This window comes from Schistocerca piceifrons, chromosome X, assembly GCF_021461385.2.
Source record: "Schistocerca piceifrons isolate TAMUIC-IGC-003096 chromosome X, iqSchPice1.1, whole genome shotgun sequence".
NCBI classification, from domain to species: Eukaryota; Metazoa; Arthropoda; class Insecta; order Orthoptera; family Acrididae; genus Schistocerca; species Schistocerca piceifrons.
Window position 1 is genome coordinate 27,390,511 of NC_060149.1, and position 288,358 is coordinate 27,678,868.

A 288,358-nucleotide genomic window follows, 5' to 3' on the forward strand; every position below is an offset into this window, starting at 1 on the left:
ATGGATAATCTCATATCTAACCAAAAGAATGTAGGAAGTTGTACTTAGCAATTCAAGCAATATAGTTCAGGACCATAATTCTGACTGGGAAGAAATAATGTATGGGATTCCCCAAGGTTCACTCTTAGATATGCTATTGCTCCTCATATATATAAAAGATCTTCCATCCAATACATCATGCAGAATTAGTTCTTTTTTGCAGACGACACTAGAATTGTAATCAGTCCAAGCGTACATACAAAAACAGAAGAAATGGTAAACACTGTTCTTAAAACTATCATTGACTCGTTTAAAAAGATACAACATATTCATTTCTGCATATCTAGGGGTACAACGCCAATGATAAGTGTCACAAATGGGGAGGAAATAATAAACAGGGTGGAGTGTCCTTACTGATGAGAATTTACTCCACATAAAGGTTGTCTTTAACACAAAAATGGGCACACAATGCTTCAACGAAAATTTTTGGTCAGTTATCTAGTGACATAAAATGTCTGACAGACAGTAAGTAAAATTTAAAAAAAAAAACTGAAAAAGTTTCTCCTTTAGAATTACTTTTATTCCGTAGAAGAATTTCTATAATACTAATATGTAAAAGGTGGTGGACAGGAATTACTAACTCACATCTGTATGCTTAAAAAAATTGCCTCGAAATGTTCAGCACGTAACCATATCGACAAATTAATTTGCAATGTGAGTGTGTACTGACTCCTTCCATATTATTATGATTTATCTTGCAAAATGATCCATAGAATATGAAACTAACTAAGTAAGTAAGTAAGTAATTCCCAGTACATGCGCAAACGATGGACCCTCTGGTCGTCAAAAAACAGAAGCGACACGAATTTTGCTGCAACAGGTTTCATCTTCAAATCTTCAGTCAAAATTCGTTGGCATGAATTCCAGGAGATTCCAATCTTTTCTACCAAATCACCGATTGTTCTACGACGATCAAACATGATTGCAACACGGATTTTTTTCCCTATTCCTTATACATGTGAATGACCTTCCACATAACTTACATCAAGCCGAATTCATACTTCTTACAGTAGATACTAGTCTTATAACAAAGCGCTTTAGAGAGAAATCGACCGAAAAGATTGTTAATGATGTTGCACAAAGAATTAAGTGGTCCTCTCAAAATTAACTTCCTATATTTTGAGAAAACACGCTATATTCAGTTCTGTACAACATATAGTCATACTAACAACTGGTATAGCATATGAACAACAGTCGTTAAACAGGGTAGAATGTTCCAAATTGTTGGGTGAACGTATTGATGAAAACTTTAACTTGAAGAGGGATATTACTGAACTGCTCAAACAATTAAGTTCAGCTACTTTTGCTCTTCGTATAACTGCTAGTCTTGGAAACAAATGAATCAACCTCTTGAAGTATTTTGCGCCACGGTAATGTATCATGGAATTCGTTTCTGGGGTAACTCACCACTTAGAAAAAGATATTGATTCCACAAAAGCAAGCAGTAAGAATAATATCTGGTGTGCACCTGCAGACGTCATGTAGGTATGTCTCCAAGGAGCCATGTATTTTAACTGTGTCATAACAATACATATATTCGCTAATGAAACTCGAGAAGAATAATGATGTTCATACATACAACACTACACGAAAATGACCCTTATGACCCATTATTAAAGCTGTCAGTGGCCCAACTGCCCTATTTTACAGGCGACAATAGTGTTATAATTGTGTGTAATGAAATCTGGTATGATAAACATCTAAAAGTGCTGTGTGTTGGGTAACATTTCTGGACCAGTATCCGTGACTGTAGAATAGTAAAGTGTAACCATTAATAGCGGAAAGTGATGTTAAGTAAGGGAATATGTTGGGTGTGGAGGGTTACCAAACAGTAAATGTAAGTAGTACAGAATCTGTGTGAGCAGACAAGACAATGAATAGAACCTTGGGAAATGCAGCTACGCCACAAAACATAAGGCGAGAAGATATAGAGGCAAGGTAGGATGGCAACAAGGTCATGTCTGCAGAATAGCCAAAGACAGGACTAGCAGCTAGATTTTAATTAATAAGTGCGATAGCAGAGCTTATAGAAAGGAAAATGAACAAACTGAAATCAAAAATTAACAGGCAATAAAGTAGCACAAGGAAAACTGAAACAAAGATAAAATTATCAAACAACAGACAAGAGGACTCTTCAAAAGCTGAGAGCACATTTCTAATCAGAAATTCAAGCTGGAAGAGATAGTCAGAAAAAAAGGATAATCTTTGGCAAAATTTTAAAAACGTGGAATATAGAAACAGATATCACGCAAAATAAACAAATTCATTGCAAAGAAAGCGGAGAAAGTTAGTGTGAGCCAGTGTCAGTAAAGTAATAAAGGAAGAAGGGACTACTAAAGACATACAGACCCACAGTGAAAATGAGAAAGCCGGACAGTGTGACCGAGCGGTTCTAGGCGCTTCAGTCTGGAACCGCGCGACCGCTACGGTCGCAGGTTCCAATCCTGCCTCGGGCATGGATGTATGTGATGTCCTTGGGTTAGTTAGGTCTAAGTAGTTCTAAGTTCTAGGGGACTGATGACCTCAGAAGTTAAGTCCCATAGTGCTCAGAGCCATTTGAACCATATGAAAATGAGAAAGACAAAGATACAGATATTTAATCAGCAATAATGGGGCTGCCCACTAATAGTTGGAACCTCTTTTGAGAAAGAGTTGGTTGAAGAAACTGAGGAGAATGAGGAAGAAATCAAATCTTTTTGACGCAGAAGAAAGATGTTAATTACGATGTGGAAAAGCTTCGGAATCCTCAAGATTGAATAATAATTCTAAAAAGAAAAGTGCAGTGACGAAAGAAAACAAAATAAAAGAAATTGTGATAAATATTGGTGACTTAGTCATAGTAAAGACCCACAAATATTCAAAAGAGATTAACTCAGACATCTCAAATATTTTTGTGACATTTGGAGGACTGTTTAAGGTGGCACGCAAGGTACATCCAAATGCCTTTTACCTAGCGTACCCAAAGTTAAAGAGAAAAATTCGTAATAAGGAATATTGGCGATCTGAAACATTATAAAATGAGAATGAACGAAGATAAAACTGACTGTATTAAAAGTGCAGGATGATGAAAATTGCGTATGGGATCCTGAAACACAAAAAAATTAAACTTACAATGTAAGATCGTGAACACATACAAAAAATAAAAAAGTGTTACACGAAATAGACGACTATAAGAAGAAAGTGATAAAAACAATATAGACTAAGTGGTTATAGATTTAGAACAATGAGGAAGTGTTTTATTTTTCTTGTGTTCGCATTGATTGTCATTATTTTATGAACAGTATATTAACGTGAAATGCTTTTATGTGTATTTTCATTACTGTTGTATTAGTGTCATGTTTAATATGTCGCAACTCGTTAAAGGCTGTCACATCAGAGAGCAGAGCTTATTATTTACATATCGATATGACGGAGCACTTGAAAAACCTCACATTTAGACATGGAGGATAGTAGGTATTAGTTACTGCAGTGACACTAGTACCACGGGAATGAGTCGTCCAGTAATGCTGTCTACAAACAATCCGATGTTAAATCACTACGACAGAAAACAACAGCTCGAACATCTTACGGAACAAATGAATAGTGCAATGAAATCATCAAACGATTAGGAAACTTACAGTTCTACGACCTCTGCAGTGACAGTTCGGCTGTTATATATCTATCAACAATAATATTGGTGCACCCAACGACGCCACTGGACACAAAGAGTAGCACCTCTACATCCATTCGATACACAAACTGATTGTTGTTGTCAACTCCTTAATACCGAGGTTGAGAATTCGCGCCATACCAATGCTGTGCCAATAATTGGAAGGTTAACCGTTTTTGAGAGCCAGTGCAGGTACCTGCTGATTCTGCATGACGCTACCAACGCTTCTGACAAGTGCTGTATTCTCCTGAGTGTTTCGGATGCTTCTAAATCGCCACAGTTTTTGATTTTTATCTCTCATCGAGAAATTTATTCAGCGATTAAGGGATTAATTTCAATTGTAGAGCAAGTGGAACTTGAAGTGAAGGAAAGCGGGAGAACGGTGTTTCCTTATACGTGGAATAATAAATTATAATAGCATTGGAATGAGGGTAAAGTAAAATTATATCCACTTACATGCACTTAGCCGAAACCTTAGTGACAAAATCTGAAAGAAACCGAAACATACGTAAAGAGAGCAATTCGAGAAGCATTCAATGAATTTGAAAGTGTACAGAGCTCAGAAATGGAACCTGGTCAATGATTGTTGGGGATGGGCGTCGGAATGGAGTGTCGAAATAAAAAAGTGAAATCAGCTGAACTTCTGAATATGGCAGTAAGAACGACAGAGGTGCTAACCCAGGTCAAGAATGAGAGCTCGCCGGCCAGTCTCCGTGCTGCGTGGAACAGAGGAACAGGAAACGGGAGAGGAGGAGGTTCACGTCAATTTTGGCTGGTGGTCGGTCTTGAAGTGCAGAAATAGATGGAAAGCCGTCTGCTCGGTATGAAGGCTGGATTACAAACGAGAGCCTCGACTGTGCTGTGTTCTCCGGCGCGGCCAGCAACACGCACGTGACTCCGTTCTCGTGCCCTCTGCTGGTTTGCTATGGTGGCGCATGTGGCGAATTTATTCAGCAAAATACAGGAATTGAAGGCGTGATGCCTCTGTCACAGATCTTCCAGGTTCGTAAGAATTGTGGAAACTCGTTGCAGCTTCAAATGTGGCAGGAAACTTTAGATTCTGAAAGTATTAATGGATTACTTCTGTTAATGCAGACCGGCAAGGCGTCCTCTACGAAAATGAAACATTGTTTTCAGATCTGACGAATAATTTAAGACGTTTTGGTCTTATGTGAAGTAAGTAAATGCGTTCAGTGACCATAGTGGCACCGGAAAGGAGGCCGACACACAGAGGGCCGAAATACTGAATACGATCTTCAGAAATTGTTTCGCTGTGGAAGGTCTTTATACGATTCCGGCTTTCATTCATCGCACGAATGCAGAAATGCCAGATACTGAAATAAATGGGAGAGAGAAAGGGAATCAGCGATAAGCACCCACCAGAGGAAAGGCATCAGGACATGGCGAGATACTTGTATAATTCTACACAGATTATGCGAAGGAATCCACCAATAGCTTCTCGTAGGTTCCTGTGACAATCAAGCGTTCCAAGAGACCGGAAAAAGGTACACGTCATTTCAGTTTTCAGAATGAGTTGTGACAACAGACTTTCATAATTATAGGCCTATATCACTGCTCAATCTGTTGCAGAATACATTTTATGCCCGCATATTATGACGTTTTTGGGGCCGTAAATTTCGTCTACAGGAATCAACATAGATTCCGTAAACAGCGACCCTGTGAAACTCAGGTCTTTCTGTTCTTCCGTGAGATCCAGAAGCCGCCCATGCTGATACCGTTTCTTGCCTTCTGCAAGACGTTCGATACAGTTCTGCTCTGTCGCGTACTGAACAAAATACAAGCTTAAGGAATATCGGAACTGCTTTGTCACTTCCTAGCAGATAGAATGTCCGTAGCAGGGCGTAACTATCAGTTGTGAAAGTAGCTTCGGTAATCTTACGGAGACCTTATTATTCACGCGATGTACCAAAGATGCGATAGACAACGTGCAAGCTCTATGAGGTTGTTCGTGCACGATGCCGTTTTACTTAGGAAAATAGCAACGCCAGAAGACCTGCAGAGGATCGATGCTTGGTGTTGCTACAGTGTTGTTACAGTACAGTACATAAATGTGACGCACTGAGCACAAACAAGCGGGAAGGCCCGTTGCCATTCAATTACACGATTGGCGACCAACTACTGGATACAATCGTTAAAAAATACAGACTCTAAAATGTAAGTCATGCACGGAAGAGATGGCTTACAGAAGCCATGTTCGCGCGCTTCTCGAGTCCTGCTCTTCAGTCTGGGATAGTTTAATAGAACAGGTAGGAAAGATCCCAAATTATATATGTAAAAAGTACCGTCAGACAGAAAGTGTCTGACTCTATGCTATTGATAGAGAGGTCGTTTCCTTTCGTTGCAGAGATACAGGTCATAAAGGTGAATTTACCGAGATCGGGTGGAACGTGCGACAACAGCTGTAAAAAGCAGAGGGACGAGTTTAGAAGGTAGAAACACTGACCAACCTCACATAAACTGGAGTCTAAAAGCAATTTCCCTTCTTCCCTTCTGGGTGCAGGGTCTCTATACGCTGGCGACCATCATGTAGTATTCTTCTTTGTTCTCGCCTGTTCTGATGAATGTTGCAATATCGTTGACGTCGATCCGCCCTCGGAGATTCGGCGACGATAAACTCTTTTCCGATCAAGGTCACGATTTCCATCTACTTTTCTTCAGTGTTCAGTTGCACGGAACTTGGAAGGTTTGTCCAAAATACGCTGATTTCCTGCGTTTGATGGTGGTTATGAATTAAAGATGTGTACTAGCACGGTGTAGGAGTGCTTCATTGGTCATATGATCTACCCATAAAATCTTTAGCATGTTGTGATACGTCAATATTCCAAAGTCCCTCCGTCTTTTCATGAATGAAATTTTAATTGGGCAAGATTCTGCTCCAGACAGAAGTAACACCAACAAACAGATTTACAAGTTGCTCTACTGTACTCTGTACCGATTTCTTGTGTGTGGTGTAAAGTACTGAACAGCTGTTGTTTGCTGTGTTTTTTTACACTGTTCTGCACTTTGTCGTCTGGAGCAATAAGAAAACGAAAAAATTGTGTAGTATATAAGTAAACTTTCCAGATAGTGAAGAAAAACAATAGATTATAAACTATTTTCTGTCTGGTTATGGTTTTAATTATTTAACTCTAAATTATGTGGTAATTATTAGTATGGACTCCAACAAACACGACAGTAGTAGTATAAGTAAGTGTTATGTTAAACCTGATGAAACATTTTTTCCCTGTGCAGGACATTGTTATCCACGGTATCATTATATATATTGCTGGATTACGATTGGTTCCCATGGGTAATGTTACCTGCATCTGTAGCGATACTCAGCAATCCACCTTATGGTGCGTGGCGGAGGGTACCCCGTACCTCTACTAGTCATCTCCTTTCCTGCTCCACTTGCAGATAGTACGAGGGGAAGACGACTGTCTGTATGCCTCCGTATGAGCCCTGATTGATCGTGATCCTTACGCGCAATATATGTTGGAGGTAACAGAATCCTTCTGCAGTCAGCTTCAAATGCTCCTTCTCCAAATTTTCTAAATAGTGTACCTCGAAAAGAATGTCACCCTCCCTCTAGGGATTCCCATTTGAGTTTCCGAAGAACCTACGCAACACTTGCGTCTTGTTCGAACCTACCAGCAAAAAATGTAGCAGCCCGCCTCTGAATTGCTTCGATGTCTTCCTCTAATCCGACTTGGTACGGGTCCCAAGCACTCGAGGAGTACTCAAGAATAGGTCGCAACAGCGTCCTGTATGCGGTCTCCTCTACAGATGAACCACACTTTCTTAGAATTCGTCTTTCCTACCACAATCCACACAAGTTAGTTCCATTTCATACCGCTTTGCAACGCTATGCCCAGCTATTTAAACGACGTGACTGTATCGAGCGGGACACTACTAATGGTGTATCCGAATATTACGGGATTGTTTTTCGTACTCATCCAAATTAACTACCATTTTTCTACATTTAGAGCTAGCTGCCATTCATCACACCAACTAGAAATGTTGTCTAAGTCATCCTGTAACCTCCTCCAGTCACTCAACTTCGACATCTTACCGTACACCACAGCATCATCAGCAGACAACCGCAGATTGCTGGACACCCTGCCAGCTAAATCATTTATGTATATAGAAATTAATAGCAGTCCTATCACACTTCCCTGGGGCATTCCTGACGGTAGTCTTTTCTCTGATGAACATTCGACGTCAAGGACAACATACTGCAATCTATAACTTAACAAGTCCTCGAGCCATTCACATATCAGTGAACCTATTCCATGTGCTCGTACCTTTGAAACGTCCCCTTACAAAAATTATAAATGACTGTGCTTAAACTGACACACAATATTTTTAGCGCAACGCAGTCTGACTTTCAATAATCCCTACAAAAGAATGGCCCTGACTAACATTAACCTATACGTTTCACAAATCACTTACCTCACAAAAATCTTCGTTACTCGAACTACTGCAATACAGCGAGCGCCACTGCTGCCAGCTAAATGAAAGATTCAAACTACTGAAGGCACTAACTACTGACAGGCGTAGTTAGCAAATGAAAGATTTTGATAGAGAACAAGCAATGTATTTACCTTAATAGTGTTCAAAAGTCATAATATATATATATATCAGTCCATGATATCCAATATTACAAATTTACTCTTTCTGATGGACACACGTCCAGATCGCCCGCTCTCAAAATTCCGCCATCTCTCTCGCCACATCCACCACTGCTGGCGGCTCACCTCCAACTGCGCAACGCTACGCGCTGTTAACAGCCAACTGCCCAACACAATAGCGAATATTACAACCATGCCAACCAGCCACAGACTGTATACAGCACATCCAGTGATTTTCATACAGAGCGCTAAGTGGCGTTACCAATATAAAAACTTAAACAGCCTACTTACGCCTTCTTTAACAGCCTGCAGTGGGCACCGTGTCAAAAGCTTTCCGGAAATCTAGAAATATGGAATCTACCTGTTGCCTTTCATTCATAGTTTGCAGTATACCATCAGGCAAATGGGCAAGCTCGGTTTCATACGAGCGATGCTTTCTAAAACCATGCTGATTCGTGGACATAAACTACTCGGTCTCAAGAAAATTTATTATATGCGAACTGAGAATATGTTAAAGGTTTCCGCAGCAAACCGATGTTAGGGATATTAGCCTGTAATTTTGTGGGTCCTTTCTTTTCCCTTGTACACAGGAGTCACTTGTACATTTTTATTGTCGCTTGGGACTTTGCGCTGGGCCAGAGATTCGCGATAAACGCAACCTAAGTAAGGGCCCAATGCTACAGAGTACTCTTTGGAAAACCGAAGTGGGATTTTATCTTGACCTGATGACTTGTTCGTTTCCAACCCCTTCAGTTGTTTCTCTACGCCAAGGTTGTTTATTATTATATCGTCCATACTGGAATCTGTTCGAGAGCCAAAGGACGGTATGTTTGTACAATTCTCCTGTGTGAACGATTTCTTAAACGTGAAATTTAAAACTGCGGCTTTCGTTTTGCTATCGTCAACTGCCACACCAGATTGGTCAACAAGTGACTGACTGGAAGCCTTAGACCCACTTAGCGATTTTACATAGAGCCAGAATTTTCTCGGGTTAACGAGCATTTCGCTCTCATTTAAATATATGGCCGAAAGAGTCAACCTTCAGGAATTGTGAAACGGACCCTGTCGTCCAGGACCGGATGCCACAAAGGGTAACGAACTCTGTCGTCCAGGACATGTTGCCACAAAGGGTGCAGATTTACCGCGAGATGGGGAAACTCAGAGGCGTCTATTGAGACCTAAGCGCTGTAGTGTGCGAGTGAGGCAGACGAGAACCTATGTCATAGGGAAACCCAGCAGAAGGCTCTTGTGGCCAAGGAAACGCAGCAGTGTTAAATATGTCGGACCCAAGATCGGCCATAAAGGGAAACATTTATGAGAACTATATAATTCTGTAGTAATGCACGGAATCAAGCCACAGTAATTTTAATCTGCGATCCTCCATAAATTTTCATGGTGATCCCAATAAAACTTGAATGTTGGTCATATCTATAATAGTTTAGGATTTACTGTTAAAGTGAAATTCACAAGTTTTGTAACAAAGACCTGAATGCTAAAGTCTGAACGCTTTGGTCGATCTAAACGATCGATATTTCACATAAAAGAGCGTCATTAAAATGACAAACGTTGTAAATATCTACAATGTGATTTTATTTGTTTAAAAGACATAGTAAATTTAAATAATCAGTATTTTTAGTTAAGCATCAGATCATCATTTCCTCCACACAAAACACATTGAACGATAACAGCACGACTCCTTATTAAATCACTGGGTAATAGAATATTTGATGATTAAATCAAGACCCTAAGCTGCCGACAGGCGTTGATATACATCAACGGGGACAGAATATTTGTTGTAATAGAATATTTGTTGTAAAGTTTAGTGCATAATAGTTACTTTTGTTCTTTACTTATTTATCAGAAAGCACATCGGGGCAAGGCTACTAGCCATGACATTCCAAGTTAAGAAGAAAATTGTATTGGTTTTATGTAAAAAATTTAACGTTTATTATGTAATGGATATTATTGTTGTTTTATTTAGAACGTGAAAGTGCTCAAGCTTTGATTATTCAAATATGTTAAAATGTAAAATAATGTAGAATAAGCTGTAGTCAATCAGACAGATGGCTTCAGGAAAGGGAACTGCCCTAGTCAGTTGAGCGAGGATATTCGGCGCGCGGGAAACGCTGCCGGGAACGGGCAGAGGGATAGTGCTGGAGGAGACGCGAAAGCGGACGGTCGGTCTTTAGGTAGCTAGGAAGTGAAACGACTTAGAAAAATTCGCGTTGTGTGGTATCGTGGGGCTTGGTCTTTCAGCTGTGAGCAGCCGCGCACCTGGTGTGAACTCTTAACTTTTCGTGTCGTTTAGGAGGCGGAATATTGGACTTGTGTTTAGCGATGTGATTGTAAATGATCGAACCGTATCAAATAGAATGCGCTCGGGTGTAACAGTAACTCTAAATACGATCACTTTCGCTATTAGTTTGCTTTCTGAATAAACATTATTCTAACCAAATCCCAACTACAGGGTGTTTCAAAAATGGCCGGTATATTTGAAACGGCAATAAAAACCAAACGAGCAGCGATAGAAATACACCGTTTGTTGCAATATGCTTGGGACAACAGTACATTTTCAGGCGGACAAACTTTCGAAATTACAGTAGTTACAATTTTCAACAACAGATGGCGCTGCAAGTGATGTGAAAGATATAGAAGACAACGCAGTCTGTGGGTGCGCCATTCTGTACGTCGTCTTTCTGCTGTAAGCGTGTGCTGTTCACAACGTGCAAGTGTGCTGTAGACAACATGGTTTATTCCTTACAACAGAGGATTCTTCTGGTGTTGGAATTCCACCGCCTAGAACACAGTGTTGTTGCAACAAGACGAAGTTTTCAACGGAGGTTTAATGTAACCAAAGGACCGAAAAGCGATACAATAAAGGATCTGTTTGAAAAATTTCAACGGACTGGGAACGTGACGGATGAACGTGCTGGAAAGGTAGGCCGACCGCGTACGGCAACCACAGAGGGCAACGCACAGCTAGTGCAGCAGGTGATCCAACAGCGGCCTCGGATTTCCGTTCGCCGTGTTGCAGCTGCGGTCCAAATGACGCCAACGTCCACGTATCGTCTCATGCTCCAGAGTTTACACCTCTATCCATACAAAATTCAAACGCGGCAACCCCTCAGCGCCGCTACCATTGCTGCACGAGAGACATTCGCTAACGATATAGTGCACAGGATTGATGACGGCGATATGCATGTGGGCAGCATTTGGTTTACTGACGAAGCTTATTTTTACCTGGACGGCTTCGTCAATAAACAGAACTGGCGCATATGGGGAACCGAAAAGCCCCATGTTGCAGTCCCATCGTCCCTGCATCCTCAAAAAGTACTGGTCTGGGCCGCCATTTCTTCCAAAGGAATCATTGGCCCATCTTTCAGATCCGAAGCGATTACTGCATCACGCTATCTGGACATTCTTCGTGAATTTGTGGCGATACAAACTGCCTTAGACGACACTGCGAACACCTCGTGGTTTATGCAAGATGGTGCCCGGCCACATCGCACGGCCGACGTCTTTAATTTCCTGAATGAATATTTCGATGATCGTGTGATTGCTTTGGGCTATCCGAAACATACAGGAGGCGGCGTGGATTGGCCTCCCTACTCGCCAGACATGAACCCCTGTGACTTCTTTCTGTGGGGACACTTGAAAGACCAGGTGTACCGCCAGAATCCAGAAACAATTGAACAGCTGAAGCAGTACATCTCATCTGCATGTGAAGCCATTCCGCCAGACACGTTGTCAAAGGTTTCGGGTAATTTCATTCAGAGACTACGCCATATTATTGCTACGCATGGTGGATATGTGGAAAATATCGTACTATAGAGTTTCCCAGACCGCAGCGCCATCTGTTGTTGAAAATTGTAACTACTGTAATTTCGAAAGTTTGTCTGCCTGAAAATGTAATGTTGTCCCAAGCATATTGCAACAAACGGTGTATTTCTATCGCTGCTCGTTTAGTTTTTATTGCCGTTTCAAATATACCGGTCATTTTTGAAACACCCTGTATGTGGCCTACATCATTTATGGGTCGTTAATTTAGCTCCCGATATTATGATTACTGTTATTATACGTTATATTAACTTTGCATTTCATAAACTTGCCATCAGACCGACAATTTAACCAAAGGGTCACAAGTGTCTAATTTAGGGCGTGTAATGTGACACATGCGGTTCAACCCTTAGACAAGTTTGAGCCAAGACATTTCAACGAAGAGGAACCGCATGTGAGCCCAAACATCTTTGGGATGTTAGCTCGCAGTTGAGCGTGGAAGTTGTATATCTTTTCATAGACGCCCGAATCTCTGCTAACCTTCTGTTGTCGTTATTTGCGCATTCTCTTTTGAACTGAGAGTGCAACTGCCTCAGCTTCGTAAGCATTTTTCGAAACTCATTATCAAGCCATGGTGGGTGTTTTCGGTCCTTAATCCACTTACAAGGCAGATGATTCTACACACCACGATTTAAAATCTGCTTAAACTTTTCCCATAATTCCTCTACGTCCATCTTACTGGAACTGAGCGATGTCATGTACTGTTGTTGCTATAGCTTCGCCATTCTGCAGCTCTGAACTTCCACAGTCTAAATAAGATGCTGACAACTGCTTATCTACTCTTTCTAGCAGAAATACTCCCATAGCCTTTCTTAACTGATTTATTAACTTTCATAACCATAGTTGCTATAATGGCTACATGATCGTGAATCCTCGTTTCTGTACTGGCGTTGTCGATAACGTCCGGCCTATTTATAGCTACAAGATCTAACGTATTTCCATTGCTTGCGGGCTGCCGAACTAGCTGCTCAAGACAGTTTTCAGCAAACGTGTTCTGAAGTATTTCGCATGACTGTCTGTCTGCACCCTCAGCGATGAATCCATAGTCATGTCAGCCTATGCCCGGTAGGTTAAGGTCACGTCCAACTAGCAATGCATGAGTTAAGCTACTGACCATAGATATTCCTTGAATCATTCTGGAACTGTCACAGCAGAATCGTGTTGTCGTTAAAAACATCCAGAAATTAACTTGGTCTCACGTAGACATGTTATATGCGACCAGATAACTTCAGAATCACATTCAACTTCGGCCTCAATAGGGCAAATATTTTTTGAGCTGCAATGAACACTCCTCCACCTATGGCCTCTTATCTGTCTTTCCGATAAATGTACGATGAATCGCTAAATATCGCAGCCGTTTCCACTTCGAATTTCAGCCAGCTCTCAGTCCCAAGATTAATTTGAGCGAGAGAACTTTCCTGGAGGGCAGTAAATTCAGGAACTTTGTTACGAATACTTCGACAAGTTACTGATAAAATTTTGACAGTCGAAGTGTCTTTACTCTGAACGTGGTCTGACTTCTCTTGCTGCGTCTCGACTGGCGAGTGTCTGTCAGAGCACTTAAAACTACCGCCCAGCCTAAAAAATCCCCACATGCACACCACAAGTAGCCTGCTGCCCAAGTAGCTGCTTCCTTTGTGTAGTGCAGCCCTGACCTATAAACTGGATGCCTACAAATCCCCAGCCGATTACGCAAATCTAGAAATCTGCAGCCATGACGAATCCTTTGGTTGAGACCCTCCACTTGGCTGCAAACCAAAGGACCTTGATCAGTTCTGGGAACAATGCTGCAAACTGCGGGCTCTGCTTGGACCCTACGTGTGAGGCCAGCAGCTCTGGCCACTTCAGCCAGCTACCTGTATGAACTGAGGTTGGCCACAGAGCCCGTGCGACAGACGTCGTTGATGTCAAAGTGAGTCACGGCTTGCAGATGACTGCACCCTACACGCTCGCTAGTCACAGCCAACGTCGACTCCACATTTTGGATGAGGCACACTGACAGACATACCGAGTGCACAATGGCTTTCTTTCCAGTCCTGAATACTACCTGCCCAAGGGACTCCATAACGCGCCCCATGTGCCCTCTCATAACCTTCTGAAGGAGCGGGCACCTGTCCACTCTCATGGTGAATGGGTGAGGCCAGACGACCAGCCTCTGCACTGGACCTCCACCACTAGCGACGCGAACGCGTTACCACCCACCAGTCACTCTGCTCTGAGGGCGAAACCATCGCGTCGGGTATACTAGGAGGTGCCTCGGTAGCAAGAGCCATTGGGGAAACAAGCGACGCCTGAAGTATCCTAATGCTATGTGCCAGATTCAACGCCACCGCTACACCCTGAAGCAGCAGCCTGAATGTGACTGACCGTAGCCACAAGCGCATTCAGCTGTTTGCAAATTGTAGCCAGATCCTCCTGGGTCTGCACATAGCATGCACACATCCTACCCATCCTAGCAAGACTAACTGAGAAAGCAAACTGTAAAACGAGAAAAATCCTAGATATGCAACTTACTACCCTCCTGATGTGTCACCAGCGGACGCTGATGGCTCTGTGAGCTATGTAGTTAGCTGTTCAAAAGAAACGAAAACTGTCCTACAGACAGTCCGAATTTACACTTACAAAATGCGTGTTTACACCTCTTAAACGGAAATATACAAGAAATTTTAGCAATAGACTACGAGGAAAAGATTGCAAACCACGCATGTATTAAGTAAAAGAACCAATGCATCAAATAGGTTTCAGTCATTCCCTGTTAAGGAAATTACTCCTTTAAACGCAGTTAATGTATTACGTGTTGTTGTTGTGGTCTTAAGTCCAAAGATTGGTTTGATGTAGTTTTCCATGCTACTTTATCCCGTGCAACCTACATCCTTCTGAATCTGCTTTCTGTATTCATCTCTTGATCTGTCTCTACGACTTTTAACCTCCACACTTCCCACCAATACTAGATTGATGATTCCTTGACGTCTCAGAATACGTCCTACCAACCGTTCCCTTATTCTAGTCAGGTTGTGCCACAAATTTCTTTGCTCCCCAGTTCTATTCAGTACCTCCTCGTTAGTTACGTGATCTAGCCATCTAAACTTCAGGATTCTTCTATACCACCAAATTTCAAAAGCTCCTATTCTCTTCATATCGAAGCTGTTTATTGCCCATGTTTCACTTCCACACATGGCTACACTCCATACAAAAACTTTCAGAAAAGACTTCCTGACACACAGATCTATACTCGATGTTAACAAATTTCTCTCCTTCGGAAATTATTTTGGTTACATTGATAATCTACATTTAATATCTTCTTTACTTAGGTCATCATCATTTATTTTGCTGCCCAAATAACAAAACTCATCTACTACTTTAAGTATCTCATTTCTGAAAATAAAAGAGACCCAAGTTAAAAAACGAAAACTGGAGTATTTGGCGAAAACAATTGCCGTGAAGGAAGAATACTGGAAAAAGAACAAGCCATTGCAGATGTGCAGGCAATACTCACAAAATACATTAAACACAGTATATGGACAAACCTAGATACTCCTTTCTTCCAGGAGCGGTAATTCTGCAAGGTTCGCAGGGGAGCTTCTGCGAAGTGTGGAAGGTAGGAGACGAGGCACTGGCAGAAGTAAAGCTGTGAGGAAGGGTCGTGACTCGTGCTTGGGTAGCTCAGTTGGTAGGGCACTTTCCCGCGAAAGGCAAAGGTCCCGAGTTCGAGTATCGGTCCGGCACACACTTTTAATCTGCCAGGAAGTTTCACTACTGAGAAATACAAAATATCTGCATCAACTGTAAATACAAATTGAAAATGGCTATAAATTGGAGTACCTGAAGAAAATTATGGATTCATGGACTATACAGCATTAAAGGCTACACGAAAATGTGATAATAAATATCCACTCCCATTTCGATCTGCCTAAAGAGGGTAGTTACATTGTATCTACACATTGTGGATGGGACAATGTGTATCTGGCAACAGAAAACCGCCGGCCGCGGTGGTCTAGCGGTTCTAGGCGCTCAGTCAGGAACCACGCGACTGCTACGGTCGCAGGTTCGAATCCTGCCTCGGGCATGGATGTGTGTGATGTCCTTAGGTTAGTTAGGTTTAAGTAGTTCTAAGTTCTAGGGGACTGATGACCACAGTAGTTAAGTCCCATAGTGCTCAGAGCCATTTGAACCATTTTGAACAGAAAACCATTTTCAGATTTTAAAACTGATGGAATAACTACATTTAACAGCCCTTTGTTTGCTACAGTTGTAAACTTGAAGTTATAGACAGAAATTCCACAGGAATGTGGAAGAGAAGAGTTGGTAATACGCATTGAAAATGATGTGTTATGCTTTGACAATAGTATAAGGCAGGAAATAATAGGCAAAATTAAAGTCCCCAAGTGTTCTCAGCTAAAAATTTGTAAGAAGGAATGGAGCTAATTATTAAAGCCATAGAGGAAAGAAATGAGATATGTAATAGAATTCAACAACATACCTTCTTTGTACTCGCTGAATTACTGGCTGCAGGAAGAATTACATGATTGAGATTTAGATTTAAATTCTAAGTTAAAAATGAAGCTGAATACTACTGAAACTTCACAAACAGACTTGTGCATCACCATATTATAGCAAAATTGTAACAGTTTACCCGATATATCGTTATGTTACAGAATACTATGACAAATTGCCCTATACAACGGTATGTTACTGGATAATTACCCTATACATCATGTTACAGAAAAATTGTAAGAAAATGCTAGCATTAGAATTTTAAAAACCTGTGTAGTAGTCCTCGGCATCTGCAGGTAGGAAACTGGCATAGCAGATGTGCCAAGAGGCCCCCAGCCTGCAGCTGACTAAGGCTACATTCTCAATAAATATAGGTGGGTGCCATTGAGGATACTGCTTACAATTACCCTTTGCCATTGTATTCATACATGTGTCAATGTGTTACCCCTCCACGATCACGCCACAGCAGGGTGTGAAACAGGAGGGATAAAAAACCATATGCACTCTTTGATGCTTCGGATCACGTTCAAATTTCGTCGAATAGTTTTGAAAAGACTGTAGTGGTTTCACCGAAGCAAAAACTGCGGTCGCACTACCCTCACATTCGGCGATATTGCTAACGCACTACGTCCTTAGAGAAGGACTGGAACGTCAGGGGGCGCCAAGAACGTCTTCCTGTTTCTCAGACTGTCGTTTTAAGGGGGCAGGCCATTAAACGGGCCGGCTTGGAGCAGGAGAGGCACCACTGAACATTTTGATTTCCACTGTCTATACTTTTACAAATAAATTCATCAAACTTTGTCAGCATGACCAGGAAGGATTCAGAATTCACACTCTTAGCAGTGGAAGTTCGAAAACATATGAAATAATTTTTTTTACATGTGAAATTTCTTCAATTTTTCCTTATTGAAACGTCCCCTTAGAAAACTTAATGAATTACTGTGCTGATAAACCTCCTACATTATTTGATTTTCAAACAGCTGAGCAGAACTGAACGTACTCAGACATTTCGCTCTTTACCTGTTCTGATCAACACTAAAGTGACACACAATATTTTTAGCGCAACGCAATCTGACTTTGAAAAATCCCTACAAAAGAATGGCCCTGACTAACAATAACCTATACATTTCATGAATCACTTACCTCACAAAAATCTTCGTTACTCGGACTACTGCAATACAGCGAGCGCCACTACTGCCAGCTAAATAAAAGATTCTAACTACTGAAGGGATTAACTACTGATAGCCTTAGTTAGCAAAAGAAAGATTTTGATAAAGAACAAACAATGTATTTACCTTAATAGTGTTCAAAAGTCATAATATATATATATCAGTTCATGACATCCAGTCTTACAAATTTACTGTCTCTGATGGACACACGTCCAGATCATCCGCTCTCAAAACTCCGCCATCTCTCTCCCCACATCCACCACTGCTGGCGGCTCACCTCCAACTGCGCAACGCTACGCGCTGTTAACAGCCAACTGCCCAACACTGCAATAGCAAATTCCAACAATGCCACCCAGCCACAGACTGTACACAGCACAGACAGTGATTTTCATACAGAGCGCTACGTGGCGCTTAACAGCCTACTTACATTACTAATGGCAGCATTTGTTGCTGTAGGTACACTTTTCTTCATAAGTAAGAGAAATTCTTCGATGAATTTTGCACAGCATACAAACCATACTTAAAGGTGTACGAAACTCTAGAATTTTCCAAATCTGTTAGAAACTGTGGTAAAAATTGAGGTAATTAACTATAAAATGTGTGTTTTTTCTAAACATGAAGTTTAAAATATAACAGTTCATTCGTTTTTTCATAAATTAAATAAATTCTAGAGTTTCATACACCTGTGTGTATGGTATGCATGCTGTGCAGAATCTCTCTAACTTATGAAGAAAAGTGTACCAATAGCAACAAATGCAGCCATTAGTTAGTGAAAAAATGATGAAATTTTGCACGTAAAAAATTTAATTTGTTATGTTTTCGAACTTCCACTGCAATGGGTGTGAATCCTGAATCCTTCCTGGTGATGGTGACAAAGTTTGATGAATTTATTTGTAAAAGTGTAGACAGTGGAAATTAAAACGTCCTGCGATGCCTCTCCTGCTCCAAGTCGGCCCGTTTGACGTCCTACCCCCTCCCCCCTCCTCCGCCCCTTAAACCGCGGAATGTGTGCGAATCAACGTCCCACATTGACGCCCCTTGTGCCACTCCTTGAGGCCTTTCCGAGTCGATCCTGAGAGGGGTATGTTTGTTATGTTTTCCTCGGCCACTCACCAGAAATCCGCGTGATTTCAGTGCTGATCGTGCAGTTCTGACCTCCATCGCAGGGGCGTCAAAAGAAGGGTTGAAGTGTGGATGTTGCGGCCTTCTCATGGCGTGACACGTTCAGAATGTGACACCACTACTCGTCACATGAACTTGTGAAGTTTTTTCGCAGGTGTCGCTCGTCCAGCCCTAGAGTGACGTCCACGGCACCACGCTGTTGCACCTTTACAGAGAAAGGTTGTAGGCGTCTTTGAGCCAAATTTAAAACTTATGCGTCGCAGTGGGAGACAATTACGGGGTTTCGAAAAAACATTCTTTCATTCTGTCGCACAGGGTGTTAATATTAATGAAACGCCGATGATTTTGTGAAAAAGACGTATTTTACAGGGGAAAACTATTTTACTAAGACACGGAAAGTCGACCTAAAACGAGCCGATAAATATAAGCCTGTGACGTTTTCACCCTTCACTCAGACTTGGACAACTCAAGCAACTTCTACAAATGTTCTCAAAAACCACGGACTGTCGAGCTAAACGTCGAGAGTGTTGCCTTCTTACCTCAGTGGGGAACACATGTGCATAACTTCATCCAAGTCACAACTACAGACTTCCCACTGAGAGTACACTGTTTATATAAGTGAAATAAAATTCTGGTCTCTTACTTGAAATATTAATGACTCCACGGTAGTTTCGCTATTGTCCGAATTCATTACAAGGGTGAATGTAATAGCTCACATAGGACTGTACGCATATATCACCGTTTTCTGTCTACGATCAGTTGCTTTCTGTTTTAATCAGCAATCAGATGAACCATTTTTAAGAAGTGATACTAAAACCCAAATTTCGCCCAAAAAATTTTCGCTGGACGGAGATTCTGGCTTGCACGTCCAGCTATTGGGATAGTGTTATTAAGGAAGGTGTTGAAATCAGACTATCAAGTAACCTTATTAACAGAGATGGTGGATTTTGTTTAAATGCTGCTTGGAATCCGGCTCTGTCTCTCATCAAAAAACAGAGGGACAGAATTAGTGATACCTCACCTGTTGATTAATAGTAACTATCGATATTTCTGATGTTGGTTGTCTTTGGTTGTGTTGACATTTGTTCAGTGTGTGGTGTCTTCCTTGTTTCTCCTCTGTGAACCAAGGTATTAAATTTGCTTGCACATTTTTTCTTCCTTGCATTTGTGCCTTGAGAATGGCAGGGTGTGCTCCTGTCGAAATATCGGCGGTGTTCGACGACGTCTCCCGGCAGCAAACCCGTAAGTTATTTGAACTCCCTGGAGTAGTGTCTTCAAAAACTGGGTATTTTGACAACTGCTTCACAATACATATATTTATTAACCTCCTTTGTTATTACGAACCGTTCTCTTTCCTCAAGAAATAGTGAAGTGCATGAATGCGATACTAGTACCAAAAACAAACTCTACAAAGATTTCAAACGGAATACATGTATTCAGCAATCTGCCAAAGTATATTAAATGTATTATGAGTAATGTATTATATTAGCACTGTAATACAACAACAGTTCATAATGCTAATGTATTGCTTTTAAATAAAATGTACATAAGTGACTTTTGTCCACGTTCCAGAGACCCCTCCCCGTTGTCTAATTATTCGTGTGTTGCAGATGGCGTGATGTGTTTGGTTTAAATGTCTGACTGAGACTGACAGTCACAGGAAATGAAGCATGTAATATAAGGTAAGGTATGATTCAAGTATAATGTAAGCAATAGTGATAAATTTAGTTTCCTTATCTCCGCTTGTCGCAATAAACAATCTGTCTCCTGGAAAATGTGTGTTTCCGATGTACGTTCCACATTTTGTAAATTTTCCTTCTTTTCTGTGAACACTTCGTGAGCTAACTACTGTTTAAATATTCTCACTTTACATATTTTATATGTGATTGGTCTTAGTAATTAATTTATCAGATGGTGGGTTTACGCAGGTTGATCTCGGAGTTTCGTATAAATACTCTAAATAACAGAGAAAATGAAAGGGGAAATCCCACATTTACATCCTTACTCTGGCATTCTACGTGCCATTTCCGCTGTAATGTCCAAACTTCACCTATACAGCTTGACCCCACTTCTTACCACAGTTCGAAAAATCTACAGCAGACCCGATAAAGCCTCTGGTATAGACACTTCATTCGTTTCCCAACAAAAGGATCGATATCTGTCTTCGAAACGATATTAGAGATCTACCTCGAAATTGAAAAGTCGCGGGATCGAGTCCTGGTGGGAAAACAGAATATTTCAGTCTGTCTTTGACATAGCCTCCACCTCTCAGTGATGTGAAATTTCACCAGAAACGACATGTGGTTCGGATTCCACGTTAAACTGTAGGCTCCCTTTTCCCAGTAGCGTTACTGATTACTGGGATAGATTAAGGACTCGTAAGTCGCAGAAGTGGCACCCAATTGAAAGACTTGCGCCAGGCTGTTGAGCCACATGGAATTATTATTACAGATCTACAGCTGTGCTGAGACCTTACGAGACAGGAGATGTGTCTTCACCACTCGCGCCAGTCTCAGGAAAGAACCAATACGATAGGTCTCAAATTTCAGGCTACAGTCACGTTCGGGCCAAATCAATGACCTGGACTTGCTGCTTAGATGGCCTCTTTCACCTGGCGGACAATTACTCCTGGGATACACACAGAATTACGTCAGTTCCTTTACCCCCTTGTCGTTATTGTTCTAAGAGTGGCCATCACGTCCCCCAACGTTCGTGCTACTCACAACTTGGAACCTAATGTTTCTTCCTTGTGGCTGCCCAAAGCAGAGGCCCTTCCTGATGTACTATAGCCTAGTCGTGCTGGCTGTCTCAGCATCAGCAGGAGACAATGCTTCAAAGTATTCGTTACAAGCGTGGGTATAGCCTTTCGGTCATCTGCCACACACATGTGTTCTCCGAAAACTGCTCCTGTGCTTCGCCCGCCCTGTCAACAACGTCCAGATGATTGCTTGGCGCTGGATCACGATCTCTCGGACCACACCGGCAGCAGTAGCTGCCCCAAGTGGAGTGGGGCTACATATCTGGACTCGTAGGCTACTCATGAACAATTAAATGACATCCCATAAATTATGGGAAAGTATCTGGACTCGGGTGTTCAATTTTTTGTTGTTGTAATTGTGATTCCGAAAACTGGTTTGATACAGCTCCCCGTGCATGCATATCTTGTGCAAGGCTTTCCATATTTTCGTTAACACTGGACCTTGCACCTGTTTGAACCTGACTGCTTTACTTTCTGTACAGTTTTTGACACGCCCACACTCACCTAAATCGCCAAAGTAACTACTCTTTGGTGTCTCAGTACCTGTTTATTACTCACTCTACCTACCCACCTAATCTTCCGTATTCTTTTGTGGCTCTTAATTTCAAACGCTTCTATTCCCTTCTTGTCGGAGCCGCCTACCGTCCACGTTTCATTTCCATACAGAGACGCACTCCAGACAAATACATTCACAAAAGACTTCCTAAAACTTAAATGCACATTCAGTGCCTACGTAATCTCCTGTTCAGTGAAGCTTTTCTCCCTATTGCCACTCTTCTTTACATCTGCATTCGAGAGTTATTTCGCTGCGTAAACAATAAAACTCGCCTGCTGCTTTCAGCGTCTCATTTCCTAAACTACTTTCCTGAGCATCACTTGACTTCATTTCATTACACTCCACTGTTCTTATAACCTGTTTTCAAGACACTATCAATAGCGTTCAACTGAACTTTCAAGTCCAAAGCCGTCACTGGCTGCATTACAGTATCATCGACACTCCTTAAAGTTCTCATTTCTTTTTCCTGAACTTTAGTTCCCTTTCCGAATAGCTCCTAGTGTTCTTTAATGCATACTCAATGTGCAGATTGAGTCACATGGGGCATACGCTGCAACAACGTCTCAGTTCTCAATTGCTTAATTTTGTCAGAGACGGCAAAGGACTTCGAACAGCAGTTTAACGGAATCGATAGTGTCTTCAAAAAATTTTATAAGATGAACTTCAGCAAAGGTAAAACAAGGCTCATGGAATGCAGTCGAGTTAAATCAGGCGATGCTGAAAGAACTGGTATACGAAATGAGACACTAAACGTAATAGACAGGTTTAGTTGTTTTAGCAGCAAAATAACTACCGATGGCAAAGGCAGAGGGAACATAAAAAACAGATTGGTAATATGAAGAAAAGCACTTCTGAAAAAGATGTTATTTGTTAACATCGAATATAAATTTAAGTGTTAGGAAGTATTTGCTGAAGGTAACCTAGTACGGAAGTGAAACGTGAAAATACACAGTAAAGAAAACAAGGGAATAGAGGCTTATGAAATATGCTCCTACAGGAGAATGCTGAAGATTAGAGGGAGAGATCAAATAACTAAAATAGACGTAGTGAATCGAATTCGATAAAAAAGAAATTTATGACTCTACCTGATTAAAAGAAGGGATCGATTGATAAAAGGCATCAAGGAAGAGTCAGTTTGATAACAGAGGGAAGTGTGGGAGGTAGAAATTACAGAGGAAGAACACAGCCTGATTACGGCAAGCGGGTTCTAATGGATGTAGGCTGCAATAGTTATGCAGAAATTAGGAGTCTTGCCCGGGATACAGTACTAAGGAGGCTGTATCAAACTAGTCTTCAGGCCGAAGACGATAACAACAAGTAACACTTAGGCTCAGTAAGTGTGACCATTTATCAGCAGTGGAAGGCCACGTCCACTACAGTTCTGGTAGGCATGTCTCAGCTTATAGAGCGTGGGAGTATCATGTGTATAGCCGACTCCGTTTTGGAAAGGTTTAAGTTGTTTTCCGTGAAGAAAATCGCCTCTGTCATATGACGATAATTGTCGCATATAAACATGTTAAATTCTCTATTTTTCCATGTGTGATCAGTTTTTCTGATAAATATTATGAAACATTGTAGCCTACACAAAGCGATGCTTTAAAGAGCTCGGAAAACTGTATTTTATAAGTCTTACGTTATATTGCCTCCTACGTCAGAGGTTAGATTTTGAGTACCGCTGTACGCCATTTGCAATCCGACATCTTCAAATTTAGAACTTATTTCAGAAATATTGGTGAATCAAAAATCATTCACAAATACCATCAACCATTTTCTTTACTTAAATCTCTCTAGAATGGCTCTAAATTCTGTGTTGCTAACATTGTTCAAGAGAAGGAAATGTTACCACACTGCAGTCATGGGTCAAATGATTTGATTCCTTCAAAAAACATGTAGCTTATACTCAAGGGTTTGTATATTTATCACGAAGGTGTGTGACGAAAGTAATTCTGTAAGATCTATCGAATCCCCACGTCCCCGTTCATTTCGCGAATGGTGCGTGAGAAGGACGACTGTCGAATAGCCTCCTTTTGAGCTCCAACTTCTCTGGTTTTCTCGTCGTGGTTGTTTCCCGAGACGTATGTGCGAGGAAGAACGTGGCTTCTGCCACTGTTATTTGCTGAGCATCTCTCCTGCTTACTAAACGATCCCACGACAAAACGTGCTGCTCGTCGCTCGATCTTTTTATACCACACTAGCTGCGTACCAGACGTTGCCTGGGTATGTATTTAGTCCACTCTGTTAGCCAATCACCTCCTTCCCCCTTTCTCTGTCCATCTCCCCTTTCTCCCCTCTCTGTCCATCACCTCCTCTGCCCTCTCTCTGTCCATTTCTTCTTCTTTGCTTTCTCTGTCTATCTGCTCTACCCCCTCTGTCCATCTCCTCCTCTGCCCTCTCTCTGTCCATTTCTTCTTCTTTACTTTCTCTATCTGCTCTACCCCCTCTGTCCATCTCCTCCTCCGCCCTCTCTCTGTCCATTTCTTCTTCTTTGCTTTCTCTGTCTATCTGCTCTACCACCTCTGTCCATCTCCTCCTCCGCCCTCTCTCTGTCCATTTCTTCTTCTTTGCTTTCTCTGTCTATCTACTATACCCACTCTGTTCATCTTCTCCTCCGCCCTCTCTCTGTCCATTTCTTCTTCTTTGCTTTCCCTGTCTATCTGTTCTACTCCATCTGTCCATCTCCTCCTCGTCCTCTCTCTGTCCATCTCTTCCTGCCCCTCTGTCCATCACTCGCTCCCTCCCTCTTCCATACCTCTGTCCCTCTCTTTCTTTCCCATCTCTCTGTCCATCCTTACCCTCCCCTATCTGTATCCCTCTCTTCCTTTCTCCTTGAATTCTGTCCATCTCCTCCTACCTCTTCTCTCTCAATTTTATCACCCTACCCCAGTAGGAAGTTGCTGGTTCTTAGCCCCACAGTTTTTCTTTCCAGGTTGCAAGTAGTACGTGTACCAACATTGGCTAAAATTGATCCAGCGTTTAGGAGTAGATTTTTGCTCGTGGCTTTGCCTCTGTACACACGTATCACATCTATTTAACATATCACATACATCTGTACACATAATTCACTTGTATCTCTAGAGAATTTCGCTCGGCAATTTCGTTTTCACGAAGCTTAATGTCAATTACGTCATATCTGCTGAACTATGTGCAGTGCAACGATATAATTTTGCTGGTATATGTGAACGCCATCTGCAAAATGTGTCGCGAATACAGTTAGTACTATAGAAGTAATAAATTAAAACTTCATGTTTGATGCAGTAATTTTACTTGTTTGAACAGCGAAAATGTAGTAACAGATAAACGTTTTCCCTTCCAGCATTTTATGGGGTCAGAAAAAGTTTCGTAAAGGTCACAAATTAGGTGTAAAATTTGTTGCAAGTGGTTATGCTTCCTCATTCTCAACTACTGGATGAATAAAGTCTGGGTATTCGCCGACTGTGGGCTACACCTCTTTTCCACCCCCCGCCTCCCCCTCCCCCCCCCCTTTGAGTCATAGATGGTTCTTACCCCCAAAGCGATCATTTCCAGACAGTAAATACTAAGTTTGGTTGAAATCGATCCGGTGATTTAGGAGATGTGGAACGTATATACATAGATCCCTTTTTATAGTATGTGTGGGTTAATCCAGTCGGGTTAGCAACTGACGAGAAACACTCCAGAATTATGCACTTCCTAAGACATTTCCAATGATTCTCACACTAGCATCTGCTTTTCCTACAAGACGTTTTTGTTTGTGAACTCTCCACTTCAGGTCTCTACGAGCGAATACTTCTATTTTTCCGTTGTTGCTGCATCCAATGGTTTATCACCAATAGAGTAATCGAGCAGTAACCAATCTCATTCTTTAATTATGAGCAATACGCGACATGCAATTAACTTGAGGGTGAACTTGTTCTATATTTTGCTACAGCCTTGTGGACTGAAAATTTCGTGTAAACAACGACGTCATTCGCGAACAGCCTCAAGGAACTTCCGACGCTATCCGCTAGGTCATTTACATATCTTGTAAGCGGTATCGTTCCTATAACATTTCCTTGCGAAACTCCCGAAATTAGTGTTGCATGTGTCAGTTTTAAATCGTAAAAATGTGTTGAGATCATAGCTCCAAATTCAGCACGAACCAGTTTAGTGTAACGAATTCTAACTGAAGCTGCTTAATACTCGATTTCCCACGAGCGTATTTCGTGTGGGCATCACTTTGCAGATTAATATATGGAAACTCATTCATATAAGGCTACAAATACAGTTCTGGGCAAAACTTAAGGATGGAAGTAACTTTCGCATGGTGTGTCACTGCCAAGTAACATATCTCGATGAAACCTGGACCATACATAGAAAAAACTATAACAGTGTAGTAGAGAAGGTGACAAACAAATACGCTATGTGAAAAACAGAAATGACACATTTTCGGGGGACATGGGTGTTAGTAGTGTGTGTGACCACCACTGACAGCAATGCATGCTCTCCCTACTGGTCACAAGGCTGCTCATGAGTTCTTGCGGTAGTGCGTTCCATTCTTCCACCAGTGCAGCTGACAAACTTTGGATGGCCGTTCCTGCAATAAGTCTGCCGAACGTGTTCCACACGTGCTCGATGGAATTTTTAAGTCGGGGGAACAGACAGACGACTGGCTGAATATTCTCTCGTTCCGAGAGCTCTTGCACCCACGCCGATCGATGCCGTAGCGCGTTGTCATTCGTAAAAGTGAAGTGAGAGCCGAATGCATCCTTGAAAAGACGCACATTGGGCAGGAATACAATAAAACGATCATGTCCGACAATATTCCTGGGCGCATTACGTGTTCCTGCCCCTTGCCATATGAGGGTACGTCCAGAATCACTAATCAGGCTGAATCTGTTCTCGCCCGAGATGAGCTCGCGATCCCACTAGTCGTTGATCCAGTCAATATGCTCCTGCCACCGTAACAAAAAAAAGGCTCTGAGCACTATGGGACTTAACTACTGAGGTCATCAGTCCCCTAGAACTTAGAACTACTTAAACCTAACTAATCTAAGGACATCACACACATTCATGCCCGAGGCAGGATTCGAACCTGCGACCGTAGTGGTCACGCGGTTCCAAACTGACGGGCTTAGAACCGCACGGCCACACCGGCCGGCTCCACCGTAACAAACGGTGCCGCTGATGTGTTGGTCTCAGCAGAAGACAACGTACTGGTCGTCGGTCAGAGAGAACACTGCCACGCCCAGTAGCCGTGCCACTGTGGATCGTGAGATTGTGTGCCTTACAGTCCTGTTAAATGTTGCACTTGCTGTCTGACGTGGGTCTCCCCTTGCCTGTTGCACAATGTAGCTGTCATCTGCTGCCGCAGTTGACCGCTGTCGATCACCTATTCTCCTTCGCGCAGCAGCGCGTGTGGTTCGCAACGTTCCCCATGCACCTGAAACAATGCTGTGAGCAGTACCAAACTTCTGGTCTACTCCCTTCACACTTCGTCCTTCTTCGAGTTTCACTATGATTCTTCCCTGTGTGAAATCATCCAGATACTGTCTACGGGCCGTGCTGTAATAAGAACACGACCACAGTGCACGCCGATTGACAACACGTTCCTTCAACGGCGGGGCCAGCCCCATTTGGCGCTGACACAATCGCCATGTGGCGTCCAGGTTTCTGTGCACGACTGGGAGAAGTCTAGCAACATGCTCCCGCACTTTGGTTTACTTCCAGCGGTTAGTTAATTATTTTATGTTACTTTATCTATCAAGTTCCTAAGTTCTGCGGAGCAGTGTACAGACGTTACCATACGGCAGAGGTTCCCAAACGTTTCCTCTGATGGGACACTTTGAGAATCTGGTACTTTTGGTACAACACCTCGCTTATTATGAAGGTTAATAAAATTTTAAAACATACGAAAAACTTTTTTTATTCAGCGATTACCTCAGTTTTAAATCATAATTAATTACACAGAAATCATAATAAGATTTTTTAAAAATCAATAGTGTCGTCAAAATTTTTAAAAAAGTCATGTTATTAACAGTTTTTCGCGGAACACTAGTGTTCCACGAAACACAGTTTGGAAAACCCTGCCATAGAAATAGCTCTGGTTCAAATGGTTCAAATGGCTCTGAGCACTATGGGACGTAACAGCTGTGGTCATCAGTCCCCTAGAACTTAGAACTACTTAAACCTAACTAACCTAAGGACATCACACACATCCATGCCCGAGGCAGGATTCGAACCTGCGACTGTAGCAGTCGCACGGTTCCGGACTGCGCGCCTAGAACCGCGAGACCACCGCGGCCGGCAAATAGCTCTGGGAAAAAACACAAAAAAACAGGTATTACGAGCCTAGAGAAATACATGATTCGTGATCATTTAAACGGTCAATTTTCCATCCAAGTGCGCTGTTGTTTTTTAGCATGTCATCACTCTACGTTTGTATGCTGATACTGCCACACAAGGAATGCAGCAGACACCTTCAGTTATTCTCCGCATTTTGTTAACAACCATTGCTGCAACTGTCGCACCAAATAACATCGGCGGCTAGAAAGGACACATTGTCTTATCTGGATCGACAAATATTTCACTGGCAATAAGACAGAAAAGATTAAGCATAAAGTAAAGAATTTTGAATAATCCTAGTACTGGAAAGATAGCGTCGTCTTACATAAAAAGTGCTGTCTCTACTCTCGTGAACAATAAATTGTCGATAAAGAAATCGATAAGCAAATGTCGTCCTGCTTAGTTCTTTTGATATTCAGTACCACATAGAACAGCTAGCTCGCGCTCTAATGTTACTTGTTTCGCACGACTGAAGCAGATCCAGAGCATAATTTTATGCCACATTTGAATATTCTATCATGACGAATTGCATCCTTAAAGTGCATTTCGATAAAATTGTTCTCAACATCGCTATAGTGATTTGCTGTTTCCAGGAGGCTCGGCTGTAGGCTGCATAAAAAGTCGGTTAGTCACACCGGGTAGGCGTACGTGCTGAACGAATCGGACTCGATTTTGTTTGCCACGAAAACTTTCCGATGGACGAGTTCAGTGCTACATTCATCAGAGCGTCTCGAAAATCGTGGCACCCACACGTGAAACGTATTCAAAATAAGAACAATTATTACTGAACTTAAATTTAAGCAGATCGTGAGACGCTAAATGTAAAAAGACGCAGGTAATTTAAAATGATACTGGCATATGTTGCTCACTTTCGTCACAGTGTGCCCGTATCATCTTTTTGGGTATCTCAACAATCCACGCTTAAGTTTTCCGAATCAAAAAGGGTGTAAAACCAATTATTCCTGATGTGAATTCAAGATCATCCCGGAGAAACCTCTTCAGAGAACTGAGTGTTCTAACTAATGCTTATTCCTTAGTGAGATTTGTCACAAGTAAAATATCTCTCACGCAAACCAACATCTCAGTTCAGGAAATCGTTACTAGGAATAATGACACGCAGGATAGGGATTGAAAATCAGTTTTCGTAATCATTTTAGTGCTCATTACACTAAGACAAGAAAATGACGCACAAAGAGGAATTATCCGAATGAGACGGAAGTCTGTAGATGTGACGTACATGAACAGACTAACGAATGATTACAATTTCAGAATGCATCGCTCCTGCGAAACGCAACTCGCCCCTTTTTTCACATGATATCTTGCGAACCATGGATGAAGGGTATCAGACGGATGCCATATTCCTTGACTTCCGGAAAGTGTTTGAATCGGTGCCCCACTGCAGACTCCTAACTAAGGTACGAGCATATGGGATTGGTTCCCAAATATGTGAGTGGCTCGAAGACTTCTTAGGTAATAGAACCCAGTACGTTGTCCTCGATGGTGAGTGTTCATCGGAGGTGAGGGTATCATCTGGAGTGCCCCAGGGAAGTGTGGTAGGTCCGCTTTTGTTTTCTATCTACATAAATGATCTTTTGGATAGGGTGGATAGCAATGTGCGGCTGTTTGCTGATGATGCTGTGGTGTACGGGAAGGTGTCGTCGTTGAGTGACTGTAGGAGGATACAAGATGACCTGGACAGGATTTGTGATTGGTGTAAAGAATGGCAGCTAACTCTAAATATAGATAAATGTAAATTAATGCAGATGAATAAGAAAAAGAATCCCGTAATGTTTGAATACTCCATTAGTGGTGTAGCGCTTGACACAGTCCCGTCGATTAAATATTTGGGCGTAACATTGCAGAGCGATATGAAGTGGGACAAGCATGTAATGGCAGTTATGGGGAAGGCGGATAGTCGTCTTCGGTTCATTGGTAGAATTTTGGGAAGATGTGGTTCATCTGTAAAGGAGACCGCTTATAAAACGCTGGCGCGACCTGTTCTTGAGTACTGCCCGAGCGTTTGGGATCCCTATGAGGTCGGATTGAGGGAGGACAGAAGCAATTCAGAGGCGGGCTGCTGGATTTGTTACTGGTAGGTTTGATCATCACGCGAGTGTTACGGAAATGCTTCAGGAACTCGGATGGGAGTCCACAGAGGAAAGGAGGCGTTCTTTTCGCGAATCGCCACTGAGGAAATTTAGAGAACCAGCATTTGAGGCTGACTGCAGCACAATTTTACCGCCGCCAACTTACATTTCGCAGAAAGACCACAAAGATAAGAGAGATAAGGGCTCGCACAGAGGAATATAGGAAGTCATTTTTCCCTCGTTCCGTTTGGGAGTGGAACAGGGAGAGAAGATGCTAGTTGTGGTACGAGGTACCCTCCGCCACGCACCGTATGGTGGATTGCGGAGTATGTATGTAGATTTAGATGTACCACACGTTCTGAATTGGGGAGAGATTCGGCGATCTTGCTGGCCAAGATAACTTCATAGTTACACACACTTAATTACGCTATACTAACTACTCATAATCGACAATGGTATTCAAATGGTTCAAATGGCTCAGAGCACTATGGGACTTAACTTCTGAGGTCATCAGTCCCCTAGAACTTAGAACTACTTAAACCTAACTAACCTAAGGACATCACACACATCCATGCCCGAGGCAGGATTCGAACCTGCGACCGTAGCAGTCTCGCGGTTCCGGACTGCGCGCCTAGAACCGCTAGACCACCGCGGACCGCCGACAATGGTATTACACACTAACAAAGATAAATAAATGTGAGAACAGGAACTGTTCAGGCTTAACAGTTTGGCTTTGTATTAGCACCTTTTCCGCTGTGTTTAGTAATTTTTTTTTCCGTGGTGTACCCTCGGAGTCTTCAGCAAATGTACGGTTATGAGAACGCTCGGGACGGTCGAGTCTTCGGCGCTCACCTGTGCTGTGGCATGGAATAGTGCGCCGAGTGGCTAATTCGTGGTCCCGGTGGTAGGAGTCTGCTACCCTCTTAGGATTTCTTTTGTGGTGTGAATCGGGAAACCGTGCAGCGGTCCGGCGCGCCGCTTTCACCGCGGAGTGGGGGCGTCCTTGGCTGCGGCGCGGCGCGGCTGAGCCCGCCAGTGCAGTGCAGTCGCCCGCGGGCTCCCAGCCTGCCACGACCGCGGCCCCGGCGCACCACCACCAGGTATCGCAGCTCTCCCTTCCCCTTCACAGCTCCACATTTAACAAGTCTCTCTCTGAGTCCACCTGCAGACAGCATTGCTAACTTACTGCCATCTTCTGGGGGAACGAGGTTAAGGCCAAAAATTATTTATCCTACAGGAGCACGCAATAAGATTATTTTATACAATTGGTGACCGAACATATTGCTGAAACTTCTCCGGGGACCCACGGATTCTTAGACTTACGTTTCAATACTTTAACTCTCGAATAGTATTTGTGGTTCATAACCAGAGAGAATTTAGGCTGAACTCTGCAACTGAGAACCACAATACTAGAAGCAAAATTAATTTCCATGTAGAAGCATTCCTATTTAGAATTCGGAACTCTATACTAGTTTGCCGATAGATAAGAGGCAGAAAATGAAAATTCTCATATATTTAGAAACAAATTAAAGAAATACCTCATTAGCCACATCTATAATTTATCCAAATATTTGGTCTCAAGTATGTAAATTTCGAACAGCTGTAGTGGTTGAACTCAACAGAGTTTGACTTTGCCAGCATATAGCCAACTGATAGTCATCTGTTAAAAGCAAATACTTTCAAGTATTTGATAAAAACAGCAAATGAATAACATACGAGAAGGAGCAACGCTTTTTTTAATTTTTTAAAAATAGTTCCTTTCTCATAACATACCCTCCAGGGTATCCTGATCCACGTCTAGGAGAAATTCTTATCAATACGAGTGTGAACAGATTAGCGCTAGTCATAATTCGTTCCCAGTGTTTCTGTCTGTTAATGTATAACTTGACCCTTTCCACATCTCTGAAGTTCTACTTCATGTGGAGGTCTGCAGAACACGTTGGGTATCTACAGACAACTACAGCCTTATTCTTGATTCGGTCTTCGTTGGGAAGAACATAACACAAAAGGCTTTTAGTGTAACCATTGCGAATTAAAGTCGTCGTTCATGGGTTGAACTGAAATACATTCTTCTTCCAGACAGTTTACTAGTATGATGAAATTATTTTCATGTGTTTGATATATTGCTATACCTGCATGTTACTTTCCTTGTCTGCCCTTGGTGTCCAACCAAATGAATCTTGGAGATCACCTGCTACAGGGACTACGTGCAGTACCAGCCATACAATGGCCATCTGATGTCACCACAATGCGTTGCCAAATACCGCGTGATTTCTATGATTTTATTCTATTGGACACTAGGACTTTTTTCTGTGCTTTGTAAGTAATTTTCATCACACTGGATCCATTTGGGTGGTCATTGTTTGTTTTTCATTAACGTCTACTGCAGATTAACGAGACACACGCTAGTGTAACAGAGCAAAAATTTCTGGTAATGATTATTCAGGTAAATAAAGTCAGATGTGTTCCGACATCTTTGATTAATTGTACATATTTTCTTTAGGTTTTGATGTAACAGTCAATTGGACACTCCTTCAAAGCGTTCAAACCGACATTAGTTACAGTTCAACAACAGATTCTGTTTCCCATCTTTCGAACTTCGTGAATCAATTACCGTGAGAGATGAGAAGTAAGTAGAAGAGTTTCATTGTGATTGTTTAATTCTTAATAGTGAGATTTCTAGCCCTTCCCTTATTACACAGTATCCCTGTTTTGTTCAACAAACTAACAATAGCGATCACTATTATATGGTCTTTTGTATATAGGTTTGACGAAGTTATTGTTTGCATAAATTGAAAGTAATACTTGACAGAAAAATTCCCGGATCAATGATTAAGAAACGTTTTATCAGCACCCAGCGTCTGTCGTCGTCTGTTCGTCTCACTCCTATTTCAAAGAACACTATCTTGTGGTCCTACTTTGCGTTAAGCGTTTCGATTGTAGTGAGACAATCAGGTACTCTTCACAGGTTATTTTTCGATGCCATTTCTTAACATACACACACAAAGCTAGGCAGCCGTTATCACCACCCTCGGAATCCCGTTTCTGACCATTTTTCTTCTGCGACCGAGAATACGTTAATTTCGATTGTTGGTTCGTATTTTCTTGTTATTTTAAGTATGTATTACACGTTGCAGGAACAGTTCAGAGAACAATGAATAAATACCTGTAATTACTGAGAAATATAGGAAAAATTAACACACAATACATTCTGTAATCTGTATCATACATTTGATACAATTCTAAATGAGCCATTCTTTCTAGCACTGCGAAATATAATCTATCGCCTTGTGTTACTCAAAAATTTGATATCAGTTTCTTCGTCGTGGAATGCAACAATCACACAAACGATCTGCTAATGCAGTGGCTTGAACAAGCGTACTCTCTCTCAACGCTGGCCAAATAAAAGGTGTTTTTACAATAGCATTATGATATAAGGTGGGTCACACGAGTGTTTTCTATGTAAGCTCCTTTGCAGATTGGTTGCATTTCCCTAGTATTCCACAAACAAACCGCAGGCTGCCACCGGCTTTACGTACATCTAAGACTATGTGATCGTTCCATTTCATATACCTATAAATTCGTGCAACAAGGTACTCATTGTTGTTGTAATCATAGGATACTATGTTTTTACTTATATTGAAGTTCACAATTTTACATTTCTGGGCATTTAAATTGATTTGCTAGTCTTTGCACCGCTTTGTAATATTATCAATATCTGATTTAATATTTGTGCCGCTTTGCTAAGATATTACTTTATTATAGATAATTGAATCGTCTGCGAAAGATCTGTGGTTGTTATTAATATTGACGGTAGAGTCATCATCAGCAAGGGTCCCAGTACACTTCCCTGGGTCACACCTGCAGTTACGTCTGCATCTGTCGACGACTCTCCATCCAAGATAATATACTGTGTCGTCCCCACCAATAAATCCCCAGTCCAGTCAGAAATTTCGCTAGATACGTCATATTATAGTACGTACGCTAATAAGGGTATGTGTGGCACTGAGGCAAATGCTTTTCGGAAGTCAAGAAACATTGCATGTGTCTGACAGCCTTGATCCATGGCTTTCAGGATGCCATGTGAGTAAAGCGCGAGTTGGGCTTCGCGTGATCGATGTTTTTGAAATCTGTGCTGGTTCGCAGGTTAACTCATTGCATTTGAGCTCAGAATATTTTCTGAGATACTGCAACGTATAGAGTTAAGGATACTGGAGGACTTCTACTGCCCTTCTTGTAGATGGGTGCGACCTGCGCTGTCTTCCAACCTCTGGCACAGCCTTTTCTAAGACGAATCTTCTGTATATTATGGTTAAAGGAGGAGTTAGTACTGCCTGCAAATTCAGTTTAGAATCTCATCAGGATTCCATCAGGCTCTGGGGCATTATTCGATTTTAAGCATAAGACCCGTTTCTCGACACCATTGACACTAACATCTATTTCAATAATTTTTAAAGTGGTACAAGAATTAAATTTGGACAATACCCCTTAGTTTGACTTTGTAAAGAAACAATTGAAACAGAATTAGGCATTTATTCTTTTGCTTTGCTACCCTTAATTTCAGTCCTGTCTCATCCATGAGTGTGAGGAGCCTAACTTTGGTGTCAATAACAGCCTTCCTTCGGGTTTTGTGAAACATCTTTCGATAATATTCTGCTACGGTAGTCACTGAAGGCTTCACGCATTCCCCTCTTGACACTCAAACGCATTTCATTCATCATCTGTGTATCTACAGCCCTATGTTTTGTTTTACTCCTGTTATGCAATAGAATGTTTCTTTAGAAGTTCCTTTACAGTGAACGTATACTATGCAGCGTCCTTTACATCATAAACTGTTCTAGTAGATACATATCTATCCAGTCCACGGTTCACTAGTCTTGCAAACATGAGCCATAGTTCCTATTCGTGCACCTGTCCTGAATTAAAGTTTCGAATTCCTCAGTGAAATATGATACCAATGCTTCTTCATCTAGTTTACTGATCATATAAATATTTCTACTTGTTTTAATTGACCTTTGTACTTTGGTAATCATTCTTGTTACAACTCTCTCATCGTCACTGACACCAGTTTCAATGTGGACATCCTCAATCGGGATCAGTCCATTTGTTGCCATTAGGTCCAGTTTATTTCCATCATGAATGGAGTTCCCAGCTATCTGTCGTAGGCAGTTTTCAGAGAATGCATTTAGTAATGTGTCGCACGGTGTCTTGTGACGCCCACTACTAACAAAACTGTAATTATATCAATGCAATGACTTCTGTATGATTAGGGAACACAAGTACAAGCTGACGTAAACTGAGGTTTTCTCTGAAGTTTCCAGTTAATGAGGGGTTGAGTCTGGTGATCGATAGAAGTATCCAATTATAATTTGCTGCACATTCTTGATAGTGAGTCTTGCCCAAACATTCTGGCTTTCTGCTTCAGTTTCTATCTCTGGGTGAATTTGTTTCTTGTCTACTGCGACAAATACACAACCTCCATTTGCCATTAGCCTATACCTTCAACATATACCTAAATCTCCCCCAAAAATTTTACTGCTGTCAATTTCGGGTTTTAACCAGATTTCTGCGCCTATTATAATGTGAGCTCCTCTGCTTTTTATGAGCACTTCAGATTATGGCATTTTGTTGTGAATGCTTTGGCAGTTAACCACTTGGATTTTAGTACTCGTTCCTGTAGAGGGACATTTCTTTGGATCTTACAGTGATAATTCCAGGTCTCCTAGAGGTACATAGTACCCTAATCTAAAAAGTGTACACTGCACACCCAATCATCTAGCAGTCTCTGACGTGTCGGTTTTGTTATGGAGTGGTCCACCTTCGTCACTCACCTTTCTTCATCATTACATTATTTTGCGCCAGAACAGTAAAACGATTAATATCGATTTTCGTCTTTCATTTGTCCCTATCTTACGAAACTCTGTTCGGTTTGGAGTATCTTGACAGTTTTAGATTCTTGTGTTGCTCGCTTGATTTACTGAAGTCTTAGTCTTGCTAACATTTTTGGTTCTTAAAAGACATCATAGGCGCCGTTGACTGTTTAAAATATTTATTATCACGATTGCAATTTCGGCCTTATGGTCATTTTCAAGTAACACTGCAAAAGTTACCTAAACAGAAAAATACAAAAGTGAAGCACAGGGTGTTATATACATAATTAAGCAAACATTTCAATAAGAAAATAGCTCAATTATAAAAATTGGTGTAAGTAATGTCAGCCATGAGAAGTTAATTTTTGGTTCTGCTGGATTTGTTATGCGTATACAATTGGCCACTATCCTCCAGCGATTATTCCCTGTCTTATGATACTGAAGACTTCTTCAGAAGTTTTTCTTTCTATTCGTAATATGTTTAAATGTTCGTACTCTTTGCTAGTGGGCTAAGGATTACAAGTCTCATATAATATTTTTAAATTTAGGCTGCATTCCATATGGTTTATAATGATTTTTCACGTCTATCGCTGTTTTTGTCGCGATACAAAAACAGTTGCTTAAACACAACTGGAGCTTTAAGTCAACGGCGTAGTGTGTGTGGGTGGGTGGGTGCGCACGCAATTCAGTTTGTGTACTTCTTGGACTCACGGTATATTATACAAAAATAATAGATTATCTCGTTATAAACGGCCCCATTTTCGCCACCGGAATCTTCAGCAAAAGCATGATTCTATTTTCGCTAGCCATAGAATTAACATCTTTATTCAGCTGAGTGCAAATAATTTTCATTTGTGATATAATTTGGATCTTTTCTGTATCTGCTTCCACCAGAATACACACACACACACACACACACACACACACACACACACACACAGAGTCGCAACTATGTCATTTCAAGCCCCTCGCCGGCCGGAGTGGCCATGCGATTCTAACAAGGGAACCTCCCCATCGCAACCCCCTCAGATTTAGTTATACGTTGGCACAGTGGATAGGCCTTTAAAAACTGAACACAAATCAATCGAGAAAACAGGAAGAAGTTGTGTGGAACTATGAAAAAATAAGCAAAATATACAAACTGAGTAGTCTATGTGCTACATAATCAACATTAAGGACAATGTTATCCAAGGAGCGCAGTAGTCCCGTGGTTAGTGTGATCAACTGGGGAACGGAAGGTCCTTGGTTCAAGTCTTCCCTCAAGTGAAAATTTTAATTTTTTATTTTCAGTTTATGTGACAAACTCTTATGTTTTCATCACTTTTTTGGGAGTGATTATCACATCCACAAGAAAACCTAAATCGGGCAAGGTAGAAGAATCTTTTTACCCATTCGCCAAGTGTATAAGTTAGGTGGGTCGACAACATATTCCTGTCATGTGACGCACATGCCGTCACCAATGTCGTATAGAATATATCAGACATGTTTTCCCGTGGAGGAATCGGTTGACCTATGACCTTGCGATCAAATGATTTCGGTTCCCATTGGAGAGGCACGTCCTTTCTTCTACTAATCGCACGGTTTTGCGGTGCGGTCGCAAAACACAGACACTAAACTTATTGCAGTGAACAGAGACGTCAATGAACGAACGGACAGATCATAACTTTGCGAAAATAAAGAAAATAATATTTTTAGTTGAAGAAGGACTTGAACCAAGTACCTCTCGTTCAGTAGCTACTCACGCTAACCACGGGATCACGGCGCTCCTTACCTCACAGCTGCCTTGATGTTGCCTATCTTGAGCATGGACTACTCAGTTTGTATATTTTACTAATTTTTTTCACGGTTCCACACAACTTCTTCCTGTTTTCTCGATTGATCTGTGTTCAGTTTTTCAAGGCCTATCCACTGAGCCAACTTATAACTAACTCTGAGGGGGTTGCGATGGGGAGGTTCCCTTGTAAGCGCTGCAGTCTGGAACTGAGCGACCGCTACGGTCACAGGTTCGAATCCTGCCTCGGGCATGGATGTGTGTGATGTCCTTAGGTTAGTTAGGTTTAATTAGTTCTAAGCGACTGATGACCTTAGAAGTTAAGTCGCATAGTGCACAGAGCCATTTTTCAAGCCCCTCAGTTCCTTTGCACTCACCGAACACTTCTGGCGGCTTACGGACAAAGTATAATTCTCCTATAAGAGCTTCCCTGCTTCGTAAAGTAAGGTTGCGCAAAAACTGAGCAGAATTCTTATGCAACCGAAGAACATCTATTTCCATGCTCGTGTTGCTCTGTTTGATGTTTCTTTTTCCGCCTTCGAAACTTATACTAACTGTATTAGTTGCTGTAATCTGAGCATGGAATGGAAAGTAATATTTCTTTATCCATGACAGAGTACAGCGTGAAGCTTCAGCTACTCCTTCTCCTCACACCATTCACCTACAAGCTCGCAAAAACAAGCCCATCTCAAGAATAAGTTAACTGTTATTAATTGAGAACGGTACGTGCTCCGGTGTTGAAATGATGGCCTACACAAAAGCAACGTCTCGCTTCTAGGTATGCATATATGCCTGTAGAATCTGAATAAAACAGATGCTTCTTAAAACGGCAGCTATATCGATCAGTTTATAGTGCATACACGATGACTGCATCAGAAATGGAGCAGAAGATCCCTTTGAAAATAATGGAGGAGGTATTGGTCATTGCCTTGGAATAAACAGTCAGAACACTCACGTAAAATGATTTGTTATTGAGACAGGCAACGTATATTAAGAGGTCCCCAACTGGCTAAGAACACAGCTTCCAGTGACACACTGCGCAACACCCGTCACTTCTTGCATCAGTATTACTTTCTCACGCTTATCATTATTTTAAGAGAAATTATCTTTTGCAGCCTACACAAGATGTAATGTCGATGAATCAGATTGAAAATTACAGCTACTAAGCGAAAGGTTGGTTTATACATTTGCAGTGCACCAGTGGTCAGGCCTCAATGCGAGCTAACGCGCAGTTATATTCTCCAGATTTATGAACGAGCTCGCTCAAACAACCTGCAGTATAACGTGGGATCTGACACCGAACTAGGCAAGTCGCCGACGATTACTGCACTTTATTTGCACGCTCGACAGTTGTTAGTAAAATGCAATTCATTTATTCTGATTTCTTATATCGTTCCGTGGAAACCATTACGAAGATAATTGTCCATGCCTATGCTCCCTTATGCATGTATTCTTACGTATGTGACTGCAATCAACGCAAATACAAAAACTTGACAATGTACTTTTAATTACAGTTAGCTACATCGAACAAGTGACATATAGGAATTATTGCTCTTTGTTCCCAATTTTTCGTCGTGAAGGTCCCATCACATGCTAAAAACTGTTAGGTTTTAAAAGGGATTGTTGCACTAATTGCCTTCTCTCGCGAATCGCTTGACGTGAAACAAAACAACAGTTGTTAAAGAGTAACTGTGCTTATATTTACCTAACGCTATGGATAAATCTGTATGAAACGGTGTGGTTTCCTTTTTTAGTGAAGATTACTAGAATGTCCTCCTTCGTTCTTTATTGTTGATTCGTTATTTTATTTCCTCTTTCGGGTACATACTGGCAGCAACTGTATTACTGCTTTTGAGCAGTGCAGAAGAATGCACATACACTGGTCAGCCAGAACATTATGATCGCCTACCTAATAGCCGGTATGTCCACCTTTAGCACGGATAACAGCGGCGACGCGTCGTGGCGTGGAAGCAATAACGCGTTGGTAGGTCTCTGGTGGGAGTTGGCACCACTTCTGCACACACAAGTCACCTAATTAGGGGGCCGGCACATCAATCGGAACTCGCTACTGCCTTTCTCGAACCACTCCCATCATACTACTGCGCTTGTGACATATTGCATTATCTTGTTGAAAATGCCACAGCCTTCGGGAAACGTGACTGTCATGAAGGGGTGTACGTGGTCTGCAACCAGTGTACGATACTCTTTGGCCGTTGGCCGTCATAGTGCATTGCACGAGTTCTACTGGACCCATCGATTTCCACGTGACTGTTCTCCAGAACATAATAGAGCCACAGCCAGCATATCTCCGTCCTGCAGTACATGTTTGAAGGTGCTGTTCCCCTGGAACTCTACGGATTCGCGTTCTCCCATTGGCACGATTAAGAAGGTCTCGGGATTCGTCAGACCATGCAACGCTCTGCCACTGCGCCAACGTCCGGTGCCGATGATCACGTGTGCATTTCAGCTGCAACTGCCGATGTCGTGGTGTTAACATTGGCACATCGTGGGTCGTCGGCTGCGAGGCCCATCGTTAGGAGTGTTCGGTACACTGTTCAGACACACTTGTACTCTGCCCAGCATTAAAGTCAGATGTTAGTTTCGCCACAGTTCGCCGCCTGTCCAGTTTTACCAGTCAGCCCAGCCTAAAACGTCCGATATCCGTAATGAGGGGTGAACGCCCAACCGCACGACGTCCGGACAAAGTTTCACCTTGGTTTTGGCACGTGTTAAACTCACTCACCACAGCACTATTCGAACACCCGGCAAGTCCTGCAGTTTCCAAAATGCTCTTGCCGAGCCTCCACACCATCACCATCTGGCCACGGTCAAACTTAGAAAAATTGCGCGCCTTCCCCATTCTACACACGGACAATACGCTCATTGATACCACATTCGCCGTGCGGGTGTCTGACTAGCAGTCATGCCTCGCCAGGAAACGCTTCTATCGCCCAGAGGGGTTTATATCGATAGCGGGTCAATGGTCATAATCTTCTGGCTGATCAGTGTGTACTATCCACTGTTATGCAATTTAAAATGGCGAAGAAAGTATTAAATATACAAAAACCTGTAATTTCCGTGCGACAATTTAGTTCAGCGAGACGATGTTGAAATCGGTGTGTGTGTGTGTGTGTGTGTGTGTGTGTGTGTGTGTGTGTGCGTGCGTGCGCGTATAGGTGACTTGCCTGACTTGTGAGACAGCTGATGATGGTATCTAGAGTATGTGGTTAGGAAGTAAGAGCTTTAAATGCGATAGGATTGTTGATGTGTATGGTAGGCATGGGATCGTGCCAGAAAATGATGTGCTCGAGACGGTTTTATTAGGAGCAAAACGAGGAGATTTTGGAAGAGGATATTTACTGCTCGAGCATCAGACGTGGGGTTTGGTGACGATTTTAAGTCGTATGTCTAGGTGACTGAATAGAAAGTGGGCTAAATTTTAACAAGGTACTTTGGACGTTCACCTGGAATTCTGAGTGGGGACTAATGTGTTACGAACCACTGTGCAGGGCTGCACTGAAGGACGCACGTCACGTACCGGGTGATATCTCCTGCGGTTGGGATAGGAATAAGTAGTCGTTAAGGGTCATACGTAAACATGCTTCTACGTATCTGAATATCGTTGATACTGAGCAATGACGCCAGTTTCCTTCTGTGGTACGGCTCGTTTTAGCGGCGTACGTATTGAGTTGAGATACAATTATTGTTACAAAATTAGACGAACATTTTTTAAATAATAGTTTTATTCAGACTGCAGATGCTTAGTCCTTGTCGCCTTTAAAGCACTCCCCTCTTCTATTTAAACACTTATCCCACTTTTATTTCCAACTTGCTTTGCAGTCATGGAAAGTTCCATTATAATGACATGTAGAAGAAGGTGTAATTAGATAAATGACGAACACTAACTTCACTGAACGAAGGTTTATTCAGCACTTGCACATACAAGAGCGAGTAGCGAACTGCTTCCGGCCAGGACACACACGGTATACAGGGTGGTCAGAAAATGTGTGAAATGCTTGTAGGGATGTTACAGGGCAAGTTGTACTGAGACATAAATGTTAAGAAAGAAATTCGATACGTTGCGCCGTTTCCGAGTTATTTAGCATTGAAGTTGACCAATCAGATCGTTGCGCGCGTAAATTCAAGTTTAGCTAACGAGACAGCCGGCCGAAGTGGCCGTGCGGTTAAAGGCGCTGCAGTCTGGAACCGCAAGACCGCTACGGTCGCAGGTTCGAATCCTGCCTCTGGCATGGATGTTTGTGATGTCCTTAGGTTAGTTAGGTTTAACTAGTTCTAAGTTCTAGGGGAGTAATGACTTCAGCAGTTGAGTCCCATAGTGCTCAGAGCCATTTGAACCATTTTTGAGCTAACGAGACAAATAAAAGCACTCGTTGGGCAACACCGCCCCTGGCAGGCCGCTTGAATGCGAGCGCGCGACGCCCCGATTGGCTAAATTCTATGCTAAATAACTCGGAAACGGAGCAACGTATCGAATTTCTTTCTTAACATTTATGTCTCAGTACAACCTGCCCTGTAACATCCCTACAAGCATTTTACACATTTTCTGACCACCCTGTATATGCAGCTACAGAACATTCCAGTACAATGATTCTTGCCATTTGTGGATACTTCTGAAATGTACTCGAGCCGAACATAGAAATTAAAATTTTGCAATTGAGGGGAGTTTTGAATTCACTGCCCTCCAGGTAACAATCAAGTATTATAACCACTACACTACGGCGACTGCGCTACGCGGGTTATTCTGCGACGATAATGACCTTCAGAATCAATGCGAATTTTTCTTAATGTCATCAATAATGCCCAAACAGCGCCCTGTTATCATTTTTTGATTTTGTACAGGAATATGTCACACAGCGCGAGATTTGCAGGTTAGTGTGATCGTGGCAGGACTTACCTGAGTTTTGACGATCCAGGCTCGTTATCATAGTGAAACCACCGTGCTTTGTCTTTTGGCGGATTTTCTTGCCACGTAAAATTTCGAAGCACACAACACCACTGTTACAGAAAAAAATAAGTGCCACTTTTACAATTAATCGAATTGTCGTGTTATTTTTGTGAATCAGTTGCAATATCACTGTAATGACGTGGGTCGTAGCTGCAACCTCTTTTCTGTGACTATCCTTATGCGCGCATTGTCTGACTGACAACATGTGCCACTCTGACTGGATAAAAAATATCCCTTTATTTTGTGTTCATTGCTGCGCAGTTGCGGTTATGAATCCACTTCCAGATGATTGTATAGTACACCCCATCAAATGGGCGTGTTTCTGTTATCAAATCACACTATAGTGAAAACATTGGGACTTGGCCGGACCTCAAAAAGAGCACTAACTGTATCTAGAACCGCAACGATGCACAATAGCACTTAGGAGTATCATAACGTGCAAAATAAAGGGAATATACCGAATGCAGAGTAGTTCAACTCTTACTACAGCAGGATGTTATATTTCACCCAATTTGCGATGTCTGTTGACCCTATTACAGCCAAAATGCTTTGCTCGAATATTTCGTCTTCGTCAACTTGTTCAAAGATTTCCGTTCATTGTTTCTTCTGTTCTTCAGTCATCAATGTTTCGGCCCAAATCTCGTGACGGGGGCAACTGAGACTTCAGCCTCTTCTACAAGTACTTCGACCCTTAGACGCCAGTTGCCACACACCTGATCCTTACTTTTCGTAATGAGAGCGCGACCAGTTGACTACTAAGACATTCCCGATTTAATCTTCAACAGCTTGTCGGCCAATTTTAAATAGGGATACCATTCGTAACACTGCATAAGACCTATATCATTATCGTCGCAAGCTTGCTTCAGAAGTTGAAAGTTACCGTAAATGATTCAAGAATGATATCTTCAAAGCGCCAAAATCTGTTTTATCAGCAATTGTTTAGTTGAGGATAGCTTCAATCATAGATAGGCATCAAGTTGACGTAGTATGTGAAACATAACACTGAAAGGAAGTTCGTTGACGTCAGACATGCACGGTGTTTCCTTAACAGCGTGCAAAAATTTAACAGGACTTAGAGGATGCTCCACTGAACAATTTGAGGTAGGAAACTTGAGGTCGGAGGTGCCAACTTAGGGAGGCAATAGGAATAAAATCATATTTCTGCGTACTTTTTTATTTACATTAGTTACAGTTAATTGCAAATACCATCACTGACACAATGGACATACCATTTGTACTGTGTCTTACAAAGTGTGCTGAAACTGAAAGTCATCAACGTCAATGCAAGCATGACATCGGCGAACAAGATTCTGACGCACCCTGACAAATATCGTTGGTGTCTTTAGTATCACATCAAAGGCAGCTAAAATTCTGGCAACTAACTCTATCTCCATGTCCACTGGGGTCTCATACAGAAGTTACTTTAGATATCCCCATAGCAAATAATCAGGAGATTCAGGTCAGGTGACCTCGCAGGCCATGGAATAGGAACTCACCTTCCAATCCAGAGACCAGGAAATACAGCAATGAGATGGTTGCTGACATTCACACTGAAGTGAGACGGTGCACCGTCATGTTGAATGGATCTGTCATTGATTCATAGCACGTTCTGCCATGGGACAATGCAAATACAGGGTTATTACAAATGATTGAAGCGATTTCACAGCTCTGCAATAACTTTATTATTTGAGATATTTTCACAATGCTTTGCACACACATACAAAAACTCAAAAAGTTTTTTTAGGCATTCACAAATGTTCGATATGTGCCCCTTTAGTGATTCAGCAGACATCAAGCCGATAATCAAGTTCCTCCCACACTCGGCGCAGCATGTCCCCATCAATGAGTTCGAAAGCATCGTTGATGCGAGCTCGCAGTTCTGGCACGTTTCTTGGTAGAGGAGGTTTAAACACTGAATCTTTCACATAACCCCACAGAAAGAAATCGCATGGGGTTAAGTCGAGAGAGCGTGGAGGCCATGACATGAATTGTTGATCATGATCTCCACCACGACCGATCCATCGGTTTTCCAATCTCCTGTTTAAGAAATGCTTCTGCTTTAGCCTTTTCCGTAAGATTTTCCAAACCGTCGGCTGTGGTACGTTTAGCTCCCTGCTTGCTTTATTCGTCGACTTCCGCGGCTTCGCGTGAAACTTGCCCGCACGCGTTCAACCGTTTCTTCGCTCACTGCAGGCCGACTCGTTGATTTCCTCTTACAGAGGCATCCAGAAGCTTTAAACTGCGCATACCATCGCGCGAATGGAGTTAGCAGTTGGTGGATCTTTGTTGAACTTCGTCCTGAAATGTCGTTGCACTGTTATGACTGACTGATGTGAGTGCATTTCAAGCACGACATACACTTTCTCGGCTCCTGTCGCCATTTTGTCTCACTGCGCTCTCGAGCGCTCTGGCGGCAGAAACCTGAAGTGCGGCTTCAGCCGAACAAAACTTTATGAGTTTTTCTACGTATCTGTAGTGTGTCGTGACGATATGTCAATGAATGGAGCTACAGTGAATTTATGAAATCGCTTCAATCATTTGTAATAGCCCTGTACAATACAACAGAACCACGTTATGGACAAGTGAAGTAAACAAAATCTGCATCATGACTTCCTAGTAACCAGGCTCGTCCTCCTTGTTTCCTTGCAGGAAATAAGGAATGCACATTTAAATAAATAGCACAATATGTTTAAACTTGTACTCATGTTAGGTGTAGATAAGCTGGAAGACAGTAATGCTGGCCCAAATGGGAGGCAAGTTTACTTCCGTATCTCCTTAAACTGGCTTCTCAGACCCCAAGTTCCCTACCTCAAATTGTTCAGTGGAGCATTCTCTATGTCCTGCTACGTTTTTGGACGCTCTTATGGAAACACCCTGCACAAGCGAGAACACGAGCTCGCTACTGGCCATCAGTGCCCTACAAATACTTTAGTTCTTTGACATCAGAAGGATGACCGATTGAATCATTCTCGCATACTCGGATAAACGCCAGAAAACCATAAACACGCGTTCGCACATTAAAGTCCGACTTGTAGTATAGTCACTGAAGAATCTTCCGCCTCCGTATCCGAGTTCGCTAATAGACACCGTGCAGTAGCACTCGACACTTAGGATGGAAAATATTTTCATCGCTAGTATTTGACTGGCGAGGGGAGGAGAGACGGAGGCTTACAGATTATCAGGCTTTTTCTCCACATCCTAGGATCAACTCCAAACTTCTCCAACTTATCTTTCGGAGTGAGCGCATGTAGCATCGTTGATCCGTCTGTCGGATGGCGACGTTACCTCCACGGCTCCCAGTGTGTTGTTCGATAAGACTAGGCTATGTGCTGCAATCGTACTTCGTTTCAACCATATCTTCACATACACGCCACTACGCTGTACGATCACACATACAGTCACCAGCACGACACAGATGCACACGTGATACTTGGTAACGGGTAGCAATATGGCACGGTAAACTTCCTTCATTATTCCTTTGATCAAGACGCCAATTGGACTTATTGCATCTACAAGGTGGTCATTATTAAACTTTCGCTACCTGAGAGGGCTCTCGTGAAGAACGAGTGATCGTAGGACAATGAAACTCTGTGGAAACATTGGTAACGACATGCGAAAGAGAAATGACGAATAAACCATTGAATAGAACACAATGGTAACTGCGTATCATGTGTGCATTACAGGTTACGAACATTGCTCAGTGTGAGGACCACCTGCATACACGACAATCTGGAACCGCGCTACAACTACCACTTCACAGTTTTTCGCAGCACTTTTCGAACACTTTGCCATGGAATGTTCAGTTGTCGTAAAACAGCCCGTGCACTGCTTGGCGAGCGAACATTGCGTCCAGCATTCTCAGCCGTGGCAACATTATCTTCTTCAATAATTTGTGGCGCAACTGGCCGCCGGCCTCTCCAACGAGCAATTACCAAATCGCCAGTAATTCGAACTGCCGAATCATGTTCTTCAACCCCTTGCGGAAAGAGAACCTCTCCGTATTCCTTTAATGCGTCGATAGCCGCCAAGGGCAGCGGCACTATTACAGTTGTTTTGGTAAAACAGTTTTACGACTAAAGCCCTGCTCACAATGTCCAGACCCATGTTGATTGTATGCAACTGTAATGAACACTTCCTTGTGTTTCAATCTTACGTTGCCGTACCATTGCCAGCGTCTAACGGCAAGTCATGACACTAACACAACTGACAGAGCATAAACTGCAGCGCACAATCTGATCATCATTCCTATAAAGTTGTGTACCCAAACGATAAATACTTTTTCGTCTACACTGACTCATGTAGCGAAAGTTTAATTACACTACTGGCCATTAAAATTGCTACACCTCGAAGATGACCTGCTACAGACGCGAAATTTAACCGACAGGAAGAAGATGTTGTCATATGCAAATGATTAGCATTTCAGAGCATTCACACAAGGTTGGCGCGGGTGGCGACACCTACAACGTGCTGACATGAGGAAAGTTTCCAACCGACTTCTCATACACAAACAGCAGTTGACCGCCGTTGCCTGGTGAAACGTTGTTGTGATGCCTCGTGTAAGGAGGAGAAATGCGTATCGTCACGTTTCCGACTTTGATAAAGGTCGGATTGTAGCGTATCGCGATTGCTGTTTATCGTATCGCGACATTGCTGCTCGCGTTGGTCGAGATCCAATGACTGTTACCACAAAATGGAATCAGTGGGTTCAGAAGGGTAATACGGAACGCCGTGCTGGATTCCAACGGCCTCGTATCACTAGCAGTCGAGATGACAGGCATCTTATCCGCATGGCTGTAACGGATCGTGCAGCCACGTCTCGATCCCGGAGTCAACAGATGGGGACGTTTGCAAGACGAAAACCGTCAGCACGAACAGTTCGACGACGTTTGCCGCAGCATGGACTATCAGCTCGGAGACCATGGCTGCGGTTACCCTTGACGCTGCATCACAGACAGGAGCGCCTGCGCAGGTGTACTCAACGACGAACCTGGGTGCACGAATGGCAAAACGTCATTTTTTTCGGATGAATCCAGGTTCTGTTTACAGCATCATGATTGTCGCATCCGTGTGTGGCGACATCGCAGTGAACGCACATTGGAAGCGTGTATTCGTCATCGCCATACTGGTGTATCACCTGGCCTGATGGTATGGGGTGCCATTGGTTACATGTCTCGGTCACCTCTTGTTCGCATTGACAGGACTTTGAACAGTGGACGTTACATTTCACATGTGCTACGACCCATGGCTCTACCCTTCATTCGATCCCTGCGAAACCCTACATTTCAGCAGGATAATGCACGACCGCATGTTGCAGGTCCTGTACGGGCCTTTCTGGATACTGAAAATGTTCGACTGCTGCCCTTGCCAGCACATTCTCCAGATCTCTCACCAACTGAAAACGTCTGGTCAATGGTGGCAGAGCAACTGGCTCGTCACAATACGCCAGTTAAATGGTTCAAATGGCTCTGAGCACTATGGGACTTAACTTCTAAGGTCATCAGTCCCCTAGAACTTAGAACTACTTAAACCGAACTAACCTACGGACATCACACACATGCATGCCCGAGGCAGGATTCGAACCTGCGACCGTAACGGTCGCGCGGTTCCAGACTGTAGCGCCTAGAACCGCTCGGCCACCCCGGCCGGCGCGCCAGTCACTACTCTTGATTAACTGTGGTATCGTGTTGAAGCTGCATGGGCAACTGTACCTGTACACACCATCCAAGCTCTGTTTGACTCAATGCCCAGGCGTATCAAGGCCGTTATTACGGCCAGAGGTGGTTGTTCTGGGCACCAATTTCTCAGGATCTACGCACCCAAATTGCGTGAAAATGTAATCCCGTGTCAGTTCTAGCGTAATATATTTGTCCAATGAATCCCCGTTTATCAACTGCATTTCTTCTTGGTGTAGCGATTTTAATGGTCAGTAGTGTATAACCACCTTGTACATTTCCTAAGCATAGGTATGACTCTGAGTTCGACCACACACTCAACCAACTGAAGCCCGTAGTGTTACACGTAAACAGTTCTGGACTTCAGTATTAGTATTTAGGAGCAATACTAAGAAGCGGTATGAATTACGAAGACGCGTAAAATTTGTGTCAGGGGAGTTCGGAAGCTTGGAAGTTTCTGAGAACGCGCAGTGTATCTGTAAAGGAAATTAGATACAAGACGCTGGCGCGACTACTTTTAGATCAATGTTTCAGCATTTGGAGACCTTGTCATATAGGTATGACAACAGACATGGAATGTATTCAGAAACGCGCTGCTAGGATCGTTACAGGACGGTATAGGCCTTATTAAAGTGAAACAGAAATACTGGGGAACTTGAATGGCAGTCCTTGTAAGAAGACGTAGTTCTCGCGAAATACTCTTGGATAAATTTAGAGAACCAGTATGCGATGAATAGAGCATTCTGCTGTCGCCACCATATCTATTGCACACGGATCGCAACATGCGAAAGATTACGGTGCGTATAGACAGTAATGTGCTTTTTTAAAAATAACCTATCCTCTGAGTTTCAATTTGGTGGCCAAGTGGAGGCAACGGTAGACAATTTGCGCAACTCGTACAAGGTGAGCGCCATCGCTGAGTCATGCTCAGGTCCTACTGACTGAAAATCGTAAACTACTGCTATATTGCCGATAAACTGCTACCACACAGCGTCCGCTCTAGACTCATAACTTTCACGTTTATTACTCTCGAAGGACTCGTGTCTCTCAGGATCTCATAATACCAGTGCATTTCTGTCTATTGCATCAGAAGGCGGCACCCCGCCCCCTCCCCTCTGCCGCTCCACAGTACTGGTCCCCTCGATCCATGGCCATTGTTTCGGCGGGGTGGGCTTCCGCGCCACAGCGATTCAGATAGCATTATCGTAGTGCAACCACATCGAAGGGGTATTCATGGAGAGGCCAGACTGACTGTGGTTCCTGGAGAGAGGCTGCGGAAGAGGCTACACTTTGCAGGACCAACACTGGATGATTGACTGATCTGGCCTTGTAACATTAGGCAACATAATCTTTCTATGTCGGTACTGCAATACGCTTGAACCTAAAGCTTTTCTATTTCCCGAGAACACGCAACTCTACTGTGTGGTTTCATCCGCCTGGGTAAAATGTTACAGAGATAAACCATACAGAGCTACTCATCAACATGACTACTCCGCTGGTAACAATTCAGTGAATTAAAAAACAAGAGTTATTGGTACCTTCTGGGTTAACCGAAGTTTGTGATACCATCTTTTCAGTGATGTTTATTCCTATTTTCGGCTACAAAATATGAAATTCATGTTTATCACATATTTACGCAACACATTGGTTGATTTACGAAATTTTATATTTTTCTACACTTGTCTATAACATAATAATATTTTTGCATTTTTCTGTGAGGTAACGTTGTGTTATGAAAATTAATTAACCTAGAAATTTTACTTTATAGTGACCTAGCTTCCAGATAGATTATGTATCTATGCAAAACATAATCCGCTTTTTATTTTTTCTTGATGCAATTCGTAACAGATGGCGCATGGGTCAATTATTTACGTAATATTTGGTGTAAATTGAGTATTCAGTAAACAGAAAACTGCCATTATATTCTAAAAACACACAACTTTTTCGTTAATAACAGTAATTTTGTAAAAACTAAATATACACAATATTTTACACGTGGTATACTTCGAAATTACTAAATTTATTTACGTAACTATATAAATAACCTGCTGTTTGTATTACAATTTTAAGAATTTTGCGATCATACAAAATGTAATTTGACTTAAATTTGTCTATATTCTTAATTTGACAAATAGAAGCTTCTAGATCCTTCTGGAAGGAAGAAGGTTTGATATACAGTATACATCATATTAGCTCCGAAGCAAACACATTAGTGCAGACATTCCTTGTGAGCTCTTTGTCAGACTGCGAGTATATTGCCCTTATAGTACTTGTTTCTTTGGCCATGAAAAAGGCGGAATTGGAAAACTCTTTAATGCTACAACATGAGCAACTTAATTTTTAATTGTTGTGATTAATCAGCATGTGGAATAAATCGCGTGCAGTGATAGTGTGAAGACTCGTTTTCGATTGCTTGTTTAAGACCCGGGACCTCTGATTAACTTCTAGAGAATACGACGAGCCTGTATCATCGACAGCTTAAAAGGTGAGTACAACATCGAGTCATATTATTATGCATTGAACTTTTAGTTAACGTTCGCTCTTTGCTTGCAGGGCAAATAGCTACTGAAAAAGCCGTGAAAAATGCTAGAAGAATACATTATTAAAATACCACGCTCCTAGAACGATTATCATGTAAAATTGGAAAGACTGACATTACTAGTGCCGGGCAGGGCGTTCATCGAACCACCTTCAAACGCTGGCTGGAGTGGCCGAGCGGTTCTAGGAGCTACAGTCTGGAACCGCGCGACCGCTACGGTCGCAGGTTCGAATCATGCCTCGGGCATGGATGTTTGTGATGTCCTTAGGTTAGTTAGGTTTAAGTAGTTCTAAGTTCTAGGGGACTGATGACCTCAGAAGTTAAGTCCCATAGTGCTCAGAGCCATTTGAACCACCTTCAAACTATTCCTCTCCCGTTCCACTCTTGGTCAACGCACGGGAAAAGCGAGGACTTATATCTACCAGTGTGAACTCTTTATTTCTCCTACTTTATTACGATGACCATTTCTACCTAGGTAGGTGGACGTCAACAAAATATTTTCTCACTCGGAGTAGAAAGTTGGTGATTGGAATTTCGTGATAAGGTCTAGCCACAAAGAAAAACGCCTTTGTTTTAAGGATTACCACTCTGACTCGCGTAACCGTATCTGTCACATACTTGTCCCTTATTTCGCAATAGTACAAAAGGAGCTGCCCTTCTTCGGACTTTCTCGATGTCCTCCGACGATTCTATCTGGTAAGGATCCAATACGGAGCACCAGTACTCAAGAAGAGGACGGACAAGCGTAGTGTAGGCAATCTCTTTAGTAGATGCACTGCATCTGCTGAGTCTTTGGTTCGCTCCCACCATAATGTTATCTATGTGATTCTTCCAATTTAAATTGTTCGTAACTGTAATCCGTAGGTATTTAATTGAATTGAAGCCTTCAGATTTGTGTGATTTATCGTGTAACTGAAATGTAACAGCTTCCTTTTAGTGCTCATGTGGATGATCTCACACGTTTATTGTTTAGAGTCAATTGCCACTTTTTGCACCATACGGATATCCCGTCTAAATTATTTTCCTATTCTTTTTCATCTTTTGATTAGTTTACTAGGCGGTAAACGACAGCACCGTCTGCAAATAATCTAAGTGGTTTATTAAAATTAGGAACAGCAGAGGGCCTGTGACACTGTCTTGGGGAACACCGGATATCAGTTTTGTATTACTCGATGAGTCACCGAAAGTTACTACGAACTGTGACCATGATCATCTTTGCGATCAAAGGCTGTTTTAAATTCTACAGACTTCTAGTCCTCATCTGTGGTAACGTCACATTTTGTCATCGGAGAAGTGTGAACGTAAAGACGCCTTTTCTGAGAGTATTTATCTGTAATGTAGCCTCATGAAAAAGTGAAACAGGGACGCAAAGCAGTACAGACGAGAAGCTTTTGAAATATAGTGCTACTGAAGAGTGCTCTAGATTAGATGGGTAGATCATATAACTAATGAAGAGGTACTCTCTCCATTTTAAAAGTAAGACAGAAATATGTTCTGAATTTCGTACCAGGAAATGGAATTTGATACTATCATTTCACACTTAACAAATTGTCCACTAATAAATATGTATTTCAAATTACCCTCTTCACTTAACGAGTTGTCCACTGAAAAATATACAAAGCGTCTATTTTCATTTGTATATTTGTCCTCACGTTCGAAATTAATTTTTTACGTGAGGACTTTTTCTTGTATGGGATGTATTTATTGATACTCACTCCAGAAATCATATAGGTCATTATCAAGCATACTTCATTACTCAAATCGTTTATCGTGCTGTCCTTTCTGCGCGCCAATGTATCTTTATTTTATGGGGAATGATACACGATCTAACTGATCAAGTTTGCTTCATAATCAGCAGGGGATGGTAACTGGCCAACTGCTAGTTGTTATTATTAATGTATACAGCCTCTGAAGAAATAAATGTCATACAAGGCATACGAAACGTGATGTCTCCGTGTCTGAACACCCTTAAGCTATATTCAAGTTGCATCTAGGATAATTTCTTTATTTGTAGATATTTTCGGTATCATTACAAGTCGACTTTTGCAATTTCCAAAGTTAACTGTAGTCAACATTTAAATATCTTGTTGTCATAGTGACGAACAGCAAAAAATCTCACAACTCATGAGACTGGGGCACATGCAGAAAAGGTGGCGCGACTCCTTTCCCTGGATATCATCCGCGTACCATCCGCAAAGTGGGATTAAATAAAGGTCTACCATACTCTGTGCGACGACCGTGTCAGCAGTTGCTGTAATGTACGTCGGCTGTACAGCAAGCTATATTACTAAATGTACCACACGAGCATCATGTACCGATTTATAATGAAATAAGAGTGAAATATTCTACTAGTAGTGATTAACTGCTCTTCTTGCATCCATTTGTGTATTTTTGCGTAAAAATTAATCAAGTAATCGCCAGACTGAACGTACTGTGCTACTTCTGAAAGATAAAATCAGTCCAAATTGGTAATTGTATCTGGGGAAAAATAGCACTTGTCGAAGGGAAACAAATCGTGTGTCTATTCTTTTTTTCTTTTTTACAAACTTACGCTACCGTTGTTTGGTATCTTTACACGACCATATTTATTCGGACAAGTAACTCGATTTCACAATTTCAGCAAGTCATCAGCGCAAAATAGAATTTTAATCCAGTTTGTGCCGCTCGAAACTTTTGTTTGATGATGCTGTTGCATGCGAGATTTGCCTGATGGTTGGATGTTCTGGAGATCGAAATAAATCAATGTACAATGTTCAAAAATGTTCAGATGTGTGCGAAATCTTATGGGACTTAACTACTAAGATCAGTCCCTAACCTTACACACTACTTAACCTAAATTATTCTAAGGACAAACGCACGCACCCATGCCCGAGGGAGGACTCGAACCTCCGCCGGGACCAGCCACACAGTCCATGGCTGCAGCGCCTCAGATCGCTCGGCTAATCCCGCGGGGCAATGTACAATGCCAGCAAATTCAAGTTCTCCATTATGTAAGTGTCATTGAAAATTCCAGTTGGTGGACTGCTTATTGAATTACATAGGACGCAAATTACGGTGAGCTAAAAGAAAATTTTAGCATTGTTGATAAAAATACTCGCGATTCTTTGCTCGTGTGCACGTTTGCCCTACCCCTTCATTTTCATCGAGGGCAAAGAGTACGCGATATAATTAGAGGGCCAGCCCAGATATCAGCCATCCAGCAGAGTGGAGACTCTTCATCAAATAGATGTAAATACTTCAAACACTTCTCAAACGGACCATGTTCAAAATGTACCGTCAATTTTGTTTGTAGTTACCTATGTTCTGAATGTTTTTTCTATTTTATGTTCGTTTATAATTTTTCCAAAGGAACATCCATCAGACTTTTCTTTTATGTCTATTTGTCGAATCTCTGCACTAGTGCTCCGTTAAACTACCACAACGTAGAGACCTTCGGGGATCGTCGCAGAGCCCTATAGCAGTATTTTCTGTTTTCTGCAGTAAAAACTGCGAATACTGTTGACCATTATGTAGCAAAAGAATAGGATAGCCACTCACTCGTGTATAACCTCATCGCGGATTTCTTCAAAAGAATCTGAAGCGTTACCTGAAATCATCACTAGTCAAACTCCCGCATCTCGTGGTCGTGCGGTAGCGTTCTCGCTTCCCACGCCCGGGTTCCCGGATTCGATTCCCGGCGGGGCCAGGGATTTTCTCTGCCTCGTGATGGCTGGGTGTTGTGTGCTGTCCTTAGGTTAGTTAGGTTTAAGTAGTTCTAAGTTCTAGGGGACTGCTGACCATAGATGTTAAGTCTCATAGTGCTCAGAGCCAATTTTTTTGTGTCAAGCATTGACACGTTCAAGCAAAGTGGGGATGAACATGGAGTCGTACTTCTTCCACTGAATTTCAAAATACCAATATTTCACTGTTATTTAATAAGGAACATGTACTTCTTCCACTGAATTTCAAAATACCAATATTTCACTGTTCTCTAATAATATCTCTGCAACATGGAAATATGAAACATGTCGCCGAAAAAACATTCTAGTGCACCCAAAAATGCTAGTAAATAGCGTTGTAAGATAAATTTGTGTAAGAAAATTAAAAAATTTGGAGTCAAGAACTAGATTTTCCGTGAAATTCTTCAGTGAAATTAGTAACAATGTGAACTAATATCATAAGCACCGTCATACATCCGCCCTGTGGTGCTGACCACTCAGCTACAGGGGGCAGACGTTCCTTGGTTTATAGCTTAGTAGTGTCAGATTGGCTAATTTAAAGCTTAATAAGCAGCTGGCTCAACTACGTCTTGTGACACTTGTTTTAGCAGCGCCAAACGTTATTTGAAAGAGGGTATTGCATTCTTTTAGTATTTTTATTGATTCAACGGGAAAGGCGAACGGACAAGTTCTCCCGCAGTATCGCGAATGCAGTGGAACGCGTTAGAGCATATACTGACGTTCCTGTGATAACAGCCTGGGACACAGCGATCGACAGCGGAGGCGGAACAGTTAGAACATGTTGCTGTGTAACTGTCCGTTTTCTGCAGTTTCAAGCCAATTAGTTGTGTGTGTCAGCACATAACATCTTACGTTTTATGCCACCAAAAACGCATATTTGAAACACATCATAGTATTTTGATAGCGTATAAATCCTATTTTTGAGAGAATTCATGACTGGTTAGAAGGACTACTCTCTTCTTTGCACTAAGCAAGAATGTTAACGTTTACTTTTGAAAGTGGAACATGTGCTAGATGCGTTGTTTTCTACTGTGCTCATTCATTAAGAAGTTTTATTTCGTTCGGATTTATTACGCGTTAGTTCCACTTAATTAGGCCTCTGTCTATGTGCGCCAAAATGGAAACTTGATCAATTTAATACGTAATGACTTATACTGTTTTTGCTACATGGGAAGTAGGTGACGCGTTTTAACACTCCAGAATAACAAAGAATCAATTTTTTCTAATATGATTTATTGTGATTTTGATTTACCTTTCGTCGCTGTCTGTCAGTTTTACAGTAAATATGATTCCGCTTTACGTTCACATAAACGCATTTTCTATGCGCTTGCTGGTTATAAAAAAATAGAGGAGTATAGCATTAAAAAATCATGTCATTAGTTAGGCTTTTCAGGGTTTTATTATCTTGTATTTTAAAGGGTTTAATCGTTTTTAACTACGAATGTCTTTAAAAACGAAAAAATCCTGATGGCCATATAATATGTAATAGTACATGAGATAGACATACTGTAAATCCAGCCTCCATATATGTTGTCATAGATAGCGTCAGCTCGGTCCGAGACTAGGCGCTAGCGCCACCCCACTCAGGTATCTCACAATAACCCAGTATAGTTTACAATAACCCCGTACACACTTCAAAGCTGTCTACGACAAGGTGAGGCATTCAAGCTCTTTGTACCTCTCTTGAAGTTAAAGACAAGTTCATGTGGTGTTGTCAGTTAATTCCCATAATTATACTGTAGACAAACTTTTCAGTAGGTTTATCTGGTTTATTATCAGTTATATTAGGTGTCCGGTGGTCCCAATCACGTTAATCACTGGCTACCGTTCTTAGCGTGCCATCTGTTTCAAAAATGTTCAAATGTGTGTGAATTTCTAAGGGACCAAACTGCTGAGGTCATCGGTCCCTAGACTGTCACACTACTTAAACTAACTTATGCTAAGAACAACACACACACACATGCCCGAGGGAAGACTCGAACCTCCGGCGGGAGGGCCACGCAATCAGTGACATGGCGTCTCAAACCATGCGGCCACTCCACGCGGCGCCACCTGTTTCCGTCTTGACGATGAACGATGGGACTTGCCTCTAAGCATCACTTTGCCGATGCTTGACTGTTCAAAAAACCTGCAGGTACACAATCTCTCATTGATATATAGAGCTTCCTGGTACTACACGTCCCGACTCAAGCCGTTGTAATTCTGTAATGTTTTAATTTCTTGCACAGATCGCGTAAAAGTACGTCTCAACTGACGCGAAACCAGCACTGATTTTCAATAGAAAGCATTTTAACAATCAGTGCGAAAAGCTTTATTCACATGTAGAATTTTGGCTGCGGTTGTCCGACCTTTAAAATACACTACTGGCCATTAAAATTGCCACACCAAGAAGAAATGCAGATGATAAACGGGTATTCATTGGACAAATATATTATTCTAGAACTGACATGTGATTACATTTTCACGCAATTTGGGTGCGTAGATACTGAGAAATCAGTGCCCAGAACAACCACCTCTGGTCGTAATAACGGCCTTGATACGCCTGGGCGTTGAGTCAAACAGAGCTTGGATGGCGTGTACAGGTACAGCTGCCCATGCAGATTCAACACGATACCACAGTTCATCAAGAGTAGTGACTGGCGTATTGTGACGAGCCAGTTGCTCGGCCACCATTGACCAGACGTTTTCAGTTGGTGAGAGATCTGGAGAATGTGCTGGCCAGGGCAGCAGTCGAACATTTTCTGTATCCGGAAATGCCTGTACATCACCTGCAACATGCGGTCGTGCATTATCCTGCTGAAATGTAAGGTTTCTCAAGGATCGAATGAAGGGTAGAGCCACGGGTCGTAACACATCTGAAATGTAACGTCCACTGTTCAAAGTGACGTCAATGCGAACAAGAGGTGACCGAGACGTGTAACCAATGGCACCTCATACCATCACGCCCGGTGATACGCCAGTATGGCGATGACGAATACACGCTTCCAATGTGTGTTCACCGCGATGTCGCCAAACACGAATGCGACCATCATGATGCTGTAAACAGAACCTGGATTCATCCGAAAAAATGATATTTTGCCATTCGTGCACCCAGGTTCGTCGTTGAGTACACCTTCGCAGGCGCTCCTGTTTGTGATGCAGCGTCAAGGGTAACCGCAGCCATGGTATCCTAGCTGATAGTCCATGCTGCGGCAAACGTCGTCGAACTGTACGTGCAGATGGTTGTTGTCTTACAAACGTCCCCACCGAGACGTGGCTGCACGATCCGTTACAGCCATGCGGATAAGATGCCTTTCATCTCGATTGCTAGTGATACGAGGCCGTTGGGATCCAGCACGGCGTTCCGTATTACCCTTCTGAACCCACTGATTCCATATTGTGCTAACAGTCATTGGAGCTCGACCAACGGTAGCAGTAATGTCGCGATACGACAAACCGCAATCGCGATAGGCTACAATCCGACCTTTATCAAAGTTGGAAACGTGATGGTACGCATTTGTCCTACTTACACGAGGCATCACAACAACGTTTCACCAGGCAACGCCGGTCAACTGCTGTTTGTGTATGAGAAATCAGTTGGAAACTTTCCTCGTGTCAGCACGTTGTAGGTGTCACCACCGGCGCCAACCTTGTGTGAATGCTCTGAAAAGCTAATCATTTGCATATCACAGCATCTTCTTCCTGTCGGTTAAATTTCGCGTCTGTAGCACGTCATCTTCGAGGTGTAGCAATTTTAATGGCCAGTAGTGGTTCAAATGGCCCAGATCACTATGGGCTTAACTTCTAAGGTTATCAGTCCCCTAGAACTTAGAACTACTTAAACCTAACTAACCCAAGGACATCACACACTTCCATACCCGAGGCAGGATTCGAACCTGCGACCGTAGCGGTCAAGCGGTTCCAGACTGTAGCGCCTAGAACCGCTCGGCCACCCCGGCCGGCTGGCCAGTAGTGTAATATATTCGGAAACTAATCTGAACCACAGTTTCAATATCACACTTAATTTTCGCCGTTCTAGGAATTAAAAACTGTTACAGAATAAATTCAACCATATAAAATATTATTCCTGTTGTTTCTTGAAAAGAGAATGAGTGTTTGGTCCCCACATTCACAGGTTGCTGTCTGGCGCTTTCTGTTTCTGCGTAAATGAATTCTACGTATCCATTTAAGAAGAGAATCATGCCCCAAGTAGGATTTACGTGATCCCTTCGCAGCCTCCCACAAATGTCCACGATGACTTTGTATTACGCAAGAATAATCGTATAAATGTCGGAAAATCGAACTGAGGCAGAGAAGAGGTGCTTCCTCTATCGAAGCAGTCTGCGCTCCCAGCTCACTGACTTGCGGAACGCCAGGCGCGCTTTCACTTGTGACGATGCACCGCAGTAAGAACTGCGTTGTCAGTTCCGTTTGAAAGAAAGTCCTCAATCCACTCGCATATCAGTTCTGATATTCCTTAGCACTTAGTTTACCAGAAGTCGGCATGAAATCGTACCTGACGCTTACTGCAAGTCCGATTCCAGAGTTCTTTCCGGCTACCATGAAGTAGCTGGTTTTCACACAATCGATGCTTGTGGAATAAGTGTGGAATTTTTCGCTCTTCGGACAACGCAGCAACTCACTATTGGTCTTATTTGCGTGTATCTATAAGTTCGAACTTTCCACTTAATTCCCAACATAAACACGCTTGTGTGGCATCGAAGGCCATGTTGGGTATATGATCCGCAGAGAACCAAAGTGGTCTAAGTAAAAAAAAATTAGTTTTTGAGTTATACCACTCAATTTACTCACAATGCCCAGAAATTTGTTGCGGAGAAGTGGTATACCGATAACTCCCACCGGAGCCGCTTGAGAGGGCTAAATGCAGTGTTCAAATGGCTCTGAGCACTATGGGACTCAACTGCTGTGGTCATAAGTCCCCTAGAACTTAGAACTACTTAAACCTAACTAACCTAAGGACATCACACACATCCATGCCCGAGGCAGGATTCGAACCTGCGACCGTAGCGGTCGTGCGGTTCCAGACTGTAGCGCCTTTAACCGCTCGGCCACTCCGGCCGGCTAAATGCAGTGTTCCTCTCACGCAAGTGTGAAGTGTGTTGGTGAGAATAGTGGTATAAGTCAAGCGTCAAGACCACGTTATCTTGTTACTTTGGGTTGTTTTGCGGTTTATTTACGCTCTAAAATCAAAAAGGCATTGCGACAGTGCTAGGAAGTATCAGTATTGTTTTCTTTCTTTAGATTTGTAATATCCACGTGTTACTAAATCAGAAATTGTCTTCGTAAGGGAAGCTTGCACTTCATGCTCAAGTCTAGGTTAAAGCCTACACGAATCAAGCAGCGAAGTCTCACAGTAAATACACAGATCATATGTTGAGCTTTTTTGATTTATTCACAAAAAGCTTAGAACAGAATATTCGCATGCCAGGAAGCTTTATGTACATTTGGGATGAGAATTTGGCATCAAAACGCTGCCAATAAGTAGGTTCCTGCCTTCTAAAGCATGTAGAACTCAATACCCATGATGCTCATCACATAACAGCATACAGTGACGCAGCGACTGGTCAAAATCGGAATTCGAAATTTGCACTAATTTGGATAGAGATTGTAAAAAACTCAAGAAATGAGATCCATATGGTTGACATAGGCTTACGACTATGTTATCGGGACATTACTTTCTGCCAAACAATTTCGCAGTTATTGAGACAAAATCAAGACCCGCTCAAATTTTCACTCCGGATGATTGGTGTAATGTCATTCAAAACACAAGGAGAAAATAACATTTTACCGTTTGTAGAATGACCTTTAATGATTTTCTCTCAACAAAGGATCTAAAGAAAAGTGTGTCATTTAGAAAGAATAACAGGCAGAATGAAAAGTTCAATTGGCATCACGTTCGATGGCTTCGTTTCCGGAAAGACTGCCTACATCTCGTTTTATACAAAAAATCTCGTGATGCAGGTATCCCTTTCGAAACTTTGGACATTGCAACTTTACATCGTTCTCGTGGCTGTTCGCACTTGTCTAGTGTTCAACTCATCCCTCTAAGCAATGCTGTGCGACCTGTCACCGAGGCAAAAAGGAGATACATCATGACAGGTCTCCGGTGCACCACGCTTTCTTCAACCAACTGACAACTGCACGTTTGGCTCAGCAATCTGGATCTGGACATGAGAGGAAGATGACGTGGACGGCGAAATCGAGTCTGTTTAGACATGCTCTATTATAAAGCCTCTTGAAATATCAGCATGACAAGAATTACACTTGAAGAAATTTCGTCATTTAGAAACAACAATTTATTTATAATCTGTAGATGAATACACTGCTGAACTATTAGACGGACTCAGTAGGTAGCACCCAGGTAATAACAGAAATATGCAATTACTTTAACTCAATTTGTGAGAGAAAAGTGCATAATGGGAGCAGTGCAGACTCACATTTACTGTATCGCATTATGTTTATGGTTTATAAAAGAATTGGAATTACGGAGATTAAAAACAGCGTATTGCTTCTTAGGTATTCAAGTTCACCAAAACGTTTGTAAGAAGAGTGGTACAATTCTTGATTTATACCATTTTATCTGTCATTGTGAGTAAATTTCGGAGAAGAAAAGTTGTACTCCAACTTTTAGGAACTATAAAAACGAATTTAAGGAACAAATAACTAAAATGTCTTTAGTAAACCCAATTATAAAATTCCATTTGTACATTTCATCAAATGAATCACGAATTACTGTAAAGTATGAATTTACATTCAAAGAAACGCAAAACCTTTCATTTCTCAGAACTGGAAAAAGTTGAGTTGTACCAGTTTGGCTCTCAGCGGCTCATATCTGTCTGTCTTTTGTGTCACACGTAGCATTCTTCACATATAAGTTCTTGTTGTTCAGTAGCCGGGTGCCTTTCACTTGACTGGCACTCCGGCGACTTGCGTATCTGTAACCCACCTCAGCTATCCAAGCGGTCAAAGAAGACCTACAGCTTAAAGCAGAATTCGAACCGCTTGTCGTTCCTGGCGGCTCAAAAAAAGGTTCAAATGCCTTTGAGCACTATGGGACTTAACTGCTGTGGTCATCAGTCCCCTAGAACTTAGAACTACTTAAACCTGATTAACCTAAGGACATGACACACATCCATGCCCGAGGCAGGATTCGAACCTGCGACCGTAGCGGTCGCGCGGTTTCAGACTGTAGCGCCTAGAACCGCTCGGCCACTTCGGCCGGCCCTGGCGGCTCCTCACAGAGTTGAGAGATGAAGGCTAGAAAACTATTAAGACTGAAAATTTCCGTGATCCGATCGGGTTTCGAGCCCACGTCCTCTCGGTTCCCAGGAATACGCTTTATTATTAGAAACCAGGCACGACACATTTTTCACTGTTGATTACTAACAGCCATTACTTGGGTTGTGTGGTAGGAAATGGGCCACTTGTTTGGCGTCACACAGAGGAGCCATAATCAGGCTTTCGCGTAGCTGATGGAGGCACCTAGGTCGCCTGACCCTGAAGTGTTTATTACGCCATTTCGAAACTCACGTCGCATGAATATGCGATCTCTCTTTTGGAACAAAACAAGATTCTGTGCATGAAGAAGAGTGCTAGACTCTTTTTTATTAGAGACACAATCACATATAATGATCATAAATGGTTTCGGTCGTACGTTGGCCACCTTCAGACTCTTAAAGTAGGAAAAGAAAGAAGCCTAGGAAAAAGACCGGTAAAATCTGTAAATATTTGCCAGTTCAATTTGTAAGTAATAATCAGAGTACACGCGGTTCATACCTACACGTCATAGGCAGCATCTGGTGAGCTCTACGTTGTCATACTAAAGCCCAGAACAAAAATCACGTAAATGAAACACTGAGTGTAGGATACGAGTTTTGCTATAAGAGAAGAAAACTTAGGTCCGAGGAAGTGAAAAAGGATGTAGAATGCACTTAGACAATTGCTGGAAAAGGTTTCCGGAAAAAAGAAAAGTACGTTAACATTTCCAGAATGAATTTTCATTCTACGGCGGAGGATATGCCGATGGGAAACTTTCTGGCAGATTAAATGCGTGCAGCGGACCGGGACTTGAAACCGGAATCTTTGTCTTTCGTTGGCAAATGTTCTTATGGACAAATCATGGACAGACCCATGCAGTCACGGATAGCTCGGTCGGCGGAGCATTTGCCGGCGGAAGGTAAAGTTCCCAGGTTCGAGTCCCGGTACGGCGCACAGTTTGTCATGTCAGTGTTAGGAAGGCATTTCTGAAAAGAATGTTTGGAGATCAGCCTGATACGGAAGTGAAACGAGGGCGATAAACAGCAGAAAGAAGAGGATAGACACTTTTGAAATGTAGTGCTACAGGAGAAAAATGGTTCAAATGGCTCTGAGCACTATGGGACTCAACTGCCGTGGTCATTAGTCCCCTAGAACTTAGAACTAGTTAAACCTAACTAACCTAAGGACATCACAAACATCCATGCCCGAGGCAGGATTCGAACCTGCGACCGTAGCGGTCTTGCGGTTCCAGACTGTAGCGCCTTTAACCGCACGGCCACTTCGGCCGGCTGCTACAGGAGAATTCTAAACATTAAATTGGTAGATCGGTTAACTGTTGCAGAGGTAGTATATTGTACTGGGGAGTCGATAAATTTAAGGCACATTTAGGCTAAAAGAAGGGATTGTTTGGACACATCCGGAAGAATCAAAGGGTAGGCAGTCTGGTAATGGAGGGAAGTCTGGAGGATAAAAGTTGTAGCGAGAGACCAAGGTATGAATAAAGTTGGAAGCTTCAAGTGGACTGCAGTAGCTATGCAGAAACAAACGAACTTGCACAGAATATACGGCATTAGAACAGTCTTTCGACTGAAGATCACAACTATTACTACTATTTTACCCGTCGCTCAATATCAAAAAATACTTAACAAACGTAAAATGTAACTGTGCTTTACCGTAATTATCCATAACATCTACATCTTCATCTACATGGTTACTCGGCAATTCACACTTAAGTGCCTGGCAGAGGGTTCATCGAACCATTTTCATACTACTTCTCTACCATTCCACTCTCGAATGGCGCGAGCGGAAAAAGGAACACCTAAATCTCTCCGTTCGAGCTCTGATTTCTCTTATTTTATTATGATGATCATTTCTCCCTCCGTAGGTGGGTGTCAACAAAATATTTTCGCATTCGGAAGAGAAAGTTGGTGATCGAAATTTCGTAAATAGATCTCGCCGCAAAGAAAACCGCCTATGCTTCAGTGACTGCCATCCCAACTCGCATATCATATCAGTGACACTCTCACCCCTATTGCGCGATAACACGAAACGAGCTGCCCTTCTTTGCACTTTTTCGATGTCCTCCGTCAATCCTACCTGGTAAGGATCTAACACCGCGCAGAAATATTCCAGCAGAGGACGGACAAGTGTAATGTAGGCTGTCTCTTTAGTGGGTTTGTCGCATCTTCTAAGTGTTCTGCCAACAAAGCGCATTCTTTATTTCGCCTTCCCCACAATATTATCTATGTGGTCTTTCCAATTTAAGTTGCTCGTAATTGTAATTCCTAGGTATTTAGTCGAATTGACAGCCCTCAGATTTGTGCTATTTATCGAATACCCAAAATTTATCGGATTTTTTTTAGTACCCATGTGGATGACCTCGCACTCTTATTTGTTTAGTGCCAATTGCCACCATCGCACCATACAGAAATTGTCTCTAGATCGTTTTGTAATTGGAATTGATCGTCTGATGATTTTACTAGACGGTAAATTACAGCATCATACGCAAACAATCTAAGGAGGCTGCTCAGATTATCATCTAGATCATTTATGTAAATCAGAAACAGCAGAGGGCCTATGACACTGCGTTGCGGAACGCCAGATATCACTTCTGTTCTACTCGATGATTTACCGTCTATCACTACGAACTGTGACCTCTCTGAGAGGAAATCACGAATCCAGTCACAGAACTGAGACAATACTCCATATGCACGCAATTTGATTAATAGTCGCTTGTGAGGAACGGTATCAAAAGCCTTTTGGAAATCGAGGAATATGGAATCCATCTGAGATCCCTTGTCGACAGCACTCAATACTTCTTGGGAATAAAGAAGTAGCTGTGTTGCACAAGAACGATATTTTCTGAATCCGTGTTGGTTATGTAACAATAAGTCATTTTCTTCAAGGTGATTCATAATGTGCGAGTATGGTATATGCTCCAAAATCCTACTGCAAATTGAGGTCATTTTAAAAACGTAAAATCTATGGCAGTAATGTAAACAAGATAGGTACATTGGTATGCAAACCTTAAAGACGAACATAACAATAGCATGACGTGTCACTGCCAAGTAACATAGCTCGATGACACTTGGACTGTACAGTATAGTACAAAAGGTAACTGGAAGAAGTACGCAATAAGACGAATAGAAATGACACTTTTATTGAAAGACAATAATTACAGTTAACGCTCCCCTGGACATTAGAAAAGGTGGGACCCAGTTCTCAATAGGATGTTTCATCACCACGGACGGAAATGCATGCTGTGCAGCGTGCTCCCGCGCTGGCTGTGAGGTTGGTAAAGAGTTTTCCTGCTAATGCTTTCCTTTCCTCCACCACATCTAATCTACATGTACATCTACGTGGCTAACCTGCAAATCGCACTTATTTGTCTGGCAGAGGGTTCATAGAACCACTTCCACAGTAATTCTCTGTTATTCCTCTCTCGAACAGCGGGCGGAGAAACGAACACCTGTACCTTTCCGTGCGAGCTCTGATTTCCCTTATTTTAATAATCTGATCGATTCTCCCTATGTAGGTCACCATCAACAAAATATTTTTGCATTCGGAAGAGAAAGGTGGTGATCGAAATTTACTGAGAAATCCCGCCGCAACGAGAACAGTCTCTGTTTTAATTATGTCCACCCAAATTCTTTAACATGTCCGTAACACTCTCTCCCCTATTTCGCAATAATATAAAATGTGCTACCCTTCTTTGAATTTTCAAGATGTACTCCGTTAATCCTATCTGGTTAAGATCCCACATCGCGCAGCAACACTCCAAAAGAGGATGAACAAGCGTAGTTTAGGCAGTCTCATTAGTAGATCTGTTACATCTTCTAAGTGTTCTGCCAATAAAACTCGGTCTTTGGTTCGCCTTCCCCACAACATTTCTGTGTGTTATTTCCAATTTAAGTTGTTCCTAATTGTAATTCCTGGGTATTTAGTTGAATTTATGGCCTTTAGATTTGATTATCGTGTAACCGAAGTTTAACGGACCCCTTTTAGCACTCATGTGGATGACCTCACACTTTTCATTATTTAGGATCAAGAGCCTATTTTCGCACCATACAGATATCTTATATAAACCGTTTTGCAATTGGTTTTGATTTTCTGACGTCTTTATTAGACGATGAACGATAGCATCGTCTGTTCAGATTGTCTTCTAAATCGTTTGTATAGGCAAAGAACACCAGTGGGCCTATAACACTACCTTGGAGAACGCCAGAAATCACTTGCGTTTTACTCGATGATTTTCCGTCGGTTACTACGAACTGCGATTTATATGTCAGAAAATCGCGAATCCAAACAAGTAACTGAGACGACATTCCATAAGCACGCAATTTAGTTACAAGCCGCTTGTGAGGTACGTTGTCAAAAACCTTCTGGAAGCCTAGAAATATGGAATAAATTTGAAATCCTTTGTCGATAGCACTCGACACTTCTAGTGAGTGTTTCACAAGAACGATGTTTTCTAAATCCGTGTTTACTATGTGTCAATAGACCGTTCTCTTCGAGGTATATTCATAATGTTTGAACATAATATATGTTCCAAAACCCTGCTGCATATCACTGTTAATTATATGGGTCTGTAATTTAGTGTATTACTCCTATAGACTTTCTTGAATATTGGTGTGACCTGTGTACTTATCCAGTCTTTGGGTACGGATCTTTCGTCGAGCGAGCGGTTGTGCACGATTGTTAAGCACGGAGCTGTTGCATCATCATACTCTGAAAGGAACCTAACTGGTATACAGTCCAGATCGGAAGACTTACTTGTATTATTTATTTATTATTTTATTATTTATTTATTATTATAAAGTTGCTTCAGTGCTCCGAGGGTATCTACTTCTACGTTACTCATTTTGGTTGCTGTTCTAGCCCGCAGCTCGTGGTCGTGCGGTAGCGTTCTCGCTTCCCACGCCCGGGTTCCCGGGTTCGATTCCCGGCGGGGTCAGGATTTTCTCTGCCTCGTGATGGCTGGGTGTTGTGTGATGTCCTTAGGTTAGTTAGGTTTAAGTAGTTCTAAGTTCTAGGGGACTGATGACCATAGATGTTAAGTCCCATAGGGGTCAGAGCCATTTTTTGCTGTTCTTGATTCGAGTTTTGGAATATTTACTTCATCATCTTTGGTGAAGGAATTTCGGAAGGCTGTGTTCAGTAACTCAGCTTTAGCGGCACTGTCTTTGGTTGTGTCTCCATTGCTACCGCGCCAAGGAGGGATTGACTGTGTCTTGCCGCTAGCATTCTTCACATATGACCAGAATCTCTTTGGATTTTCTGCCATGTTTCGAGATGAAATTTCGTTGTGGAAACTATTATAAGCATCTCCTATTGAAGTCCGCACTAAATTTCGAGCTTCTGTAAAATATCGCCAATCTTGGGGGTTTTGCGTTCGTTTGAATTTTGCATGTTTTTTTATTGTTTACACAACAGTGTTCTGACCTGTTTCGTGTACCACGGAGAATCAGTTCCGTCGTTTGTTAATTTACTTGGTATAAATCTCTCCATTGCTATCGATACTATTTCTTTGAATTCAATCCACATCTGGTCTACACATACATTGTTAATTTGATAGAAGTGGCAATCGTCTCTCAGGAAGGCGGCAAGCTAATTTTTATCTGCTTTTTTGAATGGATATGCTTTTCGTTAATGTTTAGTGGATTTGGGAGTTACGGCGTTCAGTCTCGCTACGACAACACTGTGTTCACTTACCTTTGTGCCCGTTCTGACGTTCGTTATTAGCTCTGGAGTATTTGTAGCTAAGATGTGTTTTCACAACGGTTTACTATTCAAGTGAGCTCATGAAATAATTGCTCGAAATAATTTTGAGACAATGCGCTTATCACAATTTCAGATGATGTTTCATGCGTATCTCCGGATTTAAACATGTATTTTCGCCAACATATCGAAAGTTAATTTAAGTCACCACTACTACAATTGTATGACTCGGGTACATGTTTGAAATTAGACCCAATTTTTCTTTGAACTTTCCAGCAAATGTATCGTCTGAGTTACGAGGTCGGTAAAAGGTTCCTATTATTATTTTATTCCGGTTGCCAACAATGACATCCACCCATACAACTCACAGGAACTGTCTACTTTAATTTCGTTACAAGATAAAGAACAATTTACAACTTTTATAGCGATGGTTCCTAGATCTACGATCTTCCTGCATTCCATCTGCACTTTTTGAGACTGGATGCCTTCCTGTGTTTCCCCGAGGCCCTCTAACCTAAAAACCCCACCCAGTCCACGCCATACAGCCGGCCGGTGTGGCCGTGCGGTTAAAGGCGCTTCAGTCTGGAACCGCGTGACCGCTGCGGTCGCAGGTTCGAATCCTGCCTCGGGCATGGATGTGTGTGATGTCCTTAGGTTAGTTAGGTTTAATTAGTTCTACGTTCTAGGCGACTGATGACCTCAGAAGTTAAGTCGCATAGTGCTCAGAGCCATTTGAACCATTTTGAACCACGCCATACAGTCCAAGCTACCCGTGTAACCGCCTCCTGCGTGTGATGGACCCGTGACCTATTTAGCGGAACACGAATCTCAACCGCCCTATGGCGCAAGTCGAGGAATCCTAATTCAAACTCTCCACTCGGCTCTGTACCAAAGATCCGCTATTGGTCCTGTTGACTATGCTGCAAATGGTGAGCTATGTTTTAATCTCGGAGGCAAGACTGGCAGCCTTTATCGCCTATAATTGCAACTCGAAACGGTCGCAGGTTCGAATCCTGCCTCGGGCATGGATGTGTGTGATGTCCTTAGGTTTAAGTAGTTCTAAGTTCTAGGGGACTAATGACCACAACAGTGAAGTCCCATAGTGCTCAGAGCCACTTGAGCCATTTTGCAACTCGAAACCAGAGAGAATCTCTTCTGATGGCTGCAGCCTGTAGTCTTCATGGCATACCGAAGAACCCATTCCACGTTTGGAATAACTCCAGCAGGTACGCACACGGAGTGCACATTGGCTTTCTTCCCTCCTTGGCAGCCATATCCCTAAGGGACCCCATAACGCTCCTAACATTGGAGCTCCCAGCTACCAATAATCGCACTGTCTGTGACATTCCAGATCTTGCAGGCTGAGAGGTTTCCTCTGAACCAGGACAAGCGACTGCATGTAGCTGTTAGACAATAGTAGCCACAGACATCACCTGGAACGTGTTTGTCAGATTAACTAGGGAGTCCTTATGTTCGGCCCCCAGGATGTCTTTCGCAGCCTGCCACGCCCTGAGGCGACCTCCCACTCTACGATGGGTGTGGAATCAACCTCAGTGCGAGCAGTAACTGGGCTGGCTACTGGTGCAGACCAATCAGCGGACTAGTCGGTCGTGCTTCACATCTATTGAATCCCTACGGCCAGCCCACTACAGAGATGCCCATCCACTGCCGCCTCAAGCTGTGTAACCGAAGCCAGCACAACCTGGAGCTGAGAGCGGAGTGTCACCATCTCAGCTGGCATCCTCACACAGCAATCACAGTCCCTGTCCACACTAAAGGAGGTGGGAAACTGCGTTAACAGACAAAAAACCGATTATCGACACTTGCTATGAAACTCTGTTGTAGACACTGATGAAAACGCAAGGACTGTGTATAGTAAATCAGATTAACAAGCAGAGATTCAAAAACTAAACTACCAAACCCTTCAGGTGAGACTTAATAATTTGTTCCTGGTTAGGAACTTGCAAAATCGGTTACTTTCCGACACAAAAGAAAGAGTGAGAACTGTGTCTATTGAATATTAAATTAACATGTATAAATTCAGGAACTAAACTACCAAGCACACAGATGAAACAATATCATTCTCTCCTGGTTAGAAACTCGTAAAATGTGACAAAATCAATGACTTATCTGTTGCTGCTCTGTCCTGGTCGGTGGCTGCTGGACGTACTGCAGTACATCTCGACCTGTCTCGACCTGTGCTCGATGGAATTCATTCGGGTAGCAGGCAGGCTAGTCCATTCGCCGAATATCCTCTCGTTACAAGTGCTCCTTCATCTGCACTGTTCGATGTGGTCACGATTTTGCATCCATAAAAGTGAAGTCAGGGCCGAATGCACTCTAAAAAGACGCACATGGGGAAGGAGTACCGTGTCACAATTACGCTGACCACTGAGTTTACCGTGTTTCAAGATTTGTAGGTCAATACTCTTACATAACAATACACCTCCCCACACCGTAACACCTAGACCATCAAAACGATCGCGTTCGGCAATGCTGGACATATCCTCATATGGCGAGATGTGAGAACAAGTAATGCACTGAGGACCACTGTGGCCGGCCGGAGTGGCCGAGCGGTTCTAGGCGCTATAGTCTGGAACCGCGCGACCGCTGCGGTCGCAGGTTCGAATCCTGCCTCGGGCACGGATGTGTGTGATGTCCCTAGGTTAGTTAGGTTTAAGTGGTTCTAAGTCCTAGGGGACTGATGACCTCAGAAGTTAAATCCCATAGTGCTCAGAGCCATTTGAACCATTTTTGAGGACCATTGTGGAACACTATTGTTTAGGTAGTCCAGGTATGATGGTGTAGAGAGGTATATTGTTGTATGACGTACTGAAATCCAAACTTTTAACACGGTGCACTCTCCGATCAACATTATTGTGATACTGTGCTTCTTTCCCATGTGCATCTTTACAGGGGTGCATTCATTCTTGTGGATGACAATGCGCGACTGCATCGATAGCACAGGTGGAGGACCTCTCGGAATGAGACAATACTCGGTGAATGGGCTGGCCTGCCCTTTCCCCCGACTTAAACCCTATCGAGCGAGTGAGGGATGCATTGAGGAGACATACTGGAGCACGTCCACATGCACCAACGACCATCCAGCAGTTGTTAACCGCACTGGTGAAGGAATGGAATGCCCTACCACCAGAACTCCTAACCAACATTGTCACCAGCATGGGAGCACATTGCCATCTTGGTTATCACACAACTTATTGAGAACCACGTCTCATCTTTTGCAATGTCCAGGGAAACATCATGATCATGGTTACCTGAGTGTAATTATTGTCTTTGAATGAAAGGGTCCTTCAAATGCCTTCTGTACCGTACTGTACTGTAGCTGTTCTTTCTATGTGTGGTGCAAGTTTCATCAAGCAGTGTTATTTGGCAGTGACACATCATACGAAATTTACTTTCGTCCTTAAGGCATTTTTTCTCTATTTTTATCTCAGCCCCCACGCCCTGTATGGCCAGGGGGAGGAGGTGAGGTGGGCTGTCAGCGGTACAATAATCCGCTCATTAGCCAACAGCATTCATAAAGATGTAACAAATACGATAGAAAAATAAAAATATGAGGATTATTTACGTGTTAAATTTGAAAGATAACTGACAGACAGCTAAAAGGAAGAAGAATATATACAATTTAGGAAACACAGTTTCAATTAGGTGAAATTTTTCTATGGAAAAAGCACTGGAGCGCTGCACTTTCACTTAACATCTGAACGGCGTGCACTGGGTGAGAAGTATTGTGAAGAAAATATGTTCCATAGAAATTGGGGGGGGGGGGGGAGGGAGTTGGTAAAGACATAGGGGTCTGTTAGGTGGGGAAACTTTGGAAATGATAGGTAGGAGGTGAAGTAGATTGTGGGAATACAGACAGTGGGAAGGACAGAGGGTGCGGAAGAGGAATGATGTATGGGGAGGGTAGTGGTACAAGAAGAAAAGGATGGGGCTGGGTGTATTGGGATAAGGAGAGACGAGCCCTGCTGTGGACTGGGATACGTGGGGAGGGTTGAAGTTGGTAGGAAGGATAAATGTCGGAGTGGATCCCGTTGCCTGGGAGACGGAGTTGGTTAGAGTTACGTTGAGATAGGATATTGACTGTGTGTAGGTTTAGGGATGGAGGGATGTGTTTCTGAAGACACTACAGGATACCAGGATTGGTGATCAGAGGTGAGAGGATGGGAATATTGGAATATAGTTTACAGATTCATCCGTAAGTTTTGCACACCGTAAATGGAAGTGTGCGATTTACAGATTATTTTCTCTGGCTTATATTGTCCCGTCCGCTTTGTTCTTCATTCACCATCCGCCCCTTCCACGTCTGATACACTAATCGAGAGCCACCACAATACACATCAGTCACAATCCATGTCCAACAGTGTCATCCACATCACAGCACCAACCACACAGTCGCCGTTCGTGTTTTATGTGGAAGTGTCATCAACAGAACTAATCTTTAACTGTTTTATACTCATTTTTATTCATTATTAATTGTAAAACTCAGTTCATATTTAAAATTGTGTTACTCCGAAGGACAGTAACATGGCCATCCCCACATGAGCAATAACGGGCCACAAAGAATGAGCTCTGGTGGTGTTACCAGCACTTGACAAGTTTTGAAATGTGAATTTGCACCTGTGCAGTTGTTAGAACAGCACAATTACAACAGTTTGCGACATTTAGATGCGAAAGTGTTCCGGCATTGGACTGAAGGGGAACGAGCAGAAAACAAAAAAATGTTCAAATGTGTGTGAAATCATATGGGACTTAATTGCTAAGGTCATCAGTCCCTAAGCTTACACACCACTTAACCTAAATTATCCTAAGGACAAGCACACCCACCCATGCCCGAGGGAGGACTCGAACCTGCGCCAGGACCAGCCGCACTGTCCATGACTGCAGCGCCGTAGACCGCACGGCGAGCAGAAAACCACACACGTCAAGTTTCCAGTCGACTAACTTCGACTGCGCGGTCCCTCCCGCCGGAGGTTCGAGTCTTCCCTCGGGCATGGATGTGTGTGTGTTGTTCTTAGCATAAGTTAGTTTAAATAGTGTGTAAGTCTAGGAACAGATGACCTCAGCAGTTTGGTCCCTTAGGAATTCACACACATTTGAACATTTGACTAACTCCGACCACACTAAGGGACAATCGTCAAGCACAGCATAACCCCTTTGTATCTTCACTTGACATTCGGACACAGAAACGAGCCCACTACAACAACCCATGTCAGTCCGTAACATTGATCGGACGAGTAACAACGAGACTACTGAATTTTAATCCCATCCAAAGGCTGCCATTAACACCACAAGACAGACGGCAGTATCTGGCGTGATGCTTACGTGGCAAGCATGCGTTGCTGAAGAATGGCATCGCATTATTTTCGGCGATGTTTCTCGGTTCTGTACTTCCTGGCTTGACCGTCGTCTGCGGTATGATGACACCGTGGCGTGGTGCAACATTCTGACGATTTTTAGAAAGACATATCGGTATTCCTCGTAGTGACATTGTGTGAGCGACTGTACAGTAAATAAATTATTAGAAGTATAATATTTCTGGGTTTTCGGATGAGTGGTTGCTTTAAATTTATTTGGCTTCGTTTGTCGTCTAGCGGACAACCAATGCGTTTGTCGCAACAACCTATTAATCTTTGTGCTAACTGACCAATAGTTTGTTCATAAACGCATCCAGAATTTACTACAAAGTGACAAATATGCAAACAATGTTCTCATACCACACGGGTTTCGATTTAAAATAATTAAAGTTCATTAATTCCCTTATTGTGAGTGAAATTACACAACGACAGAACTAATGCTTCATGAATTTATTGACCAAACCGAGGCACGACGTTACAATGACTTAGTAGTTCCAGCTTCTCGATAATTCACGAAAAATTCAGCTCTGTTTTACTCGCCGAAATTTTCTGCGTTCAACTCATTCCAACTTGGGAGAATTGTTACACGTCCAAACACTCACTAAATCGCTGAATATTCTAAGTTCAACTCTATACAAATTATTACAAGTCCACACCAACTTTTCCCCAAATATCTTCTAAGTTTTCTCCATTGGTGCCCGAGAATTTCACAAGTGCCCGAACTAATACTTAGAAAAATTCCGAACACTTCACATCTCGGTTAGCTCCCACATAGATACGTATGTCTGCTCTGTTCCAGGTCTCCAGATCGACTGACCCAGGCCAAAATTGCCGCCGACTATGTATGCCCTTGGTCTGTCGTTGCGAACATTCTCATACAATATATTCCATACATCTTAACATTTACCTTATGTCAAACATACATACAGCATATCGTACCACACTGATATTTTCTCAAATGACCGATAATGTCTAGTTTTTTCTGAGTCTAGAAATAAATACATTAACAGATAAATACCTAGCCTAAATTACCATGTTGACACTACTTTCACTAATTTATTACTTGTTTTGTGTAAAAATGACGTCCCCATATCTCAGAATACATATTCTGTTGTGTAGTTCAAAGTTTACCTTTCGCACGCTAGTATAAATGGAGATGCAAAATCAGCTAAGTTGCGAAATCTGTGCAGTTCGCACATTTATTTGTTCTTACGTATATAAGTTGACTTTCGGTATTTCTTTTGTCTCCTAGTCAGATAAAATCGTTTTGAAACACTTAACGCAAAATTTAAACGTGCTTCTGACGCGCAGGTATCGTGACATATTGTGTGGTACTAAACCGTCAGTTGTAAACATAACGCGTGCTATTTAGGAACTTAAGATATTGTATAGTATTATACTATCAACTGTTCACTTCACCTGTGATTTTCAGAAATTTTGGTCACAGTATCCTCACTCGCAACCTATAGTTCCCTAATTTCATTACATATTTACGTGAAAAAAGCTATTTTTTGAGCATTTGAAGCACTTGCAAAAATTTTCGTAAATTAAGAGTTTTTGCATAATCCATTGCCTGATGAATTCGTGTTTGTAATTTACAGTAAATAAGTTACATCTCGTGTCACATTAGTTCCTTCTCTTAATAAGACTGTATATTGTCTGCATTTACCGTAAATTAATGCTATTATCGAATTTCCTTTGTGGCAATAACCTCAATACGTTTCAGAGAAATGGCAAAACTTGTTCCAAGTTTTCTGTTGTCCTAATAGATACCTCGTTTTCTTGCTGTAAGACGCTTTAGTTCCAAAAGGGTAGTGATAATACTATAGCGTGTCAAACTCATAAATTAAAAGAAACAGCGAGCTTACTACAAAATTATTTTACTATTCTGCAAAATATTGGACCAGACGTAATGCATCCCCACAGTGTTTTCTGTTCTCGGATAGGGAATGAATTGGTAGCTATTCGTAAGTAGCTGGAAACTGCCCTGAGTACTGCAGGTGACTGCAGACTGCTGTGAATGGATGTGTTGGGAGAGTTACCGAGAGTGATGTACCGGAGATACGTAAAGCGCCTCAAGTTCTGCCCTCTTCTGTGGATACTGCCCTTCTTGCAGGAAATACAGACCTTGACTCTGAGTAGCGTGTCAATGATAGGTCTAGGCCCCCTGTGCAGGGGAGACTGATTACGTAGAACGCAGGGTGCTACAGCCATCCAAGCAACCAACAGGTTCGAAGTGCTGTCTTCCATTGAAACCGAAGCTGAATCAGTGAGACTCACTTTACCTGTTGAGAAAGCTGCTACATCCTGAGCAGAGAGGCAGCGAACGCAAAGGGGTAAGTATCTGTTAATTGTCAGCATTTCAAACGTACGGCGAATAACGGTACCCCTTATGGTACACAGTCAGTTGTGTATACCTGGGGGCCTTATTCAGCATTTTCAAAAATGGTTCGAATGGCTCTGAGCACTATGGGACTTAACATCTCAGGTCATCAGACCCCTAGAACTTAGAACTACTTAAACCTAACTAACCTAAGGACATCACACACATCCATGCCCGAGACAGAATTCGAACCTGCGACTGTAGTATTAAGCATTTTGAAGAAGCTATTCTGGGGGCCATTGAGGGAACAAGGTGCAACCAACTGCAGATTGTGCCACACGTTGAACTCTAATCTGGGCTCAGAGGTCATACTTAGAACATTTTGAGCGGCCTGCACAGAAGATTGACAATACCAGCCTTGCTCATGGTGTTTCAATGAAGCTCACGATCGGCAGCATTGCCGCCAAACAGATCATGGCCTCCTGGTTCTGATACGAGTGGAAGGCCTGAAACGAAGACTCCGAGGGTTCTGTGACAAGCTGGGCTGTGACTTCCTAGCTAGACTTGCCCATAGCGTTGAGAGCAGGGTCTCTCTCTCCCCCCCCCCCCCCCCCTCCCTGTCCCACCATACACATCAGAAGCAGCTACACAGGCAACTGAAAGTGTGTGTGGGGCGCACACAAGAGTTTTTTAGACTAGGATACTCTCCAGCCAATTTAGAAAACGATAGCCGTAGGAAAACCTGAAGCATCAGCGTTAGATCCAAAGAAATGCCACCTACAGGTAAGAGTACTAAAACCCTAGAGGTTAACTCCCAAAGCATTCGCAACAAAATGCCAGAGTTTGAAGCGCTCCTAAAAAGTTCCGTAGCTCACATAATACTAGGTACAGAAAGCTAGTTACAACCTGAAGTTGACAGTAGCGAGAACTTCGGAGAAAATGTAAGCTTATACCGAAAGGACAAGTGAATGGGACGACGGTGGTAATACATTCAAATCCACCAAGACAGAAATTGAAGTAGCATGTGAGATTGTTTGGGCAAGACTCCATATCAAGAGTGGGTAAAGAATTATACACTTGTGATCAAAAGTATCCGGACACCTGGATGAAAATGACTTACAAGTTCGTGGAGCCCTCCATCGGTAATGCTGGAATTCAATATACTGAGGAAAGGTATCGATGTCGGTCGGTGAGGCTTGGCACGAATTCCGCATTCCAAAAGATCCCAAAGGTGTTCTATAGGATTCAGGTCAGGACTCTGTGCAGGCCAATTAATTACAGGGATGTTATTGTCATGTAACCTCTCCGCCACAGGCCGTGAATTAAGATCAGGTGCTCTATCGTGTTGAAAGACGCAATCGCCACCGCCGAATTGCTCTTCAATAGTGGGAAGCAAGAAGGTGCTTAAAACATCAATGTAGGCCTGTGCTTTGATGGTGCCACGCAAAACAACAAGAGGCACATGAAACCACGACCACACCATAACACCACCGCCTCCGAATTTTACTGTTGCCACTACACACGTTGGCAGATGACGTTCACCGGGCATCCATCATACCCACACGCTGCAATCGGGTCGCCACATTGTGTACCGTGACACTCTACACAACTTTTTCCTGCTGTTCAATCGTCCAATGTTTACGCTCCTTACACCAAGTGAGGCGCCGTTTGACATTTACCGGCGTGATGTGTGGCTTATGAGCAGCCGCTCGACAATAAAATCCAAGTTTTCTCTCCTCCCGCCTAACTGTCATAGTACTTGCAGTGGATACTGATGCAGTTTGGAATTCCTGTGTGATGGTCTGGATAGATGTGTGCGTATTACACATTACGACCCTCTTCAACTGTCGGCGGTCTCTGTCTGTCAACAGACGAGGTCGACCTGTACGCTTTTGTGCTGTACGTGTCCCTTCACGTTTCCACTTCACTAACACATCGGAGACAGTGTACCTAGGGATTTTTAGGAGTGTGGTAATTTCGCGTACAGACGTGTGACGCAATTGACATCTAACATTGTGCGTGGTGTCTGTTTGTTCTAAGTCGTGTCCCCCTACCACTTTCGCGCAACGACGCTCTGAGCGTGTTTTTTAGGGAATTGACTAGTTTGAACCTGGGACCTGTTGCTGGTAAGGAGACGCCAGACCACACATGACATGTAGAGTTCAGAAGAGTTCAGTGAGGCTAGCGATGATATAACCAAATACTTAATGATTTCATCGTCAGCTCCACTGCACTCCCTGTAAAAGAATCTTAATACTAACTAAATTTAGTGGAAGGGGTTCAAGGCTTTCCTATTTGTAGTTAGCTGGTAAAATAACGTCGAAAAGGCAGTTAAGTTTACCATTGGAAATTTTATTCTACTCACAAAACATTGTTTATAAATTGCACTATTGATAAAAGGAAATGTTTTAATACAGGATGATAAAACCCAACTGCGTTCAACAAAACTGTGAACGAATATTCCCTGAATGGGTTTCCAAGTTCTACAATGGAGCGAAGGATGACCTATGCCATATCACATCTATAATCTAGGTTTAAATTAAGTTTCACAAAAGAGAAAACTATCAAAATGGTCTACAGTGACCCTCAATTATCTTTAATTACTTACCTAACTTGTCGTAAATTACAGTGGCTGATGTGGCTTCTCAATAATTGTATAACAGAAAAATCATCGCGTTTCAGATTTTAACTTACGTAGCAAATGTGAATACCATGAGCTTTAATTGACGATCGACACTAGTATTACGCAAATAGGGGGTGTAACAGATGAGACTTCTGCAGTTCTGAGTGAAGCTTTATGCGCTGTTATGCGGCATCGCGTGCGTTCATTACCTTGTCGTTGGTTAGGCAATGTCAGCGGGCGTCGGTCGGCACAGCTACACGCACCTCGCCGACTCGGAAGCAACTCTCTCCTAACTTCTCCTTACTACAATTTACCGAAGTTGGTTTAAAAAAAAACTATCTGGCTGTGTTTTCATCTGACCAATCAGGGTCTCAATGTTAACCTTAAGCTCCGCCTACAGAAATTCTGTCTATCCAATGAGAAACGTTATACTTTTCGTGGTGGGGCAATGTTTTTAAAGTTTGCAACGTAACAGAGACGCGAAAAAGTCTCACGCTAAAACTTGCAGCTGGTGTGGACCTTTTAGTGTTATCGTAAGATATATACTGTTCTTCTGGAGGGCTCTATCTTTTAACATGGGCTGGGGGGTGGTCCTGGCGGTTACTTTTCGTGGTGGGGCAATGTTTTTAACGTTTGCAACGTAACAGAGATGCGAAAAAGTCTCACGCTAAAACTTGCGGCTGGTGTGGCCCTTTTAGTGTTATCGTAAGATCTATACTGTTCTTCTGGAGGGCTCTAGCTTTTAACATGGGCTGGGGGGTGGTCCTGGTGATTAGCTGGCAACGTGGGTGTCCGTCCCTTATCGTAGGGTTTCTAGCTTAACACGGTTCTGCTCTCGGCTTCTGTTCTCGTTTCTCCCCTCGAAACTGCGTCTGTCTCACGGTGGGAAGGTATGACACGCATTTAGGCATTCTTGTGTTAGTCTGTGGTATTCCATTTGCTCACTCGTTACTCGTATTACTTTGGTTAATTTAATGTCACGATTTATTCGGAGCTATGTGACATACTACTGGATTTGCTTATCATGTCAGGGTTTTCATGGAAGGTGTTGGATTTGCCTGACACCTTACAGACACCCAATCACCTAACCACGTCCGAAGTCCGTGAGTTTCGCGGAGCGCCCCTTTCTGCTCTCTCACGATGTCTAATGGCTGGCTCAAATGGCTCTGAGCACTATGGGACTCAACTGCTGAGGTCATTAGTCCCCTAGAACTTAGAACTAGTTAAACCTAACTAACCTAAGGACATCACAAACATCCATGCCCGAGGCAGGATTCGAACCTGCGATCGTAACGGTCTTGCGGTTCCAGACTGCAGCGCCTTTAACCGCACGGCCACTTCGGCCGGCGATGTCTAATGACTACTGAGGTCACTGACATGGAGTACCTGGCAGTAGGTGACAGCACAATGCACCTAATACGAAAAATGTATTCTTTTGGGGTGTCCGGATACTTTTGATCGCATAGTGTAGCTGGATCCTTCTGCCGACCACCACGCCCACCTACTGAAGAGAAACTTTCTATGAAAACTTCATTTCAATTCAGCTTGTACGTAAGTTCCCTAATCATACTGTATTCAATGGAGAAGACCTTAAACATCCAACAGTCAACTGGGGTTATTACAGCTTCGTTAGCGGTGGGTGAAACTTTACTAAATGCATTCTCTGAAAACTACCCAAATCAGATAGTTGACCTACCTGTGATGGAAATAAATTAGATCTAGAGGCCAGAAATACACATGATCTCTTCGAGAATGTCCACACCGAATTTGGTGTGTAGGATGCAGATTTCTTGACTTGCGCCACCAGGTGGTTAGTTTCCGGGTTCCGCTTAATAGTTCAGGAGTCCACTACGTACAGAAGGCGACTACACGGGTAGCGAGGGCTGTGTGGAAGGGATGGGCGGTTCTTTTGGGTTAGAGGGTCTCAGGGAACCACAGAAGGGATGTCCGTCTAAAAGTGGGCAGGTAAAACACAGTAAGGTAGTTGTAGAAACGATTAGTGTTGTAGTTGTACATTGCCGTAGGGAAAGAACCAGAGCTTCAAGCCCTAATAGAAAGCACTGAAGCTCAAATAGTTGTAGGTACATACAGCTGGCTAAAGCCAGAAATAAGTTCAGCCGAAATTTTTTCAAACGATGTAACAGTGTTCAGAAAGGATAGATTAAATACAGTTTGTGGTGGTGTATTTATTGCTGTCAGAGGTAGTTTGTCTTGTAGCGACATTAAAGTAGATAGTTCGTGTGAAATAGTATGGGTAGAGGTTATACCTGTCAATCGGACTAAACAATTAATTGGATCGTTTTACCGACCCCCCCGACTCAGAAGATATAGTTGTCGAACAGTTCAAAGAAAACTTGAGTCTCATTTCAAATAAGTACCCCGCTCATACAATTATAGTCGGTGGTGACTTCAATCTACCCTCGATATGCTGGAAAAAATATACGTTTAAAGCCGGCGGCAGGCATAAAACTTCATCCGAAATTGTACTGCATGCTTTCTCGGAAAATTGTTTTGAACAATTAGTTCATGAGCCCACTCGAAGCGTAAATGTTTACGAAAGCATACTTGACCTTTTAGCAACAAATAATCCTGGAGAAATAGTGAGTATTGTGACGAATATAGGGATTAGCGACCACAAGGCAGTTGCTGCTAGGCTGAATACCGTAACACCTACAACAAATGGTTCAAATGGCTCTGAGCACTATGGGACTCAACTGCTGTGGTCATAAGTCCCCTAGAACTTAGAACTACTTAAACCTAACTAACCTAAGGACATCACACACATCCATGCCCGAGGCAGGATTCGAACCTGCGACCGTAGCGGTCGTGCGGTTCCAGACTGTAGCGCCTTTAACCGCTCGGCCACTTCGGCCGGCCACCTACAACAATCAAAAAGAAACGCAAAGTATATCTATTTAAAAAAGCTGATAAAAATGCTCTTAACGCCTTTTTAAGAGACAGTCTACACTCCTTCCGATCTGATCATGTAAGTGTAGAAAAGTTGTGGAATGTTTTCAAAGAGGTAGTATCGACAGCAATTGAGAGATATGTACCACATAAATTAATAAGTGATGGTACTGATCCCTCATGGTACACAAAACGGGTCAGATCGTTGTTGCAGAAGTAACGAAAAAAGCATGCCAAATTTAAAAGAACGCAAAATCCCCAAGATTGGCAAAGTTTTACAGAAATTCGAAATATGGCGCGTACTTCAATGAGAGATGCTTTTAATAATTTCCACAACGAAATTCTGTCTCGAAATCTGGCAGAAAACCCAAAGAGATTCTGGTCATACATAAAGCACACCAGTGGCAAGACGCAATCAGTACCTTCACTGCGCGATAACAACGGTGAAGTCACTGATGACAGCGCCACTAAAGCAGAGTTATTAAACTCGGTTTTCCGAAACTCCTTCACCTAAGATGACGAAGTAAATATTCCAGAATTCCAATCAAGAACAACTGCCAAGATGAGAAACATGGAAGTAGATATCCTCGGTGTAACGAAGCAGCTTAAATCACTTAATAAAGGCAAGGCCTCCGGTCCAGACTGTATACCAGTCAGGTTCCTCTGAGTATACTGATAAAATAGCTCCATATTTAGCAATTATATACAACCACTCGCTCACAGGAAGATCCGTACCGAAAGACTGGAGAATTGCTCAAGACACACCAATACCCAAAAAGGGAAGTAGGAGTAATCCGCTGAATTACAGGCCTATATCACTAACGTAGATTTGTAGTATGGTTTTGGAACATATACTGTATTCGAACATTATGAAGTACTTCGAAGAAAACGATTTATTGACACATAGTCGCCGGCTGGAGTGGCCGAGCGGTTCTAGGCGCTAAAGTCTGGAACCGCGCGACCGCTACGGTCGCAGGTTCGAATCCTGCCTCGGGCATGGATGTGTGTGATGTCCTTAGGTTAGTTAGGTTTCAGTAGTTCTAAGTTCTAGCTGACGACCTCAGTTAAGTCCCATAGTGCTCAGAGCAATTTGAACCATTTTTGATACATAGTCATCACGGTTTCAGAAAATATCGTTCTTGTAAAACACAATTAGCTCTTTATACTCATGAAGTAATAAGTGCTATCGATAGGGAATGTCAAATTGTTTCCATATTTTTAGATTTCCAGAAGGCTTTCGACACCGTTCTTCCCAAGCGTCTTCTAAGCAAACTGCGTGCCTATGGAGTATCGCCTCAGTTGTGCGACTGGATTCGTGATTTCCTGCAGAAAGGTCACAGTTCGTAGTAATAGACGGAAAGTCATCGAGTAAAACAGAAGTAATATCCGGCGTTCCTCAAGGAATTGTTATAGGCCCTCTATTGTTCCTGATCTATATTAACGACATAGGTGACAATCTGAGTAGCCGTCTTAGATTGTTTGCAGATGATGCTGTCATTTACCGTCTTGTAAAGTCATGAGATGAGCAAAACGACTTGCAAAATGATTTAGATAAGATATCTGTATGGTGCGATAAGTGGCAATTGACCCTGAATAAGGAAAAGTGTGAAGTTATTCACATGAGTACTAAAAGAAATCAGCTAAATTTCGATTACGCGATAAGTCACGCAAATCTGAAGGCTGTAAATTCACCTAAATACTTGGGGGTTACAATTACAAATAACCTAAACTGGAACGATCACATAGATAATATTGTGGGTAGAACAGACCAAGGACTGCGATTCATTGGCAGAATACTTAGAAGGTGCTACATGTCTACTAAAGAGACTACTTACACCACGCTTGTCCGCTCTGTTCTGGAGTATTGCTGTGCGGTGTGGGATCCGCACCAGGTGGTGCGGATGATATCGAAAAAGTACAAACAAGGGCAGCTCGATTTGTATTATCCCGAAATAGGGGAGACAGTGTCACAACACGATACGTAAATTGGAGTGGCAATCATTAAAACAAAGGCGTTTCTCGTTGCGACGGGATCTTCTCATGGAAATTCAGTCACCAGTTTTCTCCTCCGATTGCGAAAACATTCTGTTGGCACCCACCTACATAGGGAGAAATGATCATCACGATAAAATAAGAGAAATCAGGGCTCACACAGAAAAATGTAAGTGCTCGTTTTCCTCGCGTGCCGTTCGAGAGTGGAACGGTAGAGAGACAGCTTGAAGGTGGTTCATTGAACCCTCTGCCAGGCACTTTATTGTGAATAGCAGAGTAATCGCGTAGATGTAGATGTAGATGTTGATGGAGATGTAGATGTATGTGACAGTGTGGCAATTATAGCAACAATGAATACTAAAGTACAAAAGGTAACTAAAACATGTACAAAGATTTACATGTTCAGCAAACTGCAAAGGGAAACAGTAGCGCCATATTTCGATGAGCAACTGGAAAGTTTTAGCTCGGGACAGGAGCACGTAGAAGAACTATGGTTCAAGTATTAAAAAATAGCTAACCATGTACTGGATAGATATATACCCAGAAGAACAATACGTGATGGGAGAGAGACCCTCCGTAGCATACAGTCACTGTAAAGAAATTTCTAAAGAAACCGAGGCTACAGAATAATACACTGATGGGAAAAAAATTCCACCTTCAAGAAATAATTAATGTAGAGTAATGAATTTCTGTAAAACATTTGTCTAGTTAACTAATTTAAGTGATTAACCTGACAAGTTCACAGGTTAATATATGAGCGAGAAAAGCCATTGCAAACAGAGAAATGCTAGTAGATTAATAACATATTGATGCTAGTTGTGGCTAACACTGGAGTTGTCTTTCAATGCTGTCCCATACGTGCACGATTCGGGGCAGATCTGGCGGTCGAGCAGGTCAAGAAATGTCGACACTCTATAGAGCATGTTACGTTACAACAGCGGTATGTGGGCAAGCGTTATCTCGTTGGAAAACACCCCCTGGAATGCTGTTCATGTATGGCAGTACAGCAGGTCAAATCACCAGACTGACGTGAAAATTTTCTGTTAGTGTGCGTGGGATAACCACGAGAGTTCTGCTGCTGTTATACAAAATCGCACCCCATGCCATAACTCCAGGTGTAGGTCCGATGTGTCCAGGCCGCAGACAGGTTGGCTGCATCCTCTCCCCTGGCCTACTTCTAACCAGCACACGGCCATCACTGGCACCGAGTCAGAACCAGCTTTCATCAGAAAACACAATAGACTTCCACTCCGCCGTCCAGTGAGCCCTAGCTTGACACCGCTGAAGTCGCAAACGGCGGTGTTTTGGAGTCAGTGGAATGCATGCCACAGGGCGTTTGGCTCGGAGCTATCCTTCGAGTAACAGATTTTTAACAGTTATTTGCGTCAGTGTGGTGCCAACTGCTGCTCGAATTGCTGCTACAGATGCAGTATGGTGCCCAACAGCCATACACCGAACACTACGGTCTTCCCTCTTGCTAGCGACTATCGGCCGTCCGAAGCAGAGTCGTCTTGCTACCGTTCCTTCCTGTTAGTACCGTGGCTACATTTCAACTAAGTTGTTCTGCAGTATCGTGGAAGGAACATCCAGCTTGTCGTAGCCCTGATACACGACCTTGTTCAAACTCGGTGAGTTGTTGTCAATGGCGTCTTCGTAGTCTTAAAGGCATTCTTGACTAACATTAACTCACTAGACCAGTCTCAAAGGTAACTAACGCTCACCAACTGCTACAGAGCGTTTTTAAAGCAAACCTGATTTGTATCCTCAAAGTGGCACGAAATCTGGATAGACGTCATCTTACGGATGTAGAAAAACACCTCCCAATTTTCGCAATTTTCGTTTATCTTAATAACTCCGTGTTGTTCGAATTTTTTCTCCGTCAGTATGTACGTATAAAACAAATCATAGGACTGTAGATAGCTGGCCGTGATGGCCGAGCGGTTCTAGGCGCTTCAGTCCGGAACTGCGCAACTGCTACGGTCGCAGGTTCGAATCCTGCCTCGGGCATGGATGTGTATGATGTCCTTAGGTTAGTGAGTTTTAATTAGTTCTAAGTTCTAGGGGACTGATGACCTCAGAAGTTAAGTCCCATAGTGCTCAGAGCCATTTAAACCATTTGACTGTAGATCGAGAGATGCTGAATTAAACATGTCTGGCTGTCAAGAGAGAAATACATGAAGCCTTCCGTGACTAACGCAGCACAATAATATCGAATGATCTTTTACAAAATCCGAAGATGGACTGATCGTATGTAAAGGCTGTTAGTGGAACCAAAACGTTCTTTTATAAAGGAAAATCCAGGAGTGTTGTCCCAGCTTAATCCTCGTACCACTGAAAAGATTCGTGTCAGTGAGAACTGAAATCGTTGAAACAGAACAAAGCCCTAGGGCCAGATGGGATCCCTGTCAGAATCTATACCCAGTTTCCGGTTGACTCAACACCTCCGTTAACTATACTCTATTGCATATCCCTTGACTAAAAAAACAGTAGCCAGTAGTTGGAAGAAAGCACAGGTGACATCTGTCTACAAAAAGGGTAGCAGAAGTGATCCACAAAACTACCGTCCAATATCACTGCATCCATTTGTTATAGAATCTTAGAACATATCCTGAGCTCAAACATAACGAGGTATCTTGATCAAATTACGTGAAATCCAACTCGCACTTTTCTCAAATAGCATGTTGAAAATTATGGATCGAGGAAGTCAGATAGACGCATTATACGCGTATCTCGATTTCCGAGAAGCATTTGACTCAGTAACACATATACGCTTATTATCAAAAGTACGATTGTATGTGTTATCAAGGGAAATTTGAGACTGAATTGAGGATTTTGTTGTAGGGAGAACGCAGAAAGTTATCTTGGATGGAGAGTAATCGACAGATGTGGAAGTAAATTTCGGATATACCTCAGGGAATAATGTTGGAACACGCTGCATATTAATGGGCTTGCGGACAGTGTTAATAGTAACGTTAGACTTGAAGCTAATGTTGCGATTATCTACAACGAAGTACAGTATGAACGAAACTGCACAAACATTCACTCAGACCCTGAGAAGATTTCAAAGAGGTTCAAAGATTGGAAACTTGCTTTAAATGTTAGGGAATGTAAAACTATGACCTTCACAAGACGAAAACACGTAGTATCCTATGACTCTATATACCTGGGTGTAACACTTTGTAGCGACATGAAACGGAACTATTACATCGGCCCAGTCATGGATAAAGCAGGTAGCAGCCTTCTGTTTATTCGTAGAATACTAATCAGTCTACGAAGGATATTGGTTACAAATCACCAAATACGACTAGCAGTGGATACTGTACTGAACGTATACAGAGAAGGGCAGCATGATTGGTCACAGGTATGTTTGACCCACAGGAAATGTTAAAAGAACTGAACTGGCAGAGTCTTGAAGACAGACGGAAACTACTCCGAGAGAGCCTACTTACATGTTTTAAAGAACCAGCTACAAATGATGACACCACAACCCCCTACATATCGCTCTTGTGGGGATGTGAGCTCAAGATTAGATTAATTACAGCACGCATAGACGCATTTAAACCAGGGGTCTCCAAACTTTTTAGTCCGCGGACCACATTGACTCCTCCACGAAGTCATAAGGGCCAAGATCTACCTAGTGGGATTAAAGCACCCTAGCACTCCATGATCACCGTAATGTAAGGCTAAAGGAAAGACGAAATCGCAAAAATCTAAGGTTGTGGGAACAGCTAGCACTGAAACGAACTACGACTTTTATTCAATTACATAGTTTTGATTGGAGGACGTACCGGACCGAAATTCTGGCATATTTTATTCTGGCGAATTTCACCGACAAAAAAAGTATGTCACTGCACATTCTTCACGAAAGCGTCCTGCAAAGTTAACGAAATCTCAAAATCATTCTGATTTGATCCATTATAAATGGTTTTTTGAATCATTGTTAGCAACACTATTACTGCAAGACGTAACAGAGGTAGAGTATGTCAACGCATTGTTATTTTAAGCGGTGCAACAATGAGTTTAGTTATGTAGTCCTGTAGTGAGTAGCGGAGCCACTGTCGCGGTGTGCTGGTCGCGATAGGCCTCGAAACTCAATTGTTGGCAGTATAGATACCACCTCAAATATTTGGCGGGCCGGATACCGGGGATGTCCGGCCACCTAAAGCGGGCCGGTTTGCAGGCCGGTTTCGGCCCGCGGGCCGTAGTTTGGAGACCCCTGATTTAAACAATCATTCTTCACGCATTCCATACATGAATGGAACGGGAGAAGTCGTAATATCTGGTACAAGGCCACGTACCCTCTGCCATGCAATTTACAGGGGTTCGCAGAGCATGGATGTAGATGTACGAAAATTCTATTATGTTCCGATGCAGTTCATTTTATTTGCAGATTTCCCGTATTTAACAACTCAAACTATTGGGCTGACTGAGGGCGCGTTTACACGCGTGTCTAATTTTTCCCTTTCTGTAGAGGTTCTTGGCTATTTTCTAACTGTCTTGAACTGTTTTTCAAAGAATTTTGGTCTGAATAGTAGGTATAGTAGTTTCTCGTTTTCGCCTTAGCGGCTAGCCCCTCCATACTTCTCTCCAACAGCTGAGTGCACCACGTTTTGTCGAGCCCATCCACAGTTCAACTGCTGCTCTCCTGCAGCTGTGATATTTCTTACGCTACCGTTACCGCCAATCAGTCGTGGTAAGAGCCTGAACGCGGCCGCCATCTGCAGGCGATCGCTGCGAGCCTCACGCGGACTGCCTCTGGCCTGGCACGGCCAACACGCCTCTCAGCTGAGCGTCCTTTCAAGATACTGTCTCACGTCACCATAACAGCACATAGGATATTCATTTGCTCTGACAGGTTGTTCGACACACGTGTCCCTGACTCCTCCTAGTACTAATGCTTTGCACTGTTGCTTTGGTATCGGCAAAGGGCATTCATGAGTTTGTGTATTATAAAACACAAGCCAAAATGCCAAGTATTTTTGAGAAAGTCTCTGCAGCACGTTCGAAAATTAACACGAGATGCTAATGCTATGACGTATGTTAAACAAGTGGTAGTTGAAATACTAACTCGAATATTTCGCAGCCACCAGATAAGGTGCTGGATATTTTTGTTTCTTTCTATCTGACTCTAGGATAGGTATCCGTACCGCTAAACTAGAGTCAATTTTGAGTAAAGAGGTGTCCAGTGACTGGTGCAACGGATTGTAAACCTATAAATTTTTGTTTTCATCTTTTCCACAAATTTGATTTCCATATTTATTTTTACTATAGCTGTATTTCAGGCACGTAGCGCCTGAAATGAGCTGTAGTACGTAGGTCTGATTTTTCTACAACTGCCACATATTTACTGGATAAAATGTAGATATTAGAGAGTGATTTCTTCTTTTGTGTGTTCATGTTATTCGTAGCTGCTTTATAATAATTGAAGGAATTTTAAATCCGTCTGTGCAACTACAAGGGAGTGTGTATTTTTGCACAAAACGCGTTTCGTTTTATTGATACAAAACATGATCCGTGGTGATATATTATGTGCGATTTTCTCTCGCATCAGGAAGTGTCATCTGCTTGCACATTTTTGAGATATTCCTTCGTTTGGCAGTGCTCTTTCTTCCGTAATCCCACACTTCCTTGCAGCACTACACATTTCTCGTTTCTAAACATCACATTACTGTTTAAAGGCGTGCTTCGTGCTGGTTAGGTGACACTATGGTTAGCTTACTAGGAGATTTATGTTTCCCATGCCAATTTGAACGGAACTACTCTCGACTCGGATGTAAGCAGTTCTAATTCTGGAAGTGGAAGCAGGTTTCACGACCAGTATTTGGCCGACAACGAGAGTAGAGGTGGTGGCGTAAAGTTTAAACTTTGATCTAATGCCCTGGATTGAATCCTAACTTCTCCGCAGTGTGTGTCGAAGTTGAGGGCATGTGACTCACTTTATGACGATCCGTCCTTCAGATGGGGACATTTACAAGATTCGAGTTATTGTTTCAACTACCACTTGTTTAAAATATGTCATAAAATTAATATCCCGCGTTAGTTTTCTAGCATTCTGCAGAGATATTCTCAAAAACACTTGGTATTTTGACGTCTGTTTTACAATACACACACTCACGAATGCCCTTTGCTGATAGCAATATTTCGCTTATCTCAAATAAAAAGCGCGGAGGACTAGTACATGGAGGAATCAGGTGCATGCGTGGTGAAAACCCCGTCAGAGCATATGGGTATCTAGAGAGCTGGTATGTTGACGCGACACGGTGACGAAGTTAATCCGAGCCGCCCCGTTCGAGAGGTGTGAGGTACGTGCAGGCGCCGGGTTTCACCCTCCCCCTCCCCCTCCCCTCATCAAAGTGACACACACACGGCTCTCATACACCGCGTGCAAAGGGGTCATTGCATGCACAGGAAGAAAACCCTTTCCAATTTATACGAAAACTTCTTTCTTCTAAGTAATTGTGTTCAAGACTCCTCAGCAGACAGAACTCCAAAATGTTCAAATGTGTGTGAATTCCGAAGGGACCAAACTTCTGAGGTAATCGGTCCCTAGACTTACTCACTATTTAAACTAACTTATGCTAAGAACAACACCCACACCCACGCCCGAGGGACGCCCTGAACCTCCGGCGGGAGGGTTCAAAATAGTTGGGTTGGGTTGTTTGGGGGAGGAGACCAGACAGCGAGGTCATCGGTCTCATCGGATTAGGGAAGGATGGGGAAGGATGTCGGCCGTGCCCTTTCAAAGGAACCATCCCGGCATTTGCCTGGAGCGATTTAGGGAAATCACGGAAAACCTAAATCAGGATGGCCGGACGCGGGATTGAACCCTCGTCGTTCCGAATGCGAGTCCAGTGTGCTAACCACTGCGCCATCTCGCTCGGTCAAAATAGTTCAAATGGCTCCGAGTACTATAGGACTTAACATCTGAAGTCATCAGTCCCCTAGAATTTAGAACTACTTAAACGTAACTAACCTAAGGACATCACACACATCCATGCCCGAGGCAGGATTCGAGCCTGCGACCGTAGCGGTCGTGCGGTTCCAGACTGAAATGCCTAGAACCGCTCGGTCGTCCCGGCGGCAGGGGCCGCGCAGTCCGTGAGATGGCTCCTCTAACCGCGCAGCCAGACAGGACTCAGCACGACATTCCTGAAGGTGCGAAATCGTCACATACAAACGAAACTTCGCGTGATCTCCAATGGAATGTTATAGGGTCGTTTTGTTCACAATATACATACGTAAATTGATGTAAAACATCCGAAACTCCATCACACTCTTTCGCAACTCCAGAAAGCTAGCAAATTGCAGGAAGACACGCTGAGCATCGACGTCTCGAGCAACGACTGGTAGCTCTCTCTCAACGTAATCCGAGTAGACAAACGGAAGCATTATTTTTCGATACAGTCGTATTGGCGATCAATCAGTTGAAGGAGTAACGATCGTAAAGTGTCTAGTAGTATGCGTCTTGAGCAGTCTAAAGTGAAACAATGATATAAAACTACCGGGTGGACAAAAATATCGAAACAACAAAAATAGCAAACTGCAATGCGTAACACGCTGTAGGAGACCCATTGGAACTCAAAACAACTTCCAGTCGTCTCTGAATGGACAAATACAGGTCCTGTACGGTTTTCAAGGGAATCTTATATCATCCTTCCTGCAAAATAGTGGCAAGTTCAGATAACAATAGTCGAAGTGGACAGCGATCGCTCACCCTTCCCGCCAAAGCAGACCACAAAGGCTGAATGATACTGAAATGCCGGGCGTTGTGGCACAACGCTTCTAGGCGCTTCAATCTGGAACCGCGCGACCGCTACGGCCGGGCATGGACGTGTGTGATGTCGTTAGGTTAGTTAGGTTTATGTAGTTCTAAGTTCTAGGTGACTGATGACCTCAGATGTTACGTCCCATAGTGTTCAGAGCCATTTGAACCATTTTTGATACTGAAATCTGGTTACTGGTGGTCATGGGAGATGCGAGAGTTTACTTTCGTGTTCACAAAACCAGTCCTGTGTGAAGGGCTGTCCTGTCGTCTTGGAAGTCAGTAGCACAATCATGGAACAAACGTTGTACCATGGGATGAACCTAATCAGCCAAAATGATCACATAATTCTTGGCAGAAATGCAACCTTGCAGAGTGACCAGTGGGCATGTGGAATACCACGTCATAGCTGCACATATCACCACCGAACCCCCGCCATGTTCAACCCTTGGGACGTAAACATGGCCAGAAGTTGGAAACAGCGTGGCACAAACCTCATCCGACCAAGTGACTTTCTTCCATTGTTCCTTAGTCCAGATTTTATGGTTTCGGCACCACGTTTTCCTGTGTGGGCATTTGCATCAGTGATAAATGATTCTGGAATTCCAACTCTCCCAGCAGTTACCTGCTTATGGAACTCCTTTCTTCATGTTGTGATTTTTGCAGCTGTTTCCCCATATTTTGCGTTGCATGCCTCTTGAATGACCGTCTGTCGCAGCCACTCAGCACACTGTTTCGTCCGCGTTGTGACTTATACGATCGTGTTTCTCCGCTTTCCCTGTGTACGGTGCAAACCTTTTATACGGTGCCTCTTGAAAAACCGTACACTTCGGCTACTTTGCGCCAATACTTTGTCCACGTTTGAATTCACTTAGCTCCGACATATTTTTGTTGTTGTAGGAAAACTAGTTGTTAGTCTGAGATCGATGAAAAAAATCCCAATGCAATGTTATTCACCCACGAGAGAGGACGCTCAGAAAACCTTCCCTCGATTCTTGAGTAGCGCTATTCAGTGTGGGGTTCTTACGTGCCAGGATTAGTAGAGGAGATGGAGAAGGTCGAGGGAGGTGCGGCGTACATTTTCAGAGGGCTTTGGCTACGTGTTACTTCCTCCACGTACATCTCGCCAATTGCACTAGGCGAGATAACAAAAGGAATCGAAGCTCAAATGAAGACTTACAGACAGTCATTCTTCAAAATGGTTCAAATGGCTCTAAGCACTATGGGACTTAACATCTGAAGTCATCAGTCCGTAAACTTAGAACTACTTAAACCTAACCAACCTAAGGACATCACACACATCCATGCCCGAGGCAGGATTCGAACCTGCGACCGTAGCAGCAGGACGGTTCCGGTCTGAAGCGCCTAGAACCGCTCGGCCACAGCGGCCGGCAGTCATTCTTCCCAAGCAGTATTCGCAAAAAGGATGACTATGGTTTACCGAGGTCATTCGAGACGGAGCACATGGAATTGGGAAAGTATACTTGAGGAAACAGACTTCTCGTACGAAGCGACTATACCAATATCTCGCCATTAGCGAATCAGGGAAAACCTGAACGTGGATGTCCGGATGGCGATGTGTGAACCGCTTTACTCCCTACATCGAGCCTCCAGAAACGAGAATGATAGCCGCCTTCTATACTCCGTAATCTGGCTTGCAGAGTACAGATATAAAAGCGGACCTGAGAATTCGCCACCGCGACTTTCGTAAGCTACGGAAAAGAGAAATGTGAACAGTCAGACGGTCTCTTAAAGTCCGCTACTCGCGTTGCCTTAATCACGGCGCTACTTTGAGAACTTTTATTTGCGTAGTGTGTGTCACAAATTTCAAGGTGGGCTTCGAATGCCGTTGTAACTATAATGGGTTCCAATTTCGGGTGAGAGTAAAGCCGGTTTTTCGGCAACGTGGGACGGCAGCGAGTCTGCGGCAAAGCTCGGATTTCGCGACGTTGGCCAGCGTGTAATAAGAAGCTTACCCGGCGGAATGCTAAAGTGGGGCACGCCAGCACCGCTTTCACGTTCAGCTGCAGCCGTCCGTATAGTGCAGCGCGTTCCCTGTACCCTAAGCTCGACAATACGTCCACCCCTCTTACTCAGGATCTTGTTGTCTTCTTTCCGAAGACTGGTTTGACGCAGCTCCCCTGTGCATGTCTCTTCGTATCGGTATACTCACTGAATCCCACATCCACGTGAATCTGCTTACTTTGATCTCCCTCCACAACTTTAACCCCCTAAAGTTCCCATCACTGGCAAATTGTCTATTCCTTGGTGCGTCAGGCACTTTCTATCAACATATCCTTTCTTTTAGTCAGGTTGTACTGAACGTTTCTTTACAGCTCAATTCAGTTTAGTACCTCCTCATTAGTTACCCGAAGTTCCAGTATACTAAATAGCACCACGTTTCAAAAGTTTCTGTACTCTTCTTGACTGTACACTTTGTCGTCCAGGTTTCACTTCCATTCATGGCTACACTCCAAATACATTCAGAAAAGACTTCCTAATACTTAGATGTTGATAAACTTCTCTTCTTAGGAACGCTTTTCTTGCCATTGCCAATCGACGTTTTCTATACTCTCTACTTCGGCTATCAGTTACTTTGCTGCCCAAAATAGCAGAACTACTCTACTGCTTTAAGTGGCTCGCTTCCTAATCTAATTCCCTCAACATCACCTGATTCGAGTTCACTCCTTTATCCTTGTTTTCTTTTGTTGATATCCGTCGTATATCCTCCCTTGAAGACACTGTCCATTCCGCTCAACTGCTCTTCCACGTCCTTTGCTGTCTGTGACAGAATAACGATGTCATCGACAAACCCCAAAGTTTTGATTTTTTCTCCCTGAACTTTAGTTTCTTTTCCAAATTTTTCTTTTTCTTGTTTTACTGTTTGCTCATTGTACAGATTGAATGACATCGGGGTGCGCTACGACCCTGTGTTGTGACTTGGCAAGACAGCCAAGCCACTATGAGAGGAAGCCGATGGCACGCGTTTAAGCTCACGCAGGCTGGCGTGAGGTCTGGAACAGTTAAAGGAATAGAGACTAGCAAAAAAGGTACGTAGCTTCTGGAATACTTAACTTTAATCCATAATTGGTGAACATCGGTCTGACGGTACATGCATCACAAGATAAATAGCAAATGATAATGGCGCCTTGCTAGGTCGTAGCAAATGACGTAGCTGAAGGCTATGCTAACTATCGTCTCGGCAAATGAGAGCGTATTTTGTCAGTGAACCATCGCTAGCAAAGTCGGTTGTACAAATGGGGCGAGTGCTAGGATGTCTCTCTAGACCCGCCGTGTGGCGGCGCTCAGTCTGCAATCACTGATAGCGGCGACACGCGGATCCGACGTATACTAACGGACCGCGGCCGATTTAAAGGCTACCACCTAGCACCCTGTCTCACTCTCTTCTCAACCACTGCTTCCCTTTCATATCCTCGACTCTTATACTTGCCGTCCGGTTTCTGTACAAGCTATCAATAGCCTTTCGCTCACTGAATTTTATCTCTGCTACCTTTAGAATTTCAAAGACAGTATTACAGTCAACAATGTAAAACCTACAAATGCTATAAATGTAGGTTTGCCTTTTCTTAACCTATCTTCGAAGAAATGTCGTAGAGTCAGCACTGCCTCGCGTCTTTCTACATTTCTCCGGAATCCAAACTCATCTTACCCGAGGTCAGCTTCCACCAGTTGTTCCATTCTTCTGTAAATAATTCTTGTTAGTAGTTTCCAACCATGACTAATTAAACTGATAGTTCAGTAATATTCATAACTGTAAGCAATTGCTTTCTTTGGAATTGGAATTAAACATTCTTCTGAAAGTCTGAGAGTATTTCGTCTGTCTTATACATTTTGCACACCAAATGGAATAGTTTTGACATGGCCGACTTTCCCAAGAATACCAGTAGTTCTGACGGAATTTCGTCAATTCCATGGACCTTGTTTCAACTTACTGTAGGTCTTTCAGTGCTGTGTCATATTCTTCTCGCAGTATCACATCTCTCATCTTAACTTAATCGATGTCCTTTTTCCGTGATATGACACTGTCGACAAGCTCATCTCTCTTTATAGCCCCTCTATATACTCCTTCCACCTTTGAGCTCTCCCTTCCTTGCTTAGTACTGGTTTTCCATCTGAGCTCTTTATACTCATACAACAACTTCTCTGTTCTCCAAAAGTCGCTTCAAGTTTCCTGTAAGCGGTCGCCGTCTTTCCCCTAATGATCGCCGGCCGCTGTGGCCGAGCGGTTCTAGGCGCTTCAGTTTGGGACCGCGCGACCGCTACGGTCGCAGGTTCAAATCCTTCCTCGGGCATGGATGTGTGTGATGTCCTTAGGTTAGTTAGGTTTAAGTAGCTCTAAGTTCTAGGGGACTGATGACCTCAGATGTTAAGTCCCATAGTGCTCAGAGCCATTTGAACCCCTAATGATCTCTGCTTCTATATCCTTAAATTTGTCCTATAATCATTCCTGCTTAGCCATTTTCCACCTCCTGTCAGTTTCATTTTTAGACGTTTTGTATTCCATTTCGCCTGCTCCATTTGCTTCATTTTTATATTTTCTCCTTTCATTAATAAAAATTGAGTATCTCCTTTGACATCCAAGGATTTCTAGTTGACCTTGCCTTTATGCCTATTTGATCATCTGCTGCCTTCACTATTTCATCTCTCAAAGCTACCCATTCGTCTTCTACTGTATTCCTTTCACCTGTTTCAGTCAATCGTTGCCTAATGCTCCCTCTCAAACTCTCAACAGCCTCTGGTTCTTTCAACTTATCGAGGCCCTATCTCCTTAACTTCTTACCTTTTGCAATTTCTTAAGTTTTAATCTACAGATCGTAACCAATAAATAGTAGCCAGAGTGCACATCAACCCTTGGAAATGTCTTACGGTTTCAAATTTGGCTCTGAAATCTGTCTTACTATGATAAAACCAGTCTGAAACCTTCCGGTGCCTCTAGGTCTGTTCCACGTATACAACCTTCTTTTAAGATTCTTAAACCAAGTGGTAGCGATGATTAAATTGTGCTCTGTGCAGACTTCTATCAGTTAGCTTCCTCTTTCATTCGTTTGAATTTATATTAGATGTTAAATTACTTCTCTTTTCCAGAAACGCATTAGTGCTATTTCCAGTCTGCATATTGTAACTTCTCCACTTCTGCCATCTTCAGTTATTTTGCTCTCAAAAACTCATCTACTACTTTGTGTCTTATTTCCTAATCTAATTTCCTCAGACTCGGCTGATACTATTCGACCACACTCAATTACCGTAATTTTAATTTTGCTGAAGTTAATCTTGTAAGATCTACTCCAGATACTATCCATACCGTTCAAATGGTGTTCCAAATCCTTTGACGTATATGACACAATTCCATTGCTCTGCAAAACTTAAGAACGATAGAGATAACGTAATGTGACATATTGACTGCTCGTTGGAAATGAATGAAATTGCGGGATGATGTTGTCACGGGTCTTCCAGTCGCGCCGGCCGCGGTGGTCTAGCGGTTCTAGGCGCTCAGTCCGGAACCGCGCGACTGCTACGGTCGCAGGTTCGAATCCTGCCTCGGGCATGGATGTGTGTGATGTCCTTAGGTTGGTTAGGTTTAAGTAGTTCTGAGTTCTAGGGGACTGATGACCACAGATGTTTAGTCCCATAGTGCTCAGAGCCATTTGAACTTCCAGTCGCGCACAGACAGTTGGACGCCACATGGCATGAGGACAGCGTGACTACAGTGCCAAATGGGGCTGGGCCCCCAACACGAGGCAGCTGAAGGACCGGAGAAAGATAGTGTGTATGTGTGTGTGTGTGTGTTTGTGTGTGTGCGTGTTGGTGGTGTTCTTCATTACAACATGTCCCTGAGACATTTGGATGACTTCACACGGGGAAGAATCATCGGGAAAGTGGAAGAAGTACGAAGAATGGTGAGTGTAGCCCAGGAGTTTGGTATTGCTCGTAGCATTATTTCAAACGTATGGCGAGCGTTCCGAACCACAGGCGCTGCTGCCCGAAGAAGGAGAGGTGGTCGACCACAGTAAACTGCAGCAGCAGGCGCTCAGTCTCGCTCTCCAAAGTGGCACGGAGACTGCATTGGGGGTGATCTCTTTGTCCGACGACCAGTAAGTTGTGTTCCGTTGATACATACACATCGGCGGGGACCTAGACCAACGAGGTGTGGCGTCGCGTTCTCTTCTGAGATGAGAAAATATTCAGTCTGAGTACTGATTCTAGATGTACCCTCATATGGAGAGAGAGTGGAACATGTAATGCACCCAGGAACATTGTCGAACACGATCGTTTCGCTGGTATGGGGAGACATAATGTTACTGACCACCACCTCCCCCGTGACCGTCTTTTCAGAGGTAATTTCGGTCCTGGCTCCACTTTTATGGACTTAAATCCCATAGAGCAATTGTGGGATCCATTGGGGAGACGTATAGCAACACGTCCACATGCACCGACGACCATCCGGCAGTTTTCCCTACTGCGGACTGTAAACGAAGGTACGAGCATACGGAATAGCTTCCCAGATGTGTGAGTGGCTCGAAGACTTCTTAAGTGATACAACCCGCTATGTTGTCCTTGACAGCGTGTTTTCATCAGAGACAAGAGTGCCCCAAGTAACTGTGATAGGACCTCTCAAATTCTCTATCTACATAAATGATTTGATGGGCAGAGTGGGCACCAATTTGCGGCTGTTTGCCGATGATGCTGCGGCGTGCGGGAAGGTATCGTCGTTGAGTGACTGTAGAGAATACAAGATGAATTAGAAAAATTTTCTTGTTGGTGTGATGAGTGGCAGCTTGCTCTAACACTAGAAAAATGTAAGTTAATGCAGATGAGTAGAAGGAATAATCCCGTAATAGTCGAATACGGCATTAATAGTGAGCTGCTTGACACAGTCCCGTCGACTGAATATTTAGGTGTATGAAATTCAACGAGCACGTGAGGACGGTAGTAGGGGATTGGGAAAGTCGCCGGCCGGGGTGGCCGAGCGGTTCTAGGCGCTTCAGTTTGGAACCGCGCGACCGCTACGGTCGCAGGTTCGAATCCTGCCTTGGGCATGCATGTGTGTGATGTCCTTAGGTTAGTTAGGTTTAAGTAGTTCTAAGTTCTAGGGGACTGATGACCTCAGAAGTTCAGTCCCATAGTGCTCAGAGCCATTTGAACCATTTTGATTGGGAAAGTCCAGTTTCGTTTATTGTGAGACAGCGTAGAGAACACTCGACCCATTCATGAGTAGTGCTCGTGTGTGTGGGATCCCCATCTGATCCGATTAAAGGGAGACACCGAAACTGTTCAAAGGCGTGCAGATAGAATTGTTATCGCTAGGGTCGGTCAGCATGCAAGTATTACGGAGATTTTTCGTGAACTGGATGGGAGATCACGTTCTTTACGCGAGCTCTATTGAAAAACTTTAGAGAACCGGCATCTGAGGCTGAGTGCAACTCTACTGCCGCCAACGTGCATTTAACGTAAAGACCGCGAAGACAAGAGAAGAAAAATTACGGCTCGTATGGAAGCATATAGACGGTCGCTCCATTTGGGAGTCGAACAGGAAAGGAAATGGCTAGTAGTGGTACAAGGTAGCTAGAGGACGGCGTCTGATGAACGAAGCTAGTAATAAACCGAATATAAGGCGACCGGTATCGGTTTAATCGTACATTCTTTCCGGATCCTCTATAGCTGAAGCCTGCGTTTGCTACACATTGTTCACTTTTTGACACCTCGAACAAATTAAATTCGTATTCTCAATGTAAAGTTTAATGAGACGCTGAACTCTGTTGCGGTTGAAGGTGGGCGGATACTACTTAATATTTGATACTGTTTAGGGACAGAAAGGTTGAGATCCAGTGGGATAGATATGATGCAGATTGTCCCGCCTATCTAAATGGAACTGGTGAGAATTAAATGCGTGGTTTAATGATTCGGCTACATTGAACTGTCTGCTATGAGAATTACCAACATGTTTTTCACTTTCGTGGACTCAGTATATTTTATATGAAGCCGAATGTGTCAGTTTTAAAGAGCCCGATACCAGCCACAATTCTTTGTAAAATTTACACTCAGGTGATAAAAGTCATGGGATACCTCCTAATATGGCGTCGGACCTTCTTTTGCTCGGTGTAGTGCAAAAACTCGATGTGGAATGGCCTCGACAAGTCGTTGGAAGTCACCTGCAGAAATATTGAGCTATGCCGCCTCTTTAGCCGTCCATTATTGCGGAAGTGTTGCTCTTGCAGAACATAATCAGTTCCAGTCAATGAACGGTTCACTTGGACCAGAGGACACAGTCCATTCCATGTAAACACAGTCCACACCATTAGGGAGCCACTACCACCTCGCACGGTGCTTTGTTTACAACTTGGTCCCATGGCTTCGTGGGATTTGCGCCACACTCGAAACCTACCAGCAGCTCTTACCAACAGAAATCAGGACTCATCTGAGCAGGCTACGGTTTTCCCATCGTGTAGGATCCAACCGATATTGTCACGAGTCCAGGAGGACGCTGCAGACGATGTCGTGCTGCTAGCAAAGGCACTCGCGTCGGTCTTCTGCTGCCGTACCCCATTAACGCCAAATTTCGATGCACTGTCGTAACGGATACGTTTGTCGTACGTTCCATATTGATTTGTGCGACGCAGTACTGCTTCTCTGACAACTCTACATAAACGCCGCTGCTCTTCTCGGTCGTCTACTGTGCTCTCCGTGGTGAGAGGCAATGCCTGCAATTTCGTATTCTCCGCACAATCTTCACACTGCGGATCTCGCAATATACAATACCCTAACGATTTTCGAAATGGAATGTGCCATACTTCTAGCTCCAACTACCATTTCGCGTTCAAAGTCTATTAATACACGCCGTGCGGCCATATTCACATTGGAAACCTTTTCCCATAAATCACGTGAGTCCAAATGACAGCTCCGTCAATGTTCTGCCCTTTTATACGCGATACTTGTGCCATCTGTATATCGCTATCCTGACTTTTGTCACCTCAGTGTATTTGTGCAATACGTTTTGTTGGTATGGTCTCATCGTCAGGCAAATACAGCAAAGCAAAAACATTTACGTTCAGTATCCACGACGTTAACTGCAGTCCTTTTTAGTATCGGCATGTGCTGTGAACTGCTTACGGAGGAAGCGAAGTGGTACATGGTTGAGAGATAGATTACTTCGCTGGACTGTTTTTACATATACGTGTACAATATTACTCCCACCGTTCATCAAACTTATCCGCGCTCTTGCGGAATATACTTCTCCTCCATCACTAGGGCACTCTGCATTTTGTTGTGTATTGTCTGTAATCTCTCGAAGTACATACAATTAATTCAGTACAAATGAACTTACTCTAACAATCAGATGTGATAAACATAGCTTGAGATCAGAATGTAATCAATATAAAATGCAAACATCAATTGCACATTAAAAATGGCTAGTGATCTTGCAAAACTAAATAAAATGTACAAACACTAACAAAACCACAAATTAATAGAGAACAGACTCGACAAATGTAACATTTCAGTGGCAGCAGAACATGACCAACATCCAAGGTAGCAGGCATTGAAACTCCTACTGCCAGAAGACAAGAGGCTGTGCAATATAGCAAAAGATGTGATCATATGGCGTTACATCTAAAACAAGTAATATGGGAAATACAACGATAAAGAAGTAAATACCATTTCTATATTCCAGACATAATTTTCGTAAAGGAGTGTGACTATAATATAATTTAAACACTGCAAAAGTAAAGCCGCAGTCACAGTACATAAAATTTTTCTTTAAAGAAAAATGCGACTATGGCTTCGCTATTGAGGTGTCAAGTAAACATTTAAATACCATTTACTAAAATAGTTTATACGGAATGAAATACTCTACTTTGAATGGAGCTCGATACCTGAGTCTGTAGTTGTAGTTCACATACATTTGAACATAACGCCAATGCGCGCAAAATTCAGATCGCTCAAGATGCTTTTGAACACCGCACCAATTTACGCAAAATTCTGGCCATTGAACACGGCGACTATCTACAGAAAATTCACATAATTCAGATACTTTACCAAATGGTGCCAATTTATGCAAAGTTCAGGTCATTCGGATACTTTTGAACATGGCACTAATTTACGTAGCATTCAGGACATTTGGACACTTTTTAACATGGCGCCAATTTATGCAAAATTCAGATTTTTTGCACAGTTTTAAACGTGGTGCAAAATTGAGATCATTCGAATACTTCTGAAATGGTGAAGATGGTAGCTACATACTTACTGGCTGTTTTGTTTTAATGACCATAAAATTTTGCGCTCTGTTTGGCTGGTAAAACAATGGGATGTGTTTGGAAGGGCAAAATGTGCGCGCGTGTGTGTGTGTCTTTTACTACGTACACACATTTAAGATGAAGTTTACTTACAAGCCAGAACTTTTGCAGACAAGGGAGGAGTTTTGCTTACGACATTAAGTATAAGGTAACTGCTGACACATCATCTCGCCCCTGCATCTAAGCAACATGAGTGTGTAGGGTCGTGTCTTTGCCCGGCTGCTGTATATTGCTGTACTATTGTTGTCTGTCTGTACTGGCATGTGTCACTGAACCATATAGCGCATCCATAGTTCAAAGTTTCTCAACCAAGACGTCTTCTTTCTCCTTTCTTCCAACCCCTCTTCTGCCCTCAATTATCAGCTGTGAAGATCGGTATATTTCGATTTCCATGATATGACATAAACAGTCTTTTCCTTAATTATGTCGCATAATTCTCGGTCTCTGCTGACACGTTCAAGCTATCCATTTCCTCACCACCATGCACAATATCTAGTACCTTCTGGTCTGTCCAAATTTCGCAAGTTTCTATTTTGTTGCTTACTTTTAATGACAAACCTCCTGCACCGCAACGTATTATCGACGAAACTTAACATTTTACAAAAGTCCAGATCAAAATTCTAGCATTTAAGAACTTACCTAAATTTTAAGAACGCTTAGCGAACTAGTTCAGTGCGATATTTTACTGCACTGTTAGATGACCATTCCTCGAAGAACGTGTGACCAGATAATTAAACGTAGACTTTTTTCCTCTTACTTGTTCATAACATCTTGTTAAATTTTGAAATAGATAAAACTTCCTTGGGTTCTCGAATTGTCTTTTAAATTATCATAGCCCGCATCTCGTGGCCGTGCGGTAGCGTTCTCGCTTCCCACGCCCGGGTTCCCGGGTTCGATTCCCGGCGGGGTCAGGGATTTTCTCTGCCTTGTGATGGCTGGGTGTTGTGTGCTGTCCTTAGGTTAGTTAGGTTTAAGTAGTTCTAAGTTCTAGGGGACTGATGACCATAGATGTTAAGTCCCGTAGTGCTCAGAGCCATTTGAACCATTTTTTAAATTATCATATTTAGGCCCATCAATTTCTTGAGATCTTATTATGTTGACAGTTGGTTGTACGTCATCTATATTATCAGTGAATGTAGCTAATAAATTTTCCGTTTATCTTAACTTCCAATTTCACATCTTTCAAACAATATTCAAAAATTTCAGCGTAATAATGACTGCATAAATATGGAAATAGAGCGCATATCTGTCGTAGCCCCATCTAGATTAATTTGTATTAGATTTGATACATCATTATATGGTTTTACCAACGCAGTTTGGCTCCATTCTAAATTTCGATACATCGGATATCCTTGTGATCTATATCCAGTTTCTGAGGAGCTCCATTAGTTTTTGATGCTGTACCCGAAAGCTTTTTCGCAGTCCATAAATATTTCTTTGATGGTTCACAATAGGTGCATTGCGACTATAGCGTGTCAGTCCGCTTCTAAACCGTATCTGAGGCGCTAAAATATCTTTTGCCAGCCGGTGTGGCCGAGCGGTTCTAGGCGCTTCAGTCTGGAACCGCGCGACCGCTACGGTCGCAGGTTCGAATTCTGCCTCGGGCATGGATGTATGGGATGTCCTTAGGTTAGTTATGTTTAAGTAGTTCTAAGTTCTAGGGAACTGATGACCTCAGCTGTTAAGTCCCATAGTGCTCAGAGCCATTTGAACCATTTTTAAAAAAAATATCTTTCACATTTCTTATATATTCTTTGAGGCTTTCCTTTATGCGCAGCGAGAATACGGCGCGAAATCTGTTAAATCAGGAAGGATGGGTACAGCTGTTATCAGAGAAGGAAGGTAATTAAAGTTTTCTAACGATATGACGTGGAGCGTGTATCGGTGTAATCCTTCTGGGAATGTGCGGGGAAAGTCTCAGAGTACGAAGTTTCCAGATAAAGGATGAAACGAATGGGTGGTTTGTGTCAGCTATGTGGGAGATGTGGGATATCCAAAGCTGTTCGTTCTAAAGTGAGGGAGATATTTTATAATTTGAATGAGGATTCGCATGGGAGTGAGTAGACGGATGCGGAAAGCGAGGTAGAGAGAATTACGTTTAAGGATTTTGTGGGATGCGTTTTGTTGTAGTCTTAGTTTTCAAAATATAGACTAAATATTAAGACAAGGACAAAAGTGATTCTTAGAGCACTAGAGGCTGTCAGTAACGCAGTAGTGGCCACCCGGGGAGCTATCATAGAATGGCATTGTGGGTACGTCGGTACGCTTTATGACGAGCGTCTCTCTCGGCATTTCCTAGACGTCTCTTTCCATTAATCCGTTGCATGGCTCCGCAGCATCTAATAGGAAAAGGGGGAAACTGACAGTTCACGCAGTTAGTAGCAACATAAATCGTCGAGGGCTCCAAAGACGTCACCAAATTGCACTGGTATGTGGCAGAGGAATATCGATGCCTCAGGCTTCACTGGGAACGTGCACAAATACAATGTCGAGGGAATTGTCAGCACATTTTTGAGCAATACCTTTTCTTGGATGACATTTCTGTCTACATCCACTTAAGAAGATTGAGTGCTTTTCTCTGTACTGTGTTTTATTACAAGGGCTTGCTGAAAAGTAATGCCTCCGAATTTTTTATTTTGTTCTCAGTATCGATTGAGGTATTACACATCATGCATATTACTCGATCGACTTCCCCGCTTCGTTGATGCAAGTTGCAACCCTCTGGCTCCGAACTGTAACGGGTAACATGGTGGTGTGTAACGTCCACTGCGTCGGTGCGGGAGAAACAGCATCCGAGACCCTCAGCAAACTGAAAGCAAGAATTCAAAGAGTTGGTCCACACATGGAGCATGCCAATACCAGAGCACACACGAGCGCTGCGACATCCGCAGTAGTTCGATGCCTTGGGTTGACTGTCACCACTCATCCTCCATACAATCCCGATTTGGCCCCATCCGATTCTCAACTGTTTCCAAGATCTAAAGAACTTCGCTTTGATAGTAGTTCAAAATGGTTCAAATGGCTCTGAGCACTATGGGACTCAACTGCTGAGGTCATTAGTCTCCTAGAACTTAGAACTAGTCAAACCCAACTAACCTTAGGACATCACAAACACCCATGCCCGAGGCAGGATTCGAACCTGCGACCGTAGCGGTCTTGCGGTTCCAGACTGCAGCGCCTTTAACCGCACGGCCACTTCGGCCGGCTTGATAGTAGTGAAGCGGCGCAAGCAGAGGTGAGGTTGTGGCTCTGTCAGCAAAGCCAAACATTCTACAATGACGGTATCAAAAAACTGGCCTCTCGTTGGGAGAAATGTTTTCGCCACCAGGGCGACTATGTTGGGAAATAAATATGTAGACATGAAGAATAAAGACGTAGAATGTTAATAGCGTTTGTTTTATTTAGAAATCTTTAAGAGGTTTCACATTGCTTTTCAGCGCGCCATCTTTGGTTGGTTTTTATAGTTAGAGAGATCATACTGACTTTACTGAATATTTGTTTTAGATCAATAAGAATGACTTCGGTTCCATGGCAAGTGAAGTTCTGTCTGATTATCCAATAAACTATTGGGAAGATGTCACAGAAGAGTACGAAGAAGTTTCAGAATTTGGAGGAAAGTAATACAGACAGTGAAGTCCTTATTTCTACAGTTTAGAACACTTCTGGGTAACACAGTGTTAAGTGGACCAATGGATGAAACGTCTAGTATAGATGCAACAGGGAAGGTAGACTGTTTGTGCTTGAAGAATCATTAATGAAATTCGTGAAACTGGCTCTGATACTGAAGTGGCTGCGAATGGGGATTCATATGCATGGTCTAAAGCTGGTTGCGAACCACAATCCTACGGAAAATATCTTCACCCTAAGGGCTTTTTTTTGTTTGCTAACAGAAATGGATATTGCTAGTTTCCTACAGTTTTTCCAACTTTCTCACCACAGATTTTGTGCTCCTTATTCATTTCTACGAGTATTTACGACGCAATATCTCATGGTTGACGAAGAAAAGAATAAAAAGTTGAGCAGTTTCATTGCTTTCTATTCCCAAAGAGTAAATACTGAAATGTACAGTATTCCACTTTTTGTTGGATAAAACTTTTTTTTCACTTAAAGGGTTAGATTTCCTCAGTTTTATTTTATTATAAAAGCAATATAGATAACGTTTTTCAACTTTTATTAAATGATTCCATCGACGTTGGCAGTCATTAAATATAGAGAGAGAGACATAAAACTATATAAAAGTAAAATGTTAAGCTAAGTACTGGAAGACTGCTGAGAAATATTGTAACATAATATTCTTCCTGTATTTTAATTCTGAAGATCGCCTGATTCAGCAATAAAAGCTAAATGAAAGTATGCTCTAGCCTTTTTTGTTCACAAAATAATAAAATAAAGTTACTGCCATCTCCTGAGAAATAATTCGTCATTCAAGAGAATCGCAGTCCTACTTATGCTTTTCCTACCCAAAGTATTATGTGGTCGTTCCACTTTAGGCTGCTCCGAAGGCAAACTCGTAGACAATTCAGGCTGTTTACTGTTTCCACTGATCGATTGCTAATGGTTTAATCGAACAACAAAAGGTTGTTTTTTGGCCTAGTTACGAGCAATTCAAAGAAGTAATTTATGTCAAGGCTCCAGTGACTGTTCCTGCGTCAAGTATCGATCCTTTGCACTTCGATCTAAGTTTTCTGATGCTACGGCTTTCTTTTATACAAAAGCGTCAGCCTTTCAGGGCGTCCGCCGCTATCCCCCATGTCAGTTATCATTTACTTACGGAACGTGAATAGTAGCGTCCCCATAACATCCCCTTGGGGTACGCCCGAAGTTACTTTCAAGTCCGACGATTTAAGAAAGAAGTGTTGAGCTGTAGTTATTGAGTTCAGTCACAAAGCTGGGCCGATATCCCGTTACCTCGTCTTTTATTCTCAGGCGACAGTGCGGAACTGTATCGAACGCCTTCCGGAAACCGAGGAATGCGGCATCGAGCTGGCAAGCGATTGGTTACTGCCCTCTGGATCCGAGGTGTGGAAAGAGCGAGTCGAGTTTTTAATGAGATCGCTGTTTACGGAATCCAGAGTAATTTCTAGAGAGAGAATTTCCGGTTTCCAGAAAACACGTTCTATAATTCGACACAATTTTGAGATATAGACCTGTAGCGATCTGATCATGTCCGAAGACTATTCGGCATAAGGAGTAACTTGAGCCTTTTCCAGTTACCTGGAACGCTACGTTGCATCAACGACCGAAGGCCAGCTGCTGCTAGAAAGGGAGCATGTTCTTTCACACAGTAGAGTCAACATAATCTGCCTATGTTCTGCTGAGCGACTATAGTTTGTAGTAATTTCCACGATTGTTTATCTCAATATTTCTAATTTGGACGTTAGAGCGATGAGTTATGCTCTACTTCAGAAACTGAATTTCAGATGACGGAATTCAGTATTTTTTCGTTCGCTCAGTCGTTCTCCGCGCTGGTGCCAATATCTCCACTGAGTAACTGGAATAGTTTACTTGAATTCGTTTACTGACTTTACACACGACCACACAATTTTAGGGTGTTTCGTAGATTATGGCTTCCCATTTCGTTGCTGCACCTCAGTTTCTCTTCGTACGCTTGGTCCTTAGGCTTGAGACACCCTTTGTACTAGCGTTATATTGCAGATTAATGTTCACTTGATGCTTTTACTGTTAGTAAATGTTTAATTGCACAACATTACAAACAAAAATCTTTATCGCTTAGAACAAAATGAAAAAGTTCCTCCTTCATAGCTTCTATCCGGTAGAAGATTTTCTGCTATTGTAATGTGTAAAAGAGGGTGAGTAGGTATTACTCACATCTGTATATCTAATAATAATAATAAACTTATAAAAGTTCATCATTTAGCCATATTTACAAATTAATTCACTATGTGAATGTAGAATGACTAGTTCCACAACGTTACGAATTATCTTGCAAATTATCCATGGAACATGGAACTAATGAACTAATGGGCTACGTATTTGTTACACATGCAATATGTTCACAGGTCCTCGCAAATACAAAAAAAAAAAAAAAAAAAAACACGTTCGGTCTCAAAAATGGTTCAAATGGCTCTGAGCACTATGCGACTTAACTTCTGAGATCACCAGTGGCCTAGGACTTAGAACTAATTAAACCTAACTAACCTAAGGACATCACACACATCCATGCCCGAGGCAGGATTCGAACCTGCGACCGTAGCGGTCGCTCGGTTCCAGACTGTAGCCCCCAGAACCGCATGGCCACTCCGGCCGGCTCGTTCGGTCTGATGCTGAGGCTGTACAGTATCACTCTGTTGTCTGATTTAAACAATTAACCTTGCATTATCTTCAGAGTTGAGATTTTGAACGTGTCTGACATTTATGATGGAAATCGTGCGACGGCGTAGTGATGAAGTAGTCTAATGCCACCTCCGGGCTTTGGTTTACGGTCTGTTTTCGTAATTTACTCAACGTAATATTAATTAACATAACACCAGTGAATAAAAGAAAGTTTTATATTCAAACAAAGATTTCAGATTTGGCTTTAGTGTGCATCTAAATAATACTGGATACTTTATCCGATCTTTAAAAGAAACATGTGCCAAGCCCGAACAGCGGCGTTGACATGAGGGACGGAACAGTTGGTACTCTGTATTCTCGTTCTGTAGAAGTACAACACACTACGTTTCTTTAGTCAAACATGCAGTGATATACGTGATAGCCGATAACACGTGAATTATGAACAAAGTAAACTACCTTGTCTGACAATCAACCTGCACGCAAATAATCTTAATTATTTAATGGAAATTTTACAAACAACGTTTCTCACAATCATCAAAGTTAGAGATGGAAATTTTAGCACGTAGTCTCAATGTAAGAGCTCAATACTTACAGTGGGTCAATTGTATTAACTCTTTCAGTGAGAACAGACGTGTTGTAATTAAAAGATCGTGATAATTGTTGATTCTAATTGTCTGAGTTATTAATGAGGCATCATTCCTATGGACCTGGTACAAGACCACATCAGTATGATTTTTTTTTATAAATTTTGACTTTGTCAAGTTTTGAAGTAGGATATACTGTATTCAAACATTATGAATCACTTCGAAGGGAACGATCTATTGATACGCAATCAGCATGGTTTCAGAAAACATCGTTCTTGTGCAACGCAGCTAGCTCTTTATTCGCACGAAGTAATGGCCGCTATCGACAGGGGATCTCAAGTTGATTCCGTATTTCTAGATTTCCGGAAAGCTTTTGACACCGTTCCTCACAAGCGACTTCTAATCAAGCTGCGGGCCTATGGGGTATCGTCTCAGTTGTGAGACTGGATTCGTGATTTCCTGTCAGGAAGGTCGCAGTTCGTAGTAATAGACGGCAAATCATCGAGTAAAACTGAAGTGATATCAGGTGTTCTCCAGGGAAGCGTCCTGGGACCTCTGCTGTTCCTGATCTATATAAATGACCTGGTTGACAACCTGAGCAGTTCTCTTAGGTTGTTCGCAGATGATGCTGTAATTTACCGTCTAGTAAGGTCATCCGAAGACCAGTATCAGTTGCAAAGCGATTTAAAAAAGATTGCTCTATGGAGTGGCAGGTGGCAGTTGACGCTAAATAACGAAAAGTGTGAGGTGATCCACACGAGTTCCAAAAGAAATCCGTTGGAATTCGATTACTCGATAAATAGTACAATTCTCAAGGCTGTCAATTCAACTAAGTACCTGGGTGTTAAAAATTACGAACAACTTCAGTTGGAAAGACCACATAGATAATATTGTGGGGAAGGCGAGCCAAAGGTTGCGTTTCATTGGCAGGACACTTAGAAGATGCAACAAGTCCACTAAAGAGACAGCTTACACTACACTCGTTCGTCCTCTGTTAGAATATTGCTGCGCGGTGTGGGATCCTTACCAGGTGGGATTGACGGAGGACATCGAAAGGGTGCAAAAAAGGGCAGCTCGTTTTGTATTATCACGTAATAGGGGAGAGAGTGTGGCAGATATGATACGCGAGTTGGGATGGAAGTCATTAAAGCAAAGACGTTTTTCGTCGCGGCGAGATCTATTTACGAAATTTCAGTCACCAACTTTCTCTTCCGAATGCGAAAATATTTTGTTGAACCCAACCAACATAGGTAGGAATGATCATCAAAATAAAATAAGAGAAATCAGAGCTCGAACAGAAAGGTTTAGGTGTTCGTTTTTCCCGCGCGCTGTTCGGGAGTGGAATGGTAGAGAGATAGTATGATTGTGGTTCGATGAACCCTCTGCCAAGCACTTAAATGTGAATTCCTGTAGGCTGACTCTTTCGACCATATATTTAAATGAGAGCACAATGCCAGTTATCTCACACTGGGGAACTCCTGCTCTGATCGAGGCCTTAAGAAACTTGCGGTGTTATCTGTCATAGCGTGAGGTCTGCAATCTCAGATGGGCGGACTTCGCAGTATGGAGATGACTGACCTTTCATCCTATAAACAGCCGTGACCCCGCCAGATGCGCGTTACAGTAATGGTATGACGTCTAGATAGCTTGATTTGGGAGTACCGTGTTTTTCAAGGAATATTCTGCTGTATTGCGGCATAATGTCTTCCTTTGTACTGTTGTGAGATCTCCCACGTCTGTAACCATTTTTAATGGAACTTTCTGCCAGCAACAAAATCTGTTTGTTTAGTAGGGTTGGCCATCAATCACATTTTGTTTCGCCAGGTTTCCGCCATCTCGTTATGTGAGACAGCAGAGTGTCCCTTGATCCACAATAACTGGACACGCTAATGTTGACCTTCACACTGATAGATTAACATAATTACATCGAGCACATGGCGGTTAGTGTTGGAGCCCCACTGCTGCTTTTCCAGATTTTGTAGTTCACTCCTCGAATCCGTAACAGTAAGGATGTCATCGAACTGATTTGCGGCATATTGAAGGGCTTCCTTAATTGCAATAACTTCGGCAGTGAAGATGCTAGCTTCCGTCGGTAGCTTAAAAATAGCCCAAGCTAGTGGATTTCCGCAGAAGTAAGCAAAGCCGATGCCCTCTCTTGTTTTGGAGCCGTCAGTGAATATTTTGGCCGATGAGGGCCACGTTACGCCTTCAGATGGTAAACGCTAGTGGAAGTTGTGAAAGTTCCATCCGACCCTCCGGGCTGATAGAAAATTGTAAACTGGTGGTTTAGTAAATCGAATTCCAAGCTAAATGCAGGGACAGAGTCTTTTAGGGCGAGGTGTATCACATATCTTTTCTGCCTGAAACTTTGAACTAGGAGGGGTACCCCCCCCCCCCCCCTTCGAATCCTATCGACTTACCAGTTATGCTCAGTGAAGCAGTTAAGATTTTAGCGACGAGGATGAACTGTTTGGGTACTCTACTAAGGATGAATTTCTGAGCCAAGATAGCTCTCCGGAACTGAAGGAGCATCTCCCTTGCTTCCACCAAAAGCACATTTACAGATGTACAATTCATTGCCCAAAGGCAGTTTCGAATGTAACGGTACTGCAGGATGTCGATCTTGCTTAGTATAGATGTCTAGGCATTGCCATTGAAAGTGCACCCTTAATCCAATATAGACTGAATCATGCCACGATTAAGAGTGAGTAGGACCGTAATATCAGCTCCCCACCATTCGCGAGATACCAGTCGTAGGATATTAAGTAATCGGCCGACTTGGAAAATCAAATATTACACATGGCCCTAATCATATCTCGTGTGTTGTTATCGTCCATCACTGTCGTATAAAGACAACCACCGAAGATTTGATATCCGCCAGATTCAGTCCAGCTCTGCACGTCCACCAATACAGCACGTATGCCGCTCGATCCGACCACCTTAGCGTCATCACCGAGCGAGGTGGCGCAGTGGTTAGCACACTGGACTCGCATTCGGGAGGACGACGGTTCAATCCCGTCTCCGGCCATCCTGATTTAGGTTTTCCGTGATTTCCCTAAATCGTTTCAGGCAAATGCCGGGATGGTTCCTTTGAAAGGGCACGGCCGATTTCCTTCCCAATCCTTCCCTAACCCGAGCTTGCGCTCCGTCTCTAATGACCTCGTTGTCGACGGGACGTTAAACACTAACCACCACCACCACCTTAGCGTCATCCTTAAGCTGAGAGAAAACGTGTGCATGCAGATGTCATGAACGTACATTAGAATTTTACTGAAGGGCCAAATATTGTGCTAAGGCCTGACGAGTACACTGCATAAAGAATAGGTCTTAAGATGGAGCCCTGCGGCAGTCCTCTTTAGACCAGACGCGGTCCGTGCAAGATACTGTCCTGTTGTCTGGCACAGATTACACGTTGCCTTAGGAGAGAGTATAGGTTGCGAGTAATGAGGCGTCGCACACCCTTTGTCTGTAGCGTCCGTAACAGGACTTTCGTGTCCACACTGTCATACGCACCGGAAACGTCGAAAAACAGTGAAACAGTGCCATCAGGTAACCATTAGAAGCATAAATACATTCTATGTCGATAGTTAAGAGACTTAGCCGCCGGCCGGTGTGGCCGAGCGGTTCTAGGCGCTTCAGTCTGGAACCGCGCGACCGCTACGGATGCAGGTTCGAATCCTGCCTCGGGCATGGATGTGTGTGATGTCCTTGGGTTAGTTAGGTTTAAGTAGTTCTAAGTTCTAGGGGACTGATGACCTCAGATGTTAAGTCCCTTAGTGCTCAGAACGATTTGAAGAGACTTAGCCTGGTGCCTCTGCCTTTTCTAAACCCGTGTTAAGAGCGGGGCAGAAGGGAGTTCCTCTCTAACGACCGTTCCAAATGACGCTTTTGGTCCTTTCTGATGTTTTACGCTCAAAGAGAAAGAGCGATCGGACAGCATGAACTGCGCAGATTGGGGTCTTTCCGGCCCTGACCATGGGAACAATTACTTTAGCGCGCCAATCGTTCGGGAAGTTGCCTAGATGCCATAAATGATCGTAGACGTTGAGAAATATGTGGAAAGGTTTCATCCGCCAAATTGGCCAGAATTTTCTAGTACATTCGTCATATCATTAAGTAGTGTTGCTGGAACCTTTTAAGACGTTCTGTAGTTCTGAGAATTGAAGTGAGATCAGTAACGATTGCGTCGACCCTAGGGATGAAGGAGAAGCAGCATCCGAGGTTGGCAGTGATTCGGGAATTACCGATGATGGCGCGACGATTTCTTCGAAGTCATCCAGCCAGCCATGTAAACCTTTACTCAACCGGGACCTGTTTCGTAATTTGCGTATGGTGGAAAAAACCGAAGACAACGGAGTTTCTCTGGTCAGCCTCTCACAAAACAGTTTCCGAGATTGTTTTTCTCGCTGCTTCAAAAACCGTTTGGTTGTAGCAGGCACTTGTTTATGTTTGAGAAAATTCGCCCCGGTGCCTTCTCTTTTATAGATGCTGTAAGTCAGCTTTCGTTTAGCAACTTTTCTTGAGCAGTCCTGATTCCACAATGGAACTGAAAGACCTTTCGGCCTCTGAATAGTTTTGACTTGGCATTTGGAAAATACGGCGGCCTCGTTTAGTAGTGAAATGAACAGATTGTAACGTCCGTCTGTGGGCTCTTGCAATAAACCTGCGTGGATATGTTCGTTGATAAATGTTTTACACGCCTCCCAGTCTGTTTTGCGCATGTTCCATTTTGATGATGGCGTGTGAGATCTGGATCACTCTCATTTATCGTATTTATTCGGATAGCAATATGATCAGATCACAGCGGGTTGGGGCAAATCTCCCACCTGAATTATTGGGAGATAAAAGCTGGAGAGTTGTGGTAAGGTCTTATGGGACCAAACTGCTGAGGTCATCGGTCCCTAAGCTTACACACTATTTAAACTAACTTAAACTAACTTATGCTAAGGACGACACACACATCCGTGCCCGAGGGAGGACTCGAACCTCCGACGGGGGGGAGCCGCGCGGACCGTGACAAGACGTCGCAGACCGCACGGCTACCCCGCGCGGCTCTTGGGAGATATTCGAAGAACATAAGGTGATGTCTATCGCAAACGCGCGTCTTCCAGGCGCCGGCATGAGACCTGGGGAACCGTTGTCCAGAATAAATAAATTGAATTCATCTATGATGTCTGAAACAGCTGCTTTATATCTATCGTTCATCTCGCATCCCCAGGTCGTATGGTGCGCATTGAAGTCTCCATAAAACAGGAAAGGTGCCTCGAACTGATTAACCAATGTATGCCACTCATTAAATTGGCTTTTGTGTCTTGGAGGGCACTAAAATGGCGTTATGGGTAGGTCTAAAGCCTTGAAGCGAGTGCGCACCGCTACAGCCCGAAAGCCTCTTACGTATACCGAGCGAGGTGGCGCAGTCATTAGCACACTGGACTCGCATTCGGGGGGGGGGGGGGGGGGGGGGACGGTTCAATACCGCGTCCGGCCATCCTGATTTAGGTTTTCAGGGATTTCCCTAAATCGTCTCAGACAAATGTCGGGATGGTTCAAATGGCTCTGAGCACTATGGGACTTAACGTCTGCGACCGAACCGCCGAATCTTTCCATCAGTAAATGGGGTATGTTCTCAACTGACTCGGTTGTTTTAACCCCCTCCACTGACGGAATGACCCGCTTCCTACTTCCGTATGTATAAAGCCAATACGGACTTGTAGCTGTCACGCCTTTGCGCTTACTGCTACGTATTTCAACCGTAAATAGCTCAGTCCTAATGGTAAGAGGTAGTAGTGAATTCACGTTATTAATCTTTGAATACAGCACAGCTGCCACAAGCTCAGCTCACTTTTACTCCACTCCTACCCTCGCCATTGCACCACATTAACTAGGTGCTACATGGACCTTGCTAAATTCACTTGCGTATACATTTTTGACCGTTACTCGCCAGTATTTACCTATTGGATTAGTACACTCCTAACCGGACTACTTCCCAAAGAGCTGTGATGATTGAACGGGTTCGATCCACGGCCTATAGTGCCCTACAGTTCACACGGTAACACTGCCTACCTGACCCACTTAACTTGGTAGTGAGCTTATGTATCCAATCACCACTGCTAGCAGCAGTGGATAATCCTATCAGCACGACGAGAGCAGCAGACTTACCGTCGAATCCTCCTGAAAATACTTATAACTACGGTCGCCAGCTCTGAAGGAGCAAAACAATAAATCAGTTTTTTGGCTCGTTTCAAAGTGAAACGGCTTGAGTTGAATTTAAACTTAATTCTGAATATTACTATTTCTGATCATTCTAGGTGATTCTACAAAGCAAATACTCTCTCAATTTCTGTGAGTTGGCTTGGTAATTACCACCAAGACAACTTATGCAACTTAGGTTAACAAAATTCTATTCTTCAACTTATTTAATGATTTTGGATATTACTCTTTGGACAATGGATATAGAATTAGTTAAGTGACTTTACTTGAAAGGTTACTCAGAAAAATTTAAGTAACTATAAATAGGCGACTCATTCTGGTGTGACCATTGCTCTTTTCAACATTCTTATATGCTAAAGTATTCTACACCCAAAAGAATTGTAAATGAAAGAGGCGATGGTGGCCTCAGTCTGATTTCACTACACTATATTTGAGGTTACTACACTTTACAATGAACAACATGCGTCGTAATTTTACTCATTACTATATTCTGTCCTCTGCACTTGCATAAAAGAAAACTGGTATTCTCCTTTTACATGTATACAAAGTTCGACTTAACAATTGCAAGCAGTCTTGCCTTGGGTAGACGTGTCGGTGCTGGTGGTGAGATGCATGTGGCTAACGCAGCTCTTCACGCCTCATGCCCTTAATGGCGGCTGGAACTACGAGCTGTAGCACTCGTATAAGCTACTGCACGTCCGCCATAAAATCTGGGCGCAGGAACTCTTACAATCAGCACCAGTGGCATAGAGACGGCTTCGACAGCCATTCGTCGCGTTCCACTCCACAAACGGCGACGATATTCGCCTCTTCGCTGTTGCACAATCACTTTTGCGTGAGCACAGTTACGCACGTCCGGTCACGTCAACCCTCCCCAGGCCATTCCATTGTTCAGTCCCTGTGTCTCCAGCTACCTCTAGCTACGCTCGTATCACCAAGAGTAGGGGCGTTCCCCTACCACCTTTTCACCGAAATCATTTAGTATTTAAGAATATTTATATTTATTACACTGGAGTTCATACCAGTCATAATAATTTACTACTAGCGCTTTATAACATTAAATCATACAGTAATAGCTTATAATTACCAAGAAAAAGAATACATTTGACTCCGAGAGCTTAGTGCATTGTCTGACAGGCAGCGCTAATTCCCAGTTTCGCCAATAGATGGCATCAGGGTGCACTCCCTGGCCGTCTCACACCAGCGCGCCCGTTTCCGACGCGCGGGCTCCAAATTACTGTCAGCCCACCATCATTTCAGTTCCGTTACACATGCCCCACTTCTTATTGAAGTATCTAACAGTGATAATTCAATAAGAAGTCTCTCCTATAATGAATCTGAAATTTTGGTTAAGCTTTTTACCAAGGGTTTTCCCTTTCTTACTGATACACCTCAGTACTTATATTACTTATTTAAAATTAAACACCAATTCTTTCTATCTTTCCTGCTAAACATTACATAAATGATTTACATATATTCTTTCCAATTTTCTTACTTCTAAACACAGTACACTTTAAACATCTTTTTTACAAAATTTTTAAATACACTTCTTTTATCTCAGGCAAGTAAAACACATGTTATGCGCCTATTACTTTATAGCCCGTCCTTTTCACTTTACCTCCTCACTTTTCTACCTCTTCCACAACACTTATTTACACATCTATTAAGGCTTTCTTAGAAGCTCAGTCTTTCCCAGTCTGTTTAGTCTCTACTTAAACTAGAAGTTTCATTAGAATACTGCAACATATTTTAGTGATCATTTACCTTTCACATAGAACAAAAGAAACAAAACTATTTACATATTGGTTTACTTTAATATTTATTTATATATTTATTTTCAATCTGGTAGAATTCGTGGTTCATACCCTTTGAGATCCACTATGTTTCTTACTCCCAGGCGCTTGCCTGTTAATGGGTACTCTAAATAATAAGCATTCACATTGGGTATGGACACTATTTTAAATGGTCCATTATATATATATTTAAATTTGCTGATCTCGTTATTAATTTCACTTGACTTTTCATGTGTTTTTACAAGAACGAGATCACCTATTTTGAATTTAGGATTCCTTACTTTTTCGTCATGACGACGAATTCTCGCATCTGCTTGTTTTCTCATCTTGTCTTTTACTAAGTTCTGTTTACTATCATAATCTAATTCAACTCTATCTGGAAATTCTAGTAGGTCTTCTACTAGACTTTTTCTTCTCGTCTTTTTCAGGATTTCTTCTGGAGTAAATCCAGTGCTCTCGTTTGTTAATGAATTCATGATTTCTTCGAATTCACTCACATACATGCCCCACTTCTTGTGGTTGCTATGGCAGTACGTCCTAAATAACCGACCTATCTCACGCATATATCTTTCTGCCGGATTGCTTGATGGGTGATAAGCTGAGATATGTACTACTTCTACCTGTTTCTCAGTTATCCCATCCTTCCACATTTTTGAGCAAAACTGAACACCATTATCTGATAGTGTTCTCTTTGGCTTCCCTACTTTCACAAAATAATCACACACCATTTTATCATACACAGCTCTGGTGGTAGCTTTTCTCAGGGGATATAGCTTTATATACTTTGAGAAAAGTTCAACTGCTACAAATATGTACACAAAACCCCTCATGGTTTTCGGTAATGGTCCAAAGATATCTACTGCTACTATTTCTAATACTTCATCAGGTTTTATTGATTGCATGGGCCCTTGATTAGTTGCATTTGTTACTTTCGCCTTTTGGCATAGATCACAAGATCTTATACTCTGTGCTACCCTTCGTGCCATGTTGTTAAAGGTAATGCATTCATCTAACTTATCGGTACACTTCCGTGCACCACAATGGCCATATGCCAAGTGAGCATAATCTATCAGCACTTCAGTGTGTTGTTCCGGCCAACATACTCTCCACTTCCCTGGATTATTTAATCTTTGAAGATACAGTACACCTTTATGTATTTTATACGAAGCCCTTATGTTAGTTGCGTCCGGATTGTCAAACTTGACCTTTACCGACTTAGTGCATCATCATCACTTTGATATCTTCGCATATTCCGACATATTTCCCTAATTTTTTCTCTTCCTTCCGCTTTTTTGAAGTAATTCACCTCAAAAACATCTTCCCTATTCTTTACACTTTCTAGTGTCTCACATCCTTCCGGTAATCTCGACAAAGCATCCGGTACTGCATGTTCTTTCCCTTTAACATACTTGATTTCTATATCAAATTGTTGTAAAAACAGCGCCCATCTGGTCAACCTGTTATGTAACAATCTGCAGTCCTTCAAAAATATTAAAGCTTTGTGGTCTGTATGGACCACAGTCTTATGTCCCCACAAGAAAAGTTGAAATTTCCTAAAACCCCATACTATAGCTAAAGCCTCCTTCTCTGAAACCGTATAGTTTCTTTCGTACTTAGACATGGTTCTACTCGCAAATGCTATTTGTCTATGAGTTTTTTCCCCATCTATCATTACCTCCTGAAATATGGATACTCCCAATCCATAATCTGAACTATCTATTGCCATGTGGAATGGTTCACCCAGGTCAGGGTGCCATAACTTTATGTTTTTAGCCAAATTGTCTTTTAGCCAGTTGAATGCTGTTTCACATTCCTCAGTCCATATATACACACTGTTCTTCTTAAGTAGGTTGTTCAGATGTGGGCTATTGAACACCTGATCATCCACATACTTACGATAAAAGGAACAAAGTCTGATAAACGACTTTAGTTGTTTTTTATTCTTGGGAGCCGGACAATTTCTTATTGCTTTGACTTTATCGGGATCCTTTTCAATTCCCTCTGGTGTTACTATGTGACCTAAAAACTTTATTTCTTTCTTCACAAACTCGCATTTTTTCAGGTTCAGGGTCATTCCTCCTTTAATTAAAGCTTTGAACACCCTGTCGCATAACTCCATGTGCTCTTCCCATGTCCTTGTAGCAATTAACAGATCATCTACATAAACCATGATTAGCGAACTAAGTTCACTCCCTAAAATTTTGTCTAAAGCCCGAATGAACACTGAAACGGAAGTATTTAGGCCAAATGGTACCACTGTGAAATGGTAGCATTTGCCATTGAATAAAAATACCGTGTACTTCCTAGAGTCCTCACTTAATGGGATTTGCCAGTATCCTGCAGTTAGGTCTAAACTAGTCATGTACTTTACACCATTAAACTTCTGCAATAAATTATCTATGTTCACTGGACGATCCAACTCCCTCTTCACTACTTTATTCAGAGTACGAGCATCTATCACTATTCGTACACTTCCATCCTTCTTACCTACTATCACCAGTGGGTTATTATATGGGCTAGAACTCCGTTCAATGACCCCACATGAAACCATTTTATCTATTTCTTTTTGAACTGCTTCTTTCTTAGACAAGGGTACATTATATGGTGGTTTAAAGAAAGGTTCATGCTCCTCTACTTCCATGCAGTACTCATAATTTATCACTCGTCCCGGTTTGTCCGAAAATACCTCCTGATTTTCTTTCAGAATTTGCCATAGATCCTCCCTTTGGGCATCAGATAGTCCTTCCGTTTTATCCACTACATTTCGAAGGAGTGTCTCCTTATTTCCATCTTCAACTATCTGGCTCACCAGAAACCAATCGAATTTTTGACCTATTCCTGAATCATGATCATCTCTAAATTCTACCCATCTCAGCTGGTTCTCTTCCATTACTCTAGATGATTCAAATGGTATTTCTAATACCGCACTATCAACTTTACAAACTATTATCCCTTTGTCACAATCTATAATTACTTTCTGTTTTATTAACCAGTCAATGCCTAAAATGATCTCGGCACTGAGCTCTGGAACTACTAAAAATGCATTCGAAAATTGCTTGTTTTTTTTTCTTAAATTCCATCATCACTTGATGTTTAACAGGTTTACTACATTTCCCTGTCGCCCCTATCACTTTAACACCTGTTACTGGCATCATGACTACTCCTCGTTACTCTTTGATCATCTCAAAAAAATGCGTGCGAAATAGCACTTATTTGAGCACCCGTATCCAACAATACATATAAATCGTACCCACATACATTAATGGGCAGGATTGTTTGCATCCTATTGTCCTCTTTCATACTTTCTTTATCTTCCCATAATAAATCCTTTTCCACCGCCAAGTCTTGCCATATTATTTTTCCGGTTTTTATACTGACCATTCCATCTGGAGGTTTCTTTCTCCTTTTCATCCTAAATTCTTTCACCGCTTTTTCCAATAGTCCTTCGTCTAGGCTCTTTAATGTCATCTCGTTCTCATTCGAATCTGCCATGCCTGAACTCTCGGTTGCGGAATCGGAAACTTCCTCTACTTCTTTTTCTCCCTGGATGCTTTCTGATGATTCTGACGATAATTCCTCCTCCTTAGAAATATGACCTTCTTCGGATTCAAATAATTCTCGCAAATTATAATCCATTTCTCTACTTTCCCTTTGTTGGATAGTGCATTTGCCACTCTTACTTTCATTATTTTCCCCTACTAATGGAATTCCAGTCTCACCCAACTCATTTGCTTCAGTACTACAGGGATCACAACACTCTTTCTCTTGGTTAGATACACTTTCTCTAATTTCTCTAAAAGAATCTTCATCACAGTCATGTACTCTTGCTGTCACTAGGTACACATCATAATCGGTATGGCTCTCTAACACTGTCATATTCGGGTCCAAATTAATCACTTGAGTGGAAGATCTTTCTAATTGTGCTGGCTGGCTTTTGAGCTGATGTACATATTCTGCATACGAGGTAATTTCTGAATCGGCATGCGTCTCTGCACTATGCCCCTTTTTCTTATCCACCCTTTCCTCTTTAATTACTTCTCGAGGCGATTCGTCGACTATTCGTACGAACCTTTTACCATAAGTCACATCAGTCCTACCTTGCCCCTGCCTCTCTGCACAGTTGCCATCCCTACCGACAAACAACGCCTTCTCTGACTCTTCCTTCATCAATTCGTCACTCTGACCTCGAATTGTACTTATTTCATTCACGTGAGCCTTCACATCCGACCGATATCCTTTTCCTACTTCATTTCCCTTAATAATTCCTCCCTGCTCTCTCTCCTCTTTTTGTATCCCTGCATTATACTTCGTAAAGTTTCGTTTATGTAACTGCTCTTCAGGCGAACGACGCACTATCCTACTATAGTACTGACTACTCCGATCTTCCCTATATTTGGGCCATTTCTTTCTTTCCGCGCGCGTTAGGCCCTTGACCTGCGCGGTATTTAGTTTTCCTGATTTTGATAATGCATCCCGTTTCCCTGATAGTGTCCTTTCCCTCGCTGAGAGTTACCTCCTCGACCTCTTCCTCTCATCATGTTAATTTGCGGTTCATTCCTACCACCTTTTACTATTCCATTCTGATTTCTGAAACCTCGAAACTCTCTAGTTTCACGCCACCTATCTTCATTCTCGATTTTTTCTAAAAATTCATCGAATGTTCGATGAGTGCCTCCTACATAACGCTTTGAATCGTCAGGTAGCTTTTTCCACAACTACCACACTATCTCCGATTCTGATCTACGATCTTTAAGATACTCCAAACGCTTGAACCATCCTTCACAGTATTCTTTCATGAGCCCACGCCCATGTTCTGGCATTCTGGCGACAACGAATTCTCTCCACAACCTATCTCTCTGTTGTGTGCTCCAGAATTCCTCAAGGAACTTTTCTTTGAAGTATGTAAACTTCAAATTGTCGATATCCAAATTCAATCCCCAACGTTTAGCATGACCTGCTAAAGCGTCTATTACTAAATTAATTTTTTCTTTATCCGACATGTCTGTTGGTAAGACACGTTCACAATTTTTTATAAAATCCATTGGATGCCATCCACCTTGTTTCTTTTGAGGATCGTATTTTTCCTCCCTACTCAGTATTTCCGATTTTTGCATTACCAATGGGATACCACTACAGTTAAGAAACGTCTGATTCTGAACTTGCTGACTTAACAATTTTGTCTCATTACGCAGTGTATTTTCCTGCTCCTGCACACATGCATCAAAACTCAACATGGTATTGCGCAGTGTTTCAATATCAGCTGCCGTTTCTTTAACAATCTCTTTCTTTACAACTGGTACTATCACCTGTAATTTACTTTCAATTATCGGTTCTAATTTTTCACTAACCAAAGGTTCCACTGATTTCTCAATTCTCTGAATTTCGGTATCAAATCTTTTCTCTATTTCTGTGACTTTTCTCTGAACATTTGTTATTTCAGCCCTAACGCTATTTACTGATTTGTTTACCTCTGTGATACGCTGGCTTTGCGTATTCAAAATATCTAAATTGGCTTTTATTTTACCAGATAGGTTTTCATCCAATTGGGATATATGACTAGCCATTTCTGCTTTCAAACTAGCATTCCCTTCTCGAATTTGCGCCATCATCCTATTTAACAAACTTGATAATTCCATATCCTCTCCCTTGTGACTTGCATCCACAAATACATTGGGTTCACTTTTCACTACCTTTGGTATCACTTCCCGTTCCTCCTGTCTTGTGGGTGTGGATTCATCTATAAGATTTTCCAACCCTACAATAGTATCTATGGTCCCTAACTCTGGGTCTGACCTTGTAATGTTTTCGTCTTGCTTGTTACTATTCAACTCCATCTTATGCTGCTGTATTTCGTGCCTAATAGAAATGTTTATTAAACCAAGTATTACTTGTTTAACTCCTACTATTGGACTTTCTTTTGCTGCTTTGCAGGTCGTCGTCTTGAACTTACCAATTGTGGTATATTTGTCTACAACAGAATTTTAAATTTAAAATTTTCTTGAAACTACAAGTTTATATAAAACACTTTTATTCCAGCCATTATTCTACAAACTTGGTAAGTCCTGTCACGGTCGCCACATGCGACCGAACCGCCGAATCTTTCCATCAGTAAATGGGGTATGTTCTCAACTGACTCGGTTGTTTTAACCCCCTCCACTGACGGAATGACCCGCTTCCTACTTCCGTATGTATAAAGCCAATACGGACTTGTAGCTGTCACGCCTTTGCGCTTACTGCTACGTATTTCAACCGTAAATAGCTCAGTCCTAATGGTAAGAGGTAGTAGTGAATTCACGTTATTAATCTTTGAATACAGCACAGCTGCCACAAGCTCAGCTCACTTTTACTCCACTCCTACCCTCGCCATTGCACCACATTAACTAGGTGCTACATGGACCTTGCTAAATTCACTTGCGTATACATTTTTGACCATTACTCGCCAGTATTTACCTATTGGATTAGTACACTCCTAACCGGACTATTTCCCAAAGAGCTGTGATGATTGAACGGGTTCGATCCACGGCCTATAGTGCCCTACAGTTCACACAGTAACACTGCCTACCTGACCCACTTAACTTGGTAGTGAGCTTATGTATCCAATCACCACTGCTAGCAGCAGTGGATAATCCTATCAGCACGACGAGAGCAGCAGACTTACCGTCGAATCCCCCTGAAAATACTTATAACTACGGTCGCCAGCTCTGAAGGAGCAAAACAATAAATCAGTTTTTTGGCTCGTTTCAGAGTGAAACGGCTTGAGTTGAATTTAAACTTAATTCTGAATATTACTATTTCTGATCATTCTAGGTGATTCTACAAAGCAAATACTCTCTCAATTTCTGTGAGTTGGCTTGGTAATTACCACCAAGACAACTTATGCAACTTAGGTTAACAAAATTCTATTCTTCAACTTATTTAATGATTTTGGATATTACTCTTTGGACAATGGATATAGAATTAGTTAAGTGACTTTACTTGAAAGGTTACTCAGAAAAATTTAAGTAACTATAAATAGGCGACTCATTCTGGTGTGACCATTGCTCTTTTCAACATTCTTATATGCTAAAGTATTCTACACCCAAAAGAATTGTAAATGAAAGAGGCGATGGTGGCCTCAGTCTGATTTCACTACACTATATTTGAGGTTACTACACTTTACAATGAACAACATGCGTCGTAATTTTACTCATTACTATATTCTGTCCTCTGCACTTGCATAAAAGAAAACTGGTATTCTCCTTTTACATGTATACAAAGTTCGCCTTAACAATTGCAAGCAGTCTTGCCTTGGGTAGACGTGTCGGTGCTGGTGGTGAGATGCATGTGGCTAACGCAGCTCTTCACACCTCATGCCCTTAATGGCGGCTGGAACTACGAGCTGTAGCACTCGTATAAGCTACTGCACGTCCGTCATAAAATCTGGGTGCAGGAACTCTTACAATCAGCACCAGTGGCATAGAGACGGCTTCGACAGCCATTCGTCGCGTTCCACTCCACAAACGGCGACGATATTCGCCTCTTCGCTGTTGCACAATCACTTTTGCGTGAGCACAGTTACGCACGTCCGGTCACGTCAACCCTCCCCAGGCCATTCCATTGTTCAGTCCCTGTGTCTCCAGCTACCTCTAGCTACGCTCGTATCACCAAGAGTAGGGGCGTTCCCCTACCACCTTTTCACCGAAATCATTTAGTATTTAAGAATATTTATATTTATTACCCTGGAGTTCATACCAGTCATAATAATTTACTACTAGCGCTTTATAACATTAAATCATACAGTAATAGCTTATAATTACCAAGAAAAAGAATACATTTGACTCCGAGAGCTTAGTGCATTGTCTGACAGGCAGCGCTAATTCCCAGTTTCGCCAATAGATGGCATCAGGGTGCACTCCCTGGCAGTCTCACACCAGCGCGCCCGTTTCCGACGCGCGGGCTCCAAATTACTGTCAGCCCACCATCATTTCAGTTCCGTTACACGTCTGAGGTCATCAGTCCCCTAGAACTTAGAACTACTAACCTAACGACATCACACACATCCATGCCACCCCTGCCGGCTCAGGATGGTTCCTTTGAAAGGGCACGGTCGACTTCCTTCCCCATCTTTCCCTATTCGATGAAACCGATGACCTCGCAGTTTGGTCTGCTCCCCCCAAATTAAACCAACCCTCTTACGTATGTGTGGTCGACGTATCTAGCAGAAGCAGGAACTGAGGATCTAACGAACAGTGAAACTCCGCCTTTTCCGTAGTGTCTGTCGTCCTGAAAAATGTGGAAGCTTGTGGACCAGAACAGTGAATGCGTGAAAGTAATTCCCTTTGCAGGATTTCTCATTTGAAAATGACCGAAGTGGCATTATTGGAGAATTTTAATCATCATTTTGCTGAGTCAGAGTTTCCAGTGACATCTTGCTTATCGCTGTGGAATTGACTGGCCCTTCCGGTGTCGTTTGGATTTCTTGAATGACTTACATGACAAGATTAAAAAGTTTGTCTTGCAAAGTTAGTGACCCCAGAACGGACAGTCTGTTTCCATGTCCGTAATGAAACTTCCGTTACAAGAGTTGTTCAGCGACTTGGAGGCGTGGTGTTGCCGTCGGTACGGGTTGCTACGGAACGGTCCCAGTGGCAGGGTGGTCAGGTGCAGAGGTGGGGGTGGCGTCCATCGGGGTGAGGGCGCCGGGTGAGAGCCTGGCGTCGTTCGTTTGTGGCTGACTGTATGTCGGAGATGGGAAGGCACGTTTATCACGCACAGGGGGAACAGACTTCACTGTTTCGGCATACGGTCTATGTGAGATAGCCGCCTCGTCATCCACGAAAGTGAGGCCTTGCGTAGTAGCGACGTACATCTGGCGCGTTTACCCCGGGCACGCCCGGTTTACCGCCTAGTGCGCCTGCCTGCAATGTACACACCGCGGCTGACTGGACGGGCAAAATGGTTCAAATGGCTCTGAGCACTATGGGACTTAACGTCTGAGGCCATCAGTTCCCTAGAAGTCGTCTTAAACCTAGCTAACCTAAGGACATCACAAACATCCATGCCCGCGGCAGGATTCGAACCTGCGACCGTAGCGGTCGTGCGGTTCCAGATTGAAGTGCCTAGAACCGCTCGGCCACATTGGCCGGCAGTGGAGGGGCAGTCGGCTCGCGCACGATTTCCACCACATTTGGTGGATCTTACGGCAGAGTGGCACTGGTCGCTTACACGATTAAATATGAGACAGTTAAAACATTGCCGCACGGAAGGGACATATACCGGGTGATCAAAAAGTCAGTATACATTTGAAAACTGAATAAATCACGGAATAATGTAGATAGAGAGGTACAAATTGACACACGTGCTTGGAATGACATGGGGTTTTATTAGAACCAAAAAAATACAAACGTTCAAAAAATGTCCAACAAATGGCGCTTCATCTGATCGTAATAGCAATAATTAGCATAACAAAGTAAGACAAAGCAAAGATGATGTTCTTTACAGGAAATGCTCAATTTGTCCACCATCATTCCTCAACAATAACTGTAGTCGAGGAATAATGTTGTGAACAGCACTGTAAAGCATGTCCGGAGTTATGGTGAGGCATTGGCGTCGGATGTTGTCTGTCAGCATCCCTAGAGATGTCGGTCGATCACGATACACTTGCGACTTCAGGTAACCCCAAAGCCAATAATCGCACGGACTGAGGTCTGGGGACGTGGGAGGCCAAGCATGATGAAAGTGGCCGCTGAGCACACGATCATCACCAAACGACGCGCGCAAGAGATCTTTCACGCGTCTAGCAATATGGGGTGGTTATGTTTGGTTCTAATAAAACCCCATGTCATTCCAAGCATGTGTATCAATTTTTACCTCTCTATCTACATTATTCCGTGGTTTATTAAGTTTTCAATTTTATACAGACTTTTTGATCACCCGGTATATCCACTGGGCAACGCATCCCCTAAATTGAAACAAAGTCTGACAAAGCTTGCGAAGCAAACTGAGTCACACACGTGCCAAACGGTGCGATAGTGTTAATTCCGTCTTTCATCACCTTTTTTGACACGCGCCTAACATGCAAGACGGTACAGGGTGAAATTATCGCATGCAAGAGTTCTTCCTCATTTAAGCTGGTGTCAACTGCTCTGATTGCACTCTGGCGCGTGATGACGTGCCTTGGTATATAACCTCCAATTGGTGAGCTGAAAATAGTGGGGAATCTACCAGTAAGTTAGCTGCTCTGCGAGAGTTAAGTTCAATTTTGAATCTGTCCCATCCTGTCGATGAGATATTTGTTATGTCTTGCCTGCACTGTGAAATCGTTGTGCACACAAGCTTTCCATTTGCCATCGGATGCAGCCTACCAACATTTCCTGCGCGTCCTTCCACATATACACAGAAAGGGCCAATGTCACTGTCTCGATAACGATTATTTTTGTTCACTGCATAAACTGACCGACCGGAGGAAGCAGCATTGGTTGCATCACGAGTTGGTGCAACACTAGAAGAGCTGGGAAAATGCAGATTCAGGGATGGGTCTACAGCTGCGGGACTCTCTAATGGCAAAGCTTTATCTACGCACTGTTGCGATAAGCTGGCTGCTTCCCTTGTTTGAGTGTCGTACTGCTCGTTTGTCGCTCTGTTCTTACTTGTGCTCCATTATCCACTTCTGTATGACACCCGAAATCAGGTGATAGTGTCATAGTGGGACAATCACTGAGAACTTCCGTAGCCTCCGCGACGGCCGAAGGTAGTGGCTGCCGGTCCGCCGCTCGGGTGCCGGGTAGCCGCCTTCCCACACAATACCTTTACGTGGCTCCTGTGCTAACTGTTACACCATATTAGCGTGTCGCAAAAAGAAGAATTTCGGTCTTGGTCACACACGTACCACGAGCACAAGTGACTAAGTGACACTAGATACGCGAATCGAAGTAAACAATGCTGCGCGTCTACAAGAAAGTTAACGACCCGCGGTCTCGGTGCGGAATGAAACTAACTCTTTACGTGAAACTAACCTTCACATATTAAAAAAAAAGGTTCAAATGGCTCTGACCACTATGGGACTTAACTTCTGAGGTCATCAGTCCCCTAGAACTTAGAACTACGCCAGCAAGATGGCCGCCGAGTAAGTGACGCCAGAAACCATTTCCAGAAAGTTAAGTAATTTAGACTGGAATATAATTTAGTTTAACGCCGACAACAAATTAAATACGTGCATTAGTGTATCGTTTAGTCTTGCCGTTAAAGGTTTGACTTTTCTTTGCGTATTTTTTCAGAAAACACGAAAAGATCGTAACTTCGCGAAGTCGCGCTTAGGCTTAAATTTTGTAAACGTGTTTATTTCTTGTTTCACGGTAATTTAACTAGTTTCTCGGTAACAAATAAGTAAATTACCGTAAATAGCGAATAACTTCATTGTTTTAATACAGATTTCAGAAAAACAGCGTAACTTTATATCAGAAACTTGCTTATATACATTTGTTTATAGGCCTAATCCTCGTAACTTTTTTGGAGAATCAAAGTTAAAGTATCTCGTTTAATTGTCCTTTTTTTTCATTCCATCGAGTGAAATATATAATAAATAGCGTATACCTTCATTGTTTTAATACAGATCTTAGAAAAATAACGGAATTTTAAATCAGAAACTTGCTTATATACATTTGTGAATAGGCGTAATTTTTGTAACGTCTTTTTTTATTTTCGGTAATTTAATTGATTTATTCTAGCTAAAGTATTATTTTTGCCATGAGTGAGAAGTGCCTGACTTGCCGTAGAATTGTTAGTTCCGGGGTTTGGTGTGATCGATGCAGTAGTTTCTTTCACTGGGGGGACTGCAGTGGCGTGGGTGTTGGGAAAGTGGATCAGGCTCATCAGTGGTTATGTAGGATTTGCAGCAGAGATAGGAAGATAGTGGAACAGGAGGGGAAAATTGCTGCCCTTCAGGCTGAGCTAGATCAGGCTAGGGAAGATCTGGACAGGTTAAGGAGGGAGAAGGGCAAAGAGAGGTGGGAAGTGGCAACAGGTAGCAGAAGGAACAGGTCTAGAACTAAGTCTGACAGTTTTGTGGTGAATGTCAAAAATAAGTTTGACCTGTTGCTTCAGTTAGAAACTGATGAGCCTCAAGCAGAGGTAGGTGTAGACAGGACACAACAAACTTTCAATAGGAAATTGAAAAAGAATGTAGGAAAGTCATCGAAAAGGAAGAAAGTTTTGTTGTTAGGCAGTTCTCATGCCAGAGGTGTAGGCCAACTTCTGCAGGAGGAATTAGGACCAGAATACCAGGTCACAAATTTTTTCAAACCAAGTGCTAGTCTGGATCAGGTGACAGAGGATTTAGGTTCACTCTGTAAAGGATTTACCTTAAAAAACACCGTGGTTATTGTGGGAGGGCCAGGGAACAGCACCGACAGAGATCCTGGGTACAGTATAGAGTGTGACCTGGTAAAGATTGCGTCGGCATCGAGACACACCAATGTTGAATTTGTATCTGTCCTGAGACGCCATGACCGGCCTCATTTGAACTCTTCTGTTGGGAGAGTTAATTTGGAGTTGGAACGGCTGCTTGGGTCGGGTGCGGGGGCTCATATTGGTGTGGTTCCTGTTGACTATCTCAGTAGGTGGGACTATACCAGGCACGGCCTACATCTCAACAGGAAAGGGAAGGGGAAACTGGCTGGGGTAATAGCAGGAAATTTAAGGGGAGGAGGTACTGCCATGAATGGTAAAATACCAGTGGTTACAGGTGTTGGAGCAGCACCTTTTTTAGGATAGGTAAGACAGAAAGATGTCAAGTTCTACGAGAGGTTAGGATTGAAACAAATCTTCAGTTTAGGAAAGAAATTAAACAGCACAATTATAGCACATTGGATCACCAATCACAGCTGTCAATTATAAATTTTCACCAATCACCAGAAATTTTATCTCCACCAAGTTGTATCTCAGTCCTAGGTAATTGCATTGATGAATAAAAGTCACCCAAACCAGTTGACATAATCTGCCTCTCTGAACACCATGTGACCACTGGTATAGGAACTAGGCCTAAGCACAATGAGAAACTCAGACAGGAGAGTAGTGCAAATGTTAGAATAAGGAAAGGTTCCCATAAAAGTATAATTAAAAAATAATGTAAGTATATTTCATCAAAATATTGGGAGTTTAAAGAATAAAGTAGATGAGCTTCTGGTTTGTTTAGAAGATTTAAAAGCTGAGAATGAAATAGATATACTGTGCCTGTCTGAGCACCACATTGTTACTGATATGGAGAAGGTAAATGTAGGTGGATATAAGCTCTCTGCACATGTAATGAGAGAAAATATGGAGAAAGGAGGAGTTGCCATATATGTCAAAAGTTATCATTGTGCAAAAAGTATAGAAACAAAAAAGTTTTGTGTAGAGAAACATATAGAAGCATGTGCCTGTGAGCTTAAATTAAATAAAGGCACATTTATAATTGTAACTGTATGTAGGTCCCCATCAGGAAATTTTCATCTATTTCTGAAAAATTTGGACTCCTTGTTGTGCTATCTGTCAGACAGGGGGAAGCAAATTATTATTTGTGGGGACTTCAATGTAGATTCTCTGAAAGAGGGTAATAGGAAAAATGACCTTGAAGTATTACTCGGTTCTTTCTATTTGACACCCGTTATTGATTTTCCTACTCGGGTGGCAAAGGATAGCAGCTCACTGATAGATAACTTCTTTATAGACCAAGATAAGTTTAACCAGATAAATGCTCAGCCTGTTGAGAATGGTCTTTCTGATCATGGTGCACAGCTAGTTACAATATATGACATAGCTCCATTCAGCAATACTAAACAGTCCTCCAAAGTAGTACGTTCAGTCAACGATTTAACAATTGCAAATTTCAGGGAAAGCCTACAGCAGTTAGACTGGGATGAGGTGTACCGTGAACCTGATGCCAGTTTAAAATATAATTTATTTCGTGACATTTTTGTAAATGCATTTGAAAACTTCTTCCCCAAGAAAATAGTTAAATATACTCGTAAGAAACCTTGTAACAAACCATGGCTTACTAAGGGTATAAAAATATCTTGTAACCGGAAAAGGGAAATGTATCTGACAGCAAGAAAGAGTAGTGACCCAGAAACTATCAAACATTATAAAAACTACTGTGTTATATTAAGAAAAGTTATTAAAAAATCCAGGAGTATGTGTATCATGTCTGAAATCAGCAACTCTGATAATAAAATTAAAACAATTTGGAATATTATTAAACGAGAAACAGGTCAACCAAGAGCAGAGGAAGACAGTATTACCATCAAATTGAATGAAAAAGTCAGAAGTTGAAAATATTTTTAATAATCATTTTCAAATGTTGTGGATATAGTAGGATCCAGGTGTTCATTAGAAGATGCTAGGCTGTTAATGGAAGAGGCCATACCTATGCAATTTGATACAATTGAAATCTCACCCACTTCTCCCTCTGAAATTAGGAAAATAATAAACTTGCTTAAAAGCAAAAACTCACATGGAATTGATGGCATTTCCAGCAAAATACTAAAAGCTTGTTCTCAACAGATAAGTAAGATTCTCAGCCACCTGTGTAATAGCTCTCTGGAACAGGGCATTTTCCCTGATAGACTGAAATATGCTATTGTTATACCTTTGCATAAAAAGGGGGATAGATCTGATGTCAACAATTACCGTCCAATCTCCCTTCTAACAGCTTTATCCAAAATTTTTGAGAAAGTTATGTATTCAAGAGTAGCTTCACATATCTGTGAAAATGAAGTACTAACAAAATGTCAATTTGGTTTCCAGAAAGGTTTTTCAACAGAAAATGCCATATATGCTTTCACCAGTCAAATTTTGAATGATATGAATAACCGAACACCACCTATTGGGATTTTTTGTGATCTCTCAAAGGCTTTTGATTGTGTAAATCATGAAATTCTGCTAGAGAAGCTCAAGTATTGTGGCATGAGTGGGACAGTTCACAAATGGTTTAATTCGTACCCAACTGGAAGAGTGCAGAAAGTTGAAATAAGTAGTTCTCGTAACATGCAAAGATCAGCACATTCCTCAAACTGGGGAACTATCAAGAATGGGGTTCCACAAGGGTCAGTCTTGGGTCCTTTGTTGTTCTTATTATATATTAATGACTTGCCATTCTATATTCATGAAGAGGCAAAGTTAGTTCTCTTTGCTGATGATACAAGTATAGTAATCACACCTGAGAAACAAGAATTAACTGATGAAATTGTCAATACTGTCTTTCAGAAAATTACTAAGTGGTTCCTTGTAAACGGACTCTCACTGAATTTTGATAAGACACAGTACATACAGTTCCGTACAGTGAATGGTATGACGCCATTAATAAATATAGACCTTAATCAGAAGCATATAGCTAAGGCAGAATGTTACAAATTTTTAGGTGTGTCCATTGATGAGAGATTAAATTGGAAGAAACACGTTGATGATCTGCTGAAACGTTTGAGTTCAGCTACTTATGCAATAAGGGTCATTGCAAATTTTGGTGATAAACATCTTAGTAAATTAACTTACTACGCCTATTTTCACTCATTGCTTTCATATGGCATCATATTTTGGGGTAATTCATCACTGAGGAATAAAGTATTTATTGCACATAAGCGTGTAATCAGAATAATAGCTGGAGTCCACCCAAGATCATCCTGCAGACATTTATTTAAGGATCTAGGGATATTCACAGTAGCTTCTCAGTATATATACTCTCTTATGAAATTTGTTATCAACAACCAAACCCAATTCAAAAGTAATAGCAGTGTGCATAACTACAATACTAGGAGAAAGGATGATCTTCACTATTCAAGATTAAATCTAACTTTGGCACAGAAGGGGGTGAATTATACTGGCACTTAAGTCTTTGGTCACTTACCAAATAGTATCAAAAGTCTGACAGACAACCAACAAGTATTTAAGAAGAAATTAAAAGAATTTCTGAATGACAACTCCTTCTACTCCATAGAGGAATTTTTAGATATAAATTAAGAAAAAACAAAACAAAACAAAAATATTAAAAATATAAAAAAATATAAATAAAAATAAAAAATAAAGAAAAAACACAAAAAATAAAGTTGTTATATTAACTTAAGTATGTTGTTAAATTAACCTAATTATGTCATGTATTGGAAAATTCGACTCGTTCCACATCATTACGAAATGTCGTACTCATGATCCATGGAACTTGTATTAATCTAATCTAATCTAATCTAATCTAACCTAACTAACCTAAGGACATCACACACGTCCATGCCCGAGGCAGGATTCGAACCTGCAACCGTAGCGTCGTGCGGTTCCAGACTGTAGCGCTTAGAACCGCTCGGCCACTCCGGCCGGCTTCACATATTAAATCAGAGAACTTAATTCTATATTCGTCGTTCTACTGTTTACACCATGAGTTTGGAAATAATATTTTTTGTGTTGTTTTTAAAGATTTAGGGTGTTACGTTTTTTAGATTTATAGTAGTCACGCGAATATTCATTCACCATCACACTAATTTCAGTTAAATAAATTAAATACTCGAGTGTTTCATATTTGAATTACATACAGTGATTACTTGCAGTCTTTTGGGAACTTCGATGAATTACATCATTCTTCTTTCCCGTGTTTGTTAAAAGGCAATTTTACAGGGTTTCGCACATCTACAAAGTATTAGAAGCAAATAGAAAAAATACAAACAGGGCCTACAAGTTATAGTAAGTGCTTGTTGAAAATTCTGGGAAGCTTGAGCTTCATGTGCGTGTTACTAAATGAATTTTGATAATCGGTTCTGTTTCTGTTTGAATCACATGCGATATACACAGTTCTGCTGACTTGGAGGGCCGCAGGAGCGTACATGCCTGCAGTTGCTAATCTAGGTAAAGGCGTTGCTACATGGCACTCATTTTCGATTAAAGGTCAAATTATAGTGTTAAGAAAAACGTCGTATTCTCATTTCTGACACTTGTGAACGGTGTATGTTGACTACAGAGAAACACTGACATGAACGGAAATCACTCCACTCACAAGACAGTGTCTACTGTCATTCATGAAAACACCATATTTTGAGCATATGAGAAAATATAAATGGTTAGAAGGCATTGCAATGGAGCGTAGTTTTTGTTATCTTCAAGGGACAGGAAGGGAGAATTGTGCTTGTATGAGACATGTACTACCGCCAGATAAAAAATATTAACTTTCTCTAATTGCGTGGAACTATTCGAGTGAGAGCTGCTTGCTCAGCAAACGAGTAAGAAATTTTTATTTTTATAGACCTCTAATTGCCCAGCTATTAAGCCAACTACATAGTTATTTTATGTCTATAATTTGCATAACTATTTGATATGTTTACAGTGAGTTTTTGATACATCGTTCTCGTGTACTTAGTTATATATTATCAGTCTGAGTAACACAGTTTTGTATTTCTTTTTTAACAAGCGAAAATAAGCCTTGTGTTGAGGATGTCCATACCTGACAATTGTCTGTCACTCCAGTACATTTTACGAGCTTCATCACTGGAGATAAATGATATATATTATCACAGAGAATACAGATTTTCAGTTAATGAGTAAATGTTTGCAGTTTATTGCTTCTTCTGGTATCGGTCAACCGGCGTGCACCCGTCTTGGAGTCATCAAATAAAGTGCTCGCTGTGGCTCGGAGTCTTTCCTTCTTGGAATTTACAGACGAATGTCAGTTTCTTGCAAATTTTTTTCGACGTAGACGTACATTTTTCAGCTGTGGAGCAACGTTCGTAATGTCTGTGTGTATGAGAATTCCCAGGCTGAAGACCGCCTCTCGTGCTGACTGGCATAACAGGAACAGACGGCTGTAGGCGGTGATTTACATCTGCAGGGCTGAAGGGTGAGAGGGCATAAATCTTTGATTCTACGGAGATGTGTAGGGTATTATCTGTATACACTTTGAATTACTGTTATTGTTGAATGACATTTCGCAAATTTGAAACCTTGCTGTCACGTTCTTTTAGAAATGATCGTCGAATCTTTGCCAAGTGTAGTCCTGTCGTCAGCTGGCAGTTTTTCCGGAACCAGATCGTTCATCGAAACAAGCTTTCACTGTAGCTTCCGTGTGAGTAAGGTAGACGTACAAAGGAACGTATCCCTTTAGTGATGCCACTTCTTGCTAAATTGATGGGCTAATCTGTTGTCTGAGATTCCAAAATGCTGTTTGATCCAGACAAGTGATTGTAACTATTTTTATTTTTCTATCAAAATATTTCAACTTTTTTAAAGTGCTGATCTATTGTTTAAAAACAGTAATCTATTTATACTAGCTGTGCAATGGTGTCAAAAATTTACTTTTCGTTACAATATATACATTTTTATGGTAATCGTCATACAGACATTTAAAACGTAAATTCTTGTTGCACTATCTACAAAATAACACAGATGGAGATTTAAACGAAAGAAAGGATCGAATGGGGAAAAGAAATAATGGATGCAATAACATGGACGAAAATAAAAAATGATAAAATGGAAAAAATTAACGTCAATACAGAAAAATAAAAAAGAATGATAGGAAGGAAAATGAGAGCAAGTGAAATAAGTGATACGATAATCAAATCAAAGTGACAAATAATTAGAACTTAAAAAATACATTTAAACCAATTAACTGAATAAAAGTGATCGAAGTCATTTCGATAAAGACTTAAAAATAAAAACTTCAAATCACTGGACAAGTCTCTAACCCACAATCTTATATATATATATTTAATAACGTAATTGAGAAAAACAGTTCACATTACAGTCCATGAAGAGGTACACTTCTTGTTTCACATCCATTACATATATAGAATAAAAGCGCACAATAAATATTACTACATTGGACCACCGCGTGCATCAGGTCACGAGCAGTGGAAAAAATTTAATCTCATTAAGAACACCGTAATACCGATTCAAGTTGCCGTTCGAGCTATCGAAATGGACGTTTCGTAACAACTATACAGTGCCACCACTCAGTTGAACATACTTATTTTTAAGGCTCTAGAGGATCGCACAAAGCTGCGAAATTCTTTTTCGTCAATTACTTTGATGAATGGCTGCAGGGACCTCTCCTGACTGAGATATTACTTGCGCCTCATCCTCTGGAGTTTCCATGCCCCCTGGCCGCGGTATGATTTTGTCGCACTCTTCAGGTCAGTTTCCATAGAATGCGATGCCTGGCAGCGGCAGTGAGCTCACCGAGGCACTCGGAATTGGCGTTCCCATCTTAAGCGGCGGGCGCTCACGGCCAATGACTCGCCGCAACTGACGTATGCGTGCGACCCAATGAAACGCACTTAACAACTGGATTGGAAATTTGGAGAGAGGTTTATACCTCAACATGGCTCTGAAAGGGTGAGTCAGATTGTGCATCTGCATTGCTTTAATGTATCCATGCAGTCCGGAAATTGTACGATGAAGTTGCTGGAAGTACGGCAGTGCAAAAGATAATCACACTTTAAAGTTATAAGAAAAGTAAACGTCAGGAATGGCTTATTGTGACAGACTACCATAATATGTGGTACAGTGTGCACAAGAAAACTGTGACTCGTGCTTCGCAAGTGTCGTTTACGACTGCTCTGACTGAACTTGTATCCGCTGTTGCCATAGAAAGCACAAAAAGAACGGAACACATCCATATTCTATACGAAGGTCTGGAAGCCTACCACAGTGACAAGCCCCGATGCAGATTCTAGGTGGGCCCATTCTTTTGTAGTCGAGGTGAAGGAGGAGAGTTTTACACTCTCATACGGAAAATGAGAGGGATTAAGAAAAGTTCTGTATGTATCCCGAAATACACAGTAAGGTAAACATACGTTAAGTTTGATTTCTATAATCAAAACTGTTAAACTGTAGCTTACCATAAAAAAGATACAAGGAAAGTGATATGGCAACTTCATTAACTGAACTAGCAGTATTGGTAACTTTGAACATTGTTGTAAGGTTCGTACTGCCTGTGTCATTTTAAGTGAAATAAGGACAATAAAGAAATAATTTTTGACTTTTGTATTCACTAATATAATTTAATGCAGGCGCTACATTGGATTTATGTTGCCTCTTTAGATTCATTGACGAATTCGAAAGCATATACAAGTTTTTCAGTTTAAATTTTTATCTGTTCGTGGGATCATGTGTCCAGTCTACGTCAGGCAGTAGCAGCATTCCTGGACTAATGGTATTCTCCATCTTCCCTGTTTAATACCTTAGTCGAGGTGTCAGTGAATACTTGAACAATACCGTCGAGATGGCTACCAGTTTTCATGTTGTTTTTTTCCGGGTTTTTTCACAGCATTTATAAATCGACATATGTCTACAGTTGTAAAACCAAAATTCACTGTCGACCATTGAAAAGCTACACATTCTTTTTCGAGATGATGAATTATGGTTAGTAACTGGAGCTGGAGGTATATTGTTGTCTATTGGTGCAGGTCTTGGGTCTTCCAAATCTGGGAGTGCGAAAAAAGCTCGGCCCACATTCTTTGATTCCTCACACCTGGGAAAAAGTTATACCGGAAGGTCAGAAGCATTATAACAATTAAAACTTGCTGCCAAAGATCTCTGCAGTCTAACACGAAAACATTTAAGCTACAAGGCACCATTTCAATGAAGTCAGTTGACAGAAACGCTTGTATTAACCAGGTACTGTCAATCTAGACTTGCTGGCTTCTGGTTTGCATGCTGTGGAAGTGAAGTCCAGAAGTCGGCTGTGGTTCTGAATGTAGAAATCTTTTGCTCTGTGTGTCAGGTGTAGAAGTTTCGGCCTTGCAATTAAATTCTAAATAACACTCCATTTTTTTTCAGCTAACGGCTTTTAACGTATCACTTCTCTCAGAAACTGCAATTGCATCTTCCGTGGCCATGCGCTTGTGACTGCTGAACCAGACCCACTGCAATGATGCTGCGTATCAGCTTCTTTGCAGTATCGATCGCGCAAACACTTCCACTTTCATTTTGATTCTGCAACTACAAAAATAATATTGTTACGAATCTGTTAATGGTTTAACAGTTGCGTTTTACACTGATGTGTTATTTTTCTTTTCCTTTTGCAGCAGGATTTATTCATGTACAGACGCACCATTGTTGCTCGTCAGTATTAGTGACATATGCTATAACTCTGTACTCACAAGATGTGATATATTTAATATTTCTCAACTTTAACTTGGACCTGAGTGCCGTAGTTTTAAATAGGTAGAATTCGTTCAAATCGGATTGTATATAACCACTACGCAGTTGATTAGCATCTTGCAATATTACCTAACTAAATCCCTACAAAATAATACAGTGATTAATAAATATCACGTTCATCTTCACACAGTCTTGTGAACGATGACAGTCAAAGAAATTGGTGTAGGGTATGTAGTATCTACACCATTTCAGCGAATAAAGAACTGACCTACATGTGTAATTTAGTGTTCACTTTACTTGATGTTTTTTTGTAACATTCATGCTTTATCGGACATGCATATTACTTTTTATCCATTCATACGGTATTTCTTCTCTGTTAGCAAACGAAGAATTTATTACTTTCATATTCACACGTGCGGCACTGATTTGCTCACCAGTATCAGTGGAACACGTTTTAGGTGTAGCATCGTAGCATGCGTTGAAGAGCGTGAGAAAGTAAGTTCACAAACTATCTCGCGTGGGCGAGCCGACGAAAGATTCGGTGTGATTGGTTGCTCTAATAGCACATTATTATTATTATTATTATTACACCATGTTAATGAGAATCTATTCAATGCGCCAATGCTTGAAACATGTTCTGATAGCCACGTATAGAGCTTTCTTTTGAAACAAATCACTACCTTATGATACAGCTCTCTTCCTAGAACGTATTATCATTCTAGAAAAAAATTATACAGTTTCAACGATCCGGTATTTAATGCTAGCAGCAGTGCAGGGATCTTAAAACACTCGAGGTGAGTGGACAGCATAAGCTATGTGATCGAATAATCATAAGTTTTTGATCAAATGCGTTTCCTCACGTACTTTACTGGGTTGATACAAACTGAGATTAAGGTACAGTCTTAGAAGTAATATCGAACGCGGTAAAGGAATGTTTCGGACTTCTAAGTAGTCGCAGATGAACAAATTCACTTCACACTAGTTTAGAAATGCTTCATTCAAAGAACTCATGTCCATATAATACATAGTGGGTGTTCAATAGCTTTCATAAAAAAGGCAGTCCCATAGTATATTAAAAACTAAAAAATATTAACTCCTTCCGAACAGGCCTTCAAGGTCCAACGGTACCGACCGACCGCCGTGTCATCCTCAGACCACAGGCCTCAATAGGTGCGGATATGGAGGGGCACGTGGTCAGCACACCGCTCTCGCGGCCGTTGTATGTTTTCGTGACGGGAACCGCTACTTCACAGGCAAGTAGCCTCACAAGGGCTGAGAGAGCTCCGCTTCCCAATAACTCTCGGCAGGCTGGAGGTTACCTATCCAAGTGCTAAGCAAGCCCGTCAACGCTTAACTTCGGTGATCTGACAGGAACCGGTGTTACCACTGCAGCAAAGCCGTTGGCACAATAGTATGTTGCATTAACATATACACCGGGTGCTTATAATTAAATTTTCCATATTTATCACGTTATAACACGGAAACTTACGACTACCAAACTTGGTAGCATTAATGTCAAGGACATGGAGAAGAGAAGTAATGCAGAATCAATTCATTTGAAACTCTTTTAATATGCTGCTACGGTACGTCATATCATTACTTACTGGTACCATTACTGCTACAAAAAGGGCTCCTATCAATGTCCAGAAGAGTATGAAAGCGCAGGATTGCATTCAGCATGTCCGTAGGTATGCTGGCTACCTCGCTTGATATGCTGCACTTCTGATCGGCACGTCTGTGAATGTTCCCCTTGTAAACCCTGCCCTTCAGGTAACCTCACAACCAGAAATCACAGGTAGTCAGATTAGGTGATCGTGCCGGCCAAGCAATTGGAAACGATCGGCTAATAATTCAATCGTTTCCAAAATATGTTTCAGCGAAGCAGGTGAGCTGCACGAGCGTTGTGCGGTGGGGCCCCATTTGCATGAAAACTCTTAATTTCAATGCGTCTCTCCCTTGCCAAAGCATATCGCAATAACGCTGGCCAGTCACACCGCATGTCTTTGGTTCTTGAGCGCCAAATTGCCGTAAAAAGAAATGGCCAATGATGAATGTGGACGTGAAGCCCACACTCGGCAATTCTGTGTGTTCGCTTCACCCGTCAGAGAAAAATGAGCTTCGTCTGTCCATAGGATGGTCAAGGGCCAGCTCTCGTCAACTTAAGTTCTTGCGAGAAAATGGAGAGCGAAGTCAACACGTCTTTGTGCGTCCTGTGGTGCAAACCGCTGTGCGATACGGATCTTGTACGAATACCATGCCGGCCGGAGTGGCCGAGCGGTTCTAGGCGCTACAGTCTGGAACCGCGCGACCGCGACGGTCGCAGGTTCGAATCCTGCCTCGGGCATGGATGTGTGTGATGTCCTTAGGTTAGTTAGGTTTAAGTAGTTGTAGGTTCTAGGGGACTGATGACCACTGCAGTTAAGTCCCATAGTGCTCTGAACCATTTGAACCATTTTGAACGGATACCATTTGAGAATGGTTCCAAGCACCTTCCGTACTGTGGACCACGGGGTGTTCAATTGTCGTGACACAGCACGCGGATTGCCTACGATCGGGAACAGCGCGCATCGTTGTCTGGCATAGCAACAGCGATTTGATCAACCACCTGTGGTGCAACCGGTCGTCGTCCTCTTCCCGGAGTGACGGCCAGTTCTCCAGTTGATTCTGACTTCCTCGTCACGCTCCGCACAGCAGGTGGAGAAAAAGGACCCTTCCGTAATCCTGTCAGCCGGCGATATTCTCGAAGTGTAGATGCAGCATTACTGTTGCTTTGATAATAGAGCTGCACCAATAACGCCCTCCTTCTTTTACCCTGGCTCTTGTTGACACTTCAACAAGTGCCGCGCGACTGGTTGGGTGTGACAGACTATGATTCACGATGACCGATCACGGCACCTAGCAGCCATAGTTGGAACTGGACGGTGGCGCTCTGACGCCAGAAAATCATGCATCCTATACTCTGAAAATTAATGCTACCAAGTTCGGTACTCGTACGATAATTAGTTTCGGTGTTATAACGTGTTAAATACGGAAAGTGAATTATAACCACCTGCCATACTACAGTGTAGCACTTAATTCCATAAATTATAAAGAGATATTTACTATAAAGACACACAAACGTTTTTCACTTTCGCTCTCTGTGGTGACCAAACTGATATACCTAAAGTCCTACAAAGCAGTAATTTTTAAGGTAAATAATGATATGAGTCTGTAACAAGAATTGATATTACTTAGTTTGTTGAGAGTCGTACATCGTGTCAGTGAGTACAGACAACCACAGATTCCCAATATTCCATAAAACTATTAATTCTTAAGAACATAGTATACTAACTAACTTGGTGGCCACAAATACTTTCCTTTCTCTTGGCTACGAAGATGATTGAGCAACAACGGTGACGACATTTTATAACAAACGACAGCATTTAAAAAAAGTATTAAGGGCATATCTGTCAGTCCAACGTTGTTTGAAAATGTTCCATCCATTGTTTTTCCGCTGCAGATCTTTATATTCTGGGCAGCGATGGTCCGATGGACATAGAGCCACAGATAACGTCGGAGTTCATTAACGAAAATTTTTTGTTGATCGACGTCTTGCTTCGATATGAGTGCTTCATCTGCTTATGTCTCCAACATGCACTGCAGAGTGTGCTCTGTCATTGGAAGCACAAGATTGAGTTAGTGTCGCGTTCTGTTATTAAACTCTTTCCACTAACAAACAGTATATTTGTACAGTCCTATTATGATAAGTTAAGCGGTAAACACTGACATGCGCTATATCACTGCATTCCTTTTTTGACGAGATATTAAATGCTGTTTGAAAAGTGCACAGTTTCTTGAAAAAAAAACTTCTATATGGATAAATAAGTGTGAAACATCAATCATATGACAAAATATGTGCCTCTTTGAGTGCTATCATTTGCAAAACAATCATTTCGATATCTTGAACCATTTACGAAATATGACGATTGCTATGATAACATGATTCTCGATGCATATGCAAAGAACTGAGCACACTGTGCTTGACTCGTCCGGCAGACATAAAAACTAATATCTCGAGAGCGGAGAGAGGTATCACTCTACCCTCAGTTTTAAATACAATTTCGGTACGCTGGGTACATTTATGAATGGCCTAGACACAGAAGGGGATTGTAGATAACTTACTGAGGAAGCTAATTGTCACTACGTTTACGAATCTGGTTTTCCATCAGCTGATTTCCCAATAGCGCTTCTGTGAACACTCCAATATCAATTATGAAAGTGCGGATCTGGCTGCCGGATTTCAACTTGCACAGTCGGTTTCTGCGATATGTAAAAACATTATCGCATTTGAGTTTAATTAGGTTGTCAGACTGCTACTTGCCTTTGAACATGTTGGCAAATGTGGATGAAGTGGCTTTATGTGAAGTGAAGGAAACGAATTCGACTAACAAGAAGATTCAAACGCTTCAAATGGCTCTAAGAACTATGGGGCTTAACATCTGAGGTCATCAGCTCCATAGACTTAGAACTACTTAAACCAAACTGACCTAAGGACATCATACACATACATGACCGAGGCAGGATTCGAACCCGCGACAGTAGCAGCCGCGTGGTTCCGTACTGAAGCACCTAGAACCGCTAGGTCACCGCGGCCGGCTAACAAGAAGGTTATTAATTTTTTTCATTTAATTCAACATAAGCATACTCCATCTTTATTAAATAGAAAGAGATACATAAATGATAAATTTCCTGAACAAGAAAAATCTGCTTCACAATAACCCTATATTCTGCATAGCTGGTTAATTTCTACACTGCTCTTTTAGTGACTGGTGACAATATTCGCTAATTCTGTGCACACGATTAGAAATATGACTTTACTCATTCGGAAATATTCGAACCATCTAAGTCTTCAACAAGCTGCAATACAATAACCTTCCACCAATGTTCATTCCAGTTTTTCCACGTGGTTTAAGTGAATGCAGTAAAATAATTCCGAATTTATTAATTGCTGAGGATAAGATTTTTAAGCATGTCTTCTTATAGTCTCCCACTACCCTCCTCTTCCTCCTTCTCCAGAGCTAACTGGTATCCATGAGGACATTTTACTCTTTTCGTTAAAAATAATACGGATGTAATGCTAAACTCTCGTCATCCTATTCAAGAAATTTGGACAGTTGATTTACAGATAAAAGCAGTCAATTTAAGATTGGGCTAGCAAAATCGATTCAGGCCTAACTTGTAGATACGATAGCGAAAAACGGTTTCCTAAATTCGATTTTTCTCTCTCACAAGTTGGGTTGCATGTAAACGTGCTATGTAAAGTATACGTGAATGGTGAAAACAATTATCATAGAAGGAAGATTACAAGTTAACGTCCCATCGATGGTGAAGTTATCAGAGACGGAGCATAAGTTGGGATAGTAGAAGGAAACCAAATGTACCCTTTTCAAAGGAACCATCCCAGCATCTACCTTATGTAACATAGGGTAAATATTTACACCTTGCGGGTATTTGAACCATCCGACCTCCAGAATACGAGCCCAGCGTCTTTACACTGCATTACCTCTCTCTCTCTCCACCGTGATAGTGGTCAAGGACGTCAGAGAATAGAAAACCTCAATAAGTAAAGATTTGCTTCTCGGAATGAAGTCGACCTATGTGCGAGGGATGTTGCATAAATAATATCCCACAATTTTTGTGTCAGAACATATTTATTCTTAAGACTAGAATTTGTGGACAGTATCAATCAACATTTCTTTTGTGTGTACTACATAGTCTTATATTTCCTGTAGATAAAAGCACTTGTCCTATGCTCGTAGGGCCGGCCGTGGTGGTCTCGCGGTTCTAGGCGCTCAGTCCGGAACCGCGAGCCTGCTACGGTCGCAGGTTCGAATCCTGCCTCGGGCATGGATGTGTGTGATGTCCTTAGGTTAGTTAGGTTTAAGCAGTTCTAAGTTCTAGGGGACTGATGACCACAGCTGTTAAGTCCCATAGTGCTCAGATCCATTTTTTATGCTCGTAGTCACTTTTTCACTAAATGAATTATGCACTCATCATCTTTAAAGCGTGCCCCAAGCAGAAAACCTTTAAGTGGCCCAAACAGATGGAAGTTCGTCGGCCTCGGATCTGGTTATAGGATGGGTGAGACATTGATGTCCAATCTAATTTGGAGATGTGTTCCCGGATTCTGAGACTTGATCTCGTCACGTGTAATGATCAGTGACAAAAAGGCCTCTCCACTGGCCTCAAACTGCACCAGCAGCCAACATTTCAGATGAAATGGCTTCTCTTTGCCTCTTGAGTTCTGTTGGGAGCATTTGTGGAACCCATCTTTAGCACACCTTTGAATATCCAAGAGTCTCAATGATTGCACACGCACTTCCAATGCTTACTGATGGCTGTAGAGCCAAACGTCGAGTTGTGATGTGCCGGTCTGCACGAATAATGACATCAGTGCATTTCACCATATCGGGATCAGTGGCTTTGACAGGACGTCCTGGACGGAGCCGATCGTGGAGCTCAGTTTCTCTACTACCTGACGCTTTAGCTCTCTTTACTCGTCACCCAACAGTACTCCTATCAACTATATCATTACTGTACTTTGCACACAGTCGTTTACAGGTGTTCGCCGCGTTTTTTGTCCGCAACCAAGGATTCAATTAAAGCACGTTGCTTGTAACGAATGTCTCGCGTAGATGCCATTTTGATGGTTCACTGCGGCTCTACTACATGGCGGAATTGTTTGAAACTTCACATATGTGCGAACGAAACACAAAATTGGAAACATCTTAAAAGGACATTTTCCTGTGTACATTAACGGCTGTAGAAAAGATCGGACATTGTTTATTGAACGGCCCTCGTACATTTTATTCCAATAGGTTGGCAGCCTAGTCGGAGGCGTGGCTTTGGAGCGCGTGCCAACCAGGACGTGGGAAACGATTCGACGGCCCATTGTACCGCAAGAAATGCAACAGTCTTTATCCACGGTGGCCGGCCCCTTTTTACCGTTCGAACACGTGAGGAAGCGTGACAACAGGGGTGCACAAAGCCTCTGCGGCCCTCTCGCGTTCGGAATGTCATTGTCTTTCGATACCCCTCCACCTGCGCGCTGTGCGCATGTAATTGCACTGCAGGCTCACGTTATGCTCCAAAGAAGCGTACTGAGGAAACCGAATACGAAATTTTGTTGCCGCGTTTTGCTTTTCTGTCGGCAGCAGAGGTAATCTGTCGGCTGCAATCACAAGCGAACATTAATGGCCGCATCCCCAGAGTGAGCTGGTGCGAGACGAATTGGACCTATCTTCCGAGAACTCCCTGCTCGTTTCAATTGTCCAGTTTCCGCAACTCATCGCTAGACCCTCTAGCCTTCACCGCATCTGTTTCATGCCAGCCATTAATCAGCCACGTTGGCGATTTTTCACAGTCAGAATCAGTGGTTGAGGGCTAAAGTGTTGCCGTATTTACGAAGCAGTAATATACATACGCACTCCTCAGACTCTTGTAAAATGAGGACAATCACGAGTAGAAGGATTTGGAGACCTTCATTTGTGATACTGCGCTGTACAATATCCAATCGGCACAGAATGAGCTTTCACAGAGAAGTAGACTCGAGTACAATTTGATAACTCAGACATAAACTGACGGAAAGTTTGTGAATCAAAGAAAAGAAACCACTCTACATTCAACTACCTTTCTGAAGGCTGTATGAAACTGTTACAGGGACGAACTTCTCAATCTTGCGGCATTATTGATAAAAATAAATTTCAGCTACTGCTTATGCAGTGTTTGTGCGTTTGGTTCAACGATTCACAAAAAAGCTCTTAATATTTTCCACAAATGCGAGGCATCTTTGTCGTCTGTTATTGCCGACTGTGTGGCTTTCATTGTGGATAGGTTTATTCTGTTCAGATTTCTAATAAATTTTCTAGTCTATTTGACCCACTGCTGAGGTGAAGGTCGTTCTGTGTATAAACGGCGTGAAAAATTTCTATTGCGAGATATTAAATAAAAGAGAGTACTTCCGTGCAGTTAAGGATCAGGAAGTACGCCAATATGTATGGTTTACTTCCATATCTCTCTGCAGCGTATCATAGAAAGGAAGTATGGGAACGTCCAGATCGCCAACCCTCTTGTTGTTATTCGAGAAGAGCAGGGTATGTTGTGGCACTTCCTCCATTTCATTCCTCACACTCCCTTAACACAAAATGTAACACTAAAATGAACAAACAAGATACATGTACATATTCGGCACTTCATTAACAGGTCACAGGAAGAGAATGACGAACCACACTTACTGGAATTTTTGCAGTCATAGCTGTACTGTATTCACGCATGTCTCCAACATTCACTGATGAGTATAGGACTGTCATTGATCTCTAACATTATAGCGACTCTTCCTCACGCTTCCACGTTCTCTCTCCGCATCTTATTCAAGTGTACTCAATATTCAGGAGAAGGAACACCAAACCGACACACTCTGTTTTGCGTCTTCTACAGAAACTAAACTGGTGTCCAAAATTAATGCAACAAACTGCTGTTTCCCCGCCCTGCGTCTAATTCTCGATATAATCATACAAACTGTCAAAAGATGTCGTTACGATCGTGTTGTGCACGGAAGATGGCATTCCTATCAACGGACAACCGCGCCAGCAACGACGTCTTGGCACCTATCGTGCGGGTTAGAGTTTGCGGGGTAGTCTCACATCCACAGTGGCTGTGTACACAGTCACAGACGGTGCTGTATGGCACAGAGAAGACGCCTGCCAGACTCTCTGCCGTCGAGGACTGTAGGAAGAATGGAAGCAGGAGAGTCCCAAACAGATGTGGCCCGATGGTTTAATGTGAACAGTTCTGTTGTTTCTCGGTTGAGACGACAGTTTATAGAGACCGAAACTGTATCCTGGAAACCAGGACAGGGCTGACCACGTGTGACATCAGAAAGAGAGGTCCGTTATTTGGCTGTAAGTGCACAACGGTACCACCTTACTACTGCAATGCAACTGGCATGTGATCTCGCAGCATCCCCTGGGTGACACAACTGACTATACAAACGTCTGAAGTTTGGTGGCCAGAGGAAGTGTTTAAACTCAGAAGAGTGTTTCTGCGGCCACTCTGTAGCAATTCTGGACGTGTGGGGTTCTGCATTGTCCTGCTGGAATTACCCAAATGCATCGGAACACACCATGGACATGAATGGATGATAAGACATGATGCTTATGTACGTGTCACCTGTCAGAGTCGTATGTAGACGTGTCAGGGGTCCCATATCACTCCAACTGCACACGCCCCACACCATTACAGAGCCTCCACCAGCTTGAACATGCAGGGTCCATGGACTCATGACGTTGTCTCCATACCCATACACGTCCATCCGCTCGATACAATTTGAAACGAGACTCGTTCGACCAGGCATTAACAGCCCAGTGTCGTTGTTGACGGGCCTAGGCGAGGCGTAAAACTTTGTGTCGTGCAGTCATAAAAGGTACGCGAGTGAACCTTCGACTCCGAACGCCCATATCGATGGTGTTTCGTTGAACTGCTCGCACGCTGACACTTGTTGATGGCCCAGCATTGAAATCCACAGCAATTTGCGGAAGGGTTGCACTTCTGTCACACTGAGCGATTCTCTTCAGTCGTCGTTGGTCCCGTTCCTGCAGGATTTTTTTCCGACCGCAGCGATGTCGGAGATTGGATGTTTTACCGGATTCGTTGATATTGACGGTATACTCGTGAAATGGTCGTACGGGAAAAACCCCCACACCATCGCTGCCTTGGGGATGCTGTATCCCATCGCTCGTGCGCCGGCTATAACACCACGTTCAAACTCACTTATATCTCGATAACCTGCCATTGTAGCAGCAATAACCGATGTAACAACTGCGCCAGACACTTGTTGTCTTATATAGGCGTTGCCGAGCGGCCGACCGTGGTGGTCGCGCGGTTTAGGCGCTGCAGTTCGGCACCGCGCGACTGCTACGGTCGCAGGTTCGAATCCTGCCTCGGGCATGGAGGTGTGTGATGTGCTTAGGTTAGTTACGTTTAAGTAGTTCTAAGTTCTAGGGGACTGATGACCTCCGATGTTAAGTACCATAGTGCTCAGAGCCATTTGAACCATTTGTTGCCGAGCGCAGCGCCGTAATCTGACCGTTTACGTATGTCTGTATTTGAATACGCATGCCTATACCAGTTTCTTTGGCACTTCAGTGTGCTCAAAGGATGGCTGCACAATCCCTGAAGGACACAGGATACCTTCTGAATTGGAACATAGGTGGAATCTTCACCGGGGGAAGCTTTATTGAACTGGTCAGCAAGGTGGAGTCGCAGCAGCAACTATTATGCGTTCTGTTAGGATTAAAGGTTGAGTTCAAACCCTAGTAGGTTTACATCTAAACATTCCTCTTCGTCTGTTACCAGATTACTATGGGCGGCAACATCACAATTGAACGCCCAAAGCCCAGAATAAAAGTGAGACGCAATAGTAAACGTTAGTACTTTTGTATAACCCTGGGTTCGGTGTGGGGCGGCGGAGGGGTGAAGTGAACTGCGATAGTCGTCGTGGGGTTGCGGACCACTGCGGCTGCGGCGGGGACGGAGCCTCTCCGTCGTTTCTAGGTCCCTGGTTAACATAACATAACATAGTACTTTTGTAGGGGCAGTTTGAATTAAGGCGGAATTGTTATCAGATCCTTCCACCGTCTCCGAGACGTCGTGCACAGTTTCCAGACTTATGGTGAGCATTTACGGATGGTGGAAATCTTCCACTTGCTTTATGTGAAAATGATAGTCTTTTCTGATTTCACCTCCAAAATTTCGAAGTCCACACAGTAAGAAAATTCGAATACTCATTAGTTAAAACCTCTCTAATCCTCATGGGTCTCCTCGATATCCTACTTTCATGTTTGAGCTTCCACTACTCACATACTCCTTTTCCATTGAGAGATTGAAGGTTTGAGTCCAAGCGAATCATATTTTCACAGCTTACGCTTAAATCGTAGTTTCTCCATTTTTTTCTGTTTGCAACTGTAAAGCAGGTCTAGCACGTCATGTTTGAATGTTACGTTAGTTATATCTCGCAGATTCCAGCCCCAGATATGCATGTTTCAACATCTTACTAGTTTCGTCGTTGTAATTCTTTGAAGGAGTTGCAGAAGTGACTCACTAATTGCAACTTTGCGTGTTCAACTCACAAAAACGGTAATTCTTTGCTAGTTCGTTAGATGTTATCAAATTTTCCACTAAACGTACACAGCACATTGCAACATCGTTTCGGATAACACGCAAGTGGAAACACTGACTATGCCACAACAGAAACAATGTGCAAAAATACAGACACTGGCCGGCAGTGGTTTGTGATCAAAAGTATCCAGACACCCCAAAAATATACGTTTTTCATGTTAGGTGCATTGTGCTGCCATCTATTAGCAGGTACTCTACATCAGCGATCTCAGTAGTTATTAGTTATCGTGAGAGAGCGGAATGGGACGCTTTGCGGAACTGACAGATTTCGAACGCGGTCAGGTGATTGGGTGTCACTTCTGTCATACGTCTGTATGCTAGATTGCCACAAACCGCTCGGCCACTCCGGCCGGCCTTTACGTTGTGCTCTTAGATTCCTGTCTGACCACACTCTCGGAAATCGCTACGTGTTCCGAAAAAAATGACGAATTATTTGTGGCAAGAAATAGTATAAATGTCACTGTCAATTGTTTCACGCACAGTAATTTCATCTTTCATTGATTAAACATATGGAAGTCACGAAATCGGAGATACTCGTTACTGAGATACTCGTCTAAATTACAACGAATATTTCAGAGAAATGCTTAACTTTGACGATTAGCGAAGCCTCAGAATGTGTTGCAAACACGAAGAGGAAAAAAAAATATTTTCACATCTGACAGCACGGCAGTTCGTCGCCTTAACAACGTCGCTAGTACAACTGGCATACTTTCCGCGCTTTTTTTTTAATTCCATTGGAGAGAGATGCAGGCTGACTTCGTTGCCGAATGATGCGGGCGTAAGTAGTAAATGCATGGAATTTTGGAAGGCTTCCTCTATCAGACTTCACAAAATTACTTTGCATTGTTACTTGAAAGTTTTAAGTGCGTTTCGATGGTTCATAAGTAAACCATTTGCGAAAAGCGTATTCGAAGTCACTAGTAATTTCAGCTAACACTCATGTAATATACGCAAGCAGAGCCGATGTCTTGATATTTAATCATCTTTAAACTCTTAATTGCATAGAAATAACAGGTATTTTGAGAGAATATTGACCTAAAACGTTTTTTTATATTGTGATCATACACAGTAACAACCTAACCTAACCATATTTCTAACAAAGAAAAAAATGAACTCACTTTCCAACCAGACACTGAAACGTCCCCTTAGAAAAACTATACATGACTGTGCTTAAACTGACACACAGTACTTTTGGCCCAACGCAATCTGACTTTCAAAAATCCCTACAAAAGAATGGCCCTGACTAACATTAACCTATACGTTTCACGAATCACTTACCTCACAAAAATCTTCGTTACTCGAACTACTGCAATACAGGGAGCGCCACTACTGCCAGCTAAATAAAAGATTCAAACTACTAAAGGCACTAACTACTGATAGGCATAGTTAGCAAATGAAAGATTTTGATAGAGAACAAACAATGTATTTACCTTAATAGTGTTCAAAAGTCATAATATATATAGCAGTTCGTGACATCCAGTCTTACAAATGTACTGTCTCTGATGGACACACGTCCAGATCATCCGCTCTCAAAAATCCGCCATCTCACTTCCCACATCCACCACTGCTGGCGACTCACCTCCAACTGTGCAACGCTACGCGCTGTTAACAGCCAACTGCCCAACACTACAATGGCAAATTCCAACAATGCCACCCAGCCACAGACTGCACACAGCACAGCCAGTGATTTTCATACAGAGCGCTACGTGGCGTTACCATTAAAAAAACACAAACAGCCTAATTACATAGCCCCCATGCTCCCCACAAAAAATTTTATAAATTGTTTTGGGCAGTGGCCAATACAGATTTGAAAAAATTTTTCATAATTACAATAACAAAGAAATCAAATGCACACACTTATTGATACAATGTTGGTCAAAAGCTAAAATGTTCTCACAGTCCATAAAGACAGTCCTGATCGTTCATCACAGTAAAATTGCAGTGTTTTTCTCAACGTCTGAGTAGCAAAAGAGAATGCACATGGAAGTAGTGGATTTCCATGCAGTCTTGAAGAAGTAGTGTTGTTCTTCCAACGGGAAGACAGTGCTGACTCTTGACATGCAGACAGGTAATGGGCCACAACAGAGCAAACCCACAGCAGAGTCAGTCGAAGTTTTGAAGAATATTGGTAGGTAGGTAATCACAGAGGAGACCCACTGTAGTCCTGGTAGAGAGTATGGTATGGGTGGGCCACCAGAGGTGCAGACCCACTGCAGTCCTTGTAGAAATAATGGTATTGGTGGGTCATCAAAGGTGCAGACCCACTGTAGACCTTGTAGAGATAGCCAGCAGCCATCTGCTGCGACTGTGCAGGTGCACAATCACCATCGAAGAGTCTTACGGACAATATAGCAAGTCCATAAACCACCACTTGTGCACTCACAAAGTTTCATCATTATGATGCTATGTTTTACTCGGTCTTGTGTAGTTTGAGACCAATATGTTGAGAGGAAGGCATGATAAAATTCTCCTTCACTGTGACAATCGTGAATGACCGATCGCATTCTTACAGCTGGTTCATTCTCTAAGTAGCCACATATAAATTCTAATCTGTGCTGCAATGACCAGTTGGGAGGAAAACAATGAGAGAATTGATGAAGCCATGCTCGTGGATAAATGTCATTGCCAGAATTCTTAAATGTCTTGAATTTACATGTAGTAATGAACAGCTTATAGTCAAAATTATCGTGTCGGCGAGTCGCACATCGCTCATTGTTACTTCGTTTTGGCGGTTCAGTCTCAAAATTCAATGCACCTTGCCAATTTCTTTCATAATTTCCGAGGTGTCCTGTGTTATTATTTCGTGGTTGTTCCGTATTTCTATGTCCCTCTTCCCGTACTGGAGCGCCAGTGTCTTCTGAAATATGTAATTCTTGTATTACTTGTGCCAACTGATCTTGTACTTCCCGGATTTCTCTTTTATACTGTGTATTGATTTGATTTTGATTTTTTTTTTTTGAATTTTCTAATTTGTTCATACTCTTCAGTGTCAGTGAAGGCTACAGGTCTTGTGTCATTCAGATCATCATCTACCTTTGTAGATAAGTTAGTGAACTGATCTGAAACTTCGGCTACTTTATCCGATAGTGAAATTATTTCCTCTGTGTGTTTTTCTGAACCAAGTTTCAGAGTGTCCATTTGTGTTGAAATCGTATCTACCGTGTCCTTTAAGTTTTCCTGAGTTTTTGCAAGTTGCGTAACCGAGTCGGTAGATGCAACTGAGTCAATTTTAGCTTGCAAGGTCTCATGATTTTCACGAAAACTAGTTTGCAGTTCTTTTATGGATAATTCGTGATTCTGTAATGTATTTTCACGCCGCGAAAAAATAGGTTGGAAATGCTCACAAATTTGTGTTTTTACGTCATTACAGACTTTCTGACATTTCGATTCGATTGTATGTAACTCAGTAGTTAAATCTTCACGTGTTTGTTCAAGCGTATGTTCCACTGAATCTAACTTTTGAATCTTTTGTTCCATTGTGTCTAACTTTTGAAGCTTTTGCTGTGTTTGTCTCTGATTTTGTTCCATTGTGTCTAACTGTTGCTGTGTTTGTCTCTGATTTTGTTTCATGTGTTGAATTAATTGCAATAATAATGTATTAGTGCCTGGAATCTGTTCCTCTATGCTTTTCGGCAGCGCATTTGCACCGGCATCATTCACATTTTGACAAGCAGAAAATGTGTCTTGACTTATTTGAGAAAATGGTGAGGACGCAAAACCTGTATCTACAGTATTTGCAAGATTGTGTCCTGTCATTTCGGATTCCTGAGGCGAGCTTGTTGCCGACCTGTTCACTAATTGTTTCACTGCCTACACCATTATTTGCAGCCTGCTCCATTTCCCTATGCACAATTACCAAATTACTACTTTGAACATTAGTTAATTCATTACTCGGCGGCGCTAACACACTGCTTTCGTCTTCACTGTCATTTCTCAGTTTACTTTGGAGCCTAGTATTACGTTTTTCACACGCCATTATTGTCACGATATTTCACACGACAACACAGAAAAGCACAATTTGAAGAGCAAAATAAGAAAACACATTAACATAGCATTGAAAATAATATATCGTTAATTGCAAGCGCAGCTGCGAAATACTTGGTACAAATCTACATGCATGCCACAACTGTTTTACTGTACAAGAATGAAAAACCACAACTACAAAGGAAATCGGTAGGAGGACCACTCGGTAACAGGTCTCAGAAGCTTACAGAATAGGAAATTCGGATAAAGAACCGAAAATGACGTCACTACCGAGACTTGCCTACTACACCGATCGGTACGAACAATATAGAACACGGCCCCAGGCCACGGTTGTCCAGTCGTCCAGGGTCCAACCGATATAGTCACCAGCCCTGAAGAGGCGCTGCAGGTCATTTCTTAGTGTTAGAAAAGGAACTCGCATCGGTCGTCTGTTGCCATAGCCCATTAACGCCAAATTTCGCTGCGCTTTCCTAAAAGATACGTTCCTCGTACGTCTCACATTGATTTCTGCGGTTATTTCATGCTGTTTTCTTGTCTGTTAACACTGACAACTCTATGCAAACGCCTCGGTTCTCGATTGTTAAGTGAATGCCGTCGGCCACTGCGTTGTCAGTGACGGGAGGTCATGCGTGAAATTTGGTACTCTCAGCACACTCTTGACACTGTGGATCTCGGAATACTGAATTCACAAACAATTTCCGAAATGGAAAGTCTGTTAATTGTGTCATGCGGCCATAATCACGGTGGAATCTTTTCATATGAATCGACCGAGTTCAGATGACAGCTTCACCAATGCCCTGCCCCTTTATACCTTGCGCATGCGATACCACCGCCATCGGTATATGTGCCTGTATCGCTATCCAATGCGTTTTGTCAGCTCAATGTATAGCGAGTAAAATGCCACATATTTTTAGAACTATTTGTAGAACATGTTGAAGTTAAGCCATACTTCGTCGGTCTTGTAGCGTCGTGTACCTTGAAACAGAAAGTCTTTTATCGTGTAACGTGTGATACTTGCAGACGAACTGAGTTTCTTTAATGCAAAAAGTTTTATCTGTTTTGGAAATGGAAATGTGTGTTAGTTTCCAGTAGAGAAGCCACACGCCCACTTTTTATATCATACAAAACCAGTATAAGTTGTTCCTTACAGCCAGCGGATCAATCCTTTCAGTCATTTATGTATGGTAATTCAGCTTGACCGTATCAGACTTCCTTTTCAGATGGGCGCGCCATTTAAATTACTCCAGTGAACTACTCAGATTAACTTTACGCAAGCTCGGAAGTAGTGAGAAACAAAATTTCAGTCATTTGCATATCAACTGTTCCACAAACTTCCGTGCCTTCCAGAATTTGACGAAGTTAATTGTAATCTCTGATCTCGACCTCACTACATACTTCAATAACTTCCAAAAAATCTCATGACTGGATCCTCGAAATTAATCTTCTCTTGATGAATTCAGATTAAAATTCACAGTAATTTTCAAAATATTCAGTCACTTTAAAATTCTTGAAGAATAAGTAAGTAAATTTCCACACTGATTGACGCATTTTATTACAACATACGCCATACAACAACGTCAGTGTCAATCGTACGTGGTCAAGACAAGAACTAACTTAATCATAATTACATCTTCCACTAACAACATTGATAATCCATTATTATGTTTGTTAAAGACAATTAATTCCACTTAATTTTGGTACAAGTCAGAGGGCGATAACAGACGCCGACACAATCTTCTGCGCGACAGCCTTCGGTTGGTGGTTTAACAGCTGCCCCAACGACAGTTCTCTGTCGTTGGGGCAGCGTCGAAGACGCTGTCAACGTCGTATTAAGGCGCTTTCCTTCGGCATGAAATAGATACAAAAAAGCCATTTAACTACACAGTTCAAACTTGAAAATTACAAAAATAACATTAACAATAAACCTATTAAACATTCGACGTCATATACGCATAAAATACTATTACCTGCAAACTGAGCTGTAGGAGACATAGCGTAACTGCCTTGAAATTTGGTTCCACTACACATCTGGTTTAATTTCAAAATGTTTTTAACTTGCACTGGTTTTTGATAATATTCCTGCTTAATCTGATTTCACTTACTGATTATTGGTGAGTGGTAGACTAACAATGTGACAGATAGACGAGTGAATACAGTACTAAGAAGATATTTTCAATTGCAACGTTATTAAATTTCACTAGAATATTTTTTTCCTGGGAACATGACCGCTCTGTAAGTTGGAGCACGTTTCCACATTTGGAAAAACCTTAATTTTCCTGCAGTAATTTTTGTAATTTCATAAAAATTCCACAGCACATAAAAAGTGTATTCAATCATTTAAAACTAGAATAAGAAAATACATTAAACTTCTGTTACAGGGCCAGCTAGAGTCACTAGAATGAACAACATACGTAACCTCCTCACGTAATATTGTAAGTAATTTTCACTCATTTCTGCCAAGAAACACTTTTTTTTAAGTGCAAATAGTAGATATTGATGATGAGTATTGTGTACTTATATATATTCCAAATCCACTTAAAGAACGCAAGTACATCCACAATTATTTTACATATTCAGTGTATACAGGGTGGTCCATTGATAGTGACCGGGCCAAATATCTCACGGAATAAGCATCAAACGAAAAAACTACAAAGAACGAAACTCGTCTACCTTGAAGGGGGAAACCAGATGGCGCTTTGGTTGGCCCGCTAGATGGCGCTGCCATAGGTCAAACGGATATCAACTGCGTTTTTTAAAATAGGAACCCTCATTTTTATTACATATTCGTGTAGTACGTAAAGAAATATGAATGTTTTAGTAGGACTACTTTTTTCGTTTTGTGATAGATGTCGCTGTAATAGTCACAAACGTATAATTACGTGGTATCAGATAACATTCCGCCAGTGCGGACGGTATTTGCTTCGTGATACGTTACCCGTGTTAAAATGGACCGTTTACCAATTGCGGAAAAGGTTCAAAATGGTTCAAATGGCTCTCAGCAGTATGAGACTCAACTGCTTAGGTCATCAGTCCCCTAGAACTTAGAACTACTTGAACCTAACTAATCTAAGGGCATCACACACATCCATGCCCGAGGCAGGATTCGAACCTGCGACCTTAGCGGTCTCGCGGTTCCAGACTGTAGCGCCTAGAACCGCTCGGCCACTACGGCCGGCTGCGGAAAAGGTCGGTATCGTGTTGATGTGTGGCTATTGTGATCAAAATGCCCCACGGGCGTGTGCTATGCATGCTGCTCGGTATCCTGGATGACATCATCCAAGTGTCTGGACCGTTCACCGGCTAGTTACGTTATTGAAGGAAACAGGAAGTGTTCAGCCACATGTGAAACGTCAAGCACGACCTGCAACAAATGATGATGACCAAGTAGGTGTTTTAGCTGCTATCGCGTCGAATCCGCACATCAGTAGCAGACAAATTGCGCGAGAATCGGGAATCTCAAAAACGTCGGTGTTCAGAATGCTACATCAACATCGATTTCACCCGTACCATATTTACATGCACCAGGAATTGCATGGCGACGACTTTGAACGTCGTGTACAGTTCTGCCACTGGGCACAAGAGAAATTACGGGACGCTGACAGATTTTTTGCACGCTTTCTATTTAGCGACGAAGCGTCATTCACCAACAGAGGTATTGTAAACCGGCATAATATGCACTATTGGGCAACGGGAAATCCACGATGACTGCGACAAGTGGAACATCAGCGACCTTGGCGGGTTAATGTATGGTGCGGCATTATGGGAGGAAGGATAATTGGCCCCCATTTTATCAATGGCTATCTAAATGGTGCAATGTATGCTGATTTCCTACTTAATGTTCTATCGATGTTACTGCAAAATGTTTCACTGCATGACAGAATGGCGATATACTTCCAACATGATGGATGTCCGGCACATAGCTCGCGTGCGGTTGAAGCGGTATTGAATAGCATATTTCATGACAGGTGGATTGGTCGTCGAAGCACCATACCGTGGCCCGCACGTTCACCGGATCTGACGTCCACGGATTTCTTTCTGTGGGGAAAGTTGAAGGATATTTGCTATCGTGATCCATCGACAACGCCCGACAACATGCGTCAGCGCATTGTCAATGCATGTGCGAACATTACGGAAGGCGAACTACTCGCTGTTGAGAGGAATGTCGTTACACGTATTGCCATATGCATTGAGGTTGACGGACATCATTTTGAGCATTTATTGCATTAATGTGGTTTTTACAGGAAATCACGCTGTGCCCGCATCTCGTGGTCGTGCGGTAGCGTTCTCGCTTCCCACGCACGGGTTCCCGGGTTCGATTACCGGCGGGGTCAGGGATTTTCTCTGCCTCGTGATGGCTGGGTGTTGTGTGCTGTCCTTAGGTTAGTTAGGTTTAAGTACTTCTACGTTCTAGGGGACTGATGACCATAGATGTTAAGTCCCATAGTGCTCAGAGCCATTTTTTGAAATCACGCTGTAACAGGATTCGTTCTCAGAAATAATAAGTTCACAAAGGTACATGTATCACACTGGAACGACAGAAATAAAATCTTCAAACGTACCTACCTTCTGTATTTTAATTTAAAAGACCTACCTGTTTCCAAATGTTCGTCTAAAATTGTGTGCCATATGTTTGTGACTATTACAGCGCCATCTATCACAAAGCGAAAAAAGTGGTCCAACTAAAACATTCATATTTCTTTACGAACTACACGAATGTATAACAAAAATGGGGGTTCCTATTTTAAAAAACGCAGTTGATATCCGTTTGACTTATGGCAGCGTCATCTAGCGGGCCAACCATAGTGTCATCTGGTTTCCCCCTTCAAGCTAGACAAGATTTGTTCTTTGTAGTTTTTTCGCTTGACGCTTATTTCGTGAGATATTTGGCACGGTCACGATCAATGGACCACCCTGTATACAAGACCTTTAAATCGAACTGTTTAACTCATCGAATCAACACTTTCATATGATAAGTACTGTGATACTGCCTAGCTATAGAGATTGTTACAGGAACATACATCAGATACATCGATTCTTTACTTCGATTATAATTTTTCATGTACTTGTTTGCTTCGCTCATCTTTCACAACAGTATTATATTACTTCTGACTTCTTCCAGGACCATAGAATCATGCTATAATCACGAAATAAATCAAGAGGTTTCAACCCTATCTCTTGGTTGATTGTTTGATTCGGACTGTGATGCATGAATGGGTACAAATCTTTCTGAACAAGTTTCTTTCTAATATCTGATTATTGTTAACTTCTATTATTGAAGTTACGCTCTTACCACTTGATGGGGCTCTTGATGCCAGTATATTTTATAAAAATTGGCCCAGTTTGAATCAATTAATTACTGATAAAAATATCCGCCCCCGGTTGGTGAGTGGTCAGTGTGACAGAATGTCAATCCTAAGGACCCGAGTTCGATTCCCGGCTGGGTCGGAGATTTTTCTCCGCTCAGGGACTAGGTGTTGCGTTGTCCTAATCATCATCATTTCATCCCCATCGACGCGCAAGTCGCCGAAGTGGCGTCAAATGGAAAGACTTGCACCAGGCGAATGGTCTACCCGACGGGAGGCCCTCGTCACAGGTCACTCATAAAAATGAGTTTCATAATCTCAGTTAATTAAATACGCAACAGACAACGCTCACTGAAGTTATCATGAACCAGCGCAATCAGTACACAGGAGTAGGGGTTTGCTCATGTAGACAAGCTAACAGCTAACAAACCATGTCCCATTGTTACTCTGAATTATGTTTCTTTAACTTGTTAATTTATTCACTTTTCTCAACTGTTACTGATTACTGGCAGTTTATGCACTGAATGAGAATAGGAGGAGATCAGTCTACCACTTCAAGAGCAGCACTTGATTCCTGAGCAGCACAAAATTTTATTACAGCGTTAGCAATTTCTGTATCAGGTTCATTTACACTTTCTGATGATTCATATAGATTTGCATAATTACCATACTGATTCCCAGTTGGGATTGCTTTTGGTCTCCTATGGATGTCATAAAACTGCCACACTATAAGGTAGTGGGAAGTTGTTATTGCATGTGATTTCATAACAGTAAACAACATCGCTTTCACACTGGCATGCCAATATGCAGACTGATCACCGTAACTGCTGCCTTGTTTGAATGTACTATCGAAAGTAGTAGCAAAGCCAAACCTAACAGAGATGAGCAGGGAATTTTATAAGCTATATACTGTGGTGCCCTGCATAATTAATTAGCACAAAATCGTATTTAAATTAAAATTAAATGAAATGCCACCACATCATCAAGATTCTTACTGAGAGCCAAGTCAATTAAAATGAAGGAAAATTCCTAACACAAAAATAATTTAATAGGCAATTACAGCAGTTCAAAAATTCATTGAGCCAATTTATCACATTCTAAAGCCTCTCAGGGATGTAAAAAGAAATCATATTCCCAAGTGGTAGGCCATGTGGTTCCAACATCAATCACAAAGAAATAAACTAAAATATTCATTATAAATCAAAAAATTCACGCTCACTGAGCTTCTATTTCCCGCGGCAATTTCCTAACGTCAAGAAAACATAACACAAACCCTCATTATTAATCTCTACGTGCTACTTCCGAAAAGTGGCATGAAACACGTGGTCACAGATAAAGCACAAAGTAAACGACACTAAATACACAAAATATCACACAAGAATTACTGTAACCCAGTCTAAACGCCCTATAGCAAGTATTCAAGAATTATAAACCCGCGTAATATCATGAATTGATGAAGGTTAAACCTCACTTACGCAGTTGTCACGAGCTAACTCGTTACCAAATTACAAACGTGTACCCCAAAATTATGAAAATGATGCCATAAAATATCCTAACTAACTTTCTATTATTTATAGCAAACACTGCACGTCGATGAACATTCGCAGGCTTTGAATTTCAGCTGCTTCAGGCTCGCTTACGCCTTTGGAGTGAACATGTGCTCTGCACGAACACGCAAAGAAATGACCATTAAAATTAAAATAAAATTCACAAAAACCGTACATAGTAATTCAATATATCGCCCGTTCTCTCAACCCAGCAGATCTCAGTTATTAATATTCACAAAAGAGGTGCTCAGCTTATGGCCAACACCAAGTTCTAACGGTTGTGACCACGTTTATGACAATGATTTAATTTTGTAAGGAGCACATTGTGCTCATGTGGGAGCGATCTAGATGCTTGTAAAACAATAAACTTGTAGCCAAGATAGCAGGAATAAAAAGAATGCCTAAGTATTGTACAGCCAGGGCCAATGTCTCCCTGGTCAAACTACCGGGGAGGGGAGGGGAAGAGGAAGTCTGTTGTTGGCTCAACTACCTGACGCCCTCTAAACTATCGATACCTTCTGAAATCTCTGCAAACCTGTATGTTTAGCTTGCCCACAGGTTTTTTTAGCATAATCACCACCTTCTACCAATCTCTTGTTAGTACTATCCTTCTATCACCCCAACATATTTTATTCACTCATACTCTCATGGAGGGGTAAAATGGGGATGTAGGAAGTGGGACAAATAAAAATAAAACACAGATGTGAGCGTTCTCAGATTCAGAGGTATGGTATGTCAAAATAAAGTCGAGTAGCTTCTTCTTGTGTTACACTAAATTCCAATGATCAACTCAGTGATCCTCTCATGATATTAGCCAGCAAGGCTTAAATGGAGCGTGCTAACAGGACAACTTCAAAGTTGTTTGATCAACTTCAGCATTACATAAAACTCGATCCTGGTGTAGGGTAGTGCAACACAAGTTCTCGTGGATACTCAGGCATATTTCTCAAAGGGTTTCAAAGACATCGGGTATGAATAGTATATCAGTCTTTAGATAAGTTGTAATATCTCCTATCCATTGTATGTTCAAGACCAAAATCAAATAAAGTTCATTTGGAAAATATCAATGACTTATTCCACACTCATTTAGTATACCATAGTACTTTTCTAGGAGATAGTTGAATTTTTTAAACTTTTTTCTTACTATCTTGGTTCTTATAAGGATGAACACCTTTTCGTGTCATCCACAGTCCTCAAGCTAATCCAGCTTTCATTTCTTTTTCCAACTCAGGAACTGAACTTAACTCGCTGCGCCTCATTGTGATATATACAGGGTGTACATGAAGTCTGGGAACACTTTGTATTATTTATTGCACAAGCACTAAACACTGTACAGATGTCATACAGATTGCACTTTGAAGAGAAACTCTGAAATTTTTTTTAGAAAAATTCGATATGCACGACACGCCGATTTCTTTGGACTACTTATGACTGTCCCTTGTACGCGCTCCACATCCACTTCACTCACACTGGGACGTCCACTTCTCTTTGCCGGGCACAATCAATCCGTCCTAACGAATTTGTTGTGCTAGTGGTAAATGGCCTTTCTTGTTGGTGGCTTCTTACCGTATTTGTTTCTAAACATCCGTTGAACAGCTGTAGCACACTTGTTTTTGTCGAACTCCAACACACAGAAAGCTCGCTTTGCACTTGAACTCGCCATGTTTGCGACTATCGCTAACTATCGGCAAATTACCAAACTACGCTGTGGCGGTATACATGGAAAAAACTTTCGGGGTTTCTCTTCTAAAGGACATGTGTATGATATCTATGCAATGTTTGGTTCTTGTGCAATAAATAATTGAAAGTGTTCCCGGACTTTATGTACACCATGCACTTTACATCGTGTGCTCTCTGTGTATCAGTTATTTCCGTTTATGCTTGTTCCCAGTAGGTGGCAATATTTGCTTGGGGAAAGCTGTTTATTGGAGTGTCAGCATGTCCTTAAGAAATAAAGGTAATTTCTGTTTGTTTGGACCATAATGTGTTAATAAAATTCAGTAATATGTTAATATAACTTACACTGTCGAATAAGAGATTATTCCCATTTCATCGCAACAATACAACGTTCTTTGATGTAGCACTGGGTCTACATTCGGGAACGATCTATTTTCACTTTCCAGTGACATATCTTTATTAATTTTTATGTGTTTAATAAAAGTTTTCTGAGTATTGCACACTTATCAGTTATTTTCTAACATAAATATTATTCACTTTGAACATGACCTCTAGTTCTAGTGAATCACATAAATTTTTAATATAGTGCTTTGGTCTTACTTTGTGCCACAACAGACCATGGACCACCAATGTAAACTTTTCAGTCATAAAATCTAAGCCCAGCACTGAGGACGTTATAATGAACTCCAGTTTGTCTTCAGAGGAGTACACTGTATTTTCTACAATTGCTGTCTCTCAAAAAGTCTGATGATTGTCTACTGATGAAGCCACGAATCTAGATCTGCTTATAAAGCTCATCTACACACTTTAGTTTTTTTCACAAAGCTTATACACTTTACTTTATTAATTGGGATCAGATAAATCATTTCGTCGTCATATCCTAACGCTTTCACAAACTGAATTGTGGCTGTTTTTGAATTTTGAATGTAATGTATCACAGGTCTTGTAGCTGGGCGGCTTCTGAAGAATGCTCTTTGTGTTTTTGATTGTTGCTCAGAAAGCCGTGAAACTGGACAGGCTTTCTAGCTACAATCATAATCAGAAAAGAGCAAAATATCATCATGTACACCTGCTGGCAGAGATCTTGGAATATCCAGAATGTAAGTTTTATTTGCAGTTTATGCCAAAATATATGCTCATGCCCGTAAATCTCTTAGCCGGACAACAGTCGGTCAGCAACGCAGATGCATGATACTGAGTTGTGTGTTATATGTGTCTGGTCATGTGCTTTCTAAACGCACGGAATCTGTCAGCTGCTGACATGTATTATAAAATTTACGAACTGGTGAAGAGATACAAGGTTTTTCAGCTGTACACTCCGCCAGAAATAACAGCCAGTTATTTCTGTTGAAGCAGTGAAGTGGATACAGCGCATCACGTCAGTTTTTCCATTTATATTGGGAACACACAGAAGATAAAATATTATTTCAGAAATTAAACTGCCCGTTTCAGTTTTCGAGCCCTATTGAAACTAGATAAAAATATTCACCTACAAATGGGATACACTGTTATTACCTGTAGTTGTAATGGACAGTAGCTAAGAGAAAATGTTCTGTCAGCGATCTTTTCAGTTAAATGGTCAAAGACCAAACTTTCCACGGGAAGGGCACCAGAGTATGCTCCAGATTTTATTCAATTTCTTTTTCTTTTTGTTGTAACAGATCAATTTTTCTTCCTCGGCGGTTGGGTGACTGACCCATCCAACTATACTACATGAAACATATCCCTCCTTAATGATGATATGTGTTAAATTTACCACATACATGTGACAATATTTTGGCTATAAAGCAGAGGGTTATTTCCAGCAGTAGATGTGATAAAACTAGCTATAAACTCTGCTGTTAATCCCACCTTATGGAATTGCTCCGAGTTATGCGTGGGTGGTGATGATGGTGGGGCCAGCCACAGTTTAATAAATGTTGCAGATAAACAACAACTGATTACCAGTAAACACAGCAGCAGTAGGAACGCAAAGGTATTGTTTGATTGTATTACCGAATTTCGATCCGCCGTTTGCAACTGAGTTAGAGAAGGCAAAAAAACTAACATAGTAGCCCTCCAGCGAGTTTTGAACTGTCAGATAGTATAGTCTTCATATAACATGACAACATTCGCTCCACTACGCCAGCGAGACACTCCCATATTTGTGTGAATATGGAATTTGTTTACTGCTGAACATAGTAAAATTTGAGTTTCTTTACATGTTATCTCTCTCCATTACACATTCCTATTTTTACGGTATTCCTGAAAGGTTACTCCTATGACTGTATGTGGGGCTATATTTTTTGAAGTCAATAGTAACATCTTATTGCTCTGAAATTTCGAGCAAGCTAATTAAGCAGTTAATTTTCTCATGGTCAAATAAATATTTGTTATAAACTAATATTGCTGAGTAAAAATGTTATATTTCATTTAAATTTTAGTCCTGACAGCGTAATGCATGCTTAAAGGCCCCATTTATTGGCACACCGTTGCCTTTGCTTCCACTGACAAAATTTTTTGCCCGTGGCGTTGGTAGCCAAAACATTCTCACACAGAGGAAGGGAGGTGGATGCTGTCGCAGTCTGAGGCACAATATGCTGTTAATGAGGACGCAGCACGCCGAGGTACATCACGATATTGAGATTATAGAGAATGTGCTATCCATCTGGATCGTGTAACAACTCTAGTCCATGATAATGTCCACATGATAACGTCAATACATCCCCTTTTTTAGAGTAGGTGCAACTGATACACGATACAGCTTTTCTAGGTTAGTAGCTCAGTGAACAAAGACCAAAGAGGGTCAAATTGGGGAAAAAACTTGTGTAGTAGTAAATTTTTGTACTGTGCTAGAAGGGAGTGCTATGATCAACATACTAAAAATCCTGATCGGTGGAGTGCGAGCGTGGGCATGAGGGGGCATTTAAAGGCCGCTTTTTTATGTTTTTCTTGAATAACTCTTTAATGGTATAAAATTTATGATTGTTGTTAAATGAGGTGGGTTAAATGTGTGTGTGTGTGTGTGTGTGTGTGTGTGTGTGTGTGTGTGAGTGTGTGTGTGTGTGTGTGTCTGTGTGTGTGCAGTAGAGGCGTTGTTGTTGTGGTCTTCAGTCCAGAGACTGGTTTGATGCAGCTCTACATGCTACTCTATCCTGTGCAAGCTTCTTCATGTCCCAGCACCTACTGCAACCTACATCCTTCTGAATCTGCGTAGTGTATTCATCTCTTGGTCTCCCTCTACGATTTTTACCCTCCACGCTGCCCTCCAGTACTAAATTGGTGATCCCTTGATGCCTCAGAACATGTCCTACCAACCGATCCCTTCTTCTAGGCAAGTTGTGCCACAAATTTCTCTTCTCCCCACTTCTATTCAATACTTCGTCATTAGTTATGTGATCTACCCATCTAATCTTCAGAATTCTTCTGTAGCACCACATTTCGAAAGCTTCTTTTCTCTTCTTTTCTAAACTATTTATCGTCCACGTTTCACTTCCATACATGGCTACACGCCATACAAATACTTTCAGAAACGACTTCCTGACACTTAAATCTATACTCGATATTAACAAACTTCTCTTCTTCAGAAACACTTTCCTTGTCATTGCCTTTCTACATTTTATATCCTCTCTGCTTCGACTATCGTCAGTTATTTTGCTCCCTAAATAGCAAAGCTCATTTACTACTTTAAGTATCTCATTTCCTAATCCAATTCCCTCAGCATCACCCGTTTTACTTGGACTACATTCCATTATCCTCGTTTTGCCTTTGATGGTGTTCATCTTATAGCCTCCTTTCAAGACACTGTCCATTCCGTTCAACTACACTTCCAGGTCCTTTGCTGTCTCTGACAGAATTACAATGTCATCGGCGAACCTCAAAGTTTTTGTTTCTTCTCCGTGGATTTTAATTCCTACTCCGAATTTTTCTTTTGTTTCCTTTACTGCTTGCTCAATATACAGTTTGAATAACATCGAGGATAGCCTACAACCATGTCTCACTCCCTTTCCAACCACGGCTTCCCTTTCATGCCCCTCGACTCTTATAACTGCCATCTGGTTTCTGTACAAATTGTAAATAGCCTTTCGCTCCCTGTACTTTACCCCTGCCACCTTAAGAATTTGAAAGAGAGTATTCCAGTCAACATTGTCAAAAGCTTTCTCTAAATCTACAAATACTAGAAACATAGGTTTGCTTTCCTTAATCTGTCTTCTAAGATAAGTCGTAGGGTCAGTGTTCCAACATTTCTGTGGAATCCAAACTGATCTTTCGCGAGGTCAGATTCTACCAGTTTTTCCATTCGTCTGTAAAGAATTCGTGTCAGTATTTTGCAGCCATGACTTATTAAAGTGATATTTCAGAAATTTTCACATTTGTCGACACCTGATTTCTTTGGGATTGGAATTACTGTATTGTTTCTGAAGTCTGAGGGTATTTCACCTGTCTCATACATCTCGCTCACCAGATGGTAGAACGTTGTCAGGGCTGTCTCTCCCAAGGCTACCAGTAGTTCTAATGGAATGTTGTGTACTCCCGGGGCCTGTTCTTGACTTAGGTCTTTCAGTGCTCTGTAAAACTCTTCTCGCAGTATCATATCTCCCATTTCATCTTCATCTACATCCTCTTCCATTTCCATAATATTGTGCTCAAGTACATAGCCCTTGTATAGACCCTCTATATACTCCTTCCACCTTTCTGCTTTCCCTTCTTTGCTTAGAAATAGGTTTCCATCTGAGCTCTTGATATTCATACAAGTGGTTCTCTTTTCTCCAAAGGTCTCTTTAATTTTCCTGTAGGCAGTATCTATCTTACCCCTAGTGAGATAAGCCTCTACATCCTTACATTTGTCCTCTAGCCATCCCTGTTTAGCCATTTTGCACTTCCTGTCGATCTCATTTTTGAGACGTTTGTATTGCTTTCTGCCTTCTTCATTTACTGCATTTTTATATTTTCTCCTTTCATCAATTAAATTCAATATTTCTTCTGTTACCCAAGGATTTCTACTAGCCCTCGTCTTTTTGCATACTTGATCTTCTGCTGCCTTCACTACTTCATTCCTCAGAGCTACGCATTCTTCTTCTACTGAAGCTCTCCCTGAAACTCTGTACAACCTCTGGTTTAGTCAGTTTATCCAGGTCCCATCTACTTAAATTCCCACCTTTTTGCAGTTTCTTCAGTTTTAATCTACAGTTCACAACCAGAGTCCACATCTGCCCCTGGAAGTGTCTTACAATTTAAGTCCTGGTTCCTAAATCCCTGTCTTACCATTATATAATCTATCTGAAACCTTCCAGTATCTCCAGGCCTCTTGCATGTATAAAACCTTCTTTTGTGGCGTATTAAGGGATAAATTGTGTATTGTGTTCTGGGTGCGTAACAGAGTAGAGCTAGGGGTAGGGGAGGGATGGATGGTATACGTTTGAGGGAAGGCAGGTCGTCTATCAATGGTCATGCTCTTCCTCCCTTCTGCAAACGGGAGCGTAAGCACGTGATAACCCTTTCTATCCCACTACGCCACAAAAAGCAACTAAACGGTTGTTTAACAAAGTTATACTGACTGCACAGCGCACCTTATGATTCACTGGCGACACGGTGCGCACACATGCCCAAGAGGTACCTCCCACGAAGTTTGTTAACATTATGTGAATAATGAAAGAAACGCATATGGATTGAATCTACGTAAATCTTTGCACACTGATGTACACTGCCAAGAGAGAAATGATAGTCATCCTGAACGCCAACCGCAGCGTTCTTCTGGGAAAGGCAACCTCCATCTCGATGAGCGCTGCTCGCTTTGCAATTTACAGACTACACGTACCCAGCATTTCCTGCCCAATTCTCATATGTGAGTAGATAAAGTAACTCTACTAAGCTCTTACTTACGTAGTGGACCCCTTTTTAGTTTACTAATGAGTATTTATTTGCACTTGTTGTGTGGGTTCCTGTAAGTAATGGCTTAGAAGTATTTAATCCGTGTGATGTCGTCAGAGATGTGCGTAGTGTTGGTGAGAAAGACATTGAATTGGTAGATGTGCCACGTTGCTACTGACTATCTTTGTCATCGAACTGTAAAGAAGTGTAAATCTGTTGTAATGACTTGGTGGTGAATTAATGAATGACCAGAAAAGTTACTGCACTTCTCTCATATTAATTGTGTTACTGACGAACTGCATAAATCTCGTCCATTCAGGAATTTCTGGCAATTGTAGACTGAACTGCACTGACTAAAGCAACTTTCCACACATCCCCTTTATATTTTGCAAGCTGGATTTTAATATGTCTGACGGGCTGGGAACTATCGTGTTCGAGTCTATAAAATAATCAGTTGTAACGCATTGCTTCACTTATCTCAAGTTGCGCAACACCTAGATGATTTGCTACTGTTATAGAGAGAGCCAATTTAAGCCTCTGTGCCTCTTCAGATGTTGGGACACCCGAAGCTGTGGTGATGTATTTGACACATCCTGCGCTGTGAAAAGTATTCCAGCCGTTGATAGTTTAGGCAATGAAATCGATATTGTTGAATACGTAATGGCAACATGTTAAACCCGGTGCAGGCTATTCAGTGCGGTAGGCAACTGACATCTCCAGCTGTTGACCTTTCTTGCATAATAGCTCACTTTAATACTGCAAATACGCATTCAGTAAACTGAAAACAACTTCAATGAATTTATTTTGGCTGCTCACATAAGAGAGCTAGACAGGAAATGCTGGGAAGTATTGTCTATGAACTGAAAAGCGAGCAGTGCTCGTGGTGGGAGAGGTTGCCTTTGGCAGAAAAACGCTGCCGCTGCAGTACACGTTGAATAAGAATCAATTTCTCCCTCATCAGCGTACATCAGTGTGCAGAGATTTACATACATTCAGTCCATATGCGTTTCTTGCATTAATATTATTAGTAACGCGTACCTGTAATCCATGTAGTCTTCGCGGAAAATACCACCTGGGCTTGTTGAAACTACCTCTTTAATTATTTATATTAAATACTGACCTACAGAATTTTCTCTGACAAAGACAACTCACACTTAACCTATTCATTTATTACCCTCAATGTACAAGCTCAATGCAATCTGACCGCTATACGTTGACAACATGGCTTCCAATAATTAACACAATGAATGACCCTGAATTGCAATAAATCCTAACAATAATACAAATCAAAAAAATATGAAATTAAAGAAATATGAAACTACTTCCAACTCTGTTAATTGCCTAAACTCATTTCAATCACAAATCCCAACAGTGCAAACCCCATTCATGTTTTATAAGTCACTTACCTCTCAGAAAATCTTCGTAACACGAACTACAGCAATTACAGCAAGTAGCAACTACAGCCAGCTAAATAAAAAGATTCTAACTGCTGTAGACTCTAACTACTAGAAAGCATATAATCACCGAAAGAAAGATTTTGTTGAAGAACAAACAATGTACTTAGAAAATTTTACGTTATTCTTGTGACATCCAGCTGCAAAAATTCCAACTGCTCAAACATTATCAACCAAACATCCATCATCATACATTTCCTTGGGTATTTTCTTATAAATATATCATTTCATCTCACTTTACAATGCATGTCCTACCAATGCAGAGTCTCCACTAAGAATATCATGTTCATACACATCCCTATCCATTCGCTAACCACAAGTCCGTCCAACCACAGAATCTCTTGCTGAGGGCGCAGACCGTTGTCAGCGCTATTAACACACTCTATAGTGCTGCCACCGTACAAACAGGATATTTACACTGTATGCACAATGCATCACCAGTGATTCATAAGGCGCGCTGCGGAGAGTGGGTAGAGAGTGTAGAGAATTGCCTACTCACTCTTCTGTTTACAGACATTCTGAGGTGTGGGGTTGATCTGTTATTCTGTTATTCTGCGCAACGGATTAATCTGAGATGTACCCTTTACCCTGTGGCTCCTGCAAGATGCAATTTCCACTCCCACACTACTACAGAAGTCAGACAGACGCTCCTAACGTTGTAAAGAGAAATGCCTGAAAAACTTACAGCAATAAACATCTTCTGGAGTCGTCCGCTATAAGGAAATGACACAAGAATTCACAAAATTTCTTACGTAACCAGTGGGATACTTGGGTATTGGAGTAGTGCTAGTTAGTGTAAGAAAAACATGAAACTAACGAAAGTTATTATTTATTTTGCAAAAACTCTGAGAAATCACAATGGCACTTTTAGATATGAATTGAACAAGTTATATCCTGGTTCTTTTCGGAATGTGAAGTTACCTCTCAAGGATAGGATTCGCTAATGAAATTTCTATACAAAGTTTAAGATGGTTGTTGATGTGGCAGAATGGTTGAGAGGCGCACCTACTCAACTTGAATAATTATCATTCGGAATGTTGCTAGGTACAGTCGAGGCTGTCGCGTGTGAAATGCAGTGAAGTGTACTGTTGTGGAGGAAATTTGGGGCTCGCAATAGCTGTAGCGCACAATACCGTAAGCTGCGATGATTGCTGTCTGCACCGCTCGCTGCTGACAAATAAGATAACTCTCGTTCTATCTGGATTGAGCTTTGACAATCAAACTCTACCTATGCCTTGATGAAGTCAAGGATTCCTATTCGCCCCTAGTCTAACTGTTGGCGTGGTATACCGGTCAGAAAACCAGTCCACCGCGATGCCACTCAAAATTCGCTCCCAGGCGTTTAACCATAACTCTGTCTGTTCACACAGCACAATAAGTGTGTCAGCCAACACAGTGAACAACGCTTAATCGCAAGGACTCAATATAGAGTAGCACTTCGATTCGCTCTCGACAGAGGTGCTCTCCCAGTGAAGTACTGAGGAGAGACTTGTTCCTCGCTCCAAGAGCGACAACGGAATGACGGCTCTCCATGCCAGACATGAAGGGGTATATCTTTCGATCTCTTCCATTATTCCTTCAGCTCAAGGCGTCAGAAATATCGTCTGCCAATCAGCATTGCTCTTCTAAAACGGGAGAATGACGTTTCTTTTAAAGCGACCAATCCGGAAACCTGTAGCATTGGCGTTTGGCGTTTGCTGTCTTCCTGTGAAAATCTCTGAAACTGCATGCTATGTGTAAAGAATGCGTAGGCTAGCCGCTCCCACACAATGTAGCGGAATTTGCTCTTAAGCCGAACACGAGGTCGTTCCCCCTTTTCACTCGGGCCCACGCTGTCCACTACATGGGCGGTCACTGGCTGACATAGGCTGGGTCGTCCTCTGAAGGGACTGGTGTCCCGTTGTGCGGTTTCTCTGCCGAACTAAAAGCTTCTGTGACCGTCATGTCTGGAATGTATGTGTGTATGCCAGCCTCGGGTATTTCAACCACGGTGTGCTTAAATTGTTAATTGCATATCGTTTATATGAATTCATACAACGTTGACTTTATCTTATCGTGTTTGGGTTTGAATGAAGTGTCTTGATCTGCGGAATATGATTGTGAGGGCAGAATATATAAGCAATGAAGGTCAGGAGACCATGATGTCTTACAAAATAAGAATGAAGGGAGAACACGACCACAATCCGATGGCCTGCCTTCCTTCAAGTGTACATCTTCCACTCCCCAACCACGCTGTTGCACCCCCAGAACTGATTCCACTACTGTACTTAGGTGTGGTACATACATTTAATATTTGTTCTTAACCAACTTAGCTTAACAACAAACATTAATTTTATACTATTAAAAGAAATTTTTAATAATCTGCTATCTTTCATTCCTGCGACGTGGAAAATATTAGCCCTAGAGAAAAATGAACAGGGCTTTTTGGAGGAAATTTAATTTACGAGTCAGTGCTGGAAAGTAATGCCTCCAATTTTTATATGAAAACTCTTGAAGCTTTTTAAATAAAACAAACGTTTTTAAAATTGCAGATAGTTGTTCTTCATGTCTACATATTTGTTTCATAGTATGCACTACCAGTCAAAGTTTTCGATCACCTGTCACAACCGATTTTTGGTTAAACCATGAATTTCGATTTGAATATTCTATTATATCCCCATTCTGACAGTAAAACACCTATAAACATGTAAAGACTGAGCACCTATGTTGTGTATTTGACTGGCTGTTTTGTATAGGGGCGCTAATGGGTCTCCACAACAGGACTGACATGTCTTTACCTAAGACGGTTCTGTTCAAATAGGCCTCATTCCTTCAGCTGTCTCTGTAGCAACCAGTCTTCATTAGTTTACAGTACATTGTGTGCATCTGATCAGTTTCGTACCATATTACCGCATATTGGGATGGAAGGAGGAAATTGGAATTGAAAAACGTGCTGTAATTGTATCTCGGCATGAGGAAGGATATTCTAGTAGGATAATAGCAACAAAGTTGGTTAGTCCAATTATAGTGGTGTATACATTACAGTGATTCAAGCAAACTGGTGCCAATGGAAAAGTTTCGCAATCTGTAAGACCCAGAGTAACATTATACAGTGGCGACCAGTCGATAAGTATTATGAATAAACATCAGAGGACGCGTACTGCACCTGAAATTCGCGAGGAAGTAAATAGTATGTGAGCTGATCCAATCTCTTTCTCAACAGAACAACGCTGTCTTCGTGAACGAGGTCTCAAGGGGTGCATAGCGACCAAAAAACCCTTATTACGCAAACAAAATTGCAGTTGGCATTATAACATAAAAACTGGAGCGCATACCAATGGTCCAAAGTGTTACTCACAGATGAATCTAAGTCTGAAGTATCTGGAAGTAACCTTTGAATGTTTGTTCGTCGATGTCGTCAAGAACGTATGAAGAGCCAGGGTATGACGCCAACCGTGAAGCATGGTAGAGGGTCGATCATGGTGTGGGAATGTGTTGTGGGTGGTAGAGTCGGTGATCTAGTAAGAATTAACGGAACATTAAGGATATCATGGGGTACTGACCAGCAATACATTTAAGTCTGGAAGAGATTTATTGGTCGTGGGTTTGTTCTGCAGCAGAACAGTGATCCCAAACACGATTCTACATTGTGCAGAGAATATGTCAATAGAAAAGAGAAATATGGGGAACTGAAGAACATGATCTGGTAAACTCAGTCACCTGACTTAAATCTCATTGAATTATTCTGGTATGAACTTGACAGTGACGTCATAAAACTGAGATCATGTAATCATGAAGATCTATAGAACGATTTACAGACGCGTTGGACTGCTATATCTGCAAAAACACTACAAAATCTGGTCTCCAGAATGTCAAAGAGTTTGTGCAGCTGTTATGAGGGCAAATGTTGATTATTTTGAAGGGGCTAAAATCTAAACCATATTGTACTGACTTAATCATAGAGAAGCTATTTATTTTCTGGGACTATTTAGTTAGTATATGTTTGTACATTGAAATAAAATACATGATTTTTAAGCGTGGGTAATCGAAAACTTTTGCCCAGTAGTGGAGTCACCCTGACGATAAACACACTCGCATCTCCCAAAGAAAGAACAGTTTGTTGATACCATCAGTGTAGAATGTTTGACTTTACTGACGGAGCTACACCCTCACCTCTGCATGCACCGCTGCGCCACTGTCAAAGTAAAGTCCTCGAAAGTGTTCCTTAAGTTTGGAAACAGATGAAAATTGGATGAGGCCAAGTCGGGACTGTATGAGTACATCCCATCCTACCAACATTATAGAAGAATCTAAATAAAATACGAAGTAATGAGCAGCTAAAAGTTATCAGTAACACTTACTTTAACACGGAGAATTCCAATAACATATGGATGACTTAGAAACCGTTTTAAGTAGAAGTGAGAGGAGGTTTCTTTCATAAAATAATACGGATAGTTTAATTTTAGGCAGGTAAAAATTTTGTACACAGATCAAAAGCCTTTCTTACCCTCCCCCCCCCCCCCCAAAAAAAAGCATCTACAAAGGGGAAATTCAAGATTGTATATTTTTATAGTAGAAATTTTTTTAAATTATTGGTTTTCCCTTAATTTTGCCTTCAAATAGACTGTTTAACAAATTTTAACTGCATGGAACTAGCTAACAGCACACACAAAATAGTGTAATAGGCCTAGGAGTTTACAACTGATTTTCAAGTACAACAAAATTTAGAAGATCCCTTTATCGTAAATGTTGCCATCTCTGATTTTTAAAGTATAAAAAGAGGCTTAATAACCACACCTGAACAGTCTCCTGTGGTACTGGAAAGTGTCAACATGGATTCAAAAAATGGTTCAAATGGCTCTGAGCACTATGGGACTTAACATCTGAGGTCATCAGTCCCCTAGAACTTAGAACTACTTAAACCTAACTAACCTAAGGACGACACACACATCCATGCCCGAGGCAGGATTCGAACCTGCGGTCCTAGCGGTCGCGCGGTTCCAGACTGAAGCACCTAGAACCGCTCGGCCACTCCGGTCGGCAACAACATGGATTCCCTCAAAGTACTAAACATCTTTCAGGCATTAGGGGGGAAGACGAGACTAACCGACGAATGTTTTGTTTTGTGATTATTACTTGAGACCCTGTGCAATCTTGTTATTGAACTGCTAACGTAAATTACACCTAAAGTGCCAGGCTTCTCAGCTAGAAGAATTTAAATGTGCTTACATCCAGCACAGAACCGTTTTGGGATAACATAATCATGATTAAAATCTGTGAACAAGTAGATTGTCAAGAACAATTAGAAAATACCAAGCCTGTAGAGTTAAATTCGTGGGTTATTTCATATTAGCTACACAGAACATTCTCTGAGTTCATCTCTGCAGTACACTGCAGCAAGGGGAAGTTATCATTTCTGCTACACGGGAACGACAATGCGACAGCAAGAGGTATATAGGAAAAAGTCAGCAAGGAAGAAATATAAAAATCCTGCGGCTATAGCTTGTAAAGTGGAATTGACTGACGCTAAAGTGGATGTACTAATGGAAGAGCTGCATGGTATACTGCAGCTGTTTCTTGTTGAGGACAGTTATCTTACGGATCTATCCCAACGTAGCGTGACAATTCGTTCACTGTGATGCGTCTGTCAGCAGTCACCAATTCATGAACTCTCTGCACATTGTCTGGAGTGTGTGCAGTACGAGGCCTGCCGCTGTGAGGACAATCCTCAATATTGCTGTGCCTGCTTTCATCACGTAACCTGCTTGCCCACCGACTAACTGTACTGCGATCGACAGCAGCATCTCCATACACCTTTTTCAACCTCTTGTGGATGTTTCCTACTGTCTCGTTTTCACAGCACATGAATTCTACGACAGCACGTTGCTTCTGACGAATGTCATGTGTAGCAGCCATCTTGAAGACACGCTGTAAAGGCGCCACTCACGGGAACAGGGTGAACTAAGTTTGAAAACAAGCGGGAAGAATGTATCTACACACTGTAAGACTTTCACACATGCAGAATGAAAACTGTATTTTTACAAAAATAGTGTGCATATCTTTTGGAGCGACCTCGTAAAACTTCCTCGCCAGAGTGATTTGTGATGGTGTGATCACATTAATCCAGCCATGGGGAAGGCAATACCAGACATATGGCGAAAATACCAAGCAAATACCAAGCAATACCAAGCAATTCTTCAGTATTTTTCGTTGGTATAACACACTTATCAACTTGGAGTAATGAAAATGAGAGTAGATTCTAATATGAACACGAGGATTCGTCAGGGGTTTGTAAAGTGACAGTGACAGTGTCACAGAAATGCTCGGCGAACTACAACGAGCGACATTGTGCATCGTGAAGAGACTTGCTCTAAAAATTCCAAGAGCGTACGTTCGATAATGATACAAGAAACTTAACACTTCCTCCAACGTACATGAGTTGCAGTGGTCACGTCGCAAAAATCAGGAACATTAGAAGTCAGACAGAAGGGCTCCAATAATTTTCTTCCCGCAAACTGGATGGGATGGGCTTAAAATGGTACTGCTACACATTTACACCCCCCCCCCCCCCCCCGCTCCCTATTTTCCCCCCTTCACATCGACCGTAAGGTGCCCTGTAGAGCAAAGATATAGTAGATTTATGTGTTGATGCAAAGACACAGACCAGTATATGGTTTGACTGTGTTACTGTCCTCTGTGGCACAAGTAATTGTTTGGTCACAGGTAATGCTCGCACCTCCATACAATTCGAAAGCTGGACGCGCCAAATAACGAGCACATCGACCAGCAATGATTGACTGTTCCCATGTCATGGACTAGTCACCAGTGCTGGTAGTAACCTTAATGGACAGTGTATCAATAGTCCCCTTAAAAGAGCAAAGTGGTCGCTTTGGAGCAAGGGATGGAAAAAACCAACCGGTAAAAATCGATACTGATATTTTAATTCTGAATAACCGATATTTTTTCGGTGTTCGCTTTGTCTCAGCTATAAGACATGTTTTTTATTTTTAATATTAAGCGCGTAAACTACCAAAACGTCAATTATCCGTAGCAGCAATGCCAAACAAAATTTAAATAAACCTTTTTTTTAAAATGAGTAATTTTTATTCGTAAAATTTGCATTGGTTTGAAATATTGCATAATTATAAAATTGGCTATTTTAGAAACAATGTCGACAAAAAGAAGCAACAAACAAATGGCGCAAGAATTGGTTCAGTGTTGCTGAGACAATAAGGTTCCTATTGCTGTGTGTCGCGGCTTCAGGTACGCGAGTACGTGCAGTGAGCAAAACTTGCCCCCACCTGGTCTATACGGTACTTTCTCGTTGCTGTCGTCAGACGTCCTTTGTATTGCAGAATGGCACCAACCCTAGTCTGGAAGTATTTTTACGATTTGACGTAGCAATGAAGTACAACGCTTCATTTGCTTTAAAAGATTAGAAGTTTGTCCGCCATTTCTGTGAAATAATAAACGAGGAAGGAAAGTAGGGTTACAGTAATAAATCAAAACTTAACAATGATTCATTCGTAGCATACAATAAGAATAGGAAGTAACTGATATGCCTTCATTTGCTTGTAGCCCTTGAAAACGGAGAAATTAATACGAAAAATAGAGTTCCTCAACCTCAGTTTTCACCTTTCAGCACTGACCATTCGTAGTGCCCAAGTGGTATGATCTCCTATTAAAACAAGCAATTTAAGCATAGTTTCAAAAAATTTGAATCAGTAGGAGAATACTGGTGGTTTTTTGTAGTGTTCAGTCACCTATCATTTTTCGAGAAAAGCAGCGAATGGTTTTCTTCTATTTACCTATTTAATTTAATATTTTGGGTCATTTATCTTGAAATTGAGTGGGTAAACATTTTTCAGTCTTTGTTCAGTTTCTACGTTTATTGCAGGAAATAATATGAATAAAATACCGGAAATCGCTTATTTCAGAATCCGGTTACTATGAGCGATTTAACAATCAGGTCAAACTCGCGTGGAAAAAAACACTGAAATAATCGAAAGTCGCTTGTTTCGGCGATAATCGCTATCCCTATTTGTAGCGCTGCAGACATTGTAGAACTAATGACGAAGTCTCAGCAGTGGAGTGGTGGGTATGTGCCAGTCGGTCGTACGGAATCCAGCAATAACATGGGTCGACCTGGAGACGTGATAGAATGGCGGAAAGGAGCTACTGTATTTGGACGTGCCCATAAGCACATCGCGACGAAAGTTGGCCGATTTTTTGGTTATCAACGTCCAACGTAACTAGAAGGAATGGTGTACCACTCGCAGCCATGTAAAAGCACTCCGTCTTCAGGTCACAAGTGACCCATCGGGAGTATCCGCCCGCCGTGTCATCCTCACGTGAGGATACGGATACAAGGGGCGTGTGGTCAGCACACCGCTCTCCCAGTCGTTATGATAATGGTAAGACAGAGATTTGGGAACCAGGTTTTAAATTGTAAACATTTCCAGGGGCAGATGTGGGCTCTGACCACAATCTATTGGTTATGAACTCTAGATTAAAACTGAAGAAACTGCAAAAGGGTGGGAATTTAAGGAGATGAGACCTGGATAAACTGACTAAACCAGAGGTTGTACAGAGTTTCAGGGAGAGCGTGAGGGAACAAATAGCAAGAATGGGGGAAAGAATATAGTAGAAGAAGAATGGGTAACTTTGAGGGATGAAGTAGTGAAGGCAGCAGAGGATCAAGTAGGTAAAAAGACGAGGACTAGTAGAAATCCTTGGGTAACAGAAGAAACATTGAATTTAATTGATGAAAGGAGAAAATATAAAAATGCATTAAATGAAGCAGGCAAAAAGAAAAACCATCGTCTCAAAAATGAGATCGACAGGAAGTGCAAAATGGCTAAGCAGGGATGGCTAGAGGATAAATGTAAGGATATAGAGGCTTATCTCACTAGGGGTAAGATAGATACTGCCTACAGGAAAATTAAAGAGGCCTTTGGAGAAAGGAGAACCACTTGTATGAATATCAAGAGCTCAGATGGAAACCCAGTTCCAAGCAAAGAAGGGAAAGCAGAAATATGGAAGAAGCATATAGAGGGTCTATACAAGGGCGATGTACTTGAAGACAATATTATGGAAATGGAAGAGGATGTAGATGAAGATGAAATCGGAGATATGATACTGCGTGAAGAGTTAGACAGAGCACTGAAAGACCTGAGTCGAAACAAAGCCCCGGGAGTAGACAGCATTCCATTAGAACTACTGACGGCCTTGGGAGAGCCAGTCCTGACAAAACTTTACCATCTGGTGAGCAAGATGTATGAGACAGGCGAAATACCCTCAGACATCAAGAAGAATATAATAATTCCAATCCCAAAGAAAGCAGGTGTTGACATGTGAAAATTACCGAACTATCAGTTTAATAAGTCACGGCTGCAAAATACTAACGTGAACTCTTTACAGACGAATGGAAAAACTAGTAGAAGCCGACCTTGGGGGAGATCAGTTTGGATTCCGTAGAAATATTGGAACACGTGAGGCAATACTGACCCTACGATTTATCTTAGAAGCTAGATTAAGGAAAGGCAAACCTACGTTTATAGCATTTGTAGACTTAGAGAAAGCTTTTTGACAATGTTGCCTGGAATACTCTCTTTCAAATTATGAAGGTGGCAGGGGTAAAACATAGGGAGCGAAAGGCTATTTACAATATGTATAGAAACCAAATGGCAGTTATACGAGTCGAGGGGCATGAAAGGGAAGCAATGGTTGGGAAGGGAGTGAGACAGGGTTGTAGCCTCTCCCCGATGTTATTCAGTCTGTATATTGAACAAGCAGTGAAGGAAACAAAAGAAAAATCCGGACTACGTATTAAAATTCAAGGAGAAGAAATAAAAACTTTGAGGTTCGCCGATGACAGCAAGGGACTTGGAAGAGCAGTTGAACGGAATGGATAGTGTCTTGAGAGGAGGATATAAGATGAACATCAACAAAAGCAAAATGAGGATAATGGAATGTAGTTGAATTAAGTCGGGTGATGCTGAGGGTATTAGATTAGGAAATGAGACACTTAAAGTGGTAACGGAGTTTTGCTATTTGGGGAGCAAAATAACTGATCATGGTCGAAGTAGAGAGGATATAAAATGTAGGCTGGCAATGTGAAGGAAAGCGTTTCTTAAGAAGAGAAATTTGTTAACATCGAGTATAGATTTAAGTGTCAGGAAGTCGTTTCTGAAAGTGTTTGTATGGAGTGTAGCCATGTATGGAATTGGGGACGATAAATAGTTTGGACAAGAAAAGAATAGAAGCTTTCGAAATGTGGTGCTACAGTAACTAATGAGGAGGTATTGAATAGAATTGGAGAGAAGAGAAGTTTGTGGTACAACTTGACTAGAAGAAGGGATCGGTTGGTAGAACATGTTCTGAGGTATCAAGGGATCACCAATTTCGTATTGGAGGGCAGTGTGGAGGGTAAAAATCGTAGAGGGAGACCAAGAGATGAATACACCAAGCAGATTCAGAAGGATGTAAGTTGCAGTAGGTACCGGGAGATGAAGCAGCTTGCGCAGGATAGAGTAGCATGGAGAGCTGCATCAAACCTGTCTCAGGACCAAAGACCACAACAACAACATCATAATCTAAATATTGTAGCCAGCTATTAATACTTTTACTGAACTTTGAAATTAAAGCAGTGAAATGGAATGATACGAGGTGTGTTCTCAAAGTAAACTATGATCGGTCGCGAAATGGAAACGACTATGAAAATCCGATAAAGTTTTGCACAGGTTTGTTGGGCAGTGTCTCTAGTATGACCCTAGATAGCATCACGTCGCTCATCTCATTTCTAATCTCACAGGGAGCACATAAAGACACCTAGAACAATAGTGTCTCCCACCAAGTAAGAGGGCCTGATGAGAAATTTCGCCTGAAGCTATGCAGCCAACATTACATAACTGCCGTGCGGTTTCTTCTAAAATTCAATTCTCAGCCACATTGTGCAGGGGCAATGAAGATGCTCCTGCATCGTTTTCAATTGCAAATTGATGTGCGTCAGCTAATGCTTCCCGTCCGCGACACCGTGTCAGAAACTATCATAGCAAGTCGAGCGCAATTACATGCTGCCAAACCCCGAAAGCGCGGCAACTCGCAGGAGCGTCACACAACACACTTGCTCCACCGCCCTACTCCCGCCCGACTCCCTCTGCCCGCGCTCCATGCGGCAGAGTTAACACTACCAAAGATCCTAAACACTTTGGTTCTCCACACGACCTATCGATGTAATCGTTCGGTAGCATAATTTTCCCTAGGCCAGACCCAGCGTGAAAATACAAATAATATTTACAAAACAAACCAATTATACATCGACATAAACGCATATATATATATATATATATATATATATATATATATATATATATACTCCTGGAAATTGAAATAAGAACACCGTGAATTCATTGTCCCAGGAAGGGGAAACTTTATTGACACATTCCTGGGGTCAGATACATCACATGATCACACTGACAGAACCACAGGCACATAGACACAGGCAACAGAGCATGCACAATGTCGGCACTAGTACAGTGTATATCCACCTTTCGCAGCAATGCAGGCTGCTATTCTCCCATGGAGACGATCGTAGAGATGCTGGATGTAGTCCTGTGGAACGGCTTGCCATGCCATTTCCACCTGGCGCCTCAGTTGGACCAGCGTTCGTGCTGGACGTGCAGACCGCGTGAGACGACGCTTCATCCAGTCCCAAACATGCTCAATGGGGGACAGATCCGGAGATCTTGCTGGACAGGGTAGTCGACTTACACCTTCTAGAGCACGTTGGGTGGCACGGGATACATGCGGACGTGCATTGTCCTGTTGGAACAGCAAGTTCCCTTGCCTGTCTAGGAATGGTAGAACGATGGGTTCGATGACGGTTTGGATGTACCGTGCACTATTCAGTGTCCCCTCGACGATCACCAGTGGTGTACGGCCAGTGTAGGAGATCGCTCCCCACACCATGATGCCGGGTGTTGGCCCTGTGTGCCTCGGTCGTATGCAGTCCTGATTGTGGCGCTCACCTGCACGGCGCCAAACACGCATACGACCATCATTGGCACCAAGGCAGAAGTGACTCTCATCGCTGAAGACGACACGTCTCCATTCGTCCCTCCATTCACGCCTGTCGCGACACCACTGGAGGCGGGCTGCACGATGTTGGGGCGTGAGCGGAAGACGGCCTAACGGTGTGCGGGACCGTAGCCCAGCTTCATGGAGACGGTTGCGAATGGTCCTCGCCGATACCCCAGGAGCAACAGTGTACCTAATTTGCTGGGAAGTGGCGGTGCGGTCCCCTACGGCACTGCGTAGGATCCTACGGTCTTGGCGTGCATCCGTGCGTCGCTGCGGTCCGGTCCCAGGTCGACGGGCACGTGCACCTTCCGCCGACCACTGGCGACAACATTGATGTACTGTGGAGACCTCACGCCCCACGTGTTGAGCAATTCTGCGGTACGTCCACCCGGCCTCCTGCATGCCCACTATATGCCCTCGCTCAAAGTCCGTCAACTGCACATACGGTTCACGTCCACGCTGTCGCGGCATGCTACCAGTGTTAAAGACTGCGATGGAGCTCCGTATGCCACGGCAAACTGGCTGACACTGACGGCGGCGGTGCACAAATGCTGCGCAGCTAGCGCCATTCGACGGCCAACACCGCGGTTCCTGGTGTGTCCGCTGTGCCGTGCGTGTGATCATTGCTTGTACAGCCCTCTCGCAGTGTCCGGAGCAAGTATGGTGGGTCTGACACACCGGTGTCAATGTGTTCTTTTTTCCATTTCCAGGAGTGTATGTATATATATACACATTTAGTAAAACAATTACAATATATAAAGACACAGAAATGTCATATCTTCAGGTAACAAAATAAGAAAAAAATTTATAGTACAATAGATGGAAATAGGAGGATATGCATTTCCGGCGTTACACGTGCCCCACATTGTCTGAAGATGTTCGTGTAACCTAACAGACTCAGAAAATGTCCCAAAAGGAAGAAAAAAAACAACGGAAATGCATATGCTCAAAACATCAAGAAAATTTAGCATTAGGCTTATTAACCATAAACCAATTCTTAGACCATAATAATTGAGTGGAAACACTCCTAACCTTATTCCACTCTGTCATCTTACACAAAAGAAAACAGGTTGACAATATATTAAAATTCATAGAAAACATAGAAAGTGGTTTAGCTATTCTAAATCAGCAAAATTCCTAGCAGTATCAGAAATGGAATACTGTTTACAAAATTAATCAGAGTACATGGTCATAAAAACAGGTATATCAAATTACGCAAATTAATAACTAATTACATGGAATACACATTTTTATATAACCTTTTCATAATTAATATGCTTTTCATGAGAGTCCACTTAACGCTAAACAAGAAAATAATACACAGCAGATCGAAAAAAACATAAATATTGGCAGCAGAATTCTTTCACATCAGCTGGCCGGGAAGAAAAACAACCCAGCCTTCCGTACCCGCAAGTGCAAAGAATGCCGACCGGCACAAGAGCCGACAGCGGCTCCGCCTCGCCAGTATTGTTGCGCCCGCGTGTGCGGCACGCTGGATCTCACTCGCCCGTGTAACGGCATTTCCAGAACGTCCGTTTCACTGAATTCTTTCGGAAAAACTCAACACTATCACAGTGGATAACTCAACACTGTCCTGAAACTCAAAACAGCGTCTAAGTACATCGGCTATGACTAGTATATCACATAGTCATGAAATCTTACAACTAGTTACAAAATCATATTTACATTCCTTAATCTACTGTGACTGAGCTGAAAACTTAAACTAGCAGCTTGGATTTTTCAATTGATTAATAATCAGCTACTCTTAAATCATTTAATCAAAATTAATTACTTATAAATTACAACTTCTTTAATGTCCTCTTGGTCAGGCAAAAGCATGGCAATCTAGCAAATCCTTAAATCTTACACTCTATATTTACATACTGTACAAATTACCCATTCTGTGGTATTAATCAATCCTAGGTTGGTACAATTTCTAGTCTACAATGTTCCGTATACTTAATAGTTTTCCAGAGCTTCGATACTCTAAGCAATAAGCATTTGTGTGAGGTATACCAATGACTTTATATGGTCCATTATAAACAAACTTAAATTTAGAGATTTCATTGTCTATCTCGCTCGATTTCTCATGAGCTTTTACAAGTACAAAGTCTCCGATTGCAAACTTAACAAAACGTGCTTTAGCGTCATGGCGACGTATGCGAGCATCGGCTTTTAGCTTCATTATTTCTCGCAAAAGATCTTTTTTCACACCAATACTAATGTCAATCTGTGGAGTGAATTTGATTCTCTCTTCCACTAAACTTTTACTTCTGTCATCTAACAGGATTTCCTCTGGAGGAAATCCCGTAGACTCATGTCTCAAGGTTTTCATAATTCTCTCAAATTCTGCTACATATTTGCCCCATGCGCTATGGTTGTGGTGGCAATAGGTACGGCAAAGTCGGCTTAGCTCGCGCATATACCTCTCAGCGAGATTTCCAGCCGGACAGTAAGCTGAAATATGGATCACTTCGACCCCATTACTTGCCATGCCTTCATTCCACAAACTAGAAATAAATTGTGCCCCATTGTCTGATAGAATCGCCTTGGGCTTACCAATATGAATAAAATAATCGTTCACAAGCTTGCTATAGACCGCTTTGGCTGTAGCTTTCCAAATCGGGTATAATTTGATGAACTTGGAAAAAGCTTGTAGCACTACTAAAATGTAGGCAAAGTTTCCTGATGACTTGAGCAAAGGTCCGTACAAGTCCACGCACAGTAATTCAAAGGTGTCGTTAGGCCTTATACTTTGCATAGGACCACGACTCGTACAGTTGGTAACCTTCACCTTCTGACATAAATCGCAAGTTTTCACTCTGTCAGTAACGCGTTTTAACATGTTGTTAAAATGCACTACTTCAGTCAACTTTTCCGTACATTTCTTTGGTCCACAGTGACCATACGTCAAATGGTAGTAGTCAATTATTTCCGTGACGTATTTGGTGGGCCAGCATACCCGCCAAATATTACTATCTTCACCTTACGTATGTGTAAAATATGATCGTATATCTTGTAATACTTCCTTAATTTCTCTCCTTCTGGACTCCTTTCGTCATATCGGGTTTTCACCATATTTAAACAACCGTCCTCGTTCTGATGACGACGTAGATTCTTACAGATGTTCACTATTAATTTACGTCCCTCAACGTCTTTAAAATAGTATAATTTGACCACTCCATCTGACTCATCTTTCAATACATCTTGATTAGACTCGGGCAACCGCTATAGCGCATCAGCTACGCAATTGTCGGTCTCTTTTACGTAACACATGTCATAGTTAAATTGTTGTAAATACAGCGACCACCTAGTCAGGCTTTCGTGAAGTAGTTTACAATCCTTCAGATAAGCGAGCGCCTTGGTTCGTATGAATAATCACCTTACGGTCCCATAGGTAACCCTTGAACTCCTTGAATCCCCACACGATAGCGAGACACTCCTTCTCAGAAATCGTGTAGTTTCGCTCACTTTTTGATAATGTCCGACTCGCGAACGCTATCGTCCGGTGTTCCTTATCCTCTCCTTCACCAACTTCTTGGAACAGTTCTGCCCCCACCCCGTAATTCGACGAATCCGTCCCCAGATGGAAGGGTAGCGATAAATCGGGATGAAATAGTACGTTAGATCTTAACAACTCGTCTTTTAACTCTCGAAAGTGGCCTGACACCCGTCAGTCCACACAAATGGAACATTTTTGCGTAAGAGAATATTCAAATTTTCATCATTAAACACCTGTCCTTTTACAAATTTGCGGTAAAATCCTGTGAGCCCTTGAAAATTTATTAACTGTTTCCTAGACTTGTGTGGAGGACAATTCCTTATTGCCTCTAGTTTCTCTGGGTCTTTCGTAATACCAGCAGTGGTAATTACATGCCCTAAAAATTTCAGTTCCTGCTTCACAAATTCGCATTTCTTTAGCTTTAGAGTCATTCCGCCACGGCGCAATGCTCTAAAAACTTCATCTAACAGGTCACAATGGTCATACCAAGTGGCATTGGCCAACAATAGGTCGTCAACATATACAGTTAATCTTGAACTCAAAGCCGGGCCGTGATGAATACGGACACAGATATATAAGTCCAAACGGCAGTACTCTATACTGATAACAACTGCCCGCAAACAAGAAGGCGGTGTATGGCCTAGATTCTTCTTCGAGTTCTATTTGCCAGTAACAAATCGTCAGATCGAGGCTAGTCATGAACTTAACGTCATGAAAACGTTGCAAAATCTCCTCCATACTCTCTGGCCTGTCTGTTTCGCGTTGAACGACCCTATTCAACGTGCGTGCGTCAATCACACTACCATCCCGTTTTGCTACAATGACCAAACCGTTATTGTATGGACTCGTACTTCTTTCAATCACTCCCCGTTCGATCATCTTATCTATCTCCCGTTGCACTGCTTCCTTTTTGGACAGCGGTATAGCATACGGTCTCACGAAGAATGGTTCGTGCGGAATTACATGCAACTTGCATTTATATCCTTCCACAAGTCCCGGTTTGTCTGAAAACACACTCTTATACCTCATTATTACTTCATACAGGCCTCGTCTTTGTTCGTGTGTTACGTTTGACACACCGTCTACAATACTTTCCAATTCACTTTCTACACTATTGTCAACGCCGAGATTCCTCACGTTACAGTAGTTCAAATTCATACCTACGTCAATGGCACCCGGCCAGTTAACAATGTGTATAGGCTGATATTGCCTATGCACACCATCTCCTGCCTCGTCAAAACTAACTACTATTGTTTTATCTTGTGACGTACATGTCAAAATTTTGCTTTCGCAATTAATCACTGCACGGTACTTTAATAGCCAATATAACCCGATAATTACTTCCGTAGTTAAGTCTGGCATGACGACAAACTCTTGTTCAAATCGTGCCCCACATATCTCGAAGTTGACAAAAATCTGTTTTGTGACCGGTTTACTGGCCTTCCCAGTAAGACCGATAATTTTCACTCCTGTTACTGGTATAACTACGATACCAGGTCTGTCTTTCAGTAACTGAAATATTTTCCCAGATACAGCACTCAATTCTGCACCGGTGTCAATCAACACGGTTGGTTGTAGGCCGTGCATATTAACAGACACTACTATCTGTCTACACTTATCCTCGACTGTTTCTTTATTTTTCCACAATAAATCCTCATCTATATCCAGGTCATTCCAGAAAAAAACCATCCGGCTTTGATCCTAAATCCGGCTTATCTGGTTGCTTTTTCAGCCTCTGATCACATACAGTTTTAATTTCAACACGTTTGTCCGGAGGCTTAGTCTGTAGCTTCGCGTCCAATACCGAAACCTTTTCCTGTAACTCGTCAACTAGTGAGTGTTGCTTTGCTATCAATTCACTAATTGTCACCTTCGTTGATTCCTCTTTGGCCAGATTGATCTCATCTGCCAAACTACCTGGAGGAATGTGCCCAGTAGTATCTGCAATTACTTCCTCTGGATCTGCGCAACCCACACTGCTATCGTCCGATCGTATGTCAGCTCTAAACTCATACACACTGTAATCTACGTGCTTTTCTACCAATCGTGTCCGGCTATCACTAAAATTCTCGTAATCTTTCTCCTTAATACTCTCGCAATGTTTAAACTGGAGTCTTGCGTCGGATGGGTCGGCTACTTCTACCACTATAGCTTTCGGTAAGGTCTGCCGGTTAGGGACAGAACTTTCCGTTACTATTTCAACGTCCAACTCCTGCGGGACGAAACACGACGAATCTTGCTCGTGCTCCCCATTAACATTAACTATTTCTGGTAAAGTCTGCCGGTTAGGGCCAGAACTTTCTATCACTTCACAAACATTATCTTCCTGCGGGACGGGACGCGGAAAATCCTGCCCGTACTCCCCATAAACACTTCTCCCGTACAGGCCCCTATAATCTCTTAGTTCGTCGTATAAGCGACCGAACTGCCTTAACTAGACCTCATCCCTCTCGGCATCCCCTCGCTCGATGACGGACGTGTTATCCGACATCTGATCTTCTCTCAACAATTGCGAATCATTCTTAAACTCAATCTCCAGATCCGCTGTGGGTGTTACAACTGCCACTTCATAATCGATTTCCGGAACACTATTTAAATTGTCTCACTGACAGTGAATGTATTTTCTGCTGCCGAGTCTACAGCTGATCTACTTGTGGGCGCACTCCTTTCTCCTAACACTGGCACACTCTCCCGCCGTTGATTATTCCATACGGAATTTTCATAACGACGACAGCTGGGTTTTCTCCTGTTATTGGGCCGCCAAAATTTCTCCACGCCCGGTCAGCCCCTCACCAGCGCGGCTAATGGTTTCCCTGTCTCGTCCCAGCAGATCTGCTCCCTGGATGCGGCTGAGGCGGCTTATCACACCCTCTGGCGTTATTACTATTCTGTGAAGCCTGTATCACGTTAGTATGATACTGGTTTCCGTCATTCCTGTTATTATTTGAATTGTACCGATTGTCATTACAGTCCGAACCATTATTGTTATTGCTGCCATGGTTGTGGTATGCATTATTCCCATGGTTATCGTTGTTGTGGTTGTTGTGGTAACCGTTGTTGTTAGCACGGCCTCTACCACTATCGCGATTATTGCACCAACTGTCCTCGTCCTCAACTCTTTCCAGGAAATCATTGATTGTCTTGTAATTGCTTCCTACATAGCGTTTCGTATCACCTGGAAGCTTCTTGTAGAGTTCCCAGACTATTTCGGATTCCATGCGGCGATCACGCAAATATTCCAACTTGCGGATCCAGCCCTCGCAAAACTCCTTCATCGAGCCACGCGAATTCTCATCGAAAGGCCTCGATACGACAAATTCGCGCCAGACGCTTTGTTGTTTTTGCTCTGACCAGTATTCAGCCAGAAACAAATTTTTAAACTCGTCAAAAGTCAGATTCGTGATGTTGGGGTTTAAGCGCCAACGCTTGGCATCAGCAGCCAACACGTCAATAACTGCATTAATTTTTCTCTCATTATTTCATGATCTGGGTAAAACTCTTTCACAATTTTTAATGAAATCCGTCGCGTGTATACCGCCTTTTTTCAAGGGGTCGAACCGCTACTCTTTCGTCAACAATTCCGAACTATGTGCACAGATTGGCACATAGCTCTGTTTTTCGTCAAGTTTCTTTTATAATTCCGACACTCTCGTAATTACTTGGCAAGCGGTTGACGCAAGCGTTTCCACTTCCTTCTTTTTCTCTTCGCAGGTATTAGCCTGCTTCCTCGCTTTAGTATCTACTTCGGATACTAAAGCCTTTAAAGTTTCCACCTTCTGTTGATCTTCTTTTTTCACTAATTGAATTTGTTCCGTCACCTTATTCTCGATGATCGGAGCAACTGCTTCTCCTACACTTTTCTCGATTCTGCTAGTTTCGGAATCAAAACGAGTATTTGTGCTCGCAACTTCCGCCTGAACGCCTATCATTTCCTGTTTAAGATTGCCGATTTCGGTGTTAATCACAACAATATCTTCTTTGATTTTATCAACTTTTGTGTTAACAACTCCAACATTGTTGTTAACAACATTAATAGATTTGTTCTGATTGTCTAGCTTCCTGTCAATTTCTTGAGACTGAGCTTATTGCTTGGCAGACTGAGCTTTAATTTCTGCCGATTGAGTTTCTATCTTGCTAGATTGAGCCTTGATTTCGTTAATCAGAACATTCAATTTCATATCAGCGCACACTCCGCTGCCGAGTGAAAATCTCATTCTGGATTCAATAAATCAGTTAAATTCCCGGAAACCAGCGGTTTTACTTCCGTAGCGGGTGCCTCTTTTATTGTCCCCCCGTATTCGTCATCAAGGGGTTCAGATTTGATTTTCACTTCCGATTCCGAAACATTTTCTAAAGTTTGGAATTCCATTTCTGCTCTTTGTTGCGTTTCGGCGGTCGCGTATTTCATGCTAGCCGCCTGCCCCTGAACAATGGGTTCCGCGGTGCGCGTTTCCCACTGTTCGACCGATTGTTCCGTACCCAAGTCTACCAAATTTTGGTAACTGTTGCCTTCACTCATTTTTACTAATTTTCAATATAAATTCCAAATCTCAAATCTAATAAGGATTCCTCCCACTACTTATTCTAGCTGACGTAACGACCTGTTCGTAACCACTACTTTCTTACGAGATTTGCACAATTCAAAATTCGTGTCCAGAACAACCTCAGATCTGAAGATTGTCCTGTCACCAGGTCGCCACGTGTAACCTCCCCCTCACTTATCGACCTTAATGACAGTGAAAAATTAAACCGCGTGCACCTAATGGAAATTTGGGAAAAGCAATCGTCACCGAAGTCAATTTGTCGGTAAGAGAGGGAAGAAAGGGTTACATCTAAATGAAAGGAAAAATGCAAATGAAATTGGTGGAAATTAATTTTGAGAAAAGGGTAAAATTAATAAAGAAAGTAAATGTGCGGTCATTACGCTAACAATTAATTGGTGTTAATAAAGAAAGTAAATGTGCGGTCATTACGCTAACAATTAATTGGCGTTAATTTGAGGTTTGGGGAAAATTACGGTAGCCAGTCCTATGGACAACTACTATAATAACTGAAAATGAAAGATTAATGCACATATAATTAGCACTAAAAGCATGGCAACTAAAGGTTGACACGTGCTGTGTGAAAACTGAATGTTTGTCAGAAGTGATAAATTTCGCTACACCCTGACTTAATTTAGCAAAAGAGTTAATAAAACCTGAAAATTGAAAGTTAATTTAGTGACTGAAATTAATAGTGAACTTTGTTTCTGAAGCACAACGAAATTCAATAAAATAAGGTTAGTATTGGGCTACCTCAATAATCATTGCAAAACCTACTTGAATCTACGTAATTTAGAAATAAGAGATTTAACTTTGAACTTGAATTAAATGATTCTGAGCAATTAACAACAGTAAAATTTAGTACATACCAAACTGAGCAGCAGTCACAGGTAAGCCAAAATATGGTAACAAAACTCGCACTCTTAATTTGTGCTTGTGTAATCTAAATATTGTAGCCAGCTATGAATACTTTAACTGAACTTTGGATTAAAGCAGTGAAATCGAATGATATTACTTTAATGCTGGTGTTTGAATTTCAACGACACTCAGGTTCATTCCAGAAAAGGAAGGGACCCTGCTTTGTAATGCAATTGGGACAATGAGCAACAAAGGTTCATGCTACGTCGCTGTAATTTTGTGAGACAAATTGAACAGTTTGAAAAGCTGAGGTCTGCCATACAGTTCTAAAACTTTAAGTGCTTCCAGTCTTCCTTGTTGGTTGATTGAAGGTTTGAAGTCATCGATCGAGGAGGTGGCGACAGTCACTCATTGTCGGCCGTCGCTGTTGCAGAAGCTGGATGTTGGCACGCCTTCTTCTCGACATGGTCACCAGGCGAAATGGGCTCTTGATGTGCGCCAGCTAATGTTTCCCGTCCGCGACACCGTGTCAGAAACTATCATAGCAAGTCGAGCGCAATTACATGCTGCCCAACCCCGAAAGCGCGGCAACTCGCAGGAGCGTCACACAACACACCTGCTCCACCGCCCTACTCCCGCCAGACTCCCTCTGCCCGCGCTCCATGTGGCAGAGTTAACACTACCAAAGATCCTAAACACTTTGGTTCTCCACATGACCTATCGATGTAATCGTTCGGTAGCATAGTTTTCCCTAGGCCAGACCCAGCGTGAAAATACAAATAATATTTACAAAACAAACCAATTATACATCGACATAAATGCATATATATATATATATATATATATATATATATATATATATATATATATATATATAGTAAAACAATTACAATATATAAAGACACAGAAATGCCATATCTTCAGGTAACAAAATAAGAAAAAAATTTATAGTACAATATATGGAAATAGGAGGATATGCATTTCCGGCGTTACACAGGGACAACCTATGTGTCACCCCAAGTACCGTTATCCAAGATGCCGGAATGGTGGTGTCACCCCAGGGGGCCATCACCCAGGGGAGGAAATCATCCCAAAGTACCATTATCCAAGATGGCGGCAGTAACGCAAGTACGTGACGTCACGTGACGTCAGCTGATGACGCGATAGACCTCATTCAATATGGCCCGAAGTTTGAATTTTTGGAGGGAAGATAGCACAGTTGGGCTGCCTCTACTAACCTAAGAAAGTGCCACGCCCCCTGGCGGCAACTTTGAATTTTGGAGGGAAGATAGCTCAATTGGGTTACCTCTACTAACCTAAGAAAATCGAGGGAAAGAAAGGGCACTTGGGTTACCTCCACCAACCTAAAGAAATTGTGTGAAAAACAGGTCAGTTGGGCTACCTTCACTAACCTATGCCACCTCTTCCTAGGAAATGGACATAAGTCTTTATTTAAACAATTAAAACCAGTACCACCATCAAGTGTGTTCACCTTTCTCTTGGAAAATGGGCGTGAATTTTGCACTAAGGGCTTACTCCTGCAGTTATTTTTTGAACAATTTATTTAGCCACGGATTTCACCTAATTTATTTATTTATTATGCTGATGCGAAACACAAAAACTGATGTGCTGGGAGTCACAATATACAGTTTACAGACCTGGAAATTACTTGTAAATAAAGCATTTAACTGATGTCCAGAGACGCGAACAACTCGTATATTACTAAAGTAATCCAGTACACACCATGCAGACGTGCAAACTACTTGTAGATCACCGAAATAATTCATCAAACACGCTCACAACGCTTAAACAGCCGAAAATAATTCAATCCACATCAGTGCAAGTAAAAAAACGCCACTTATCAGCCACTCGAACCCTGATTCTACTGGATGTAAATCCTAAGTCCACCCCATAACACATGGAAACTGTCCACATGCGGTAGAGGAAGGTTAAGTTAGTGTACTTTACGAGGGGCGTTTGAAAAGTCCGTACCTAGTCCGAGAGATGGCACCACAGGAGCGTGTCGAGGTCATGTTTAGTTAGTAGCATCTTTGGAAAGAGCGCACACCAAGTTTCAGCCATATTGGTCTATTTCTTTGTGTTTGGCATTCGTGTGAATCAAGGAAGTTGAGTGATTGTCAAAAAATGGACGAAAAAGAATTTCGTGTGGTGATTAAACATTACTTTATGAAAAGCAAAACGCCTCAGGAGACTAAAGAGAAGCTTGATAAACATATTAGAAAAGTTTGTAAATGGTCACTCGGTTCCAGACTGAAGCGCCTAGAACCGCACGGCCACACCGGCCGGCATTGTGAACAAAACATGGATACATTACTATACTCCTGAGACCAAACAACAATATAAACAATGGGTTAGCAAGGGAGAATCTGTGCCAAAAAAGGCAAAGACCATTCCTTCGGCCGGAAAGTTTATGGCGACTGTCCTTTGGGATTCGCAAGAGATAATCCTCATTGACTATCTGGAAAAGGGTAAAACTATTACAGGTGCATATTATTCATCGTTATTGGACCACTTGAAAACCGAGATGAAAGAAAAACGCCGGCGATTGGACTGCAAAAAAGTCCTTTTCCATGACGACAATGCACCAGCACACACCTCAGTAGTTGTGGTCGCAAAACTAACGGAAATAGGATTTCAACTCGTTTCACATCCCCCCATTCTCCAGACATGGCTCCCTCGGACTACTATTTGTTCCCCAATTTGAGGATATGGCTGGTGGGACAAAGATTTTATTCAAATGACGAGGTGATTGCCACAAATACTATCTATTTTGCAGGCTTGGACAATTCCTATTATTCGGAAGGGATCAACTAATTAGAACAGCGTTGGACGAAGTGTATAAGTCTAAAAGGAGTCTATGTCGAAAATTAAAAAAGGTTTACCCCAAGCACGTAAGTAGTTTTTATTTTTGCACAGACTTTTCAAACGCCCCTCGTATTTATTTTGCTCTGGAAACTGACTAAATTATCCATCTTAATTACTTCATTAATCACAATGATCGGCCCTAATTTCGCAACTATATGCATAGCGCTGCACAAGAATGGCTTGAAATCGCAAAAACTAACTACACCATACAACTCGCCCTATCTTGCCTGTAAAAAACATTTACCAATACCACTGGAAACTGACGAAAATATCCATCCTAATTACATAATTAATCACAAAGATCGGTCCTAATTACACAACTATACGCATAGCGCTGCACAGGGACGGCTTAAAATCGCAGAAACTAACATACCACGCAACTTGTGTTATCGTGCTGGGAAAAAACCTACGCATATACCTATCCTAATTACGTAATTAATCACAAAGATCCGCCCTAATTACACAACTATATTAATAACACTGCACAAGAACGGCAATACTCCGCAAAAACCGATAACTAGTTTCATTCTGCTGGGGAAAAAAAAATTATACCACTCGAAATCAGCGACAGAAACACTCAAACTGTACCCTACACCTACAAGCTAGGGGGGAAATCGTCAGCCGACTAGATCCCGGTGTTGGACAGAGATGAGTTAAAAAAATGTATTACCTACAAGGATATAGCATCTATCCCTTTTTGACGTCAGAGTTCACTACACACGCCTACTAAAAAAGTCGCCCTAACCGAAGCCAATACATGCTATCACAGCTGATGGAAAAAAGCATCACAGTACTGGGCGGAAATCCTCGTCCTAAAATACTGCCTTCTCATCCATATACAATCACAAACTATGAGATGGAGCTACTACGCCGACAGTCTTGCGGCCCGTATGGCCATCAGCCAAAAGCTTCTCCGAAATGCCTTGCGCCGCCAAGGTAAAGTCCCACTTTCCCCCAAAATGCATCCTGTTCGTCTGAAAGTATACTGACGCAGCCATCTCTAATGGCTATGAAGCACCGCTGTCACAGAACCCCAACGCCTCTTCCGACCATAATAAATGTCCTCTTTCCACGAAAATAGACAAAGTCCATTTTGATTTAGTTTTATGAGCAAAATCGGTATACTTTTTTCACGTTAGACTGAGAAACTTGCCTCATCTGTGAAGACATTTACGTGGAAACCGTATTTCCACTCGTGCATACAGATGTTGGTGATTTAGCAGATTCCAAATCACCCCCTATAATTTACAAAGTCAAATAAGGTCTTTCTCGTATCTAGACAACCGGCAAACGTGTCTTCCACCTGCTACGTGCACGCACCACAATCGATCTCCTGTCAACCAAATAAAGAAGCAGTGAACCGAAAAATTTACTTGATAGGGGAATAATGGCCCAGCACAAACAGACGTCCATATTGAATCTAGTCAAATGTCCACTTAATCACGAAAGCTGTCCAACACATACTAAGTACTAGTTCGCTATTCTGTCATCTAGAGGACTACACGGTTAAATCAACAATATTCCCGCTTTGCAACAGCACTCCCCATTCGGTCTGTCCCCGCCATTAGTGGGAAACATGCCTCATACGCACACAGGCCATGCATAGACAGAATCATCCTACGAAATTGGCCAAATATATATATATATATATATATATATATATATATATATATATATATATATATATGATCACTATACTTACAATTAAAATATTACTAAAATATTACGAATGCGGTTTCAGTTGATTCACATTCGACAATGAGCGAACTATCGGAAATACATCCTGCTGACGGCTGTGGCTCTGAAACTAGAAATATCTCTACCATTCTTATGAGTTGACATACTCTTCCCTTTGCTATCACAGTATTACACGCCAAATCCATACCTTCCTTACGACTGGACATAGTCATTTCCTTTACACATGTTGGAACACAAACACATACTTTATAAACCTGATGCTCATGGCGAACCTACCACTAAGTATAATACGTTGTCAATAACTGATTGATAATACTGACCGAAAATCAACGATTGGTGGGCATGTCTGATAGGTTTTTTCTTGCGAGTGATACCACTGTGTCTTAGAAAAAGGCGCATAAATGTCTTACAAAATGTCAAATGTTAAAAAACACACGACCATATTACCATCACAAGTGGTCTTGGTTCTACAGGTGCATACAAGTATCCATGTTAAAAGCCATACTCGCTTTATAAATCGAGGTACGACAGTACCTCTGAATGAAGTGTTTTTTTTCCCAGCCAAATACCATGACACTGAATATGGGTGGTGATCGCTGAAGTATACTGGGATTTGGAATCAAGTCCTTCCATTTAAGCACATACCTGCTTAGGATCCTATGAAGAAATCCTTTATTGCTTACAGCCACTAGTGAATGATATTTATAGCACTCTCATATTTCGAAACGAGTCACCTTTCTCGAACCTATCTGCTACAGTAAAATTCGAACCTCGTTTTAGGTAGCCCCCCATGCATCTTGCAACTGCTGCCATTTCTCTAGCTTTATGCATGTTATCGTTGCAATTTAAGTCGGAACCGAGTAGGAGTCAGGGAAAATATATCTACAACCTTCTGCAACCTCTCTAGAATCAGGCTAAGCTGCATTACTGTGACACGACTGTGTTTTGACCATTTGATGGAAACACCAAGTGCAAGAAGAACAACCATTTTAGCTACTGCACCAATATGCGTTCCCAAACTACATACAAGTACTAAAGGTCCGCATCCATTCACATCTATCTTCCCAACACGCTACCTTAATTATTTTGTACCATCCAACAGAGAAAAATAACATACTATAAAAGCTCCACTAACTTCATCCGATACAGAACTCGATAAGATTTTTACCGAAACTCTCACCTCCCATATATGGAAAACAAATACTGCATGCATGCAGACATCGAGCACATGTGACGATCCCACTAAATGTAAAGGTTTTTATAGGCTGCACAGACCAGTTTAAAGTTTCATCACCCGCACTGTAGGAGGATGATCGTATCCTGAGGACTTTACTGTAAGTCGCAAGAGATGCGCCCTGTGACCCAGTCTTGCTGTTTGAAACTTTGTTTTTTTTCCTGCTCTATCACACTTTGTACACCGCCAGACAATTTGTTTTTCTGCCACAACTTCGAGGTCAGTGTCAGGTTCTAAACTGACATTAACACGTTCTGATTCAAGTCCTCTCGCAGAAAACTAGACCTTGCACGATTGACGTCAACTGATGACAATATCGTTGTCATTCAAGATGGCTGCCGTGACGTCAGGTGATGACGCGATTGACGTCATTCAAGATGGCGGGTAAGTGCCACGCCCCCTTCCAAGCTCCACCCTGGGGGTAAGTTTGAACTTTGGAGGGACGGTGGGTCAATTGGACTACCTCTAGATGTTGCACAGTGAAAATCATGTTGTTACTGCTGTTGCCATAACACACCACACACACTGGATGATTTTAAATACACTCCTGGAAATTGAAATAAGAACACCGTGAATTCATTGTCCCAGGAAGGGGAAACTTTATTGACACATTCCTGGGGTCAGATACATCACATGATCACACTGACAGAACCACAGGCACATAGACACTGGCAACAGAGCATGCACAATGTCGGCACTAGTACAGTGTATATCCACCTTTCGCAGCAATGCAGGCTGCTATTCTCCCATGGAGACGATCGTAGAGATTCTGGATGTAGTCCTGTGGAACGGCTTGCCATGCCATTTCCACCTGGCGCCTCAGTTGGACCAGCGTTCGTGCTGGACGTGCAGACCGCGTGAGCTGGACGTGCAGACCGCGTGAGACGACGCTTCATCCAGTCCCAAACATGCTCAATGGGTTACAGATCCGGAGATCTTGCTGGCCAGGGTAGTTGACTTACACCTTCTAGAGCACGTTGGGTGGCACGGGATACTTGCGGACGTGCATTGTCCTGTTGGAACAGCAAGTTCCCTTGCCGGTATAGGAATGGTAGAACGATGGGTTCGATGACGGTTTGGATGTACAGTGCACTATTCAGTGTCCCCTCGACGATCACCAGTGGTGTACGGCCAGTGTAGGAGATCGCTCCCCACACCATGATGCCGGGTGTTGGCCCTGTGTGCCTCGGTCGTATGCAGTCCTGATTGTGGGGCTCACTTGCACGGCGCCAAACACGCATACGACCATCATTGGCACCAAGGCAGAAGTGACTCTCATCGCTGAAGACGACACGTCTCCATTCGTCCCTCCATTCACGCCTGTCGCGACACCACTGGAGGCGGGCTGCATGATGTTGGGGCGTGAGCGGAAGACGGCCTAACGGTGTGCGGGACCGTAGCCCAGCTTCATGGAGACGGTTGCGAATGGTCCTCGCCGATACCCCAGGAGCAACAGTGTCCCTAATTTGCTGGGAAGTGGCGGTGCGGTCCCCTACGGCACTGCGTAGGATCCTACGGTCTTGGCGTGCATCCGTGCGTCGCTGCGGTCCGGTCCCAGGTCGACGGGCACGTGCACCTTCCGCCGACCACTGGCGACAACATCGATGTACTGTGGAGACCTCACGCCCCACGTGTTGAGCAATTCGGCGGTACGTCCACCCGGCCTCCCGCATGCCCACTATATGCCCTCGCTCAAAGTCCGTCAACTGCACATACGGTTCACGTCCACGCTGTCGCGGCATGCTACCAGTGTTAAAGACTGCGATGGAGCTCCGTATGCCACGGCAAACTGGCTGACACTGACGGCGGCGTGCACAAATGCTGCGCAGCTAGCGCCATTCGACGGCCAACACCGCGGTTCCTGGTGTGTCCGCTGTGCCGTGCGTGTGATCATTGCTTGTACAGCCCTCTCGCAGTGTCCGGAGCAAGTATGGTGGGTCTGACACACCGGTGTCAATGTGTTCTTTTTTCCATTTCCAGGAGTGTAAAAGTCAGTTACAACATAAGGAAATCTTAAGAATTTTGCGGCGTTGGCGTCGGTTTCCAAACTACAGTCCAAATGTGATTCACGAGATCTACATTTAAACTCTTCTGTCACAGTGACGGGAAAGCTGATGGCTCTGCATTCAGTTTCGACTGATTCCTCATATGGCAGTCATGTATGCGATCAGAAGGTGCCACCCCTCCAGAAAACTCCTTCTCCAACTCCAACAAGCATTGTCAGTCAGTCACTATGTGGCAACTAACAGTGTACCAGTGGACAGATGGGATGGAAAAGACACCCCCAATGTACGCAAATAATAAGCATTACAGTTGATTGTGTGAACAATTTCACCAATTTTACAGTAATTTCAACATAGACCAATGATGTGACAGCATGTTTCCTAATTCCACTTTCATAGGTAAACCACCCCTTCTCCACTTTTCAATTATCATTGCAAATGTGGATAGATGGCTGTGCAGTACATCCATTCATTGCTAATTCTCGAACACATACATCATAAAAGTATCAGACAGCGCTCTAGATGTTTAACACCTCGAGCATAGTGCTTAATTTACGATCTATCTCCATTCCAGTGGGAGTCACAGAGCATTCTCGCAGTCTAGGGTAAAATTAGAGACTGAAAGACCCCCTCACACTGTCACTGACTAACTGGCCCTGCAGCACCAGCACCTATTTGATCTGCAACCGACCAGAAGTAGATCACTACATATAATGTCTTGTGAATGGATGGAGCTTGCAGAGTCCTTGCCCATCCAAGTGAACAAGATGTCTCGAGATGCGCCCACATCGAGTAGGTTAGCACTCATCAATGTATAGTAACAGATTTTAAACTGTAATTTAATGGCCCCGGCAGAGGTTCGAGTCCTTCCTCGGGCATGTGTGTGTGTGTTTGTCTTTAGGATAATTTACGTTAAGTAGTGTGTAAGCTAAGGAACTGATGACCTTAGCAGTTAATTCCCATAAGATTTCACACACATTTTTTTTAATAGCACACTGTTAAGACGAACAAGAACGGGTGATTTTTATGCGTGATGGAGCTCCAGATGGATGGAGTTCGAAGCATTTTTATGTAATTCAACCAAGCTATCAATTTTAAAGTATTATTGCACAGTCTAGAATCAGTACCTGGAAGGTACTGGTAAGAGATAACATAAACACACGCACTCCTAAGGTTACAACGTTCCGCACATAAAAACAGTCTATAATGTTACATCACTTGAGTTTCCGACGAACTAGTTGTACAGAATGTAGTGCTGTTAATATAACAATGTAAGAAATATATTTCTTGCACATGACATACATCCCCCTTCCTGGTTTCTCTACGATAAACTATGTTCTCGAACGGTAAAACGAAAAAAATGCTTTCTAAAAACATTCGCTCTGTGTGATACAAGCACAATATAGCTTTCCAGAGATGTATAGCATCCACTGGTGTCATCCGATCATGGTTGAGAAACTATACTATGCCTCCGTCAGCCCTATGTAAAATGATCGTTAGTAACAGCGAATACCTCTTACAAGGAAACAGATAAATGCATAGCACCAGTGTCCAACATGTGAAAATTACAAGTCATTCCGTCACTAACTGTGTAAACAGTACATCTGTCAGGCAAATGTATACACGGGGATTGCAGTGCCTCAAAAGCAGCTATCGCTAACTTAGTTACGAAGCTGAAGTTTCGATTTTACACCCAAGATACGACAGGAGGGAGATTGAGTACATCGCATAAATCATAGTTCGTTTAGTTGTGATGACTGACTGGTTTACCATTAACGATCAAAGCTAAACAGTACTTTAAATCATATACAGAACACGTGGCTGAATACAAGTCGAAAGCAGACTATGTCATGTGAGTGATGCATCCTGACAGTAGAAAAATTGACCAGCAGCAACTTCTCCCTCTCCAAAATGCATCATCAGGCCACCATTAAATCGTACCTCGTTACAGCTCCATCCCAATCGATCACCCTGTCCACTCTCTGTTATCCTTTAACGCAGATGCATGTAAGTTTAAAGGCAGATGGTTCTCTGTCTTCCTGAATAGCGTCAATTATAGCAGTCAGCTCACGTGCATCACTGATACCTCAATAGACATACAGTATAATGCTACCTTGATGGAAAAAAAATTGACTGCTTCCCTGATTTCCCAGAATCGCAGGACTTCTACGGTCGCAGGTTTGAATCCTGCCTCGGGCATGGATGTGTGTGATGTCCTTAGGTTAGTTAGGTTTAAGTAGTTCTAAGTTCTAGGGGACTGATGACCACAGATGTTAAGTTCCATAGTGCTCAGGGCCATTTGAACCATTTGAACCCTGATTTCCTTCGCCGTTATCTTGGATTCCTCTTGCTGCTGCAGACTTGTTCCCATGGACAAATTGTTCTGCACATTTTGGTGTATATTCGCTCAATATATACCTATTTACCCCATAATTTTTCGCAGTTCTACCTATTTTATGTCAGTTCTATCCATGTGATCCGGACATAACCTCTCGTTCTGTGTCCTAAAATTGCTTGTAAGTGTAGTAGAGCTGCCAACACCTAGCCCAAATGCGCTGATTGGGAGGCATAGTATAGCACAGTACTCGACTGTATCCAGTCACCTCCACATTTAGAGACCGTTTGCTCTGTTTCCTGTATGTGTATATGCATTTACTGCAATCACAATTGTAAGTATAGTGGTCAAATATATATATGTGGTCAATTTCGTAGGATGATTCTGTATATGTGTGGCCTGTGGTGGGAATGAGTCATGTTTCCCACTAACGGTGGGGACTGTCTGAATGAAGAGGGCTGTTGCTAAGTGGGAATGTAGTTAACTTAACCATGTAGGCCTCTGGATGACCGAATAGAGAACTAAAACTAAGTATGCATTGGAAAGCATTCGTGATCAAGAAGACATTTCGCAATATTCAATATGGACGTGTGTTTGTGCTGGGCCATTATTTGCCTATTGTATAAATTGTTAGGTTGACTGCTTATTTGCATTTGACTTCTTTATTTTATTGAGAGAAGATCGATTGTGGTGTGTGCATCTACCATGTGGAAGAAATGTTACCCAGTTCTCTAGATATGAGAAAGACCTTAATGACGTTGTTAATTATAGTAGTAGGATGAAATTGTATGTTCTGGGACACTAGGACAATTTTATAAAAATAAAAAATCTCTCATTACTGCATCACAGAATTGTCCTAGTCTCCCAGAACATACAATTTCATCCTACTATCCCTTTTACCTAATAATATAATATAATATAATAATACAATAACAGCTATAATAAAAAATCATTTATTTTACATATATTTCCCATAGGTGAATGTAATAAGTATATAATAAAAGTAAATATATAAAATTATTTACTTTCTGCTTTAGCAGCCATAACATTGTCATGAGTTGTTGTTTCTAAATGTTTTTTGAAGGAAGAGTTATTTACAGTTCTGCCACATTTACAAGTAACATTAATTTTATTATGTACCTTGTAGCATTCTTTACATACATATTTATGTCCACCTGTTCGATATTTATCTTTATAAAATTCCTCAATACCTTTTTGATCATACATTGACTACACTGTCTTAATTAAGGCTTAGTGTTGTTCATTTATATAAAATTAAATTAATGAGAAAAATAATTTCACATTGCGAACATAAGTAAATGTATTAGTTGACAGAAGTAAATTTTTTACATTGTGAACTCTACATCATGAAAGTCATTATTTCTGATTTTAATTTTCTTCATTCCTTTATACACTCCTGGAAATGGAAAAAAGAACACATTGACACCGGTGTGTCAGACCCACCATACTTGCTCCGGACACTGCGAGAGGGCTGTACAAGCAATGATCACACGCACGGCACAGCGGACACACCAGGAACCGCGGTGTTGGCCGTCGAATGGCGCTAGCTGCGCAGCATTGGTGCACCGCCGCCGTCAGTGTCAGCCAGTTTGCCGTGGCATACGGAGCTCCATCGCAGTCTTTAACACTGGTAGCATGCCGCGACAGCGTGGACGTGAACCGTATGTGCAGTTGACGGACTTTGAGCTAGGGCGTATAGTGGGCATGCGGGAGGCCGGGTGGATGTACCGCCGAATTGCTCAACACGTGGGGCGTGAGGTCTCCACAGTACATCGATGTTGTCGCCAGTGGTCGGCGGAAGGTGCACATGCCCGTCGACCTGGGACCGGACCGCAGCGACGCACGGATGCACGCCAAGACCGCAGGATCCTACGCAGTGCCGTAGGGGGCCGCACCGCCACTTCCCAGCAAATTAGGGACACTGTTGCTCCTGGGGTATCGGCGAGGACCATTCGCAACCGTCTCCATGAAGCTGGGCTACGGTCCCGCACACCGTTAGGCCGTCTTCCGCTCACGCCCCAACATCGTGCAGCCCGCCTCCAGTGGTGTCGCGACAGGCGTGAATGGAGGGACGAATGGAGACGTGTCGTCTTCAGCGATGAGAGTCGCTTCTACCTTGGTGCCAATGATGGTCGTATGCGTGTTTGGCGCCGTGCAGGTGAGCGCCACAATCAGGACTGCATACGACCGAGGCACACAGGGCCAACACCCGGCATCATGGTGTGGGGAGCGATCTCCCACACTGGCCGTACACCACTGGTGATCGTCGAGGGGACACTGAATAGTGCACGGTACATCCAAACCGTCATCGAACCCATCGTTCTACCATTCCTAGACCGGCAAGGGAACTTGCTGTTCCAACAGGACAATGCACGTCCGCATGTATCCCGTGCCACCCAACGTGCTCTAGAAGGTGTAAGTCAACTACCCTGGCCAGCAAGATCTCCGGATCTGTCCCCCATTGAGCATGTTTGGGACTGGATGAAGCGTCGTCTCACGCGGTCTGCACGTCCAGCACGAACGCTGGTCCAACTGAGGCGCCAGGTGGAAATGGCATGGCAAGCCGATCCACAGGACTACATCCAGCATCTCTACGATCGTCTCCATGGGAGAATAGCAGCCTGCATTGATGCGAAAGGTGGATATACACTGTACTAGTGCCGACATTGTGCATGCTCAGTTGCCTGTTTCTTTGTGCCTGTGGATCTGTCAGTGTGATCATGTGATGTATCTGACTCCAGGAATGTGTCAATAAAGTTTCCCCTTCCTGGGACAATGAATTCACGGTGTTCTTATTTCAATTTCCAGGAGTGTATTTCACTTTCATTCAACCTCTTTTTATCATATCCAAATCAAAATCGTCAATTAATGACAAAGTTGTTCTCCAAATCTAGTATTTAAATATTCACAGTCTGTAATATTACATAATACATTTGTCTCTATCTCATTTACTTTAGTAATTTCTTTAGAAACACTTAAATTACTTACCTTCTTGATTAATGTAGTCTCCATTTATATCGAAAAAAATTTATTACATTTATATATAATAATTATCTATCAGATTTTCAAAAATGAGTAATGACCGTATGGTAATGTATCTATTCTATTTTCTAAAACGTATCTTTTATTATCATGGGGACTTAGTGCTCTTTTGTTTACTTGAATTGGATATATTTCATGTTTTTCACTTTTTAATTTTAATTAAAATTTCTATATTGTTCTGTATTGCTAAACAGACAATCTTTACAATCTTCTAAACTTATTTTGTTTTTAACTACAAATTTTTTAGTTTTCTTTTCTATTTTGTTACCAACTTTATAAGCATACATTTTTGCTCTTAAACCACATTCCATTATTTTTCCATTACATTCATCTTTCATTTTACCAACAGCTTTCTTGTTTACTTGTGGAATATTATATATAGCATCTGTTGGATAATCACATGTATCAAAATAATCAATCATTGATTTCATATCCTCATAGAAATCTTAGGTTTTAATATTGTAAATACAACAATCTGTATCTTGATAACAAAATTCAATATTTTCTCTATATTTAGGTTTCATAACTCTGTAGTGAAAATCATACATTAATTCTTTGGATAAATCGAGTATACTCAATCCAATATAAATAGGTTTACTAAATATTATTTTAGTTTTATTCATATGAACAACAGCTAGATTTTCGTTAAATATAGTTCTATGTTTAAAGTTTGGTTTAGCTACAAGTTTATCACATATTTTACAATTTGAAACTAATTTTATATCTTCTCTCTTTCTTATACTCTCCACTGTTTTACCAAATACAGAACTATTCATTACATTATAAAAAATCTTTTGCGAAAACATTTGTAGCTTTAGTTCTTAACTGTGAGTTTACATCTATATATTTATTTAACCAAATAGATTGTTTAATTTTTAAAACTTATGTATTTTTGTAAGTTTCATTCCAAAAGATAAATATTGTTTTAGATTTCTAAAATGTACTACATAATTACTTTTAATCTGAAGTACTTATTAATTTACTTTCATTTGTACCTGGAACAAATTTTGATTCAGGAGCTAGTGGTAAATCTTTATGTAAATCATGTAATACTTTCGGATATTCTAGATCTACTTCAAATATATATCCATCGTGACTATTGTTTGACATTTTGCTTATTTTTGTACAATTAAAATTATTTGGTTCTTCCCATTTATATCAGCCATATGGTAAATATTGGTTCATAGCATAACCATATAAATTATTTGCATCTATATACATTATGTAATTTGAAATTTCTTTATTATTATAATCATTTAAATATTTATTATTTGCTTTTACATATATTTTACAACTTTGTGAAATTCCACCTCTTATTCCTTTTTCAACCATTAGAAGCATATCATAATCATATAATAAATCCAGTTTTAGATTAGTAATTATTAACAATACATCCCAAGATAAAGCTGGTGCTGTAAAATACCAAGAAGGATCAAAATTATAAGTATTTATACAGATTCTTCTAAACTTTTGAAATACATCACTTAACAATAATACATCAGTTTAAAGATATAAATCATGATATTCGCCAAGATATTTTATATTAAATTTTTCCCAAACTAATTTTGCATGTTCATAATCTTCATCACTTATGTCACTATCATTTCACTATAAAATTTATCGTTAGTTGGTAATTGTGTTTCTTCAAATTTTTTCCAAGAATCCATGTAATAATATGGATAAACACCTTTTATAATTACTAGATTAAAAAATTCTGGAGAAAAATGCTTTTTAATATTTTTAATTAATTTTCCTTTGATGAAAGTTTTTCAAGTGAAGAAGCCATATATCTAAATGTGTCAACAAATCTCATTTGTAAAGTTTTTGTGTGTTTACTAAAAATAATATTTTTATTTTCATTGTTCAGTATTAATTCGATTTCCTTATTACCATAACCAAGTTCTTTTAGAAAAAGAACTGTATCATAACCAGACAAATTACGTAAATAAATAGGTACAAAATCAGGTTGTTGTAGTTTTAAATTACACAGCTTTCATAATGGAACAATATATTTTCCAGTTAAATGATGATGACGATGTACCATTTTTATTCTTTTTTGTATAAGGACATTTACATTGTCTACAAACTATAGATTTAAGATACATTTTGTATTCATCAAAATCAAGTGTTTTCATTTCTTCAATTTCAGGATATTTTCTTGCAATTTTTTCAACTTGTTGTTTTATACATTCTATAAGTTTTTCATGACAATTTGGTTCTCTAATAACAACAGGATCTTTATATATATATATATATATATATATATATATATATATATATATATATATATATATATATATATAGTTACAAAATCCACTTGGTTGATGTTTTTGATATTTAATTATATATGCTGTTTTGGGATTTGGCTCACAATTACCAATTAAAAGTAAACTTTCAAAATCAGCATAAATAACATATTTTGAAAATATATAAATTCTTCACCTGGCATTTCAACTTTTAAGGTTTTTTAGTTAAACAATTTTTTGTGTGCTCATCTAATTTTTCTTTACTATTATTATGTAATAAACGTAAATCACAAATAGATTTTGCTTAAGTATTTTTAGTAATTTGACTTGATAAATGTCTAGATAATTTTTTTATATCAATAATGTGAATTATTGTCTTTCTTGAAATAAAGTAATTTATAAGTTTTTCCTTTTCAGATTTTGTTATTTCTAATGCACGTACTTGATAACTTTCATCTTCATCATCAAATAAATAAACATTAATAGATACATAACTATATTTTCTATTTTTGGAATATGTCCAACTAATATGGGAAATACTATATATTAAAATTTTTTATCAAGATCAAGACTAACTACTTTATATTTTGTTATTTTTTCCGGATGTTCGTCTACAGGAAACAAAGCTGCTTTTATAGACCATAAAAACATTTTTGATCATTGTTTTTCACATTAACACATGCTTTTCTATTTTTAATATTATCTGGTGAATCAGCATAAGATGATTCTCTTAGTGGAACATATTTATTAATTGCTAGTTGTAAACCAATTTTTATATTTAATGACCATTGTGATTCATGTGCTTGAAAATGAACTTTTTCATTTGTTTCATCTGTTTGTAGTTTATATTCACAGTATAAATTAAAATTTATCTTTACACCATGATGTACTTTCAAATAGCCTTTAACAATTTTAAAATTTTTTGTTTTTACTGCATTTAAGAAATGATTAGGATCAAGTATATCCATATTATTTTCTAAATTTATAGTTTGTAATCTGTTTCCAAATGCCTTTTCCACTAAGTAATGTAATTGTTTTTCTCTCTCTTCATTTCTGAAAAATATTTGTAGAAAATGCAAATATTTCTTTTCATTGTTTATTTTATTTAGTGAGAAAAACATCAGAAATACCATAAAATGGTATGGTTTTCCAAACATTTTCCCTACGTTCAGCTTTATTATTTTGGACAATATTTGTTTGATTATCACTTACTCCTTCAGCTATTCAAATATTAACAATATTTTTATATTTTTTACTTACTGTAGTTAAATAATTTTCATGATTTTCACTTACTTCAGACTTTTTTAACAATATTTGTATTATTTTCACTTACTACAGGTGTATTATTTCTAACAATATTTGGATGATTACTAATAATAAATGTAATTAAATCAGCCCTATGTAATCTTGAATATCCTCATACTCTACAAAATTAACGAAGTCTTACAACAGTAAACTATTGTAGTTCATTAGCAACTTGTTCTAGTTGAACAACAATGTTTCTTTCCATTTCATGCTTTTATTTATCACAAAAAATCTATTAATATGTAAAAATAATTTTTTTATAAAATGTTAACAATTTAATAGATAGAAAAGGATTATTATTTAATAAATAATTAATCAAAAAGAGAATGAGCTTACCAATCAATTAGTTCTTTAAACAACTATTTTAACAATCAATTAGTTCTTTAAACAATTATTTTAACAATCAATTAGCTTATGAACAATTAGTTTATTATTTAGTTTAACAATGAATTAGTTTTTAATCAATTAGATTAAAAATCAGTTTGCTCTTCTATTTAATATACAAAATTCATTATATTTGTGAAAATAATTTTATTATAAAAATGATAATTATTTAATAGATCGTTAGATAATTAACCATAAATGATTATTTTTTAAAGTCAAAGTTTTGTTATTCTTAATATATTCTAAAGTACATTACTTACATTTATTGTTATGTTTATCTTTATGTGATGGATTTATATGAAGACAATTTAAATGTTTAATTTCTAGACAAATTTTACATTTCTTTTTTCCCTCAGTTATAGTTTCTTCATTATTCATTGTAGATTCATTTTCCATTTTTGTATGTTCTTCACTTGGATTTCGTCTTAAAGGTTACTTGAAATAATATTTAGAAATCCTTTTTCGACATACACAATGAATTCGATTTTTTATGGCAATTTTCTACATGATATTTATTTAAACAAGGTCTACATATAGTTCTATAATCATCTTATGTATACTATTATAAAGTGAAATTATCAATTGACTTTTCTGTAATACAATACTTACAAAATTTAGTTTTCACAGAACAATCTTCTTCAACTTGAATGTGCTCTATTTACATAGAAAAAATTATTAGAATTGTAAAAAAAAATTTCATAATTTTAAATTATTCATATAAATTACTTTAAAGATAATCATCATCATAATAAGCTGCTTCATCTTGAGCATGAAACATAGCATTAATACAATTTATTTCATTTTTTTCTGTTACTTTATTTTTTATAATAGTTCTACAAAGTGGACAATTTTCTTTTTCCTTTAACTATTCATCAATACATTCTTTATGAAAAATATGATTGCACATTGTTTTAACAAGTTTTTATTATTTTCATCACTTAAACAAACAGGACAATCAATATCTTTCTTACATACGTCAATTAGTACATAAGTTTCTTTTTGTTTAGTTTGCATTTCGTTTTGGCTCTTCATTTATAAGAAAATAATTTTTATTAGATTTATAAAAAAATTAAATTCTCCAGTTTAATTTAGTCATAAATACTAACTACAAATTTACCATAATATTTATTTTTGCAAAACTAATAAAAATATTTCTCTTAAATGGAATTTTTCATAGTTAAAAAATTCGTTAAAGTTTAAATTATTTCTACAGGAACAGTTTTAACAGAACCTTTTAATATTACAGTTATAAAATTTTATTAATGTAACATTATTGATTGACTATTATTATTTATTTTATATATCTTATCAGCTACACTGACAGTTATACCAAAATCATCAAAGTTTAAATGTCTGTTTATATTTTTACCAACAATAATAATTCTTTTAAGTATCAAATCATATTCAAAATTATACATTTTTTGTTCACCAACTGTCATAAAAGTAAAATCAATTATTTGTGTATCATACACCTTTTCTTCAAGATTACTTAGCTGAAAAGTGTGGTGTTAAATCTGTTTTTGAGAAATAATCTGAAAAAGATTTTTCTACTTCTTTTTTGGTAAAATAATTAGTAAATTGTGTTAAAATTCTTGTGTATTCAGGTTTTGTAACATAATCTTTTTCTAAGTATTGTTTGTTAACTACATCTTTTGTATCAATTGGATCATTTACATTAGCAAATCTCCTATCTTTAAAACCAATATTTCCTTTAGTTATTTAAAAAAACATAAAATTCATTTTAGATTTGTTTAATTGCATTAGTTATCTTTTGATCGATTGATGATTGTAGTTGTTTAATAATATTTTAAATTATTCTAATTTTTTCTAAATTTAATGTAGTTGTATTAACTACTTGTTCATTTTGTTTAAATAAATGTATCTCATTTCCAAAAATGTCCACTTCTTAAATCTAAAATATCATTAAAATTATAATTATCATATAGAAATTTTAAAACGAACGTAAATGGCCCCATATTACTTCATCAAAATTTTGTATTCTTTCTGTATTGTGATATAATTCATCTTTTCCTAAATAATTAACAAAATTTTTGGTATATTACCACCAAGTGAAACTAAAACAACATTTTTAGAATAATTTTTGTAATAACAAATCCAATTTGTACCAGGATTATCAGATGTATCTAAATTTAGTATACCACATTCAATTTTAAATGGCTTTTTTGTTAATTCATCATTGATGTATACGCCACGACAGTGTTTAATGTTTAATTGTTTAGTGAGATCTACTATATCAAAATTACTTATTGCATTAGGATACTTATTAATTACTTTTTAGACATTTTTTGTTTTCTTTATTCCATTACTAGCTTTCTTTTCCATTTCTAAGTTATGTCTTTTCTTATCTTCTAACTCTTTATTAACTTTCTTATTGTTTATAACTGCATTTGCAATTGTTGAAGATCCACCAGCTAAAGAGCCAATTATTGCTAAATAAAGTAATGCAACTAATAATAATGGCAAAAATCCTCCTTCATGTTGTGATGCTCCTTTACCATCTTTCTTTCTTGTTAAACATCCTTTAATTTTTTTGACAACAGGATTTCCTATTGTAATAATTAAATTTCCACCTACTTCCTTTTATTTTTTCCTTTTCCAAACATCTGTTAAAAATGGTTCAATTGCATTTAATTGTTCATTATTTAACTTTAATTTAATTGATTTTGGTTTAGTTTTGCCAGTAGGCAGCAAAGTATAATCAATTGAAAAGTTATTCTTTTATATAGTTAAAAATTTAAAAAAGGTTTTTAAATTTATAATGCCCAACCATTTTCATCAACATTAACTCCCATACCTAATTTTCGTTTTCCATGAATTATTCCTCTAACTGCTGTTGCTGCAACTTTTTCACCAAATGAAGTATTATTTGAACACATTCATTCTTTTGCAGCTAACTGAAGTTCTTTATCAACTATATGTCTTTTTTTAAATTCTTCATTATCTCTATAAGCAATATCATGTTTTTTACAAGCTTCATTTAATGGATTTATACGCTTATCACCTTTAGCTAATCTTTCTTCTAATTTTGTACCCGGACCACAATCATTATAACTGGAATATGCATTTCAAATGGCAATTTGTTAATTAAAGTATTTACTAATCCTTTTCCATATTTATCACTTTTCCAAAATGAATGTGGAAGATTATTTAAAAATCTAATTAAATATGGAATTCCTTTTGGATTATCAATTACAAAATTACTAAATTTATTTGTTAACATTTGTGCAATACTAACATTTTCATATTGATAATTCTTATTTCGAGCAAGTACTTCACCATGAATAACTGCTAATCTATCAATTAATTGTCTAACATCATTCATCCAAACAAATTCAGTTTTCCTTATCTGTATATTTTTAATTAAATCTTCTCCAATTTTTTGTTGTTTTTCAGGAGAACTTGGTTGTGAAGAATCTATAGTTTCTCATCTTAAATTTGGAAAATAAACATCAACAATTTCTTTTAGTAAGTAATTATATTAATTACCTTTACTTGAAATTTAATTTAATTGTATTATTATCAGAATATAATGCTCTTGCATTAAATAATATATCTGCATAACTTGATAAATCTGCAGCATCAAACTTTTTATTTAAATCTTCCATAGTAATTTGTTTTTCAGTAAAAAGTTTCATTAATCCATCTGTACCTTCATATGTTTTATCACCAATTTTTAGTTATCACCATTAAATTCAACACATAATTTACCAACATATTTAAACATATCAACTGGTTTTAAACTAAATATTTTAACTTCACTATGATTAATATACTGTAACATTCTTTCACTAACATTTATCTTTTTATTTTCATTTTCTTCTTGGTATTTATTTAATACATCCTGAATTTCTGACTCACTTAACATATAACCATATTTTCCAGGAACAACATCAGACCAATGTTTTAATGGTTTAATTGGTGATAAATCTCCAAAATCTTCTATGTGATGACAAAATGGAATCATTTGTTTTTCAACTTCTCTATTTTCTTCAATTGCTTTTAAAACAATATCACCTAAACCTTGTTCAGCTTTTCAATAGCATCAGTAACAGGTTGATCTTCCTTTTAATTTTTTTCATATTCTGTTCTTGGTTGCTTTTTCCAAAGCTTAAATTGCTCTTTTAATTCTTCAACTTTCTTTCTATTTTGTTTAGCTTGTTTACATCTTCTTCATCATACTTAGCAAACATTTATTAAGGAAAAAACATTAATTATGCTTAACATTTATGTTTAACATTTATGTTTAACATTTATGATTAATGTTTATGTTTGTTTTTGTTTTTATATTTATGTTTAACATTAATGTTTATGTTTTTATTTAATGTTTAAGTTGTTAAACAATGTTGTATTTTATTTCTAAATTTGCCTTCATTTGGTTTCCTATGCATATCTATTGTGACAAATCCAAATTCATCATTCCAACATTTACTACAGATTTCTTTAAAATTATCACACTTTAAATCTCCACCAACAAACTCATGGTAAATATGATGTAAAATTGTATCACCTTGAGAAATATACTTAAAAAATGTAAATTGTCTATACTAACTGCTTTGATATTTTTGAAAATGTTTGAGCTAAATAAAAATCTCTGGCTTTGTGTCTTCTTCTAGTAAAAAATTCTCTTACAATATCTTGATTTTCTAAAATGAAATCACCGAATACCGCAACTAAATTATTTTCACGTTCATCTAATGGAATAATTTCTTTATTTGCAATAAAACTAACAATATTTTCATTAATTTTACTTAAATTCTTTTACATTGTTTTATAAATTCTTGATATTTTGGTTGACTGAACTTTTTGAATAAATATATAAATGTTTAATTTTATTCCAATTTAGCCATCATGGAGCTACAATATAATTATCAAGCATTATTGTTCTTTTACCACAACCACTTGGTCCAATTATTGCCCATCTTATAGAATTTGGTAAAAGATTACCATGTTTGTTTTTTTATTTTCTGTAGTTCTTACTTTAGGTTCCCAATCCGTTTTATTCATTTATTTAATAATTTTTTTCAGTAACAAATGAGCCACCTTTTTCAACTTAGTGTTAAATCTAGTACACTTAGAAAATGATTAACTGTTCCAATATGTCATAGTTATACTAATGTTTCACTAGTTGGTTTTTATTCAACTTTTTGAACACCAGATATTACAACAAAAAATAATAAAGTTTATTGTGATGGTGAAACAATAGAAATTCATGAAGATCAATATAGTTTTAAATATTTTTAAAAACTTATTCATTCTAGAAAACCTAATATACACATTAAAGCAGATGAAATTTTAAACAGAGTAACTATTGAAAATGATGTAAAGTTGTATATGGTTATAGAAGATAGTATTGGAAGTTTACTTGGTTTTAATAATCAAGTTGTTTTACCTAATGAAAAAGCTGTAGCTAAAGATGTTCCTAAAACAATTTCTTTTGAATTAATAAATATAAATTTTAATCTTGCTGATGGAATGTATATAAAACATGATGATCATTTTCATAAAGATCTAATATTATTGCGGCATTTAAACATAATGCAGAATCTGGTGGACCAATAATTTATGAACCAAAATATCCCATAAATGTTCCTATTCTTGATACAATTCAAGAGTTAGAAGTTACTATAACTGATGAGAATGATAATTTAATTGACTTTAATTGTGCTACTGTGACTTTAGGTTACAATATCTCCGGATGTAATTAACATTTTACAATGCAACAAACGGCACTGATTACGTATTTGTTTATATGTCCAGATGTGGTAACAAAACTAACGGGGTTCCATTTTAAAAAACGTAGGTTTGTGTTAAAAAACATACTTCCGTGCATTTTTTATGGTTTGTATTAACCAATTACACTACCCCTCTCCTCACGTACGGTCTGTGGAATCGATTCGTCAGTATTTGATGTGGTTTACGAAATATATCCAGCGGTAATGTTAGGTGACTCACCCTGTATACCTAGCCTCCATCTTGTTCAAATCAGTTTGTAGATGCTCCTACAACCCAACACAAAGGATGTTTTGTGAATGAATGGAGCATTATGATTATATTTTGTACAGATCATCACATTGCACTGACAATTAAACCCTGCAAAGCGGCCTACAGATCGTCAAATATGGAAAGACTCTTACTCAATTACACAGCTCTCACACTGAGGATAGGAGCTTGAATAGTACAGCATCAAACAGATCTGGAACCCACCAATATATTGCCACATACTGTGTCGATGTAGTAAACACACAATTCATATCCTGCGCCATACAAAATCAGCCCTTTTACATCATTTGAACATGTACCACGAAGACATACAGCACTGTATACACTCCTCGCGGCACTAGATATTTCCCTGTGAGGTCAGCGGTCATCCACCCACGACGGGTGACCAGAGAGACCTCAGCAGACCGACGTCACTCTCAGAACTGTTATACAAATTCGGGCTCGTTCCCCATCGGCCCAAACACGTTACTGTTTCTGGTCTGGACCTGCTCGCTTGCTTGCCTTTTTTACACCCATCTCCAGACTCTGAGATTACAAGAACACATGTATTTTCGCATGGATTGCCGTAATATTATACCATTTTTGCGCTACTTCTCGATATCAAGCACACAACAGTATCCTACCGATCGCACGTGCAACATATTTGAGAAGATATAGAGTGGAAATTCTTTCTCTACAAACCCAAAACTTTAGCTAGGCGGGGCGTGCTGTAAACCACTGACTAATTAGAAACTTGTTACGTATGCGAAGACATTTACGCAGAAACTCGAAAAAAATAGAGAAAACTGATATTTCCATTCGCTAATGCTAAGGTCAGTTATGTAGCTGATTCCAAATCATACCTACAATTTACAAGGTCAACTAAGGTGTTTCTCATGTCTAGAGGACCGGCAAACATGTCTTCCACATGCTAGATGCACACACCACAATCGATCTTCTCTCAACTAAATAAAGGCGCGAAATGTGCAGAAGCAGTCAACCAAACAATTTATATGGGAGGGAATAATGGTCCAGCGCAAACACACCTCCATATTCAATCTTCTCAAATTTCCATGCGATAACGAAAGCTATCCAACACATAATAAGCATTAGTTCACTATTCGGTCATCTAGAGGACACTACGGTTAAGCCATCTACATTCCTACACTCCAACAGGCCTTTCCATCCCTGTACTCCCAATTAAATGTTACGATCGTGGTCTCAGTTGAAAGACATTCGACAATGAGCGGAGTATCGGAAATATATCCAGATGACAGCTGTGACTCTGGAAATAGAAATATCAGTACCATCCTTAAGAATTGACATACTCTAACCTTTGCTATCACAGTACTCGATGTCAAATTCATACCTTCCTTACGAATGGACATAGTAATTTACTTTGCACATGTGAGAACACAAACACATACTTTATTATCCTGATGCTCAAGACGAACCTACCACGCACCCCCTATTACTAAGTATAATGCTTCGTCAGTAACTGATTGCTGGCGATACGAAATAATACTGACCGAAAATCAACGCTGAGTGGACATGTTTCACAAGTTTTTCTTGCGAGTGCTACCACCGTGTCTTAGAAAGAGAGGTTTAATCGTCTTACAAACCACCAGATGTTAGTAAAACCCGATCCCAACAACTACTGTATGTTACTGTCACAAGCAGTCTTGGTTCTACATGTGCACACAAGTATCCATGTTAAAAGCTATATCTACTTTATAAATCCACTTATGGCATTACCTAGGAATCATGTGGTTTTTCCAGACAAATACTGAGACGGTGATAGCCGGAGTGTATATTATCAGACCAGTATTCCAGTTACTCGTAGCCCACGATGCAACCTCGTCATAAAATCGCTGAATTTTGAAAGTGATTCACCAAAGGAACGTGATATGAAACCGCTATCTGCAACCCCCTCACGCCCCCTGGTCCTTCTGGATGGAAATCACAAGTGCTCACCCCAACACATGGAAACTGCTCAGATGCAGGAGGAGGTTAGGTTAGAGAACTTTACTTATTTTGGTTGGCAAACTGACGTTAAGATCGGCCCTAATTACGTAATTAACCATAAAGATCGGGCCTAATTACACAACTATATGTACAGCGCTACACAAGGATGGCTTAAAATCGCAATACAGCTCAAAAAGTGCCGATACATACAACTGGTGCCATCCAGCTGAGGAAAAATTTCATAATACCAGTCGAAAATAGTGACAGACACACTCAAACTCTACCCTTCACCTACAAGATGGCGGGAAAAAGGGTAAGGAGTAAGGTACTACCTTTATTAATTTTGGCGGGAAATATGTTCAACTGACGAGATGCTGGTGTTGGACAGAGAGAAGTGTAATAATTGCATTACCTGTAAGCACACAGCTGAGGACAGTGTCTATCGTTTGATGTCAGAGTTCGCTACAGCATGTCTGTATAAATACCTCACAAAAACAGATGGATAACAGCAGGTATTAAGAAATCCTCCCAAACACTTAAACACCTCAGTTCCTTGAAAAAGATTCGCAATGATCCAAAATTCTTAAATTTCTATCATATATACAAGAAGATCTATAGGAAGGAGCTGATTGCTGCAAAAAAGTCATTTAATGACAAAATAATATATAAGGCAGAGAATAAAAGCAAAGCAGTCTGGGATGTTATAAAAAAGGACACGGGGAAAGGCAAACAAATGCAGAATAACATACTGCTAACGGAGGGGGAGAAGGTAATAAACGATCCACAACAGTTAGAAAAATATGTAAACGAGCATTTTCAAGTATTGCATAGAAGCAACAGGATAAATTCCCCAGAACAAATATAACACCCATAATTAATGTTGTACTAAATACAATGATGTTACTTCCAACCACAGAGAATGAAGTGAATAAAACTGTCCAAAAAATGAAAAGTCAGTAGGCTTACATGAAGTATCAGTGTGTGTACTGAAACAATGCATAGGGATTATATAAGACCCCTTAACCAATATATGAATCCTTCACATCAGGGACATTTCCAGAGCACTTAAAACAGGCAAGAGTTGTACCTTTGCTTAAGAAACGTAACGCGGAAGACATAGAAAATTACTGGCCTATTTCCCTGCTGTCACCATTCTCAAAACTAATAGAAACAATTATGAAAGACAGATTAATGAATTACATGAGTAAATACAATCTTTTAAGCGAATCACAATTTGGATTCCAAAGAGGCAAAAATATGGAGTCAGCCATAGTAGAATTCACAAAAGTCGTACTTGATGCTCTTGATAAAGATGAGTGCATCACAGGCATATTTTTGGATCTTTCTAAGGCCTTTGATACAGTCGACCACAAGATAATAAATTAGAAGGATTAGGAATAAGTGGGTTAGGTAATGTCTGGTTTCGATCATACCTAGCAGGTAGGGTACAAAGAGTAGAGATAACATATACTACAAATAGATCTAAACATTTCCCAGTAGTGTTACTCATGGCGAAAAATTCTCTTTGCTGATGACAGCAAGTCGTGAGAAAACAAGAGAACTCCTTGCAGAGAAAGCAAATGAAACTCTCGAGGAAGTTTATGATTGGCCAATAAGCAATAAAGTGACATTGAACATAAAGAAAACTAATCCCATGAATTTCAGTTGAAGAGGAAAAATGACAATGTTAAATTAAATGTTGATGGCACCTCTATAGACTGTGTAACAAATGCAAAATTTCTAAGAATGAATACTGATTCTCAGTTGATGTGGTGTGAACACACAAAGGTACTTGCAAACAAAATTTCATCAGCATGTTATGCCCTTAGAATCCTATCATCAGTGAATAACAAGCAGTGTCTTTTAGTTACATGTTATTCACATGTACACTGAAATTTTAGCTATTGCATTCTTTTTGGGAACGCAATTTTCAAACTCCAGGAAAGAGCCATAAGAGTAATAACCAAAAATATTAGTAGAGCTCATAGTAAAGATCTGTTCAAAATACTGGGGATTTTAACTGCTCCATGTGAATACATTCACCAGTCCGTTGTACACATCAAAAATAACATTGGTAATTACTGAACAAACATGACCATGCAACTTACATTTACCATGAAAAAATAAACATAAAACTCAAAACAGCATTTTCTACCAAGGAATAAAATTGTACAGTAAATTAGCAGAAGAGGTTAAAGAAATTGCAAAAATACACTTATTTAAAAAGTCAACTAAAAGGTACCTGTTATGCAATAAATTTTATACATTGAAGGATTACTTAGATAAAATAGAGTAGGGGTTTGATAAAAAAATGTTATACAAATAAATAATAATTATTATTATTATAAAACATCCAACATTCCACGTAACACCTTCACTTGATGTTTTTTCCTTCTTTTTTCCTTTCTAGAAATACTTACCCCCAAGTTATGCACAACACCATACTAACACCTCTTCATCTTTTTGAGCTCAACATCTCACCCATTGTGGAGGGATGTGGACCTAGTTTTTCAGGATAGCAAATGGAAAGTTGTGGTACAGAAAATGGCCCAGAGATCACCAGTGTGTGTGTGTGTGTGTGTGTGTGTGTGTGTGTGTGTGTGTGTGTGAAGTGTTATGAAACAACGTGTGTATAGAGAGTGCAGTGACTGATATTGAGATATGTGTGAACAGTGTGGCATTATATTATTGAATAAGTGATTTGTAAAAAAAGTATTGTCTACCAGGATCAAATCTAATGATTGTCTGTAACTATAAGTCTGTAAATGAATGTGCTTACGAATTAGCTTAATTTAAATTTGTCTTAACTTGTAAATACTTTGACATGTCCTATATCCCTGTAAAAAGAGATCTACCGATGAATAAAGCTACTACTACTACTACTACTACTACAGACGCTTGCTCAAAAATCGCCCTGCAGCCCAGGTAATTGAAGCCAATACACGCTACCACAACTAATGAACAAATGCATCACAGCTCTAATTACACTCCGAAATTTTCGTGAGAAAACCAGCGCTCTTAATGAACTGGTCATAATGCAACACATGCAGTGGCGAAAATGGTCGTCCCAAAAGGCTGCAGATGGGGTGGTAATTGAACGTGCTTTCTCCTCGATAATCGTTCACAATCTGCTGAAAATGGAGGCCCTCTTGTCTCCCGTCATCCCTCCCCTACCTCCCTCCATCCATCCATCCACATATGGGGAGGACACAGGATTTTTTTCAAATGGTCAACTGCTATAGCCAAGCAGCCGCTACCCACACGGAGCCTTACTTGAACCTTCGTGGACACTGCCAGCCTTGAGGCGATGGCCCTTCATCAACACAAAAGTAGGTATAATAAAGTAAACAACAGGAGATAAACGGATGGCCCTCCCAATTTCAACTTGTTCATGTAAAGTATAGCGACACAGCTGCCCCCAATGGTTAGGGAGCGCATCTGCACTTCTACCCATGCGAGCATGAGACCACTTCTCGTTCCATGTTCTAAAATTGCTTGCGAATTTAGTACAGCTGCCAGCACCTAGCATAAATGCACTACTTTCTGGTCGGACAGCACAGTATAGCACTGTACTCAAATGCATCCAGTCCCCTCCAGTCACATATTCTGAAGTTACAGTACATTTGCTCTGTTTTCTACATGTCTGTGTCTGTGTCATGATTCACCTGGAGCTCCGGCATCAATAAAAACCGTCCGTTTCTTCTTCTTATTAACTGTCTACTATTGCATCACAACACTTTCATATCTAGTACTATACACCATTAAGGGATACTAACCTCCTGGACATGTGAGCACCTGGAGAAATCTTGAGCTCTTGGATGGATGCAGGAGAGTATTCCTTCACGACACGTGGAATGTAGCGGTCTACTTCTGGTCAGCTGCAGATTAAATCCATGACAGTGCTGCAGCGCAGTTTGGGCAAAGAGAACCCAAGGAGATCTTTCAGCCTCTAACTTTATCTTAAGAATGCGAGAATACCCTGTGACTCCCATATGCATAAAGAAAGACAGTAAATTACGCACTATGCTCGAAGTGCTAGAAGCATGTAGATCACTGTCTAGTATACTTTGATGTATATGTTCGAGAATTAACTATGATGGACGCACTGCACTGTGATCTATTTATATTCGCCATGGTACGTGCAAAGTAGAGGAGGCGCGCTTTAGCGATGATACTGAAATTGGGAAGCTTACTGCCATGTCATTTGTAGCTGTTGAAATTGTGGTAAAATTGCTAAAATTGTTCGCACTATCAACTATGATGCTTATTATTACAGTACATTGGTAGCGTCCTTTCCATCCCATCTATTCACCAGTACGTTGTTGATTACATCATAATGATTGACTAAGATCGCTTGTTTGAAATCGAGAAAGAGTCTTGGCGGAGGAACAACACCTTCTGGGGATGGCTAGCACCGAAACAATGATCGTGTGCATGACTAAAATACGAGGAATCAATCGAAATGGAACTCTGAGCCATCAGATATTCCATCACTGTGAAAGATAAGTTTAAATGCAGAGGCCACCAATCACCTTTGACAGCAGTCTGGAGACGCTCCATAACGCCACAAAGCTCTTCCAGTTGCCATATGTTGTGACCATCTTTTGTTTAAAACCATCCATTGTGTGTGTGTTGTGGTAGCAGCAGCAACAACATGATTTACACTGTGCGATGTCTGTTTTTCTGTGAGAGGTAATGGATCAAAATGTGTTAATGTCAGTTTAGAACCTGACACAGACCTTGCAGTCATGGTGGAAAAAACAAAATGTGTGGCAGTGTACAAGGCGTGTTACAGCAGAAAAACAAGTGTCCCAAACAACAAACGAAACGCACTTGCAACTGATGGTCTGTGGGATATGGTCCTCGTACAGTACAGGCAGTGAAACTTTACACTGGTCTGTGCATGCGACTTCGATCACTTGCTACCTACTGCAATGGATCAGTACCTGTATAATTAATAGGATCGCCGTATATGCTCGATGCCGGCACTCAGATGATGTTTGTTTTCAATATATCGGATGAGAGAGATGCGGTAAAGAGTCTTATCGGATTCTCTATCGGATAAAGTTATTGGAGCTTATATAGCTCGTAATTTTTCTCTGTTGGATGGTACAGAATGACGATGATAGGATGGTTGGGTGATAGACGTGAATGAACCCTGAGGAACATGGATTTCCTTCAGAATGCAGTAGCTATATGATGTTGGGCCTTCCTAATTTTCCCTATAAGAAACGCCACTGTAACTGTTCGCACTGTCTTTTATAATATCCCATGTTGCAGGAGCAGACTTCGTTTGGCGCTGACCTTACACATCGTCCACGGTTGGCGACAACATGTTCCCATTTCCACTGAGTAGTGAAAACATGGTCCTGTGGCATTAACTCAGCTCACTCCATTTCTACACGGGTCGCAGAATGTGGTAGATATAGCTCTCTCTGACTTTGGATCAGTTACTACTTAAACTGGAGCGATCACATGTCCAAAGCTGGAGAGATGGCGGGGCACTCTAAGGAGCAGTTACAAGATGCATAGGGACTATCCAAAACCACGTTGGAATTTTACTGTAAGAGATAGGTTCAAAAACGGTGACTCGTTTCGAGATATGAGAGTTCCACGAATATGTTTCACTAGTAGCTGTAATCGTTAAAAGACTTCTCCATAGGATGGAACGCAGCTATGTGGTTGAATGGAAAGACTTGATTACAGATCGAAGGCAGAATTTCTTTTGGAAAGTATAACACAAGAGATCTGAAAAGCCGGTGCACATTTCTTTCTCAATCAGCACACCATGTACTGTATGTGATCATTCTGATCCCCGCCTCTACCCCAGTGGATACATCACAGAACCTCTGACGTGACATCCAGACAGAATGAGTTACAAATACTGGAGAAATACGTGGCGGCATGAGGGAGTTACAAATATCGCGTTCATACCACGTTCCTTAGCCGAATCACTTTCTAAATTCGGTGATTTTATTACGAACTTACATCGACAGCGATGTGTAAACGCACTGTCAGTCTGTTAATACACACTCCAATGGTCACCATCTGTATTCAGTGTCACCGTACTTGTGTGGAAAAACCACTTCATTTGGAGGTAATGTCATACCTCGATTTATAAGGCCTGTATAGTTTTTAACATGGATATCGTTAGCGATACTTGTGAGAACCTATAGAACCAGGACGTGATAGTAACATAGCAATTGCGGTCGTGTTCTTAACATCTGGCAGCTTGTGAGACGATTATGCCACTCTTTCTAAGGCACAGTGGTACCACTCGCAAGAAAAAGACTTATGAGACATGTCCATCTGAAACGTCCCCTTAGAAAAATTTATGAATGACTGTGCTGATAAACGTCTTACATTATTTGCTTTTCAAACAGTTGAGCAAAACTGAACGTACTCAGATATTACTCTCTTTACTTATTCTGGTCAACACTAAACTGATACACAATATTTTTAGCGCAACGCAATCTGACTTTAAAAATCCCTGCAAAAGAAGGGCCCTGACTAACAATAACCTATACCTTTACAGGAGCCCTCTCGTGTGGTTGATAGTCTGCTGGATATGGTCTTCCTCCTGTACAGACGACAAAACTTTGCACAGATCTGCGCAAACGACCTCAAGCTGGCCTCCAGCTCCAATGTAGCATTACATGTATATGTAATATGCTCAATGATAACATGCAGATGGTAATTGTTTATCCATATATCGGAAGAGAGACACGCAGTAAATTCTTATAGGAGGCTCTGTTACAAAGATATGTAAAATGATTGTGTTTTTTCTGACATTTGAGCCAATGGCGTGAAAGATTGTATTCTCTAAGGTTATTTCACGTGTCTGAAATGTTTGTAACATACATGTGCATGAGTGTTTATTTACAGACACTGATTTGAACGCGAGAGACGCTCTCAGGTCATGTAATTTGTTCATCAAGCTGAAAGAAGTTGTTTAACATAGATGTTTTTACTTTGGAGTTTAAATTCTCGCTTTTTCTTTACTCCAATGACGGTTTTGATACAACGAGAATATTCTGCGGCGATCGGTAGTTTTTGCATCAAAATAGTGGAAGTTTTTTTCCCGGTTTTACACAGGGTGGGCATGTCTCTCCTGATCATCTGTAATAGGCAGTTGAATGTAAGAACTACACTGCTGGCCACCGTAAATTCAACACCAAGAAAGACAAGAGGTAGCACAACAAAATTTATTTTGTAGATGATTACGTTTACAGACGTCTGTGACATGTGGTTCCTGCCAAAATCAGTAGCCAGAGTAGCCGCCATTGTTGGAGATCACCGCTGCCACACGTCTAGGCATTGAGTCAAAGAGACGTTGGATGTGTTCCTGGGGTACAGCAGCCCAAGCAGCTTCCACACGTTGCCAAAGATCATCTGTTGTGGCAGCTGGGGATGTAATCTGGGTCACTCGTTGAGCAACCATGGACCACATGTTTTCTATCGGCGAAAGATACGGAGAGCGAGCCGGCCAGGGAAGCAATTCAATCTGGTTATTGACGAAGAACCTTTGGACAATGCGTACCACGTGTGGTCGCGCATTATCCTGTTGAAATTTGGCTGTGGCCGAGCCCTGAAGGTAAGGAAGGACAACTGGCTCCAGCACCTCGGATATGTAGCGCCGGCTATTTAAAGTACCGGCAATGCGTACTAGAGGCGTGCGAGAGTAATATCCAATATCGCCCCATACCATAATACCCAGTGCAAGACCACTGTGGCGGTGCATAATGCAGCTATCCAGCATGCTCTCTCCACGGTGTCTCCACACTCGAACCCGACCATCGTGGTGCTGCAGACAGAAGCATGCCTCGTCAGTAAAGACAACGTCATTCCATTCTGCCGTCCACATCCGTCTCTCATCACACCATTGGCGACGGAGACGTCTGTGGTTCTGCGTCAATGGTAGACGAAGCAATGGACGTCTTGCGGACAGACCACTCTGCTGTAAACGGCGTCGAATGGTACGCGCAGACACTGGATGATGCGTTACAGACGCAATGTGCTGTGCTATGGTTCGGGATGTCACTGAGCGATCCGTCACTGCCATGCGCACAATTTGCCTATCAGCACGTGCAGTGGTGCACCGAGGTGAATGCGATCGACCACGTCGGTCCGTCGTACCCTCCTGCATCCAACGGTCACATATCCGCATTACAGTTGTTTGGTTTCGTCCAGCACGACTAGCGATTTCTCTGTATGATAATCCACAATCTCGGTAAGCCACTATCCTTCCTCTGTCGAACTCGGATACCTGATCAAAAGATGTTCGCTGTTGTCTACGAGGCATAACTGATCGTCTTGTGAAACAACCACAAGGTAAACACACGTGCAGAACGTACACTCGTCGAAATCGCCAAGCCTTAAATGGCGCTATGAGGTGGCGCCACAGGCGCGCGTGATGTGCGTCTGCGCTGAAATTCTAATCAGTTGCATATCTCATCTCTGCAAACGCATGGTGTAAATTTCACTTGATTCGGATGCTTCCTTCAGGGTGTTGCATTTACGGTGGCCAGCAGTGTATATCGACTTTGCCCATAAAACTGAAAGTAAAGGGACTGGCCCATTTTCGTGGAGAAAGGACATTTATTATCGTCGTGATTGTGTTTATTCCTTTTTTAATAGATGCTTGATTATAGGAGACGTGTTGATGTTAAATACAAATGTTACAGTCCAGTGCTCGGAAGTTCCGTAAGAGGTCGCACCTGTCCCTTTAGATAAACAACCCACACTCGGGATAGCTTTCATTTATAAGGGTTTTGTTCTGAGATAGGTAGACGTCGCGCACTATTGTATGTGTAGCTTTTGTCGGAATCGATAACGCTGACACCCTGGCCACGTGCTTGGGGTGACGCATTTTACTGAGGACACTGTGGACCATCTGGACCGTTCTTTGGAATTTCGTTGTTGTTCCAGAGACGTTCAGTATTTCCGAAAAATATGTTTAACACATTGCAAAAAAAAGTTGTGCTGACGTTAAATGAAAGTGTTTTCCATTACAGCCGGCCGCTGTGGCCGAGCTACAGTCTGGAACCGCGCAACCGCTACGGTCGCAGGTTCGAATCCTGCCTCGGGCATGGACGCTTGTAATGTCCATAGGTTAGTTAGGTTTAAGTAGTTCTAAGTTCTAGGGAACTGATGACCTCAGAAGTTAAGTCCCATAGTGCTCAGAGCCATTTGAACCATTTTTTTCCATTACAGAACGAGAGGCCTATTGGAGACGTTGGGCTGCCGCAAGTGCACTCAATAACCATTAGGGGCGGTTGTGTCACTACATTTTACATGAACAAGTTGCACTGGGGAGAGCTGTCCTTTTATCTCCTATTGTTTAGTTAGCTATACCTGCTTTTGTGTTGGCGAAGGACCATCACCTCAAGGCGGGCAGTGTCCGTGAGATTATAGCGGAAGGCGGAGTACGGGCAGCGGCCGCTGAGCTGTAGTAATTGACCATTTGAAAATGCCTGTGTCCTCTCTGTAGGTGGATGGAGGGAGGGAGGGGAGTAGATATCAGTGGGTCGAACTGTTTGTTTTATACAATATGTGTAACCTGTGCAGAATAGAGATACTACCACATTCTTCTCCAGAATCAGCATCATTATGCAGTTCAACGTGTGATGTGCGGGAGTTAGCTCGCCGTAATTATAGAACGATGTGAGGCTGGCATCTTTCAAAAGCTGAACTTTAGCTACTAAGCAACGTACTGAAAAGAACTAAATGAAGTTGGATTCTTTTATACCAGTGACGGAGACGAAATCGTGTTTTTCCATTATCCTGGAGCGTTGAAATACTGGGATGAAAAGATTGATTAAACTTGCCGTGCAGTTTTAAAAGCGTTTGTTTGGGCTTCTTGCGAGGTGTAGGGATTTTGTGAATAATATCTTCCTGAAGAGAGATGCAAAAATTACCACAAAAATTGCAGCCAATATCCAGATAACAGCGAAACACTATATTACACAACATCTCAAATTACAATTATATGTATAGATGGAATCTGCTATTCATATACCACACACATCTTGATTGAACGGGAATTCCTCCATCTCCGTATTTGAGAGGGTGTCCCCCCACACCTCACATCTCATCTTTTTCTGCTTCTTCTTCCCTTTTCAAATATTGTCTTCAAGTTAGTTTCCTTTTTGTAGCGCTTTAGATATTACTTCAACCTTCCAGCATTCACATCTTTGCCTAGTACTGACATGCCATTTGAGCCATTGATATTTAAACCGTTGTTTCTTGTTTCTCCACGATTTTTTTTTAAATTTTGCTAGGGGTGGCGTCTACTTTTCCCATAGACACAGACGCTTCTACAGTCTTACATTTTCCTCTGCCCATACCTGCTTAGCCATTTTGCGCTTCTCGTAAATCTCATTTTTTAGACATCTGTATTTTTTTGCTTGCTTCATCTGCTGCATTTTTATTTTTTCTCCATTCATCAGTTAGATTCAACATCACGAGCTTTATCCGAGGACTTCTATCAGACCTCGTCTTTTTGGCTGTTGTTATTTTGACTCTCAAACTTGCCCATTTGTCGTCCATTGTTTCCCTTTCCCCAGTTTCACTTAATTGTTTCCGAACGCTCCTTTTAAAACTCTTGACAGCCTCTGATTATTTTGACTTATCCAGGTTCCATCTCCTTAGTTTCCCATCTTCCTGCAATTTCATCGGATTTAATATGTAATTCATACTCAATAATTTATGGTTAGAGACTACATCTGCACCTGGAAATATTTTGTACCTTAAAATCTGGTTTCAAAATCTCAGGATGGCCAGAGAGCAATTGTGACATTTCATTCAGTAAGAAATGTCAATGCACAGTTACATGAAGATTGTAGCCAATGTAGATACATTGGATACATGGAAAGTTTACAACAATAGAGCACACTTCCTAGACAACCACGTTATCCCATTTAAAGATACCTCTGTGTTCATGATCGTGACAAAATGGTTCAAATGGCTCTGAGCACTATGGGACTTAACATCTGAGGTCATCAGTCCCCTAGAACTTAGAACTACTTAAACCTAACTAACCTAAGGACATCACACACATCCATGCCCGAGGCAGGATTCGAACCTGCGACCGTAGAGGTCGCGCGGTTCTAGACTGAAGCGCCTAGAATCGCTCGGCCACACCGGCCGATTCATCGTGACAAATTATCACACATTTTATAGACACATATACATATACAGAGCGGAAGATTAAGGGTTTATCTCTTTCTGTGTTTTCCTAGAAATAAATTTATTATATTTCGTGGGTTTTTTTAGGGTTTGAGAGGTATAATCTAGCGTTTTTGTAAGTGTAAATTCATTCAGTCTGTTGCGCAATAGTTGCTCATTTGTTCTGTTTGGAAGACAACCGTCCGTTCGTTTAGTAAGTCAGTCAGTCAGGCCGCAGCTCTCGGCTGACATCCACCTGCAGTGAGGCAAGTTAGGTCTTTATCTTTTTCTGTCTTTTCCTAATAGTATATTTACACTACTGGCCACTAAAATTGCTACACCAAGAAGAAATGCAGATGATAAATGGATACTCATTGGACAAATATATTATACTAGAACTGACATTTGATTACATTTTCACGCAATTTTGGTGCATAGCTCCTGAGAAATCAGTACCCAGAACAACTACCTCTGGCCGTAATAACGGCCTTGATACGCCTGGGCATTGAGTGTACCGGTACAGCTGCCCATGCAGCTTCAACACGATACCACAGTTCATCAAGAGTAGTGACTGGCGTATTGTGACGAGCCATTTGCTCTGCCACCATTGACCACACGTTTTCGGTTGGTGAAAGATCTAGAGAATATGCTGGCCAGGGCAGCAGTCGAACATTTTCTGTATCCGAAAAGGCCTGTACATCTCCTGCAACATGCGGTCGTGCATTATCCTGCTGAAATGTAGGGTTTCGCAGGGATCGAATGAAGGGTAGAGCCACGGGTCGTAACACATCTGAAATGTAACTTCCACTGTTCAAAGTGCCGTCAATGCGAACAAGAGGTGACCGAGACGTATAACCAATGGCACCCCATACCATCACGCCGAGTGATACGCCAGTATGGCGATGACGAATACACGCTTCCAATGTGCTTTCACTGTGATGTCGCCAAACACGGATGCGACCATCATGATGCTGTAAACAGAACCTGGATTCATCCGAAAAAATGACGTTTTGCCATTCGTGCACCCGGGTTCGTCGTTGAGTACACCATCGCAGGCGCTCCTGTCTGTGATGCAGCGTCAAGGGTAACCGCAGGCATGGTCTCCGAGCTGATAGTCCATGCTGCTGCAAACGTCGTCGAACTGTTGTTGTCTTGCAAACGTCCCCGTCTGTTGACTCAGGGATCGAGACGTGGCTGCACGATAAACCACAATCGCGATAGGCTACAATCCGACCTTTATCAAAGTCGGAAACGTCACGGTACTCATTTCTCCTCCTTACACGAGGCATTACAATGTTTCACCAGGCAACGCCGGTCAACTGCTGTTTGTGTATGAGAAATCAGTTGGAAACTTTCCTCATGTCAGCACGTTGTAGGTGTCGCCACCGGCGCCAACCTTGTGTGAATGCTCTGAAAAGCTAATCACTTGCATATCACAGCATCTTCTTCCTGTTGGTTAAATTTAGCGTCTGTAGCACGTCATCTTCCAGGTGTAGCAATTTTAACGGCCAGTAGTGTATTAAATTTTGTGCGTGCTGTACTGCTTAAGAGGTTCAACCTCACGTTTTTGTAAGTGTAAATTCATTCAATCTGCAGCGAACTAGTTGCTCACTGAACAGCCAGCTACATAGCTCCTTAACGCATCAGCGTCCATTGGTGACACATCAGGAAGATAGTAAGTGACATATCTGCGACTCTGTCTGTTTTTATTGTATACTTCTTCAGTTAGTCTTGCTAGGATGGTTAGGATCCGTGCATGCTGTGTGCGGATGCAGGAGGAGCTGGCCGCAGTTCACGAATACTTGAATGTGCTTTTGGCTGCGGTCAGTAACCTTCAGGCTGCTGCTTCGGGGTGTAGCGGTGGAGGAGAATCTGGTGTATCCCATGGGAGACCTCAGGCGTCGCTTGCTTCGTTTACGGGCTCTGCTTCCGAGACACCTCCTGGTGTACCCGATGCGGTGGATCCGCCCTCACAACAGTGGCGGATGGTAATGCGTTCGCGTCGCTCGAGGTGGAGGACCAATATGGAGACCGGCCGCTTGGCCTCGCCCATTCACCGTGTGAGTGGACAGGTGGACGCTCCTTCAGCAAGGTCCGAGTAGCCACACGGGGGAAGGAATTTACTAGTTATCAGCAGCTCAAACGTTCGGTGCGTTATGAAGCCCCTGAGGCAGGTAGCGCTGAGGGCTGGAAAGACAGTTAATGTGCACTTCATATGTCTGCCAGGGGCCTCATCCGAGATGTGGAGGCGGCCATGCCTGCTGCTATCGAGCGTGTAGGGTGCAGTAGTCTGCAAGTTGTGGCTCACGTGAGCACCAACGCCGCCTGTCACTTGGGTTCTGAGGCCTTTCTCAGTTCATACAGCTAGCCAGCGGAGGTAGTGAAGACTGCTCGCCTCTACTCGGGGTGCAAGCGGAGCTCGCAATTTGCAGCACTGTTCTCAGAGTTGATCGGGGTCCTTCGGTTTGGAGCCGAGTGGAGGGTCTCGGCCAAAGGCTGCGTCGCCTCTATGACTGTCTTGCTGCAGATTTCTAGACCAGCGGTATGGTGTGGGGCTTTGTAGGACTCCCTTTGATAGGTCAGAGGTGCACTACACAAAGGAAGCAGCTACTCAGATAGCAGAGTACTTGTCGAGTGCATATGAAGACGTTTTGGGCTAGACGGTAGTTTGAGGTTGCTCTGACGTACACTCGCCAGTCGATACGCAACAAGGGAAGCCAGACCGCGTTCAGAGTAATGACACTTCGACTGTCTAAATTTTATCTGTAAACTATTGAAATATTCGTAATAAAGTTCCCGAATTTACTGCCCTCCAGGAAAGATCTCGCGCTCAAGTTAGTCTTCGTACCGAGAGCTGGTTGAAACTCGAAGTGGAAGGCTCTGAGATATTTAGCGAGTCGTGGAATATATCAGAAAGACAGATTACAGACTACAGAAGAGCAAGAGTTCATTGCAGTTTCCAAAAATATTGCTCTATTGAGATCGAAGTTTGTGTGTGACAGTGAAGTTATTTGGTAGCGTATAACAGGTGTAGGTGAAACCAAGGTAATTGCTGGATGTTTTGAACGCCCCCCCTCCCCCCCCATTCCGCTGTCACAGTTCTAGAGTCATTCAAAGAATATTTACGGTCAGCAGCGCGTAAATACGCAGATCATGCAATAACAGTTGGAGGGACGTTAACCTTCCGAATAAAGACTACAAAGCGAAATATTTTTCAGCATGTTTTCTGAAAATTGTCTTGACCAGCTAGCTCGGCAGCCCACACGAAATGGAAATATCTTAGACCTTGTAGCTACAAAGAGACCGGACCTTATCTACAGTGTCAGTAGGCCTATAGAAACGAGGAATAGCGATTTTGATGTCGTTATAGCAACTAAGGTTACGAAAATCAATAAATCAGGTAGGAAGGCTAGAAGAGTGTTACTGATAGATAGAGCAGATAATCAGTTTTTCGCACCTCACATAGACAGTGAACTAACATCTCTTATTTCCAGTAAGGTCGACGTAAAGACATTGTGGGCAAAGTTTAAGCAGATTGTAACTCGTGGTCGGGAGAGTTATGTGCCTAGGAAGTGAATAAAGGATGGAAAAGACCCACTACGGTTTAAAGACGAAATTCGGAGGATGCTGAGGAAGTAGAGGTTGTTGCACTCTCAGTTCAAAAAGAGGACACGCAAATGACGATAAACAAAGATTAGGTGAGATCCATTTGTCTGTGAAGAGATCTATACGCGAAGCATACAACTACCCCCGTCATACCTTAGCAAAATATCTGGCAGAGAACCCGAGAAAATTCTGATCTTATTTAAAATCGCTAAGCGATTCTAAGCCTTCCATTCAGTCCCTTAATAACCAATTTGGTATGGCAGTTGAAGATAGCAAAACGAAATCCGAAGTTTTAAATTTCGCTCTCAAGAAATCGTTAACACAGGAAAATAGTATAAACGTACCGTCATTTGACTTTCGGACAGATTCCCGTACGGACGTCATCCCTGGCGTAGAGAAACAATTAAAAGATTTGAAAGCAAATAAATCACCAGGTCCGGATGGAATCCCAATTCAGTTTTACAAAGAGTACTCTTCGGTATTGGCCCCTTACTTAGCTTACATTAATCGTGAGTGTCAGGCCGAGCACGAAGTCCCAAGCGACTAGGAAAAAACGTAGGCAATTCCTGTATATAAGAGGGGTAAAAGAACTGACCCGCAAAATTACAGACCAATATCCCTAACTTCGGTTTCCTGCAGAATCCTTGAACATATTCTCAGTTCAAATATAATAATCTTTCTTGTGACTGAGAAGCTTATGTTCACGAATCAGTAAGGTTTTAGATGGCATCGCTCGAGAGAAACTCATCTTCCCGTTTTCTCAACGATATTGGTATGGGTGGAGGTTATACTTAACAGCCGAACTAAGTAAATAATTGGCTCCTTCTACCGACCCCCAGACTCCGATGATATAGTTGCTAAACAGTTCAGAGAAAATGTGAGTCTCGTAACAAATAACTTCAACCTTCCCTCGATATGTTGGCAAAAATATTTGTTCAAAACCGGTGGTAGGCAGAACACATCTTCCGAGATTGTGCTAAATGCTTTCTCCGAAAATTATTTCGAGCAGTTAGTCCACGAACTCACGCGAATTGTAAATGGTTGCGAAAACACATTTGACCTCTTAGCCACAAACAATCCAGAGCTGATAGAGAGCACCATGACTGATACAGGGATTAGTGATCACAAGGTCGTTGTAGCTAGGCTCAAAACCGTTTCTTCCAAATCCACCAGAAACAAACGCAAAATAATTATATTTAAAAAAGCGGCTAAAGTGTCACTAGAAGCCTTCCTAAGAGACAATCTCCATTCCTTCCGAACTGACTATGCAAATGTAGACGAGATGTGGCTCAAATTCAAAGATATAGTAGCAACAGCAATTGAGAGATTCATACCTCATAAATTGGTAAGAGATGGAACTGATCCCCCGTGGTACACAAAACAGGTCCGAACGCTGTTGCAGAGGCAACGGAGAAAGCATGCGAAGTTCGGAAGATCGCGAAATCCCGAAGATTGGTTAAAATTTACAGACGCGCGAAATTTGCCACGGACTTCAATGCGAGATGCCTTTAATAGGTTCAACAACGAAACATTGTCTCGAAATTTGCTAGAAAATCCGAAGAAATTCTGGTCGTATGTAAAGTACACAAGTGGCAAGACGCAGTCAATACCTTCGCTGCGCAGTGCCGATGGTACTGTTACCGACGACTGTGCCGCTAAAGCGGAGTTATTGAACGCAGTTTTCCGAAATTCCTTCACCATGGAAGACGAACGGAATATTCCAGAATTTGAAACACGAACAGCTGCTAGCATGAGTTTCTTAGAAGTAGATACCTTAGGGGTTGCGAAGCAACTCAATTCGCTTGATACGGGCAAGTCTTCAGGTCCAGATTGTATACCGATTAGGTTCCTTCCAGATTACGCTGATATAATAGCTCCCTACTTAGCAATCATATACGACCGCTCGCTCACCAATAGATCTGTACATACGAAAATTGCGCAGGTCGCACCAGTGTTTAAGAAGGGTAGTAGGAGTAATCCATCAAACTACAGACCTATATCATTGACGTCGGTTTGCAGTAAGGTTTTGGAGCATATACTGTATTCAAACATTATGAATCACCTCGAAGGGAACGATCTATTGATACGTAATCAGCACGGTTTCAGAAAACATCGTTCTTGTGCAACGCAGCTAGCTCTTTATTCGCACGAAGTAATGGCCGCTAACGACAGGGGATCTCAAGTTGATTCCGTATTTCTAGATTTCCGGAAAGCTTTTGACACCGTTCCTCACAAGCGACTTCTAGTCAAGCTGTATGGGGTATCGTCTCAGTTGTGCGACTGGATTCGTGATTTCCTGTCAGGAAGGTCGCATTTCGTAGTAATAGACGGCAAATCATCGAGTAAAACTGAAGTGATATCAGGTGTTCCCCAGGGAAGCGTCTTGGGACCTCTGCTGTTCCTGATCTATATAAATGACCTGGTTGACAATCTGAGCAGTTCTCTTAGGTTGTTCGCAGATGATGCTGTAATTTACCGTCTAGTAAGGTTGACGCTAAATAACGAAAAGTGTGAGGTGATCCACACGAGTTCCAAAAGAAATCCGTTGGAATTCGATTACTCGATAAATAGTACAATTCTCAAGGCTGTCAATTCAACTAAGTACCTGGGTGTTAAAATTACGAACAACTTCAGTTGGAAAGACCACATAGATAATATTGTGGGGAAGGCGAGCTAAAGGTTGCGTGCGTTTCATTGGCAGAACGCTTAGAACATGCAACAAGTCCACTAAAGAGACAGCTTACATTACACTCGTTCGTCCTCTGTTAGAACATTGCTGCGCGGTGTGGGATCCTTACCAGGTGGGATTGACGGAGGACATCGAAAGGGTGCAAAAAAGGCAGCTCGTTTTGTATTATCGCGTAATAGGGGAGAGAGTGTGGCAGATATGATACGCGAATTGGGATGGAAGTCATTAAAGCAAAGACGTTTTTCGTCGCGGCGAGATTTATTTACGAAATTTCAGTCACCAACTTTCTCTTCCGAATGCGAAAATAGTTTGCTGAGCCCAACCTACATAGGTAGGAATGATCATCAAAATAAAATAAGACAAATCAGAGCTCGAACAGAAAGGTTTAGGTGTTCGTTTTTCCCGCGTGCTGTTCGGGAGTGGAATGGTAGAGAGATGTATGATTGTGGTTCGATGAACCCTCTGCCAAGCACTTAAATGTGAATTGCAGAGTAGTCATGTAGATGTAGATATACTGCGAATTATGGTGAAGGACAAATGGGTATTCTATAGTTGTAGATTTCCGGCAAGCGTTTGACACGGTGCCGCATTTCAGGCTGTTAACGGGGGTACGAGCATACGGCACAAGTTCACAGATATATGAGTGGCTCGAAGAGTTCTAGAGTAAGAGAACCCAGTATGTTGTCCTCGACGGTGAGTGTTCATCGGAGAGGAAGGGATCGTCTTGAGTGCCTCGGGGAAGTGTGATAGGTTTGCTGTTGTTCTCTATATACGTAAATGATTTGGCGGGCAGGGTGGACAGAAGTCTACGGTTGTTTGGTGATAATGCCACAGAGTACGGCAAGGGCTCGAAGTTGAGTGACTGTAGAAAGATTCAAGATTACTTAGACAAAATTTCTATTTGGTGTGATGAATGGCACCTAGCACTAAATGTGGAAAAATGTAAGTCAATGCGAATGAGGACTAAGAACAAACGTGTAACATTGGGATACAGTATTAGTAGTGTTCTGCTTGACACAGTCATGTCGTTTAAATACCTGGGCGTAACGTTGCAAAACTATATGAAATAGAACGATCATGTGAGAACTGTGGTAGGGAAGGCGAATGGTCGAGTTTGGTTTATTGAGATAATTTTAGAAAAGTGTGGTTCACCTGTAAATGAGACCGCATGTAGGACGCTATTCTTGAGTAATACTCGAGTGTTTGGAAAATTGTAAATTTGTGGTATGGTCTTACGGGACCAAATTGCTGAGGTCATCGGTCCCTAAGCCTACACACTACTTAATCTAACTTAAACTAACTTACGCTGTGGACAACACACACACCCATGCCCGAGGGAGGACTCGAACCTCCCACGGGGGGAGCTGCTAGGACCGTAACAAGACGCACAGACGGCGCGGCTATCCCGCGCGGCCTCGAGTGTTTGGGATCCGTACCATGTCGAATGAAGGAAGACATCGAAGCGATTTAGAGGCGGGCGGCTAGATTTCTTACTGGTAAGTTCGAACAACACGTAAGTGTCACGGAAATGCTTCGAGAACCCGAATGGGAATCCCTGGAGGGAAGGCGAACTTCTTTTCGAGGAACGCTATTGAGAAAATTTAGAGAACCAGCATTTGAAACTGACTGCCGAACAATTCTACTGCCACCAACATGCATTACGCGTAAGGACAACGAAGATAATTAGGGCTCATACGGAGGCATATAGAAAGTCGTCTTTTCCTCGCTCTATTTGCAAGTGGAACAGAAAAAAGAAATGACGAGTAGTGGTATGGGGTATACTCCACCACGCCCGAACTGTTGCTTGCGGAGTTACTATGCAAATGTAGATAGTGAAGTAACAGAAACAAACTTATGTGTAGCTTCAACAAGGAAGAGAGGATGCCTGGATTCCAGCTTTATGTAAAATGAAAACCAAGTAAATGCATAACTGAGACGAAAGGGGAGCACCTAACAACCATAAACAGCTGACAGCATGAGAAGAGAGTAAAAAGAGGGCTGACAAACTTAAATAACTATTTCCGTAAAACCATCATGTCTCTGAAGGTGCCCTGTGCACTTCCAGTTAGAATGTCAAGAATGAGATGCAAGCGTTACTGATCATGGTATATCACCTCAGAAAGCTTTTCAGATATTTTTGAGGAATTTTTGAAATTTTTCCTTGATTTGTGGAAAATGTAATTTTATAAGCACTTACCAATATTTTTGTTATGAAGGACATGGCAGGAACAATCACTTGAAGCAAAAAAGTCTAGTAAACATCAGCTTTAAAATACAACTATGAGAACTACTTCATCTTTGATACTGCGAAACAAACCTCTTCTACTGCAAGTTCTTTGCATTCTATATTTTGAGGTGTGTAGTGTGAATCAAAATAAGCAAAAAAAGACCAGTAAACATGGACTCTGAAGTGCACACCTTAATGGGTATGAGCACTTGTTCATCATGCTGATATTAAACATCTCTTCTACCGGACAAGTAAGTATTCATTTTAGAGGCCATGCCTATTAGCCTTTTTTCTTCGAATGATCGTACTTGTGATATCCCTGAACACTGACAATTCCTTCTGGGATACCACATAAGAATTTTTTTTTTCATCATGCAAAAAAGTAGCTTCTGCCAGTGTCAGTGAAATTAATTTACAGAAAAAATGTACCAATGTACTGTGTACAGGAAGAAAGGGAGTAGTCTTACAGCTACTATGAATAATACTATTGTTGTTGTTTTCTGTAGTCGATACTCATAAGAGAGTATGGTGTCCTTACGATAGTTTGTAGGGGAGAGGGGCTAAACGTGAGGTATGGAGTATTTTTAATATTCTGAAAGACGAATGGTGACTTGCAAGCAGCCTTAAAAACTCCAGTAGCGACCCTGCTAAAAACCTGCGTAATGCCGAATTTTAAATCATTTTCTTGAAAGAAAAACACATTCTAGACTACAATTTGCCTTTCCCTGAGAACTGGGAGGTCCTGCACCAGGGCATTGGCACCACTGAAAGATGGTGAAGTGAGAAGGTTTAACATATAACTCTCCATCACTTGTAGTATCGTAGCTTATTGATACTGCTAGAGGCAGCATCTCAATAAAGATTCCCGCAGGCGTCGTGAGCGGTGCTTTGAACATCGCCACCAATACGATGAGGTAACCAATGAAGAACTTCCAAGTCGCTGACCAACGAAGACAGCCAGCATGGTGTGATAAGCAGCGGAATGTCAAACATTGTACCGAAATGTTCATAGCTAGCGCTACCGGCAAACATTCAGTGTACATGTACACAAGCCCGTGTCGAGCCTCTGCTTATAGCTAATCACTTCTGCCACAAGTTGTCAATAGTGTAGGTTCTTCAGCAACAAGTTGAGTAAAATATATTCATTTAAAGTGCACTTGTGTCAGTTAATTTTTGCTTGCCTGTCCAGATCCCACTGGCCACCTTCCACACATTTATCAATACCAACTAAGACGTAATATTTGGATCCTCGGAACATAACAGTTGCTGATTCGCATCGTAACACATTTTTGTTGTTGTTTTTGTGGTCTTTAGACTAAAGAATGGAATGATACCCTTTACATGCTAGCCTATCCTGTGCAAGTCTCATAATATTTACAGAAGTACTGTAACTTACATCCAGTTGTACTTGGTTACTACATTTAAGCCTTGATCTCCCTCTACAATTTGTATCCCCCTCCAAAAAAAAAAAAAAAAAGTCAGTAAGTCACGGGTGACGCTACTTCTCCCATGGGGAAGTTGACCCACGAAAATTGCTACACATTCGGAAAAAGCACCCAAATATACGTGACGAGCAAGAATCTATGTCATTGCTGCTTTTTTCACTCACAGCAATTTAATCTGTTCTTTTAGGTTAGAATCTGGTCACACCCTCTGAAAGAGCTGCATATTCAAAATGTTTCTGACATTTAAGATTATAAATGTCATAGCTGCAACAATTTAAGCTGTGCTCTTAGGTTCCTACCTAATCACTCCCTTGGAAATCGCGACGTATTCGGAAATAAACAGTCAAGTATTTGTGACAAACAAGAAGGTAAATGCCATTGTTGTCTGTTTCACTCACAGCAACTTAATCTTTAGCTTTTTAGTGAGGCTGAATTCACAAAATGCAACAAACTCACTCTTCAGAGAGAGAGAGAGAGTGCTCTAATAGTTAGTTACATGGTCCATAGATCATTTCAACGAATCTTTCACCGAAATTATGCGGAACATGTATACATGATTAGTGTCAACATTAATGAACACATTGTTATTTTTTACCTTAATCATGCAACCACACTTAATTGTTTTGTTATTGCCTACCAGTTCTTCAGTAGAAATTTGTCAGTGAATAGAGGGAGATGCCCATGAGAAACGATTTTAAAGTAGATTTAAAATTTCTTCAGTACCCTTGTCAGACGTTTTATATTATTGGTAAAATCATCGAAAATATTTTTTCTGTGTATTGAAGTCAGTTATAAGCCACTTACAGCTTTAACAATGGGTAACAAAGGTCATGCTGTCCTTTAGTGTTGTTCTTCTCAAATTTTGATGGGTTATTTACGACGAATTTCATTAGCAAATATACATATATAAACAGTGATGGCGCAGTTAAAGCGCTTAACTCCACAAAGACGTACCTACATGATGTATGTGGGTGAATACCATTATTATTATTATTATTATTATTATTATTGTTATATACCAGTATTATTCTTACTGACGGTGTTGTGCAAGCAATACCTTCTTTCTAAGTGATGACTTACCCCGGAAAATTCTTCTGTAAGACATTGCTCAGAGCAAATATGCAAAACATCTCAGGAGGTTGATACATTTGAATCCAATATTAGCTGTTATAGGAAGATAAATGGAGTTGAACTAATTGTTTGAGAAGCTCAGTTCAAGTTTTCATCAATATGTACACCCAAAATTTTGGAGCATTCTACCCTATTTACTGACTCCTCCTCAAGTGCTATATCAATTGTTGGTATAACTCTCCTGTTGTACAGAACTGAATATAGTATGTTTTTCTTTCAGAATTTTCAGAGTTCATTTTCAGATAACTACTTAATAACTCTTTGGAAATTATCATTTTCCAGCTCTTCTGTTGCTTTTTCTTTAATGGGATTTATTATACCACTGGTACTCTCTGTAGAGAGTACCAGTTTTGCTTGTTGAATGTTACTGGAAGGTCATTCACATACACACTGACAGAAAAAAATCGCATCACCAAGAAGGAGTTGTGCAGCACAAACGAAAGTGTTTCTACATTTGGAAGATGAGGTCTATTCAAATTTCACGCCAGTCTAATAAGAGTGGCTCTAGTAGCGCCATTACGAGAACACAAATCATTTTTACTTTAAATACACGCTGTACCGATTGTGAGCGTCAGTTATCTCTGAAACTGGACACGGTGAGCCGAAGTTAGTCAAGAATGCCTTTAGGGTGACAAAGACGTCATTATCAACACCTCATTGAGTTTGAATGAGGTCGTGTAATAGGGCTGTGTGAAGCTGGATGTTGCTTCTGCGATATTTGCAGAACGACTTGTCAGGAATCTACCCGCTGTAAGTTGTAAGTGATTGGTGGCAGAGGTGGTCATGACAATGTACAGTTGCGATAAGACCAGGCTGTGGATGAGCACATGGCACCACCGAAAGGGAAGACTACTACGTTCTGCATATAGTTCTGGCTCATCGTACTACATCTGCAGCAGCAATGCGAGGAGCAGTTGGCACCATACAGATCGGTTACTTCAAGGGCAGTTTCCAGCCAGATGCCCTGTAGTGCACATTCCACTGACCCCAAATCACTGACATTGGTGAATTCAGTGGTGTCAAACAAGAGCTCATTAGAGTGCAGGGTGGGAGTCTGTTGCGTTTTCTGGTGAAAGCTGGTTCTGCCTCGGTGCCAGCGATGGCCGTGTGTTGATTAGAAGGAGGCCAGTTGAAGGACTGCAACAAACCTGTCTGTGGGCTAGACACACTGGACCTGCACCTTGAGCTATGGTCTGGGATGTAATTTCGTCTGACAGCAGGAGCTGTCTCATAGTTATACCTATGCACTCTGACCGTAAATTTGTATGTCAATCTGGTGACTGGATCTGCTGTGTTGCCATTCTTGAACAGTATTCCATGAGGTGTTTTCCAGCAGGACAATGCTCACTCACATAAAGCTGTTTCAACCAAACATGCTCTACAGGGTCTCGACATGTTGCCTTGCCCTGCTCAGTCACCATATCTGTCTCCAGTCGAGCATGTATTATGGGTCATCATTGGGTGATAAATCCAGCATCATCCACAAACGGCATTAACCATCCCTGCATTGATTGACCAAGTCAATAAGCATGGGACTCTATCAAAGAAACTGATATCTGGTATACACATTTGCATGCTTGCATTCAACGTTCTGATGCTTACACCAGTCATTAATGTATCAGCATTTCATATTTGCAATGGCATGTCTTACATTTACGTTAACCTGTGATCTTGCAATGTTAATCACTTAAATATGTTACCTAGAAAATGTATTCCCGAAATTTCATTACTGTACATTAATTATTTGATGGTGTTGTGATTTTTTTCCGACAGTGTATAAGGAATAGAAGTGTACCCAAAACTGAATCCTCTGGGACCTCCGTTGTTTTTATATATATATTTTTCTCCATCAGTAAAATTTTTTATGATTTAAATCAGCTGTGTGTAAAGCAATCAGTTCTATAAAACTAGAGTTTTTCTTAGAGAATGCCTTGGAAATATCACGAAAAGTACCAGTTGGCGATATATTATTTTTTAAGGCTTATACTATTCGATGAGTGAATGTAGAAATTGCATTCACAGTTCAGCAACCCTACTGGACTCCAAAACTGTGATATACTAAATAAATTGTTTCGATTTAAGTGTGCAACTACTACTGAGTTCATTACTTTTAGAATATTTTGGAAAAAAGTGTCGCTAAGGAAACAGGACGATAATTGTTAAACTCTGTCTTGTCATCTTTCATATGAAGTGGTGTAACAATTGCATATTTTAACCCGCCTGGAAACATTCCCTGTGCCAGCGATGCATTCATACAGCTCTAAGGAAATTACTTATTAAGTTGGAACAACATTTCAGAATTCTGTTTGAAATTCCATCAACCCCATAAGAGATTTTGATTTTTAGAATTTCTGTAGTTGTACTAATTTTAGTGAAAGATGCTGATGGTATGTCTACTTGCATAAAGTTTTGTGGAATGACATTTTTATATATTCTCTTGCTTCTTTAACTTAAGCATTTAATCCTGTATTTGCTGTTCTGTTTAGAAAGTGATTGTTAAAAGTACTTGTAGGTTGTGAACTATCAGTCACAACATTGTCATTTAGCTTAATCGGTATCGAATCATGTACACTGACTAGCTGTCTTGTCTCCCATTTGACAATGTCCCATGTAGTTTCAATCCTCTTATCTGTATTATTTATTTATGTTAGTAAATGCATGCTTCTGGACATATTAATGACTTACATTAAACATATTCGCAATTGCGTATATGGACAACCAGCAAATTGTAGAATGGAATGCCGACAATGAAAATTTGTGCTGGGCTGGGACTCGAAGTCGGATTTCGAGAGCAGTCGCCCTAACATCTGGCTATCTGTGCACGACTCATAGCCAGACCCAAACTTCCATACATCATCAACCATGCAGTTCGGCACAAAATTTTACTGTCGTCATTCCTTTCTACAACTGATGGTTGTCCGTATTCGCAATTGCCAATATATTTAATGTATTTCATAACGGCTGTACTCGCTGCAGTGCCTGTTCCTTTGGTCATGCATGCATGTCCAAAGGAACTTTGCGTCGTAATTCAGAACAACACAGGAACTACAGTTTCGTATTTCAATGACTTTCTTTAAAATACTCCAGTATTTTTGTAGTATACAAGTAAAACTGGATCTTGACTTACTCTGGCCTTTAAACAAATTTCCCTTTACCTATTATGAGATTTTACTCCCTTTAGTTAACCATGGCTTACTTGTTTTTTATGGATCTTTTGAATATTTTTTTTGGTAATCAACTTTCAAATATTAACACAAATTTAGTATGGAATAAATTGAATTGGACATTAGCATATCTTTCCTTTTTAGCTTACTCTTAAAACAATTTATCATGTTAATGTGAGTGTATGCTTTCCCGGCGTATACAGCTGGCGAAGAGTTCTCGGGCTTCCAGCCGGGTGGCGGTGTCTTCAAACAGCGACGTTTCGACGAGTGACATACTCATCATCTTCTGGCGAAGTGCCGAGACTTTGCGGATGCCGGTCCCTTTATACCTGCGGTGTGCCCCCCACCACCTGGCCGCGGGAGGCTGGGTCCAGAGGAGCCGGCGGGCGAGGTGGAGGGGGAAGCGGGTGCGCCGTTCGTGTCTCCGTCAGAGCATTCTGATTGCGTCTCGTGAGCTGGACGGTTCTTGTTGCGTTCCTGGCGTATTGCGGCTAATGCTGGATTCCAGGCCGCGCTCAGTTGATAGCCTTCGTCCCTGTTCACAAGGTTCTCGTGGACCCGTATTTCTATTGCTTCTTTAATGACGCTATCCCAATAGCTCCCGGCTCGGCATAGCACCCTGGTGTTTTCGAAGTCAAAGGTGTGGTTTTCTTTGATGCTATGTTCAGCTATAGCAGATTTCTCTATCTGTCCAAGTCGAACATGCCTGATGTGTTCCTCGCACCTTTTTGAGATGCAGCGCTGCGTTTGACCAATGTACTGCACACCACACTCGCAGGCAATGTTGTATATACCAGGTGTGTTTAGTTTGAGTGGGTCTTTAGCTGAGCCCAGCAGCTCTTTCGTCTTCGGCGGTGGTCGGAAGACGGTATTTATGTTAGATTTTCTTAATAGCCTCCCGATTTTGGCTGATGTGGGCCCCAAATATGGAAGAAAGGCGAGTCTCTTGTTATCTTCCTCTTCCTCTTCCTGAACTTTGTCAGCCTGTCTCCTCTTGAAGGCCCTGCCAATCTGTGTTTCACTGTACCCGTTTTTCCGAAATACCTCTCTTAGGTGGTGTAATTCGTCTGAGAGGCTTTCTTTGTCACAAATGACGTGCGCCCTATGCACCAAGGTGGTCAGTACTGACTGGCGTTGCACCGGATGGTGGCAGCTGGTTGCATGGAGGTACAGGTCTGTGTGTGTCTTTTTTCTATGTACTGAATGGCCCAGCGTGCCATCCGCTTTCTTCCTGATCAGTATGTCCAGGAATGGAATACAGCCATTCTCTTCTACTTCCATCGTGAAGGTTATATTCTCATGTATGCCGTTTAGGTGGTCCATAAACTCCTCCAGTGCCTGCCTGCCATGTTGCCAAATCACGAAAGTGTCGTCCACATAGCGGAAGAAGTGCCTGGGTTTACGGTGAGCAGTTTGTAGTGCCACCTCCTCAAAGTGTTCCATATAAAGATTCGCGATCCCTGGAGCAAGGGGAGATCCCATGGCCACTCCATCCACTTGTTCATAATGCTCTCCATTGCACTTGAAGTAGGTGGTCGTAAGTGCATATTCAAAGAGCTTCACTGTTTCAGGCTCGAAGTGCCGATTAAGGAGCGCCAAGGCGTCTTGTAGCGGTACTTTTGTGAACAAGGAGGTGACGTCGAAGCTCACGAGTAGGTCATCACTCTGTATTCGGATGTCCTTCAGTATTCTAACGAAATCCGCGGAGTTTTTCACGTGATGACTGCAGTGTCCCACCAGTGGTTTCAATAGTGTCGCCAGGTATTTGGCCAGTCCATAACTGTGCGAGTTGATAGTGTCCAGAATCGGCCGTTGAATGTAAATAGTACAAGAAAAGAAGTGAATGAAAACTACGAGTATAAAAGCACGATATTTTCTAATAATACTCTTAAACTCATGCAATCAGAAAATTATATAAAGCACTGTAATGGACCCAAAACAACACTTAACTATTAGACTGCTAGCAGAACTTGACACTAGTTCGTAAACACACCATCGATTTTCACTTAAAGTTCGCTTTAAATCATAGGAGACACTAAACGAATGAAAACTCTACAAAGCACAATATTTAGAACAACAGTATTAAACAAACACTATCTAAAAATTAGGGAGAGCACTTGCTCTGTATTCACAACATTTCGTGAAGCTTGGTCAGTGCCAATAGCAACAAATATTGCAGAACATACTTATATTACATTAATGAGAAAGTCCCAGAAAGTATTAAAACGCAAATGTGACAAAAAATCATAATATACCCAGATGTAAACCCACATCTTTAACCACTATATCACAATGGACACACAACTTTAAACAACAGCCTCGTTCATCTTAGGATATCCTGAAGGTCATGTGCCATTAAATGATATTTAATTATTACAAACTAGACCAAGAGTTAAATGTTTGTGATAACTCTTGAATGTCTCGTTGCCTTGGAACAGCATACCGTCATAACACACAACTTATAAATATAAGAAGATATGAGAAAGCCAACAAACCTTCAAAGTTCTTCATATGTCAGCTGCTATCGATTTTCATGGTCGCATTGTGTTGCACGTCATTTTGACGTCAGTTGCGTACAAGCCGGGAGTGACACTAACTTCTCCGATGACAGACTGAGGAAGCAGATCATTGACGCAGGAGATAACGAATACAAGATATCGACTATACAGTCACACATGGCCCATATGTTAGGGCTTGCTTGCTTGACTGACAGGGACAGACATTACTCAGATGTGGTGGCTACCAGACAGATTATGGACCTAACTGTATGTTTGAATCGCAGGAACAGCAACTGGACACCAACATGTGCGTGGTACAGGGGCTATAAAACTTTTATGAACGCTCTTATAGCCTAAGAGCCAACGACCTACCATTCAGGCTTACTAATAAGATATAACTAACAATAAAAGATTAGTTATACCTACAACTTTTTTAATAATATTGCTTATCTTCATCCTTTGAAACTTGAAATTATAACATCGCATGTTTTAGGAAGATTAAATAAATGACCTTCCTCAAGCATACTCTTTCTTCTACTTCTCATATGTAATGGTTTGAAGTGTGCAACTGTAATCTGAAAATTCAGATATCAACTCCAGATACTTTCATTTTCTTTTATCGTTTCTATCAATGAATTCGGTAGAAAGAAAAGGACAGACAAATTTCTGGCAATGTTTACCCAAATTAAGAAATCGAGTATGATAGTAACGGAATAGCTGGGAGTACTGTGTATTTGCTTTGCTTTAACTAAAATATTTTCCTTGGAGTAGCTAAGGTAGCCCTTAAAAGGAAGAACAAGGTATCATTAAAAGTTCAACATAAGAAATTTTATCAATTTGTAGAGCTACATAAATTAGTACAGCTACAGATAACAGTTTTCTGCAAGTGTTTAGATGTAGTGATTACAATTTCCAAATAAATTAACGATAGAATACTTTGAACAACAGCGAAAGCGTAAGATGTTACGAGTACCTGCACTTACAATCAGCCAGTAAAACTACCATGAATGGGAAATATTATCAAATTATTAACGTAACGTCGCTGGATCATCTGTTTGTCAGAAAATATTAACTGTAATATATGAAGCTTGTTATAGACTTCTAGAAATAAATTATTCCCATAATTCAGAGCTTTACGGAGGATTTAGAAGTGAGACGTTTGCGTCTCAAGTAATGAGGTCAGTGCAATTAATGGTTTCTTAGTTCAGTGTAGTTAGTTAAACACAAAACTAGTATGATGGTAAAGGGACTAAAACAGTATAAATTGTGATTCGCTGCATCTTCCCGTCATTTGTCTAGACTCGAGCTCCAGACCCAACAAATGCATGGTATTTAGGCTAAACCAACTACAGCCTCATGTATAGGGGATGGACAAAAATACGTAGACCACAATAGCTCAATAGTGTCTAGATTTGGTGAGAGGCAAAAGTTCATCCTCGTGCTCACAAAACCAGTCATGGACGATGCAGGGTTTGAAATGGGGCCACGTCGTCTTGGAAGATAGCCTCACCATTAGGGTACAAATATTGTACCATGAGAAGGTTCTGATCAGCCCAAATGATGGCATAATCCTTGTCAGCTATGTGACCTTGCAGATTAATCATGGGGCACATGGAATACCACGACATGTCTGCCCAAAGCATAACTGAACATCCACCATGTTTCACTCTTAGTAGCAAACAATCTGCTTCATAGGCTTGGGACTGCCTACGTCTGGAATAATTTCAGCCAAAATTTCGAAACAGTGTGAAACAAGATTCATCCAAAAAAATATTTTTTTCCCTTGCTCCATGGTTTCGGCACTCGTTTTCCTGCTAAGAGCATCTGCATCAGTGATGTGTAGTTTCAGAATTCCAGCCCACCCAGCAATTCGCTGCTTACGGAATTCCCTCTGTGTTGTTTTGGTGCTGATAGAGTTCGCAAGTGTGACATTCGGTTCTACAGTGATTTCTGCAGCTTTCTTCCTCTTATTTTTCGTCACAGTCCTCTTTAATGACCATCTGGCACAATCACTCAAGACATGCTTAGTCGATGATGTTTTTTTTCCGCTTTTCATGTATGCAGTACAAATGTTCAATATGATGCCTCTTTAAACACCAAATATTTCGGCTACCTTTGCTATGGAAGTACAAACTATACGAGCATCAACAATTTGCCCACATTTGAACATACGTAACACTGACATTATGCACCCACAACTACACAGAACACCGTTATTACCATGAATGGTATTTTCTACGTATTGAGGGCATTACACAGGTGCCGTTCATAGTCAAATACAACAGCAGCACCCGTACACTTCTCTAGAATCGGTATTTATGTTCAAATATGCGTTTCTCGAAGTGTTTCCTAATTTTTGTCCAACTCCTGTACATTACATTTATATCTGCTGTAGATATTTTCAGTACACATGATTCACTTTCGTTTTGCTTGTGGATTTCAACATTGGACATATACGTGCTACAATAGTTCATATTATCGAAACTGGCATTCGACAATTATGCCAAACAACAATGCACATCGTTATTACTTTCTACATAAGCAAAACTAGAAAACTATCACTACACAAAAATAACTGTGCCTCAAACCAAACTCGTACGGTGTCCTCTGTCTCAGCACCTTTTTTCTATCTGCAGCAGGAGCTCGGCCAGACAAACTTTTTCTCTTTTACTAACTGTTACCCACGACTGTGCTCACATATCAGTAGTTTTGTTATGATGAGTGATAGTGAGTAAGTAAGTTACTGTATGTGCAGTAACATCAGCTGCCCTCACATATCTGCCTGTCTGGGTAAGCATTGCTCTTGATGTGTGACCCATCTCGCTCTCCAAACCCATCACAATGCATAATGTGAGGTTTGTATGTGCAGCGCCACAGCTGACCAGTCCATGCAGAGGGGCTGGGGCAGGAGAGCGCAACGATGCATCGTGCTATTGAAGTAGCTATACATTATACAACATGTACATTGTTCAACAAGTAGTGTGGTAGTCTGGATTAAAGACATTAAAGATTGTATAAGCACTGTATTCATCACTTTGAATCGTATCATGTAGCACATATCAAACAATAAAAGCGTTTTCACAAACATGACAAAGATTAAAAAGCAAAGAGTTAATACCTTTTTCAAAGAGTAAATATTTTTCCCTAATTCGCGTAATATTCTTCAGATCAGAAAGTATTTTGTACTACAATACACACTTTCTAAAGTACCTATGTTCTTCCCCAGTGTTCAAGCTATCTCTGTTCTGGCGTAACCACAAGCGCCAGAACGAAGACGAAGAACGAAAGACCAGAGAAGGCAGTGAAACGACGTCGGCCGATGTTGCGTTGATGAGGACTGTGCCACGACAGGAGCGACCTCTGCGCCGCCCCTGCCAGCCTCGGCCAAACATTAGTGGACAGTACTGCAGAGTATTAGCACAGCCTAGCAGAGAGTGCTACGATATCAGATTGTAGTGATACATATCCATAGCTTGTTTGAACGTTGGGTGTAGCAAGGACTCGGATTTATGTTGCATGTCGCCTATCGCTTGCGACACTTTTGTACATTAAAGTTAAGAGTTTTCAATCTACTTTATAGAAATAAAACTACTAATGTTATTTGTTTGAATTGTTGTATAGCATTCTGAGGACGCAGCATCCCTTAGGCACCCCATACGAGGTGAGTGGGCATGACCCAAAACTTTCCATACCAAATTTCATGGAAATCGATGCAGCAGGTTAGTCGTTAAATACGTAACAGACAGAGTAACTTTCATATTATAATATTGGTACGGACAAAACTTTCAACTACGATATCTTTTTTCCGTGATCCGATTTTGATGAAATAAAGCCCACACGGTGGCCCAAGTTAAGCTCAAGTTATATGTGAAAACCCTATGAAAATTCATCTAGTAGTTTTGGAAATTAGCATGTACAAACACAGAAACAGACAAATACGACGGTTTTAGATATAAATTTAAATCATGATATCTTTTTTTCTGCGATCTGATTTTGATAAAGTAAAGCCTATACAATGCTCCACCTATGCTCGAGCTATCTGCGAATACCTCATGAAAATTCTTCTGGTAGTTTTGGAGAAGCGTGTTCAAACAGACAGACGTGACAGTCGTACAGAGTTATTATTAGTATCGATGTAAGTATGAGTGTTAAAGAATCCAGCCTCGGATACGTTCTGTTATAGTCGCTGATCCTGTTTGCTAACTACTAAAATGTAAATGTCGTGTGACTAGGGCCTTCTGTCGGGTAGACCATTCGCCAGGTGCAAGTCTTTCGATTTGACGCCACTTCGTCTATGTGGATGAAATGATGATGATTAGGACAACGCAACACGCAGTCCCTGAGCGGAAAAAGTCTCCGACCCAGTCGGGAATCGTACTCGGGCCCTTAGGATTCACATTCTGTCATGCTGACCACTTTTTTTTATTATCACATTGACTTGATATTTTCATGAAAATCAGACAACCATAGTCAAATCATCATTTATATCAGCAGCAAAGAAAATCAACAAATTAGATCAAGCACAAACAATTATTAAATTCTGAATGGGAAGACTAACCCATTATCCCACCCTTCTTGTCTTTTTTTTTTAACAGGAAAAGTGACAAAACAAAGCTACAAGGGAAAGGACTCAAACTCAGGGAAGAAACAGGGATCACAGGGGAGCTTAACCAACACCCTGACGGTTAAACAGATGAAAAAATATATTCACAAAAAGCGTTCGGTATCGCGGCAACCACTGCCATTTTCAGTGCACAGTTGTCAGATAGTGGTGGGAAACGCGGGGATCTGGGTCATTCCCGTCTTCAACGACACAGTGAACATAGTAAGCCAAGACCCAGACAATCGTGTTCGTTTTCGTCTGAGGAAAAAAGGATATGTCCGGGTGTAGGAGAGTGTCGTCTGGGAAAGCGGTTTCAGGCCCTCGAGTAAGGAAAGCAAATTGACGGTGGACCCAGACCCAATGATCCCGTCCGCAAGCAACAAGCCTGTGAAGTAAGGTGTCAGTTTGATTACATTCCTCACACTGATCAGTGGGACGAAGACCAACACGAAAAAGACGATCACCAGTAGGTATCAGACGGTGAATGACTTTATACCACGTTGAAGCAATCTTCATCGGCAATATAGGAAGACTAAGATGAGACCAGACCGTTTTCCAAGACGTTGATGGGGAAGCAAGTTCAACAGAAGAAAGGGGACATTGTGCACCTCAACGAGGTGATAGCATGTTGGTATTAATACGCGTCATAGAAAGTATATCAACACCTAGGATACCGATAATTACAAAGTATTCACGAATGTGCCACAATTTAGGATTAATCTGTCCAACATCGACAGGAGGGGTCAGACAGACCGGCCAGAGGCGGGAAAGTAAACGAGACGTACAGATTAAAATAAAATGGATGTCTCCATTTTGATCCTCCAAGCTTCATACCGGACACGAAAGATATGGCGGGCCATAGGAATCGACCAGACAGCTGTTTCAGTCTGCAGGCCATCATTGTGGAAAGCGGGAAGACCTGCGCAACGTAATATACTTTACTGAAGACATAGGTTTCTAAAACCCGTACCTTGTGAAGGAGGCTAAGGGAACGGCTTTCATGTTCAAGGATCGTCCCGTGAACACGACTCGTAACCTCACGCCAATTCAGTGCCGCCATTTTGATCGGATTGCGATCCACTAAATCGCATGGCGATTGACAAGCGTCGCCCAAGGAATAACGACATGATCGAAGTCTCTCAACGGTAGGAACGTGCATTTACGATCGTTAATGCAAGCACCAGCAAGACGACAAAATGAATCCAAGGTATCCTTAAGCCTTGGTATGTCCTCGACATGTCCTACTAAAACCACGATGTCATCGGCGTATGCATGGACTGAAAAAAGTTCCCCCAATATAGTCCAGCCACGTAACTGCATGGCGAGGCGGCGAAGTAAGGGCTCTAAGAACAAGACAAGAAGGGACATGGATAAGAGGCTTCCCTGGGGTAAACCCGTCTGATCGTTATCTGGGGGTAGGGTGACCATTCACAATCACAGAGACACTGAGACCGGTAAAAAGGCGAGTTAAGACCTGTCGAGTATCATTATTAAAGTCGACAGCGGTGAGCACTCTCGTTGAAAAATCATGGCTGACACGATCAAACGTTTTTGGAAATCAAGAAAAAGCAAAGCCCCTGGATTTATTAGCGGCAGCCGCCACCGAAATTACATCGTGACATTCGAGAACAGAAGTCAGTATCGTGCGTCCAGGCACACAGCTTTGCTGGGCGGCAATAATGGTATCGAACAGCTTAGAGAGCAACAGTTTTACAATCGAAGTTAATGAGTGTAATAGGATGGAGGGAATCGATCGCAGGTCGACCTGTGGATTTCGGGAGGAGGACCAGTTTACCTTCCTGAAAAGGAGCAGGAAGTGAGACTCCCCGCATCACTTCATTTACCATTGATGATAAGATGTCACCAATGGGTGGCCAAAATTGAACATAAAACTCTTTCCGAATACTGCCTACTCCAGGCGACTTGCGGGACTGAGATCCTGTAACATCATATATTCCCAAGTCGTGAAGCGACCGTAAACCATAAAATTATCAAATATGCAGCAACCAGTCGCAAAATCATGTTTTATTTATCCACTTTTGCAAATCGATTTCAACTCATGGCTGACCATGTGCCCGAGCGGTTCTAGGCGCTACAGTCTGGAACCGCTTGACCGCTACAGTCGCAGATTCGAATCCTGCCTTGGGCATGGGTGTGTGCGATGTCCTTAGGTTAGTTAGGTTTAAGTAGTTCTAAGTTCTAGGGGACTCATGACCTGAGAAGTTAAGTCCCATAGTGCTCAGAGCCATTTGAACCATTTTTCAACTGATTAACAGCCATCATCGATGCTTTCAACCAATATGTGCCCTGATTAGTAATATTATCTTAAGCAGAGGTCAAACATAAAAACTCTGCTTTAGATAGTATTACTAAGCAAGGCAAACTTTGGTTGGAAGCACCGATGAAGGCGGTTAAGCAGTTGAAATCGATTTGCAAAAGTGAATAAATAAAACATGATTTTGCGACTGGTTGCTGCATATTTGGTAACATCATATTTATCATCCTTGTGAAAGGGACCCAGAAAGGCGTCATTTAATTGAGGAGTGACGACGCGATGCAGCAAGGATGTAAAGACGTCGAGAGAGTTTTCAGCCAGGACATGGGTTTCGTACAGATCAGTAAAGTAGGTGTAAATAAAGTCGGAAATGTCACGGTGAGAGGTGAACATGCCGCCGTTAGCGGTTGTGAGGGAGGCAAGGCACACACGTTTCCGGCGCGCTCGTAAACGGACTAGATGGTATAGTGACGTCAATTCGTCTTGTAAAAGGGAACGTGGTTGAGAGCTCGTTTGCAGTCCGTCCATTTGAATGCGTTTGAGCTGCAGTAATTTGGCTTTGATGCGCTGTATATCAGTAACCCGTAGGGGAGCATGCGTGGCACTATCGTACAGTTGACGTAAGATTGAGTAGTAAAATTCTTGCGTTCGGCCATCGTCTGCCACCTTCGCAGCTCCAAAACGCATGAGAGCCCGACAGATTTGTGGTTTAACATGCAGTGACCACCATGCCACAATAGACGAGTACCGGTCCATAGCACGAGAACAACGATCCCATACGTCCTCCAGGACGAACCAAGAGAGGTATCTTGAAAATATGCTATATTGAGCATCCAGGGAGGACAAAACAATTTTACCGATTGCCGCTCGTACTTAATCGTGACAGCTACGGTGCAATGATCAGTAAAACACGCTGGTATCACATCAGCATCCAGAAGTCTTGTCTTATAAACTGGTAAGCTGCGCACACTAGCCACTAAAATTTTTTTATAAACGGCTGCAAGCCACTTAAAAATTTTCAACTAAAATCCTATGCTGTGAATCATATGTCAAATTCTTTTTACCATACATTACCACTTACATAAGTGTATCTTTCGGATTTTATCATTAAAATTTGCACAGTTTCATTGTAGTTTTCTGTGTAGCTAACACATTAATTCTTCTAGACATATTTATAACATAGACAGGATAATTTTCAATAAAGCTGAATGGACTCACATTAACATCACCATTCAATTGTGTAGTTCTGTTAAAACCTAAGAAAGCATCATAAGCTTTTAAATAATTATTTGGTGGATCTAGATTCCACATTTCTTGAGGAAATATCTCGTTTCTTCCATTTTTAATATAGATATTCTGTAATTTAATATGACTGAATAAGGAAGAGTCAACTAACTGATTATTTTTCCTTTTTGTCTGGAAAACAACGATGATGAAATAAGGCATATCAAATTCTGCAGAGTTATAGAAATTTGTAATATCTAAAACAAAATTTCTTTTTTCATCTAACCCAGCAATCTCTACACCCTGTGGTTCAAAGAAAGATATGGGAATTTTTGGATTTTTAAGTCTATCTTGTTCTAATTCAAGCGAATATTCTGGTTCAAATATAACAACAGGAACACGAATTTCCACTGATTCTACAACAATTTTTTCCTCTTTTGGAAGTGTAGTTACATCTTCAACTCCAACTTGGTTGCGATCTGACCAACGAAAAATAGAATCTCCAGCACTTGATGACCATGTAAAAATAACTGTTAAATCTCTCTCCCACATTGTTTCTTTATAATCTTTAAAGAATCCACCAAATAATTCGAATGGATAAAGTACTTCATTTTTCTTACTTTTTATCTTTCCATTATTAAGAATATGCCCTTCCATGGTTAACTCATTGGCTATAGTCGAAGTCAATCGAATAGGAGCCGATGAAGAAATAAATGGAAATTCCATTCTAGACAAAATATTGTTACCTTCTTTTATGGTAATAACATCGAACAGTTTTGATACATAATTATCAATTAATTTTTTATTGGATTTTCTGTCATAAGTTGGATAATCTGTACCATCAGTTCCAATAATACTGAAATTCATGTACAATTGAGCATGATTTGGATGAAACCAACCATCTCCAATATTTGTATTAATCTATGTGTTCTTGTTGGGGAGATTCAAAATTATTTTTAGTCTTTTCATTCACAGGGAATGAATAAAGCTGATAACTTTCGACTTTGTTCATGATTTATTCAAGAATCAAAATATTAGCATCAGCAAATTTCTAAAATAACTGTTACATAGGCACCATTAAAGTCAATTAAATTACCATTTTCGTCAGTTATAGTTATTTCCAAGTCTTGAATGATGTCAAAAATTGGTATATTTAGGGGATAATTCGGTTCATGAACTATTGGTCCACCAAATTCTGCATTAGGCTTGAATGTAGCAATAATATTAGTTTCTCTGTGAAAATGATCATTTTGTTTTACATACATTCCATCAGCAAGATTGAAATTTATATTTATTAATTCAAATGGAACAATTTTAGGAACATTTTCAGCTACAGCTTTTTCATTAGGTAAAACAACTTGATTATTAAAACCAAGTAAACTTCCAATAATATCTTCTATATCCATACACCATTATACATCACTTTCGATAACAATTCTGTTAAAAAACTTCATCTGCTTTAATGTGTATATTTGGCTTCTTCGAATGAATAAATTTTTCCAAGTTTTTCAAACTATACTGACCTACAGGAATTTCTATTGTTTCTCCACACAATAAAGTTTATTATTTCTCGATGTAATATTTGAAGTTAGGAAAGTTAAATAAAAACCAACTAATGAAACACTACTAAAACTGTCCATTATTGGAACAGTTAATCTTTTTTTGAGAACAGATGACTTACCATTTAATTGAAATAATCTACTCATTTACTATTAAAATTTTTATTAATAAATGAGCAAAACAGATTGGGAACCAAAAATAAGACTTCTGGAAAAGAAGTCGAAAAATAAACATGGTAATCTTTTATCAGATTCTATTAGATGTGAGATAATTGGACCAAGTGGATGTGGAAAAACCACATTAATGATTGATAATTATATTTTAGCCCCAGGATGGCTGAAATGGAATAAAATTAATCACTTATATATTTATTCAAAAAGGTTAGATCAACCAAAATACTTGGATTTACGAAAGGATATGAAAAAATTGAAGATAAGCACAATGAAAAAACAGCTACATTCATCGGAAATAATAAGGAAATCATTCCATTAGATAAGTGTGAAGATAATTCAGTTGTTGTAATTAATGACCTTATTCTAGAAAATCAAGATATCGTCAGAGAATATGTTACTAGAGGCATACACAAAGGTATAGATTGTTTTATTTAGCTCATACTTATTCAAAAATACCAAAACAGTTTGTTAGAGAGAATTTAAATTTTTTAAATATATTTAGACAAGATGATACAAATCTAAATCATATTTTCCATGAGTCTGTTGGTGGATATTTAAAGTCTGATACTTTTAAAGAAATGTGTAGTAAATGTTGGAATGAACAGTTTGGATTTTTCACAATAGACATGATTAGAAAATCAAAGGAAGGTAAGTTAAGGAATAAAATTCAACATTTCTTAACAACATAAATATTTTAATTAATGCTTTTATTCTTAAATAAATGTTTGCAAAATACGATCCAGAAATCGTTAAAAAAAGCCAGACATAACAGGAGAGTAAAAGAACAGTTAAAAGAAGTGTTTAGAAAATGGAAAAACAACCAACAACAGAGTACGAAAAATTTAAAAACAAAGATCAACCAGTTATCGACGCCATTGGACAAGTAAAACAAGGAATTGAAGGATTAGGTGACAATGTTTTTAAAACAATTGAAGAAAACAGAAGTTGAAAAGCAAATTGTTCCTTATTTTTTTGATGAATTTAACGATATTCCAGCAATTAAACATTACGAAAATGATAAAAGAGATTATACATTAAGCGACTCGGAAGTAATAAAGTTGTTAGATAATTATGATGAAGAAAGAAATCAGGTAAAAGACAAAGATGTTAAAAAAATAAACATAAGTGAAAGAATATTAGTATACATCAATCATAGTGAATGTAAAGTTTTTGGATTAAAGCCTGTTGGTACATTTAAATTTGTTGGTAGATTGCCAGTAAAATTTGAAGGTGATAATTGACAGTTGGTAATAGGACATATCAAGGAACTGATGGATTAATGAAACTTCTAACTAAAAAACAAATAACTATGGATGATATAAATACACTATTCACAAGTTCTGATCTGCCAAATTATGCTAATATATGGATTGAATCAGGAGCATTATATTCTGACAATAATCCAAACAAAATAAAATCAAGTAAAGGTAATAAATATAAACATTTGATAAAAGAGATTGTTAAACTTTATTTTTCCAAAAAAGACATCAGATTCAGATGAAAAAAGTGGCGAAGGCTTAGTTAAAAAATATACAGATAAATCAATTGAATATGTCTGGATGAATTATGTTAGACAATTAATTGATAGATTAGCAGTTATTCATGGTGAAGAATTAGCTGGAAATAAGAAGTATCACAATGAAAAAGTTGGAATAATGCCAATGCTGACTAATAAATTTAGTGATTTTGTCGTCAACAATCCAAAAGGAAATCCATACTTGATTAGAATTTTGAATAATCTTCCTCATACATTTTGAAAGAGTGAAAAACATGGTAAAGGATTAGTCAATTGGGTTTTAAATAATGTTCCAGTGCCAGAGATGCATCTACCAAGATTTAATTACTGTGTGCTATTTACTAAAGTTGAAGAAAGATTAGCTGAAGGTGATAAAGGTATAAATCCATTAGATGAAGCTTCCAAAAAACATGACATTGCGTATAGAGGTAATAAAGATGTAGAAAAAAGACATGAAGCAGATTAAAAATTCAATTAGTTGCAAAAGAAAGAATGCATGCAAGTGATGCTTCTTTAGATGAAAAAATTTTAGCAACGGCAGTTAAATTAGGAATGGGCTTAGGCGTAGAAGACAATGGATGGGGAGTATACTCTTTATTAAATTTTTAATCTATATAAATGAATAACTTTACAATTGATTGTACTTTGCTACCTAGTGGCAAAACTAAACCAAAAGCAATTAAATTAAAGTTAAATAATGAACAATTAAATGCAATTGAACCATTTTTAACAAATGTTCAAAAAACAGAGAAAGAAAAGAAAGGTGGTGAAAATTTACTTATTACATTAGGTATTCCTGTTGATAAAAATTGTTGAATATTCAACAAAATATAAAGATGATAAAGGACTAACACAACATGAAGGCGGATTTTTACCATTATTATTAGCTGCATTACCTTATTTAGCAACTATTTGTTCTTTAGCTGGTGGATATGCAGCAATTGCAAATGCAGTTATAAACAAAAAGAAAGCTGATAAGGCAGTGGAAGAACAAAAAAGACATAATTTAGAAATGGAAAAGAAGGTTGGCACAGGACTAAAGAAAGTAAAAACAATTAAAAAAATAATTAATAAATATCCTAATGCATTAAGTAATTCCGATATAGAAAAACTTGCTAAACAATTAAAAATTAAACACTTTTGTGGTGTGTATCTGATTGATGAATTACCGAATCATTGAAGAGAAATGAGTGTGGTATAGTAAATTTAGACACATCTGCTCATGTTGCTTCTCTTTGGATTTGTTATTACATAACTAAAAATTTAAAATTTGTTTTTGATTCATTTGGTGGTAATACACCAAAACAGCTAGTTAACTATTTAGAAAAAACTGATCTGTACTATAATAGCAAGATAATAGAAAATTTCGATGAAGTAATATGTGGCCATTTGTGTCTGTCTGTTTTCAAACTATTCTGTGAAAATTTTGAATTTGATAATATTTTAGACTTAATAAATGCACATTTTTGGAAATAAAATAGGTCAAACAGAATAGTTCACTGCACCAACATTCGATCTAGAAAAAATTGAAAATATGATTAAGCAAATTGATCCAAAGATAACTAATGCAAATAAAAAATTTCAAAAAGAATTTAATGCTATTTTTAAAGTAACTAAAGGTTATATTGCTTTCAAAGGTAGAACACTTGCTAATTTAATTGATCCAATTGATGCAAAAGATGTAGTTAACAAACATTATTTTGTTAATGAACTGTTAAATTTTGTTACCAAACCAGACTATACAAGCATTTTAACACAGTTTAATAACTGTGTTACCAATACACAGTTTAATGAAAAAATGAGTAAGATTAATCAAAATAACAACATGACTATTAATAATTTCATGAAAGTAGAAAGAGCTTTTTTTAGATTATTTCTCAAAAAAGGAAATAGAAAAAGTTTTTGATAACTATGTTAATAGAGAAGATTGTAACAAGAATCTTTCAGATTTAAAGCAAAGAAATGGTATTATTGATGGTATTATGGCACATTATAATAAAGAATTGAATAAGATGGAGACATAGATTAATTCTATAGAAACCACACTTAAAAACACAGAAAGCATACTTAAAGGTACACTTAAAATTTTAGTTACATATTTGGCTGAAAAAGTTGCTGGAGAACTAGAAGTACTGAGGCCTATAGATTTATTTAAAAGTTTAATAAATTTTATCTACATAAATGGACAACCACACTTCGCATAACTATCACATTTATTGCTTGAAGTGTAAAAAATTTACTGATACACAGAGTAACAACTAAAAATGGAAGACAAAGAATTGCAGGTCTTTGCACAATTTGTAAAAAGAGGAAAAGTAAATTCGTAAAAAAAATTGTAGGCATAGGTCTATATAATATTCGTGAAAAAATTATTAACGAATTACATAAACCAATGAGAAAGAATTTTACACAAAGATATGTAATTTCTCTCGGTATAGATGATTTATGGCAAGCCGACTTAACTGAAATGGATTCGGGTAGTTCAAAGAAATTTGAAAGATAAATAGAGGATACAAATATTTATTGACTGTTATCGATGTATTTTGGAAATTTGCTTGGGCTGTTCCAGTTAAAGACAAAACAGCAAAAAATATAGTTGATGCATTCGAAAAAAATTTTATAGACAGCCACATAGTTTACAAACAGATAATGGTAAAGAATTCTATAATAAAGAATTTAAAGAATTATTAAAGAAATATAACATTAATCATTATCCAACTTTTTCAGAATTAAAAGTATCTGTTGTTGAACATTTTAATAGAACACTTAAAGAAAAGATGTGGAAGAAATTTGCTTTAATGGAAATTATAATTGGATCGATCTAGTTAAAGATCTAGTTGATGAATATAACAATACAAAACATTCTAAAATAAGAGTGAAACCAATAGAAGTAAATGAAAAAAAGTAACATTGTATCTAGTGATAAGCTAAATTTAAAAAAAGGTGATAAAGTTAGAATTAGTAAACTTAAAGTTCTTTTTGAATAAGGGTATACAGCTAATTGTCAACAGATATATTTAAAATTGAAGCTGTTATTATTCTAATCCAATTACATATAAATTGAAAGATATAAAAGGAACTTTTTGTGAACAAGAACTATAGAAAACGAAATATCCAGATGTATACTTAGTTGAAAAAGTTTTAAGAAAGAAGGAGACAAGGTTTATGTTAAATGGTTAGGTTTTGTTAATTCCCACAACAGTTGGGCAAATAAAGATAAAGTTATTTTATAAGTTAGACCAGGCAATATATGTAACTTGTGATTACACATCTATTAAAATTTGTTTCTATATAAATGTATCAGACATTATGAATGCTGAAATTAACCATTTCATGTTTTATAAATGTGTGTTAGCCTGACGATGAAGATACAGTCTCTAATTTCATAAATCAATTAACTGATGAGACTGTAAATTATTTATATATTTTCAAAGGTGATGAAATTTGTATTGTCTGGGAATACTTTAAAAACCAGAAAATTGACAGCCAGATTTTCCGACCATCGACTGCTGTAAATCAATAAGAAATTGTAATTTTAATGTCTCTATGTGTAATCTGTTCTTCACTGCTTTTCCATTGTTTTAGTTCTTTTGTCATTGTAAGTTAGACTGGCCTCCAAGTTGGGTCTTAAAATATCTTTGTATTTTACTTTATCTTGATTATCAACATTATTTGTAATAGCTCTTTAGAAGATAAAATTAAAGAATATAAACCTGATTGATTAATAAATATAGTGTCTTTTTCTTACCTTTTAAAGGCGTCTTCAAGACGTCTTTTAAATTTTCACAGATAATATTATCATCTTCATCAACATTTTTTCTAATTGCTTGTTTTGTATCAGCATATTCTAATATTTCAGTAACTTCTTTAGCTTTAAATAATGGATTATTGTCTTTATCAATTATCACAAAAACATTAGTAAATTTAAATTACATCAATTAAGTCTGATGAGGGACAGCTAAAACAGACATAGCCTGTGCCAAGATTCATTATATCATTAACGAATTCATCTTGTGTATAGTTATTCAAAGTATTGACATAATTTCGATAGCAAATAATTCTCAAATTTTCTTTCATTTGTTGATATCAATTTATTGAGTTAGGATTATAATTCAATCTTAACATTTCTTCACAATTTGGATGCCTATCTTCGATTTTATATAGTTGTTGCTGCAAATTTTTTCGCTGTGTTCTAATGACATAGTCAGTACAGTCATATTCATCATCCAATAACTCTAAAATTACAAAAGCTGGTCTCACATTTTTATTGTTTGTTTGCGGAACAACATGAGGTAATTGTGTATCTATTTCTATATTTCTTGTGTTTATTACATCAAAAGCCATATTAACTGTTTCTTTTAATTTTTCAATTTGTTTTTTATCCAATTTATGTATCTCATGTAAAGATTCGATTTGATAATTATAAGCGTCAATCACCTCTTTTCTAATCTTATATTCACCATGTTTGCGAATTGCTGGTAAAACTTCATGAAAACCTATTTTCTACTTTTTTTTGCTTCTTCCTTTTTGGAAGATAAAAGTAAAGAATACAGACCAGATTCATTGATAAAAACTGTATTTTTGGGTGCTGTGTGACAACAGCCTTTGTTCTAATAAAGTTTCTAATCTAATTCGATCATCAACATCACCATTTACTCTAATAGCTTGTTGTGGATTAATGTATTCTAAAATCTTAGCAACATCTTTAGCTTTAAACCATGGATTATTTTCTTCATCAATTATCATAAAACCTGTTTATTGTTGTAAGTAAGTTTATTATTCTTTAGATCAATAAGTGCCTCCATTTATATAGAATAAAAATACATTAGTAAATTAAATTTGTACAGAAGGCACAGTCAAAATTTCATCATAAACATTTTTTTCTCTCTTCGTTTACTTCATCAACAATAATATTGGATTGGTGACAATATCTCAACAAAGTAAGATAGGCTGTTGAAGTGTATATTGTATATTTCTTTTCTTTTATCTACTCTGTGTACATTAAAATAAATGTTAAGCATTTGTTCTTATAGTTTTTAATCAGTACATTTATATTTTCTGACATAAAATATTTTATCATCTGTAGGTCTTCCACTATTATAGCTTGATAGTCTTTTTGAAAGATGGTTTGCAGATAATACGCCACCAACTTTAAAATAATTTTTCTTGGCGTACTGCTTGGATGTCGCAATGTATTTAATTTGTTCTTTCTTCATTTTCACTACATCAGATATTACATCTTTTAATTGTAGACATTATTTTTCCTTTTATTTTAATTCTATTGCTTGCTGTTTGATGATTTCTTTGAGATTGAATGGCTTTATATTCTTTTACATAGTCAGCCTAATCGCGAAATATTTCTTCAAGACTGATATAGTCATCTTTAGTTTCAGTAGCTACTTTAGTTCTCAAACTCATTACAAGTCTTTTAAAGATTCTAACTGACAGTAAAATTCACGTTTTTTGCACTAAATTATGAGGAGCAAGTGTTTTTGCTTCAGTTTGAATGTATTCATATTTTAGCATTAATGGATCATCATGTCTTATTTATTTGTATTCGAGATAAATTAAATGTCTTTTAATTAGTTTTGTATTTCCAGGGTTCTCGCTCAAGAACCCCGCAATTCCATAGTGAATGAAGCCCAAAATATCATTTGTGATCAAAACATCCTTTTTATTAAACAAAGGAATCGAAATGTCATTGAACCAACATCCTAAACTTAATTCATAATTCCTTTCTTGAATGAATTCGAAAATGTTCAACATGGTCGATTCTGCACTTGAGACAACTGCCATTTATATAGAATTAAAATACATTAGTAAATTAAAATTCTACAGCTGGTAATGTTTTAGACACAATTTCAGAATAGCATTTTAAGATTTTTCTTTGCCTCTTAAGGTGAACGATACGTTCAGGTTCAAATTTGCGATAACATGATCACAAGTTGCTTTTTGAGGATTAGTAAATTAGGAACATCTTTAGCTTTGCATTATTTTCTTGCTCAAGAATCACAGAAACTTCTTAAACAACCTTTTTGCCTTTCTGAATGATATCAAAAATATTAAGCATAGATGATTCGATTTCCATTTAATATAGAATAAAAATACATTAGTGAATTAAAAATTTTCAGACATCTGCAATTTCTTTAGAAGTGTATCATTAAAGATAACAATTTCCTTTTCGTGAAATGTGTATTGTAATAAAAACTCATAAATGAAATAAAAAAATACACACTAGAAATACTAGTGATTGAAGGAAAATTAAGAATGTAAATACTTTATCTATACAACTATCAAGCCTACAGCAACATGACAGAGGATTCATTTATTAAGGAAACATTTTAATTATTAATGAAATTTTTATCGCTATTCATGAAAGCACACAAGAAGTGTAAAATATGTGAAGTAGAGAAATCAATTGATAACTATTATTCACACAAATACTCAAAGGATAAGCTTTAATATATGTGTAAAGAATGTCATAAACGTTTTTTAAGAAATACACATAATAATAGAACAGAATGTTTTGAACAGTTTGTATCTAATTATAAGAATCCTTTGGCATTGTTTAAGGTTATGAAAAATTTTCTTCCTTTTTACAAACTACAACAACAACATCAGTTAAAACATTTTAGAAAATGTATTTGTTGTCAAGAAATTAAAGATCTTGGCTGTTTTTACATAAGTCATACATTTAGGGACAAGCTCACAAATAGATGTAAGATTTGTCAACTAGAATATAGACAAAAAAGAAAAATAGTGTGTGAGTGTGGAAAAGAATAACTTAAAAGCGATCTCAAAAAAACATTTACAGACAAATACGAACATTAAAAATGAACTACATACTTAGTCTATTAAAAATTTATCTTTGTTGCTGATTTTTCTAACTTTTCAAATCTATTAAAATTTATCTTAAATAAATTAGTAGTCATCTATGCTGCTGATCTCCAATTTTTTAGATCTATTAAAATTTATCTTAAATAAATTAGTAGACAACTTTGCTGTTGATTTCTAATTTTTCAAATCTATTAAAATTTGTCTTAAACAAATTAATAGTCATCTTTGCTGCTGATTTCTAGTTTTTTTAATCTATTAAAATTAACTTAAATATATTAGTAGTCATCTTTGCTGGTGATTTCTTATTTTTCAAATCTATTAAAATTTATCCTTAATAAATGGAAGCCTCTCTGAGTAAGTTTCCAGTTGCTCCACTTAGTGATTTTTGCAGAAGGAATAATTTATATGTACACAAAAAATTTAGAAAAAATGATTTAATTATTTTAATTCTTTGGAATAATTTAAAACAACCACCACCCATGTTTTCAAAAGCTCATGAAAATTTTTCTATAATAAAAGATAGTGAAATGGAAGTCTCTCTGAGAAATTTTACAGTTGCTCAACTTCGTGATTTTTGCAGAATGAATAACTTACAAGGATATAGTGCACTTAGAAAGTATGGTCATATCAAATTAATTACTTCAATCAATTTACAAGTTCCTACAAGAACTCTAGAAAATTTGAAAAAAAGTTAATTCAAAGATAAAGATGAAACTCTTGGTATTAAAGGATACAATATATTAAAGAAATCAGAGTTAATTAATGCCATTGCATTACAAGAGTTTAAATTTCATCCAGATGTATTCCTAAAGACTAGATTAAGACCAAAGCGTGTACCAAATATAAATTACTTTTACAGATTTGATGATGATATTATTGAAAAGCCTCGTCCACCAAGAGAGGAAAAAATAGTAACGTTAGATCATATTTTCCCATTTTATAGTAAAATATTTGATCAACAAAAGTAAACTGAGCCGTCTGAAAAGCATTTATTTGAGGTAAAAGAAATCAGATCTAAATTTAATGAAAAATTTAAAGTTTGGTCTGCTGACTATAAAATTGTCTTTAACGATGATAACATTGCCAAGCTGTTATTCAGAAAACAGGTTACAAAACACAAGCACTCAATTCCATGGCAGATGTAGCTAAAAAGAGGACTAATTTCAGGAAAGGAGAAAAGCTGAAGTCCTGAGACTGGTTTGATGCAGCTCTCCATGATACTCTATCCTGTGCAACTTTCTTCATCTCCCAGTACTTACTGCAACCTACATCCTTCTGAATCTGTTTAGTGTATTGATCTCTAGGTCTCCCTCTACGATTTTTACCCTCCACGCTGCCCTCCAATACTAAATTGGTGATCCCTTGATGCCTCAGAACATGTCCTACCAACCGATCCCTTCTTGTAGTCAAGTTGTGCCACAAATTCTTTTCTCCCGAATCCTATTCAATACCTCCTCAATAGTTATGTGATCTACCCATCAATTCTTCAGCATTCTTCTGTAGCACCACATTTCAAAAGCTCCTATTCTCTTCTTGTCCAAGCTATTTATCATCCATGTTTCACTTCCATACATGCCTGAATATAACAGTCAATAATCCAAAAATGTTCTATCCGATTTCTACTGGTTATAATGCATCAAATAATACTCGAGAATCTGTTAAAGTCTTATCCAATAAAATGAGCGATATCTTAACATCAGATGAAACTGTTTATAATAGCAGAAACATCGATTAATATTCAGATGTTAGCCATTCCTAGAGGTAGTGGACATAAAAAAATAATAAATCTAGCTGAAAACAAAATGACTAAGAGATGTATCACAAGAATTAAATATGATGATAATCTGTGTTGTCCTAGAGCTGTAATTATGGCTTTGGCATATCACAAAAATAATATTTTGGAAAGAGAACTAACTACAAACGAGATTAAGAAATTGAGAGAAGGAGATAAATACATATTACAGAAAGAGTTAACTCATATATTATGTAAACAGTTGGGTGAATACAATGAAGAAGGATTTACTTTAGATGTCATTAAAAATGTAGACGAATTGTTGGATATCCAAATTAATGCTGTATGTGCTGAAAATTTCAATGCAGTAATCTATAGTGGTTTTGAGAAAGAAATAAAGATCTATTTGTACAGAGATCACATCCATTTTGATGTAATTAATAGTATGACCGCTTTCTTGGGATCATCATATTTCTGTCATAAATACAAGAAAGTTTATCACAACAGGGATGCTCACAGATGTAAAACAGAGCGAAAAATATGCATATTATGCAAATATCCAGAACAAGGAAGTGAAGAAAATAAGATTTATTGCAAGAAATGCAATAGATACTGTTATAATGAAGAATGCTTAAACCATCACCAAGAAGTTTGTGATACAGCTTACAAGTGTGAAGGATATAAAAAGTATTGTTTAAGATCTAAAGAACATAAATGTGGCTTTGAACTTTGTAGAACTTGTCAACAAGTATTAGAAATTGGAAATCATAACTGTTATATGCAACCTGTATTCCAAAAAGGTGTTATCTGTGAAAGAATATTTGATGATGAATTTATAGTGCAAGGTTGCCCAAATTGTAATAAAGAAGGTTAGATAATATTTTACTAGAGGCACATATAGCTTGTTTTTATTTAGCTCAAATTTATTCAAAAATTCCAAAACAGTTAGTTAGAGATAATATAAATTTTTAAATATATTTAGACAAGATGATACAAATTTAAATCATATTTACCATGAGTTTGTTGGTGGATATTTAAAGTTTGATAATTTTAAAGGAATGTGCAGTAAATGTTGGAATGAATTGTTTGGATTTTTCACAGTAGACATGACTTAGAATATCAAATGAAGATAAGTTTAGAAATAAAATTCAACATTTCTTAACAACATAAATATTTTAATTAATGCTTTTATTCTTAAATAAATGTTTGCAAAGTACGATCCAGAAATCGTTAAAAAAGCCTGACAGAACAGGATAGTAAAAGAACAGTTAAAAGAAGTGTTTAGAAAATGGAAAAAACAACCAAGAACAGAGTATGAAAAATTTAAAAAAGAAAAACAACCAGTTATCGACGCCATTGAACAAGTAAAACAAGGAATTGAAGGATTAGGTGACAATGTTTTTAAGGAAATTGAAGAAAATAGAGAAATTGAAAAGCAAATGATTCCTTATTTTTGATGAATTTAACGATATTCCAGCAATTAAACATTATGAAAGTGATAAAAGAGATTATATATTAAGCGACTCGGAAGAAACAAAGTTGTAAGATAATTATGATGAAGAAAGAAATCAGGTAAAACACAAAGATGTTAAAAAATAAACATAAGTGAAAGAATATTAGTATACATCAATCATAGTGAACATAAAGTCTTCGGATTAAAGCCTGTTGGTACATTTAATTTTGTTGGTAGATTGCCAGTAAAATTTGAAGGCATTAAATTAACAGTTGGTAATAGGACATATGAAGGAACTGATGGATTAATGAAACTTCTAACTAAAAAACAAATAACTATGGATGATATGAACACACTATTCACAAGTTCTGATCTGCCATTATGACAATATATGGATTGAATCAGGTGCATTACATTCTGACAATAATCCAAATAAAATAAAATCAAGTAAAGGTAATAAATATAAACATTTGATAAAAGAGATTGTAAAACTTTAGTTTTCCAAAAAAAGACATCAGATTCAGATGAAAAAAGTGGCGAAGTCTTAGTTAAAAAATATACAGATAAATCAGTTGAATATGTCTGGATGAATGATGTTGACAATTAATTGATAGATTAGCAGTTATTCATGGTGAAGAATAAACTGGAAATAAGAATTATCACGATGAAAGAGTTGGAATAATGCCAATGCTGACTAATAAATTTAGTGATTTTGTCGTCAACAATCCAAAAGGAATTCCATACTTAATTAGAATTTTGAATAATCTTCCTCATACATTTTGGAAGGGTGAAAAACATGGTAAAGGAGTAGTCAATTGGGTTTTAAATAATGTTCCAGTGCCAGAGATGCATCTACCAAGATTTAACTACTGCAGGCCATTTACTAAAATTGAAGAAAGATTAGCTGAAGGTGATAAAGGTATAAATCCATTAGATGAAGATTGCAAGAAACATGACATTGCTTATAGAGGTAATAAAGATATAGAAAAAAGACATGAAGCAGACAAAAAATTCAATTAGTTGCAAAAGAAAAAATGCATGTAAGTGATGCTTCTTTAGATAAAAAATATTAGCAACAGCAGTTAGAGGAATAATGTATGGAAAACGAAAATTAGGAATGGGTTTAGGCGTAGATGACAATGGATGGGGAGTTTACTCTTTATTAAATTTTTAATCTATATACATGAATAACTTTACAATTGATTGTACTTTGCTACCTAGTGGCAAAACTAAACCAAAAGCAATTAAATTAAAGTTAAATTATGAACAATTAATTGCAACAGAACCATTTTTAACAAATGTTCAAAAAAGAGAGAAAGAAAAGAAAGTTGGTGGAAATTTACTTATTACATTAGGTAATCCTATTGTCAAAAAAATTATTGAATATTTAAGAAAATATAAAGATGGTAAAGGACTAACAACAACATGAAGGCGGATTTTTACCATTATTATTAGCTGCATTACCTTATTTAGCAACTATTTGTTCTTTAGCTGGTGGATATGCAGCAATTGCAAATGCAGTTATAAACAAAAAGAAAGCTGATAAGGCAGTGGAAGAACAAAAAAGACATAATTTAGAAATGGAAAAGAAGGTTGGCACAGGACTAAAGAAAGTAAAAAAAATCCAAAAAGTAATTAAAATATATCCTAATGCATTAAGTAATTTCGATATAGAAAAACTTGCTAAACAATTAAAAATTAAACACTTTTGTGGTGTGTATCTGATTGATGAATTACCGAATCATTGAAGAGAAATGAGTGTGGTATAGTAAATTTAGACACATCTGCTCATGTTGCTTCTCACTGGATGTGTTATTATATAACTAAAAATTTTAAATTTGTTTTTGATTCATTTGGTGGTAATATACCAAAACAGCTAGTTAACTACTTAGGAAAAACTGATCTGTACTATAATAGCAAGAGGATACAAAATTTCGATGAAGTAATATGTGGCCATTTGTGTCTGTTTTGAAATTATTCTGTGATTATTTTGAATTTAATAATATTTTAGACTTAATATATGCACATTTTTGGAAATAAGTTAGGTCAAACTGAATAGTTCAGTGCACCAACATTCGATCTAGAAAAAATTGAAAATATGATTAAGCAAATTGATCCAAAGATGACTAATGCAATTAAAAAATTTCAAAAAGAATTTAATGCTATTTTTAAAGTAACTAAAGGTTATATTGCTTTCAAAGGTAGAACACTTGTTATGTAATTGATCCAATTGATGCAAAAGATGTAGTTAACAAACATTATTTTGTTAATGAACTATTAAATTTTGTAACAAAACCAGACTATACAAGCGTTTTAACACAATTTAATAACTGTGTTACCAATACACATTTTAATGAAAAAATGAATAAGATTAATCAAATTAACAACATGACTATTATTAATTTCATGAAAGTAGAAAGAGCTTTTTCAGATTATTTCTCTAAAAAGGAGATAGAAAAAGTTTTTGATAACTATGTTAATAGAGAAGATTATAACAAAAATCTTTCAGATTTAAAGCAAAGAAATGGTATTATTGATGGTATTATTGCACATTATAATAAAGAAATAAATAAGATGGAAACATAGACTAATTCTATAGAAACCATACTTAAAAACACAGAAAACATACTTAAAGGCATACTTAAAGTTTTAGTTACATATTTGGATGAAAAAGTTGTTAGAGAACTTGAAGTACTGAGGCCTATAGATTAGTTTAAAAGTTTAATAAATTTTATCTACATAAATGGACAACTACACTTCGCATAACTATCACATTTATCAAAGAATTTGTACGCAAAGGTCTATATAATATTCGTGAAGAAATTATTAATGAATTACATAAACCAATGAGAAAGAATTTTACACAAAGAAATGTAATTTCTCTCGGTATAGATGATTTATGGCAAGCTGACTTAGTCGAAATGGATTCAAGCAAGTTCAAAGAAATTACAAAGATAAATAGAGGATACAAATATTTATTGACTGATATTGATGTATTTTCGAAATTTGCTTGGGCTGTTCCAGTTAAAGAGAAAACAGCTAAAAATATAGTTGATGCATTTGAAAAAATTTTTATAGATAGAAAGTCACATAATTTACAAACAGATAATGGTAAAGAATTCTATAATAAAGAATTTAAGGAATTATTAAAGAAATATAACATTAATCATTATTCAACTTTGTAAGTAGGCTGTTTAGGTTTTTATATTGGTAACGCCACGTAGTGTTCTATATGAAAATCACTGGCTGTGCTGTGTGCAGTCTGTGGCTGGTTGGCATTGTTGTAATATTCGCTATTGTAGTGTTGGGCTGTTGGCTGTTAACAGCGCGTAGCGTTGCACAGTTGGAGGTGAGCCGCCAGCAGTGGTTGATGTGGGAAAGTGAGATGGCGGATTTTTGAGAGCGGATGATCTGGACGTGTGTCCATCAGAAACAGTACTTTTGTAAGAATGGATGTCATGAACTGCTATATATATTATGATTTTTTAACACTATTAAGGTAAATACATTGTTTGTTCTCTATCAAAATCTTTCATTTGCTAACTACGCCTATCAGTAGTTAGTGCCTTCAGTAGTTTGAATCTCTTATTTAGCTGGCAGCTGTGGCGCTCGCTGTATTGCAGTAGTTCGAGTAATGAAGACTTTTGTGAGGTAAGTGATTTGTGAAAGGTATAGGTTAATGTTAGTCAGGGCCATTCTTTTGTAGGGATTTTTGAAAGTCAGACTGTGTTGCGCAAAAGTATTGTGTGTCAGTTTAGTGTTGATCAGAATAGGTAATGAGCGAAATGTCTGAGTACATTCAGTTCTGCTCAGTTGTTTGAAAATCAAATAATGTAAGAGGTTTATCAGCACAGTAAATCAATAATTTTTCTAAGGGGACGTTTCATATGTCGACCCTTAACTGAGGACACCTCACTGGAATCTTCTGATTTTTTTCTTGTGGTTCGTGTAATTAGTGTAGCTATTGTTTATTGCTAGCGCGTAATCATAGAGAGAATTTCCTTTGTAGTTGTAGTTTTTCACTGTTGTACAGTAAAACAGTTGTGGCATGCATGTAGATTTGCACCAAGTATTTCGCAGCTGCGCTTGCAATTAACTAGATATTATTTTCAGTGCTATGTTAATGAGTTTTCTTATTTTGCTCTTCAAATTATGCTTTCCTGTGTTTTCATGTGAAATATTGTGACAATAATGGCGTGTAAAAACGTAACACTAGGCTCCAAAGTGAACTGAGAAATAACAGCGAAGACGAAAGCAGTGTGTTAGCACCACCGTGTAATGAATTAACTAATGTTCAACATAGTAATTTGGTAATTGTGCATAGGGAAATGGAGCGGGCGGCAAATAATATCGTAGACAGTGAAACAATTAGTGAACAGGGAAGCATTATCGATCGATCGGTCGGCAACAGTTCGCCTCAGGAATCCGAAATGACAGGACACAACCTCGCAAATAACGTAGATTCAGGTTATGGGTCCTCACCATTTTCTCAAATAAGGCAAGACACTTTCTGCCTGTTAAAATGTGAATGGTTCCGGAGCAAATTCAGTGCCGAAAAGCACTGAGAGACATGTTTCAGACACCAGTGCATTGTTGTTACAATTAATACGACAAATGGGACAAACAGAGCAAAAGCTTTAAAAGTTAGACACAATGGAACAACATCTTCGAAAGTTAGACACAATAGAACAAAAACTTCAAAGGTTAGACACCACACTTGAACAAATACGTGAAGATTTATCTACTGAGTTACGTAAAATCGAATCGAAATGTCAAAAAGACTGTAATGACGTAAAAACACAAATTTGTGAGCATTTCCAACCTATTTTTTTGCGGCATGAAAATACATTACAGAATCACGAAGCAGCCATAAAAGAACTGCAAACTATTGTTCGTGAAAATCATGAGACCTTGCAAGCTATAATTGACTCAGTTGCATCTACCGATTCGGTTACGCAACTTGCAAAAACTCACGAAAACTTAAAGGACACAGTAGATACAATTTCAACACAAATGGACACACTGAAACGTGGTTCAGAAAAAGATACTGTGGAAATAAGTTCACTATCGGAGAAAGTAGCCGAACTTTCGGATCAGTTCACTAACTTATCTACAAAGGTGGATGATGATCTGAATGACACAAAACCTGTAGCCTTCACTGGCACAGAAGAGTACGAACAAATTAGGAAATTCAAAGAAAATCAGCATCAAATTAATACGCAACACAAAAGAGAAATCCGGGAAGTACAAGATCAGTTGGCACAAGTAATACAGAAACATATTTCAGAGGACACTCGCGCTCTAACACGGGAAGAGGGACTTAGAAATACGGAAAAGCCGCAAAATAATAACACAGGGCATTTCGGAAATTATGAAAGAAATTGGCAAGGGCACCGAAGTTGGAGATGGAACCGCCGACACGACGTAACAATGACCGATATGCGACTCGCCGACACGATGATTTTCAATATAAGCTGTTTATTACCACACGTAAATTCAAAACATTTAAGAATTTCGGCAACGACATTCATCCACAAGCGTGGCTTCATCAATTCTCTCATTGTCTTCCTCCCAACTGGTCATTAGAGCACATATTAGAATTTATGTGTGGCTACTTAGAGAATGAACCAGTTGTAAGAATGCGATCGGTCATTCACGATTGCCACAGTGAAGGAGAATTTTATCATGCCTTCCTCTCAGCATATTGGTTTCAAGCCACACAAGACCGAGTAAAACATAGCATTATAATGATGAAACATTTCGAACAATCTGAATTTTCCAGTCTTGTGAAATATTTTGAAGACATGTTGCACAAGAATCAGTACCTGTCAAACCCTTACAGCCCCTCAGAACACATCCGCATTTGCTTACTCAAATTACCTGAACATTTACGACATATTATTTTGGCAGGACGTTGAAAAGACGACATTGAAGCTTTTCAGGGACTGTTACAAGAATTGGAAATTGCCACTGACAATCGCGGAACGCGAAAGCAGGAGCACAACAATTACAGGTCACATCCGTCACAATTCTGCAATGACAGAAATAATAAATGGACACGACAAGGCTATTCTTACAACGTAAATCGTGATCAAAATAGACACCATCCATATGACAACCACTGGCAGAGTAATAGTTACAGAGAAAGATCAAATTTCTGTAGTAATGAATATGACAGAGACAATCATAGAAACAGACAATATGGCAACCAGAACTATTATTACCACGGGAGACTGAATAACTTCAGATGCAACGGTCCACCGTGCAGTGATAATTCAGGGAGAAATTCTCCACCACTTAACCGACAAGAAAGAAACTACAGGAACTACTGACATGATGACAGACGATATAATCATAGTGGCAGACCTGAATTTCATGAGAACTGGCGGGATTCAAACAGGGCAGGGCCCTCTCGACAAGGTGAATTTGTAGAAATTAGGCCTCCAAATCCCAATAACGACGCACGCCAACAAAGAGACAGACAATGACTCGCGCCGTAGGCAGCCACGTGCGCCGACTGGCTGGGAGAAAAATAACATAGCTAACCTTGAGAAAAATTCTCGTACTCTTTACTGACGTATACCGCATGATAATTGCGTTGCAGTTGAAGCTCTGCGTACTATGAAGAGTAAAGGATTGCACCACATTTCACATGTAAAACCGTTTATTGAGAGATAATCTGCTTTTTTAACTTATTCTTTGCCATAAAATTTTTCATTTCACACTACTAGTACAATTTGTCACACTGAGAAACTGTTATCATGCAACAATGTTTTGAAGTTAACTATCCAGTCTAGAACCTAGGGAATATATTTAGACAGTAATTACCGCTGCATTGTTATAGTGAACAGACAACACAGTGTTATTTTGTGTGTACATCCTTGCTTGTTAATTGCACAGTTACGTAACGACTATAAGGCTTACATACTTAGAACATATACTGCTAATGAGATTTTAATGCAACATTTGGGTTCACTTGAAAAGACATTCTTTATTTGAAGTACTTTCTGTGAGATTAAAGAGTACTCAGCATTTGGTTTCTTTGACAGCTACACGATTATATCACGACACTACTAAGGTGTGATACAATTTAGATTGTTGCTTTTGCTGAGTATCTGATTTATATCTGCACAGTTTTTATGTATTATTCTGGAAAGTAAAACATGTTTTAGTAGTAACTTTTGTAGTATAGCTACAATGAGACAGCCTTTTCTGTAGCACAACAATACGTTACAGTACAGTACTTTCTTCATCACGGCAATAAGCATAATAACTATGATGTCTATACGCATAGTATTTCACTTTTGTTTATCATGAGGTAAGTACTTCGACTTCTGCAGAACTTAGCTTTCGGAGGACGATAACTATGACACTTCCACAGAATTATCTTATAGCAAGATGCATATTTGGCGCTACACTACACGTATTTCAGTGATTGATTTTCTACTTAAAACATTTATGTTTAAAGATTTTTGAATTACAATGATACAATGGTTTTCCGTGATACATTTCATTCCATTGCTGTAATCTGTAACACCTGAGGGTATAATTAAAGCAATCCTCAGGGGGGTTGTAGGGAAGCAGCCTACTCACGCCGTATAAAATTCACATCAGTCTTTCCGTTGTGAGCCAGCCAATCCGCTGTAACTAGCTCTGACGTCATAAATGTTGCGCAATACTTTAAAAATCAAGTAAATATGCTGAAACGTTTCTAGCATGTCAGGAGTAATACTAAATCAATATGTGTTGAATATCAGTTCAATAACTTTAACTATTTTCGAAATTTGGATATTTTTCTGTAAAAATCATTGGCGCAACAGAAAAGAGCTAGAAACTTAAAATTTTATATTTAGATTCCTTTTTCATAATAATTTAGTAGAAACAGTATTTTGGATCTCACTAATTAAAATTTTAGTTGAAATTCATGATTTTCTGGTTTTTGTCTTAAAAATTAAGGAAGCAAGATAGATTAAGTAGGCGAATAAATAAAGCTAGTATGTTTAAATTTAAGTAGAATGGAGATCCGCTATAGTCATAAAGATGTGAGAAGTTTCAACTAAATAACTATAGAACTATAGCGATAGCGTCTCTCCAAATGGCAAGTTGAGAGCTCGTCTACTGCATTTAGTGTAATTAAATTAATTCTCTCGCCCAAAATATTTGACTGAGCCATGTGAGACTTTTATTATGATTACTCACCTGTGTGCTGATTGCACATTTAAATTGAGAGCTTCATCGGCCATCAGCAAAGGAAGCAATGATTTATTCGATAACTTAAAGTGGTGCATTACTAGCCCAGCGGCTAGTTGGGAGAGCGAATTTGATCAGGCGTTCCCTCAGCCGTCCGCACTGCGGCTTTATATATAAGAACGCTGCGCGAGAAAAAAGGCTCCAGTTCTCTCCAGACGCTGATTAGCACACCACCTGTGTCGGGAGTCGCGTCGCGTCGGTATCATTGCTATAAACAGCCTCGGCTGCCGTAATAAGTTACTCGGGATACGCGTAACCATGAAATCGTTTTCGAGTGAAGTGTTAATTCTGGGATGACTTTAATGATCTATCTTCAGTTTGCGTATGTCGTTTTTTCACGTGCCGCCACGGGACAAACATTCCAGCATTATTTAGCGTGGCGTTTGTTGAACATTATCATGAAATTATGGCGAGCATTCACTTAAACATTTAATTTGATCAGTTATAGTTGCATCAGCGCATTAGACTCTGAACTGCCCTGGTAGTTGGAGTGTGTGGATTATTTTTTGGTCTGTGACTTTCAGAATATAGTGGACATTTTAGAGAGAATCGTTTTTGATTATGAATCCCAGACAATCTCCTAATTCCTCAGAGCTATAAGCTGTAGCTATAAATGTATTTCTCAGATGAAGCGGGCACTAGGAATTCTAATTACTGGCTTCACGTTTTGCTAATCACTTTCTGATTGCCAGATTGCCAATATTGTGGTTAGAGAGCCAGTGTTGAGAATGGCATACAACAGCATAAATAATTGGAACATTTAAATAACAACTATTTCCGCCCGCCGCCCCACAGGGTACACGCTTACCTTGTGTACCATGTGTTTGGCAAGCACAAGGAGCCCTAGCTAATATGGTATTGGCTTATACAACTTTACACATCGGTACCATATTTCTGTAACACATAAATTACACAGCTATCTGACCATTTAACTGAGAGACAAACATTTTTTTTACTACATCAGTGACAATTGTTTACACAATTACACAGTTAGATAACTTCACACTTATGAAATTGTATTTTGTCTGTACTTTGTGAACTGTTCATATTTTTTCAGAACCATTGTGATACTATGAGAGCTTCAAATGATGTATTTGGTATGAGATCACGATTTTTAAAAGTACGTTTGAGGTAGATGACACTATGGAAATTAGCAGAGAATTTTTTTTACGTTTTGACATTATTGCAGAACGCTACGACATTTTTGAGACTTGATTGAGGTGAGATGATGTTATTATTACGATGACTATGTGTATTATGCTGTTGAGGTATGTTTATGAACAATAAGCTGATGATATATGAATAATTTGATTATGCTACATATTTATTATGATGATATATTGAAGAAGTGTCGACGAATATGTATATGAGTAGTAAGGTAATGAATAATGAGTAGTGGTTAGGGACTCTGATTGGTGAAAAAGGATGTTGGAAAGCAAGAATCGTACTTTAAGAGATATGAAATGTGTGTACATGCGTGAATGTATCACAATGCCGCCGAAAATTTTTTGGACACTATTATATTTATAGGTTTTGCTTCTACAGATTTGTAACGCAAATATTTCGACCTATGAAATTTTATTTGTATCAAACTGTCACTGTAGTGGAAACTGATGTAAATATTTTGGTAAGGAAGGTAGGTAACCTTGACGTAATGCACTGTAAGCACCCAGCTGCGCGACAGTCGCCTGGAACAAACGATAGTGTGTGCCTTTCAGAGGCACAGATGCAGAAAAAAGGAGACCATTAACCTCGCTATTGATATTCTTTTGTAGAAAGCATCACAAATACGACACGCTCATTACTTGGAAAGATATCGTACTTTGTGCTACTTACTGAAATGCTTATGAACTGATGGGAAATATTCTTACATCTGCACACCTGATTATGACAAGTGTCTTTCTACGAGAGTTGAGAGAATTTCTACTAACTTATGAAATGCCACATGACTATTGAATGATATTTTTATGCTTCGCTTTAGATAGTTGCTTATTTCATTTGTAATCTGGTTTCCAGCTGTGTTACAGCACTGGTTTTATAAAATAAAATTAAATGCATTTGCTAATGTGAAAACTTTCTGTCAACAGATCGGTTAAATAATAATTTTATGATCCACATTCTTCGAAAAAGGAGCACTTGGAAACGAAAGAACAATAAGAAGGGACTAATAACAGTAACTGCATACACAATTTTCTTTTCAAGTACTCGGTAATTTGTTGGTAGAATAACTTGTTGTGGTGCACCACTTTAATTACATAGACATTAAGATGTGAATATAATTTCCCTCATCTACATTGTTGTCTTTAGTGTACTATTTTTTTTTGCTTGTGGGTTTGTCATGATTAGATATAAGTTATTGCATTTGCTGCTGCTGTTTGCCAGGCATAGTGTTACTGAATTTCACTTTGTATTACTCTGTTAAGCCAGTTTTACTACTGATTTATTTTTCTTGTTTGCTGCACAGTGCCTTATATTAGTTGTAATATTGCGATAGCTTTGCTAATTTAGATATACTGCTGCTTACTTTGCCAATTTGCATTTTTTTTGTAATTGCTGTTTGTGTTAATTGTTTTGTACTGCTGCATTGCTTCGTCCCTTAATATATATATATATATATATATATATATATATATATATATATATATATATATATATATATATATATATATATATATATATATATATATATATATAAGCTCAGTAGATTTAAGTTAGCTTAAGAGGGGGTAGACTATATAAGAACCTAACTATGGAGAATAGGGAAAGGATGAATTGAGAAGTTATATGAAAAAGATTCGGGCCAAAATGAGTATTGTACACTGAGAAATAATTATTTTGAAAGAAATATGAATAGAATACAGAAAGCTGGTATAGATAGCACGTTTTGGGAATAATGATAAATGAAGGGAGATCTCCAAGAAGTAAATTAAGTTTTGTTTGCAAAATACTACAGTAAAACAAACCCTGTCCTTTCCTTTTGTAATAGTTCGCTATATGTTTGTTTACCATTGTGTATTTGTGTCTTTATGTGTTTATCTGATAAGACTTACGTTGTAGAATTTTTCTTATACTCAGCTACATTCACTATGATGAGGAATACTGTTATCCTCAAATATAATTTGCATTTATAATATGTTATTTACTTTGTAACGATGTTTAGGCATTATTTATTCTGTTTTAATACTCACATGTGAAGTTAATGTTTCGAAAGTTATTCTGACCTTTTATGTATTTACTTATGTCAGTTCCTGACTGATGTATATGTTATTTTGAATCTTTTGTAAAGCCTGCATTACCACAAATGTTATTGTTATTGTCTTTAATGATGTAAATTGTACCTTTGTTATTGTATTCTTATGTTGTAAATTTATAATTGTATAGACACCAGTTCATCAAATTATGTTACATTTCACTGCACACGTTTCTGTTGGTCATAGTAATGCACAATATGTGAGAAGTTGGGACTGTTAGTGTTTGCATGTGTGTTAATAATTCAGCAAGGGACTGGATAACAGCATTGCTGGTTCTAAGGACATTTCAAAAAAATTTTTCGTGAGTGCACAAGTGCTGGTTCATGGACTTGCTATATTGTCCACAAGACTCTTCAATGGTGATTGTGCACCTGCGCAGTCGTAACGGACGGCTGCTAGCCATCTCTACAAGGACTACGGTGGGTCTACACCTTTGATGACACACCAATACCATTATTTCTACAAGGACTGCAGTGGGTCTGCACCTCTGGTGGCCCACCAATACCGTAATCTCTACCAGGAATATAGTGGGTCTGCTCTTTGATGATCTACCTACCAACATTCTTCAAAACTCCGACAGACTCTGCGGTGGGTTTGCTCTGTTGTGGCCTATTACCTGTCTGCATGTCAAGAGTCAACACTGTCTTTCCGTTGGAAGGACAACACTACTTCTTCAAGACTGCATGGAAATCCACTACTTCCGTGTGCATTCTCTTTTACTGCTCAGGCTTTGAGAAAAATACACTGCAATTTTACTGTGATGAATTATCAGGACTGTCTTTATGGACTGTGAGAAAATCTTAGCTTTTGACCAACATTGTACCAATAAGAGTGTGCATTTAATTTCTTTGTTATTGTAATTATGAAATTTTTTTTAAAATCTGTATTGGCCACTGCCCAAAACAATTTGTAAAATTTTTTGTGGGGAGCATGGGGGATATGTAAGCAGGCTGTTTAGGTTTTTATGTTGGTAACGCCACATAGCGCTCTGTATGAAAATCAGTTTCTGTGCTGTGTGCAGTATGTGGCTGGGTGGCATTGTTGTAATATTCACTATTGTAGTGTTGGGCTGTTGGCTGTTAACAGCGGGTAGCGTTGCGCTGTCGGAGGTGAGCCACCAGCAGTGGTGGATGTGAGGAAGTGAGATGGCGGATTTTTGAGAGCGAATGATCTGGACGTGTGTCCGTCAGAAACAGTACATGTGTAAGAATAGATATCATGAACTGCTATATATATTATGATTTTTGAACACTATTAAGGTAAATACATTGTTTGTTCTCTATCAAAATCTTTCATTTGCTAACAATGCCTATCAGTAGTTAGTGCCTTCAGTAGTTTGAATCTTTTATTTAGCTGGCAGTAGTGGCGCTTGCTGTATTGCAGTAGTTCAAGTAACGAAGATTTTTGTGAGGTAAGTGATTTGTGAAAGGTATAGGTTAATGTTAGTCAGGGCCAATCTTTTGTAGGGATTTTTGAAAGTCAGACTGTGTTGCGCTAAAAATATTATGCGTCAGTTTAGTGTTGATCAGAATAGGTAAAGAGCGAAATGTCAGAGTACATTCAGTTCTGCTGAGTTTTTTGAAAATCAAATAATGTAAGAGGTTTACCAGCACAGTAATTCAGTAATTTTTCTAAGGGGACCTTTCAACTTTTTCAGAATTGAAAGCATATGCTGAACGATTTAACAGAACTCTTAAAGAAAGGATGTGGAAGAAATTTGCTTTAATGGAAATTATAAATGGATCGTTCTAGTTAACGATCTAGTTGACGAATATAATAATACAAAACATTCTACAATAAGAAAGAAACCAATAGAAGTAAATGAAAAAATAAGTAACATTGTATCTAGTGATAAGCTAAATTTAAAAAAGGTGATACAGTTAGAATTAGTAAACTTAAAGGTCTTTTTGAAAAAGGATATACAGCTAATTGGTCAACAGATATATTTGAAATTGAAGATGTTATTATTCTAATCCAATTACATATAAATTAAAAGATATAAACGGAATTATTTGTGAACAAGAACTACAGAAAACGAAATATCCAGAAGTATACTTAGTTGAAAAAGTTTTAAGAAAGAAAGGAGACAAAGTTTATGTTAAATGGTTAGGTTTCGATAATTCTAACAATAGTTGGATAAATAAAGATAAAGTTATTTTATAAGTTATACCAGACAATAAATGTAACTTCTGGTTACACATCCATTAAAAATTATTTCTATATAAATGTATTGTACAGTATGAATGCTGAAATTAACCATTTCATATTTGATAAATATGTGTTAGCCTGATGATGAAGATACAGTCTCTAATTTCTTAACTCAATTAACTGATGAGTCTGCAAATTATTTACATAATTTGAAAGGTGATGAAATTTGTATAGTCTACGAATACTTTAAAAAACCAGAAAATTGATGGAGAGATTTTCCGACCATTGAGTTTTGTAAATCAATAAGAAATTGTAATTTTAATTTCTTCATGTGAATCGGTTCTTCACTGCTTTTCCATTGTTTTAGTTCTTTTGTCTTTGTAAGTTAGACCGGCCTCCAAGTCGGGTCTTAAAATAGCTTTGTAGTTTACTTTATCTTCATTATCAACATTATTTGTAATAGCTTTATCAGAGTCTTTAGAAGATAAAATTAAAGAATATAAACCAGATTCATTAATAAATATGGTGTCTTTTTTATTACCTTTTAAAGGCGTCTTCAGGATGTCTTTTAAATTTTCACAAATAATATTATCACCTTCATCAACATTTTTTCTAATTGCTTGTTTTGTATCGGCATATTCTAATATTTCAGCAACTTTCTTACCTTTAAATAATGGATTATTGTCTTTATCAATTATCACAATAAGATTAATAAATTTAAATTATTTCAATTCAGTCTGATGAGCGACTGCTAAAACAGACATAAGCTGTGCCAAGATTCATTATATCATTAACCAATTTATCTTGTGTATAGTTATGTAAAGTATTGAAATAATTTAGATATCAAACAATTCTCAAATTTTCTTTCATTTGTTGATATAAATTTATTGAGTTAGGATTATAATTCAATAATCCAAAAATTTTTATCCTATTTCTACTGGTTATAATGCATCAAATAATACTCAAGAATCTGTTAAAGTCTTATGCAACAAAATGAGCGATATCTTAACATCAGATAAAACTGTTGATATAGCAGGAACATCGATTAATATTCAGATGTCAGCCATTCCTAGAGGTAGTGGACATAAAAAAATAATAAATCTAGCTGAAGACAAAAAGCCTAAGAGATGCATCACAAGAATTAAAAATGATGATAATCTGTGTTGTCCTAGATTTTTTGGAAAGAGAACTAACTACAAACGAGATTAAGAAATTCAGAGAAGGAGATAAATACAAATTACAGAAAGAGTTAACTCATATATTATGTAATCAGTTGGGCAAATACAATGAAGAAGGATTTACTTTAGATGTCATTAAAAATGTAGACGAATTGTTGGATATCCAAATAAATGCTGTATGTGCTGAAAATTTCAATGCAGTAATCTATAGTGGTTGTGAGAAAGAAATAATGATTTATCTGTACAAAGATCACATCCATTTCGATGTAATTAATAGTATGACTGCTTTCTTGGGATCATCAAATTTCTGTCATAAATGCAAGAAAGCTTATCACAACAAGGATGCTCACAGATGTAAAACAGAGCGAAAAGTATGCATATTATGTAAATTTCCAGAACAAGAAAGTGAAGAAAATAAGATTTATTGCGAGAAATGCAATAGATACTGTTATAAAGAAGTTTGTGATACAGCTTACAAGTGTGAAGGATGTAAAAAGATTTGTTTAAGATCTTAAGAACATAAATGTGGCTTGAAACTTTGTAGAAATTGTCAACAAATATTGGAAATTGGAAATCATAAATGTTATATGCAACCTGTATTGCAAAAACGTGGTATCTGTGAAAGAAATTTGGTGAAGAATTTTTAGTGCAAGGTTGCCCAAATTGTAATAAAGAAGGATGCTATGTTAATGGAAAATTCCAAGATTTTTATATTTACCAGTGCTTCGTGTGTAATAAAATTGTTGGTGGTAAAGAGTTTAAATGCTGTAAGAAAGGCTTTCCAAAGAAAGTGAAATGTACCTATACTGAGAGATACATGTGGTTTGATTACAATGCAACTCAAGAAGCTGGAACACATATTCCAAATCTCATAATTGTCCACAATTTTAAAGGCTATACTGTTTGTAAATTTAGGACGAATGATGAATTCTGTAAGTGGATGATATCTGAGAAAAACAAGTAAATCACATTCACAGCTCATTATGCAAAATGTTATGATTCTCAATTCAATTTGAAATACTATGTTGAAAATACAATAAGACCATATACCATCTACACAGAAACTAAACTAATGTTGTTGGAAATCAAACAGTTAGGAATAAAAAATATCGATAGTAGTAACTTTGTATAAGGTCCACTTAGTAGTTTTCCAATAACTTTTGATTTAAGAGAATTGTAGAAAGGTTACTTCCCACATTTATTCAGCATTTATTCAACATACCAGAAAATGAAAACTATGTAAGACCAATTCCTGATACTAAATATTACTGTGTTGACACTATGAAGCCAAAACATAGAGAAGAATTTCTCAAATGGCATAGCTCTAGAGTTAAACAAAATTATGTGTTCAATATGAAGAAAGAAATTAACAAATACTATAATTCTGATGTAGATATATTAAGAAGAGGATGTTTGGAATTAAAATTTCTGGAAATTGCTAACATTGATCCATTCTGTTATTTGACTATTGCTGGCGTTTGTGTGGCAATTTACAGATCGAAATACATACATCCGAAAACAGTTGCTATATTGGATAAAGAACAGAAATTACAGTAAACATTCGATAGCTTCGCTGAATAGTTTAAACAACAATAATATCTCGCAAGCTCTTAATGGTGGAGAAGTCAGAATTGCTGGAGCAAAAGTAGATGGATTTGACAAAGAAACTAATACTGTTTATCAAGACCATGGTTGTTTTTGGCATGGATGTAAAAAATGTTTCAAAAGTGAAACAATTAATAACAATAATAAGGAAACAATGGATTATCTTTATCAAAAGACATTGAGAAGAAGTGGAGAAATACGAAATGCTGGATGCAATTTAGTGGAAATGGGGGAATGTGATTGGATTATCTCAACAGAATATAAAAAGCTTAAACAGTTACCAGAACTTATTGAACCATTGAATCCAACACATGAATTTTATGGTGGATGAACAAATGCAATAAAATTAAGAGCTAAAGCAGATGGTATGAGATCAAAAATAAAGTATATTTATGTATGTAGTCTGAATCCTACTGTGCAATATTATGATTATTATCCTAAACAACATCAAAGTAAAATATATAGACCAAGATATTATTCTAAAAATTGGTATGGTTTAATAAAATGTAAAGTATTGGCTCCTAGAAGATTATATCATCCAGTGTTACCTGCATGCGTGCAAATCGATAAAAATGAAAAACTATTGTTTCCTTTGTGTGTCAAATGTGCAGAAGAACAAATAAGTAAATGCAATCACAGTAATAAAGAAATAAGTTTTATTGGAACTTGGATGACTGATGAAGTAAAGAAAGCTGTAGAAAAAGGATATAAAGTTTATGAAGTATGGGATTTTAAAAATAAAGGCAATATGCTGTTTCAAAATTATGTGAAAGACTTTATGATAATAAAATTAGAAACTAGTTCACATAATTTTGAAAGTCACGAAGAATACATCAAAACAGTTAAAGAGAAGTTGGATATTGACTTGGATCATGATAGAATATAGGAAACTCCTGAAAACGAGCTGTTGCTAAGATCTGTCTTAATTCATTATGAGGCAAATTTGGACAAAGACAAAATATGAGTCAAACAGAATGTGTGACCAGTTTACAACGCTTTTATGAGATACTGTTGAATAATCGATAACTTAGATGTAAATTTTATTACAGAGCAAATGATTCAGATGCGATATAATTTCAAGGATTACTATCTGAAAAACAATGCAGCTACTAATATTTTCATTGCTGCATTCACTACATCAAATGCAAGGCTTAGATTGCATTGAAAGGTCTCTGTTGGATTCCTTTCATGTTTAATTTCTTAAATCTGTTGCCATTTATGGAATAAATTCCTCTTCTAAATGTACTGTGGCGTTTCTGACTATCTGGGAGGAGACTGAGCAGTGGAACGTGTTACTTTTACACATAAACAAGAACGATCTGTCACACTACTACACTTTAAAGCACAGTTTATATGTAATTCTTATATGTAATTCATGTCACACAGTTTCATACGGAACCTACATCCGCTTTCTTTTATATACTGTATATGATAAGATACTGTCATCCCCCTTCCCTTTTGTGTGAGAGGATGAATGAGCATATGTATTTCTAGTTGCATGCTTGAGGGTAGCAGACAAGGCTGTCTGCTAGAGAACAGTAGGACCAACGTCGGAACAGGTAGCTACGCTTCCTAAAAGCAAAGAGGTTTCTATCCTTAGTATGGTCCTGTCCGTCCGTTGTCATGTTGGTATAGGAAGCTGCCCCTCTGGCCACTTCCGTTGGTCTTTGTGAGCCACCCTCAGGAAGCACGCTCGGCTGTAGGGCAGTTGCAGTGTGGCCGTGGCGAGCGTCTGAAGTGGTAAGATCTCCGGCTAAGCGCGTGTCTGTTAAGCCCGTAGGACAATGGATTTCTTAAGTTCAGCCTAACTGAAAATTTAATCACCCTTATTTCGGGTTTAGGTCTAAAATATCCGATGTTATCTTAAATTGCAGCGCAGTATTATTCTCGTGTGAAGTTCAGATTAGTTTCCGGTAGTTGCTTTGTTACTACTTTGTGAGTAAAGTGGAACTACGTGTTGATCAGTAACTCTAACTAAGATCAATCTTAAATGCGAATGCTTGTGTGATTATAACGTCTCGTCTTGACTATATTTTCAATATAGCAACTTTTCTTTATGTTCAGCCCACGTGGGGTGTACTTTGCGAGACCACTACCACGTGCTTATATAACTGTTTGACCCATCAGGTTAATAGTAAGACGTTAGTAACCAGTTCAAGGTTTTGCTTTTGTCAATTGCTTTTCGATCTAATGTATTTTAATTATCAAAATTATTGTGGAGTTGTACGCTTTGTGTAAACCAAGTTGACCACGTGGAGCATGTGGTGTAATCATCAAAGTAGCCCTCAGCTATTCTTTTTGCGAAGACTTCACAAAGAGTTAATATGAATTTAGTATACCAGTGTGTGGTAATTACATGACGGACAGGATTGTGGTATGAACGTAATTTCTTTGGGTAAAAAACTGAATCTGTTGGTTGTGGTTAATTTCTTCTTGCTTATGTTTCAATGTTCTTCGTGAGTTATTTTATGAATGCAGTGTCGTATGCAGTCTCCCAATCTTGGCTCCATATTTTATGTGTTCCGTAAGATTACAATCTCACATTTTTCAATCGTAAATAAGGCACCAGCTCAGTTATAACTCACGTATAATATGCTGAAATTTCAATGAACAATCTTAAAATAAATTTCCAAATATAAACTGATTTCTTTCTTTTTATTTAAATTCTCTTTTTATAGATATATATTACCGGTTTTGTATGACTATTAAAAGATTATCATTAATGTTAGTCTGCTTGGTAAACCTAGACTAAATATCTGATGAAACAGTTGCCCAGTAATCCACGGTTAACGTCCCCAGACAGATCACGGCTTTTAACCCACTTTCATTGTCAATTAGCACCGATATCAGCATACCAAATTAAAGTTACAACATTACAGCATGATATGTTAGATAAACTAGGAAAAAATGTCATATATTTCGATACTGATTCTGTAGTATATATTGGTGATGGTAAAAATACTGTGGAAACAGGTTGTATGTTAGGTGAATGGACAGATGAATTAGGAAATAATTGGATTACAGTTTGGGCTTCAACAGGACCAAAAAGTTATTATTACGAGAAAAATGATAAAAAGACAGAAATGAAGGTGAAAGGATTCACATTAAATTACAAGAATATTCAAAAGTTCAATGGTGAATCGATGACAAGGTTAATAGAAAGAGAAGTTAAAGAAAAGATACAGTTAGAATGCAATCAGATAAAATAATGAATAATGTTTAATGCAATTTTGTAATTTTGTAGGTAAATTATTAATGGTTACATTAGAATCTAGTATTTGTTTGACTGTCATAGAAAAGAGAGAACTGGAATTTTCTATTTCCTCCCATATTTCTATATCTGTTTCCTCATACTTATTGAAGTACTTTTCGTATTCTTCTCAATAAATTCTCTTTAGTGCTCTAACACATTTAGTATGCTTCTGACTTCTCAAGTGTTCTATAATTAATCGTGGTTTAAAATATTCTTTGAAGTATTACATTCAACTTGTTTCTCTCTTGTATTGTTACTTCTTTCGACAAATATGTCAAATTGAAATTCATCCAATACATTAGTCATATTTATAAAGATTAAAAATTTAAAAGATTATTAAAATTTTATTCTATATAAATGGACACTCTGCTGAAGTAGCTCAATAATACAAGTAATTCTAATTTGTTTAAAAAGATTAGTGAGCTTGATGTAAATGAGCAGTATCACATTACTGATTGTGAATGTTTAAAAACTAGATATGGTGATAAAATCTGTCTAGGGCTCGATAATAAGTTTAAAATTATTTCGCCAGAAAGGTTTAATAAAATAATACCTAACTGGGACTTCCAATTTTTTAAAGATGGTGAAATTAAATAATGATAACGAATTTCATGATCTAGAATTTGTTGTGTAATTTTTAAATATCGACGTGCGCTGGCCGCGGTGTGCGCCAGAAATTGCGTAAATCCGGTCCGTATGAGATGGCTAACTCCACTGCAGGCAAGCGGAAAGTGCTAGCCACTTTATAACAGCTGTGCGACCTTCAGATAACTAGCCCAGCCTCTTATTTCTTTGTCTCTGTCTCTCTGAGCTCCAAGTGTCTAGCAAAAGTTACACAAGCTGTCACTAGATGGCACTGGCCACAGAAAATTAATATTACCACAATTTTGCTAGTTCTGAACCGATTTTGATGATTTAAACTTTGAAGTTAAGCTAATTAAACTGTTTGACAGCTATTCTGAGTAATATTATTTAACATATTAAACTATAAATTGTGTAATTTTGATTGTTCTCGAACCATCTTTGTCACACGCATACCGACTATCTATATATAATACGAAACTACTTTACTTTGTCAAAACTCATTGCAGATACGTCTACTGAAGGATATGTCCATAATCTGAAGTCAGAAGTGCATTATGCATGGGTAGTGCTAGCTATTTGACAAAGCATTTTCTATTCTCACGTGGTTACTTAATAACAGCCTGAATAAAAAAAAGCAGTTCTGTTAACTCAGAACTTAGTCTTCGTCTAATGCTATCTACACAGGGCAGAGGCCTGAAACTCGGAAACGAGTGGATGGTGTTCGATAGTGAATGTTTTGCATTGTTCTGTGGATCTTTCGAGAGTTATTTCTTTAATATCTATGTTATAAATATGTCTAGAAGAATGAATGTGTTAGCTACACAGAATATTACAATGAAGCTATGTGCAAATTTTAATAATAAAATTACGATAGATACACTTATGTATGTGGTAATGTATGGTAAAAAGAATTTGATATATGATTCACAGCATAGAATTTTTGTTGAAAATTTTTAAGTGGCTTGCAGCCGTTTATAAAAAATTTTAGTGGCTGGTGTGTGCGGCCTAGCAGTTTATAAGACAATGAAGAACATCACTATTAAATAATCTGCAACTGCGCTCAAGTGACCCAGTTACTACTCAGCTGTAAATAGAAATATTAAAAAAGGTAGGAAGATTTTTCTGTTTGGCAAAAGTGACAAAAAGCAGATTTCAGAGTACTTGAGGGCTCAACACAAAAGTGTTATCTCAAGTACAGATAGTGTTGAGGATCAGTGGACAAAGTTCAAAACCATCTAACAACATGCATTAGATGAGTATGTGCCAAGCAAGATCGTAAGAGATGGAAAAGAGTCACCGTGGTACAACAACCGAGCTAGAAAACTGCTACGGAAGCAAAGCGAACTTCACAGCAAACATAAACATAGCCAAAGTCTTGCAGACAAAAAAAAGTTACACGAAGCGAAATGTAGTGTGAGGAGGGCTATGTGAGAGGCGTTCAACGATTTCGAAAGTAAAATTCTATGTACTGACTTGGCAGAAAATCCTAAGAAATTTTGATCTTATGTCAAAGTGGTAGGTGGATCAAAACAAAATATCCAGACACTCTGTGACCAAAATGGTACTGAAACAGTGGATGACAGACGAAAGGCTGAAATGCTAAATGTCTTTTTCGAAAGCTGTTTCACACAGGAAGACTGCAATGTAGTTCCTTCTCTAGATTGTCGCACAGATGACAGAATGGTAGATATCGATATAGATGACATAGGATATAAAAACAATTAAAATCGCTCAAAACTGGAAAGGGCGCTGGACCTGATGGGATACCAGTTCCATTTTACACAGAGTACGTGAAGGAACTTGCCCCCCTTCTTGCAGCGGTGTACCGTAGGTCTCTAGAAGTGCATAGAGTTCCAAAAGATTGGAAAAGGGCACAGGTCATCACCGTTTTCAAGAAGGGACGTCGAACGGACGTGCAGAGCTCCTATATCTCTATCGTCGATCAGTTGTAGAATTTTGGAACACGTATTATGTTCGAGTATAATGACTTTTCTGGAGACTGGAAATCTACTATGTAGGAATCGACATGGGTTTCGAAAAAGACGATCGTGTGAGACCCAGCTCGCGCTATTCGTCCACGAGACTCAGAGGGCCATAGACACGGGTTCCCAGGTAGGTGGCGTGTTTCTTAACTTCCGCAAGGCGTTTGATACAGTTCCCCACAGTCGTTTAATGGAAAAAGTAAGAGCATATGGACTGTCAGACCAATTGTGTGATAGGATTGAAGAGTTCCTAGATAACAGAACGCGACATGTCATTCTCAATGGAGAAAAATCTTCCGATGTAAGAGTGATATCAGGTGTGCCACAGGGGAGTGTCGTAGGACTGTTGATATTCACAATGTATATAAATGACCTTGTGGATAACATCAGAAGTTCATTGAGGCTTGTTGCAGATGATGCTGCAGTATATCGAGAGGTTGTAACAATGAAAAATTGTACTGAAAGGCAGGAGGATCTGCAATGAAGTGACACATGGTGCAGGGAATGGCAATTGAATCTCAATGTAGACAAGTGTAATATGCTGCGAATACACAGAAAGGAAGATCCTTTATCATTTAGCTACAATATAGCAGGCCAGCAACTGGAAGCAGTTAATTCCATAAATTATCTGGGAGTAGGCATTGGGAGTGATTTAAAATGGAATGACCATATAAAATTAATCGTCGGTAAGGCAGATGCCAGACTGATATTAATTGGAAGAATCCTAAGGAAATGCAGTCCGAAAACAAAGGAAGCAGGTTACAGCATGCTTGTTCGCCCACTGCTTGAATACTGCTCACCGGTGTGGGATCCGCACCAGATAGGGTTGATAGAAGATCCAACAGAGATCAGTGCGCTTCGTTACAGGATCATTTAGTAATCACCAAAGCGTTACGGAGCTGATAAATAAACTCCAGTGGAAGACTCCACCACACACGGTCAGTTGGCTTGCGGAGTATGGATGTAGATGTAAATACAAGTAACCATACCAGAATCAATCGCCAGACCAGAGAGAGAAGAACTATGAAAGAGAACCCTCATCTTCCCCATGCTTTTTCTTCGGCCATGACACGGCTCTCTGTGGCTGTTTACAGATTCTACTGTGGCTCCGCAGCTCCGACGCTGCCACATTCGGTAGCATGGGAGCATCATGTAGGTATTCCATTTCAGATTGCGAGGGAGAAGCCTCTACATCTCACTCGTCAGCAGACATGGGTTCACAGAGGGGTGGTTGGTGAATAACAATGGGATCCACTGGCTCTTGAGAATCAATCAGTTGTTCCATGTGAGATGGCTGTGACCCAGAGTAGAGTATTGGAACAAATCCCTCACCAGTCTAAAGTACCGTCATCCAAGATGGCTGCAATGACGTCATCCAAGGTGGCTGCGATGACGCCATTCAAGATGGTGGCTGTGACGTCAATCAAGATGGAGGTCGTGACGTCAATCAAGATGGCGGATTTTGGTGGGAAGTTTGAATTTTGGCTGGAAAGTGCCAAGCCCTCTCCCCCAGAAAAATGGCACGAAGTTCAAATTCCAAAAGGATAATGCACCACACCATGCTTATCTCTACGATCCAAAGAAACTTGCAGCAGAAAAATACTTGTCTTAATTATTTAACCAGTTTCAAGCAGATGTGTTCGCCAATAGGTCTGGACTCCAACTGACTTAGTTCATATCGTCGCCACCAGAGGGCGCTCGCTTGACATCAGGTGAAGACCTAAGTACCATTATTCAAAATGGCCGTATACAGTGTGTATCCACCACATGGTATGGGTCTAGTTCATATCGCCACCACCGGAGTGCTCTGCCGTGACATCAGCTGATGACGTACTGGGGTGGGGGTAAATGGTGGGAGCCAATAGGAGCTCTTAATAGAGACACATCTTCGACTTCTGCCAGTAAGGTTGAAGCATCTGATTACGTCATTGTAGGAGATATAGGTGAAGCTCAGCAGCTCTGGGGCCTCAGTCTTGTTTAGTTAGTCAGTCAGCAGGAAAAGAAGAAGAAGAATCATGAAGTGTTACAAGCAGCAGCAGTCGAACTCCAGCACTGTCATCCAGAATAGGATTAAACGAAAAAGTAACGATGACCCATCACATTTTTCTCTCTCGCTGGTCAGTCTTATTATTTTTCCAACTTTTCACATATTCACTCATATCTAATCCTTCCTCATCTTTGTTCAACGGGGTCGAGTGCCAACATGCCTAGCTCCACAGACACGTCCAGACCTGCATCAGACTGGACTGCCCTTTCGTCGAGACCTACAGCAACAGCCCCA

At 40.3% G+C, this 288,358-nt stretch overlaps 1 long non-coding RNA gene across 1 annotated transcript; it reads left to right on the forward strand.

The window, feature by feature from the left end:
• Positions 1-31,695: 31,695 nt before the first annotated feature.
• Positions 31,696-210,042, forward strand: LOC124721156. Its single transcript, XR_007006280.1, has 3 exons — positions 31,696-31,742; positions 154,994-155,047; positions 209,976-210,042. It is a non-coding gene; the product is annotated as an uncharacterized LOC124721156 (long non-coding RNA).
• Positions 210,043-288,358: the final 78,316 nt, after the last annotated feature.